This window comes from Cavia porcellus, unplaced genomic scaffold, assembly GCF_034190915.1.
Source record: "Cavia porcellus strain 051 isolate PalLab524CR breed Dunkin Hartley unplaced genomic scaffold, mCavPor4.1 scaffold_49, whole genome shotgun sequence".
NCBI classification, from domain to species: Eukaryota; Metazoa; Chordata; class Mammalia; order Rodentia; family Caviidae; genus Cavia; species Cavia porcellus.
The window spans coordinates 4,566,451-4,854,808 of record NW_026947532.1 but is presented as its reverse complement, the minus strand read 5'-3'; the positions used below and the strand labels follow the sequence as shown (position 1 = coordinate 4,854,808).

Genomic DNA, 288,358 nt, shown 5'->3' with positions numbered 1-288,358 from the left:
AATGAGTGGCACATGTGCCGGGGCTGGCTGGCTATTTTGCAGGAAGCTCTAACAGGCTCGCCGTGGACACTCTGGGCTAGCATGGCTAGGCAGAGGCACTCCATGCTGGAGAACTCAGCCCAGACAGCTGTCCAGCTGTCTTCTCATTCTCAATTTCCTCTTAAAAGAAATAATGCTGCTGTCTTTGCAGATTATTGCAAAGATTAGAAAGAAACTGCACAAAATGCTTAGCACTGGGACACAGTGCTGCCTGCCTTTGCCTTCTGCCTTTACTTACTATGCCAGGAAAGCAATTCTTTAAGAATTTCTGATAGGATAAAATACCCTCCCTGAACCACAGTCGCTGGTTGGCTCCTGGGAAATATTAGCCAATAAAATTCAGAAATTGAAATAAAAGCTTCCGGCGGGGGCACAGCTCAGCAGCGCAGTGTCTGCCTTACAAGTGTGAGGTCCTGAGTTCGATCCTCAGTACCAAAACAAAAGCTTCCATCTAGTTTTTGCTTAAGAACCACCCTCCACCCTTTTTTTATTTTTAGATAAGGTCTCACTATGTCACTAAATTGTTCAGGCTGGAGTTGAACTCGAGATCCTCTTGCTTCAGCCTTCTAGATTACAGAAATCACCCTCAAAACCCAGCTGAAATTTCCTATTTCTTTAGCATTCAAGTTACAGGTGCTTCTCCACTTTGAGGTTTCAACCCCTATAAACTCATTTTAAGTTAAAGATATCACCAAGTCCAAGGTGCATTTCACACTCCTGCAAGTCCGTTGTACAGTTAAAACCTGTCAAGTTGAACCACGTCCAAGTGGATACTGTGTGCTTACTAAGGACCCTAGAAAGTAGTCAAGTAGAAGTTGGAGAAGAATAAACTAGGAAGTTCGGGCTGAGCACCATCAGGAACCAGTTTCCAGTCCTGACCACCTTAATCCCCTGCAGACATGCTCAAAGCAAGGAGGATCTGGCCGCCGCTGGCCAGCAGGTCAGACCTGCTGGGACTGCATTCTGGAGGTCTTGCAGCTTGGACCCAATACACAGGATTCAAGATGCCAAGGGCCACTGTCCTAGCCTCCTGCTTGCCAGGTCCTGGCTTTGCCAAGAAGGCCCCTTCCTGCAAGAGAGACCTGAGACCTCTCCCATGCCCAAGAGTGGCTGAAACTTCAGCTGCACCCCTGGAGCAAAACATTCAGCAGACCAGGAATGAGAGTGCTGTGGGATTCTTGAGGGATTAGCAGGCCCTTTTGCCTCTAGTTCCTCAGTGCTCAGGGAAGTTTGGGTCTGAAATGTCAGTGTGTTTGTTGTTGAGAAATTATGTAGTTCGGGCTGGCCTCGGACACACAGCGCTCCTCCTGCCTCAGCCTCCTGAGTTATAGGCAGGTACCAACCACTACACTCAGCTGAAATGCCAATTCCTTTAATAAGAGAAACAAATGGCATGCCAAGTGTAGTGACCCATGCCTGTAATCCCAGCACTCGGGATGCTGAGGCAGGAGAACAGACAGTTCAAGACCAGCCTGGGCTACAATGTGAGTTCAAGCCAGCCTGAACTGTATAGCAAGACCCTGTCTCAAAAAGAAAAAAAAAATTTTTTTTTTGTCTTTTTCTTTTTTATCGGTACCGGGGATTGAACTCATGACTGCCTGCTTGCAAGGCAGGTGCTTATGCCGCTGAGCTAAATCCCCAACCCCTAAAAATTTTTTAAATTAAAAAATAAAGTTGGAGAGCATTAACCTATGAGTTATGAAAAAGGTCTTTGGAAATGTCCAATGTCATCAGTAGCACCGCATTCAAAGTATGCATTCTGAAAAATAAATAAATAAATAAAATAAACAAAAAGTATGCATTCTGGGACTTGTGGCAACCTTCAGTTAATCCTGCAAAGCTACAGAAAATAGCAAAATAGGGGCTGGGGATTTAGCTCAGCTGCATAAGCGCCTGCTTTGCAAGTGTGTGGTCGTGAGTTCGATCCCTGGTACTGATAAAAATGAAAAAGACAAAAAAATAAAAAATAAAACGCACTTGACTAAGAGGGTGAGACCCAAAGCCAAGTTTGTGTCAGTCTCCCCTGCCCCTCTAGGCTTTTCCAGTCTGTCCCCTTTGAAGACCCTAGCAGGAGAAGCAGGCATAACTTGTTCTGTCACTCAAGGAGTCTGTTTCCACTCATGATACCATGATTATGCAAATACTCTTTCCTTGAAGCTCTGAAGTCACATGTCTAAATGTAATTGCCAAACTCTCAGTTTTCTCAGAGTTGAAAAAGTAACTGGCCAGAGTTGGGTGTGGTGTCGCACGCTTGTAACTTCAGCATGCTGGAGGCTGAGGCAGGAGGATCCTTGAGTTCGAAACCAGTCTGGGCTACATAGTGAGTTTGAGTTCAAAGCCAGCCTGAACTACATAGACCTTGTCTCAAAAAACAAACAAAAACAAAAACAAAAAAGGAATTAGGCCTGCATGGTGGGCACATTCCTATAATTCCTGCACTTGGGAGGCTGAGGCAGGAGGATTGCCATGTTTAAAATTGGATTATTGTTTTTTTTTAAATTTTCCGCTTCTTTATACTTGGTAATTATGATGTGACTGCCATTGAGTCAAGCCAACTATACCTGCCCAGGGGTTTGTAAGGAATTTCTTCCTTCATATATTTAAACCATACTGTCCCAACCGTTTATCTTGAAAATGAGAGGTACAAAATGGGAAAATTGAGACAGAACCAGGTGTGGTAGCACAAGCCTGAAACCCTAGACACAAAATTCCCAGTTCAAGCATAGTGTATGCAAAAACCTGCAAACAAAAATCCTGAAGAAGGGCTGAGGATGTGGCTCAGTATAAGGGCCCTGGATTTAATATGCAGCCCTGCTGAGGCTGAGGCAGGAAGCTCAGGAGTTCCAGCATAGTGGGCTACATAATGAGGCCCTGTCCAAAACCAAAACAAAACAGAAAAAACAAAGGAAGCTTGTCAAGTTGTTTCCCAGAAACAAAGTCATCTACTTTGAAACTATTTTAATGTCTCACCACTATATTATTAGATGGAATTAAGATGTCACACCCTTGAGCTCATGGTGATCCCCCTGTCTCAGCCTTCTAAATGCTGGGATTATAGGCATGTGCCACGGAAGGTCTATTTACTTATTTATTTGTGGTCTTTTTTTTTCTTTTTTCTTTGGTAGCAGGGACTGATCTCATGACCTCAGACCTGCCAGATAGGCACTTATGCCACTGAGCCCTATTTTTGGTCTTTTTGAGACACAGTCTCACTATACAGTTCAGGCTGGATATGGTTCACTTTGTAGCCCAGGCTGACTTCAAACTTGCAATGCCACCTGCCTCAGTCTCTCAATTGCTGGGATTATAGGCGTGTACCTGTCATGCCCGGTTACACAGGTCTGATTTTAATGATAGGTGCTAAAAATTACCCCACTGATAATGTGATCCTGAGCAAGTTATTTAAATTCCCAGGAATTGTTTTCGCAACTGTTACATAAAGTGGATCTTGATTATCCAAAGACCTTTCAGCCTAGTACAATGTGTTCTTTCTTTATAGGAACACAGCCTGCAGATTATGCCCGGGGGTTTGTGAATGGAGCCTGGATGAGAGCTCTAGCCGGGTCATTTCGAAATCAGAAGACTGGGGCTGGGGACTTAGCTCAGAGTCACGGCATGTGTCTAGCAAGTGCAAGGTCCTGCATTCAATTCCCAGTACCAAAAACAAAAAAATCAAGAAAACTTGCCTTGGAATAAATTAGTTAATCTAACCAAACCTCATCTGAAATAAATGTGATAAGAATATATCTTTTCAGAGGCTGAGGCAGGAAGGTTGCTGCATGTTTGAGGCAACTGGGCTACAAAGTGAGTTCAAGGCTACACTGAACTGCATAGTGAGATCCTATCTCAAAAAATGGAAACAAACTATCTACCTATCTACCTTCTAAGGTCTTTGGGACCTTAGATGAGACAATGTAAGCCATACCTAACAGAATACTGGACATATTTAATTCTCGGTAAGTCTGGTATCTCCCAGTGGACCCACAAGACCCTAACTTCAGAGTTCCTCAGGACAAGCTCCTGCCATGTGTCTAGAGGTCAACCTTGGGCCCAGGGAACTGAGGGTGTTGTGTTATGAAGAGATTTGTGGCTCAGTGACTCAGATTTGAACCCAGAGGGCCCAGCAGGATGGAAATGAGCTGGACGAAGCTGGCTCTGGCTTGAGGCTGTCATCCACCCAGATTCTGCTGGGAGGACAGATGGGCACCATCCAAGAATGAAGGCAGAAAGGTGAGGAAAGACAACCAGCTGCTGCCATGGCGGAGACAAGTGTGCTGCGGGCACAGATCCTGTATTGTTCCTGCGGTGAAGGATGCCCACTAGGGCAGGATCCCTGGGAATTCTGATTGTCGAGGGCAATTGCTTTGCAGTGTTTTGGATGGCAAAATTTCCACTGCAGGGGCCTCGATTCTTCTCATGAATCATAAATTTTATCTAGAAAATGGACTGTTGAGGAAACAGCACAAGAGCACCCTTTAAAACTGGAATATGTGCCGGGTGTGGTGATGCACACCTGTAATCCCAGCACTTGGGAGACTGAGGCAGGAGGATCACCATGAATTCCAGGCCAGCCTGGGCTACAGAGCAAGACCCTTGCTGTTTTTGTTACTTTTGAAGTTGAGGCTTTCCTCCTGAAAACAAGAAAGCAATGTGATGGAACTGAAGAAAACGGTGAAATTGCTTTTACGTACTTTTCACTACTGGCTCTGTATCCACGCTCACATGTAGCATTTTAAATGACAGAAGCTGGGCTGGGGATTTAGCTCAGCGGTATAAGCGCCTGCCTTGCAAGCATGCAGCAGGTACCAATAAACAAAACAAATAAATGATGGAGGGCCTGATGTTCACACCTCTGACAGCACACACTGTGCTGACTTTCCAGGACTGCTAACAGGAAGGGTTTCATTTTTCTAAAACTTGAATTTGGGGGCCGGGGGTTTGCTCAGGGGCATAAGTGCCTGTTTGGCAAGCATGAGGTCGTGAGTTCAATCCCCAGTACAAAGCAAAACAAAACCTTGAATTTGGTGTAGGAGGGGCTCCTATATGTCAGCTGACTAACTCGCTGTATAAGGCTATTATGAATGAAAGAAGTAATGTATCATCTTGGGCACATAATAAGTTTTTATTTTAATCATGTGGTTGGAGTCCCGCATTTCACAGTCACAATTCCACCTTCCAATTTAACTTATTAGTTCATTCTTGACTCCTCAGACTTCAACATTCTCTTGTTAGGAAACCAACTGAACAGTGCCGTAAAACAAGTGTTTCCAAACTCTTTTGAGAACAAATTTCTGCTTTTTAAAAATTTTTTTGGAAACAGGGTCTCACTACATTGCCCAGACTGGCCTTAAATTCCCTATGTAGCCCAAATCAGCCTTGGTCTGACAGAGATCCTCCTGCCTCAATCTCCTGTGCTGGGATTACAGGTGTGTGCCAGCATGCCTGGCTGCTGGAGTTTTACTATGACACGAATATAATGCTGCCTTAAACCTAAGGGCTACTGTGAAGAAAAATACAAATGACAAAGAAATGCAGTGGTTTTTTTTTTTTTTTTCCAGAAGAATGCTTGAGAATACACGATTTAAATTTCTAGACAGTAGTTTCAGACATAGCCTGAATTTAGGTTTTCAAAATCGTAGTGCTGTATTCTTTCCTTTATGTCAAAAAGAATTTTATTTCAAAAGGGCCGAGGAACGCTGGGCATGGTGGTGCAGTGCTCTGGAGGCTGAGGCAGAAGAATTGTTGTGAGAATGAGGCCAGCCTAGGCTACACAGTGAGTTCAAGGCCGACCTGGACCACAGAGACCAAACCAAAAGGAAAAGCCCCCAAACTCTGTTTTTCCCCAAAAACTTACTTTTCTTTTTTTGTGGTACCAGGGATTGAACTCACACCCTCGCACTTGCCAGGCAGGCGCTTATGCCGATGAGCCGCTTATCCCTGGCCATTCCCCCAAAACTTTTAAGACTCTGACACTGTAATAAAATACACTAGTAATGCACTTGGTAACCACTTCGTATCGGACTCCTGGCGGATTTTACTTTCTCTTGTTTTGCTTAAGTGATTACACAAACATAAAACACACTCACTACTTGCACAAGCTAAAAAGAATCTGAAAATTAAATAAACCTGGCTAGTCTGTTGGCATTTTCAGAAGCGTTCTCCTATAACTCTTTCATAAAGAGAGGAGAATCCTTCCAACCAAAGAGCTGGCAGTGAGTTCTAATGAGCAGAAGGAAAGTTTTCCCGTAGAACTGGGCGAAAAGGTGTCAAGGCTGAGACTCCAGCGGTGGGATGGAACGGAATGGGATGCGCCAAAGCCACACAGGAGTCGCTTCCCTGTGATTCCCAGCTCAACCCGGAACGAATTACCTATTTCTCAGAGCCTCTGCTAGCTTACCTGTCCAGGGAACAGTGACAACATCCACTTCCTATTGATCAGATTGTTCCAAGGATCACCTGGCACAGAGCACCTGGAACCTGCTTTGTAAAGGTACCACGAATCCTATCATTGCAAGAATTTCCCTGGGAAACATTTACATCCTTCGCCAACGCAACGCTCAGTACCATTAGTCCCATGGCCCGCCAAGTACAGTGTGGCAGCCGCGGAGTGAGCCCACCCCGCACAGGGAGACCAACTGAAAGGCCCCAAGGTGGCCAATTTAGGCCTCGCGGTGGATTCTCGGAGTCGCATGCTCCAGCCAGAGGACCACAGAGAGATAACAGCCCGAGACCCAGCAGTCGCCACCACCGCTGTAGTCCCTCGGGCACTTCCGGCGGTCCTCGCCCTTTGAGCCGGAAGTGGACTAGCGAGGAAGCAGCTGGTGATGCGGGAGCAAACATGGCGGCCCTGGCGCCCTTCGGCCCAGCGGGCGCTTGCTGTCTGCGCCTGGCCGCGGGCCTCCGGCTGCTTTCGATACTAGGGCTGCTCCCGCTGCTGGCCGAGCCCGGCCTGGGCCGCGTCCACCACCTGGCACTCAAAGTAAGGCCGGGCAGGGCTGGGCAGGGCTGGGCAGGACCGGGCCGGGGGCGGAGGCCGAGGCCACTCCTCCGGGACTGGGGGCAACTTCGGCTCCGCTGGGCTTCCGAGTGCCTTGTCCCCCCCCCCCCCACACCGTGTGCTTCTCAGCCGCGACGCTGTCGGGAATGGGAGCCGGCGGGGTGAACGCAAGACGCGGGGTCCCTGGGCTGCATTTTGTGTGGGGCGGGGACACTGGGGCTGACGGTGGGGAGGGGGCTGCGTATGCGGCGCGACGGGGAGGTCGCGGGCGGCTGCCCTCTGGTCTCTCCTGGCTTGTGTAAACCTCTCTCCCTGCAGCCCCATCCCACCTGTCGCGGCCGCGGTTTCAGCTCTTCCGTGCCCTTGTACCTGGTGACTTGAAGGTTTGCGGAACCTTAGCCTCAGTTTGCCGGTTCTGTCAGGGCTCGTGTTGCAGGATTCCCGGAAGAAATTTCAAATATCACTTGAAATACATCTCTACAAACAAAAAGAGAAAGAACAAAATAAAATGAGAAATTTGGGTTAGGCCTAATTCTTGCTTTATACTGCGATCCACAGTTAAAAGTCCTCGAAGTCTTAGTGTGTATCACGAGGTGATTCAGTAGCTTAGCATATCAGGGAAATGGAAAAGTACTTCGTTGGACTCAGAACCTTGTACGTTACTTTCATAGTGCATAGTTAACAAGTTTATGGGCTTGTCCAAAGTTTATCTTCTAAAGAAAGACACATTCCGTTAACCACGAAGCATTGCATTTTGTGAAGGTGGAGTATTTTGTAGATCTAGATTTAAGAACCTGACCGGATTCATAGAACTATACTTTGGATATCAGCTTTTGTTGCTTACAAATAAGAATTATTCCGATGAAAATGGTTCTTAACCATAGGAAAATAGGTGAGTTTTAGTTCCTTTTTGATAATCTGTTACGAGCTATAGAAATTCTTCCCAGGGAAATGCATATTGAAACGACACAGAATGCGCTTAGGTTTTATAAGCCTGGTGAAGTGTATCTACGGTCCCGGCTCCCACAGTAACTCCAGAAGCCAAGGGTGGTGGCTTATGCCTGTAATATCTGCTACCTGAGAGGCTCAGGCAGAAGGATTGTGCCGAGTTCATCGCTAGCCTGGGTGATAGAGCTAGACATTCCCTCTCAAAACAAAAATAAACAGCACAAACTCCTAGGCTTTAAAGTTCTGCCATTATATAGTTTTAAGATTTTGAGTCTTTTAAGGAGTGAGCAGAATTCTTTTTTATTTATTTATTTATTTTTTGTCTTTTTCGTTTTTATCGGTACCGGGTATCGAACTCACGAACGCCTGCTTGCAAGGCAGGTGCTTATGCCGCTGAGCTAAATCCCCAGTCCCCGTGAGCAGAATTCTTACAGCTTATAAATTAGAGGCAAAGTGTCAGCGAGAAACTCAAGGACTATGTCTCCTAGCTTTGAGACACAGTGGTCAGTGTCTCCTAGTGCTCTTTCTACATTTCTAGAATTAAAATAACATGGCTGGCATCATGAGCTATCTTTTCGATGTCTGTAGGTAGAAAATTTTACCAACCTCTGTGGTAGAAGCAAACTGAATCTGTGTAATTCGACTTACTCATTCCTGTCTGTTCTGTTAAATTACTTAATGATTCCATCTAGGTAATGTGCGTTCCAAGTATCATTGTGCTCCTTCTGTGAGTGATTCTGGATTGTTTTCTCTTAAACATTCTGTTGTCTTGCCCAAGGAAATGAAGATCACTGGGAGAAGCCTGTAGGAACAGCATTAGGTCGTCTGTTTTGCTTGAGATTGGTTAGAGATCCACACTAAAGAGGTCAGTGAACACCCACAATGTGCACGATGGTTTAAAAAAAATTACCAGGAAGGATTTAAAGGACATCAAGACAAGTTAGAATCGTGTCAGCTGACCTCACTGACCTTCACTGGGTAGTGAATTCCGCCTATTCCTACACACATTTGTTTGTTGCCGTTTTTTTAGTTAGTTTTTTAGTTAGTTTTAGTTTAGTTAGTTTTTTAGTTTAGTTTTAGAATCCTTTCATTTTTATTTAATTTTATTATATTCCATTACTCTTCTGGCTTTCCCAGGTTGCTCACATTCCTTCTTGACCTTTCTTTTTTTGTTTTGTTTTTTGAGACAGGATCTTGCTATGTAGTTTAATTTTAAAAGTTATTTCATTCTTTTGCTATATAGTTTTTTTATTTGTTGCTGGTTTTTTTAATCCCCCCTTTAGTCCATTCCAATTGGTCTTGTTTTTGAGACAGAATTTCACTGCTGCTCAGGCTGGTCTTGAACTCACTTTGTAGCCCAGGCTGGCCTGGAACTCGAAGCAGTCCTCCTGCCTCAGCCTCCCAAGTGCTGGGATTATAGGTGTGCGCCACCACACCCAGCCCTTCTTTTCTTTTTGAAGCTGGGTTTCTCTTGAACTCATTTTGTAGCCCAGGTTGACCTTGAATTTGCAGCGATCTTCCTTTGTCATCCTCCCAAGCGCTGAGATCACAGGTGTGCACCACGGTGTCCAGCTGCTATGTAGTTTAGACAGGCCTTGAACTTAACTGTATAGTCCAGGCTGGTCTTTTTTTAAAATTAACTTTATTGGTAATTTTAGGTCTACATAACAATCATTTTTACTATATGTGATGTATGTTGATTCTTTTTTCCCTTATCCCTTCCCTTCCTAGAACACCTTTCCCCCTATTTACAAAAGCTTTGTTTCCATTTTTTCCTTCTCTTTTTCCCTTTCTTTAGTTCCCCTTCTAAATTGAACATTTTCTTCCTATTTCACAATGTCTGTTATACATTTTGGTCCTTATTTACAGTTTTGCTTTCTCACACCAGAGAAACCATGCAATATTTATACATGTGTGTCTAATTTTTTTCACTTAAGAATATGGTCTTGGGGCTGGAGATTTAGCTCAGCGGCATAAGCGCCTGCCTTGCAAGCAGGCAGTTGTGAGTTCAATTCCCAGTACCAATAAAAAGGAAAAAGACAAAAAAAAAAAGAATATGGTCTCAAGGGGCATCCATTTACTTAGGAATGTCTTGAGCTTCACCTTCCTTGTGGCAGAGTAGTACTCTATTGTGTTTAAAAAAACCCACACATCTTTATTCATTTACCAGTTGATGGGCATTTGGGCTGTTTCCAGGATTTGGCTATTACAAATTATACTGCTGTAAACTTGAGTTTGTATATATTGCTGTGGTTATGATACTTTTAATTCTTTCAGAAAGATACCAAGAAAGGAAATAGCTAGGTTAAATGGAATTTCTAGTCCTAGTTTTTTTTTTTTTCCTTTTAATCTTTTTGTACGTGTGTGTGCTGGGGATCAAACTGACGACCTCGAGTTTGCCAAGCAGGCACTCATGCCGCTGTGCTAAACCCCTGGTCCACTAGTCCTAGTCCTCCATGTTGTATGTACCATTTATCAGTGGCCACCTACCCTCCTTGAATGCTGCTCCACTGTACTGATAGATCTTTTGCTTAGCTGATCCCTGCCAGGGCTGCTTGGGTTGCTCCACTTTCTGACCACTGTGAATGACGCTGCTATAGGTACTCGTGTGCAGGGTTGTACGTGGGTCCCCCAGTCCTGTACAGGAGATGAGCCCAGGGCCTTGTACTTGCCAGGCGAGCTCTCTGCCACGGAGCCACGGCCCAGCCCCGGCCAGAGCCAGGACTCTTGTAAGTTTCCCAGGCTGGCTTCAGAGGTCTGCGCCCTGCCTTGGCCTCCTGAGAGCTGTGATACAAAGTCTTGATGACGGCTAATTCTGGCTTCCAGGAGACTCTGCACGGGAAGCAGAGGCCAGAAAGAACCTTGCTACCATTTGGAATGCTTTGAATTCCGGCAGTTTTTGGGTTGGGCGTGAGTGGAATGGACCTGGGTTAGAAGTGTGACTGCCAGTGCCTGTGACTTTTGGGCTGGTCACATGAGAAGCCCCGGTTGGATATGGGCCGGAAAAGAGGGTAAAGCCAAAGAAACCAAATAGTTTGTACCAGAGCCGGTTTGTCTTGGCAGTGGTTGTGCTGTGGGCTGAACTTGGGGCTTCACAGGGAGCTGCGGCCTGAGACCTTTCTCTTTTTCTTTCTGGGGCTCCTGCTGCTTGGTTGACTGGCTAGTGCATGCAACGGGCATCACCCTGTCTCTGTGTCCTGGGATGCTGGCGTGTGTTGCCCACCTCCACACCCACACCAGGGAGTGCCAGCAGTGCAAAGTGGTCAGAGCTAGAGAGCAAACAGCGATGGGAGACCCTGGCAGCAGGCAGCGGGGGCCCTCTAGACCGGAAGGTGGAGAGAGGGACTCCTGTGGCCAGACTGTGTCCACCAAGGGTCCACACAGGGCCACGCAGCGCCCTGGGGGCGGGGCTGGCAGGGCTGCAGTATAAGTTTGTGGCTGGACACAGGACACCCATCTGGTCGCTGACCGAGGAGCTGCTCCCTGAGGAGGGGCCAAGAGCCAACCTCTGCTGGCGCGTGTGACTGCGCTGTCTGTTGAGTCACCTGCCCTGTGGCGTCCCTGTCCTTCCGCGGAGGAGTGCAGGGGGTTACATGGGATGGGCACCGGGAGAGGATCAGCCGGGGCGTCAGGAGCCCAATGTGCAGCTGAGGCTGGGGGAGTCTGTGTGTTAGGAACGGAATCGGCCAGGAGGAGCGTGGGAGCAGCAGGAGGGTCCTCGGAGGGGACAGCGTGGGCCGGTGGCAGGAGGTTGTCCGTGCAGCGTGGAGGGATGAAGCCCCCGCACTCCCCTGCGGCCTCGGAGCCCCATCCCAGGAGGCCTCACGTTGGGAGAGCCTTGGGTTCCTCTGGGGCCAGGGCTGGCGGAGCAAGGCTGGCTTTCTAAGGAGGTTCATTTCCCCGGGGGCCATGGTTGGCATGGGCGGAAGAGGAGGGGTCGGGCCTCGCTGCGCATGGAGGGTGACGGGCAGGCAGATAGGGCGAGGGTGGGCAGGAAGGCGAACTCGGTGCCTCCACAGGGGCGTGTCTAGGGTGGGCAGAGTTGCTGGTGTGGGTTTTAACGCTGAGAGCGGGGCGTGCATGCGTCTCCAGGTGCAAGAAGGCCTGGCCCGCCAGGCTCTCCAGAGAGAGCGGGGATCCTGATGGGTGCTCAGCCTGGCTGGTGCATTGTTCGGGCCCTGAAGTCCCCGGTCTGGAGGCCTCCTCCCCCATCCCCAGATCCCCCTCCACCCTGAGCCGCAGCGAAGCCTGCGATCTGTTCCTCCCCTCAGTGGGAGCTGGCGGTGTGAACCGAGCAGGTGACCTAAGGCCCTCTGCTGCCTGCTGGGCAGGACTTCATGGTGCTGGAAGGTCTCCCCCCCCCCCACCGCCCTGCCGACGCTGAGCCCAGGACGCTCACGTGCCACGTGCTCTGCTCACATGCTGTAGGTTCTGCCTGTTTGGAGTACAGGCTTTGCCCCTCGGGCTGTGAGTGTGTAGTGGGGCACAGTGGCCGCGTGGCTGCCGCCTGGTGACCTCTATGCACATGTGCTGCTTTGCTGTCTTCTCTTTTTCTTGCAGTGCTGGGAACTGAACCCTGGTCCTGTGGGGAGTTTTGTGTCTTTCTCCTTAGATGTGGGGTTTTTTCTGACAGGGAGGAAGTTGAGGTTGAGAAGCACGATCTGAACAGCAGGGTGGCTCACATCTGTAATCCCAGCTCTCCCGAGCCTGAAGCAGGGGGATTGCTGTGAACTCCAGACCAGTTTGGGATATGTAGGCGTTTAAGGCCAGCCTGGGTTACATAGTGAGACCCTATCTTGAGAACCAAAACCAAACAAACTATAGAGAGAAATTCTGTCGAGACTACAGAATAAGATTTCTTTTCCTTCATCTCTTTATTTCTTTCTTTTTTTTTTTTTTTTTTGAGACAGGGTCTCACTATATTGCCCAGGCTGGAGTGCAGTGGCTCTTCACAGGCACGATCCCACTACTGATCAGCACGGGAGTTTTGACCTGCTCCATTTCAGACCTGGGCCGGTTCACCCCTCCTTAGGCAACCTGGTGGTCCCCAGCTCCTGGTAGGTCATCATATTGATGCCGAACTTAGTGCGGACACCCAATCGGCATAGCGTACTGCAGCCCAGAACTCCTGGACTCAAGCGATCCTCCCACCTCAGCCTCCTGAGTAGCTGGGACTACAGGCGTGCGCCACCACGCCCGGCTCATCTCTTTGGTGTCCTCCTGAAGTTCTGTTTAGCTGAGGCTTCTGTAACCTTGTTTGGAAACTGGGTCTTCCAGGGTAAGATTAGGCTGGCCAGATTAGCGTGGGCTCCAGTTACAATGTGACAGGTGTCTTCCTAAGAAGAGGAAAGAAGCCAGACAGTGATAAGCCTATGGTCCCAGTGACTGGGAAGGCTGAGGCAGGAGGACCTCTCAGGTCAGGTGTTAGGGCCAGGCAGGGTGATATGAGACCCTGGCTTCTCATAAAAGGAAGGGAGCGAGGGCGAGAGACAGAGGTAAGTGACAGGACAGGAAAGGTTTAGGACGATGGAGGTGGAGCTGGGATTGGTGTCCTGCTCACCAGAGTGCTCCCAGCACCCAGCAGGCAGCTCCTGGAGGCAGTGTGGTGGGAAGGATGCCAGTCTACTCCCTGCTGGTGCACTGTAGAGGCTTGCTCTGCACCCAAGTTCTGGAGAGCTGTGATGGAAGGAAGGGTCACTTCTGGTGATGCCTTCTCCCTGACATTGTCCCCAGGCAGTACAGGGCACTTGTGGCAGGGGTCAGGGAGTGTATGTGTCCCTCTTACAAAGTCCCCTATGGTTCTGACTCAGCTTGCCTCCCAAGCCCCAGCTGTAAACACCTTAGTTGGTTTAAGTTCTCACCTTTTCAAAAAAGGACAGGTGTAGTGGCACAAGCTTGTGATCCTAGTACTTAGGAGGCTGAGACAGCAGGATCACCCGAGGCCAGCCTGGGGCCAGCCTGGGGCCAGCCTGGGTCGCATAGTGATTTCAAGCCTATCATGAACTGCACAGCGGGACCGCAGCCACCTCAGCACAGCCTGTGGAGATTGCTGTTACCTCTCCTGCTTCCTGGGTTGGGAGAAAGAACTTTGATGAAGTAGAGGAGTCGGAGTTCAAACCCGAGTCCAGCTCCTTCCGTCTCACCTGGGGAGCTGAAGCCCTGGTGACTACCCGGAGCACAGCCCTGTTCTCCATGCCTCTCTTCACTCGTTCCTTTGCTGTTGGCTTTTAGTTGCAAGAGTGAATTGAGCAGCTCTATTCATGAGCCGCTGTCCACCTGAGCCGAGTTGAGAATCCCAGCGTCACGTTCCTTAGGGCCGGTCGCCATGCCACGCCATGCCTTGCGGAGTGTGAGGGTGGCGCCTCTGTCCCCAGACCAGCCATGATGCCTGCTCTTTGCCTCTCGTTCAGAGCTGAGTAGTTTCTCCAGGGTCATAGACCCAGATGCTGGGGAGCCAGCCCAGGGTCATAGACCCAGATGCTGGGGAGGGCCCTGTCACAGAGCTGGCCGGGGACAGCAGGGAGAGCCCACCAGGGAGCGTGAGCCCCTGCCTTTGTGTCGTGCTGGGGGCCAGAGGTGCTGGAGTTTGCGGTTTGTTCTGGTCTTTAAATTTTGTTTTCGAGTTTGAGACAGGCCTTGCTCCAGGCTGGCCTGGAGCTTGCAGTGATCCTCCTGCCTCAGCCTCCCGGGTGCTGGGATGGCAGGTGTTCCCCCCTCACCAACTCTCTCTCCTTTGAAGAGAAACCACAAGTTGAAATTCATGTCATGTAGCTGGCACTAAGTGTAAAGACTGGAGCTGGAGGGAAGCTCAGTGGTAGAGCTCTTGGCCCGCAGGGCCCTGGCTTCCGTTTGCTGCACAGAAACAAAGCCAAGCAGAGAGTGTACAGCTCTGTGCCTGGGCTGCTGCAGCCTGTGGGGCCGGACCCCAGGCTTCCAGGGGTGCAAGGGTGATCTTCAGCCCTGTCCTCAGCTTGGCCGGGACAGACTCATGGGTCTCATTGTTTGTGCAGTTCAGCTTAGAAGGAAAGCTAAGTGGAGCTGACCGTACTTGTTTGCCTTGGGTTAAGAGCAGCATAATGGGAAGCTGTTGGGGAAGCGAGAGGAAAAGTGTATTTTAAATTCTGAAATTGAGGCAAAACCACAGGAATGTTGGCATTATAAACCAACTGCGGGGTTTTTTAGGGGGTAGTGTTTGTTGTGGTTTTGTGTTTCTGGGTGTCAAACCCAGGGACTTGCACACACTAGGAAAGTACTCTAATACCAACTTACGCTCTAGCCCTTAATACTGTATTTTATTTTATTATTATTATTTTTATTTTTAATTTTATTTAAAGAGAAAAAGAAAAAACAGAAAAAGGGTACAAGTAATACAGAATTTTAAAAAAATACATACAGTAAGAAATCACTAGTTAATGGATTATGTATTGTATCCCAGAAATAGTTGTTCAAATATTATTATTATTTATTATTTATTGGTTTGGGGTTTTTTTGTTTTGTTTTTGAGACAGGGTCTTGCTATTTGTTCTGGCAGGCCTTGAACTCATTATGTAGCCCTGGCTGACCTCTGACTCACAGTGATCGTCCTGCTTCAGCTTCCTGAGTACTGGGGTGAGAGGCGTGCACCACCGCTCCTGGCTTAGGTTTTGTTTTTTGAGACAGGATCTCACTGTGTAGCTCAGGCTGGGCTTGAACTCACGGCTGTCCTCCTGCCTCAGCCTCTTGAATGTTGGGATCACTGGAGTGTGCCATCATACCTGGCTACAGCTGTTTTTAAAGTGAGGAGAAAGAGACCACTGGGCGGTAAGCTTTGAGCTTCAGGAACCCTTTCTCACATCTTCGCCTGGAGGTTTTGCTTCTGTGCTTTGGGCAGCTGGCACCAGGTGCCCGCGTCCATTTCTGTTTAGCTGTCTCCAAAGCACCTGGCATGAGCAGCCACCCTACCGTCCACTCACTTGCCCACCCTGTGCGCTTCCCTCCAGTTTGCCTCTCTGAGGCACAGGGGTCCCCACCTCCTCGTCTCCTTAGGCTGTGACTCTGTGACCCCATCAAGCCCCCAGGTCTTGCAGTATCCCCATAGTCTCCGCTGTCACTGTTGCCCCGGGCCACCCTGCAGAGAGTGAGCGAAATACAAAGTGTGTGACATTGTCACACTGCCTGGGATCCTGCAGAGCCCTCCCCAAGCCTCCAGCACCACCCCCAACCCCCATGCGGCCCTGCAGCAGCTCTGAGTCCCTTTTCCTGAGGGTCTCCATGAGGCTGAGCTGAAGTCCTCCCCACCCCACTCACCAGGCCAGGGCTGCACAGCCCCTGTCTCTCTCTAGCTCCAGATCACTGTGAGAAGTAAACCTTTCCAACCATGCGGGGGAGGTATAGCCAGACCCCAGGAAGGAGCCCTGCAGAGCTGTGGCCACTGGGAGGGCACCTCCACTGGGGCTGCACTCAAGGGAGGCAGTGAGGACGTCAGGGCCAGCTCAGGGTCTTCCCCGCTCACAGTCTTCCCGGTGCCTCTTCTGCTTCATACATTCCATCCAGATTCTTCGCGGCTCGGAAGTTCCGACCCCAGTCCAAATTCTTATCTGTACTCAGCCACCCCTCCAGATAGCGGCTGCTCACCATACTGCTGAGGGCAGGTAGTTCCACTGCGGTCCTCCCGCAGCCTCGGTCCCGGTCCCGGGTGCTGCCCAGTCCCTCCATCCTCAGGACAGCAGGACAGGAATACCAGTGAGCACGCGGCAAGGGCAGGAAGGAAGGGGTGAACAGTGGTGTCTTTACCACCTCACCGCGTCTCCCAGCAGCCCTCACAGCTGCTGTCCTGGCGTCATTCCAGGTCACAGTTTGTTTAGGGACTGGAGTGACCATTGCTGAAAGCCAGAGCCTGTGACAGCCCTGCCTGGCCATGCTTCTGCAGTCCATGTCCCCTTAGGAGGGACCCACAGTCTCTGGCAAGGCGGCCAGGCTGGGAGAGAACCAGGGCCTCGCCCTTCTTCCTTCGGTTTCTCCGTTTACCACTACGCAGCTTGGTGAAGCTTGATGGTGGTTTTTCCCGACTGACCAAGTGCACGGAGGACCAGAGAGCCTAGCCCTGCCTCTCCTCGGTAGCCAGAGGCCTAGTGTAGTCCCTAGCCCTGCAGAGGAGGAGGAAGAGAGGCAAGAGAAGGACATCGTGATGGCTTGTGACATTAACGCAGGGCAGAGCCGCAAGCCCTGGTGGGATAAGCAGAGGGCTTGATAGACAGCCGAGGTGACGCCACACAGCCTTGGGGTTAGACAGACCACCTGTCCCAGGGGGTGCAGGGAGGAGAGGGAAAGGGCCGCTTTACACCACCCCCAGATTCCTTGCCTGGTGAGTGAAAAGCACGGGATTTGAATAAAATGCCTGGGTATTTTATAATCTTGGAATCAAGACTGTTCCTGAGAGGACATTTAGAAGAATAGCCCTGGTGTAGAAATTAACAGCTTTGCAGTGGGAGCCACAGTTCCAGGCCAGCCTGGCTCTGTACTGAGACCCTCCCACTCCAGCAGATTTACATGACAGAATGTACCACGGGGTTAAAAAAAAAGACTGGAAAAGATAAAGCATAAAAAGCAAAGATTGATTACTAAAGTGCACGCCTGGAGCCTCTGCACAGGGAACGCAGAGCTGTGCAGAAGCTACTGAGACACCGAGGAGGAGCAGCTGGCTGTTGGGAGGGGCGCTCAGGTTGACTCAGGTCCTGGCTCCGTTCCCTGCCGGCCACCGGACAGGAAGTTTGATAGCATCAAAGCTTTCTGGGGATGGTGGGGTGGAGCCTTCAGGTGCTTTGGGGACCAATTTGACAGCTTCGTCACCAGTACTGGGGATGGAACCAAGGTCTTGGCTGGAAGCTGTGCCTCTACTCTTTTATTTTGAAACAGGGCCTTGCCAGGTCATTGAACTGCCCGGGCTGGGCTGAAACAGCCTGAAAATTCACAGGGAACTACCTCCTGAGCTCTTTTAGTTTAGTTTTTAAGTTTTGAGGCTCTCATTCAGTTGCCTAGGCTGGATTCAAATCTGTAACCTTCTTGCCTCAGTTTCTCTGTGTGCTGAGGTTATAGGCGTGAGCCACCATGCTGGCCCAATTGGCAATTCTGAGTAAAATTGAAACTCATTGCTGCTAGGCGTGCTAGTGCAAGCCTGTAACCCCAGCACTCGGGAGCTGGGGCCAGAGGATTGATTGCTGCAAGTCTGAGACCAGCCTGGGCTACATAGTGAGACCCTGTCTCAAAAAGACAGAAAAGCAAAACAAACAAAAAAATCACAAGAGAAAAGACAGTGGTTTAATCTATGTGATGCGGAACTTTGCCATCTGGATATGTGTGCCCTAAAAGTCTGCGCACATACTGTGAGTGTGTGTGTGTGTGTGTGTGTGAAGAGGTCCAGCAGCTGGGCGCCATGGCCCCTGCGGGAGGCTGAGGCTGGAGCATTCCGAGTTTGAGCCCAGCCTGGCTACCCTGGTGACTCACTGAGGCCCGGCCCTGGAGGTTTTAAAGGAGAGCTGGGAATTTCACTCGCCTGGAGGCCCCTAGGTTTGATGCCAGCACCGTGAGTACACCCTGGCTTACACAGTTTGCATGGTGCTTCTTTCCAGGCATAGTTTGTAGGAAATACGAATGGGATAACACAGCTGTAGCCACCTGACATGAAGCTTTGGACGGGGTAAAGCAGTGTTACCTACACGGCAAGGAAACTTGGCTTTTGGGTTTGCTTGTTTGATTTATCTTTTTTGAAATAAGTCTCACTCTGTAGTTCAGGCTGGCCTTGGACGGACTTTATGGTCCAGTATGGCTTTGAATTCATTGTGATCCTCCTACTTCAGCCTCCCGGTGCTGGGATGATATGTGCCACCATGTCTACCTACTTCTTGCTTTTTGATGACCTAAAACTTCTGTAGCAAGAGCACTGCAAGTATGATTTGTTTCAGATTTTGTCTGGCTTGGCTTTTTTTGTTGTTTGTTTTTTCTGAGACAAGGTCTTGGCATGTAATTGAGGCTGGCAGCGCTCAGGAGGCTGAGGCAGGAGGATTGCCTTGAGTTGGGGCCGACCTGGGAGACTTACTGATTTCAACAGCAGCCTGAACTATTTGAGGCCAGACTAGGCCCATAGCAAGATCCATCAACCTCAAAAAAAAAAAAAAAAAAAAAAAAAATCACAGCGCTGTGACGATGTGCTATTTGTTGGGTTGTAAATAAAGTCCGAGGTGACTGAAGGCTGTGTTTGGAGTTGAAGACCCCCAGAGGCACTCTGCCAGTTCTGCCTGCTGCTAGCCTTGGGACTGAGCAGGGTGTCCCTGTCCCAGGCCGCTTCCTGTCTGTTGCTAGTGTGCAAGTCCTCAGTACACGTAGTGCCCTCCAAAGCCCCAAGTGTCCTGCTGACCGTTGCAGGAACACAACCCTCACTGCTGGCTGTGCCACTGCTTTGCCCAGCAGCGTACCCCCCGGACTCTAGGAAAGCCTCCTTTCTGGGGCCACCGGGCGCTGCAATAGCAGCCTGATGCCGCAGGGCTCTGCTTGCCCACTTCTGGCCCTGGGTGCCTGCAGCGTGGCTTCCCTGAGGGTGGGAAGGCCAGGTAATGACGGAGGCTGGAGATCCCCACTGTGAGAGGACTTTTCACTTGGGCCTTCACTCCTGGGTGGTGGTTTTATAAATACTAATTTACATTTAATCAAGTAAAGTTATAGGAGTGATTTCTTTTTCAATGCTGCATGCTGAGCAAGTGCTTGGAGGGTGTGTCCTTCCTGTTGTGCCTGCGGAGACCTGGTGTCCTTGCTATCTGTGTTACAGGGTCACTTGCATACATGCATGTGGAGTCGTGATAGGGGATCTTGAAGTGGAGATGTTTGGGGCTGAACATACTAGTACACGCCTGTAATCCCAGCACTCGAGAGGCTGAGGCAGGAGGATCACAAATTGAGGTCAGCCTATACTACAAAGTGAGAGGGTCCTGTAAATACTAGTGACAAATGGTGATACTCTTTTTTTTTTTTTTTTTCTTTTCCATTTCTCTTTTTCTCATTTGGAGAAAGGATCACTATGTAACCCAGGCTGGCCTCGAACCCATGGTGACCTTCCTGCTCTCTCTGACCCCATTCACATACTACCCCACCTTGGGGAGCCAGCAGAGACCTGTGTGAATAACCCAGTTCTTAGAAAGCACAGGTGACAAGGAGTTCTAGCACCATCCTGACCTAAGTGCTCATCAGAACCCGATGTTAATGGCCTGATAGGGAGTAGGGAGCCAGTGCAGGCTGAGGAAGCAGTCGGGGATGCACTGATCCGATGGGAGACCCTGGGCCACAGGTTGCCCCAAAACCATTGGAGAGCACGGACAAGAGCAGTGTGGGGAGGCTGCGTCCTGCTGCACACTGGGCAAGCCATGAGCAGTGGACATGGAAACCAACCGTGGGTCTCATGTGACCATGACGTCTGCACGCTCAGGGGGCAGCAGAGTGGACGGGCCTGAGCCCAGCCACCTGCCTTTGCTGCCGAGCTGCAGCTGAGCGCCTTGCTGGCCTGCAGGTCTGCAGCAGGAACTTGGCCCTCTGGCCTGTGCCACGCAGGTGGCCAGGTGCTCCCTGGTTGAGCGGAGGGGCCTGGTTCTCCACTTCTCCAGTCCTGGGCAGGGAGGGCTGAGGCCCTCTGCCCCGGACCTTTCCGCTGCATGGCTCTGCCTGGCTATGCTCACAAGACTGTGGGGCACAGCATCGTTCCAGGCCTCCCCACCCTGTGGAGGCTGTGGAAGCCAAGCCCAGCACTAGGTTCAAACGCAGGGCTCCTCTGGTGCCCATGAAAATAAGGGGAATTCTCAGGGTTCAAGAAAAGGGCAGGCAAGTGCTGAAATCCAGCAGGTTAAGGAAGGGTGAAGCCAGGGCTTCCCTGAGGCCGCACGGGAACTTGGCCCCTGGAGAGGATTCTGATGCTGAGGGTGGGGATAGGGAGGGCTCGAAGCTGCCCTTTTTCTCCGCTTGCCCGAAGCCAGATAGTGGGCCCCATGACAGCAAAGTGTGCTGGTCCCTGTGGAGCAGTACAGATAGCTTGTTCCTCTTCTTTCGTTTTTAATCTTTATTTTTTAAAGATTTTCTGAGATGGATCTCCCTGTGCCGTTCAGCCTGGGCTTGAACTCACTAGGCTTGATCCTCCTGCCTCAGTCTCCCAAGTGCTGGGATCACAGGCCTGCAGCAGCCTTTCTTTACCGGTGTTTGGTGACTTTGTTGGTCTACCTCACATGTCTTGGAGACACCACAGTCAGCAATAAAAAGTGATTACTTGCACGGACAAGCTGTAGCCTTATTGAAGGCAGTGCAGTTTAGGGACCAGTTCTGCAATGTCTCCAGAGTCCCAGGGCTCCCGGGCAGCCTGGCTGGGCAGTGTCTGTGCAGGCCCTGTGGGACGCTCCGCCCTCGCTGCAGCTTCCCCACCCTGCCAGCCGCTGGACTCACCCCTGGTGAGCCTTTGTTCCCTGGAAAGCCCTCTCATCATGTGCCCTTCCCTTCAGGCGAGATGAGCCGTGTCCACATATGACAGGTCGGGAGCCGGCTGTGCAGGTGCAGCCTGTCCGCCTTGCTGCAGAGCCATGCTCCCCTCTGCCCGTCATGCACGCTCCTCCTCATGGCGCTCGGGGAGGACTCGGGGGCCCGTGGTGCACAGCTCATGGCCTTGGGGTCCCACGCTGGCTGGGCACCCTGTGTAGGAGGAGCGGGGTGCAGTAGTGGAAAGCTGCTTCTGCAGCCCTGACCGGCTCCTGTCTGTAGGACGACGTGAGGCACAGGGTGCATCTGAACACCTTCGGCTTCTTCAGGGACGGCTTCATGCGGGTGAAGGTCGGCAGCCTCTCCGTGAGCGACCCTGGGGGCATCGCAGACAAGGAAGCCCCTGTGAGTGTCTCCGAGCCCTGGGCGCACCTTTCCTGAGCTTCAGGGAGCCCCCATCCCCAATACCGAGCCCCTGAAGAGGGAGAAAATCACTCTTGTGATCCCTCTTTCCGGGTTTCAACACAGCGCTTTGCTACGCAGTCAGGCTCACCTTGACTCACGTGTGGCCCAGGCTGGCCTTGCCCGTGTGGCAGTCGGTCAGTCAGTCTTTGACTGGAGTTTTACATAAGCAGCTCTTGTTGTGTTAAAGTGAATATTAGGAGCACTGGGAGGAAGCCAGGCCAAAGTGCCCCTTTCTGCTGGTTGAAGGAGAAAAGTAGGGGTGAGGGGGTGGACATTGGCCGCTGCCCTCTCGTCCCCCAGATCGGGTTCAGCCTGGAGCGCACGAAGAATGACGGCTTCTCCTCGTACCTGGTACGTGGGGATGGGAGACTGTGGTCATCCCTGGGCCCCAGACACTGGGCCAGCACCTCTCTTGGGGTGACGCTCAGTCGGGTCCCCTCAGGGTGAAGACCTGACCTACTGCATTCTAAGGAAGCAGTCAGCCTCCGTCACACTGCTGGTCCTGGACATCTCCAGAAGTGAGTAAGTAACTGCACTACCGCCGGGGAGGCCGGGCTGTCCTCAGGGAGGCTGTGCAGTGGGACTCGCTGGGCAGGGCAGGGCATGAGCCAGAGGGGAGGGCACAAGCAGTGTGTGCGGGGCTGGGCACCCAGAGGTGGCTAGGCAGGGAGCGGGAGCCCCGGCCTCCCACCCAGGCTGTGGGACTCCGCAGAGCACCCGCACTCCCCTAGCAGAGGGGCCAGAGAGGAGACGTTGGGCGAGGGTTCCCCCTGCAGCGCCCTCTGCCAGGCCCTGCTGGAGCCCCTACACTGTCTCCCCTCCTCCCCTACAGGCTGAAAATCAGGTCTCCGCCGGAAGCTGGCGCCCAGCTGCCCAGGATCATCTTAGACAAGGATGAGAAGGTCCCCGGGCAGAGCCAGGGGCCTGACACAAGCCCCCCATCTGCACTCACGTCCAGAGGCAGCCAGGCTGAGCCGGCGCCAGGTGAGGAGCATCTGAGCCCCCGCCCCAGGCCTGCCAGGTGTCCTGTGCCCACACCAGCGCCCAGGCTTGCGGTTCTGGGTCCACCTTGGCTGTCACCCTGCAGGACACAGTCCCCAAGGAGGCGAGGGGAGGGTACGGAGGGCTATCACCTCCTTATTCCCAGCTGCACATTAGTTATTTGTTCCCACTGTATTCACCACCACTTCCCAGGGAGTGGACATCCTGTCATTGCACATCCTGGGGTCTGGACTTCTGTCCCGCTGCCCTGAGGCTCTGCCCCACTACCGGCTCGTCTGGGGTCTCATATTGCCCACTATCACTGTCCCCTGCCACCTGATGGGACTGTCACGTGTGAGCACCAGGGGCTCGAGGTGGCAGGATCATTGTCCACCAGTTCCTCACCCTTATGCCAGGGTAGTCCTTGGCCATCTAGGGTGTCACCAGCATTGTAGCATTGTGGGTCTTCTCTTCTCCTCCTGTCCTTTCCTGCTTTCTCTCATGCCTGTTACTGAGAATTGAACCCAGGGCCTCTCACTAAGCTAGACCCACGGCCCTCTTTCATTCTTTGATTTGAGACTGGTAGCTTCAAGTGTCCAGGTTGAACTTGAACTCGCAGTCCTCTTGCCTCAGCCTCCCAGGGTGCTGGGATGACCGGCTTGTGCTGCCACACCTGGCTAAGAATTCTTCAGACACAGAAACTTTTACATGTGTGGGACTTTACTTAGGACTGGTCTTTTGGGCCAGAGCTTCTGAAACACCCATGTTTTTGAGACTTAACATATTTTCAAGTTGCTTCATAAGTGGCTTGGGTGAGTCTATACCTCTGTTGGAAATACACAGGGATGGTGCACACCTTGCTGTACCCTCACCAGTACTGGATGTTTCCTCTTTTTTTTTTTCCTTTTTATCGGTACCAGGGATCGAACTCACGACTGCCTGCTTGCAAGGCAGGGGCTTATGCCACTGAGCTAAATCCCCGGTCCCCGGGTGTTTCCTTTTTTAAGAACAGTCCTGATGGGGCTGGGGATTTAGGTCAACAGCATAAGCGCCTGCCTGGCAAGTGCGAGGTCATGAGTTCAATCCCTGGTATGGCAAAAACAAAAACAAAAGCAAAAACAAAAAAAACAGTCGTGAAATGCTGAGCATGGTGGGGGATGTCTGTAATGGCAGCAGGTTGAGGCGGGAGGATTGCTTGAGCCTAGCCTGGGCAACATAATGAAACCCTCTTTCAAAAAGAAAAACAGGGGCTGGGGATTTAGCTCAGCGGCATAAGCACCTGCCTTGCAAGCAGGCGGTCGTGAGTTCAATCCCTGGTACCGATAAAAAGATATAAAAAAAAAAAGAAAAAAAAACTAGTCTGGAAGGTGGTAGCAGGTGTTCTTGCTTGGGTGTTGACTCCTCTTACTGGGCCGCGTTTTTCCTCTTTTTCCCGTGTGGCGCTGCCGGCGAAGGCTGGGGCTTTCGTACTGCTATGCCCAGCTGCCCTGTGCCAATTAATATTTACGCCGATCACTCTCTCATTAACCCTCAGGGCCACTGAGGGTGTGTATGAGTTCTGCGAAGATCATTACCGCTCATCACATTATTTAGACATTTCCTCTCCATTTGTGAGAACTTGATCTGAGCTGTGCCCAGCCACAGGGACCTGTGTATGTGATGTGTTTTCAGGCTGCTCACTGTCCCTTCTTGGAGGCTCCTTGCTGCCCATGTAGCCCCCACTCTCACCCCATTAAGAGAGTACTCCGGGCCCCTCCCCTCCCCCCACCAGGGTCACCTGAGCCTGCACCCCAGTGGGCTGGCCTGGGGGCGAGGGGCACACAGGGTCTTGGACACAGCTGGAGCAGGGCCTTTGCCCAGCTGACACCCTGGTCGGTGTCTGGCACCACACATAAAACTGCATCACATTCACATTCACAACGTTGCCACCTCGTGTCTCCTGTGCATCATGCATGCCTTAGACGTGGACCTGCCCACAAACATGGTCACACAGCAAGGAAGTGGCTTCTCCTGCAGCCCTGTCAGTGTCGCACCCTGCTGGCCCTCGCTGCTGGCAGCGATCGGTCCTGAGGAACACGGCCCCACTGGCCCCTGCAGGACTCGGTCACCATCACTGTGTGGCGCACTTCATGGCTCACTGTAGGGGACTCTGAGCCACCAGTGGTACAGGTGCAAACATGGCTGTCCCCGCTAGAAGAGTATCAGATGTGCTGAGGCCCATTGTGCCTTTGTCCCCGTGGTTCCTGGCGGGAGGGGCACACCACACTGTGACAGCTTCTCCGTGTTTGTGCTTGCAGGTGGCGGAAAGTCAAAAAGAAGCGCGGCCGACGCCAGGGTGAGTGCGCCACGGCTGCCTGTACTGGACACCGTGTGCTGCGCGTGTGTGTGGAGGTGTCACATGTACGCTGTGTGTATGTGTGTGCATGGGCATGCACACCCAGCCCACATGGAGCTGGCTTCTGCTTGGGGAGAAGCAGCCTTTCCTGCAGCAGACACTGTGCTCAGCTGGGCAGTGCTTTCCTGACAGGGCCCAGCTGGCTGGGAGTGGCCAAGTGTGCCCTGGGCAGGGGCTGTCCCCAGGGTCAGGGAGGGGCAACCTGCAGGGGTGGAGGCAGCAGGCAGCCTGGCTGACAGCAGAGAGTAACCAGCCTCCGATGCTGCAGGGCCAGCCCAGGACACAGACCCCAGGGAGCTGTCAGCAGCCTGCAGTAACACCTGGAGCAGCAGCCTTGGAGGGAGCTGGGGTTGAGGGAGGGGGCTCGTGTGGGGGTTCACAGAGAAGTGGGCAGAGCTGGAAGCCCAGAGCCTGGCCTTGTAGTAGCTTCATCTTGATGGTTTGGGGCAGTGTCAGCACAGGTGGCCACCTGGAGGGTGTCCCTGGTCCTACTGCAGCCCGGAGGGCCTGGCCGGCAAGGAGCCAGGGAGAAAGAGCTGGGGGAGAGGGGCTTCAGGCCTCGTTCAAAAGGATGGGCATTTTGCTTTCAGAGAAATCGTGGGGTTTTGGAAAAATGGGGCATAGCTGGGTGTGGTGGTGTGCACCTATCACTCCAACACTCAGGAGGCTAAAGCAGAAGAATCCTTGTGAGTTCAATCAAGGTCAGCTTGGGCTTCCTAAGTGAGTTCAAGGCCAGCCTGCATAGCAACACCCTATCTAAAAAAAAAAACAAAGTAGCTTTAAAGTTTGATTGTAACAAGTGTGCTTTTTCTGCCCTCCAGAGTCCTCCTAAAGCAGATTGTTATTTTTTAGGCACCGGGAGAGAAATCCTTCTCCATTCATAGCAAGGCCGGGGCAGTGTCCTTTCAGGTACGTGTTGTGAAGTGCACAGACTTCCCTCCAAACAGGGAGGCTGGCTCTCTGTGCCAGACCCTGTGTAGCAGACTGGTGAGGTGGGCTGGCGTCCCTACTCCAGCTCATCACTGGCACCTTGCCAAGTGTGCAGGTTCCAGCCCAGGTCTGGTAGCCTTTCTGCAACCCTCAGCCTCAACCCCACCCCATGCCACCTCATGTGCCGTGTGGACCCACACAGTTATCCTGAAAGGATATCAGGCTGATGGGGCACTGTAGTTTACAGAGGAATTCACAGAGTTCCAACCCCAGCACAGTCACTGACCCGACCTCGAACTGCTGGCACAGAGCAGGGCCACTGAGAGGGTCTCAGAGCTGTGGCCTGCCCGGGTGACCCTCGGTCCCCAGCGTCGCATCTTGCAGTAGAGAGAGGTGCAGCCTATCTGGGTTGCTGTGTTCATTAACGTGGAATGGTGACAGGCCCCTTCCTCTCAAGGCTTGTGGCTGAGGCGGAGCTGTGGAGTGCCTGGCCCAGTGTGACGGCTGCCTGGCCACGGAGCCGCTCTGGAGGACGTGTGCTCCCACCTTCTCAGGAGGCCCTGCCTGCTCACACTGCCTGTGCCGCACAGGCGCAGGTTCTCTGCTGCTTCAGCTGTGCCTTTCGGGCCAGTGTCGGGGAGCCCCCGCCCCATCTCTGGCGGTGAGCGGGTGCTCTGAGGCCCCGCAGTGTCCCATCTGTCGCCGGCCTCTGCTACTCACGTGACCTGGCTACTGCGCCCACTGCAGGCCCACATCTTTCAGCTAGCACTCACCCCAGCCGCCCTGCGCACCCCTCCGGCCTGCCGCTTGGTGTCTGTCCTCCCCTCCCGAAGTGTGACCTTTGTAGGCATCCCCTGAGCCTTACTTCGGGACTGACAGTAACGTTCAGAAAAGTTTCTTTTTCTCTAGCCAAATGGCCGTGCGTTTACAGCCCGAGTTAGGGCATGGTGTCACTTCCGTCTCCTCCTCACATCTCTTACTCTCTCCTTTCTCCTTGGGAGATACGGCTTCTCCGTGGAAGAGTTTGTAGTTTCTGTATGGACTAGAACAGATCATTATTGGGGGGATCACCATACGGCCATCTCTGGGTGCAGGAAATACAGGCTGCTGGCAACTCAGAAGCCCCCTCCCCTGCTCCCGCAACCCCTCATAAAAGATGCTGTGGTACGGTTGCACCGGTGCTGGGGAGGATGAGGCAGGAGGATCCAGAGTGCAAGGCCAGCCTGTCCTGTGCAGCTCGCAAGGCCAGCCTGGACTTCCCTGTGAGACCCTGTCGTGAAACAAAACAGCCATCATAACTGTCTTCAGGTTTTCCTTTTTGCTGATAGGGAATTTTGTTTGTTTGTTTGTTTTGTTTTTTGTTACCGGGGATTGGACTTGACCTCATGCTTGCCAGGCAGGCACGTATGCCGCTGAGCTAAAGCCCCAGACCCTAGGCAAATGTTCTTAGACCTGTTCTGTGATCCTGATTGTGTGTTGTTTTGGTTTACATTCAAGTTCAAGTTCACTTGAACCCACGAAATGTACAAAAACCAGAAAAATGTAAAACATGTGTCTTTTGTGACTACTGTGTAAATGGCAGGTGTAGACTTTGATGAGGGGATGTTGGTCTTTTTCCCAACAATAAGGTCAACCTTCTTTCTTTGTTGTTGAGACATGGTCTCCCTGTGTAGCCCCGGGTGGGCTCCTGCCTCAGCCCCCTGAGTGCTGCCACCACCCTGACTTCTTTCTTTTTTTTATTCTTTTTGGTGCCAGAGATTGAACTTGTGACCTCGTGCTTGCAAGGCAGGCACTTTTGCTGATGAGTGAAATCCCTAGGGCGCTCTCTCTCTTTTTTTTTTTTTTTTTTGTCATTTTCCTTTTTATCGGTACCGGGGATTGAACTCACGACTGCCTGCTTGCAAGGCAGGCACTTATGCCGCTGAGCTAAGTCTTCAGCCTCCTGCTCTCTCCTTTCTTTTTGAAGAGTATTTTTTACCTGAAGGACAAAATAATACACTCCTCTGAAAGCTGATAAAACACATCTGAAAGCATTTGGCAGCTTCCTCCCAAATGCCCCACAGGCCTGTCAAGCTGTGATAAAGCGCGTGCGCGCGCGCATGCGTGCGTGCGTGCGTGCGTGCGTGCGTGCGTGCGTGTGTGTGTGTGTGTGTGTGTGTATGCGTGTATGCGTGCGTGTGTGCGTGTGTGTAGGACAGTGGTGACTGCAGAGCCCGGGGGCAGGGGCAGGGGTAGGCGTTGGCTGTGCAGGTGCCACCCGCTGCCCTCCGTGTGTGAGCATTGTCATAAAATATGGGAGGGGGCCCTGGAAGGAGGAAGCATCCATTTCAGCTCTGCTCTGGGAGAATTGGATTAAACAGTGTTATTTTCCTCTGTCCATTAATATTCATAACTTATTTCTAAATTTTAAAAAGTAGCAGAAGTAGAGCTGGGCGTGGTGCATGCTTATAATGCTGGCACTTGGGACGCCGAGGCAGGAGGATTGCCACACGTTGGAGGCCAGCCTGGGTCACATAGTGGGTTCAAGGCCAGTCTGAACTGCATATAAAACCATGTCTCGAGCTGGGGATTTAGCTCAGTGGCATAAGCACCTGCCTGGTAAGTGCGAGGTCTTGAGTTCAATCGCTGGTCCAAAAAAAAAGGAAGAAAGCAGCAGAGGGTTCGTGTGCCCTCACATTTTTGTCTTCACTTTCAGTTTTCCTTTAACATCAGCACGGATGACCAAGAAGGCCTTTACAGTCTTTATTTTCATAAGTGCTCAAAAAATGAGCAGCAGTCGAGTGACAAGTTTTCGTTCAGCCTTGATGTGAGTACCCGTGGGGACTGCAGTGTGGGGACTGACCAGTGTACAAGTCAGGACATCGGTTTTTCTATAAGAATGGCTGTGGGCAACTGATTTGGGACCCTCCTGCCTCTCGGGAGCTGTTCCTATCCAGTTCTTATTTCCTGTTCCTTGTCTCCAGTAAACTTTCCTACTCTTAAAGAAGAAAGAAAGAAATAGTTGTTGTCAACTAGATGTGGTGGTGTACACCCATAATCCCAACAATTCTGGGAGGCTGAGGCAGGGGTCTCAAATTCAAGCCCAGCCCAGGCCATGAGGAGCGTTAGCGGGACCCTGTCTCACAATGGCAGAGGGCGGGGATGAAGCCCGGCAAAGGCCCTTCAGTGTCCGTGGGGCTGGGGATGGAGCCCAACCTGGGGCCTTGTGCCTACTGATCTACAGTTCCACACACCAAGACCGGGCTTGGGAAACACTCCCGACTCCTGGAGGAGAAAAATGGGCCGGGGACCCTGTGCCCTGGGTTGGACACCTGGGCAGAACAGCCACGAGGAAGAAAGCCTGGAGCCATTGGGGCCCCGTGGCCGCAGTGCGTGGAAAATGTGGTTTCCCCACCCTGTGTGATCGAAGGCCTCTCGTCCCTGGGCATGACACCCCCTCATGTGGCTTACAGATCATGATCACAGAGAAGAATCCCGACAGCTACCTCTCGGCGGGGGAGATCCCGCTGCCCAAGCTCTACGTCTCCATGGCCGCCTTCTTCCTGCTCTCCGGGGCCATCTGGACCCACGTCCTCAGGAAGCGCCGGTGAGCTGCCCTGTACCCACCTCTCTGTCTCCAGAAGGCCAGCCCATGGCCCTGGCCACGGCAAGCCCAGCCCTTTTAGGGCTGCCCATCTGGGAGGAGCTCTGCGCTGAGTCTCCGCTGGCCGGCCCGGCCCTGAGGCTGACCCTGCTCTCTGGCCAGCTCTAGGTGCCTGGCTGCCTGCTCTGGGCCTCGATGTACCCCAGGCTGGGGCTTCCTGTGCGGGCTCTTGAGGAGCATGGGCCCTTGATGTAGACGGGAGCACCCAGTGCAAGCAGCCCGTGTGGGCCCAGTTAACCGGCGTGCAGACTGGCCCGATTGCAGAGGAGGCGGATCCCGCAGGGCGGGGCCTGGCCGGGTCTGCAGTGTAGACGCTGGCTGGGGCAGTGGCCAGTACTGTGCGTTCCCCTGTCCTTCACCCCGGCAGTGGGCAAGGCCCACATGCAGACAAGGTGATCAGGCTGCTGCTCTACGGGAAGGACGAGTCACACAAGTTCCAGTCATAAAGCGTGCTGGGCGCCAAGAGAACTGTTTGCTTTTACCGAGCCAGAAAAGTGGGTACCTGGGCAGCAGTGGGATCATAAACAGCAGGGCTCCTGTCCGCCCTGTGTCACTGCAAACCGGAGGGTCATAACCACTTTGTCTCCCTCTGAGCACCTTCCTTTCTTTTTCCTGCTTCTTTTTGTTATTCATGGAACTGGGACCTCCATGCTGAGCCCCTCCCCATTTTGAGCCGAGTCCTGCTGGGTCCTCCATCCTGGGCGTGCACTTGCAGCCCCCCTGCCTCAGCCTCCTCGCAGTGCAGAGCGGGGGGTTCAGTTGTGCCCACACACCTTAGGGCCTTCGGTCTGTGTGGCTCCCCTGCCAAGAAAGCCTCTGTACGTGGAGAAGACAGCTCCCGCCAGCCTGGAGGGCTATGTGCATGTCCTCTGCTAGGTGATGGCAGGAGTTATTGTGGCTGGTCCGGTCTGGTGTGAAACCAGTGTGTGGTGGTGAGGCTGCCCCATTTTGTGTAGCCCGGTTCTCAACTCCTTGGTGACGGCCCCTCCATGCAGAGTGGCACTGTTGATACACCCTGTTTTTTGCCGGCCATCAGGGTAAGGCGTAAGGGCACAGGACCCCCGGGTGCCAGGCACAGCCCCGAGGCTGGTGGTCCCTCAGAGTTGGAAGGACTGAGGGGTGTTTGTCACTTCAGCTTGTTGAGGTAGAGAAGGGGGAGGTGTGATGCACGGCCAGCGTGGCCAGCAGAGCTGGGGCCTGCGGGCGCCAGTCAGGACAGGGGGGCCGATGGCCTTGCAGCCCTGCTCTGCTTGTACTCGGCTCAGCTCCTCTTCTGGCAGCACATGGGGTGGGGCGCCTCATTTTCAGAAGAGGTCACCGTGGTTGGTGCAGAGGGACTGGGGTCATCCTGGCTCCCCAATTTGTGTACTCTGCCACATCCCCGTCCCTGTCCCAGTGCGAGGCTATCACGTGGCCCACAGGTCAAGGCAGCCCGGATGCATGGGCAGCCCACCCTCATGGCAGGATGCAGGCAGGGTCCATCTGTCCGGCCTGCAGCGGTGACAGACTGCCTGGCCTTGATTTCCACTTTGACCTGTAAGTCATGGGCACAGGAACAGGAAGGTGCCAGGGACGAGAGCCCGGAAGCCCAGCCCCTGTTGCTTGGAGGCCTGTTCCCTGCCCGTGACCCTCCCCCCCACCCCCTGCCCCCTACGTTTCCTGTCCCAAGGGGCTCCACAGACAGCCTGGGTGCCTGTGCCCTGTGAGTCTCGCCTTTCCCTGAGCGTGGGCTGTGTGTGCACTAGTGGCACCTCATGCTGGCCTGTGCCTGCACACAGTGGCTGTCGCGTTTCTGTCCTCCTCTCCCCTCCCCTCCCCCTTCCTTCCCGCAGTCACAGTGGTGCCTCTGAAGTGGTCTTTTCTGCTCTGCTCTTCCCCCCACGAAGGTTCTGCCTGTTCCCCCACTGGTGGGGTGTCTCCATCTTGTCGTGGCATCTGAAGGACAGGGACACCGTGCTCTATGCTCTCACTGCTGCGGCTTCGCAGAGTGCGGTGTCTAAGAGCAGAGCACCCGCCTGTTTCCCACTCCAGCCTGCTCTGCACCCTCATTCCGCGTCTCCCATCTTTGTCCGTTACATCCGTGCATCATCGCAGGGTCACCCCGGGCAGGCGGGGATGGGAGCAGGAAGTTGCACCTGGCTGCCTGGGGCCAGGAGAGAGGCCAGAAGAGGGGCTACCCGGTGCGACCCGCACTGCCCCCTCCTGCCCTCCTTGTTGGGGATCTGCACTGTTGCACACATCTGCCTGCCTAGTCCTCACCGTGGGGCTTCCCGGAAGAAGCTGGGTCTCCAGGTGGTCAGGACTCAACCCAGGAGCCATCTGTCTCCACCCAGACCATCGCTACTACAGGGGGCCTGTGCACACACCCAAGATCCCAGTGTCCAGGAGGCCAAGGCAGGAGGATCACAAGTCCAAGGCCAGGGCATATGTAGTGGGCCACAGTGCTGCCCTGTCCAGCATGTGTGCCCACCTACTCTGCATCTCTGGGCTGCTCCCATGTCTGCCACTCAGGCGTCTCGGGTTGCCCTCTGGCGAAAGCCTCTGACTGCTATCCCTGCTTCTGCAGGAGCGACGTGTTTAAGATCCACTGGCTGATGGCAGCACTGCCCTTCACCAAGTCTCTCTCCCTGGTGTTCCACGCGGTGCGTATCTGCGTCCCAGAGTGGTTCACGCGGTGCCTGTGAGCGAGTGGGGGACGGGTGACCCAGAGGAGAAGCAGCCCTGGGAAAGGACTGCAGCTGCCCGACACTGCACCACCGGCCTTGGCACTGCCTGAGCCGGGTTTCCTAGCCGCGTCGTCCCCTGCCCGATGAGGCCTGCTGGGTGTTTCTCAGGTGTTTCTAGGTGTTTCCAGCTCTTCCGCTTCTGCAGCGGCCCCTCCCGCCCTGCTGGGTGTGAAGCATGGTGTTAGCGCCTCCCTGGGAGGCTGTGGCAGCACAGGGATTGAGCCTTGGGAGTGGAGAGACCATGCCTGTAATCCCAGCTCCCTGGGAGGCTGAGGCAGAAAAACCCTAGGTTCAAGCCCAGCCTGCACAGTTTAGACCCTGGCTCAGTAAAATGTTTATTCATGAACCTTTCTTTTTTATTTTTGTTCTGGGGATTGAACCCACAACCTTGTGCTTTCCTGGCATGTGTTTATGTGGCTGAGCTAAATCCCTGGCCTCAGTAAAATTTTTTCTTTCTTTTTTTTTTTTTCCTCAGTAAAATTTTTAAAAAGGGGCTGGGGATGTAGCCTAGTGGAAGAACACCTGCCTAACACACAAAATGCTGGGGTTCAGTCCCAGAACCCCCAAACCCAACCAAAACAAAACACAACTGAGCTTCAGTTTTGGTCCCTCACGACCAACGCAGAGGGCATTGGCCTCGCCCAGGGGAGACCACGCTCTCCCCACCTGTGGATGCGTCCGCCCCCCTTGCCCACATCCCCACTGTGCTTGGAGTTGACGTCATGGGAGAAAGCAAGGGGGCCTGTGGTTACGGGGCGGGGTCACCGGAGCAGGGAGTGGTCCTCCCTAGGGTCCACAGGTAGTGAAGGACGGGGCCATCTTTGGTCATGGAACCCAGGGCCTTCATGCTGAGTTCCCACCCAATCCTTTGAGACAGGGTCTGGGGAAGTCAGCCAAGTGGAGCTGAAACTTGGGATCCTGAGTCAGCCTCTGCGCTGGGCTTATAGGCTCAGGCAGCTCAGCATACAGCTTAGAGAGGAGAGGAGCGGGCACTGCTATCACCCCGAGGTCCCACCGGGAGGCCCTTGGGTGCTCTGCTAAGTCTCACCACTGTATTAAAGAGGCACTGGTGGTTCAGGTGTCTCCAAATGTACAGTGACTTTTTTAATACAGCAAAATTAGCCGAGACCAGGTGATTAAATATAGTTTTTTTTTTTTAAAGTGATGGGCTGGTTTATTTACTGTGTAAGCTGCAGAGCTGTGAAAGATAAAGCTGTGGGCGGCGGGGAGGTTGGCCTATTTGGAAGGTTTTGTTCTGTTTGTTTTTAAGATAGGGTCTTGCTGTGTAGTTCAGGCTCTTGCCTCAGCCTCCTGGCACTGGAACTGCAGGTGTGCCTGTAATTTAAGGAGAAATAGGCGGCCACTGTCCAGTGTGCTGGTTAGTGTCCGAGTGTACCCGCTGGGCCTGGGTGGCTCTGGGAGCTCGGACTGCGTTTCCGAAGCTGCCCGACGCGTCTGAGCGCTCACACCAAGCGCCCACCCTCCCCACTCGCTGCTCCTTCTCTGTGCACTGAGGGGATGCACAGATCCCCTCTGACCCGTCACTGTTGCTTGCAGATCGACTACCACTACATCTCCTCCCAGGGCTTCCCCATTGAAGGCTGGGCCGTGGTGTACTACATAACCCACCTGTGAGTAGCGGGCGGGAGGTGTGGGCACAGAGGCGGGGGTGTGTGTTCGCACATGCATGCATGCCTGAGTGTGTGTGTGTGTGTGTGTGTGTGTGTGTGTGTGTGAGAGAGAGAGAGAGAGACTGCTGCAGCTTTTGCCTACACTTGCGCCAAGGCCCTGGATTCCATCTTCAGTACCACAGAGACTCGAAGAAGAAGCAGGAAGCTGTGGTGGTGGGGATGCCCAGCCTGGGCTCCCTGCTGTCCTGAGTGTGTGTGACACAGCAGGGCTTGGGGCCTGTGCTGCTGTTGCCGCCTCCCCCACTCAGCGATCCAGGCTCGCATTGGGGCTCAGGCTTCCTGAGCTTGGCTGCCCGCCTTTTGTGAGGAGCCGCAGCCCAGAGACCCTTGGTGCCACGGGCCGCTTTTTCCTCCAGGCTGAAGGGGGCGCTGCTGTTCATCACCATCGCACTCATCGGCACAGGCTGGGCTTTCATCAAGCACATCCTCTCCGACAAGGACAAGAAAATCTTCATGATCGTCATCCCACTCCAGGTGGGGCAGCTGCGCAGGTCCTTCAGGGCAGGGGTGGGGAGGGCCGCTCCAGACCTGTGGCTGCTGTCTGGGGGACGAAGCGCAGATCTCCCTCAGTGGGTTGTGTCAGACCCGGACTTGGGGTCACTGCTGGGAGGCCCTTGCCACCGTCTTTAGAACCCAAGTACACAGTGATCTCAGCACAGCACTTCACAGCTGGAATGGACACCAGGGAGTTTCAGCAAGGTGGACTGTGGCAAGGGATGGCAGGACATGTGGGGAGGAAGCCCTTCCCGGGGCCATGCTTACCAGTTTCTTTCTTTCTTTCTTTTTTTAATTTTTGGAAACAAGGTCTCACTCTGCAGTTCAAGCTGGGCTTGAACTTACTGTATAGCCCAGGCTGGCTTTAAACTTGTGACAATCGTCCTTATTCAGCCTCCCGAGTGCTGGGATTACAGACATGTGCCGCCACACTGGCCAGAAGTTGCTTTCTTGTTGGGGGATTGTTCCCAGTACTGAGGGGGGAGCCCAGGGGTCACCCCTACATGCACTCCCAACACACTGAGTCTCTGAGGGAGGAGAGGGCCAGGCGCCTCGGGAGTGTCACGGGCGCCTTGTTCAGCCCCGGCCACCCCCACACACACGCACACACACACTGCAGCTTCCGGGAAGTGCTGAGCGAAGGGCAGCACGGTTATGCTGGGGAGAAGTCAGAGGCCGGGTGTCGGTCATATGGCAGTGGCAGAGCAGCTCCTGCCTCCTGTGTTAAGTGTCAGTGACCTGTAAGTGCTGCATGGGGGCAGTCACAGGCCAGTCTAGCTCTGCACCCACACCAGGTGCGGTCTGAGCACAGCAGACCCTGAGCCGGGGATTTTCTCTCACATGGAGCCCAGTGCCCGGGTGCAGCGAGAGGCACAGCCAGGCCCGGTGCGGCACTGCGGCCTCCCCTGCAGCGTCCAGCATGGTGAGGACTTGATGTGGGTTAGTGCTGTGCAGAGCGCAGCCCTGGGGCATCACAGGCCTCCTCTGTGGGCCATTGCTGTGTCACAAGCCACCCCAACACTTGCTGACTTCAAATACAAAGGCAGTCACTCCTGTGGATGCCAGGCCGGGGCCCAGAGTGGGTGGGGCTGGCATCAGCCTTGTGTGCTCAGAGTTGGGCGGTGCTAGGCCAGGGCATCCTTGAGCCTTCACCTGACGGTTTTCAGGGCTGGAGCAGGGGATCTGGAGGGCTCCTTAGCCTTGTGTGATTTTCCTGTACAGCTGGGCAGTGTTCATTCCTTGCAAAAGGCTCGCAGCTCAGTGTGGAGATGCGGGGGTATGAGCCCCACACTCTTGAGAGGCTGAGGCAGGAGGATCACATGTTTGAGACCAGCCTGGGCAACTTAAAGACTTACCTGAGAGTCTGTCTCTTAATTTAAAAAAAAAAAAAAAGCTGAGGAGCTGGGCAGAGGCACACACCTGTGATCCCAGAATTCTGGGAGGCTGAGGCAGAAGAACCAAATGTTCAAGCCCTGCTTGGGCAACCTGGTGCGACCCTGTCTGAAAAAATAAAAAGGGCCAGGGGTGTAGCTCAGCATGAACACCCCGGGTTCGGTCCCCAGCAGCCTGCACACATGCACACACACACACTGGGGGTCACAGTGTCAAGCCCATCTGGCCATGCAGGTGGGGGCCCTCCGAGTGCACAGAGAAGCCCCGGCAGGAGCAGGGCTGTGCACAGGTGAGCACCCCCTTGGCTGCTGTCAGGACTGGGACTGCCTTGCTCCTGCAGGTGCTGGCCAACGTGGCCTACATCATCATGGAGTCCACCGAGGAGGGCACCACGGAGTACAGCCTCTGGAAGGACTCGCTGTTCCTGGTGGACCTGCTGTGCTGCGGTGCTATCCTCTTCCCTGTGGTGTGGTGAGTGACCCAGCCCATGTGGCTGTCCCCACAAGTCTGGGTGTCCCCAGCCAAACAGGTAGCTGCATAGCTTTGCAGGGTCCCAGAGCCAAGGTTGAGACTCACGTCCTCAGTGAGTCCTAGGTTCAGGGAGTGGGCATTGGGCAGTGGCAGGGTGGAACAGGCAGCGATCTGTGGCAGTCATCGAGCTCATCCCATCCCCTGCTTGACTCGGCACAGTGAGTGGCTCCACACAACTGGGGCTGCAGGGCGGGGCGTGCTCCAGAGGACCCCACGCCGGTGACATCATCTGTTACTGCCTAGAGCTGGATGCAGAAAAGCAGGAGTTTCTCCGCTGACCTTCCCTCTCTGAATGTTTTGATTTTAGGTCCATCAGACACTTACAGGAAGCGTCGGCCACGGATGGCAAAGGCAAGTTTGCTAGCACTGCTACTGGCCACGGGTGGAGGAGGTGGGACAGTCATGCGCGGACAGCTGCTGCCCACGATGGTGGGTCTCACTGCCCGCCCTGAGCGTGCAAGGCTGTGGGGACGGCTGCTGCCTTCGATGGTGGGTCTCACCGCCCACACTGCGTGCTGGGCCTGCTGGAGCCAGAGCAGAGGCCTTCTGTTAGGGGACCGGGCCAAGGGAGCCTGCAGAATGACCCATGTGGGCGGAGATCAGCTCCGCATGTTACCATTTCCTGCACCATTTCCTGCTCCCACACACGGCACCACACCTGCCGGGGTTGGGGCTGGAGAGGAAAGTGCGTCTTGGCCTCGGCCACTGGACTCGACCTCGTAGCCATGTCTGGGGCTGTTCCCACTGGCCACCTTGATCCCGGTGGTGGAGTCAGGACTGTGAGGTCTGTGCTGCCTGCCGATGCTTCCCAACGCTGACGCAGCCTCCTTTCCACTTGCCTCCTCTTTTCCCCGGCCTCCTCTCCTCCCTCCCAGCCCTCCCCCCACCCCCAGCCTCCTCTCTTCTCTGGCCTCCACGCAGGGCCTGGCGAGTGGAGCTGGACTGGGGTGGACCCGGGATGCCAGAACCAGAAGTGGAAACTGAGTCCCCCACCCTCTGGGGTGTGGGACTGGAGAGGAGCACCTCTCCTGTACCCTTCCCTGCACCTGATAGGAACAGGCAGCTTTGTCCCTACTCTGATTGACGAATGTTCCTACTCTAACTTTGTTCCTACTCTAACTTTCCGTTGGTTCCCTGTACTAAGGCAGAGGTCTAACTTTCCGTCCTTAAATGCTTTACTCTCCCTGAACTGCTTTTTCTGAGTGTTCAGCTGAAAGCATCATAAAAATCCCAGGAGTGTTGGTGCACACCTGGGACCCCAGCACGCTGAGGCTCAGGCAGGAGGATTCAGGTTTGAGCCCTAACTGGCAACTTAGTGGCCAGCATTTTATTTTAGAAAGTAGAGTGAGGCTGGGATGCAGCTCAGCTGGAAGGCCCTGGGTTCAGTCCCGGAAGCCCAGGAAGATGGAGCCCAACAGCTGCGCCTCTCTGTTGGTCTGTAACTTGTGGGTTTCTCTCCGCATGCCCCCTTCCCCAGCACCCTGGGCCCCCACCCCCAGCTGCCCAGGCTCCACCTCCTCGTCTGCGCAGGGCTCCAGAGGCCCAGCTTCCTGGCCCTGGCGCCTGAGACCGTTTCCTCCTTGTCTAGCAGGGGGCAGCATGGGGCTGCCTCAGCCGAGCCCAGATACAAAGGCAGGCTGGCCAGTGGGGCTCCACTGGGGAAGTACCCCACACCAGTGTCGGCAGTGCCACTGACTCTTTGATGGGGGACAGAGGAGTATAGGATGGAAGGGTCCTCCTAAAGGCTCATCACCCTCAGTGGCCTCATTCATGCCAAGCTTTGAAAATGGCTGGGCTGGCCTGGGCGTGGTGTTGCGTGTGATCCTAGCACTGGGGAGGCTGAGGCAGGAGGATTGGGTTTTGGGATAGCATGCACTATGTAGTTCAAGGCCAGCCTGAAGTCTGCAGCAAGAGCCTGTCTCTAAATAAAGAAATAACAAAGAAAACAATTGTGCCTGTGCCCAGGATCGAGGAACTGTGCTCCCCTGGTGGCCAACGAGGGGACAGTCATGGTGAGACAGCCTGAGGGGCATTGCAGAAGCGTTCCACCGTCTGTGCCAACTGCTGACTCCCTGTTCTTGGCCCTGTGTGTGCCTCAGTTTATCCCTGTGGCCCACCTGTCCTGGAGCAGCTGGCTCGAGCAGGCTGAGCCTATGAAGCCGCTGTTGAACTCAGGAGCAGTGAGCTGGCCGGGCAAGCTCCCGGGTCCCTAGCAGGCTCATTCTGCATGGCATGGCCAGGAGGCTGCTGCTACTCTGCTGGGGTGGGGAAGGACAAGCGTGCTGCAGGTGATGGTGCCATATTGACGCTCTGGTCTCTGGGTTCTGTCCAAGCAGTGGGGTGCTCAGGGAGCTGCCCTCAGCTGCGCCTCCTCCCCACCACGCACTGTCCCAGTCCCTGGGAGGCACAGCCTCCTGTTTTGTGGGGTCACAGAGGGTGGCTCTGGGCAGCGCTCATGTGGCCTTAGAGGGCCACTTTTGGGCGGTGCTTGTCCAGGGACCCTGGCCTGGCCGTCCTCACTGGTGCCACACCAGTTCCTGCTGTGGACACCCACCATGATGGGTGAACTAGGTGGGCAGGGGTGCACCCCCTAGAAATGGCACTAGACTGCCCCCTCCCCAGTGACCGCTGGATTGTCACTACCACCTGCTGGGGGGCGCTGGAGTGGCTCGAAGTGGCTGTGATGATACGGGGACCTGTTGCGTCCCCACAGTGGCTCAGCTTTTGCGTGCGTCTCTGTGCTCACCGTGGCCCAGAGTGGAGGGTGGGATGGGGACAGGCCCAGTGACCAGCGACCGCATTGATGGTGACAGCACCTTTCACAGCCAAGTGTCTGGGAGGTGCTTCCCTGCAGGGAAGGGGTGAATGAGACCCTGAGGGGAACCTGCAGCATTTACTGCCTACATGCTCTGAGAGACACTGAGACCACAGGGAAACCAGTCCGCTGTGAGTTCAGCGGACTCCAGCTCTTAACCTGCTCCCACCAAGACCAGGAGTGACGGCCAGCAGCACAGTCCTGAGGTTCCTTCCAAAGGCAGCTTCAGGGGCTGGGGATTTAGCTCAGTGGCATAAGCGCCTGCCTTGCAAGCAGGCAGTCATGAGTTCGATCCCTGGTACTGATAAAAAAGAAAAAAACAAACAAACAAACAAAAAAAAACGAAGGCAGCTTCAGTGTGCCATGGTGGCAGGGCCTGGAGGTTCCCTGGCATGAGAGCCGTCACAGGGAGCAGACAGTCCCATCTCCATTGGTTTCCTGCGCAGCCTGCTCAGCACTGGCACCTGTGGCCAGGTGGGCACATGTGTGGCCACCACGAGCCCATGCCAGTGTTGCACCCTGCAGCCTGCAGAGCTGTGGCTGGCCTCACAGACTTCTCAGTGGTGTGTTGCGCACAGCCTGAGGCGGCGAGGCGGGACCAGATGGGATTGGAAGGGATGGGCATTTGTTATGGCCCTGGGATCTTCTAGACACTGAGCATCCACAGGGTGGGACCTGATTATTTGGGGATCTGTGTGACGTTGTCATCTAACTCTTCGGTAGAGCAGGCACTGTCCTCGGGAAAGGAAGCAGCGATGGCATCTCTGTCCATGCAGTGATTCCCACGCCAGGGCTGGGTAGACCCCAGCCTGCCTGCCTCAGTGCTGTCATCTGCAGCTTCGTGGGACACTGGGGGTGCTCTATCGTAGGAGTGGGGTGCAAACCGAAGCCAAGCCCCTGCCGCTCCACGCTGCAGTAGTCCCTGCTGGGCCCAGCAGATGAACCTCAGGGAGCAGAGCGGTGGCTGCCGGCTCCTCCCAAGGCTGAGAGCACAGTGGGCCCCTGCCTGCTCAGACTCTGTGACTCACTGAGGGGTCCTGTTTAGCCCAGGTCTCACTGTGGGGGGGGGGCGAGCTGTGGTGGCCCCATGCTGAGGACCATTTCCAGGTTAGGCCTGGAGACCAGGAGGGGCCTCCAGTGCAGCGCAAGCTGGACTCACAGGTACAGCCTGGTCACAGTGGGCTGTTACTCTGCTAGATGTCCGGTTTGGCCTCTTGGGCAGTGCCAGCGGACAGGAGGAGAGAGAAGGAACACAGACTCTTGATGTGGTATACAGGGAACTGTCACTGTTCCTCCTCTCGCTGTGTGTCTGGAGAACTTGGGGGTTCTCCCTGTCTGGGGCCGGCACCTTCTCCGCAGATGCTGGGCCCCTGGGCCTCTTCTACAACCCTGGTGGCACGAGATGGCATCTGTGAGACCAAAAGTCTTTCTGCCCTGCATACATCTTGTGAGCACGTGGCTGCTGTGAGCGCCTCCTCTTGTGCAGGGCGGCCCCACAGTCCAGGTGCTCAGCTGTCCTCTGAGGTGCTGTGGCTACTGCAGAGACCTGTGGACAGCCACCGAGAGAGGACATGTCACTAGGCCCCGACCACAGTGACTTTTGCATTTCTTTTTGTCACCAAACCCTATTTCCATTGTTTTCCTCCACTTGCCACCCAAAATGTCACCAACCCAGGGACAGGTTCTTCCTGTTGGGACAGTGTCAGGCGTTGAATGTGGCCACATCCAGGCAGAAAGGTGTGTGATTGCTGGTGAAGCTGTCTTGAGCCCCCAGAGGCTCATCCCTGTCACCGGCACACTGCCTGTCGTTGTCACCATCGTCATCGTCCTGCCTTTCCAGCACGGGGAACCAGGACATTTGGCCACCTGGCGGCCCATGTTGCCGACTCTCTAACAGTGCTGTGACCTGTGTCTCCTCGGGCCTGAGCAGCCTGTGCTCCCGCCCGCACTGCTTAGCACATGACTGCCGCCAGCTGCACCCTGCAGGTCGCTGGGGTGCCCTGGGAAGCACAGGCCTCCCATGAACCAGGCCAGGCTCCCGGCAGTCTGGCCTTCATCCACTGCCAGCCATGGCCGGGAGGGGGCGTGTAAGAGCCACAGAGCCTGCTGGGCTGCGGCCCAGGGGTGGCAGGACCTGGTCAGCGCTGCACTGCCCTGCATGGAGCCGGACACACTCAGCTTTGTGCTCACGCAGCGTGCTAGCAGGCCTTGTCTGCCCATGCGTGGCCTCAGCCCACCTTCTCCTGCTCTGAGGCCCGGGGGTTGGATTTTTATTGTGAGGTGAGGTCCCACCGAAGACACCCAGGCTGGGCTCTAATTTGGGACTGACCTGAGTTCTGGGATGGCAGGTGTGTGCCACCACCCTGCTTAATCCACTGTCCATTTTCTTTGTTGCAAGACCAGGTCTTGGGGGGCGGTGTATGTGTGTGGGGGCCATGCAGGCATTGCCTCTCACTGCACCCTGCTGAGTAGCCAGGACTGACTGCAGCACCACCACCATGCCCAGCTGGCCCCTTGTATCAGCCCGTATGGCTGCTTCGCTGCTCTGGTTGCTCCTAAGGTCTCATTTTGCATTCGGTGGAATGTATGGCTTCACTGCTGCTTCATGGATCACTGCTTTGGGTGCCCTTGGGCCAAAATCACTCGTTCGAGACCCTGAATGGTGGGAAGGTGGAGGAAGCCGCTCTGTGCCTGGCTCTGGGCTGCGCTGTTCCCATTCCTGGTCCCGGGTGGCATCTTTGATGTGCATGCGTGGGGTCTCCCCTTACTGGGGCAGAGGGCACCCCGTGAGGGCCTTCAGGCCAATGTGGCCAGGTTCCCGTGTGGCCTGAGCCCTTGGGGCCTGACCCACAGGGTGAGGCCACTGAGATTAGATCGAGGGCCCTGCTGCTGGGCGCATCCCGCTTCTTCCTGACTGTGTGGCTAAAGTTCTGTCTGCACCGTCTAGGCAAGAGGAAGCAGGAAGAGAGGGCCAGGGGGCTGTGGGGTGTTTTTGAGCCAGAGGCTGCTTGGGCCCCTGCTGCTGGAGGGCAGTGCTGGCCACTGCCTCCAGGACCGGGAGCTGTGCCCGACTCTTCTGGTACCATCTGGGTCATTGGAGGAGGGGTCAGGCAGAGCCTGGCTCTCCAGCTGTGAGCACTGTGTCTTGGGTCTCATCTGCGCGACAGTGGCACCGAGGCTGGCTTCTCGTGGAGGTGCTATTCGGTGAGGCTGGAGGAATGATCACTCAGCAAACAGTGGCAGCAGTGCTGCCCTGTCTGTCACTGTCCTGTCACTAGGAAGTCAGCCGGGGCAGGGCAGGCTCTCCCTGGGGCTCTGATAGGAAAACAGCAGTGACAGCACCTCCCGGGTGGGTGTCAGGGTGGAGAGGTGGCTGCACGGCACCTGTGAGGGGACGGCTCACCACTACGGTGCGCTGTGCTCTGCTGTCCGAGAAAGCACGGCCGGCTAAAGGAAGTGATCTGCAGCGGGTGGCCTCTCGGGACCTCCAGCTGGGCCCTGTCCTGACAGCAGGGGGCCACCTGGGCCTCCTCAACGCCTTTCCAGGTGGTTGTGCCACTCACCCCATGGTGACCACTCACGTCCACCCAGAGAGGCCCCCTGTAAGGAGGGCAGTGACCGATCTGTGCCCCCCTGTGGGGCGTGTTCCTCTCCTCAACTCATTCCTTGACCATATTTGCTGCTCCTCTGAGGCGGGTCAGAAATAGCCCGCTCCCAGGGGAGCCCAGAGAGCAGGAGCGGTGGGGTCTCTGAGAGGGATGCAGAGCCAGAATGGGATTCCCGAGTTGTCTCAGCCACTGCCATAGCCCATGCCGTGGACAGAACTGCCTCTGGACCCCCAAGGTCCCACTGTCCAGCCGGGCTCTGTCACTGCAGCACCCAGACGCCTCCTGGGTCCTGAGGGAACCCCACAATCATGCTGGCCCTGAGGTGGCACTGAGCTGTGTGCCTTCCTGTGCCACCTCTGACCCTGGCTGCCCCAAGGATGGGTGTCCTGTTCTCGCCTTACAGGCAGAGAAGCAGAGGCTAGGAGAGGTTTGGTGACTGACCTGAGGTCCCAGGGTCAAAAACATCAGTGCTTGAGCGCTAGCACGCAACCCCGGGTCTGTCTCTGCTCCTCACCTTGGCTTTACTGCCCCAAGCACGGGGGTGGAGGGCTCAAGGCTGACGCCCGGGGTCTGGAGACAGCAGCGCAGTGACAGCCTGAGGTCCCGGGGGCTGTACTGTGAGGGGTGACGCCCCTCACAGTATGTGTGTACCGCTGGGTTACAGCCGCCTGCCTAGAGCCTTACTTCCCCCCTCCCGAGGTGTGGTGAGCTCCCTGGTGTGATGCCAGTCTGCAGGCCCAGCCACTCTTACCCGCTCTGTTCCGCACCCATCTTCCTCCCATTAGCCTCCACCTGTCTCCTCGGCTGCAAGGCCCTGCCCTGTCCCCTGCCTGCTGGGCAAGTCAGTGGTTCCTGTCCTGCCCACAGCGCACTGGCGCATGCAGAAGGGAGTGCGTTCAGAAGTGTGGATCTGAGCCCGGGTGCAGCTCAGTGGGCAGCACTTGCCTAGTGTGCAGAGCCCTGGGTTCACTCCCAGCCCTGCAAAACTAATGGTTTAAAACAGTATGTAGTGGGTCAGGGATTTAGCTCAGCAGTGTAGGTGCCTGCCTGGCAAGCTCAAGGTCATGAGTTCAGTCCCTGATACAAAAAAAAAAAAAAAAAACATAGACTGGGCCATGGCCTTGTGCTGTGCAGAGCCCCTGGCCCTGAGCACCAGAGGAGACGAGCGACAAGCTCCGAGGGTCCCCTGTAGGACTAGTGCAGGGTACAGCCATCATTAGCCATGCCTCGCTGCTCTAAGGCCTGAAGCAGAACTGTGGCACCTGCTCCTGTCACCACACTGTGGCCGAAGTGGCCTTCCTGGTCCCTGTCCTGCTGTTCAGTGCCTGGGAACGGCAGGTGACACTTCCCTGCCTGGCTGCTGGCTCTGTGTGAGGTGCAGTAGAGTGTCCCCTGGAGACAGCAGGCAGATTCCGGGGAGCTGCAAGGCTTCAGTCACTTGCAGTCTCAGGTGGGTGTGCTTTCCCCTGGTCTTCCCAGGAAGGTTCGGGGCTCCCCTTTCAGCAGCACTGTGAGCAGCAGGGTTTATGGGTCAGGCGTGTGGCCAGTCCTGGTTGGCCACGTGGGCCAGCATGAACAGACATGTGTGTGCACATACACACATGCGCACGCGCGCGCTCGTGCACACGCATGCACATGCAGGCCTACCTCAGGTCAGGCTCTGTTGGTTTGCATGGATACAAAGAAAGGGCAAGAAGCAGAGTGAGAGGCAGGCAACAGGAACGGACAGGGACACGGCACAGCGAAGACCGTGCCCAGCAGACATGAGGCCCTGGCTCCCTGGCTCCGAGGGCTCCCAATGCCATGCAGGGCCCCGTGTCCATCCGAGGCTCCCTTGAGCCGTGTGTGTGCACACAAGTCCCTCGCAGCTCTGGGTGTGTGGGGTCCTCATTCCTGGGTTCAGCCTCAGGACCCCCATCCACACAGGCGCTTTCTCAGAGATGATCTTGCTGATTTGCCCCTGATCCTCACAGTGAAGGGAACCTGGGGTTCCCAGCATTTCTTTTGGAACCCTTAGCTTTGACAGCCTGTCCCCAAAGAATCAGAAGCCAGAAGAGAGGAAGAAGTGGTCCCACCTTTCCCACCCGCATCTTCCTCCAGTGAGTCACTGGGGAAGGCCTGTAAACCAGTCGCCCACTTCCTGTGGGTGGAAAGGTTCTTAATGGAAGTTGGGAGCCCCCACTGTGGTCCTCCTCAACTCAGGGACCTCAGTATCAGGAAGTCAGATGGCCTGGCCCGGCCTGGTGACCTTGAGTGCCCGTGCAGGTGGGACGGAGCCATGGAGCTTGAAAGTGAGGGCTCGTGACGAAGTCCTCAGTGAAAACTGAGGGGAAGCCGGCCAGGTGCCCTGGGCTGGGCTGCATCTGCACCTGAGACTGGTGACAGCCCCAGGTGAACTCTGGGGCCAGCATACTGTAGCACATGCAGGGGCAGCTATCGGGGCAGGTGGGAGCGTCTGGTGGGCAGCGCTGCAGCGGTGTCTGCTGTCCGTGCGCTGCCCTGCTGTGCCACCTGCTGCCCGATCCTGTTCTTGCTGCTGGAAGGACCCACCTTGTGGTCCCCTCTCCGGAAGTGCGGCTATGCCTTCATAGCCTAGGCCGGGTGCCTACGCCTATGCAGTGTTCCACAGGAGGAAGCTGGGCTGAGTGGTGCCGCCTGCAGTCCTGGGTGCTCAGAGGCTGAGGCTAGAGTCCAGGAGCTCAGGGATGACCTAAGCAACAAAGTGAGAACCTGTCAAAAATGAAGTGGGAGCCGGGCGTGGTAGCTCACACCTGTAACCCCAGCACTCAGGAGGCTGAGACAGGAGTATCGTTGCGAGTTCGAGACTGGCCTGGGCTACAAAGTGAGCTCAAGGCCAGCGTGAACTGCATAGAGAGACCCTGTCTCAAAAAAAAAAAAAAAGCAAAAATAAAGTGGGAAAAGATAGTAATGAACTTTGCGTTTTGTTTTTTCTTTTCCATAGCTGCTATCAACTTAGCAAAGCTGAAGCTCTTCAGACACTACTACGTCTTGGTGAGTACACACGGCCTGAACTTCCTTGGTAAAGTCAGCCCAGGCATCAGAGCAGTGAGCTTTGATGGGTGTGGGATGGCATGAGGGCCTGAGCTGCCTGGCGCTGCTGCTTTCTCCTTTATTTTTTCCTTTTTTTTTTTTTTTTTTTATTGGTACCGGGGATTGAACTCGTCACCGCCTGCTTGCACGGCAGGCACTTACGCCGCTGGGCTAAATCCCCAGCCCCGCTTTCTCCTTTATAACATCAGGTCATGTCTCTCTGAATGGAAATTAACTCTCTGGGTCACTTCTTCCTAAATTTTAGTTTTAGATTTGGTTTAAAATGCATAGGAAAGTAGGCAGGCATAGTAGCACACTCCTGTAATCCCAGCACTTGGGAGGCTGAGACAGGAGGATGGCTCCGAGGTTCGAGGCCAGTCTGGGCTACAGAGTGAGCTTAAGAGCAGCCTGCACTAGCAGTGAGACTGTCTCAGGATACATAACCAAGGGCTGGGCATTTAGCTCAGCAGCATAAGTGCCTGCCTTCGTAAGTGCCTGGACGCAGTTGTGAGTTCGATCCCTGGTACCAAAAAACAAAACTAGAATACAAAACCAAACAATGGAGAAACCAACTCAGAGCAGTAATGCGGGCTTGATGTGAAAGCAGTGGCCCTCGAGCCCTTGCGCCCCAGGGTGCTGCACATCCCCTGGGCTCTGCTCGCTCTGCGCCGCCCCTGCCGCACTGCACTTTGCTCTCTGCTCTGTGCCTGTTCAGGAGATGGGCTTGTGCGGCCGCTCCTGGCCGCTCCTGGCAGCCCATGCTTTCCCACTGCTGCTGCTAGAGCGACCAGTGCCGCCGCGCCCTCCTCCAGGTCCCCTGCCGGAAGCCGGTCTTGGGTTGTTTTCCCCTTAAGAATAGAAATCTGGGGCCGGGGATTGAGCTCAGCGGCACAGGCGCCTGCCGGCAAGTATGAGATCATGAGTTCCCTCTCGGGTACCAAAAAAAAACCAAGAATAGAAATTGGAGGCAGCTTTTGTAAAAGCTGAACAGCGGACAGTGGGAGATGTGCAGGTGGCTGTAGGCTGTGCTTCAGACCGCCACACTGTCCCTCAAGGGTGGCAGTTTCTTGGGGATGCCTGGGGCTGAGCTTGCCCCATCGCAGCTGCGGTCTTAGCATTGGCCCTCGAGCCGTGCAGCGAATAGCTCTGAGCAGGTGTTGGCTGCACCAGCAGAGCAGCAGGGACAGCTGACCCACTCGGGCTCTGGCTTGAGTGCGGGACAGTGTCATCCCCGAAAGGAGAGCCTCTTCTGGGCACCAGGCCTGCAGCCTGGATCCCAGGCCTGTCCTGGGCTTCCAGGTCCATGTGTCTTGGTCACCTAGATACAGGAAGGACTCCTGCAGCTTGGCTGGCAGGTGGCAGGAGGCGTCTCTGGTCTGCACCGCAGTTATCACTGGTGGGGGCGGGGTGGGGATACCGTGTGGCCCTGGGTCCTGGACACCAGCATTGGTCTCATCTCCTGCCGGGCTTCCTCCTGCTCTCTTGTCCACAGATCGTGTGTTACATATACTTCACCAGGATCATCGCCTTCCTCCTGAAGCTGGCTGTCCCCTTCCAGTGGAAGTGGCTTTACCAGGTGTGCTGGCCTAAGGCATGGCCTCCGCCTGCCCTGCTCTAACTGGGGACCTGGGGACGGCCACCAAGACCCTCCAGGGCCCAGCTTCTGGGCACTTAGCTTTCTCTCTGCCCACGGGCACTGCTGCGTCCTCTAAACAGTCAGGGAAGAACCGCACTGTCAATGTTAGTTTTCAATTTAAAAATTCTGAGAAGCAGAGCAGAATGTGATTGAGACCTGGAGGAGACCCAGGCTTGCCCTTGGTCCTCCATGGGTGACGCTGGTCACACAGTGCCTGCAGTGGCCTGGAAGTGCCTACCTGCCAGAGCCAGAGCCAGAGCCAGCCACCCAGTGATTTAGACCCCCTTTTCCTTGGAGAGCTCCCCCTGTAGGAAACTGTCGTACAAAGTGCGTTCTTCAAAGGCACCTTGCAGTGTGCTCCCAGCACTCTGGGAGGCTGAAGCAGGAGGGTCATCAGTGCAAGCCTAACCCAGGCAATTCAGTGACTTAGACCCCATCTCAAAATAGAGTTAAAAAGGCTGAGGATGCAGCTCAGTGCAAAAGCCCTGAGTTCTATTCTCACTGCTGTAGAAATAAAAAAGGCAGCAATGGGAGGGCTGGGGATGCAGTCAGGGTAGAGCATTGTCACATGGGCGTGAGGCCCTGCGGCACCTCCCTGCAGGTCTGGGGAGCCTTGGGGGGCAGGAGCTGCCACGCTGCTCTGCACACAGTGGACAGGGTGGGAGGCTCAGCCCAGTCAACGCCTCTGCTTTCTGAGGAGCCGAGTCCAGATCCCCTGACTCGGGTGCTTTTTAACCATGCAGCTCCTGGATGAAACAGCCACGCTGGTGTTCTTCGTCCTGACGGGGTACAAATTCCAGCCGGCTTCGGACAACCCCTACCTGCAGCTGTCTCAGGAGGACGAGGACCTGGAGATGGAGACAGTGTAAGCTGCCCTCCTGCCCGGGGCCCACTGCTCTGGGGAGGCCCCTGATTTTAGCAGAAGGACACAGACACCTGGGCCCCAGCTATGGTCACACAGTTAAAAGTGCCGTGTCTGCCAGCCGTTGCCCAGTGTCACCCAGGAAGCACAGCTGGCTGTCCCATTAAGCTCTCTGGAGCCCATCCTCCGCCAGTGCAGAGCTCGGGCACTGACCACCCCTGGAGTGGCGAGCCATTAGCACCTGAGGTCAGGAATAATTCCTCAGAGTCCCCAGCAGGGCTGTCCGAGCCTCACAGGTGCTCCATGTTGGATACCTGAGCGGCCTGCTGCACACGGCTGACCTGCATCTGGATGGTGCCCTGGGCTTGTGTTCTGGGACAGGGCCATCATTTTCTATTTGCTCAGTGTGACCGAGTCTGCTAGGCCAGTTCAGCCTGCACGGTGATCGGCCTTCGCAGGGCTTCTCCCTCCTCAGCTCTGGGGTCCCCTGCTGTTCACGGTCCAGAGCGGAGATGGCCTCGGCCACTACAGGCCCTGCTGGGGCCTTCGTGCTGGGCCTCACCCCGCAGAGGAAGAGACATGGGCTGTTTGCAGGTAGCTGGGCCACAGCTGTCTGTCACAAGCAGTGAAAGATACACAGATGCCAGCCAGCTAGTGACAGCTGTCCCTGCCCCTCAGGAAACCTGGCCGGCTGCCTTGGTCCCTGCCGAGCCCACAGCTCAGTCCCCAGCATCACACAGGTCCCCAGGACTGGGGTGAGGAGCTGGAGGGCTGGGCCACAGTGTCCCCCACACTGCCAAGCTGAACCCCAAGGATAGCCTGGCGGCAACACCAGATCCTCCAGCCCTCTGTCAGCTGCTGCGTCTGGGCACGAGGGTCCCTTTGTCCCATGAATTGTTTTTCTTTCTTGTTTGGGCCTAAGCATTTTCTGGGGCATTTTAGATATACATGGTGATCACGCTCACCACAGAGGATCTGTGCCCCCATGCGTAGAACTGGGTTCTGCTTCCCCTCCCCTCCCCTCCCCTCCCCTCCCCTCCCCTCCCACAGCCTGCCTTCCCCTCCCCACTCACCGAAGCTTTGTGTCTGGTTTTCCTTCCATCCCTCTTTATCCCTTTCCTTCCCTGCCCTCCTCCATGCCCGCCCTTGCCCCACTGCCCATTTGGGCGCACCCTCCCTGCTTCCCACCATCTGCCCGCCATTACCTGTGCAGACGCCTTGGGCTTTTCACAGGGGAGGAACGGTGCACTCATTGGACTTGTGAGTCTGATTCATTTCACACAAGGTGATGGCCTCAGGCCCATCAGTTTCACCAAGCGACTCCAGTTTGTCCTGCTTTATGGCACAGTAGTACTACGCTGTGTATAAATCCCAGGCTTCCGTTACCCTTTGCCTGTTGATGGACACATGGGAGCCACAGTTCATGATAAGTCATACCGCTGTCCGTGTGGGTGCATGGGTATCGCTGTGCTATGATGTTTTTAATTTGTGGGGGAAGATACTCAGAAGGGAAACAGCCGGGTCGAATGGGACCTCCTCTCCTAGTTTTTGAGGACTCTGCACACTGACTTCCATGGTGGTTGTACCTGTCTGCACTCCCACCGACAGTGGAGAGGGTTCCTTGCCCACAGCCCCTCCAGCATTCGTTATGGGCTGATTTCCTGAGAGTAGCCATTCTTTCTGGAGTGAGGTGGAATCTCAGTGTTGTTTTAATTTGCATCTCTTGGAACGACCATACTGAGCATTTTTTATAGGTTTATCTGCCATTTTTACATCATTTGAGAAGGTGCGTGCTCATCTCTCTACTTTTGGGTTGGTTCTTTTTTTTGTTTTTGTTTTTGTTCTTTTTTAATATTGGGGATTGAACTCATGACCTTCTTGCCAGGCAGGCACTTATGCTACTGAGCTAAATCCCCAGCCCTGGGTCTTTAAATTGAAGGTTTGATTTTTTTTTTTTTTGAGTTCTTCATATATTCTATATATTAATCCTTTGCATGAGGGAAAGCTAGTAGAAACTTCTTCCCATTGTGTGGGTTGTCTCTTCACTGTTGATGGTTTCTCTTGCTGTGTAAAAGCTTTTTAATACAATGTGATCTTGGTTGTTGATCTTGGTCATGTTCCTTGTGTGATCAAGGTTTTGTTGGTGAAGTCTTTGCCTACACCTGTGTCTTCAGGAGTTGCCCCTGTTCTGTTTTGTCTTCCACCAGATTTGGTATTTCTGTTTTAATATTTAAGTCTTTGATCCATTTCTGCTTTAGTTTGGTGCATGGTGAGAGACATGGGATCTCTAATTTTCACTTTTCCCAGCACCGTTTTATTAAAGAGGCTGTCTTTCTACCAATGGAGGTGTTTATCCATCTCCTTTGTCAAAGATAAGGCACCTGAGTATGTCTGGAGTTGTTTCTGCGTCTTGTAATGTGCTCCATTGGTCCTTAAGTCTAGTTTTTTTTTTTTTTCCATACCATGCTGCTTTAACACTGGCAGCTCTGTAGTATAACCTGAAGCTGGAGATTGTGCCCCCCCTGCCTTCCCCTTGTTTCCCAGAATTGTTTTTGCTCTTCAAGGTCTTTTCTGGTTATGTGTGCATTTCAGGATGGTTTTCCTCTAGTTCTGTAAGGTGTGCTGTCAGGAATCTGACTAGGATGGGGTTCAGTCTGTGTAACAGTTTTAGACGTTTGTTGACCCCAGATCTGTTTAACCCTCACTTTGCTGTCTGGGCAGCTGACAGTGTGTGACGCTGGTGGTGGGTACTCCAGCAAGGGACTTTAGGAGTGCTGGCGTCAGGCAGCAGTGCAGGGCCAGGTGTCCCCATGGTGGCCCCTGTGAGGCTCCCACAGCAGGGAGAGGTGCGGGTCCTGCTGGGTACGGAGGAGGAAGTGAGGCCCGCAGCAGAGGAGGCCACCGGGCCCAGGGCTTCCTGCTCACGAGGCCTCTCTCCCTGCTCAGGGTGACCACATCGGGGGCGATGGAGAGCGTAAAGAAAGTGAAGAAGGTGACCAACGGCCTGGTGGAGCCCCAGGGTGACTGGGAGGGCACTGCATGAGGCGCAGGCCCTGCAGACGCTGCCGCCGTCGGAGAAGGCCAGTGACTCCAAGCGGCCCTGTCGGGGAGCGGGGGCGGCCCAAGCAGCGGCCCCGGAACACAGCGCACGGACCCTACTTGCAGACTCGCTGGGTTAACTGGGCCTGCATGGGCCCATGGTACCGGCAGCCAGGACTGGCCTGCAGGAGAGGACAGGGTCAGCCCTGGCTTCACCTCTTCAATCGGGAGCTCTGGGGTTCAGGCAGCAGTGACCCCGAATATGTGGAGCCGAGAAAGACGCACCAGGGACGCAGACACGGCCAGACAGCACCAAGGACACGGGGGAAGGACGTGGTGGCTTTGGGGACAAAGGGGAGGGGCTGTGCCGGGCTCCTTCCTCTGGCCAGGCCCTGACCTCCTCATGGGGACAGGGCTGGAACAGGGGCCAGCTCTGTCCTCACCACAAAGGCCCAGGCCGGAGGCTGCCACTGCTCGGCCACAGCTTTCCATGTGGAGGCGGCAGGACCAGGCTGCAGAGGTGCCTCCTCTGCCTGCCGGGCCTCCTGGCCTCCTGGCCTGCCGATCTCCTCTGCCTGTTTGCCTCTGCTCTGGGCTTGCATCTGTGTCTGGGGTCCAAACTGGCGAGCGAGTGGGAGACGTCTCCCCCAAGCTGGGTCTGAGCGGCGCTGAGTGCAAGGCGTCGTTGGTAAAGCTTTGCCCTCCGTGGAGCCGGTGCGCCTGAGTTCAGAAAAGCTGGAGGCTGAGGCAGAGTTGGGCCTCAGGGCACTGCAGTCTCAGGAAGCCCCCAAAGCTCTGCACCCCTCAGAGCAGGGCCAGCTGCAAGGTTGCCAGGAGGAGCCACACTCTCCAGTGCCCCTGAGGGGGAGCAGAGGGGACCTGGGCTGCAGCCAGCAGTGCCTGCAGGGCCTCTCCCAACAGAAGGGCGGTGAGAAGCCGTGGGCCTGGCTGTGCCCCTTCCCTAGGTTCAGGAGCCTAGGAGGCAGAGAATTCCCCGCACCGTCCTCACCCTAAATGATATCGAGGACCACCGAGTCCTCTCTGACCTGGATTAGCACCGGTGCCCCCACCTCCATCCCTGGGTAGGTGGCTCCTGCTCACCCCGAGCAGGGCAGAGGGACCGGGCCAGGGAGCCCGCTGAGAACCGCTCTTGTTACCCTGGCCCTGTTCCGAGTGTGCGTGACAGGGATGTGCTCCGCTTAGCTTTCTGTGCGTAAACAGCGCCTGCAGGACCCACGCATCCCTCACTCCAGGGGGTGCACTTGTGAGCCCCTTGCCCGGGGATGCCAACGCCCAGATGCCAGACGCCTCCCCACCAGGATGGGCCTGCGGAGACCTGATTTCACCCTCTGGGTTGTGTGTGCTGGAGTTCAGACCAGGACCTCATATCCTCCAGCCAGTGTCCCAGCCCACACGCCAGCATCAGAAGGAGATGTCCCTGCTGTAGGTGGCTGGTGGCTGCAGCTGGGCAGCCCTGCCAGGGCGAGGAACCCGAAGGCCAGAGGGAGGCACAACGTCTTCCGGCTCGCATCCCGGTGGTGGCCCTGAGTGCGGGAGGCTCCCGTCCTCTGCAGAAGGCTCCTGAGGGCAGCATGGCTTCCTGGCGGCAGGAAGGTCGGCACCCACTCTGTCCTCCAGCTCTGAGCAGCTGGTGGCGCCCTCCCTGCAGCCCTCTTCCCCGTCCTGCTGCGCCTTCCTGTGCCGTTGTCCACGTCTCCTCTGGGAGCCTGCAGGTGCTGCTGGCTGGGAACTGTAATAAAGTGTGTTTTGCTAGAAAATTACTTCTTGACCATAAGAACAGTCATTGCTCTCTCTATCAGAAGCCAGGGGCTCTACCCCCCGACTGCTTCTTCCCTCCCACAAGGCTTTAAACCACTGGGGGGAGGGGCCTTCCCAGTTGGGGGGCAAATCTGCAGTTTACTCTCCCTCTGAGAGCAGCCCCAGCAGCATTCTAGGTGTTTGCTCAGACTGCGCCCAGTCTACTCAGGCTGCGTCCAGGAAACCACTGTGGAACAAGTCCTCTGCGTAACCCCTCGGTGCCACCCACCTGGGCTGGGGACCCCAGGGCTGTGCTAGGCTGGTTCTGCTAAAGGCCCTGGTGGTCCTGAGTGATCGCGGTGTTCCCTCCAGGCACAGGGGAGTTCGGTGCAGTGCCATGTGTCTCTGCTGCGGATCATGGAGGACATCTTTTCCCGCACTGAGACGGATGTCCTTTGGATCCCAGGCAGGTACATCCAGAGCCAGGCATGTCCCGGAGCCAGGCGTCTACCAGAGCACTTCCTCTGACCAGGCCCTGGAGCAGAGGGGCTGCCAGGCCGTGGCCCTGCATGAGACCCAGTCACTGGGCCTCACTCCAGCTGTCGTGTGTCAGTGGAAGCCGCCACTGCCCCTCCAGCCTGAGTCCACACCACACACAGCCAGCACCCTCTCCAGGCCACAGCCCCTCCCCAAGTTAGTCCTCACTGGCTTCTGTGTTCCTTTCCTCCCTTCGGACCTTGACTGGCTGCCTCTTAGTAAATGAGACAAGTAGCATCTAGAACACGTCCAGTGTTACTCAAGATCCGCACCAAGGTGTCCCAGCAGGCCCTGGACACCTCTCATGCCGCCACCGCCCGCAGGGTGTTTTACAGTCAGCAGGCTGAATGCCCCAGGTCTCCCAGGGCCCTGCAGCGAGGCCCTGCAGCTGCAGCTCCTGCATGGCTGGAGAGCTGGGTAGTGTTCTGAGAGAGCTCGGTGCCCGGGCATAGGCGGGCACCCCCAGCGGTACAGGATGCCGAAGGCACCCACAGTGGTGGGGGTGGGGGGAAAGGACACAGTCACAGCCGGAAGTCTGCAGATGGGTGTCGGGGGAGGAGCTCCAGCAGCAGTCAGGAAAGGACATGGTGGCATCGGTGCCCAGACAGTGCGCACAGCTTGAAGCCCAGCTGGAGGCTGTTGGGTGGAAGCAGGGAACACTAACATTAGAGCTACTCTGCCATCCCAGGCCTGGAAGCCCTGTAGGCCTGTGCCTACGGGGTCTGTGCTGTTTTTTTGGTTTTTTTTTTTTTTTTTTTTTTTTGTCTTTTCTCTTTTTATCGGTACCGGAGATCGAACTCACAATTGCCTGCTTGCAAGGCAGGCGCTTATGCCACTGAGCTAAATCCCCAGCCCCACGGGGTCTGTGCTGCTCTGACAGCTTCTGCAGGCCTGGCCAGGGCAGGAGGGGGCTGGGTCCCGAGGTGAGTATCTTGTCCCCTCTCCACCAGGCAAGGGCAGAGGGTCTCAGTGCTTCCCTAACCCTGGTGACCACTGTAGAGTTTCTGGCTGGGTGTGCTGGGCAGGGACTTGGGCGGGTGACACGGGGGAGCTGCTGGCCATGCTGCAGCTGCCTCCCTGAGCCTGGCTGCTGGGCACGCTCTCCTCCACCACTGCCTCACGACTTTTCCTTTGTGATTTTTGTTCATTAAATTAGCGAACTGCCACCTACCTGCTCCACCCAACAACAGTGACACCTACCAGAGCAGCTCGGTGGCAGCGGCAGCCCCAACAGACACTGCAGTAACCCAGCCTGGGGTCACCAGTATCCTGAGGGGAGGGAGCAGGGAGGCAAAGCCCCCAGTCCCGAGTGTGGTCCTTGTGCTGCCTGTGGCACCAGCTGTGGGAGCCATCAGTTCCCCGCCCCCGGGAAGGCCAGGCCCATCAGTCCCCAGGCCCAGGCCTTGAGTTTTTCTAGGCATTGTGTTTATCACACGGTAAAGCTCATCTTTGTAAAAATATGCTGCTGGGTGGGTTTTGACAGGTGTGTGTGATCCACAGGGAACCCTCCCTGGGCCCAGGAAGCACCCCAGCTCAGGCCGATCCGAGGGTTCCACAGTGTCCCAGGTATAGAGCACAGTGAGCGAGCTGTGTCTTCTCTGTCACACAGTGAGCTGATCTGTGATGTTATCCGTCCTGAGCCCTGTGAGAACTGCAGACAGCGAAGCTTGTGGCCGTCCTAGCACTGACTGCCCCGACCCTAGCCAGCGAGCATCAGGGAAGAGAGAGAAGACCAGCCTGGCCCTGCCAGACTGACGGGATGGGAGCAGTCGGCTGTGGTGGTTTCTGCCATTGTGTCTGTAGTAATGGTAAAATCCTCCCAGTCACAGTGTCCTAGATGTGCAGGAGGAAAAGGGGCCCTAGGATGTGTGTCACCAGCCAGGGTTCTGCCAACCCTGTTAGGGACCGTGCCTCGGTCCAGCCCTTGTCCCTGACCCTGCCGGGGCACTTGTGCACCAAGGGGTGGGGCAGGAGCAGACAGGGACAGGACCTTTAGGACCATCTCATCCCAGGGTTTCTCAGACTGCAGCAAGTGCCGGACCCTTTGGGGGCAGTGCTGATGAGCTGCCCCAGATTCCCCTTTGAGAGAGGCTCTGACCAGCTTCCCACCTGAGCCCCAGGTGGCAGACATGCATCACCTTGGGGGAGCTCCCAGGGAATTGCAGCAGCCCCAGGCCTGCCTGTGACCAGTGCAGCCCCCCAATGAGACAGAGGACGCTCTTGTGGGTAACAGGTAACTGCTGACTTTATTGTTGCAGGTTCTGGCTTATATATCTGACTGTGGCCAATCAGGTTGCCACGAGGGCTGCCACGAGGAGGCAGGGCTGGAATGAGACGCGGGCTCTGGCTAATATACCCAGCTGTGGTCAATCAGGGGTTGCCACAGAGTCAGCATGGGGCGAATACGAAGTGAGCACGGGGTGGCTAATTTGGAGAGGGATGTAGCGCATTACGGAAGCTGGCGTGGTCCTTAGTCCCGGGTAGGGTATGGTATGATGAGCGCCTGCACCCAACATGCCTGGGGTCCTGTGGCCAAGAGGTCCTGGCTGCAAGACTCCTCTGAGCCTGTGGGGACAGGGCCTCTCAATGCCACCAAGTCACTTCAGCTTTTGTGGCCAGGACAACCTACAGCCCCCCTGGCATACCTGCTGGCTGCAGGTGGGCAGAGCTGTGGAGCCATCACCACCTATGGCCAAGTGTATGCAGCTGACCATGGCTGACCACAAGCCACAGGAAGCAACAGTGGCCGAGGTCTGGGCATACGAGCTGCTGGCCAGGCACCGGGGCCTCACAGGGCCCAGAGGGAGGTTGGGCAGCAGCGGGTAGAAGTCATTCCTTGGGCAGACATGGGGGGCCAACACTGGTTCAGGCCGGCTGGCTGCTGCTTCAAGTGGAGAAGAAAAACCTAATTGTCAGGAAAGGCAGTCTAATAGCAAAAGGTTATTTTTATTTTTATTTCTCCCCCCGCCCCAGTATTGTGGATTGAACCCAGGTCTTTTAAATTACCAATCCTCCTGCCTCAGCCTCCTGAGTAGCTGGGGCTACTGGCATGTGCCACTACACCCTGCTCAGCCAAGTGTTTCAAGGACAAGGAAGAAAACTATGAGGATCCTGAGTAGCAACAAGCTGGGCCGCATGGATTATGTGCTCTGACCACAGGAAGTGCTCACAGGTCAGAACAGGGGTCTTGGCCCATGCTTTCCAGGCCTTCGAGTGGCATCGCTGGGAACTTACTGGGGGGCAGGGGCAACTGTGTGCACCCCCGGCGGAGCAGCAGGTGTTGGGGACCCGCCACTGCCCCATTGGCCTGCAGTGTCACTGTGCCAGTTTCCTGTCCCCACCCCGGGCCCTGGCCCCTGCTGCCTCCTGTGGAGATGGTGGGTCAGCATCTGGGGTCCTGGCTGTGAGTGGGTCAGATGACCCACTTTGGAGCTATACCTATACCTTGTCCCTGGGCTGGGGAACTGCTGACCTCTGCACAGTGAGCTCTCTGCTTATTAGGATGGATCCTGAGGAGCGCGCATGGGGACAGAGCAGTGACACCATCTGGCTTGGCTTCCATCCTCCGAGCTGACAGGTGCAGCTCTGGGCAGAGAGTCAGCAGCACATCTGGCTTCTGTTGCAGGGCCAGGGACAGACTGCGGGCACACCGTGGGGACAGCTGAGCAGGTGGAAGATGGGCATTTCCTGCATCCCTGGTCCCTCAGCTGCCCCTGGCTTCCTCCTCCCACTTCCTGTCCCCTCCCCACACCACATCTTCATTCTTCCTGTGCACCCGCCTCCATCAGCACTGGCACTTCTCCAAGTCTTTCCAGTAAGAAAAGACAGCTGTAATTCCAGCCCTCTGGGAGGCTGAGTCAGGAGGGTCATAAGTTCAAGGCCAGCCCGGAAAATTTACACTGGGGGTGCTGGGGAATTGCTTACTAAGACAGGCCAGAAAGCCAGCTTTGGTCCTTGATGTCTCCAGTCGCCACCCAGCTCTGCAGCTCAGCTCCACTGCTTCTGTGTCCTCCTGCTACAGGGTCACGGCCACCAGCCTCACCCTGCACTGCCTGTTGGCCCTGTTCCAGCAGGTGACCTCAGACACACAAGCAGGAGCCAAGAGTGGAATTCAGGGAGCAAGTGTATTTCTGCACACCTGCAGCAAACATCCCAAAAGGTTCCTAGCTGGCCTGGTGGTGCGGGCCATGATCCCAGCACTCTGGGAGGCTGAAGCAGTAGGATCACAAGTTGACTTAGCAACTTAGTGACTCTGACTCAATATAAAAAATACAAAGGAAAAAAATAACAATAAAGGGGGTGGGGATTTAGCTCAGTGGCATAAGCACCTGCCTTGCAAGCAGGCGATCATGAGTTCAATCCCCAGTACCGATAAAAAAGAAAGAAAAAATAAAAATAAAAAGGGGCTTGGGGTAACAGCAAAAAAAAAAAAAAAAAAAAAAAAAAAAACCTAGGAAAATTTTATTTTTAATTTAATTATTTTTTTTTCTTTTTTCCGGTACCAGGGATCAAACTCACGACTGCCTGCTTGCAAGGCAGGTGCTTATGCCGCTGAGCTAAATCCCCAGCCCCTTAATTATTATTTTTTTTTTGATAGAGGGTCTCACTATATAGTTCAGACTGACTTTGAACTCAGCGATCCTCCTGCCTCAGCTTCCCAAGTGCTAGGATTACAGGTTGTGCCTGGCACAACTGAATTTTACCTGATTTTGTTTTTTGAGACAGGAACTCGCATTGTAGTCTAGGTTGATTTTGAACTCATTATGTAGCCTAGGCTGGCTTGGAACTCACAGTGATCCTCCTGCCTCAGTCTCCTGAGTGCTGGGATCACAGGCGTGGGCCATCACACTCAGCCTCAATTTTTAATTTTTTTTTTTTTCCCCGTACTGAGAATTGAACTCTGGATCGTGCGCTTTCCGCACAGGTGCTGTGCCGCTGAGCTTTATAAGCCCAGCCTCTATGTTAAAACTTACTACAAGGCTACAAAGAAGTTAAGTACTGGATTAGCTTTAGAACTACTGATCAATATAATAGAATCGGGGGCTGGGGATTTAGCTCAGCGGCATAAGCACCTGCCTTGCAAGCAGGCAGTCGTGAGTTTGATCCCCAGTACTGATAAAAAGGAAAAAGACAAAAAAAAAAAAAAATATATATATATATAATAGAATCAAAAGTCTGAGAATAAATAGGTCATGAACCTGCAGGTAAGAGCTAAAACTACCAGACTAACTAGGGATGACTCTTCTGCGTGACTTATACTGCGTGATAATTCCTTAAATGAGACGTTAAAATACAAGCAACCAGAGAAAAAATGGGACTAGATCAGAACTATGCCTGGGGCTGGGGATTTGGCTCAGTGGTAGAACGCTTGCCTAGCAAGCTGGAAGCCCTGGGTGCGGTCCTCAGCACCAAACCTGAAAAACAAAAAATCCACAAAAAAACCCCACAAAAAGACAGAACTAGACCTGCCATCCCAGCACTCTAGAGCCTGAGACAGCAGGATCTCCCTGAGTTTGAGACCAGCGTGAACTGCCTGCATGGCAAGAACACAAAACCAATGGAGCTAACCTGACAGCTCCACAGGACATCAAGAGAGTGAAAAGAGCTGGGGACATAGCTCAGCGGCACAGTGCCTGCCTGGCCAGCGTGAGGTCGTGAGTTCGATTCCTGATACCAAAAAAATATCAAGAAAGTGATGACATAAAAAGTCCTCCCAGGGGCTGGGGATTTAGCTCCGCGGCATAAGCTCCTGCCTTGCAAGCAGGCAGTCGTGAGTTCGATCCCTGGTACCGATAAAAAGGAAAAAGACAAAACAAAACAAAACAAAAACAAAAAGTCTTCCAAATCCATGCTAAAGTAACCCAGTTTGATATTCAAAGGCACTCAGCAGATGCTATATTTGCCACGTGGTTTCCCAGGTCATTCTTTTCTCGAAGTGCACCTTGGAACTGCAATCTTTTTTGAGGTTGGGCGCCATCCCCGTGCCTGGGTTTTACTCTCCTGTCTGCCAATGCCCTGGCCTGGAGCCTTGGTCTTTGTGGCTGAGGACAGTGGTGCTGCTAGTGAGGCTGGTGTGCAAAACTCTGCTCACATCTGCGCACACTCAGTGGAACCGCCTCGCAGAAGGAAATTTCCGGTTTTATTTCTCAGGAACGCCCCAGACCTTTTCTGTCCCTGCTAGGGCTTATTATTTGCCGTGGCGGGTTTTTTGAGTCACAGCCACACAGACGCTGCGACCAGCCCCACATTACCACTCCGACTTGCGTCTGTCCCATGATAAGCCGCGAGCAGCTTTGCAGCGCTTAGGGGAGGTGCCTGTCTTCTCAGAAGGGACAGCTCTAACCCTATATCAAGTCCTTCTCCGAATTTTATTGTATTTGCTTTGAGGCAGGGTCTCATTATGTAGTTCAGGCTGGCCTCATGATCCTGCCTCAACCTCCTAGTAGGCATCACCATGCCTGACTGTGAGTTGTTTGTTTGGTGGTTTAGTTTCTGAAGTCCAGTTTATTGGAGTGTTTGTTTGTTTGTTGTGCTGGGAGTGGAACCCAGGGCCTTTGCACTCAGCTACTCCCCTCCCCACTCTCTTATTTAAAAAACCTTTTTTAAGGCCCAGTCTAAACTGCCTGGATTGACATGTTTTGAAATTTTCTTGTAGTTTTTTTTTCTTTTTCTTTTTCTTTTTGTCCTTGAATAAAATGAATTTAAAAATAAATAAAAACTGCCCAGGCTGTACATTGGCACACACCTATAATCCCAGCAATTGAAAGACTGAGGCAGGAGGATCACCACCAGTTTGAGGCCAGCCTGGGCTAAGTAGTGAGTTCAAGGCCAGCTTAGAACATACAGTGAAACCTTCCCTTAAAAAAAAAAAGACCAAAAAAAGTTAAAAAATAAACTACCCTGGCTGGGCTCCAAATAGCCACTCTCCTGCCTCAGCTTCTTGAGTGCTGGGATGACAGGCCCGAACCACTGTGCCCCCTGGTGTTTGTTTAGCTATCTCTGCTTTTATTCTCATATCCCGGGAGTTACTTCCAAATCTGGTGGCGTTAAGTTTTCCCCTCATGTTCTGAGAGTTGACAGTTTTGGCTCTGTTCTGGTCACTTGCCAGTCGATGCGACAAGACACCCAATGCCCGCAACTCAGAAGAGCAGAGGGTTCTCAGGGTTTCCGAGGACTCAGTACCTGGTCTGTGCTCCCAAGGGCAGGGTGGCCAGGAGGAAGAAAGCTGCTTCCCTATTGGTGGCCAGGAAAGCATAAACTGAGAGCCCAGATGAGAGCTCAGCTTGCAGGCCACGCCCCCAAGATGAGAAAACAGCTTGCAGGCCACGCCCCCACCAGCTCCCCGCTGAGCAGAGCAGAACTTTGCTGTGCTGGTGAGCAGATGCCATATCTCTGAAGGTGCAAGCCTGCAGGGGTGAGTCTAGGGCCTTAAGCCCTAGGCGCCTCTGTTCAGGCCTGGGGCCCAGGCGAGGTATTTTTCTGTCTGTAGCTGTCCACTCTCCTGGGACCACTGTCTTCCCTATGGATTGCCCTGGGGAACTCGGTGGGTGTTTCTGCAGACAGACGGCCCGGAAGTGCATAGGAGACCCCACCACTACACTGTCACCCTCTGGGGAATTCAAAGCCACACCGAGCTCCTCCTCTCTGACGCTGGGCTTGGGAATAATCAGTAATGGTTGTCGGTGTGGATTGGAGAAACCAGAGCCCACACACACTGCGGGTCCAGTGGCTGCTTGGCAGTTCCTCAAGAGACTTGTGTACAGTTTCTGCTGGTCATGGTGACATGGACCTGTAATCCTAGCACTGGGGAGGCTGAGGCAGGAAGATCACTAAGAAACAAAAATAATGAGTCCTAAATTTTGAGGGTCAGGGATTTAGCTCAGCAGCATAGCATCTGCCTGGCACCAGGTCTTGAGTTTGATCCCCAGTACCAAAAAAAAAAAAAAAAAAAAAAAAAGCTGGGCGGGATGGTGCATGGCTAATCTCAGCTCTTGGGAGGTTGAGGCAGGAAGATCATTGTGAATTTGAGACCAGCCTGTGCTACCAAAGTGAGTTCAAGGCCTGAACTGTGTAGTGAGCCCTTGTCTCAAAAAAGACAAAAATTTTTTGAGACAGGGTTTGGCCGAATTTGAATTTATGATCTTCCTGCCTCAGCCTCTAAGTGCTGGGATTACAGGTGTGCACCACCCCAGCCGGCTCCCACTTGAAAGGCTGCAGCTCAGTGGTAGGGAGGGCACCTGCCTGCGTGTGCAGAGCCCTGGGTTCCATCCCCAGCCCCTCAGCAAAGCAGGCCGAGCGGCGAAAGGTGCATGATCTCCATGAGACTGTTGCACGCATGCGCCCCATCCCTCCCTCTGCGCCTTGTTCTAACCGGAGCCCTTGGGGCCCCCTGCCCAGCCAGTAGCTATCCCAAGTCCTGATGTCTGGGCAGCCCTGGGTTGTGGCCTGGAGCCAGGTGGCTTCTCTCTGCTCCCCATCTCTGTCCCGCTGTCCTGAGAAGCCATCCTGCCACCAGTTTGGGGCTGAACCTCTCCTCTGCCAGGTCTTGGGTGTCAGGTGTTTTGTTGCAGGGACTGGAGGTGACAGACACTGCAGACTTCGCCTGGGACTGAGCTGTGCTGTTTGAGAAGCAGCATCCGGACCTCCCTCCTCCCCACTGTGAGGCAAGCCTGACTCAGTCTCCTGCCCTGCCCTGGCCAGGCCGAGTGGAGTCTGGCAGTGGACACCAGCGCTGAGCCTTAATCCTGTTCAGCCTGTGATGAGTCTCTCCGGGTGTGTGCGTGTGTGGCTTTGCACACCCTGGGCCTCTGCCCGCTGGTGCAGAGAGAATTATTAATAAGGCTGTATTTACACTCCGAGAGCTCTGAGGCAGCCGCACCCACACAGTGAGCAGGGGCTTCCGCCAGTTGGGTGCCAGGCAGTTTGGAAACCACTGACCTTGGAATCGCCCCAGAGCTGGACCCGGTCACGGTGCAATGCGTATGATGTGCCTGGGGCCAGGGTGGGGCTGCCGGGTGCCCACGGGCTTGGCAGCTGTGAGCGATGCTTCGGGGGCTTGAGATCCATTGGCCCCTGGGCCCAGGAGGGGCTGTGACACATCAGGAGCTGACTGGTGGGGTCTCCTGGGTCTCCAGAGCAATTTGGAGGAAGAGGCTGGGGGAGCCTCCTGTGTCGATGCCTGTCAAGCACTCTGAGACTGTTGTGTGTGTGTGTGTGCGTGTGCGCGTGTGAGGGACCTGTGTGGGCGCCCCCTGCAGTGGATTAGTGGATTCTGGGACCACTGTGCCCCCTTCCGAGCCCAGCAGGTAGCGAGCAAAGAGACTGGGTGACCTTGGCCCAGCTATGAAGGTTCAGGGAGCAGGTGCGTGGAGAGCCCCTGGCACGCGGCCTGGCACACACATGGCAGAGAGCGGGTAGGTGGACACTACTGCTGTTCCCACTGGGCCTGCTCTTGACTAAGGGAGCACCATGTTCAAGTCCAAAAACAGGGCTCAAGAAGGACTCAAGAAGATGGGCTTGGATGTTCCACAGCCTTGGCAGGGAAACTGAGGCCCAGAGGCCAGAAGCCCAGGATGGAGGCTAAGGGTTATGGACTCTGTGTGTGGCTGTCCCAGAGTGCCAGCTGGACTCGAGCTGTGACCGGAAGGACGGGATTGAGGCCCCAGTGCAGGCTGGGAGCCTCCAGGAGCTATCTCGCCCCTGCCAGGGGGATCTGTGTCCCGGCCAGCTTGGGTAGGGCTGGCACTAGGGTCTCTGCCCAGACCCGCTTGGCCAAGCACTGAGGGCCGGCCTCCAAAGCCATATTTACAAGATTTCTTCCTGCCCGGCCACAGCTCCTGTGAGCCCCTCATACTCTGTCGCCTGATCAGGGCCCTGTGACCCCCCCAGCCAGTCTGGGGGGTGGCATGTAAGGCTGGGTGACCAGAGCTCAGGAAGAAGCTACCCCAGACCTGGAGGGTCCTGGGAGTGTGCCCCCTTCCACCCCCACCACACTCACCTCATTCTTCTAGGAAAAGCACCCGTGTTAGCTTTCTGTCACCAGCAACACACCTGACAAAAACCAACTTGAAGCCAGGTGTGGTGACCCATGCCTGTCATCCCAGCACTAGGGAGGCTGAGCCAGGAGGGTGGAAACAATTTTGAGGTCGGGCTTCACTATATGATGAGTTCAAGGCCAGCCTGGAATTCATAGCAAGACCCTGTCTCAAAAATATTAAAAAATGAAACTAAATCAGCCTGAAGGAGGAAGGGCTTATCCTGGCTCCAGGTCGCAGTGGGTTCAGTGCATGGTTGCTGAGCTCCAAGGCAGGGGCACCATGGTGGAGGGTCCTGGTGGAGGAAAAACCCTGGGGGGAAGGGGCCAGGGACCAGACAGTGCTAAGGTCCTGTCCCCAGGACCTGGTGCCTGCAACCGGGGCCCACACCTGTTTCTGTTCCTCCCGGTAACCACTGAGCTGGCTTAGTGGTAATCAGTGCATCAGAATGCCAGAGCCCTAGAGATCTGGCCACCTGCGTCCCACCTCCCAGCACCTGGAAGTTGGGGCTTTTCCTATCCAACCCGTAACAATACCCATGACTCTGAGAGATGCTGTCCCTCCTCCACTGGGAGCAGCCCAGGTCACCCCAGCCATCCCTGCCCTGTCCAGCTGTGTCCCTGGTCTGGCCCTCAGACCATTTCCCCCAGGACTGTGCTGTGCATGGAGGCCCCTGAGGGGGGTTGGCACCACATCGACCATTCCCTGGTCCCCACCAAGGCAGCCTGGGGACCTCTGGACCCTGGCCTCGTCACCATCCCTGAGCACTTCTGGTCAGGTGCCAGTCTTGCCACCTTGGTCCCTGTCACAGGTGACTTTGGTGCTGGGGGCCAGTGAGCACCCCACAGACACCTGCCACTGTGAGGCTGCAGGTGATGAGCATAGCTGTGACCCCTTTCCAGCCTCCACCTTGACAGGCTTGGGCTCAACCCGCTGCCGTCCCAACTGGGCCGCCAGGAGCTTCCAGCCAGCAGCACAGCTTTGAAAACAGCCTCCCAGAAGCCTGGCTCCAGGTGGGGGTTAGAGAGGGTCTCCAGGTGGCCTGATGGCCTGGGCTCCGGGGAGGGGGACAGAGAGGTCCCTTGTCCCCTGCAGGGCGCCCAGGAGAGCCCGAGGGGCAGCATTTGTCCCCAGACCAGATGGGCTCGGCACCTATTTCTCAGGCCAGCTCTGTGCTTCGCTCCTGAGGCTCCTCAGCCAGGGTGGTGACTGTACCTCCAGAGGCAGGCGCAGCCCTGTGAGGTGCAGGGCCCTAGTGCCACTGTGCCGCTCACAGTCAGAGACACCCAGGCTGGCAGTCAAGCCCCGGGCAGGGGCCTTTCCCCAGGGAACTTCTTTGTTCCCAGGTCATGCATAAGTGCAAGACTGCCTGGTGGAGCTTGGTGGTAGAACACACACAGGACCCTGGGTTCCCCCTGGGTTCCATGCCCAGCTCGCCAAAAAATAATAACACAGTCAGTGTGGTAGCTGCGCCTGTGAGCCCAGCATTCAGGGAGGCTGAGAGTTTTTCAGGTTCAACTTAGGCACTTTAGCAACTTAGGGAGACTGTCTCAAAAACAAATGAGTTAAAAAAATAAATGCCGGGCGTGGTGGCTCACGCCTATAATCCCAGCACTCGGGAGGCTGACATGGGAGTATCCTTGTGAGTTCCAGACCAGCCTAGGCTACAAAGTGAGCTCAAGCCCAGCCTGAACTGCATAGTGAGACCCCGTCTCAAAAAAGACAAAATAAATAAATAAATAAAATTCCAGCACTCGAAAGGCTGAGGCAGGAGGATCTTTGTGAGTTTGAGAGCAGCCTGCACACTACATAGTGAGATCAAGGCCAGCCTAGATTACATAGCGAAAAGTACATAGTCTCACAGAAAAGTAAAATGAAAAGTAAGAATAAATAAATTAATTAATCGGGCTGGGGATGTGAGTAGGTGTGAAGGCTCTGGGCTCAGTCTCCAGTGCAGGAGAAATTGTGATAGTCATATTCGGCGGGGGGTTGGGGTGTAGCTCAGCAGAAGACGCCATGTTTGGTACAAGGACTTGGGTCTAATTCCCAGAGCGCCCCGGCACGCAGATACACACGATAGTAATGTGAAAACCAGTACACGACTGTCAACAGTGACATTCCAAGCATTCTATATGCAACATTTAATTCCCACATGACCCTGGGGAGAGGGTGTATTTTTGTCACCCCACTTTCCAGATAATGAACCTGAAGCTTAAAGAATTGTTTTGTGCGGTGGGAGGTGATTTGCAACAGGGTCTCACTGTGTAGCCCAGGTTGGCCTCGGACTCCCAGCGATCCTCCTGCCTCAGCCTCCTGAGTGCTGGCAGGACAGTGTATCACACCCAGGTTAGGGGGCCCCTTCCGGCCCCAGGCCTGTGCTAACCGAGCTCCATGCTGCACACCAGGGGGAAGAGCCTGGGACCTTGAACCCACAGCCTCAGGCGGCTTCAGACACAGCTGTGCAAATCCCCTCCCCCATGGAGAGCAGTGGTTCTATCCTTGTGGCCCCACGGGACCCTGGTTCTTCCCAGTGCTACATTATTTGTTTATTGATTTTTGCTGTTCTGGGGGTCAAACCTCGGGCCTCAGTATATCATAGGCAAACACTTTACCAGTGAGCTACCCACCCACCGGCTCTGGAGCACTGGGCGTGGTGACCCATGCCTGTCATCCCAGGACTCAGGAGGCTGAGGCAGGAGGATCACTACAAAGTGAGGCCAGCCTGGGCTACAAAGTGAGGCCCTGTCTCAAAACCAACCAAGTGAACAACTCAAAACAGTAACAATAATGCTGTGCAGCTGAGTAGGTAAGAAAAATACACCTAATTTCTTTCCTGGGACTTGTCAGCTTCTTTCCTATGCTTGTGTGGACCAGACTTCCTCAGAGAGCAGAACAGGGTGCTCCCCAAAAGCACTTGACAAGGGAACTCCCTCCACATCAGGTATGCCATGGAAACTTTTTTGGTGTGTCTTTTTGAGACAGGATGTCACTATGCAGTTCAGGCTGGCCTGGAACTCACTGTGTAGTCCAGCCTGGCCTTGAACTTGCAGTGATCCTCCTGGCTCAGCCTCCTGAGTGCTGGGATTACAGGAATGCGCCACCACGCCCCGTTTGGAAGTTTATTTTTCCCCATGGGATAACATAAGTTAATTTTTTTTTTAATTGGAGGACAAACTAGAATAGAACTACTTGATTAAACTATCCTATGTCGTATATGTTGCGCTCTTAGAAGCATCCCGTAGTCCCTGCGGTGGGGAAGGAGCCACAGCGGGCAGTGATTTCCACTTGAGGAGGTGAGGAGAGTGAGGGGAACAGGAGCGGAGGAGGGTAAGGGGAGGGGAGGAGAAAGGAAAGGGGACCGGAGGGAAAGGGGGAGGGGGAGGGGGAGGAGGAGGGAGAGGGGGAGGGCCCGCCCGGCCCGCCCGCCCCGCCCTGTGCTCGGTGGCCTCCCCGCAGTGGGGTCACAGATGTGCTCCTGGCCCCTGTGGGCCTGCCCATCCGCTGTCCCGCCCCTCTGGGGACCCTGCCAGCCCACCGGCCCCACCCACGTGCCCAGTTCCTAGCTTGGCTCACGGATGGGCGGCGTGACCCTGAGCCCCTTCATTTATTTATCTGGCCAGTTTGTTTTGGTAATTTCAGAGATGGCTCCCATGTCTGTCCACGAGCCACCTACGTTTGCTCCTGTCTGTTGCCTGTTCATGTCCTTCCCCCAACTTTCCATCCAGGGGCTCCTCTTTTTCTGATTTGCTATGAAAGCGTTGCTAAACTTTTTTATTTATTAATTTGTTTATTGGCTTTCCTGGGGATGGAAGCCAGGCCTCTGGTGACTGAGCTATACCCCCACCCTTCTTTATTTGAGACAGGGTCTTGCTAAATTGCCCAGACTTGGTTTGAAATCGGAATCCTCCTGACTCAGCCTCCCAGAATGCTGGGATTAGCCACAGCTGAATTTAGAAAAGCTCTGACTAGGGGAAGGTATGAACCAGCTTTTGTTTCACTGTTCATTTTGTGGCACAGGGATTGAGCCCAGGGCCGTGGGCCCAGAAAGCAGCCTCTCTGGGGAGCTTTGTCACGTGCTTCTGGAAGGGAGTTGAACTCGGGACTTTGTGCTTGCCAGGCAGGTGCTGTGCTGCTGAGCTGCCTCCCTGGCCAGGAAAATGTGGTTGAACAAAGCACCGTACACAGGTATGAGGCAGTAGGGCCACTCTGGACGCATGCGATGGCTGGCAGGGAACCCCGAATCCTTTTCTAGCAGGGAAGCCCCGGGGCGGTTCTGGTCCTGTACGGGCCACCACGTAGTAAATTCCAGGCCACAGCCTGTGTGCTCCCCAGCACCCCTAACCTGGCTGCCTGTTTGTTTGCTTATTTATTCCTCTGTTTTTGCGGTGTTGGGCGTGGAACCCTGGACCTTAGGGGTCCCAGCAGCCGCACTGCTGCTTGCCACCCCCAAGCCCTGGCACTGGTGACCTAGCCGCCCTCCGAACGGCCTCTCTGCCCTCAGGGGACCAAGAGGCTACACCTTTCCTCCTCCTCCCCCCCAAGTCCATTTTGCTTCAAATAGGAAAAAAAGAAGAATAAAAAACTAAAACAAAATTTCAAAACATGCCAATCGGGGGGCAACAATGGTCCATACATTGTGCATTGTCTTCCCCAAATCATTCACCCGGAGCACAAGACATCTGCCTTCACCTGTCGAAACAATACAGCTTGTCCTCTTCAATGGACTCCGAAATCAGTAGCATGACTATCTTTACATATGTACTCATACACATATATGTTGTTTCTTTCAGCTTCTCACATTAGTGAGACAATATGATATTTACACGTGTGTCTGATTTATTTCACTAATGAACATAGTCTCAAGTTGCATCCATTTACCAATAAAAGTGTCCAGTTTATCCTTCTTTATGACTGAGTAGTACTCCATTGTAGTAAAATACCACGTCTCTATTGTCCATTCCTCAGCTGATGGGCACATAGGTTGTTTCCAAGATGTGCCTGTTACAAATTGTGCTGCTATAAACCTGGGTTCTGCACCCTTTCTATGAGTTCAATTTATTTGTTTGTTTATTTATTAAGACAGGGTCTCATCCTGTAGCCCAGGCTGGCCTTGAACTCGGTGATCCTCCTGCCTCAGCCTCCCAGCTGCTGGGATTACAGAGGATGAACCACCATGCCCGGCTCCTTCAATTTTGGTTTTTTTTTTTTGGTGCCGGGGATTGAACTCACCACCCTGTGCTTGCCAGGCAGGTGCTTATGCCGCTGAGCTACATCCTCAGCCCTGGTTTTAATTTTTTACACTTCTAAAATGAGCGAAGCCACCAAGACTATTTCTTCTCTCCACACCTATTTGGTGTCACATCCTCCAGGTCCCACCTTGTCACTCCTGATGACCAGACTTCCTTATTTTTATGACCTAATAATATTCCATGTGTATCCGAGTCATGTGGCCTTATCCTCCCGTCCCTGGACAGCTAGGCGGTGACCGGGCCGCTGTGAGCACAGTGGATGCGTTCCCCAGCCCGCACTCCCTTCCCTGGAGAGGCCAGGGTCAGGCAAGGGGAAGTCACTTGGCAAAAGCCGCACAGGGCTCGAGGGACAGACAGGATTAGGACTAAGGCCCCTGATAGGCCATAGCCTCAGACCCACTGTGTGCAGGGACTGAGCACCCCGGGCACCTCCACCCGCACCTGACGCACCCTGTTTTCCTTCATCACCGGATGCAGCCACCTACAGCAGCATCCATTCCGGCTTCCTCCTGTACAGTGTTGGCCCATGGGTTTCCTGGAGCTCCCAGACGACCTTGTAAAATAAAACAGCGTGGCGCACACCTGTAATCCCAGCACCCTAGAGGCTGAGGCAGGAGGGTCTCAAGTTGGAGACCAGCCCTGCATTTTAGCAACTCAGTGAGACTGGGAGATCATGCAAAGGCCCTGGGTTCAGCCTCAGGGACAGCACAGAGGTAGCAGGGCCCTCCCTTTGCTGAGAGGTGGAGGGGCGGGCCCCCCTCCCCCAGGTCAAGTCCTTGGAGCCCAGAAGTCTGGGTCTGGACTCCAGGGCGTCTGTGCCCCAGGTGGCTTCTCTTCCGCAGATGCCCAGAGTGACTTGACAGCAACATCTCTTACTGGTCAGCGGCACCTGTAACTGTGAGAAATGGCTCATATAAAACAGCTGAGGGACGGAAACAGATGCAGCCAGGCCGGCACAGCTGAAGGGAGAGAGTTTATGTTATGTGAAATCTGTCTCGAGAGAAAATACAGAGGAGAGGAGGAAAGAAAAACTGTCTTTTCCCTCTGTGGGCCAGGTTGGCCTTGACCTTGTGGAGATCCTCCTGCCTCAGCCTCCCGATCTCACTGGTGTACAGCCTATTGTGTTTATTCATTCATTTGTCCAGTCCAGGCCCTCACACGCGCCTGTTCAGCTCTCACACTGAGCTGCACCCCAAGTACTTGCACAGAAAACTTAGTAACCAACTGGTCTCTTCTTCAAACCGCCCCAGCTTTGGAAGTACAGCCCCTCCCCAGTGCACCACCCCCATCCAAGCCCAGGCCCAGGCTTTCAGGGCAGCTCTGCTGTCCCCTTCCTATCCCGCTCAGCAGTGGGGGGGCTTCTGTCCCCTGTCCCTGGGCTGGGGCGAAGTGCTTGCAGCTGATCCGGGAAGGACCCTCCCCTCTGCAGAGCGGGTCAGGCCAGGCTGCTGTCCCCTCCCTTCCTGGGCCGGAGACACCCTGACACACCCTGACATTGCTGTCTGTGCATCACTTCTGGGGTCTCCTGGAAGTCTCCGTGCTCGGCCCCACAGCTGCTCACCCCGGCCTTCCTGGGCCATGCTCAGCTCCTTGTTGACGGCAGGGGCTCAGCCACTTTGTCCCAGTGCAGTTGATTACAGTTTGTGCCCTTCCTGTCTTTGCTACCTGGGCTGGCTGCAGCCACCGTGACCCCCGATGCCACCTCTCAGTCCCAGCCTTGTTATGATCCCAGTGTCCCCGAGGGTCCTGTGTTGGAATTCACCTCCTCGTCCGGGAGCTGCTAAGAGGGAAACTGAGTCCAGCTGAGGAGTTTTGGGGAGAGTTGTGGTGGATGATAATCTGGTCCCCAGGGTAGAACTCAGTGGCTTTAGAAGAGGGAAAAAGGGAGAGCTGGGCATGGAGGTGTGCTTTTGTAGTTCCAGCTATTTGGGAGGCTGAGGCAGGACAATCACTGAAGCCCAAAAGTTTGAGACCACTTTAGAGAACACAGCCAACATAGCCAAATCGAGTCTCAAAAAACAAAAGAGAAAAAGAAAAAAGGAAACAAAAGGATCATAGATCTCATCTACACACAGACACGCAGGCCCGACTACACACAGACACGCAGGCCCGTCTACACACAGACACACAGACACGCAGGCCCATTTACACACAGACACACAGACCCCTCTACACACAGACACACAGACCCCTCTACACACAGACACACAGACCCGTCTACACACAGACACGCAGGCCCGTCTACACACAGACACACAGACCCGTCTACACACAGACACGCAGGCCCGTCTACACACAGACACGCAGGCCCGTCTACACACAGACACACAGACCCGTCTACACACAGACACGCAGGCCCGTCTACACACAGACACGCAGACCCCTCTACACACAGACACACAGACCCCTCTACACACAGACACACAGACCCGTCTACACACAGACACACAGACCCCTCTACACACAGACACACAGACCCCTCTACACACAGACACACAGACCCGTCTACACAGACACACAGACCCCTCTACACACAGACACGCAGACCCGTCTACACACAGACACGCAGACCCCTCTACAAACAGACACACAGACCCCTCTACACACAGACACACAGACCCCTCTACACACAGACACACAGACCCCTCTACACACAGACACACAGACCCGTCTACACACAGACACACAGACCCCTCTACACACAGACACACAGACCCGTCTACACACAGACACGCAGGCCCGACTACACACAGACACGCAGACCCCTCTACACACAGACACACAGACCCGTCTACACACAGACACACAGACCCCTCTACACACAGACACGCAGACCCGTCTACACACAGACACGCAGACCCCTCTACACACAGACACACAGACCCCTCTACACACAGACACACAGACCCCTCTACACACAGACACACAGACCCGTCTACACACAGACACACAGACCCCTCTAAACACAGACACACAGACCCATCTACACACAGACACACAGACCCCTCTACACACAGACACACAGACCCGTCTACACACAGACACACAGACCCCTCTACACACAGACACACAGACCCGTCTACACACAGACACACAGACCCCTCTACACACAGACACGCAGACCCGTCTACACACAGACACACAGACCCCTCTACACACAGACACGCAGACCCGTCTACACACAGACACACAGACCCCTCTACACACAGACACGCAGACCCGTCTACACACAGACACACAGACCCCTCTACACACAGACACGCAGACCCCTCTACACACAGACACACAGACCCGTCTACACACAGACACACAGACCCGTCTACACACACACACAGACCCCTCTACACACAGACACACAGACCCGTCTACACACAGACACACAGACCCCTCTACACACAGACACGCAGACCCGTCTACACACAGACACACAGACCCCTCTACACACAGACACGCAGACCCATCTACACACAGACACGCAGACCCGTCTACACACAGACACACAGACCCCTCTACACACAGACACGCAGGCCCGTCTACACACAGACACACAGACCCATCTACACACAGACACACAGACCCCTCTACACACAGACACGCAGGCCCGTCTACACACAGACACACAGACCCATCTACACACAGACACACAGACCCCTCTACACACAGACACGCAGGCCCGTCTACACACAGACACACAGACCCATCTACACACAGACACACAGACCCCTCTACACACAGACACACAGACCCCTCTACACACAGACACACAGACCCCTCTACACACAGACACGCAGGCCCGTCTACACACAGACACACAGACCCGTCTACACACAGACACGCAGACCCGTCTACACACAGACACACAGACCCCTCTACACACAGACACACAGACCCATCTACACACAGACACGCAGACCCATCTACACACAGACACGCAGGCCCGTCTACACACAGACACACAGACCCGTCTACACACAGACACACAGACCCCTCTACACACAGACACACAGACCCGTCTACACACAGACACACAGACCCGTCTACACACAGACACACAGACCCGTCTACACACAGACACACAGACCCATCTACACACAGACACACAGACCCCACTACACACAGACACACAGACCCGTCTACACACAGACACACAGACCCGTCTACACACAGACACACAGACGAGTCTACACACAGACACACAGACCCATCTACACACAGACACCAGACCCCAATACACACAGACACACAGACCCGTCTACACACAGACACACAGACCCCTCTACACACAGACACGCAGACCCGTCTACACACAGACACACAGACCCCTCTACACACAGACACACAGACCCGTCTACACACAGACACACAGACCCGTCTACACACAGACACACAGACCCCTCTACACACAGACACACAGACCCATCTACACACAGACACGCAGACCCATCTACACACAGACACACAGACCCCTCTACACACAGACACACAGACCCATCTACACACAGACACGCAGGCCCGTCTACACACAGACACGCAGGCCCGTCTACACACAGACACGCAGACCCCTCTACACACAGACACGCAGACCCCTCTACACACAGACACACAGACCCCTCTACACACAGACACACAGACCCGTCTACACACAGACACACAGACCCCTATACACACAGACACACAGACCCCTCTACACACAGACACACAGACCCGTCTACACACAGACACACAGACCCCTCTACACACAGACACACAGACCCATCTACACACAGACACACAGACCCGTCTACACACAGACACACAGACCCCTCTACACACAGACACACAGACCCCTCTACACACAGACACACAGACCCGTCTACACACAGACACACAGACCCCTCTACACACAGACACACAGACCCCTCTACACACAGACACACAGACCCCTCTACACACAGACACACAGACCCCTCTACACACAGACACACAGACCCGTCTACACACAGACACACAGACCCGTCTACACACAGACACACAGACCCATCTACACACAGACACACAGACCCCTCTACACACAGACACGCAGGCCCATCTACACACAGACACGCAGGCCCGTCTACACACAGACACACAGACCCCTCTACACACAGACACACAGACCCCTCTACACACAGACACACAGACCCATCTACACACAGACACACAGACCCCTCTACACACAGACACACAGACCCCTCTACACACAGACACACAGACCCGTCTACACACAGACACACAGACCCGTCTACACACAGACACACAGACCCCTCTACACACAGACACACAGACCCCTCTACACACAGACACACAGACCCCTCTACACACAGACACACAGACCCGTCTACACACAGACACACAGACCCATCTACACACAGACACAGAGACCCCTCTACACACAGACACACAGACCCCTCTACACACAGACACACAGACCCCTCTACACACAGACACACAGACCCCCCTACACAGCGACACACAGACCCGTCTACACACAGACACACAGACCCGTCTACACACAGACACACAGACCCGTCTACACAGACACGCAGGCCCGTCTACACACAGACACACAGACCCCTCTACACACAGACACACAGACCCCTCTACACACAGACACACAGACCCATCTACACACAGACACACAGACCCCTCTACACACAGACACACAGACCCCTCTACACACAGACACACAGACCCATCTACACACAGACACGCAGGCCCGTCTACACACAGACACACAGACCCCTCTACACACAGACACGCAGGCCCGTCTACACACAGACACACAGACCCCTCTACACACAGACACACAGACCCCTCTACACACAGACACACAGACCCGTCTACACACAGACACACAGACCCGTCTACACACAGACACACAGACCCGTCTACACACAGACACACAGACCCGTCTACACAGACACGCAGGCCCGTCTACACACAGACACACAGACCCGTCTACACACAGACACACAGACCCGTCTACACACAGACACACAGACCCGTCTACACACAGACACAAAGACCCATCTACACACAGACACACAGACCCATCTACACACAGACACACAGACCCCTCTACACACAGACACACAGACCCCTCTACACACAGACACACAGACCCATCTACACACAGACACGCAGGCCCGTCTACACAGACACGCAGGCCCGTCTACACACAGACACACAGACCCCTCTACACACAGACACACAGACCCGTCTACACACAGACACACAGACCCCTCTACACACAGACACACAGACCCGTCTACACACAGACACACAGACCCCTCTACACACAGACACACAGACCCCTCTACACACAGACACACAGACCCGTCTACACACAGACACACAGACCCCTCTACACACAGACACACAGACCCATCTACACACAGACACGCAGGCCCGTCTACACACAGACACACAGACCCCTTTACACAAAGACACACAGACCCGTCTACACACAGACACACAGACCCGTCTACACACAGACACACAGACCCCTCTACACACAGACACACAGACCCCTCTACACACAGACACGCAGACCTGTCTACACACAGACACACAGACCCCTCTACACACAGACACACAGACCCCTCTACACACAGACACACAGACCCGTCTACACACAGACACACAGACCCGTCTACACACAGACACACAGACCCGTCTACACACAGACACACAGACCCATCTACACACAGACACACAGACCCCTCTACACACAGACACGCAGGCCCATCTACACACAGACACGCAGGCCCGTCTACACACAGACACACAGACCCCTCTACACACAGACACACAGACCCCTCTACACACAGACACACAGACCCATCTACACACAGACACACAGACCCCTCTACACACAGACACACAGACCCGTCTACACACAGACACACAGACCCGTCTACACACAGACACACAGACCCGTCTACACACAGACACACAGACCCCTCTACACACAGACACACAGACCCCTCTACACACAGACACACAGACCCCTCTACACACAGACACACAGACCCCTCTACACACAGACACACAGACCCGTCTACACACAGACACACAGACCCATCTACACACAGACACACAGACCCCTCTACACACAGACACACAGACCCCTCTACACACAGACACACAGACCCCTCTACACACAGACACACAGACCCCTCTACACAGAGACACACAGACCCGTCTACACACAGACACACAGACCCGTCTACACACAGACACACAGACCCGTCTACACAGACACGCAGGCCCGTCTACACACAGACACACAGACCCCTCTACACACAGACACACAGACCCCTCTACACACAGACACACAGACCCATCTACACACAGACACACAGACCCCTCTACACACAGACACACAGACCCCTCTACACACAGACACACAGACCCATCTACACACAGACACGCAGGCCCGTCTACACACAGACACACAGACCCCTCTACACACAGACACGCAGGCCCGTCTACACACAGACACACAGACCCCTCTACACACAGACACACAGACCCCTCTACACACAGACACACAGACCCGTCTACACACAGACACACAGACCCGTCTACACACAGACACACAGACCCGTCTACACACAGACACACAGACCCGTCTACACAGACACGCAGGCCCGTCTACACACAGACACACAGACCCGTCTACACACAGACACACAGACCCGTCTACACACAGACACACAGACCCGTCTACACACAGACACAAAGACCCATCTACACACAGACACACAGACCCATCTACACACAGACACACAGACCCCTCTACATACAGACACACAGACCCCTCTACACACAGACACACAGACCCATCTACACACAGACACGCAGGCCCGTCTACACAGACACGCAGGCCCGTCTACACACAGACACACAGACCCCTCTACACACAGACACACAGACCCCTCTACACACAGACACACAGACCCATCTACACACAGACACACAGACCCCTCTACACACAGACACACAGACCCCTCTACACACAGACACACAGACCCGTCTACACACAGACACACAGACCCGTCTACACACAGACACACAGACCCCTCTACACACAGACACACAGACCCCTCTACACACAGACACACAGACCCGTCTACACACAGACACACAGACCCCTCTACACACAGACACACAGACCCGTCTACACACAGACACACAGACCCATCTACACACAGACACACAGACCCCTCTACACACAGACACACAGACCCCTCTACACACAGACACACAGACCCCTCTACACAAAGACACACAGACCCGTCTACACACAGACACACAGACCCGTCTACACAGACACGCAGGCCCGTCTACACACAGACACACAGACCCCTCTACACACAGACACACAGACCCCTCTACACACAGACACACAGACCCATCTACACACAGACACACAGACCCCTCTAAACACAGACACACAGACCCCTCTACACACAGACACACAGACCCCTCTACACACAGACACACAGACCCGTCTACACACAGACACACAGACCCCTCTACACACAGACACACAGACCCCTCTACACACAGACACACAGACCCCTCTACACACAGACACACAGACCCCTCTACACACAGACACACAGACCCCTCTACACACAGACACACAGACCCCTCTACACACAGACACACAGACCCCTCTACACACAGACACACAGACCCCTCTACACACAGACACACAGACCCGTCTACACACAGACACGCAGACCCGTCTACACACAGACACGCAGACCCGTCTACACACAGACACGCAGACCCCTCTACACACAGACACACAGACCCATCTACACACAGACACACAGACCCCTCTACACACAGACACACAGACCCCTCTACACACAGACACACAGACCCATCTACACACAGACACGCAGGCCCGTCTACACACAGACACACAGACCCCTCTACACACAGACACGCAGGCCCGTCTACACACAGACACACAGACCCCTCTACACACAGACACACAGACCCCTCTACACACAGACACACAGACCCATCTACACACAGACACGCAGACCCATCTACACACAGACACGCAGGCCCGTCTACACACAGACACACAGACCCGTCTACACACAGACACACAGACCCCTCTACACACAGACACACAGACCCGTCTACACACAGACACACAGACCCGTCTACACACAGACACACAGACCCGTCTACACACAGACACACAGACCCATCTACACACAGACACACAGACCCCTCTACACACAGACACACAGACCCGTCTACACACAGACACACAGACCCGTCTACACACAGACACACAGACCCGTCTACACACAGACACACAGACCCATCTACACACAGACACCAGACCCCAATACACACAGACACACAGACCCGTCTACACACAGACACACAGACCCCTCTACACACAGACACGCAGACCCGTCTACACACAGACACACAGACCCCTCTACACACAGACACACAGACCCGTCTACACACAGACACCCAGACCCGTCTACACACAGACACACAGACCCCTCTACACACAGACACACAGACCCATCTACACACAGACACGCAGACCCCTCTACACACAGACACACAGACCCATCTACACACAGACACGCAGGCCCGTCTACACACAGACACGCAGGCCCGTCTACACACAGACACGCAGACCCCTCTACACACAGACACGCAGACCCCTCTACACACAGACACGCAGACCCCTCTACACACAGACACACAGACCCGTCTACACACAGACACACAGACCCCTCTACACACAGACACACAGACCCCTCTACACACAGACACACAGACCCGTCTACACACAGACACACAGACCCCTCTACACACAGACACAGAGACCCATCTACACACAGACACACAGACCCGTCTACACACAGACACACAGACCCATCTACACACAGACACACAGACCCCTCTACACACAGACACACAGACCCGTCTACACACAGACACACAGACCCGTCTACACACAGACACACAGACCCGTCTACACACAGACACACAGACCCCTCTACACACAGACACATAGACCCCTCTACACACAGACACACAGACCCCTCTACACACAGACACACAGACCCCTCTACACACAGACACACAGACCCGTCTACACACAGACACACAGACCCATCTACACACAGACACACAGACCCCTCTATACACAGACACACAGACCCCTCTACACACAGACACACAGACCCCTCTACACACAGACACACAGACCCCTCTACACAGAGACACACAGACCCGTGTACACACAGACACACAGACCCGTCTACACACAGACACACAGACCCGTCTACACAGACACGCAGGCCCGTCTACACACAGACACACAGACCCCTCTACACACAGACACACAGACCCCTCTACACACAGACACACAGACCCATCTACACACAGACACACAGACCCCTCTACACACAGACACACAGACCCCTCTACACACAGACACACAGACCCATCTACACACAGACACGCAGGCCCGTCTACACACAGACACACAGACCCCTCTACACACAGACACGCAGGCCCGTCTACACACAGACACACAGACCCCTCTACACACAGACACACAGACCCCTCTACACACAGACACACAGACCCGTCTACACACAGACACACAGACCCGTCTACACACAGACACACAGACCCGTCTACACACAGACACACAGACCCGTCTACACAGACACGCAGGCCCGTCTACACACAGACACACAGACCCGTCTACACACAGACACACAGACCCGTCTACACACAGACACACAGACCCGTCTACAGACAGACACAAAGACCCATCTACACACAGACACACAGACCCATCTACACACAGACACACAGACCCCTCTACATACAGACACACAGACCCCTCTACACACAGACACACAGACCCATCTACACACAGACACGCAGGCCCGTCTACACAGACACGCAGGCCCGTCTACACACAGACACACAGACCCCTCTACACACAGACACACAGACCCCTCTACACACAGACACACAGACCCATCTACACACAGACACACAGACCCCTCTACACACAGACACACAGACCCCTCTACACACAGACACACAGACCCGTCTACACACAGACACACAGACCCGTCTACACACAGACACACAGACCCCTCTACACACAGACACACAGACCCCTCTACACACAGACACACAGACCCCTCTACACACAGACACACAGACCCCTCTACACACAGACACACAGACCCGTCTACACACAGACACACAGACCCATCTACACACAGACACACAGACCCCTCTACACACAGACACACAGACCCCTCTACACACAGACACACAGACCCCTCTACACAAAGACACACAGACCCGTCTACACACAGACACACAGACCCGTCTACACAGACACGCAGGCCCGTCTACACACAGACACACAGACCCCTCTACACACAGACACACAGACCCCTCTACACACAGACACACAGACCCATCTACACACAGACACACAGACCCCTCTACACACAGACACACAGACCCCTCTACACACAGACACACAGACCCGTTTACACACAGACACACAGACCCGTCTACACACAGACACACAGACCCCTCTACACACAGACACACAGACCCCTCTACACACAGACACACAGACCCCTCTACACACAGACACACAGACCCCTCTACACACAGACACACAGACCCGTCTACACACAGACACACAGACCCCTCTACACACAGACACACAGACCCATCTACACACAGACACACAGACCCCTCTACACACAGACACACAGACCCCTCTACACACAGACACACAGACCCCTCTACACACAGACACACAGACCCGTCTACACACAGACACACAGACCCCTCTACACACAGACACACAGACCCCTCTACACACAGACACACAGACCCGTCTACACACAGACACACAGACCCCTCTACACACAGACACACAGACCCCTCTACACACAGACACACAGACCCCTCTACACACAGACACACAGACCCGTCTACACACAGACACACAGACCCCTCTACACACAGACACACAGACCCATCTACACACAGACACACAGACCCCTCTACACACAGACACACAGACCCCTCTACACACAGACACACAGACCCCTCTACACACAGACACACAGACCCGTCTACACACAGACACACAGACCCCTCTACACACAGACACACAGACCCCTCTACACACAGACACACAGACCCGTCTACACACAGACACACAGACCCCTCTACACACAGACACACAGACCCCTCTACACACAGACACACAGACCCCTCTACACACAGACACACAGACCCATCTACACACAGACACGCAGGCCCGTCTACACACAGACACACAGACCCCTCTACACACAGACACGCAGGCCCGTCTACACACAGACACACAGACCCCTCTACACACAGACACACAGACCCCTCTACACACAGACACACAGACCCGTCTACACACAGACACACAGACCCGTCTACACACAGACACACAGACCCGTCTACACACAGACACACAGACCCGTCTACACAGACACGCAGGCCCGTCTACACACAGACACACAGACCCGTCTACACACAGACACACAGACCCGTCTACACACAGACACACAGACCCGTCTACACACAGACACAAAGACCCATCTACACACAGACACACAGACCCATCTACACACAGACACACACACCCCTCTACACACAGACACACAGACCCCTCTACACACAGACACACAGACCCATCTACACACAGACACGCAGGCCCGTCTACACACAGACACGCAGGCCCGTCTACACACAGACACACAGACCCCTCTACACACAGACACACAGACCCCTCTACACACAGACACACAGACCCGTCTACACACAGACACACAGACCCATCTACACACAGACACACAGACCCCTCTACACACAGACACACAGACCCCTCTACACACAGACACACAGACCCCTCTACACACAGACACACAGACCCGTCTACACACAGACACACAGACCCGTCTACACACAGACACACAGACCCCTCTACACACAGACACACAGACCCCTCTACACACAGACACACAGACCCCTCTACACACAGACACACAGACCCCTCTACACACAGACACACAGACCCATCTACACACAGACACGCAGACCCATCTACACACAGACACGCAGGCCCGTCTACACACAGACACACAGACCCGTCTACACACAGACACACAGACCCCTCTACACACAGACACACAGACCCGTCTACACACAGACACACAGACCCGTCTACACACAGACACACAGACCCGTCTACACACAGACACACAGACCCATCTACACACAGACACACAGACCCCTCTACACACAGACACACAGACCCGTCTACACACAGACACACAGACCCGTCTACACACAGACACACAGACCCGTCTACACACAGACACACAGACCCATCTACACACAGACACCAGACCCCAATACACACAGACACACAGACCCGTCTACACACAGACACACAGACCCCTCTACACACAGACACGCAGACCCGTCTACACACAGACACACAGACCCCTCTACACACAGACACACAGACCCGTCTACACACAGACACACAGACCCGTCTACACACAGACACACAGACCCCTCTACACACAGACACACAGACCCATCTACACACAGACACGCAGACCCATCTACACACAGACACACAGACCCCTCTACACACAGACACATAGACCCATCTACACACAGACACGCAGACCCATCTACACACAGACACACAGACCCCTCTACACACAGACACACAGACCCCTCTACACACAGACACATAGACCCATCTACACACAGACACGCAGGCCCTTCTACACACAGACACGCAGGCCCGTCTACACACAGACACGCAGACCCTCTACACACAGACACGCAGGCCCGTCTACACACAGACACGCAGACCCCTCTACACACAGACACGCAGACCCCTCTACACACAGACACACAGACCCCTCTACACACAGACACACAGACCCGTCTACACACAGACACACAGACCCCTCTACACACAGACACACAGACCCCTCTACACACAGACACACAGACCCCTCTACACACAGACACAGAGACCCATCTACACACAGACACACAGACCCGTCTACACACAGACACACAGACCCCTCTACACACAGACACACAGACCCCTCTACACACAGACACACAGACCCGTCTACACACAGACACACAGACCCCTCTACACACAGACACACAGACCCCTCTACACACAGACACACAGACCCCTCTACACACAGACACACAGACCCGTCTACACACAGACACACAGACCCGTCTACACACAGACACACAGACCCATCTACACACAGACACACAGACCCCTCTACACACAGACACGCAGGCCCATCTACACACAGACACGCAGGCCCGTCTACACACAGACACACAGACCCCTCTACACACAGACACACAGACCCCTCTACACACAGACACACAGACCCATCTACACACAGACACACAGACCCCTCTACACACAGACACGCAGACCCCTCTACACACAGACACACAGACCCGTCTACACACAGACACACAGACCCGTCTACACACAGACACACAGACCCCTCTACACACAGACACACAGACCCCTCTACACACAGACACACAGACCCCTCTACACACAGACACACAGACCCCTCTACACACAGACACACAGACCCGTCTACACACAGACACACAGACCCGTCTACACACAGACACGCAGGCCCATCTACACACAGACACACAGACCCCTCTACACACAGACACACAGACCCGTCTACACACAGACACACAGACCCCTCTACACACAGACACACAGACCCCTCTACACACAGACACACAGACCCCTCTACACACAGACACACAGACCCCTCTACACACAGACACACAGACCCGTCTACACACAGACACACAGACCCGTCTACACACAGACACACAGACCCGTCTACACAGACACGCAGGCCCGTCTACACACAGACACACAGACCCCTCTACACACAGACACACAGACCCCTCTACACACAGACACACAGACCCCTCTACACACAGACACACAGACCCCTCTACACACAGACACACAGACCCGTCTACACACAGACACACAGACCCGTCTACACAGACACGCAGGCCCGTCTACACACAGACACACAGACCCGTCTACACACAGACACACAGACCCGTCTACACACAGACACACAGACCCGTCTACACACAGACACAAAGACCCATCTACACACAGACACACAGACCCATCTACACACAGACACACAGACCCCTCTACACACAGACACACAGACCCCTCTACACACAGACAGACAGACCCATCTACACACAGACACGCAGGCCCGTCTACACACAGACACGCAGGCCCGTCTACACACAGACACACAGACCCCTCTACACACAGACACACAGACCCCTCTACACACAGACACACAGACCCGTCTACACACAGACACACAGACCCATCTACACACAGACACACAGACCCCTCTACACACAGACACACAGACCCCTCTACACACAGACACACAGACCCCTCTACACACAGACACACAGACCCGTCTACACACAGACACACAGACCCGTCTACACACAGACACACAGACCCCTCTACACACAGACACACAGACCCCTCTACACACAGACACACAGACCCCTCTACACACAGACACACAGACCCGTCTACACACAGACACACAGACCCGTCTACACACAGACACACAGACCCCTCTACACACAGACACACAGACCCCTCTACACACAGACACGCAGACCCGTCTACACACAGACACACAGACCCCTCTACACACAGACACACAGACCCGTCTACACACAGACACGCAGACCCATCTACACACAGACACGCAGACCCGTCTACACACAGACACACAGACCCCTCTACACACAGACACACAGACCCGTCTACACACAGACACACAGACCCCTCTACACACAGACACACAGACCCGTCTACACACAGACACACAGACCCCTCTACACACAGACACACAGACCCATCTACACACAGACACACAGACCCGTCTACACACAGACACACAGACCCCTCTACACACAGACACACAGACCCCTCTACACACAGACACACAGACCCCTCTACACACAGACACACAGACCCGTCTACACACAGACACACAGACCCGTCTACACACAGACACACAGACCCCTCTACACACAGACACACAGACCCCTCTACACACAGACACACAGACCCCTCTACACACAGACACACAGACCCGTCTACACACAGACACACAGACCCATCTACACACAGACACACAGACCCCTCTACACACAGACACACAGACCCCTCTACACACAGACACGCAGACCCGTCTACACACAGACACGCAGACCCCTCTACACACAGACACACAGACCCATCTACACACAGACACGCAGACCCATCTACACACAGACACGCAGACCCGTCTACACACAGACACACAGACCCCTCTACACACAGACACACAGACCCATCTACACACAGACACGCAGGCCCGTCTACACACAGACACACAGACCCCTCTACACACAGACACACAGACCCCTCTACACACAGACACACAGACCCGTCTACACACAGACACACAGACCCGTCTACACACAGACACACAGACCCCTCTACACACAGACACACAGACCCATCTACACACAGACACACAGACCCGTCTACACACAGACACACAGACCCCTCTACACACAGACACACAGACCCCTCTACACACAGACACACAGACCCGTCTACACACAGACACACAGACCCCTCTACACACAGACACACAGACCCCTCTACACACAGACACACAGACCCCTCTACACACAGACACACAGACCCCTCTACACACAGACACACAGACCCGTCTACACACAGACACACAGACCCGTCTACACACAGACACACAGACCCATCTACACACAGACACGCAGACCCATCTACACACAGACACGCAGGCCCGTCTACACACAGACACACAGACCCCTCTACACACAGACACACAGACCCGTCTACACACAGACACACAGACCCATCTACACACAGACACACAGACCCCTCTACATACAGACACACAGACCCCTCTACACACAGACACACAGACCCATCTACACACAGACACGAAGGCCCGTCTACACAGACACGCAGGCCCGTCTACACACAGATACACAGACCCCTCTACACACAGACACACAGACCCCTCTACACACAGACACACAGACCCATCTACACACAGACACACAGACCCCTCTACACACAGACACACAGACCCCTCTACACACAGACACACAGACCCGTCTACACACAGACACACAGACCCGTCTACACACAGACACACAGACCCCTCTACACACAGACACACAGACCCCTCTACACACAGACACACAGACCCCTCTACACACAGACACACAGACCCCTCTACACACAGACACACAGACCCGTCTACACACAGACACACAGACCCATCTACACACAGACACACAGACCCCTCTACACACAGACACACAGACCCCTCTACACACAGACACACAGACCCCTCTACACAAAGACACACAGACCCGTCTACACACAGACACACAGACCCGTCTACACAGACACGCAGGCCCGTCTACACACAGACACACAGACCCCTCTACACACAGACACACAGACCCCTCTACACACAGACACACAGACACATCTACACACAGACACACAGACCCCTCTACACACAGACACACAGACCCCTCTACACACAGACACACAGACCCGTTTACACACAGACACACAGACCCGTCTACACACAGACACACAGACCCCTCTACACACAGACACACAGACCCCTCTACACACAGACACACAGACCCCTCTACACACAGACACACAGACCCCTCTACACACAGACACACAGACCCGTCTACACACAGACACACAGACCCCTCTACACACAGACACACAGACCCATCTACACACAGACACACAGACCCCTCTACACACAGACACACAGAACCCTCTACACACAGACACACAGACCCGTCTACACACAGACACACAGACCCCTCTACACACAGACACACAGACCCCTCTACACACAGACACACAGACCCCTCTACACACAGACACACAGACCCCTCTACACACAGACACACAGACCCGTTTACACACAGACACACAGACCCGTCTACACACAGACACACAGACCCCTCTACACACAGACACACAGACCCCTCTACACACAGACACACAGACCCCTCTACACACAGACACACAGACCCCTCTACACACAGACACACAGACCCGTCTACACACAGACACACAGACCCCTCTACACACAGACACACAGACCCATCTACACACAGACACACAGACCCCTCTACACACAGACACACAGAACCCTCTACACACAGACACACAGACCCGTCTACACACAGACACACAGACCCCTCTACACACGGACACACAGACCCCTCTACACACAGACACACAGACCCCTCTACACACAGACACACAGACCCATCTACACACAGACACACAGACCCCTCTACACACAGACACACAGACCCCTCTACACACAGACACACAGACCCCTCTACACACAGACACACAGACCCCTCTACACACAGACACACAGACCCGTCTACACACAGACACGCACACCCGTCTACACACAGACACACAGACCCGTCTACACACAGACACACAGACCCCTCTACACACAGACACACAGACCCATCTACACACAGACACACAGACCCCTCTACACACAGACACACAGACCCCTCTACACACAGACACACAGACCCATCTACACACAGACACGCAGGCCCGTCTACACACAGACACACAGACCCCTCTACACACAGACACGCAGGCCCGTCTACACACAGACACACAGACCCCTCTACACACAGACACACAGACCCCTCTACACACAGACACACAGACCCGTCTACACACAGACACACAGACCCGTCTACACACAGACACACAGACCCGTCTACACACAGACACACAGACCCGTCTACACAGACACGCAGGCCCATCTACACACAGACACACAGACCCGTCTACACACAGACACACAGACCCGTCTACACACAGACACACAGACCCGTCTACACACAGACACAAAGACCCATCTACACACAGACACACAGACCCATCTACACACAGACACACAGACCCCTCTACACACAGACACACAGACCCCTCTACACACAGACAGACAGACCCATCTACACACAGACACGCAGGCCCGTCTACACACAGACACGCAGGCCCGTCTACACACAGACACACAGACCCCTCTACACACAGACACACAGACCCCTCTACACACAGACACGCAGGCCCGTCTACACACAGACACACAGACCCCTCTACACACAGACACACAGACCCCTCTACACACAGACACACAGACCCGTCTACACACAGACACACAGACCCGTCTACACACAGACACACAGACCCGTCTACACACAGACACACAGACCCGTCTACACAGACACGCAGGCCCGTCTACACACAGACACACAGACCCGTCTACACACAGACACACAGACCCGTCTACACACAGACACACAGACCCGTCTACACACAGACACAAAGACCCATCTACACACAGACACACAGACCCATCTACACACAGACACACAGACCCCTCTACACACAGACACACAGACCCCTCTACACACAGACAGACAGACCCATCTACACACAGACACGCAGGCCCGTCTACACACAGACACACAGACCCCTCTACACACAGACACGCAGGCCCGTCTACACACAGACACACAGACCCCTCTACACACAGACACACAGACCCCTCTACACACAGACACACAGACCCGTCTACACACAGACACACAGACCCGTCTACACACAGACACACAGACCCGTCTACACACAGACACACAGACCCGTCTACACAGACACGCAGGCCCGTCTACACACAGACACACAGACCCGTCTACACACAGACACACAGACCCGTCTACACACAGACACACAGACCCGTCTACACACAGACACAAAGACCCATCTACACACAGACACACAGACCCATCTACACACAGACACACAGACCCCTCTACACACAGACACACAGACCCCTCTACACACAGACAGACAGACCCATCTACACACAGACACGCAGGCCCGTCTACACACAGACACGCAGGCCCGTCTACACACAGACACACAGACCCCTCTACACACAGACACACAGACCCCTCTACACACAGACACACAGACCCGTCTACACACAGACACACAGACCCATCTACACACAGACACACAGACCCCTCTACACACAGACACACAGACCCCTCTACACACAGACACACAGACCCGTCTACACACAGACACACAGACCCGTCTACACACAGACACACAGACCCCTCTACACACAGACACACAGACCCCTCTACACACAGACACACAGACCCCTCTACACACAGACACACAGACCCCTCTACACACAGACACACAGACCCATCTACACACAGACACGCAGACCCATCTACACACAGACACGCAGGCCCGTCTACACACAGACACACAGACCCGTCTACACACAGACACACAGACCCCTCTACACAGACACACAGACCCGTCTACACACAGACACACAGACCCGTCTACACACAGACACACAGACCCGTCTACACACAGACACACAGACCCATCTACACACAGACACACAGACCCCTCTACACACAGACACACAGACCCGTCTACACACAGACACACAGACCCGTCTACACACAGACACACAGACCCGTCTACACACAGACACACAGACCCATCTACACACAGACACCAGACCCCAATACACACAGACACACAGACCCGTCTACACACAGACACACAGACCCCTCTACACACAGACACGCAGACCCGTCTACACACAGACACACAGACCCGTCTACACACAGACACAAAGACCCATCTACACACAGACACACAGACCCATCTACACACAGACACACAGACCCCTCTACACACAGACACACAGACCCCTCTACACACAGACAGACAGACCCATCTACACACAGACACGCAGGCCCGTCTACACACAGACACGCAGGCCCGTCTACACACAGACACACAGACCCCTCTACACACAGACACACAGACCCCTCTACACACAGACACGCAGGCCCGTCTACACACAGACACACAGACCCCTCTACACACAGACACACAGACCCCTCTACACACAGACACACAGACCCGTCTACACACAGACACACAGACCCGTCTACACACAGACACACAGACCCGTCTACACACAGACACACAGACCCGTCTACACAGACACGCAGGCCCGTCTACACACAGACACACAGACCCGTCTACACACAGACACACAGACCCGTCTACACACAGACACACAGACCCGTCTACACACAGACACAAAGACCCATCTACACACAGACACACAGACCCATCTACACACAGACACACAGACCCCTCTACACACAGACACACAGACCCCTCTACACACAGACAGACAGACCCATCTACACACAGACACGCAGGCCCGTCTACACACAGACACACAGACCCCTCTACACACAGACACGCAGGCCCGTCTACACACAGACACACAGACCCCTCTACACACAGACACACAGACCCCTCTACACACAGACACACAGACCCGTCTACACACAGACACACAGACCCGTCTACACACAGACACACAGACCCGTCTACACACAGACACACAGACCCGTCTACACAGACACGCAGGCCCGTCTACACACAGACACACAGACCCGTCTACACACAGACACACAGACCCGTCTACACACAGACACACAGACCCGTCTACACACAGACACAAAGACCCATCTACACACAGACACACAGACCCATCTACACACAGACACACAGACCCCTCTACACACAGACACACAGACCCCTCTACACACAGACAGACAGACCCATCTACACACAGACACGCAGGCCCGTCTACACACAGACACGCAGGCCCGTCTACACACAGACACACAGACCCCTCTACACACAGACACACAGACCCCTCTACACACAGACACACAGACCCGTCTACACACAGACACACAGACCCATCTACACACAGACACACAGACCCCTCTACACACAGACACACAGACCCCTCTACACACAGACACACAGACCCGTCTACACACAGACACACAGACCCGTCTACACACAGACACACAGACCCCTCTACACACAGACACACAGACCCCTCTACACACAGACACACAGACCCCTCTACACACAGACACACAGACCCCTCTACACACAGACACACAGACCCATCTACACACAGACACGCAGACCCATCTACACACAGACACGCAGGCCCGTCTACACACAGACACACAGACCCGTCTACACACAGACACACAGACCCCTCTACACAGACACACAGACCCGTCTACACACAGACACACAGACCCGTCTACACACAGACACACAGACCCGTCTACACACAGACACACAGACCCATCTACACACAGACACACAGACCCCTCTACACACAGACACACAGACCCGTCTACACACAGACACACAGACCCGTCTACACACAGACACACAGACCCGTCTACACACAGACACACAGACCCATCTACACACAGACACCAGACCCCAATACACACAGACACACAGACCCGTCTACACACAGACACACAGACCCCTCTACACACAGACACGCAGACCCGTCTACACACAGACACACAGACCCCTCTACACACAGACACACAGACCCGTCTACACACAGACACACAGACCCGTCTACACACAGACACACAGACCCCTCTACACACAGACACACAGACCCATCTACACACAGACACGCAGACCCATCTACACACAGACACACAGACCCATCTACACACAGACACGCAGGCCCGTCTACACACAGACACGCAGGCCCGTCTACACACAGACACGCAGACCCCTCTACACACAGACACGCAGACCCCTCTACACACAGACACACAGACCCCTCTACACACAGACACACAGACCCGTCTACACACAGACACACAGACCCCTCTACACACAGACACACAGACCCCTCTACACACAGACACACAGACCCGTCTACACACAGACACACAGACCCCTCTACACACAGACACAGAGACCCATCTACACACAGACACACAGACCCGTCTACACACAGACACACAGACCCCTCTACACACAGACACACAGACCCCTCTACACACAGACACACAGACCCGTCTACACACAGACACACAGACCCCTCTACACACAGACACACAGACCCCTCTACACACAGACACACAGACCCCTCTACACACAGACACACAGACCCGTCTACACACAGACACACAGACCCGTCTACACACAGACACACAGACCCATCTACACACAGACACACAGACCCCTCTACACACAGACACGCAGGCCCATCTACACACAGACACGCAGGCCCGTCTACACACAGACACACAGACCCCTCTACACACAGACACACAGACCCCTCTACACACAGACACACAGACCCATCTACACACAGACACACAGACCCCTCTACACACAGACACACAGACCCCTCTACACACAGACACACAGACCCGTCTACACACAGACACACAGACCCGTCTACACACAGACACACAGACCCCTCTACACACAGACACACAGACCCCTCTACACACAGACACACAGACCCCTCTACACAGACACACAGACCCCTCTACACACAGACACACAGACCCGTCTACACACAGACACACAGACCCGTCTACACACAGACACGCAGGCCCATCTACACACAGACACACAGACCCCTCTACACACAGACACACAGACCCGTCTACACACAGACACACAGACCCCTCTACACACAGACACACAGACCCCTCTACACACAGACACACAGACCCATCTACACACAGACACACAGACCCCTCTACACACAGACACACAGACCCCTCTACACACAGACACACAGACCCCTCTACACACAGACACACAGACCCGTCTACACACAGACACACAGACCCGTCTACACACAGACACACAGACCCGTCTACACAGACACGCAGGCCCGTCTACACACAGACACACAGACCCCTCTACACACAGACACACAGACCCCTCTACACACAGACACACAGACCCCTCTACACACAGACACACAGACCCCTCTACACACAGACACACAGACCCGTCTACACACAGACACACAGACCCGTCTACACAGACACGCAGGCCCGTCTACACACAGACACACAGACCCGTCTACACACAGACACACAGACCCGTCTACACACAGACACACAGACCCGTCTACACACAGACACAAAGACCCATCTACACACAGACACACAGACCCATCTACACACAGACACACAGACCCCTCTACACACAGACACACAGACCCCTCTACACACAGACAGACAGACCCATCTACACACAGACACGCAGGCCCGTCTACACACAGACACGCAGGCCCGTCTACACACAGACACACAGACCCCTCTACACACAGACACACAGACCCCTCTACACACAGACACACAGACCCGTCTACACACAGACACACAGACCCATCTACACACAGACACACAGACCCCTCTACACACAGACACACAGACCCCTCTACACACAGACACACAGACCCCTCTACACACAGACACACAGACCCGTCTACACACAGACACACAGACCCGTCTACACACAGACACACAGACCCCTCTACACACAGACACACAGACCCCTCTACACACAGACACACAGACCCCTCTACACACAGACACACAGACCCGTCTACACACAGACACACAGACCCGTCTACACACAGACACACAGACCCCTCTACACACAGACACACAGACCCCTCTACACACAGACACGCAGACCCGTCTACACACAGACACACAGACCCCTCTACACACAGACACACAGACCCGTCTACACACAGACACGCAGACCCATCTACACACAGACACGCAGACCCGTCTACACACAGACACACAGACCCCTCTACACACAGACACACAGACCCGTCTACACACAGACACACAGACCCCTCTACACACAGACACACAGACCCGTCTACACACAGACACACAGACCCCTCTACACACAGACACACAGACCCATCTACACACAGACACACAGACCCGTCTACACACAGACACACAGACCCCTCTACACACAGACACACAGACCCCTCTACACACAGACACACAGACCCCTCTACACACAGACACACAGACCCCTCTACACACAGACACACAGACCCGTCTACACACAGACACACAGACCCGTCTACACACAGACACACAGACCCCTCTACACACAGACACACAGACCCCTCTACACACAGACACACAGACCCCTCTACACACAGACACACAGACCCGTCTACACACAGACACACAGACCCATCTACACACAGACACACAGACCCCTCTACACACAGACACACAGACCCCTCTACACACAGACACGCAGACCCGTCTACACACAGACACGCAGACCCCTCTACACACAGACACACAGACCCATCTACACACAGACACGCAGACCCATCTACACACAGACACGCAGACCCGTCTACACACAGACACGCAGACCCCTCTACACACAGACACACAGACCCATCTACACACAGACACGCAGGCCCGTCTACACACAGACACACAGACCCCTCTACACACAGACACACAGACCCCTCTACACACAGACACACAGACCCGTCTACACACAGACACACAGACCCGTCTACACACAGACACACAGACCCCTCTACACACAGACACACAGACCCATCTACACACAGACACACAGACCCGTCTACACACAGACACACAGACCCCTCTACACACAGACACACAGACCCCTCTACACACAGACACACAGACCCCTCTACACACAGACACACAGACCCCTCTACACACAGACACACAGACCCGTCTACACACAGACACACAGACCCGTCTACACACAGACACACAGACCCCTCTACACACAGACACACAGACCCCTCTACACACAGACACACAGACCCCTCTACACACAGACACACAGACCCGTCTACACACAGACACACAGACCCATCTACACACAGACACACAGACCCCTCTACACACAGACACACAGACCCCTCTACACACAGACACACAGACCCCTCTACACACAGACACACAGACCCCTCTACACACAGACACACAGACCCCTCTACACACAGACACACAGACCCGTCTACACACAGACACACAGACCCGTCTACACACAGACACGCAGACCCCTCTACACACAGACACGCAGGCCCGTCTATACACAGACACACAGACCCATCTACACACAGACACACAGACCCGTCTACACACAGACACACAGACCCGTCTACACACAGACACACAGACCCGTCTACACAGACACGCAGGCCCGTCTACACACAGACCCCTCTACACACAGACACACAGACCCCTCTACACACAGACACACAGACCCATCTACACACAGACACACAGACCCCTCTACACACAGACACACAGACCCCTCTACACACAGACACACAGACCCGTCTACACACAGACACACAGACCCGTCTACACACAGACACACAGACCCCTCTACACACAGACACACAGACCCATCTACACACAGACACGCAGGCCCGTCTACACACAGACACACAGACCCCTCTACACACAGACACGCAGACCCGTCTACACACAGACACACAGACCCCTCTACACACAGACACGCAGGCCCGTCTACACACAGACACACAGACCCCTCTACACACAGACACATAGACCCGTCTACACACAGACACACAGACCCGTCTACACACAGACACACAGACCCCTCTACACACAGACACACAGACCCCTCTACACACAGACACACAGACCCGTCTACACACAGACACACAGACCCCTCTACACACAGACACACAGACCCCTCTACACACAGACACGCAGGCCCGTCTACACACAGACACAAAGACCCCTCTACACACAGACACACAGACCCATCTACACACAGACACACAGACCCGTCTACACACAGACACACAGACCCCTCTACACACAGACACACAGACCCCTCTACACACAGACACACAGACCTGTCTACACACAGACACACAGACCCGTCTACACACAGACACACAGACCCCTCTACACACAGACACGCAGGCCCGTCTACACACAGACACACAGACCCCTCTACACACAGACACACAGACCCGTCTACACACAGACACACAGACCCATCTACACACAGACACACAGACCCCTCTACACACAGACACACAGACCCCTCTACACACAGACACACAGACCCATCTACACACAGACACACAGACCCCTCTACACACAGACACACAGACCCCTCTACACACAGACACACAGACCCGTCTACACCCAGACACACAGACCCCTCTACACACAGACACACAGACCCTTCTACACACAGACACGCAGGCCCGTCTACACACAGACACACAGACCCGTCTACACACAGACACACAGACCCGTCTACACACAGACACACAGACCCCTCTACACACAGACACACAGACCCGTCTACACACAGACACACAGACCCCTCTACACACAGACACGCAGGCCCGTCTATACACAGACACACAGACCCATCTACACACAGACACGCAGGCCCGTCTATACACAGACACGCAGACCCATCTACACACAGACACACAGACCCCTCTACACACAGACACGCAGGCCCGTCTATACACAGACACACAGACCCATCTACACACAGACACACAGACCCGTCTACACACAGACACACAGACCCATCTACACACAGACACACAGACCCCTCTACACACAGACACACAGACCCCTCTACATACAGACACGCAAGCCCGTCTGCACACAGACACACAGACCCGTCTACACACAGACACACAGACCTCTCTACACACAGACACGCAGACCCGTCTACACACAGACACACAGACCCCTCTACACACAGACACGCAGGCCCGTCTACACACAGACACATAGACCTGTCTACACACAGACACACAGACCCCTCTACACACAGACACGCAGACCCGTCTACACACAGACACACAGACCCCTCTACACACAGACACACAGACCCATCTACACACAGACACGCAGACCCATCTACACACAGACACGCAGACCCGTCTACACACAGACACACAGACCCCTCTACACACAGATACACAGACCCATCTACACACAGACACGCAGGCCCGTCTACACACAGACACGCAGGCCCGTCTACACACAGACACGCAGACCCCTCTACACACAGACACACAGACCCCTCTACACACAGACACACAGACCCCTCTACACACAGACACACAGACCCGTCTACACACAGACACACAGACCCCTCTACACACAGACACACAGAACCCTCTACACACAGACACACAGACCCCTCTACACACAGACACACAGACCCCTCTACACACAGACACACAGACCCATCTACACACAGACACACAGACCCGTCTACACACAGACACACAGACCCCTCTACACACAGACACACAGACCCCTCTACACACAGACACACAGACCCCTCTACACACAGACACACAGACCCCTCTACACACAGACACACAGACCCGTCTACACACAGACACACAGACCCGTCTACACACAGACACACAGACCCCTCTACACACAGACACACAGACCCCTCTACACACAGACACACAGACCCCTCTACACACAGACACACAGACCCGTCTACACACAGACACACAGACCCATCTACACACAGACACACAGACCCCTCTACACACAGACCCCTCTACACACAGACACACAGACCCATCTACACACAGACACACAGACCCCTCTACACACAGACACACAGACCCCTCTACACACAGACACACAGACCCCTCTACACACAGACACACAGACCCGTCTACACACAGACACACAGACCCCTCTACACACAGACACGCAGGCCCGTCTACACACAGACACACAGACCCGTCTACACACAGACACACAGACCCCTCTACACACAGACACACAGACCCCTCTACACACAGACACACAGACCCGTCTACACACAGACACGCAGGCCCGTCTACACACAGACACACAGACCCCTCTACACACAGACACGCAGACCCGTCTACACACAGACACACAGACCCGTCTACACACAGACACACACACCCGTCTACACACAGACACACAGACCCCTCTACACACAGACACACAGACCCCTCTACACACAGACACACAGACCCCTCTACACACAGACACGCAGACCCGTCTACACAAAGACACACAGACCACTCTACACACAGACACACAGACCCCTCTACACACAGACACACAGACCCATCTACACACAGACACGCAGGCCCGTCTACACACAGACACACAGACCCCTCTACACACAGACACACAGACCCGTCTACACACAGACACAGACCCGTCTACACACAGACACACAGACCCCTCTACACACAGACACACAGACCCCTCTACACACAGACACGCAGACCCGTATACACACAGACACACAGACCCCTCTACACACAGACACACAGACCCCTCTACACACAGACACGCAGACCCGTCTACACACAGACACACAGACCCCTCTACACACAGACACACAGACCCATCTACACACAGACACACAGACCCGTCTACACACAGACACACAGACCCCTCTACACACAGACACACAGACCCCTCTACACACAGACACACAGAACCCTCTACACACAGACACACAGACCCGTCTACACACAGACACACAGACCCGTCTACACACAGACACACAGACCCCTCTACACACAGACACGCAGGCCCGTCTATACACAGACACACAGACCCCTCTACACACAGACACACAGACCCCTCTACACACAGACATGCAGGCCCGTCTATACACAGACACACAGACCCATCTACACACAGACACACAGACCCGTCTACACACAGACACACAGACCCATCTACACACAGACACACAGACCCCTCTACACACAGACACACAGACCCCTCTACACACAGACACGCAGGCCCGTCTACACACAGACACACAGACCCGTCTACACACAGACACACAGACCCCTCTACACACAGACACGCAGACCCGTCTACACACAGACACACAGACCCCTCTACACACAGACACACAGACCCATCTACACACAGACACGCAGACCCATCTACACACAGACACGCAGACCCGTCTACACACAGACACACAGACCCCTCTACACACAGACACACAGACCCATGTACACACAGACACGCAGGCCCGTCTACACACAGACACGCAGGCCCGTCTACACACAGACACGCAGACCCCTCTACACACAGACACACAGACCCCTCTACACACAGACACACAGACCCGTCTACACACAGACACACAGACCCGTCTACACACAGACACACAGACCCCTCTACACACAGACACACAGACCCCTCTACACACAGACACACAGACCCGTCTACACACAGACACACAGACCCCTCTACACACAGACACACAGACCCATCTACACACAGACACACAGACCCGTCTACACACAGACACACAGACCCCTCTACACACAGACACACAGACCCCTCTACACACAGACACACAGACCCCTCTACACACAGACACACAGACCCCTCTACACACAGACACACAGACCCGTCTACACACAGACACACAGACCCGTCTACACACAGACACACAGACCCCTCTACACACAGACACACAGACCCCTCTACACACAGACACACAGACCCCTCTACACACAGACACACAGACCCGTCTACACACAGACACACAGACCCCTCTACACACAGACACACAGACCCCTCTACACACAGACACACAGACCCGTCTACACACAGACACACAGACCCGTCTACACACACACACAGACCCCTCTACACACAGACACACAGACCCGTCTACACACAGACACACAGACCCCTCTACACACAGACACACAGACCCGTCTACACACAGACACACAGACCCGTCTACACACAGACACACAGACCCGTCTACACAGACACGCAGGCCCGTCTACACACAGACACACAGACCCCTCTACACACAGACACACAGACCCCTCTACACACAGACACACAGACCCGTCTACACACAGACACACAGACCCCTCTACACACAGACACACAGGCCCGTCTACACACAGACACACAGACCCCTCTACACACAGACACGCAGACCCGTCTACACACAGACACACAGACCCGTCTACACACAGACACACAGACCCGTCTAAACACAGACACACAGACCCGTCTACACACAGACACACAGACCCGTCTACACACAGACACACAGACCCCTCTACACACAGACACACAGACCCATCTACACACAGACACACAGACCCCTCTACACACAGACACACAGACCCTCTACACACAGACACACAGACCCCTCTACACACAGACACACAGACCCGTCTACACACAGACACGCAGGCCCGTCTACACACAGACACGCAGACCCGTCTACACACAGACACACAGACCCCTCTACACACAGACACGCAGACCCGTCTACACACAGACACGCAGACCCGTCTACACACAGACACGCAGACCCGTCTACACACAGACACGCAGACCCGTCTACACACAGACACGCAGACCCGTCTACACACAGACACACAGACCCGTCTACACACAGACACACAGACCCGTCTACACACAGACACACAGACCCGTCTACACACAGACACACAGACCCGTCTACACACAGACACACAGACCCGTCTACACACAGACACACAGACCCCTCTACACACAGACACACAGACCCATCTACACACAGACACACAGACCCCTCTACACACAGACACACAGACCCCTCTACACACAGACACACAGACCCCTCTACACACAGACACACAGACCCGTCTACACACAGACACGCAGGCCCGTCTACACACAGACACGCAGACCCGTCTACACACAGACACACAGACCCATCTACACACAGACACACAGACCCCTCTACACACAGACACACAGACCCGTCTACACACAGACACACAGACCCATCTACACACAGACACACAGACCCCTCTACACACAGACACGCAGGCCCGTCTACACACAGACACACAGACCCCTCTACACACAGACACACAGACCCCTCTACACACAGACACACAGACCCCTCTACACACAGACACACAGACCCATCTACACACAGACACGCAGGCCCGTCTACACACAGACACGCAGACCCCTCTACACACAGACACACAGACCCGTCTACACACAGACACACAGACCCCTCTACACACAGACACGCAGGCCCGTCTACACACAGACACACAGACCCGTCTACACACAGACACACAGACCCCTCTACACACAGACACACAGACCCCTCTACACACAGACACGCAGGCCCGTCTATACACAGACACACAGACCCATCTACACACAGACACACAGACCCCTCTACACACAGACACGCAGGCCCGTCTATACACAGACACACAGACCCATCTACACACAGACACACAGACCCGTCTACACACAGACACACAGCCCATCTACACACAGACACACAGACCCGTCTACACACAGACACACAGACCCGTCTACACACAGACACGCAGACCCCTCTACACACAGACACGCAGGCCCGTCTACACACAGACACACAGACCCGTCTACACACAGACACACAGACCCGTCTACACACAGACACACAGACCCCTCTACACACAGACACACAGACCCGTCTACACGCAGACACACAGACCCCTCTACACACAGACACACAGACCCCTCTACACACAGACCCCTCTACACACAGACACACAGACCCCTCTACACACAGACACACAGACCCCTCTACACACAGACACACAGACCCGTCTACACACAGACACACAGACCCCTCTACACACAGACACACAGACCCCTCTACACACAGACCCCTCTACACACAGACACACAGACCCCTCTACACACAGACACACAGACCCGTCTACACACAGACACACAGACCCGTCTACACACAGACACACAGACCCATCTACACACAGACAGACAGACCCCTCTACACACAGACACGCAGGCCCATCTACACACAGACACGCAGGCCCGTCTATACACAGACACACAGACCCCTCTACACACAGACACACAGACCCCTCTACACACAGACACACAGACCCGTCTACACACAGACACGCAGGCCCGTCTACACACAGACACACAGACCCCTCTACACACAGACACACAGACTCGTCTACACACAGACACGCAGACCCGTCTACACACAGACACACAGACCCCTCTACACACAGACACACAGACCCGTCTACACACAGACACACAGACCCATCTACACACAGACACACAGACCCCTCTACACACAGACACACAGACCCCTCTACACACAGACACACAGACCCGTCTACACACAGACACACAGACCCCTCTACACACAGACACACAGACCCCTCTACACACAGACCCCTCTACACACAGACACACAGACCCCTCTACACAAAGACACACAGACCCGTCTACACACAGACACACAGACCCGTCTACACACAGACACACAGACCCATCTACACACAGACACACAGACCCCTCTACACACAGACACGCAGGCCCATCTACACACAGACACGCAGGCCCGTCTATACACAGACACACAGACCCCTCTACACACAGACACACAGACCCCTCTACACACAGACACACAGACCCGTCTACACACAGACACGCAGGCCCGTCTAAACACAGACACACAGACCCCTCTACACACAGACACACAGATCCGTCTACACACAGACACACAGACCCGTCTACACACAGACACACAGACCCATCTACACACAGACAGACAGACCCCTCTACACACAGACACGCAGGCCCATCTACACACAGACACGCAGGCCCGTCTATACACAGACACACAGACCCCTCTACACACAGACACACAGACCCCTCTACACACAGACACACAGACCCGTCTACACACAGACACGCAGGCCCGTCTACACACAGACACACAGACCCCTCTACACACAGACACACAGACCCGTCTACACACAGACACACAGACCCATCTACACACAGACACACAGACCCCTCTACACACAGACACGCAGGCCCGTCTACACACAGACACACAGACCCCTCTACACACAGACACGCAGACCCCTCTACACACAGACACACAGACCCCTCTACACACAGACACACAGACCCCTCTACACACAGACACACAGACCCCTCTACACACAGACACACAGACCCATCTACACACAGACACGCAGGCCCGTCTACACACAGACACGCAGACCCCTCTACACACAGACACACAGACCCGTCTACACACAGACACACAGACCCGTCTACACACAGACACGCAGGCCCGTCTACACACAGACACACAGACCCGTCTACACACAGACACACAGACCCCTCTACACACAGACACACAGACCCCTCTACACACAGACACGCAGGCCCGTCTATACACAGACACACAGACCCATCTACACACAGACACACAGACCCGTCTACACACAGACACACAGCCCATCTACACACAGACACACAGACCCGTCTACACACAGACACACAGACCCGTCTACACACAGACACACAGACCCCTCTACACACAGACACGCAGGCCCGTCTACACACAGACACACAGACCCGTCTACACACAGACACACAGACCCGTCTACACACAGACACACAGACCCCTCTACACACAGACACACAGACCCGTCTACACACAGACACACAGACCCCTCTACACACAGACACACAGACCCCTCTACACACAGACCCCTCTACACACAGACACACAGACCCCTCTACACAGAGACACACAGACCCCTCTACACACAGACACACAGACCCGTCTACACACAGACACACAGACCCCAATACACACAGACACACAGACCCCTCTACACACAGACACACAGACCCCTCTACACACAGACACACAGACCCCTCTACACACAGACACGCAGGCCCGTCTACACACAGACACACAGACCCCTCTACACACAGACCCGCAGACCCTTCTACACACAGACACGCAGGCCCGTCTACACACAGACACACAAACCCGTCTACACACAGACACACAGACCCGTCTACACACAGACACACAGACCCCTCTACACACAGACACACAGACCCGTCTACACACAGACACACAGACCCCTCTACACACAGACACGCAGGCCCGTCTACACACAGACACACAGACCCATCTACACACAGACACACAGACCCGTCTACACACAGACACACAGACCCGTCTACACACAGACACACAGACCCCTCTACACACAGACACACAGACCCGTCTACACACAGACACACAGACCCGTCTACACACAGACACACAGACCCCTCTACACACAGACACACAGACCCTTCTACACACAGACACGCAGGCCCGTCTACACACAGACACACAGACCCGTCTACACACAGACACACAGACCCCTCTACACACAGACACACAGACCCCTCTACACACAGACACGCAGGCCCGTCTACACACAGACACACAGACCCGTCTACACACAGACACACAGACCCGTCTACACACAGACACACAGACCCCTCTACACACAGACACACAGACCCATCTACACACAGACACGCAGGCCCGTCTACACACAGACACGCAGGCCTGTCTACACACAGACACACAGACCCCTCTACACACAGACACGCAGACCCGTCTACACACAGACACACAGACCCCTCTACACACAGACACGCAGACCCCTCTACACACAGACACACAGACCCGTCTACACACAGACACACAGACCCCTCTACACACAGACACACAGACCCATCTACACACAGACACACAGACCCCTCTACACACAGACACACAGACCCCTCTACACACAGACACACAGACCCCTCTACACACAGACACGCAGACCCGTCTACACACAGACACGCAGACCCGTCTACACACAGACACACAGACCCATCTACACACAGACACACAGACCCCTCTACACACAGACACGCAGACCCGTCTACACACAGACACACAGACCCATCTACACACAGACACACAGACCCCTCTACACACAGACACGCAGGCCCGTCTACACACAGACACACAGACCCCTCTACACACAGACACACAGACCCGTCTACACACAGACACACAGACCCGTCTACACACAGACACACAGACCCGTCTACACACAGACACACAGACCCCTCTACACACAGACACACAGACCCCTCTACACACAGACCCCTCTACACACAGACACACAGACCCCTCTACACACAGACACATAGACCCGTCTACACACAGACACACAGACCCGTCTACACACAGACACACAGACCCATCTACACACAGACACACAGACCCCTCTACACACAGACACGCAGGCGCATCTACACACAGACACGCAGGCCCGTCTATACACAGACACACAGACCCCTCTACACACAGACACACAGACCCCTCTACACACAGACACACAGACCCGTCTACACACAGACACGCAGGCCCGTCTACACACAGACACACAGACCCCTCTACACACAGACACACAGACCCGTCTACACACAGACACACAGACCCGTCTACACACAGACACACAGACCCATCTACACACAGACAGACAGACCCCTCTACACACAGACACGCAGGCCCATCTACACACAGACACGCAGGCCCGTCTATACACAGACACACAGACCCCTCTACACACAGACACACAGACCCCTCTACACACAGACACACAGACCCGTCTACACACAGACACGCAGGCCCGTCTACACACAGACACACAGACCCCTCTACACACAGACACACAGAACCGTCTACACACAGACACACAGGCCCATCTACACACAGACACACAGACCCCTCTACACACAGACACGCAGGCCCGTCTACACACAGACACACAGACCCCTCTACACACAGACACACAGACCCCTCTACACACAGACACACAGACCCCTCTACACACAGACACACAGACCCCTCTACACACAGACACACAGACCCCTCTACACACAGACACACAGACCCATCTACACACAGACACGCAGGCCCGTCTACACACAGACACGCAGACCCCTCTACACACAGACACACAGACCCGTCTACACACAGACACACAGACCCCTCTACACACAGACACGCAGGCCCGTCTACACACAGACACACAGACCCGTCTACACACAGACACACAGACCCCTCTACACACAGACACACAGACCCCTCTACACACAGACACGCAGGCCCGTCTATACACAGACACACAGACCCATCTACACACAGACACACAGACCCGTCTACACACAGACACACAGCCCATCTACACACAGACACACAGACCCGTCTACACACAGACACACAGACCCGTCTACACACAGACACACAGACCCCTCTACACACAGACACGCAGGCCCGTCTACACACAGACACACAGACCCGTCTACACACAGACACACAGACCCGTCTACACACAGACACACAGACCCCTCTACACACAGACACACAGACCCGTCTACACACAGACACACAGACCCCTCTACACACAGACACACAGACCCCTCTACACACAGACCCCTCTACACACAGACACACAGACCCCTCTACACAGAGACACACAGACCCCTCTACACACAGACACACAGACCCGTCTACACACAGACACACAGACCCCTCTACACACAGACACACAGACCCCTCTACACACAGACACACAGACCCCTCTACACACAGACACACAGACCCATCTACACACAGACACACAGACCCCTCTACACACAGACACGCAGGCCCATCTACACACAGACACGCAGGCCCGTCTATACACAGACACACAGACCCCTCTACACACAGACACACAGACCCGTCTACACACAGACACACAGACCCGTCTACACACAGACACACAGACCCCTCTACACACAGACACACAGACCCCTCTACACACAGACACACAGACCCCTCTACACACAGACACACAGACCCCTCTACACACAGACACGCAGGCCCGTCTACACACAGACACACAGACCCCTCTACACACAGACCCGCAGACCCTTCTACACACAGACACGCAGGCCCGTCTACACACAGACACACAAACCCGTCTACACACAGACACACAGACCCGTCTACACACAGACACACAGACCCCTCTACACACAGACACACAGACCCGTCTACACACAGACACACAGACCCCTCTACACACAGACACGCAGGCCCGTCTACACACAGACACACAGACCCATCTACACACAGACACACAGACCCGTCTACACACAGACACACAGACCCGTCTACACACAGACACACAGACCCCTCTACACACAGACACACAGACCCGTCTACACACAGACACACAGACCCGTATACACACAGACACACAGACCCCTCTACACACAGACACACAGACCCTTCTACACACAGACACGCAGGCCCGTCTACACACAGACACACAGACCCGTCTAAACACAGACACACAGACCCCTCTACACACAGACACACAGACCCCTCTACACACAGACACGCAGGCCCGTCTACACACAGACACACAGACCCGTCTACACACAGACACACAGACCCGTCTACACACAGACACACAGACCCCTCTACACACAGACACACAGACCCATCTACACACAGACACGCAGGCCCGTCTACACACAGACACGCAGGCCTGTCTACACACAGACACACAGACCCCTCTACACACAGACACGCAGACCCGTCTACACACAGACACACAGACCCCTCTACACACAGACACGCAGACCCCTCTACACACAGACACACAGACCCGTCTACACACAGACACATAGACCCCTCTACACACAGACACACAGACCCATCTACACACAGACACACAGACCCCTCTACACACAGACACACAGACCCCTCTACACACAGACACACAGACCCCTCTACACACAGACACGCAGACCCGTCTACACACAGACACGCAGACCCGTCTACACACAGACACACAGACCCATCTACACTCAGACACACAGACCCCTCTACACACAGACACGCAGACCCGTCTACACACAGACACACAGACCCATCTACACACAGACACACAGACCCCTCTACACACAGACACGCAGGCCCGTCTACACACAGACACACAGACCCCTCTACACACAGACACACAGACCCGTCTACACACAGACACACAGACCCGTCTACACACAGACACACAGACCCGTCTACACACAGACACACAGACCCCTCTACACACAGACACGCAGGCCCGTCTACACACAGACACACAGACCCCTCTACACACAGACACACAGACCCCTCTACACACAGACACACAGACCCCTCTACACACAGACACACAGACCCCTCTACACACAGACACACAGACCCCTCTACACACAGACACACAGACCCATCTACACACAGACACGCAGGCCCGTCTACACACAGACACGCAGGCCCGTCTACACACAGACACACAGACCCATCTACACACAGACACACAGACCCATCTACACACAGACACACAGACCCCTCTACACACAGACACGCAGGCCCGTCTACACACAGACACACAGACCCGTCTACACACAGACACACAGACCCCTCTACACACAGACACACAGACCCCTCTACACACAGACACGCAGGCCCGTCTATACACAGACACACAGACCCATCTACACACAGACACACAGACCCGTCTACACACAGACACACAGCCCATCTACACACAGACACACAGACCCGTCTACACACAGACACACAGACCCGTCTACACACAGACACACAGACCCCTCTACACACAGACACGCAGGCCCGTCTACACACAGACACACAGACCCGTCTACACACAGACACACAGACCCCTCTACACACAGACACACAGACCCCTCTACACACAGACACACAGACCCGTCTACACACAGACACGCAGGCCCGTCTACACACAGACACACAGACCCCTCTACACACAGACACATAGACCCGTCTACACACAGACACACAGACCCGTCTACACACAGACACACAGACCCGTCTACACACAGACACACAGACCCATCTACACACAGACACACAGACGCGTCTACACACAGAGACACAGACCCATCTACACACAGACACACAGACCCGTCTACACACAGACACACAGACCCGTCTACACACAGACACACAGACCCGTCTACACACAGACACACAGACCCATCTACACACAGACACACAGACCCCTCTACACACAGACACACAGACCCCTCTACACACAGACACACAGACCCGTCTACACACAGACACACAGACCCGTCTACACACAGACACGCAGGCCCGTCTACACACAGACACACAGACCCCTCTACACACAGACACACAGACCCGTCTACACACAGACACACAGACCCGTCTACACACAGACACGCAGACCCGTCTACACACAGACACACAGACCCGTCTACACACAGACACACAGACCCGTCTACACACAGACACACAGACCCCTCTACACACAGACACACAGACCCATCTACACACAGACACGCAGACCCATCTACACACAGACACACAGACCCGTCTACACACAGACACACAGACCCATCTACACACAGACACACAGACCCGTCTACACACAGACACACAGACCCGTCTACACACAGACACACAGACCCGTCTACACACAGACACACAGACCCATCTACACACAGACACACAGACCCCTCTACACACAGACACACAGACCCCTCTACACACAGACACACAGACCCGTCTACACACAGACACGCAGGCCCGTCTACACACAGACACACAGACCCCTCTACACACAGAGACACAGACCCATCTACACACAGACACACAGACCCGTCTACACACAGACACACAGACCCGTCTACACACAGACACACAGACCCGTCTACACACAGACACACAGACCCATCTACACACAGACACACAGACCCCTCTACACACAGACACACAGACCCCTCTACACACAGACACACAGACCCGTCTACACACAGACACACAGACCCGTCTACACACAGACACGCAGGCCCGTCTACACACAGACACACAGACCCCTCTACACACAGACACGCAGACCCGTCTACACACAGACACACAGACCCGTCTACACACAGACACACAGACCCCTCTACACACAGACACGCAGGCCCGTCTATACACAGACACACAGACCCATCTACACACAGACACACAGACCCGTCTACACACAGACACACAGCCCATCTACACACAGACACACAGACCCGTCTACACACAGACACACAGACCCGTCTACACACAGACACACAGACCCCTCTACACACAGACACGCAGGCCCGTCTACACACAGACACACAGACCCGTCTACACACAGACACACAGACCCCTCTACACACAGACACACAGACCCCTCTACACACAGACACACAGACCCGTCTACACACAGACACGCAGGCACGTCTACACACAGACACACAGACCCCTCTACACACAGACACACAGACCCGTCTACACACAGACACACAGACCCGTCTACACACAGACACACAGACCCGTCTACACACAGACACACAGACCCATCTACACACAGACACACAGACCCGTCTACACACAGAGACACAGACCCATCTACACACAGACACACAGACCCGTCTACACACAGACACACAGACCCGTCTACACACAGACACACAGACCCGTCTACACACAGACACACAGACCCATCTACACACAGACACACAGACCCCTCTACACACAGACACACAGACCCCTCTACACACAGACACACAGACCCGTCTACACACAGACACACAGACCCGTCTACACACAGACACGCAGGCCCGTCTACACACAGACACGCAGACCCCTATACACACAGACACGCAGACCCGTCTACACACAGACACACAGACCCCTCTACACACAGACACACAGACCCCTCTACACACAGACACACAGACCCCTCTACACACAGACACACAGACCCCTCTACACACAGACACACAGACCCATCTACACACAGACACGCAGGCCCGTCTACACACAGACACGCAGGCCCGTCTACACACAGACACACAGACCCATCTACACACAGACACACAGACCCATCTACACACAGACACACAGACCCCTCTAACACAGACACGCAGGCCCGTCTACACACAGACACACAGACCCGTCTACACACAGACACACAGACCCCTCTACACACAGACACACAGACCCCTCTACACACAGACACGCAGGCCCGTCTATACACAGACACACAGACCCATCTACACACAGACACACAGACCCGTCTACACACAGACACACAGCCCATCTACACACAGACACACAGACCCGTCTACACACAGACACACAGACCCGTCTACACACAGACACACAGACCCCTCTACACACAGACACGCAGGCCCGTCTACACACAGACACACAGACCCGTCTACACACAGACACACAGACCCGTCTACACACAGACACACAGACCCCTCTACACACAGACACACAGACCCGTCTACACACAGACACACAGACCCCTCTACACACAGACACACAGACCCCTCTACACACAGACACACAGACCCCTCTACACACAGACACACAGACCCCTCTACACACAGACACACAGACCCCTCTACACACAGACACACAGACCCGTCTACACACAGACACACAGACCCCTCTACACACAGACACACAGACCCATCTACACAGAGACACGCAGACCCATCTACACACAGACACGCAGACCCGTCTACACACAGACACACAGAGCCCTCTACACACAGACACACAGACCCATCTACACACAGACACGCAGGCCCGTCTACACACAGACACGCAGACCCGTCTACACACAGACACACAGACCCCTCTACACACAGACACACAGACCCCTCTACACACAGACACACAGACCCCTCTACACACAGACACACAGACCCCTCTACACACAGACACACAGACCCCTCTACACACAGACACACAGACCCATCTACACACAGACACGCAGGCCCGTCTACACACAGACACGCAGGCCTGTCTACACACAGACACACAGACCCCTCTACACACAGACACACAGACCCCTCTACACACAGACACACAGACCCGTCTACACACAGCCACACAGACCCCTCTACACACAGACACACAGACCCATCTACACACAGACACACAGACCCCTCTACACACAGACACACAGACCCCTCTACACACAGACACACAGACCCGTCTACACACAGACACACAGACCCCTCTACACACAGACACACAGACCCGTCTACACACAGACACACAGACCCCTCTACACACAGACACACAGACCCCTCTACACACAGACACACAGACCCGTCTACACACAGACACACAGACCCGTCTACACACAGACACACAGACCCATCTACACACAGACACACAGACCCATCTACACACAGACACACAGACCCCTCTACACACAGACACACAGACCCCTCTACACACAGACACACAGACCCCTCTACACACAGACACACATACCCCTCTACACACAGACACGCAGGCCCATCTACACACAGACACACAGACCCCTCTACACACAGACACACAGACCCCTCTACACACAGACACACAGACCCCTCTACACACAGACACACAGACCCATCTACACACAGACACGCAGGCCCGTCTACACACAGACACGCAGGCCTGTCTACACACAGACACACAGACCCCTCTACACACAGACACACAGACCCCTCTACACACAGACACACAGACCCCTCTACACACAGACACACAGACCCCTCTACACACAGACACGCAGGCCCATCTACACACAGACACGCAGACCCCTCTACACACAGACACACAGACCCCTCTACACACAGACACACAGACCCCTCTACACACAGACACACAGACCCATCTACACACAGACACGCAGGCCCGTCTACACACAGACACGCAGGCCCGTCTACACACAGACACACAGACCCCTCTACACACAGACACACAGACCCCTCTACACACAGACACACAGACCCGTCTACACACAGACACACAGACCCCTCTACACACAGACACACAGACCCCTCTACACACAGACACACAGACCCCTCTACACACAGACACACAGACCCCTCTACACACAGACACACAGACCCCTCTACACACAGACACACAGACCCGTCTACACACAGACACACAGACCCGTCTACACACAGACACACAGACCCCTCTACACACAGACACACAGACCCCTCTACACACAGACACACAGACCCCTCTACACACAGACACACAGACCCGTCTACACACAGACACACAGACCCCTCTACACACAGACACACAGACCCATCTACACAGAGACACGCAGACCCATCTACACACAGACACGCAGACCCGTCTACACACAGACACACAGACCCCTCTACACACAGACACACAGACCCATCTACACACAGACACGCAGGCCCGTCTACACACAGACACGTAGGCCCGTCTACACACAGACACACAGACCCCTCTACACACAGACACACAGACCCCTCTACACACAGACACACAGACCCGTCTACACACAGACACGCAGGCCCGTCTACACACAGACACACAGACCCGTCTACACACAGACACACAGACCCGTCTACACACAGACACACAGACCCGTCTACACACAGACACACAGACCCGTCTACACACAGACACACAGACCCGTCTACACACAGACACACAGACCCGTCTACACACAGACACACAGACCCGTCTACACACAGACACACAGACCCGTCTACACACAGACACACAGACCCGTCTACACACAGACACACAGACCCCTCTACACACAGACACACAGACCCGTCTACACACAGACACACAGACCCGTCTACACACAGACACACAGACCCGTCTACACACAGACACACAGACCCATCTACACACAGACACACAGACCCATCTACACACAGACACACAGACCCGTCTACACACAGAGACACAGACCCATCTACACACAGACACACAGACCCGTCTACACACAGACACACAGACCCGTCTACACACAGACACACAGACCCCTCTACACACAGACACACAGACCCGTCTACACACAGACACACAGACCCGTCTACACACAGACACACAGACCCGTCTACACACAGACACACAGACCCATCTACACACAGACACACAGACCCGTCTACACACAGAGACACAGACCCATCTACACACAGACACACAGACCCGTCTACACACAGACACACAGACCCGTCTACACACAGACACACAGACCCGTCTACACACAGACACACAGACCCATCTACACACAGACACACAGACCCCTCTACACACAGACACACAGACCCCTCTACACACAGACACACAGACCCGTCTACACACAGACACACAGACCCGTCTACACACAGACACGCAGGCCCGTCTACACACAGACACACAGACCCCTCTACACACAGACACGCAGACCCGTCTACACACAGACACACAGACCCGTCTACACACAGACACACAGACCCCTCTACACACAGACACGCAGGCCCGTCTATACACAGACACACAGACCCATCTACACACAGACACACAGACCCGTCTACACACAGACACACAGCCCATCTACACACAGACACACAGACCCGTCTACACACAGACACACAGACCCGTCTACACACAGACACACAGACCCCTCTACACACAGACACGCAGGCCCGTCTACACACAGACACACAGACCCGTCTACACACAGACACACAGACCCCTCTACACACAGACACACAGACCCCTCTACACACAGACACACAGACCCGTCTACACACAGACACGCAGGCACGTCTACACACAGACACACAGACCCCTCTACACACAGACACACAGACCCGTCTACACACAGACACACAGACCCGTCTACACACAGACACACAGACCCGTCTACACACAGACACACAGACCCATCTACACACAGACACACAGACCCGTCTACACACAGAGACACAGACCCATCTACACACAGACACACAGACCCGTCTACACACAGACACACAGACCCGTCTACACACAGACACACAGACCCGTCTACACACAGACACACAGACCCATCTACACACAGACACACAGACCCCTCTACACACAGACACACAGACCCCTCTACACACAGACACACAGACCCGTCTACACACAGACACACAGACCCGTCTACACACAGACACGCAGGCCCGTCTACACACAGACACGCAGACCCCTCTACACACAGACACGCAGACCCGTCTACACACAGACACACAGACCCCTCTACACACAGACACACAGACCCCTCTACACACAGACACACAGACCCCTCTACACACAGACACACAGACCCCTCTACACACAGACACACAGACCCATCTACACACAGACACGCAGGCCCGTCTACACACAGACACGCAGGCCCGTCTACACACAGACACACAGACCCATCTACACACAGACACACAGACCCATCTACACACAGACACACAGACCCCTCTACACACAGACACGCAGGCCCGTCTACACACAGACACACAGACCCGTCTACACACAGACACACAGACCCCTCTACACACAGACACACAGACCCCTCTACACACAGACACGCAGGCCCGTCTATACACAGACACACAGACCCATCTACACACAGACACACAGACCCGTCTACACACAGACACACAGCCCATCTACACACAGACACACAGACCCGTCTACACACAGACACACAGACCCGTCTACACACAGACACACAGACCCCTCTACACACAGACACGCAGGCCCGTCTACACACAGACACACAGACCCGTCTACACACAGACACACAGACCCGTCTACACACAGACACACAGACCCCTCTACACACAGACACACAGACCCGTCTACACACAGACACACAGACCCCTCTACACACAGACACACAGACCCCTCTACACACAGACACACAGACCCCTCTACACACAGACACACAGACCCCTCTACACACAGACACACAGACCCCTCTACACACAGACACACAGACCCGTCTACACACAGACACACAGACCCCTCTACACACAGACACACAGACCCATCTACACAGAGACACGCAGACCCATCTACACACAGACACGCAGACCCGTCTACACACAGACACACAGAGCCCTCTACACACAGACACACAGACCCATCTACACACAGACACGCAGGCCCGTCTACACACAGACACGCAGACCCGTCTACACACAGACACACAGACCCCTCTACACACAGACACACAGACCCCTCTACACACAGACACACAGACCCCTCTACACACAGACACACAGACCCCTCTACACACAGACACACAGACCCCTCTACACACAGACACACAGACCCATCTACACACAGACACGCAGGCCCGTCTACACACAGACACGCAGGCCTGTCTACACACAGACACACAGACCCCTCTACACACAGACACACAGACCCCTCTACACACAGACACACAGACCCGTCTACACACAGCCACACAGACCCCTCTACACACAGACACACAGACCCATCTACACACAGACACACAGACCCCTCTACACACAGACACACAGACCCCTCTACACACAGACACACAGACCCGTCTACACACAGACACACAGACCCCTCTACACACAGACACACAGACCCGTCTACACACAGACACACAGACCCCTCTACACACAGACACACAGACCCCTCTACACACAGACACACAGACCCGTCTACACACAGACACACAGACCCCTCTACACACAGACACACAGACCCATCTACACACAGACACACAGACCCATCTACACACAGACACACAGACCCCTCTACACACAGACACACAGACCCCTCTACACACAGACACACAGACCCCTCTACACACAGACACACATACCCCTCTACACACAGACACGCAGGCCCATCTACACACAGACACACAGACCCCTCTACACACAGACACACAGACCCCTCTACACACAGACACACAGACCCCTCTACACACAGACACACAGACCCATCTACACACAGACACGCAGGCCCGTCTACACACAGACACGCAGGCCTGTCTACACACAGACACACAGACCCCTCTACACACAGACACACAGACCCCTCTACACACAGACACACAGACCCCTCTACACACAGACACACAGACCCCTCTACACACAGACACGCAGGCCCATCTACACACAGACACGCAGACCCCTCTACACACAGACACACAGACCCCTCTACACACAGACACACAGACCCCTCTACACACAGACACACAGACCCATCTACACACAGACACGCAGGCCCGTCTACACACAGACACGCAGGCCCGTCTACACACAGACACGCAGACCCCTCTACACACAGACACACAGACCCCTCTACACACAGACACACAGACCCGTCTACACACAGACACACAGACCCCTCTACACACAGACACACAGACCCCTCTACACACAGACACACAGACCCCTCTACACACAGACACACAGACCCCTCTACACACAGACACACAGACCCCTCTACACACAGACACACAGACCCGTCTACACACAGACACACAGACCCGTCTACACACAGACACACAGACCCCTCTACACACAGACACACAGACCCCTCTACACACAGACACACAGACCCCTCTACACACAGACACACAGACCCGTCTACACACAGACACACAGACCCCTCTACACACAGACACACAGACCCATCTACACAGAGACACGCAGACCCATCTACACACAGACACGCAGACCCGTCTACACACAGACACACAGACCCCTCTACACACAGACACACAGACCCATCTACACACAGACACGCAGGCCCGTCTACACACAGACACGTAGGCCCGTCTACACACAGACACACAGACCCCTCTACACACAGACACACAGACCCCTCTACACACAGACACACAGACCCGTCTACACACAGACACGCAGGCCCGTCTACACACAGACACACAGACCCCTCTACACACAGACACACAGACCCGTCTACACACAGACACACAGACCCGTCTACACACAGACACACAGACCCGTCTACACACAGACACACAGACCCGTCTACACACAGACACACAGACCCGTCTACACACAGACACACAGACCCGTCTACACACAGACACACAGACCCGTCTACACACAGACACACAGACCCGTCTACACACAGACACACAGACCCCTCTACACACAGACACACAGACCCATCTACACACAGACACACAGACCCCTCTACACACAGACACACAGACCCCTCTACACACAGACACACAGACCCGTCTACACACAGACACACAGACCCCTCTACACACAGACACACAGACCCCTCTACACACAGACACACAGACCCCTCTACACACAGACACACAGACCCGTCTACACACAGACACGCAGGCCCGTCTACACACAGACACGCAGACCCCTCTACACACAGACACACAGACCCGTCTACACACAGACACACAGACCCGTCTACACACAGACACACAGACCCGTCTACACACAGACACACAGACCCGTCTACACACAGACACACAGACCCGTCTACACACAGACACACAGACCCGTCTACACACAGACACACAGACCCCTCTACACACAGACACACAGACCCCTCTACACACAGACACACAGACCCATCTACACACAGACACACAGACCCCTCTACACACAGACACACAGACCCCTCTACACACAGACACACAGACCCCTCTACACACAGACACGCAGACCCGTCTACACACAGACACGCAGACCCGTCTACACACAGACACGCAGGCCCGTCTACACACAGACACGCAGACCCGTCTACACACAGACACACAGACCCCTCTACACACAGACACGCAGGCCCGTCTACACACAGACACACAGACCCCTCTACACACAGACACACAGACCCCTCTACACACAGACACGCAGGCCCGTCTACACACAGACACACAGACCCCTCTACACACAGACACACAGACTCCTCTACACACAGACACACAGACCCCTCTACACACAGACACACAGACCCCTGTACACACAGACACGCAGGCCCGTCTACACACAGACACACAGACCCCTCTACACACAGACACACAGACCCCTCTACACACAGACACACAGACCCGTCTACACACAGACACACAGACCCGTCTACACACAGACACACAGACCAATCTACACACAGACACGCAGACCCCTCTACACACAGACACGCAGGCCCGTCTACACACAGACACACAGACCCCTCTACACACAGACACACAGACCCCTCTACACACAGACACACAGACCCCTCTACACACAGACACACAGACCCCTCTACACACAGACACGCAGGCCCGTCTACACACAGACACACAGACCCCTCTACACACAGACACACAGACCCATCTACACACAGACACACAGACCCCTCTACACACAGACACGCAGGCCCGTCTACACACAGACACACAGACCCGTCTACACACAGACACACAGACCCCTCTACACACAGACACACAGACCCCTCTACACACAGACACGCAGGCCCGTCTATACACAGACACACAGACCCGTCTACACACAGACACACAGACCCGTCTACACACAGACACACAGACCCGTCTACACACAGACACACAGACCCCTCTACACACAGACACGCAGGCCCGTCTACACACAGACACACAGACCCGCCTACACACAGACACACAGACCCGTCTACACACAGACACACAGACCCGTCTACACACAGACACGCAGGCCCCTCTACACACAGACACGCAGACCCATCTACACACAGACACGCAGACCCGTCTACACACAGACACACAGACCCGTCTACACACAGACACACAGACCCGTCTACACACAGACACACAGACCCCTCTACACACAGACACGCAGGCCCGTCTATACACAGACACACAGACCCATCTACACACAGACACACAGACCCGTCTACACACAGACACACAGACCCGTCTACACACAGACACACAGACCCGTCTACACACAGACACACAGACCCCTCTACACACAGACACACAGACCCCTCTACACACAGACACGCAGGCCCGTCTACACACAGACACACAGACCCATCTACACACAGACACACAGACCCGTCTACACACAGACACACAGACCCGTCTACACACAGACACACAGACCCCTCTACACACAGACACGCAGGCCCGTCTATACACAGACACACAGACCCATCTACACACAGATACACAGACCCGTCTACACACAGACACACAGACCCGTCTACACACAGACACACAGACCCCTCTACACACAGACACGCAGGCCCGTCTATACACAGACACACAGACCCCTCTACACACAGACACACAGACCCCTCTACACACAGACACACAGACCCCTCTACACACAGACACACAGACCCCTCTACACACAGACACACAGACCCGTCTACACACAGACACACAGACCCGTCTACACACAGACACACAGACCCCTCTACACACAGACACGCAGGCCCGTCTATACACAGACACACAGACCCATCTACACACAGACACACAGACCCCTCTACACACAGACACACAGACCCGTCTACACACAGACACACAGACCCGTCTACACACAGACACACAGACCCGTCTACACACAGACACACAGACCCCTCTACACACAGACACGCAGGCCCGTCTATACACAGACACACAGACCCCTCTACACACAGACACACAGACCCGTCTACACACAGACACACAGACCCCTCTACACACAGACACACAGACCCCTCTACACACAGACACGCAGGCCCGTCTATACACAGACACACAGACCCCTCTACACACAGACACACAGACCCGTCTACACACAGACACACAGACCCCTCTACACACAGACACACAGACCCATCTACACACAGACACGCAGGCCCGTCTACACACAGACACACAGACCCCTCTACACACAGACACGCAGGCCCGTCTACACACAGACACACAGACCCCTCTACACACAGACACACAGACCCCTCTACACACAGACACGCAGGCCCGTCTACACACAGACACACAGACCCATCTACACACAGACACACAGACCCGTCTACACACAGACACACAGACCCCTCTACACACAGACACACAGACCCCTCTACACACAGACACGCAGGCCCGTCTACACACAGACACGCAGACCCCTCTACACACAGACACACAGACCCCTCTACACACAGACACACAGACCCGTCTACACACAGACACACAGACCCGTCTACACACAGACACACAGACCCGTCTACACACAGACACACAGACCCGTCTACACACAGACACACAGACCCGTCTACACACAGACACACAGACCCGTCTACACACAGACACACAGACCCCTCTACACACAGACACACAGACCCGTCTACACACAGACACACAGACCCCTCTACACACAGACACACAGACCCATCTACACACAGACACACAGACCCGTCTACACACAGACACACAGACCCGTCTACACACAGACACACAGACCCCTCTACACACAGACACGCAGGCCCGTCTATAAACAGACACACAGACCCATCTACACACAGACACACAGACCCGTCTACACACAGACACACAGACCCGTCTACACACAGACACACAGACCCCTCTACACACAGACACACAGACCCATCTACACACAGACACGCAGGCCCGTCTACACACAGACACACAGACCCCTCTACACACAGAGACGCAGGCCCGTCTACACACAGACACACAGACCCCTCTACACACAGACACGCAGGCCCGTCTACACACAGACACACAGACCCGTCTACACACAGACACACAGACCCCTCTACACACAGACACACAGACCCCTCTACACACAGACACACAGACCCCTCTACACACAGACACACAGACCCATCTACACACAGACACGCAGGCCCGTCTATACACACTTCCTGCAGGCCCATTCTTTTTTTTTTTTTGGGGGGGGGTGCCAGGGCTCAAACTCAGGACGTTGTGCTCCCCAGGCAGGCGCCTGTGCGCTTGAGCTGTACCCGCCCTCGGTCTCTTTTCTTTCTAACCCACCGTGCCACTAGCAATAGAAACCATACCTTCCAAAACTGACTTCCCAGTCCCTCAGGGCTTGGGGCCTGGCCACCTCTTGGCTTCTCCCTCACCTTGTTGGGGTCACTGAGCCCCATCTCGGTTACAGCTCAGTACAGCATCTGGGACCCTGACCCTGACACTGGTCCTGACCTGACACTGACCCTCATCCTGACTCTGACCCTAGCTCTCTCTAGCCCCCTGGCCTTAGGCTTATCTTCGCCTCTGAGATATGGTGGGTATTTTCCTGGGTCACTTTGCTCACGGCCTGACATATATTTATGGCGGCCTGGTTTTTTTCTTTTGGTATCGTGTCGCTTATGGCTCACACAGCCCTGTGAGGCAGGACTTGGTTGCTGCCCCAGGGGCCCTGCCACCCAGCGGGCATGCAGCAGGCATCTGCAAAGCTCTGGGGACTCCCGAGTCCCTGGCTGGTGCCTCTGTGTCTGCTTCCCCAAGGCTCTTTCCCAGCCTGTGTCGTGTCTGTCACCAGTGTGACTGTCTGATTGCATTGGTGGGACAGGCTGGGGCAGATCTGAGAGTGCTGTGTTGGTGGCCCTGGTGTCTGTCACTTGGTGTGAACCCAGCAAGAGGAAACTCAGAATGACACCAGGGTTAGACAGCCTGAGCTGCAGTCACACCCGCCAGGTCCTGGTCCTCATGTCTCAGCTGGGCAGGAGCCAGGCCTCGGTAGGAAGAGGGTGCCTGGGGGTGAAGGGTGGCATCGCCTCCCAGAGTTCTCTGGCCTTTGTCCTGGGCTTCCTGAGAAATGGGGACCCCCAGACTCCGCCCATGCCTCATCCTTTGGCTGGAGCCAGGGCCGCTCCATCTGCGCCAGGCTCCCGCCCTGTCCATCGTTTGTCACCCTTCCTCCATGCCCCTCATTCACAAGGGGCCTGACCCCCTGCACGGTCCAGAAGATACCAAAGCAGCCCTGACCTGTCAGCCCTGGTGCTGGCGGCAGAGCCCGGCTCCTGGGCAGAGGCCTTAGTACCCTGTCCCTTCTCTCCAGGCTCAGTCACCCCAGCAGGGCCTGGACTCTGTGCATCCAGGGATGAGGTGGCACATCCCGGGGGTCAACCTGGCACCCTTGCTCTGCTTGGGCTTGGAGGTCAGGGTCCCCAGGCCTCCGGTAGGTGTCTCCTGTGGTGACCAGTGTGGGCCCTGCCCTGCTGTTGCAGGCCCATGTGGAATGAATGAATGAATGACCGTTCAGAGCCTGGGACTCCCTCTGTTCAGTCCCCAGGGGGCTCGGTGGGCAGAGGGGGTGCGGGGCCGCTCCTTCCCGCCCCTCCACAACGTCTGCTCCCGCCCGGGGACGCAGGACTTGGGGGCGCTGGGCGCAGGGGGTGGCGCCCGCGCTGAGTGGCGGCTGCGGGTCCGGCCCCGGCGGCGCGGGGGAGCGGCGGAGGGAGGGAGAGCGAGGGAGGCGGGGTGCGCAGGGCGGCGGCGCAGCAGCGAGCGTGTGCCGCGCGGCCCAGTAACCAGGGACGACCGCGCAGCCCGCGCACCCCGGCCTCCCCACGCCTCGCGCCCTGCGCCCGGGCGCCCCGGCCAGGCCTGTCGCGGGGTGCAGAGGAGCACGCCGAGCCCCGGCCCCGGCGGCGCGCTCACGGCGCAGACAAAGGCGCGGCCCCGGCCCGGCCCAGCCCGGCCCAACCGCTCCCGGGGGGCGCCCTGACCAGCCAGGCCCGGGGGCGGGGGCGCGGCCGCCGAGGATGGGGAAATCCAACAGCAAGTTGAAGCCCGAAGTTGTGGAGGAGCTGACCAGGAAAACGTACTGTGAGTCCGCGGGGTCCCCTACCCCGCCCCCCCCCCCCCACGGTCGCCGCAAACCCGCGCCCCCAACGCCGCTGCCGCCTCCACCTCCCGCATCCGTGCCCGCCTGGACCCCGAGGCGCGCCTCGCCCGCCCGCACCTGGCCCTATTGTTCTGCCCCCCTCCCCCCCAGCCCGGGCCCTCTGTCGCCTGTCACCGTGCGCGGGGCCACCCCCAGGCCATCCGCAGCGTCCTCCCCAAGAACCGTCCGGAGGGGCAGGGGGTGTGCGAGGGTGGGGGCGGGGGTCGGGAGGCGCCCCCGGGTGCGGTGACTAGGCCCTGGGTGATTCACGCATCACGCTGCTGCCGCTGCTGCAGGCGCTGCCAGCTCGCTTGTCGCCCCCTCCCTGGCCCGATCGCGTGTGGAGGGGCGGGAGACAGTGCTGTTGACAGCGACAAGAGGGGTCCTGTAGCCCCAGAGGTTGCCGCATTTCTAGGCTTAATGCACCTCCTTCCTCGGGGCTGTGGGTCACATGGGAAATGGGTTTGTTCTGCAGCACAGTCCGATCGGGTGGGTGCCACCATGGAACCCCGGGGGCATCCCCTGGAAGGAAGGCTGGCCTGCTTGGGACGTCGTCCTTCCCTCTGGGTCGCTTCTGTTGCCAACTTCACCCATCTTCGGAGCCCCGCAGCCTCTCCAGGGGTGGCCCGGCACACTGGGGGTTAATGCCATGGTCCTGAGAACCCATCTTTCCTCTGGGAAGGGGACAGGAGTGTGGGATGCATGGCTGTGGCTAGGGGACCCAGCCTGGCTGTTGGAATTGGACAGTGGCCCTGGGCTGGTTGGAGCCTAGAAGCTGCACCTGGGCCCCAGGATGGGCTCAGCCCCTAGCCCAACTCCTGGAGCCCTGGTGGGCAGCTAGGGCTGCTGCAGCCTGAGCTCCCTGCCCCCCACGCCGCTGGACTCCTGGGCACGTCCGCAGATCTGGCAGAGTCCATGCCCCGTGTCCAAGTGTGCTAGGAGCCAAGGCGGGGCTTTCTGGCTGGGCACTGGCACTGGTGGACGGGCGAACGAGGGAGTCACAGCCAGGAGTTGCCACCTCTGTCATCCCGGGTGTCTGGGTGGCCCTGTCTGGTCTGGGTTTGTGCTCTAGGGTGTTCTGGGCCCTTTCCTAAGCTCGACCCAGATGTGGTCTACAGCTGTCAGCAGGTAGGCTGCAGGTGGGACCCTCTGGCCCCCGGGGAGGGAGGGCGCCCTGGGCTGCTCCAAGGCTGGGGGTGCGGTGGCGAGGGCCATTGTGCACCGTGCCAGGCTGGGTGTCCTGGTTCTTGAGCCCTGTCAGTGTCCATGGACTCCGAGCTGGCTCTGTGCAGGGTGGGGAGTTGCTATCTGTGTCTCCAATGGGGAAACTGAGGCTGGGGGTGGGCAGAGAGGCAGGCCCAAGGCGCCACAGGTGTGCAGAACCCGCACGCAGATGCATCTGCCCCACAGCTGAGCCAGGGGGAGACCTCAGAGCTCATGCCAGGGGCTCCCCGGTGTCCCCCTTCTGCCCTGTCCCCTTCCGGTTCCTGCTTTAAATCCACAATGACTGGCTCTGAATGCAGAGGGACCTGGGGAGAGGCCCTTGGGCCTGGCCTCCCCTGGGCGGACCTGTCAACTAGGCAGAGGTTGGGCCAGCCAGCTGGGTGAGGACCGGCTCCAGGCGCCGGGCTGGACTATTTTTAAAGCCTGTGCGGGGCTGGCACAGTTCTGGCCAGGCAGAGGGGTAGCCCGGGCCCCATTCCTCTGCCTTACAAGGAGTGGGCACACCTTGACCCGACTGTGTCCCTGCTGATGCCACCTCCTCAGGACACTGCCCTGGAGGCTGGCTGCTGCCCACTCACCTGCTGGCACTTAGGGCTGCGCCCGTTTGCTGAATGAAAGGTCTCCCAGCAGGATGTACAGGGAAGGTCTGTCCCAGTCCCAGTCAGGCTTCCAGGTGGCCTTCCTTCTGGCGGGCAGTGGTGCCACCTGCCTTTTGTTCTGGGGAATCTGCAGGCAGGGTCAAGGACTTTCAAATGTCCCTGTGTCCTGGAGAACTTGTTACAAGCTCCGAGGTGCCTAGTTTTCTCTTGTGGCCAGATTGCCAAGCCTTTAGGTTGGGGCCAGACCCCAGGAATAATCTTTATCGTTTGCTTTGAGACAGGGGTCTTGCCATGTGGTCCAGGCTGGCACATGACCCTCCTGCCTCAGTCCCTTGGGTGCTGGCCTTATAGGCTGTACCGCTACACTGGGCAGGGGTTTGGATCCGTGACAAGAGTCTGTCGTCCAGACCTCGTTTCGTGGAGGACCCAGAGCTGTGACAGATGCTGGGGGGTCCTAAGTCATCTCAGGCACAGCTGGGTACAGGGCCAGGAGGGTGCAGGAGGGACTCCAGATGTCTATGCCTGAGTGGACACTGGTGCTGTCCTCACTGGTGAGTCTGTGTGAGGAAGCCAGGGAAGGCCGGGGGCAGCTGCGTGGCCTTTCCGGGACACACGTGGAGTCCGCCTGTCTGGATCCCTCCTCTTTGAGCTGAACACCCCAGAGCAGACGGTCCTTTTCTTTTCTCCTTTGCAGACAAGATTAAAACATGAGTTAGTGCCCAGTACCCCGCTCCCTGGGGCCTGATGCAGCCCCTAACCCTGGACAGCAGCTGGGCAACAGCAGGGGCAGGCGGAGGAGCAGGGACCCCCTCCTGCCCCCAGCTTGCTGGGGCTTGCGGTCAGCATGGCCAGGTTTCTTTGCAGCCTGGCTTGCTCTGTCTCTTGTAGCTTAGAGGGAGGCTGTGGTACCCGTGTGCCCAGGCTGGGGGATGGGCCAGGCCCTCTCCCCGTGGGAGCCTCAGTTTCCCCATCTGAAAAATAGGCGTGCCAAGCTGGGGGTGTGAGCAGTCAGTGGAATACTGCATGTGCAGCTTTGGGCCTGGTGTGTACAGTGGTGGTCAGAGGCCAGTGGTCCTGGCTGACACAGTGACATTGCTTTGCTGTGTTGTTTGGGCTGTGCTTTGTCCCTATCTGAGTGAGGTCCATGAAGGACCCCACCAGGCCTCAGCCTCAGCCTCCCTGGACTGGGCTGTTCCTGCTAGGTGGCAAGCAGTCCCCCGGGATGCTTCTGTCCAGGACTCAGGGAGGTCACTTCCTCTTTGTCACCCTTGGTCAGCCCTGGCTATGTGTTGACCTTGCCGCCAACCTCAGGTCACTTCTGCCACCGCCTAGGATGGTGCCTGGCTTGCAGCGGCCATGAGGGAGCAGCTGATTCCCAGGGCAGCAGGGGCAGGGGGCAGAGGACTGGGGGTCTCTCAGTGCGGGGCTGTCCCCAGATCCACTTGGGCCCTTCCTATGGGAGAAAGACTTCTTTGACCAGTAAACTGCACTGGGCCCTGTGGCCTGGCAGACATGAGCTGCTCAGGAGCCGAAAGACCCCAGGGAGGGAGGCCTTCAGGGCCCAGCAGAACAGGTCCTTCTGCCAGACCTGTGACCCTGGGCAAGTTGCTCACTGTCTCTGGGGACCCAAAAGCTCACTGCTGGGCTGGTGTCTGCCGTGCAACCCCAGGCAACCCCAGGGATCCACAGCGGGCTGGCCGAGTGGGGCTGGCGGATGGGCCCGCAGGCTGCAGGCTCCCTGGGAGGATGAGCCTTGGGCTGTCCCCGGGCTCCAGCACTGTCCTGCATCTTCCTCTAGAAGCCTGGCTACATGGGAGGCCTCGGGGTCTGAGGGAATTGCGGGCAGCAGGAGGCTTTTTATGTTTTTTGGGGAATGGACCCCGAGGCCTCACAGGCTAAGCGAGCACTCTATTACAGAGCTACATCTCAGTTCTCCAGTCCTCATTCTGAGACAGGCTCTCACTAAACTGCCCAGGCTAAACTGGACCTTGTGATCTTCCTGTCTCAGCTTCCCAGAATGCTGGGATTATAGGCCTGTGCCACCAGGCCACAGTAGTAGGCGGGTCGGGCATAGTGCATGGATCCAAGGGACCTCTCAGCCTCTCAGTGCATGGATCCAAGGGACCTCTCAGCTTCTCAGGCAGCCATCTGCCCCACCGGTGGGACTCTCTGGTCAGCCATTGAGCCCAGCTCCTCCCCATAACCCGTGTCTGCTCTGTGCCACCCTGGTTCAGCTGCCAGGCTTCCCTGGTCTTGGAATGAATCCAGCTGCGAAGTGTGGGCCGTGGGGCACAAGGCTGGGAAAAGGCTGGGCCTTGTTGCCTGCAGGGGGCCCACAAAGGAATCTGGCTGTTCCCAGATGGGCCCTGTGTTCTGGAGGGGGGCGGCCGGCCCCACCAACTGACTTCCCTGGCTCTTGGCAAGGATTCAAAGAGCAGAACGGGGGCAGCTTGGAGCCTACAGTAGTCACAGTAAGGGACCCTGGGGTGACAGGAAGGACAGATTACAGATGTCTAGGAGGAAGGTTTCATTATCTTGTAAATTTGGGATTATCTATTTTTTATTTTCTAGCTTTTAAAAATCTAAAAGGAATGTCTGTCCTTCTCAGCAACCATTCTTTTAAAAAACATTTTTTTAAAAGTGGTGCCTCACAGGAATGCCATTTTTTTGTTTTTGTTGTGTTGTGTTTTGTTTTGGTTCTTCTGAGATGGGGTCACACTGTGTGACCCAGGCTGCCCTCAAACTCACAGCAACCCTCCTGCCTCAGCCTCCCGAGCACTGGCCATTGCCACACCCAGCTACGACATATTTTACTGACCGCCTGATTGTTGGACAACCAGGTTTCTTCTTCCCCTCAACAGTGCTGTAGTGGACATCTCTGCACGCACTTCTCCTTAAAGACAAGAAACCAAAAAAGGGGTTGTGGAGTTAAAAGCCGGGCACCTTTTAAAAGGCTTTTTTTTTTTAAAGGCTTTTGATTAAAAATTGTAGGCTGGGGACTGGGGATTTAGCTCAACAGCATAAGCGCCTGCCTTGCAAGCAGGCAGTCTTGAGTTCGATCCCTGGTACCGATAAAAACGAAAAAGATGAAGAAAAAAAAAAATTGTAGATTGCCCTTTAGAAGGATGCCCAGCCATCGTGGGAGGGGGCCCACTGGGCTGTGTTCCTGTCGGCCCTGGGCCTCCATCCATGCTGGCTTTATGGTCACCGGCATCGGGGCAGAGGCAGAAACGGTCACAAGCTCACCCTGGCATCGCAGCGCTGGGCTGGGGGGTAACACGTGGGCACTTAACAGTCAGGGCAGTGAGGCCCACAGTGCAACGTGTGTCCTCCGGGTCACAAAGAAGGCAGGTGGTGGGGACCAGGACCACAACACCCATGGGCGCCGCGCCTGTGCTGCAAGGTTTCCTTGGGGTACAGATGGGGTGCCCCCTACTGTTCAGAGCCGAGGTTAGGCACCTGCTCTTCCTCTGTGGGCCCTGAGTCGAGGAGACTGGTGGTCAGTGCCGTCCGGGGTAGGATAGACTCACAGCCGGGAGGTCAGATCGCCAGGGTGGGTCTAGGGTTAGTGCTCACAGTGGGCTCTGCCTGCTCAGGCTCTGTGACCCTGAGGAGCTGGGGGACCTTGCATGAGACGGGCTGGACAGCAAGGCCTTCCTGCAGGCAGGCTCGGGGACTGGCACTTAGTAAGCGCTTACTAAACACTTTCCCAGAAAGGCAGCCATGTCTTGGGGCAGGAGTCCTTGGCCACTCTGCTGGCCTCATCTGGGAGTGTGGCCATGGGTGACCTCTACATTCCTCTGCCAGTCTGTCTTGTGAGCTTCCTGTGTCCACTCCTGGCCAGAAGGGCCAGCTTCAGAAAACTGGGCTTGTAAATCTTTTTTAAAAAACTGGGCTTGTAAATTTTTTTTTTGTCTGAGCCAGGGTCTTGCTCTGTAGCCCAAGCTGGCCTCAAATTTACAGCGACCCTCGAGCCTCAGCCTCCTGAGTGCTGGGATGCCAGGAGTGTGCCACCACACCCTGCTGGGCTTCTAATCTGTGTGCTCCTGGGGCAGCAGCCTCCAGGGCTTCAGTCTCAATGCTGGTGGCCGTCTCGGTGACGGTGATTCTGCAGTCACCAGTCTCCTCCGGAATTCCATGTGCCACCTCTCACCCAGACCCCCCCCCCCCCCGCCCTGTGTTGACAGCCTTGGTCACCACCTCCTGGGAGCCCCCGTGTGACCCCGTCTTACAGATAAGGCCTGTGAGGCTGGTGAGTGGTGCCATCGGGTTGGAGTCCTGTCCTAATAACCCTGGAACCTGCACCTTGAACCCCAGGACCTGGGGCAGGGTCTACATTGGCAGCTGCCAGGAGGCTCCGTGGAGGTGCCAGCGATCGTGGGTGTCGCCGGCAGAGTGGGCGTTGCGGGTCACATGTGTAAGCCCGGACTCACGTGTGCACGCTGTGAGCTAGAGGGACGGGGTCACGGCGCGGGTCAGGAGTGGGCGAGCCTGTGCGAGCGCGCATGCGTGAATGGTGGTTAGTGTAGCGGTTCCTGGAGAGGAGCAAGGGCGGGAGACACGGCCGGCCAGGCTGGAACTGGAACCGGTTCAGAGGGGCGGGGCTCGGTGGCTGACTCTGGGATAGGCGATGCAGCTACCACTTCTCTGTCTCCACCTGCTGTGGCTGAGGTGGGTCCTGGGAACCCGACTGGCCACGGGCATCGGGAGGAGCGACGGCATCCAGGAGCACGGTTACCAAGTTCTCGGGGCTGGGAGTACAGCTGTGCCCATGCTTCAGACAGGGAAAAAGCAGCTTAGACATTTCCAGGCCTGGGCCAGTCTCCTGGCCAGTCAATGGCTAGCCTGGGGCTCAGGCCCTCCCACCATGAGCCTTACTTAGAGTTGCCCCTGTGGAGGTAGTGAGCTCCCATCGCTGGAGGCATCCAAGGCACTGATGGAGCATCAGACACTGCCTGGTCCCTGGGCTGAGTGTGGGGTAGAGCAGAAGGTAGGATCGGAACAGCCGGGAACGCTGCTTCCAGATGTTTTGTCTCCCGGAAGCATTTGGGGGAGACTTCTGCCTTGGCTTCCTTCGGGGGAAGGAGGCGGGGCTGAGGCAGTGGGGGAGAGTGGCTGCCTGGGAAAGCGTGGGACGTGTGTGAGGCAGCTATGACCAGATGCTAGAGGAAATCCCACAGAGAAGAGGCTTATTCTGGCTCAGGGTTTGAGCTGGTGGTCAGGTGCAGTGGAAGGGCCAGGCGGAGGGAGCTGCACTGGCCACGGCCGACCGGAAGCAGTGGGTCAGGGGAGGAGCCTGGGAGAGACCCCGCCCCGCCCCATCGGCAAGACCACGCCCACAAGACACGCCTCTTCCAGCCATGCCCCGCCCTCTACTCCTGCAAGCCTACATGGCCAGGAGGCCATGACCGGGGAACCGGGGAGCGTGTGGGCCGTGCTCCCTGTTCCCCGCCCCTATGCAGTCTCCTTTTGGGCTCCATCCGTCTCCTCGGAGGCCCCCAGTGCTGGTCGGGTGCAGCGATGGGTCCATGTCATGTCGCAGGCCTCCCGCAGTGAGCCTGGGCAGCGGCTCCATTTCACAGCACTGGCACTGGCCCTGCTCTTTTTTTTTCCTCCGTCTTTTAGAGACAGGGTCTCACTGTGCAGTTCAGGCAGGCCTTGGGCTCACTTTGTAGACCAGGCTGGCCTCGAACTTGCAATGTTCATCCTGCCTCAGCCTCCCAGTGCTGGGATGACAGGCATGCGCCACCATGTCCAGCTACTGGCTCTTGGGATGCCTGCAGCTGGGCCCGGGAGGGGAGGCGCACCATGGGTCCCCCTGAGCAGGTGTGGCTGCCACCACCCCGCACATGCCAGGCGCCTGGAAGAGGCTGAGACCACGTGGCTGCAAAGACACGGGATGGAGGGGACCCAGGTGACCTCCTGTCATGGCCTCTGGCCCAGTGCTCGGCCCCCAGCTGCGGTGTGTGCGCCTCTGCCCGGCTCCCGCGGGCGGCGCGGGAGGAATGCAGCTCTGAGGAATGTTTAACCGGCAGAAATAGCTCCTAGCTCCCAGCTCTTTCCGACCGGGCCGCGGCTCCAGAGCGCCTGCGCGGGGAGGAGGGGGAGGCCGTGCTCTTCCAGTCTCCTCCAGTCTTTGGGGGACTGGAAGTAGCCGCTTTTCTTTCTTTCTTGGTCCCGAAGCTGCCGTGGGGACCAGAAAGAGCTTGGGGTTTGGAGCCAGACCCCTGTGTGACCGCATCCCGGCCGGAACCTCTACTTTCTTCCTGCAGTGGAGGGGAGGGTGTGAGGAGGGAGAGTGTGAGGCCGGATGTCTGGCCAGCTGGTGTGGGCAGCTCAGGCTCATAGCCCCTCCAGGCCTGGATTCAAATACAGCTCCTGTGCTTATTAAGGCCGGATCCTTGGCCATTCCTTTTCCCACCGAGGCTCCCTTAGCCCATCTGTGAAATGGGCAGATGGTATCGAGGTTCGGGGAAAACATTGACAAAAGGTCCCCACCCATCCCAGGCTTCGAATCAGCCCTCTGCCTGGTAGCTTCCTAAGTGGACCTGGAAAACAGTCTTAGGGCCTGGATGCCAGGGTGAGTGGGTGACCTCTAAAGTGGGCCTCTGGCTGAACAGAGGCTGCTTATAGTCCAGCCCTTTCATGTACCCTTTCAGGGTCCCCCCCCCCGCGACCCTGAGTGGGACCCTCCTCTTTGCACACACATGGCTTTTAACTCCCATCTTCCGCTGGGCATGAGGGCTCTAAGGCAGAGGCTGTCTCTCCTTTCATGGCTCCCAGGCTCTGCCTGCCCGGGACTTGCAGGAATGAATGAAAACAGACACCCAAAACAGTGAGCTGGTGAACCGGTGGTTTCCTGCCGTGCACTTTGGGCCTTCGCTTTCTGGTCCCTCGGGGACGGGGGCTGGGGCGCCGTGGGCCTCCGTGGGGACCCCATTCCCCTCTTCATTCAGGGGCAGGAGAAGGCGGGGCCTAGCTCTCGCCCCGAGCCTGCGCTGTGGGAGCCGAGCGCGGCTGGTTCCTGGCAGCTATTTTCGGTGCGGCGGGGGAAGTGAGCTATTCTCCGTTGGAGAGCCCGGGGCGCGTGCTCCGGGCTCACGGTCTCTCAGCGTCTCACTTTTTTTTTTTTTTTTTTTTTTGGTGCGCTGTTTAATTAACAGAGAGCAGCGTCCCGGCCCCGCACTCGGAGCCGGGGCGGCCTCTGGCAGGGTTCGGGGACACCGTGCGGGGGCTGGGGCGAAGTCCTGGCCTGTCCTGACCCCCACCATCTGCTGCAGGCGCCCCACCTGGGGCCCTGTTCCCTGCATTCATAGCGCTCTGGGAGCACCCTGAGGGCTTTCAGATGGGCTCAGCTGACACCTGCGGGTACAGTGGCCGGGATTTCCTGAGACTGCGGTTTAGAGGGCGCCAGAGTTTGAGCCAAACCTGGCAGCTGGACCTAGGGAAGAATGGGAGATAAGAAATCAGTTAGAGGCTGAGGCAGGAGAGTTTTGGGGGAAGCTGGGTGTTTCGACAAAAGGAATGGTATCTTCCAGGTATTCAGGCTGGTCCACCCTGAGGGACATGGTGGTGCAGGCGGTGGTTGTTGGGGCACAGGCCATGCCCATCTCCACTCCAGCAGACCTGGAGCCGATCCTCTTGCCTCAGCCTCCCAAGTGCTGGGGTCCTAGTGTATGCTGCCCGGCTGGCATCCGACTTACCTCCTGCCTCCTCAGGCCCATGGTGACAGCCTGCCCTCTGCCCAGCCAGCCCTGGATCCCCCATACCCTCAGGACCCACAGGATGGAGTCCAGCCACGCCTCCACCCTTGGCTCTTAAAGGGCCAGAGCTGGAACCTGCACTGCCAGCTGGGCTGTTGGGGCTGCCTGGGTTCTGGCCTTGCACCCTGGAGTCCTACCCAGGGGGCTGTCTGCCCTGGGCAGCTCCAGGCAGGACCTTGGTGTCTGTCTGTCTTGTCTGGGCTGATGCTAGGTTGCTTAAGGGGCCAACTCTGCTTCCCGGGGTCTCTTCTTCACCCCTCAGCTCCCTTCCCTGCCCCATTGGTGTCCTTGCCCCATGGGCTGGGACAGCAGGGCCTGTGACTGAGCTGGGTGATGGTGACAGCGGTGGTCCAGTATCTGCTCCCTTCAGGGTTGCAGGCAGGAGGAAGGGAGCAGGAGGGAGTGGCCCTGCCTGGCCTGCCCTCGGGCACCTCATGGCCAGCACCCTGCCTTGCTTCTGCCCAATGTGACACCCTTGTGGGCACTGCTTGGATCTCGGCGTCCCCTCTGGGTGAAGCCTGGCGTTGGTACAGTGTGGTGGCCGGAGGGGCCTTGGACTCACTGCGGAGCCCAGGCTGGCCTCAAACTCACGGGGATCCTCCTGCCTCGGCCTCCTGAGTCGCTGGGATGCAGGCCTCTGCTTTTGCACCCAGCTTTTGGTGGTAATTCTCATTCTTTCTGGTGAGGTGCCTCTCTTTGGAGCCTCAGTTTCTCCATCATGGAAATGGGCTGTTGAACCCCTGCACCATTGCACAAGGCCTGAGGGGGCACAGAAAGCTCAGTTCGTGCAATGTTTGGGGCTCCGGAGGATCCCAAGCGGCTGAGAAGAAAATGACCGGGGGTGGCTCACACCTGCCATCCCAGCTGTTGGGAGGCTGAGGCAGGAGGATTGCAAGTGTGAGGCCTGCCTGGGTAATTTAGACTTGGTAATTTAAAACTTTAAAAAGGGGGCTGGGGATTTAGCTCAGCAGCATAAGCGCCTGCCTTGCAACTGTTGGTCATGGTACCGATGAAAATGAAAAAGACAAAAAAAAAAAAAAAAAAAAAAAAAAAAACTTTAAAAAGGGGCCAGAGTAGCAGAGCATGCGTCACATGCGTCACACCCTGGTTCCATCCCTGGCACCACAAATAACACGAAGACAATTGGAATTGGGGTTTTGGGGGCTCCAAGCTGTCCTTCTCACCTGAGCAATGGCTCCTCCCTGGCAGCAGCAGGAAGCTTCCCGTCTCAGCTTCCCATCCAAAGGCATCGAGACCCCTGATGTCCTGTCTTCACACTGCTCTCGTCACCTGCATTGGCACTGCCGCTCCTGCTGCCCTGTGCCCAGCTCTGCTTGTCCCCTCCTGCAGCCCCACACGGGGAAGGGGGACCCCAGCTTCCCTGGTAGCCTCTGCCCGGGGCTCCTCCCAGTGATCCCCAACCACACCCTGTACTTCTGAGACTGGACTGGGGACAGTATGGTGCATTGCCCCCCCTTTCCTGGGGGAGCTCTGCTCTGGGCACCCCAAGGAGGGTGAGGAGATATCCCTTCAAGAAGTAGGACTCCACTAACCTTTGACCCCAACCTAGAATGTGGGGTAGGGCACAGCTGGCCACATGGGGAGGTGTTGATACCTGGTGAGGGCTGAGAAGAGAGGTGCGGGAGCCTGGGATGAGGGGAGCAGAGCGTAGACCCCAGGAGACTGCATGGGGAGCATGGAGGCTGTTCTGCTGGCTGCCTGGCTGGAGGGAGGACACAGAGGTCAGGACCATCTGGAGGAACTGGACTGTCGGGATTTGCTGGGTGTGGTGACCCACCTGTCTTTCTCGGCACTCAGGAGGCTGAGGCAGGAGTCTGACCATGAATTGGAGGCCAGGCTGGTCTACAGAGCAAGATCTTGTCTCAGAATAAATAAGATAAAGTTAGAGGGGTCAGTGATAGCCAGGCCCCCACTTTCTCCTGGGGCCCCCGTACCAATGCCTGGGCTGCCCAGGGTGGGCGGCTGCCGGAGTCAGTCCTCACAATTTCGTCTGTCCACTTCTCAGTAGCCCAGCAAATAGCCGGGCGTGGTGGCTCACACCTGTAATCCCAGCACTCAGGAGGCTGAGGTGGGAGGATTGTTGTGAGTTGGAGACCAGCCTGGGCTACAAAGTGAGCTCAAGGCCAGCCTGAACTGCATGGGGAGATCCCCCCCCCCACCAAAAAAAAAGAGCCTAGCCAAGCGTGGTGACCTGGCCACCTGCTTGTGATCTCAGCTCCTAGGGAATCTGAGGCAGGAGGGTGGTGAGTTCAAGGATTGCCTAGGCAGTGTAGCAGGTTCCCGTCTCAAAATCCCAGGGAAGACCTGGCGTGGGGTGCAGCTTGGTGGGCGAGTGCTTGCCCGGCAGGTGTGGGGCACTGCAGAAAGAAAAGCACCACCTAGTGTGGTGGCGCTCACCCGGCAGTGCGGCCCTGGGAGGCTGAAGCAGGGGGGGTCACACGCTTCTGCCTGCCTGGGCGGTTCAGTAATCCTGTCCCCAACATACAGGGAAGAGCCGGGGCTGGATTCTGTCAGTACTGGAAAAAGGCCCCCCAGAACCCCTGTACTCTGACCTAGGGGTGATGGCTCCTAGGCTCAGAGAGGTTAAGTGACTTGCTCGGAAGAACCCAGCCTGCTGGCTGCAGCAGCCTGAGACCCGCTCCGCCCTGCCCTTGTCTGCCCACCTTGGCCTCTGTCCTGGTGCTGTGAGGTGGGGCCACAGCCGGGCGCCGCGGTGTGGGGGGAGGGCAGGTGCTGGAGGTAGGGTGAGAATCCAGCGCTGGGGTTCTAGTCCCCTAGTGGCTGCTGATGGGACCAGAACCCGTAGGTTTTGTTCTCTGGGTCTCCCAAGCCGGCCACTGGTCGGTCCATCGTGAGACCGGGGCTATGTGGATTCGGGGTGCTGGGGACTTTGTCCACGGCCCCCACCCCTAGGCCGGACAGCACAGGGAGCCCAGCGTCCTCGCTCCTCGATCCTTGCCGTGGGGCCTCCTCGTGGTCTCCGCACGCCCCCTCCCAGCCCCCCTCGGTCATCCTCCACTGGGGGCGGGCTGGGGTCACCGGCCACCGAGGGGAGAAGACGGGGTCATCGGAGAAGCGGGAGCCCCATCTGGGGGTGACTGCAGGAGCCCGGGGGGCAGCTGTGCCGGGCCTGGGCCCTGAGCGGCTGGGAGCCCGGAGGAGGAGGAGGAGGGGGAAGGTTGGATGGGGAGGAGGGGGAGGGGCGGCCGGCAGGCCTTGTTAATTTCACACTTGGCTGCGGCTGGAGCGACAGGTGGGGGATGGGAGGCGCGCAGCCGCCAAGGTCATTGCCGCACCTGGGCCGGGGAGCCGCGGGGAGGCTGGGACTCCTCTTCCGGTGCCTGTGGTGACGCTGGTCCTGGGCAGGGGCAGGACCCTGGCACAGTCGCCCACCTCCAGCGCTCCTGGCCACGCAGGTTGTGACCCAAAGAGGACCAGCACCCCGCCCCCGTGCCACAGCAGCCACAGCCCCCCCCGCAGCTCTGACGAATCCCAGTACAGGGCCCTCTAGTGTCGGACCCCACCCGGTCCGCCTGAACCCGCGGGGGTGCTCGCTGCCCGAGCCTCCCTCCCAGCCGGCTAGGGGGAGGATTGTGCGGCATGCCGGGTGTGTTCCCGATGTGATTGAGGCAGGAGGCTCACTCCGTGGATAGCGCGTCCTTCTCCGCGGGGTCTTGGCATTGCATTGTTTTGTAACTTGAGAGGCTGGCTGGACTAAGGTCACTCACCTATGGTTACATCTTTTGTTTGGTTTCATTTTTTGAGGCAGTTTTGCAGTGTAGGGCAGGTTGTCCTTGAACTCACTGTAGCCCAGGCTGGCTTGAAACTCCTGGAGATCCTTCTGCCTCAGCTTCCTACGTGCTGGGATGACCAGTATGCACTACCATGCCTGCCTGATTCATATTTATGGTCTATTAGAAAAACCCGGAGCGTCAGTCTCTGGTCCTATGAGGTACTTTAGTGCTCTGACTGACACTGGGTTAATCAAATCTCTCAGTCCCGGGAGCTCAGTCTTAGGCTCTGTTTCCTTCCTGGGACGTTGGGATCCCATCTGCCTGTGGGGTTCTTGTGAAGGTGCAGAGCAGTGAGCACATTCATTGCCCCACAAGCCCATTTTATAGATGAGGAAACCGAGGTTCAGAGAGGGAAGTGGTTTTCCTGAGGACACGCAGCTACTGAACTCAGGGCTGGGCCGGAGCCAGGTGGTCTGGGGCAGCCCCAGAGCCCGTGCCCCTGAGCTCCTTGCTGGGTCAATGTTAGTAGCAGAACCAGTGTTACTGTTTTTTGGGCCAGGGTCCCGCTGTGTCTCCCACGCTGCCTTGATCACACTGGATGACCCAGGCTGGCTTCATCCATCGCTGGCTTCCCTCCTGCTGCTGTGGGATCCTGGCCCAGCTCTCATAGGCCCTGCGTGTCCTGAGCTGTGACAGGTTTTGCAGTGTGGACTCCCCAAGTGTACGTGGCCCCCTCTCCCCCTAACCATTTGTTTATTGTGTGCCCCTTCACCCCTGAACCAATGTCCAGCTCGCCGGCTGCCTGGCTACCCCCAGGAGCTTCCGTACCTGCTGGGATTGAATTCTTAGGGACAGCTCTGTGTGGCAGGTACTGTTCTGCTAGCTTTACAAACAGGGAAACCGAGGCACAGGGAGCTCAGGGGCTTCCCCTTAGTTGCACAGAGGGGAGATGGTGGCCATGGAGGTGGCCATAGTCGGGTCAGGCTTGGCCCGGTGCTTTGTGGCCCGGCAGAGACTCGGCTTTGTCCATCTCGGGTTCAGTTCTCAGCTCCCGGCAAGATGTGGCTGGGCCCCTGGAACTGTGGGGGGAGGGCAGAATGGGGGCTGTGGGGCTGGGAGCTGCCCGGCTCAGCCTGGAACCCAGCAGCAGCCCAGGGCTGGGGAGCCAGCAGGGTCACAGACCCTCCCGTCCCAGGGAAGGGAACCCGGGAATCCAGGTGCTGCTGAGTGGCAGCGGGAGGACACGCAGTGCTCTTCATGCCAGGGTGCCTGGTGCAGAGGTCATACCTGGTACCAGTCTCCAGGGCTCGGGGTCCTGTTCCCCGGCCTGGGTGGGAGGAGGGGACACCAGGGCCACCAGCAAGCTAAAGGCCTCTCTTGTGTTTTCTCTTGCAGTTACCGAGAAGGAGGTGCAGCAGTGGTGAGTAGCTGCTGTCCCCAACCAGGGCCGGGGGTGGGGGCTCTGTGCCGGACATGGGTGCCTCCGGGTGCCTGTGACCGGGGGACGGTGCCCTTGGCCTCTGCTTTCAGAGCTGGTCGGGGTGGGGGCTTCCTCTTGTGGCCCCCAGGAGAAATCTCTGCCCCTCTCTGCCTCAGCTGCCTCTTTTGTAAAATGATCCTTCAGACCTGGTCAAGGTCGATTTCCTCTGGACACTGCCCAGGTCATCACGGAGGCTGCTGCCCAGTCACTGTGTTAAGAAGGTTCTGCGGTTGGATGGGTGAGCTCTGTGATGGATTAGTGATGCCTGCTCCTGGCAGGGGTGCAGGGTGGCTTGTGTGTCTCTGTGACTGGAGCAGTGGGGGAGACTGGTCTCCTCCTCCAGGGAGCCTTCCTAGATTTCAGCCCTCCCCACGCGTTGGGCAGCCATGGGGTCTTTGCCTGGCTTCTGTGAGGCCCCGCCCTGGGCCATGGGTGAGGTCATCACCCTCAGCTCCGTTATGTGGTTCCCAGACCCTGTTCAGGCCAGCACTGCTGGCCCCTCCAGCTGTGCTGCCTCCTCTCTTCCCCTTCCCCCTTCACATGGAGCTCCATCCCCATCCCTTTATGTTTGTCTGTCTGGCTGTCTTTCTTTCTTTCTGTACTGGGATTGTATTTCTTACTTTGAGACAGGGTCCCCTGTAAATCTCTTAAGTTGCCCAGGCTGACGTAGAACTTGTGATCCTCCTGCCTCAGCCTCCCAGTGTTGGGATTACAGGAATGCAGGGGATAGCCAAATTCCCAGTGCCCTTCCACCTTTACCCTCTGGCCAGCCTTAATTACTGTCCCTTGAACTTGCACTGTTCCTGGGTCCTCCTCCCTGTCTGCTCTGCCCCCCCCTCCAGCCCCTCCAGGAACCTCCCTCCTGGCAGGGTGGGGGGCCCTCTTACCTCCCGCTGACCTGAGGGATGGCCTGGGATGCTCAGTCCCTCTCTGCCTCCCCTAGCTGCCCTGCGTGCTTCTCACACTTCATCTGGTTGACTCCTGGGAGCCATGTGTCAGATGGGGAAACCGAGGCTAAGAGGTGGCCCCAGTCGGTGGGGTGATGTGAGGTGGGGAACCCCCAGACCTGGGCGGTTACCCCAATGTGGATATTTGAGTGACACGTGAAGGATGTAGCAGAGACTTCCTGGAGCCATGAGCAGGCCCAGCAGACCCCAAGGAGGCCTGGACACAGCGGGGCAGGGGTCAGTGTCGCTGGGAGGGCAGGCGGGGCGGTGCACACCGGTAATCCCAGTGCTGGAGAGACTGAGGCTGGAGGATGGCCAGGAGTTCAAGGGCTGACTGTGTCTCAAAAAACAACAAAAGAAAGCAAAACAAGACAGGTGCATGAGCTGCCTCCTCCTCACCGCGCCCAATAATGGGTAGGAGGAGAAGGTTCATTTGGTTCGTGGTTGGCATATTCAGTCAGTGATTAGCGGGCTCAAAGGCATGGCGGAGGGCTTGGCAGAGGAAGGTGCTCATGTCCTGGTAACCAGGAAGCAGAGGAACAAGGGAGGAGCTGGGGACAGGCATGTGCCTTCCAGGTCACATCTCCGTGACCTCTGTACCCGGGCCCTGGCTCCCCATGAGTCGATTTCCTTCCACAGTGCTGCCTCTAGCCACGTGAGCCCTGGGGAATCCTAGACCTAAACCCTAACGCGACCCACAGGCCCCCTCGGTAGTAACAGCAGCCTCCTTGCGGACTCTGTTCCCGCCTGGCCCTAGCAGACAACAGGAATGGATCACAGGTCACATGCGGGCGTCTATCTCCTCCAGCACCCTGGGCAGTTGTGACCACGGCTGGCAAACCTGGTCATTGTCCCTTGGCTGGCCTGAGCCTCACGCCAGGGCCTGCGGGTTATAGGCTGGATCCTCAGGTCTCTCTCTGTCCCCTTTGCTCCTCTCATGGGAGACAAACCGGACAGTGGTTGGCCATCCTGGCAGCCCGCTGGCAGCCTCTCCGGTGGGACAGTTGGGTTCCTGAGCCTAGCCATGGGCGGCTGACACAGCAGGGGTCCCGTGCCCTTTGGATGGTGTTGGGGTTTCCTGTGGGTACCCCAGGAAGAGCTTCTGCGAGTAGAAAGGGCTGGAGGGTGGTCTCCATGTTAGAGTGCATTGGTGGCCCCAGGGTGCTGGGCGGTGGGACCGCAGATTGTGGGTCCTTTTGACCATCTTGTATTTTCTGTTTTCCAAATTCCCTTTCTTGGGTAATAACCAGACTTCTTAGCAGAAGGAGTAAGCAGAGGGTGGCATCGGAAGGGATCCTGAGGCATCTGGGCAACACCCACCGGCCCATCCCTCGCAAGGGAGGGCAACAGAGAGCAGGAGGCTGTTTCCCTAGTGCCCTCCCCAGCCTGTCCCTGGAGCAGTGCCCTGCGGTGTGAAGTCCCAGGAGTGAGCCCATTGTGCAGATGGGACAAGGAGAGGCCGGGAGAGGGAGCCATGGCCCTCTGGGCTGCATAGCTCACTGTGTGGTGTGGGGTTTGCGTCCTCCTCCTCTCCCTCCTCCTTGCTGGCTTCTGGCTCAGGGGAACCCACAGAGCTGAAGTCCTGGGGGGCAAATGGAGGAGGCTTCCTGCAGGGAGTTTGGGGAGGGAAGTGGGGGAGGGATGGTGGGGACCCATCGGCCACTGCCTTGCCCTCCTGGGAGGTCCCTTCCCCAAGGCCTGCCAGCTGTCCCCACCCGATGCAGCTGCCGCATTGTCCTTGACGGTAGGCCAGGAGCCGAGTGCTGTGGAGAGCAGCGAGTTCCAAGGTCTCGGCAGCTTGTGGGGCACCAAGTGGGCGGTGTTAGGGCTGCACAGGAATGGGTCCCTGGTGTCTGCTCCGGCACACACGTTCATTCTGTCCCTGCTCGGTGCCTGCTGTGTACTGGGCTAGTGCTGGCTGCTGGGGCATTGGTGCGGTGTGGGTGGCAGTCTCCCTGGGGGTGCGGATGGTCAGCCCGGCTAGGCCTGCAGGGGGCTGGGGGAGGCGGGAGCGGCACAGGCACCCAGCCCTGGAGTTTTCACTGAGGCTAGGCTTCTCTTCCCGCCCCTGGCAGTGGTAGTGAAGGGTCAGTGGGTGGCTATCCTGCTGGGCTTTCCCGCCCTCTCCCCAAGGCGTCTCTCCACGTCTCTGCTGTTGGTGCAGCCCTGGGCCTGCAGCACCTCCCAAGGGGCGGTCCCAGTACCTTTCTCCCTTCCCACAATGCCTGGCAGGGGCGTCATGATGACCATAACGAGGGGACCCCACCTGGCTGTGCCCTTTCGCTGCACACTTGAAGCATTGGTTTGAAGTTGGGGCCTGCATGGAACACTCCGGGCCCCTCGGTCCGCTAGGGCCTGGAGATTCTGGGGCTGGGCCCAGACTTCAACCTGAACCCTGACCTGGTCACGCTGGGGTGCCAGGCCGCCCCTCGGGTCCTCTCTGCCCCTCTGATGGGCCCAACCTGAGCCAGCAGGGTGTGGAATGAAGCTGGAGGTGCTGGTGGCAGTCAGCCTCCCGGAACCCCCGGCCTGCTCCCCATAACACTGCTTCCGGCCATGTGACTGTAACATTGGCTGAGAACCGCCGAGGGCAGCGGAGCTGGACCGTCCCTGCCTCAATGGCCCAGGCAGGGCCTCAGGGACACAGTCTCAGCACCCTGGGAGACCCAAGCCCCGTCTGGGGACAGGGTGCCGAGTGTCCCCTGTCTGCGTGACCCAGACGGATGAGCAAGGACCAGGGGCAGAGCAGGCTGGGCAGAAGAAAGGGCCTTGGGAGGCCCCGAGCCAGCAGGGCCTCAGTTTCCCCATCGCCAAGGCAGGTGTCATGGTCCCCGCCTCCTGGGTCTGTTGGTGGCTAGAGGATAGGGACGCTGCCACGACTGTATAATTCACCATATAATAACGCAGAGGGCGGTCTGTCCCCAGACGTCAGGAGTGACAGGTAGGGCCATGTGCCGTGCGGGGCGCCTGGCAGGGTGTTGGCTGCTCGGGCAGAGGAGGGGCTGGCAGGCCGGGACCTGCCCCCCGCCAGGAGGAGCAGGAGTCTCATCTCTTGGCCACCCAGGATGAGGCACCAGGCACTGTGTGTGTCATAAGGTGCAGCTCCCGCTGAGGGAGGGGTGCGGCCGCTTTGGGGTGGCCCCTGTGCCAGCTTGGATGCCCAGCATGAATCTCTGAATTACAATGAGGCTGGAGTCTGCCAGGTGATTGGAGATCTGGGGCGGCCTGTGTAGGAGGAGGCTGGGGAGGCGCAGAGCGCCCCTTCCCTCTGCTGAAGCCCAGCCAGGCGCCCTCCACCGCTCTGGGTGAACAATGGGTTACATAATGTTTGGGTACAGCAGCTTTCCTGTGCTGTGCGGGGGTGGTGCAGCCCCACTTAGGGGGACAAGGGGGCTGGGAGGCTGCAGCTGGGATCCGAGCCCTGTTTCTTCTGCTGAGGACTTGCTGTGTGACCTTGGTCTGTTCCCGCCCCTTCTCTGGGCCTGCAGTGGCCCATCTGTACACACAGGTGTCTCCTTGCCTGCTCAGGAGCTCCCAGGCCCAAGCCTGGGTCTGTAGGCCGGTTGTCTCTGCCCCACCTGGCGGTTGACATGGATGCATTTTCTGGGCCCACATGGTGCAGGCTGCAGGCAGGACACACTGACATGGGGCATCCAGGGGCTTGAATTCCAGGGAGGGCACAGCCTGCTGGCAGATGTGATTAGCGTGGTGCCCACTGGGCACAGAGGACACCGTGGGGGCCCAGTTTGGTGTGGGGGCCTGGCTGGCTCCCTGGAGGAAGCAGCTGCTGAGTGGGTCATGGTGAGAGGGGGTTTGGTTCAGGTTGGCAGGCTGTGTGTCCAGGTGGTCATCATAGTGGACAGAGAGTGGGCTCAAACACCCAGTGCTACTTGACCAGTGGCAGTGAGCAGGGTAGGGGTTCCTGGAGGGGAAGTGACCAAGAGGAGCCGGGCATGGTGGTACGTGTCTGGGAGGCTGAGACAGGAGAATCATAAGTTCCAGCCCAGCCTGGCAGTTTATGGAGACCCTCTCTCAGCAATCAAAAATAAAAAGGGCAGGGGTGAAGCGCAGTGTGAATCCCCAGGGTAGCACACAAAGGGGGGAGACAGAGAGAGAGAGAGAGAGAGAGAGAGAGAGAGAACTCAGCAGGGTGGGAGGTCACCGACCCGACTTGCTGCTCAGTGAGGCAGGACCAGGACCTTCTGTCCAGGGGATGAGGAATTTGATTGGACATCACCTGAGTGAGCAGGAACCCGTCCACTGTGGGGCCGGGCAGGTTGGCGATGGGGCAGCCAGTGCTGCCAAGCGGAGAGGATGTCTCAGGAAGCCTGAGGACTGTGGGCTCGCTGGGCCTGCTGGAGGTGGTGGGGTGCAGTGTGGCCCCAGCCGGCTCCCCGAGGCTGCTCAGCACCCCGGTCCGCCTGCCCGGGAGACCACAGAACTGGCAGCAGGGCCAGGAGTCGCTGCCAAGCATCTTTTATCTTCATGGTCTTTAATAGCCTCTTAGATTCTCTCAAGTAAGGCAAACCACAGTGACAGAGAGGTTGGCAGGGCCACAAGAGCCAGACCAGATGGTGGCTCACGCATGTCTTCCCAGCACTTGGGAGCCGGAGGCAGGAGGGTTGCTGAGAGTTCAAGACTAGCCTGGGCTACTCCTGAGACCCAGTCTCAAAAAAACAAAACAAACAAATACCCTCCTGGCCTCCAGGGTCAGGGGGAGTCCTGGTGCTGGGCATGTCCCCACCTGTGCCCAGCCCATGCTGGCCTGGTGCCTTGGCGTCGTGGACCAGATCTCGTCCCTCAAACTACTCTTGTTGGCCCAGCAAAAGAAGCCCAGGTGGCAGCTTCAAGGGAAGGAGTTTGGGGCTGGGCTCCTCCTCCTGCAGCGGGAGGGGCAGCGCGGCTGTTCCCAGCTCTGCGCCCCCCGCCCCATGAGGGGAGCAGGAGAGTCACTGGGGCAGAGCTGGGGCCTTAGGTGACCAGCAGGGTGGGGACAGGCTCTGAGCCTGTGGTCCTCATCGCAGGATCGTTGGGGGCATCCTTGTAAGCTGAGGTGGTGACACAACAGGGACATGTGGGTGGCTGAGCACAGAGCCAGGCGACAGGGTGTCCTCAGCTATTTCCAGGGGTCCTCAGCACAGCCTGGGACCTGCCATGGTTGGACGGACATCTGGCCTCTGTGACTCAGGCCTCCATGGCCCTTGGCAGCTCGTGTGTCTCCATCCAGCTTGGTCCCTTAGGTCTGAGAGGATTCTCCCACAATCCTCTCCTCCAGCCATGGTGGGATGAGTGGAATCTCTGTCCGGATCGTAGCTGGTGGTGTGGATATCAGTGATCTGCTCTTCTGACCATCGGGACTCGTGATTGTCCACCTTCTGTCCCCACCTCTGATACACCCAGGCTAGGGGACTCTTGAATGACCTCAGTTTTGCCATCCTTAAAATGGGATTCCTGGTAGCTCCTTGCTCCTTGGGGCTGTTGCCACCACTCAGAGAGTATGATATACTGAGTTCCTTGCCTCGACTGGCTCGGAGGAGGTCACACCAGTGCTGATGAGGGCAGAGCCCTGGCTCCCGTAGTGGGAAGGACTTGTCCTGGGAGGCCAATGTGTCCCCCCCAGGGAGTGGGGCTTGCAAAGCCACACACAGGAGCCAGTTTGTAAATCAACTAACATATATTGAAGTTCACAGTGCTAAAGAGCAGGCTTTTATTCATTTATTTAGTTATCAGGAATCAAACTTAGGACCTTGAACTTGCCAGGCAGGCGCGTATGCTGCTGAGCTACATCCCCAGCTCTAAAGCAGGCTTTTTTTTTTTTTTGTCTTTTTCGTTTTTATCTGTACCAGGGATCGAACTCAAGACTGCTTGCTTGCAAGGCAGGCGCTTATGCTGCTGAGCTAAATCCCCAGCCCTAAAGCAGGCTTTTAGTGACAGGATGGGGCAGTGCTTTGGCCGAGGTCATGACTGCTCTGCCCTGCCTCCCGGGGGGGGGGGTCCACATACCATCTCCCCACCTCCCAGATGCCCCTGATAAACAGCCACACCCTTTCCCAGTTGTGGAAATGGGGGTTCAGGGAGGTGAAGGCATTTTCCCCAGGCTGCCCGCTAAGGCAGAGTTGGACTGGGCTGTGGACGCCAGGCTGAGGCCCTGTGCTGGGCACTGTAGTAGGGAGACAAGTCCAGGTGGACACCCCAGAGTTGGATTCATGAGAGGCGAGTGTATTGGAATAGAGCCAGCTGCCAGCTCCAGGGGGCTTTGGTACCCCAGGGTGCAGGGAGGGAGTGTGTGTAGTGCTGGAGTTACTTTTTTTTGTGCCTACTATTGGACTCATGATCTTGTGCTTGTCTGGCAGGTGCCATGCCGCTGAGCTGTAACCCCAGCCTGTGTGTGTGTGTGTGTGTGTCTTTTTGAGACAGGGTCTTGTTATGCAGCTCAGGCTGGCCTTGAGCTCACTTTGTAGTCCAGGCTGGTCTCAAACTTGCAACAGTCCTCCTGCCTCAGCCTCCCAAGTGCTGGGATTACAGGCCTGCGCCACCACGTCCAGTCTGGGGTTAATTTTTCGTTCTGGTGTGGAGCCAGGCAGTGCTCCGGATGCAGTATCTGCGGACCCCATGCTGACTCTTCTTCCTTATTGCAAAGAGGATCAGAGAGGCAGCATTACTTGTTCCGGGTCACAGAGATGGGCTCACGCCTTGATGGCCGAGTGTGTGTGACATCTCTGGGGTGACTCTGGGCCAGGATTTGCCCATCTCCTGGTCCTAGGCAGGCACTAGGGCCTGGCCCTAGTGCAGTGGGTGACACAAGTGCCCCTTTGCCCTGTCCCCGCCTCTGTCCAGGTACAAGGGCTTCATCAAGGACTGCCCCAGCGGGCAGCTGGATGCTGCTGGCTTCCAGAAGATCTACAAGCAGTTCTTCCCCTTCGGAGACCCCACCAAGTTTGCTACGTTTGTCTTCAACGTCTTTGATGAGAACAAGGTGAGCTGAGCTGGGCGCAGATAGACGCCTGGACCAGTGAGCCCCAGTTCCGGAGTTGGGTGCGCGCTGCGGCGGCTTCCGGAGCAACACGCATGCGCATAGGTGGGCGCACACTCTGCGCATGCGCACAGGAGAACACACGTGTTCGTGTGTGACGTACCTAGAGGTGTACATACACACCTGTACATGCGCATATGCGCACACATGGACAAGCATTTAAACACTGAATTTCCCTATGAGCACAAAGGGCAGATCTCAGTAGCAGAGTTAACAATCATCACTGGCATTTCCTGAACATTGATGATGTGACCAGGCCTCAGCATGGGCTGTGATTAGCGATCAGCGGGCCTTCACAGGCACCCGTGGGGTTGGTGCCTGGTGTCCTGGGTGAGCTACATCCCAGCCCTTTCTATTTATTATGGAACAAAGTTTCACTAAATCCCGGACTCACCTAGGCTGGGTTCAGACTTGCAGTCCTCCTGCCTCAGCCTCCTAGAGTGCTGGGATGACAGGCATGGCCGGGAGAGGTACTCGGACAGTGGCAGGCCCTGCTATGGGGCGTCCCTACTTCCTCCCTGGGTGCCCCAGGCTGGGGTCACCCTTCCTGCCTCTGTCTTCTTCTCTGGCCCGTGCCTGCCGTTGTCTGTCACACCCCTTCGAGGTCTGCCTGACCTCGTGGCCCCCTCTGCCTTCTCAGGACGGGCGGATCGAGTTCTCCGAGTTCATCCAGGCGCTCTCGGTGACCTCGCGGGGAACCCTGGATGAGAAGCTGCGGTGTAAGCACTGTCCCCGCCCCTGCAGCTGGGGTGGGCTGTGGGGGGTGGTCCTGGGCATAGGGGGACAGTCCTGGGGCAAGAGGAGCAGGAGCTGAGATGCCCGCTGCAGTGGCTGCGGTGGTGGCTTACCCTCAGGGGCTCACAGAGGTGTCAGGGACCAGAGGTCGAGCAGGTGAAAATGGGGTATAGCACGCGCTATGGGATGGGCTTGAAGGCCCCAGTTCCATACTTCATCTGTCTCCTTGGTAGCCACTGTTCTATTGATTTCACGCAGTCGTTCAACAAACAGGGAAGGAGTGTGACTTCAAGTCTGGCGTCAGGCAGGAAGTCAGGGTTCCCTGGGTAAGGGGTCCCTGCTCTTAGGGCTGGCAGTCAGGACCTCCTCATGCCTCCCTGAGGCCAGGTCCTGGGTCCCCGCTTCGTCCCTCCACACCGTGCCCCACTTAGTATTTTCCTGAATGTGATTTTAGTGATGGTGCACAGTCGTGATGGTGCACAGTCGATCTAGTCGTGATGGTGCACAGGTGGGGCTCCCATGGCTGGGCATTGACGTGCAGCATGGGGGAGCCCTGGAGCCCCCCACTGCCCTGGCCAGGGTCGCTCAGCCTGGCTGCTTGATCCTAGGGGCCTTCAAGCTCTACGACTTGGACAACGACGGCTACATTACCAGGAACGAGATGCTGGATATCGTGGACGCCATTTACCAGATGGTGGTGAGGAGCTGGGGGAGGGCGGAGGGGTCAGAGCTGGGGGCCAGCGTGGCCCTCGGGGTCCCTCTGGGCCTGGTGACTGTCTGGGGCAGACAGAATGTGCCAGGTGAGGGCCAGGCTGGAGAGCTCTGGACATTGCTGGGGCAGCTGGGACAGGGTGGACAGTGGGGCAGGGCGCTGTCAAGGGCAATGGGGAAGACAGCGGGAGGGAGAGGCAGGTCCCAGCTGGACGAGGCCAGGCCTAGGCCACGAGCCGAACCCAGGGTGCCGCGCTGTCCCGGCAGGGAAACACTGTGGAGCTGCCCGAGGAGGAGAACACGCCCGAGAAGAGGGTGGACCGGATCTTTGCCATGATGGACAAGGTAGTTGGGCCTCACTGGGCGGGAAGAAGTGAGGGCAGGGAGCAAGGACTCTGGCCTGGCTTTACCCCGGACCCCTAGGTGACTGCCTAGTGTCACAGCCACCAAGTGGTGGCCACTTCCATCCAGTGTGCAGACTTCTGAGTTTACCCATCGTGTCCTTGGCCTTCCCCCCCCCCCGACCTTTTTTTGAGACCAGGTCTTGCTATGTTGCCCAGGCCAGCCTCAAACTTTCGGTGATCCTCCTGCCTCGGCCTCCCTGAATGCTGAGATTATAGGCAGGCCCCACAGTGCTCAGCCTATTTACTTACTTTTTTTTGCTGGGGACTTCTGACCTTTTGGAGGAGTCTAGGGATTTCTCAGAATGAAGGCTTTCCCTGCATAAGATGAAATCCATAGGGTCACAAGGGGAGCTGCTCAGGAATGTGGCTGTCAGAGTGTTTTATAAAGACCACGTGTGGGACTCTGTAATGCATGAGCCTCCTGGTCCACTCCCTAAACAGCGCAGCATGGCAGTGGGTCAGGGCTGGGGTGGGGCTTGATGGTGATTGCTTGCCAGGCCATTGGGTGTGAGACCCTTTGTTGAGGCCACAGGGCTACGGGACAGCAGCTCGGGGTGTGGCAGTCCCATCCATCAGAAGCTGTGGTGTTGGCAGTAACCATGCTGTGTTATGCAAGGGCTGCAGGGTTATGGGCACTGCTGGCTGGCGGGTGGGCATGGGCAGCAGGGGGAGGTGTCACCCAGAGTCACAAGGAAGGGCCAGCTGCATTTCCGCTAAGCCTTCAAAAAAGGAAAGGCTGGTTTTCCCCTTCGATGTTCACAGACCTGCTGAATTCTGTCTGCAGACTCCAGGCTAAGAAACCAACTGACACTCTGTCTGCCCAGCTGTCCATCAGTCCGTCGTCCCCCCCAACCCCCGTTCCCATGCTGGGGATCAAATGTGGGGCTTGGTATACAGCCCACTCCCTTCCCCTGGGCTGTCTCTCCAGCTCCAGACTTTTTTTTTTGTCAACCGAGAATAATATTTTCAGCATTAACGCTTAGAAATCACAGTGGCCAGGCAGCTGGTGCTGGGTGCCTTCAGTATTTCCGTGGCCAAAGGCTTCTTGTGCCGTCTGGTGGGGAACAGATGTGAGCCCTGAAGGCCAAAGCCCAAGGCCAGCACTTTCTTAATTAAAAATGGGAGATTAGCAGCTTCCGGGTGATAATCGGGTTTATCGCCAGAGCGGAGAAGCCTTAGCAGCCCTTCACGGGGATTGGCGGTGCCTCTTGCCAAGGTGGTGATGAGTTTCTAAAACAACACCCTCAAATCCCCCATTGATTTTGGAAACTGGTGCAGACCCTGGAGCCCCATTTCTAGGGCGGGTGTCTGGCTTTCTGGTTCCCAGCTGGGGGAGGAGTGGATCCTAGGGCAGGGGTGGCTTCTGCCCTCCCAAAGTAACCTCCGAGAAATGCACATGCTCTGGGCCCTGGGGACAGACCCCCACTTTACAGGGCGGCAGAGCAGAGCTCTGGGTTCCTGGTCTGCCAAGTGTGGAGTTCCCTCCCGACACCCCAGTCTCCCCCCCAGGCCTCTTTGGGTCCAGGGTCCAGGGAACAGAGCTCCAGAGAGGGTCTGTGCCCGGCCTGTCTACCTCTCTGTCCCTCCCCTTTTTGATCTGATGTGGGGAGTCCTACTTGGATTCACCAGAACTCCCCACTGGGGATGCTGGGGTCCCTTTGCCCCCCACTTCAGCCCCCTCTCTCTGCCCCAGAACGCGGACGGTAAGCTGACGCTGCAGGAGTTCCAGGAAGGCTCCAAGGCGGACCCCTCCATCGTGCAGGCGCTGTCCCTCTACGACGGGCTGGTATAGTCCAGGCCAGAGCTGGGGTGAGTCTGGGACCCGCCCATGAGGCACCCAGGGAGGACAGTGAGGTGCATGGCTTTCTAGGGGCACATGGGGGCCTGCTGGAGGGGGTGTCCTTGGGTCTTCAGGTCAGCTTGCATCCCAGTTTCGAGATTCTGTGTTCTTCAATTCAGCTCTCGGCTTCGTCTGCCGAGGAGCTTTCGTTAGTCAAAGGCAGCTTTAGCCGGGACAGGGGGCCCGCAGGATGGCAATGTCCTGTCCCCACCCCGGGCGGAAGACGCAGGCTTCAGCTGCAGTTCCCATGCTGGCCCGGGTGGCTTTGTGCAGGGTGGGCAGGGCCGACGCTGACCGGGGAGCTCGGGCCCTTCCTGCCTCCTTCCCTTCCTTCTGTGTCCGCCTTGGCCAGGGTGGGGGCGTGGGGGGGATGACCCCCCTGAGGTCCTGTCTTGCTGTGGGCATCTCTGTGCCCAGGTGAACGGCTGTGTCGCTTCTGCTGGTGCCCAGTGAAGGGCAGAGTTTCTGGGACTCAGGGTTCATGTGTGTCCAGCTGCGGGAGATGCTAGCAGAGTTTTCCCAGTGCCAGGGCCACCTTGCATTGCCATGAGTAGTGACAGAGGTCCACTTGTCCCACATCCTTGCCAGCCGTGGTGGTTTCCTCTCTCTGGATTTTACTGTCTGGTGGGTGTGTAGTGATGGCTCGTGTCTGAGGAGTCAGTTGAGGTTGAGCCTTCGGGCCGTGTAGATGGTCTGTTTTACCTATTTGTTTTTGAAGTGATGTGGTCATTGTCCATCACTGCGTACTGCCTGAGCACAAAACAGCAGCTTGGAGGTCCCTAGCCCAGGTCACTCCTGAGGGTATGGCGATGGTAAGTGTGACCGGCTGCCCCAGCTTGCCCAGGAGTACTCTGGATTTGGCACTGAAAGTCCCGAGTCCTGGGAAACGCTCTGTCCCAGGCCGACTGGAGATATCAGCAGCCATTGGTCGGGCTGTGGTTTTATCCAGAGGCTTGGCTGGTGGGGCGTGGGTCCCCCTCGAGCTCACTGGAGTGACATGGCAGCTGGGGTCCCATTCCATGTGGACATTCCACGAAGTTACCTCAGAGCTTAGCTGCTCCAGGGGTGAGCTTTCCCAGAGAGGGGGAGACAGAGCCCAAGGTGAAAGCCCCAGTCTGTGTTTTATCTGAGATGGGGTCTCACTCTGATTCAAGCTGGCCTTGAATGCACTGTGTAGCTCAGCCTGGCCCAAACTCATTGCAGTCCTCCTGCCTCAGCTTCCTGAGTGCTGAGATTACGGGTGTGTGCCATCATGCTCAGACTTCCTTTGTGGTTTTTAACCAGCAGATGTGTGCTGAATATTCTTTTGCATGAGTTGTAGCTCAGTCAAAGCTTCTTGGGGCTGGGGATTTAGCTCAGCAACATAAGTGCCTACCTGATGAACGCAAGGTAATGAGTTCAGACCCCAATACTAAAAAGAGTGAGACAGGGTCTCACTTTGTAGCTCAGGCTGGTCTCAGACTTGCAGTGGTCCTCCTACCTCAGCCTCCTGAGTGCTGGGACTACAGCTGTGCCTCCCCATGCCAGGCATCAGCCAAAGCTTCTTGCACTGCAAAGAACAGACACCTCTTACACTGTCACAGGAAGAGTGGCACAACTGGGTGTGATGGTGCCCACTTGCGATCCAAGACTTGGGGATCACAGGTTCAAGGCCAGCCTAGGCGACTTAGCAGGGCGCTGTCTCCACGAAAAATTATGAAAAGGCTGTGGGTGGGGCTCAGTGGTAGAGCATTTGCCCAGTCATGCAAGGCCCAGGGTTCTGTGCCCAGTACTGCAGTAGTGCAAATAGCAGTCTCCCAGGTCACTGAGAGAGACTAGCGTGCAGTCATGTTTCCCAGAGATGCTGGGGACCCAGAAGGCCACTCTTTCTGAGATGACATAGGCTGTCCCTGCTCTGAACAGCTGCTGTGTTCCTTCTTTTTCCCATGAGCCTTTGCTTCCTCCCATCATGCCTCTGCCACAATGGCCTCCCACCTCTCTTCCTGCGAGGACTTCCTGTTTCCTTCTAGGGCTGATACTTAGTACCTCTTTCTGTTTTATCCACCGCTGATTCCTAAGAGAGGAACCTGATTGGCTCAGATAGTGTCCTCAGATCACCTCCCACCAATCAGGAGTTCAGAGATGCTGACTGTTGTCTAATGAGGGGTGAGCAGTGTCACCTGATCACAGAATGGCTGCAGGGTGGTTGTGGGAAAGATCTGTGGGCAATGGGACTGTACCCCATGCTCTTTTAAAAACTATGCCATACACACACACACACAAACTAATGCCATAGAAGTGGTGACTTCTACTAGTTCTAAAATAAGTACTTTATTTATTTTGCTTTTTTTTGTTTTGTTTTGTTTGAGACAAGGTCTCACTGTGTAGTTTAGGCTTGAACTAACTATGTAGCCCAGGCTGGCTTCAAACTTGCAGTGATCCTCTTGCCTCAGCCTCATGAGTCCTGGGATGACAGGTCTCCGCCACCACATCCGGACAGATTTGCTTTGTTCTAAAACAAAACAGTACCACTGGGCAGTTTCTCCCCATCTCCTTCTGCCTAAGCCCTGGGTGACCGCAGGCTGCTTTCTGTTGGATAGGAAAGGCATCGGGTGCTGTGTGACCCAGCATGTCCGGGGTCTTCTGTACTGTGTGCTCGTGAGGCTCATCCACGCTGTGCCTGGCGCCAGTGCGTCACCCCTCTCTGTGGCCGTGCGCGGGCTGCAGGATGCGGCTGCTCTGCCGTGCTCCTCTGCTGAGGGGCCTCTGCCGCATTTGTGTTCCACCATTGCAGACCACACGGCTGCAGAAGTGGGTTCCCATGTTTCTTTTTTTTTTTTTTTTTTTTTTGTCTTTTTTATCGGTACCGGGGATTGAACTCATGACTGCCTGCTTGCAAGGCAGGTGCTCATGCCGCTGAGCTAAATCCCCAGCCCCCCATGTTTCTTTAGTACCTCCTTGCATGTCTTTGGGTACCGTGTAGGTGCCCAGGAGTGGAGCTCCTGGTTTTTTTTTTTTTTGTTCTGGGGATGGAGTCCAGGGCACACTGAGCCACATCCCCAGCCCTTTTGTATTTTTATTGTTTTGAGACAGAGTTTTGCTAAGTTGTCCAGTCTGGGTTCAAACTTGTGATTCTCCTGCCTCAGCCTCCCTGACTGCTGGGATGAGAAGCATGCGCTTGGGCTCCCTGCTGCCCGGTGATTCTGTATAGCTTTGTGAGGGGTCACTAAGCTGCTGTCCACGGCCGAGCTGTTTCCCATCCCCACCAGGGATGGGCGAGGGTTCTCCACATCTGGGCCCATCCTCCTCCCCTCCTGTCCCCTGCTCTCCCCTGTCCTCCCCTTCCCTCTCTCTCTTTTTTTAATGGATGCCTCTGCCCAGGTGTGATTATATCTCAGTGATTCCCATGTGCATTTCCCTAGTGAGGAACAGTGTGTATTTTTCTAGGTATTTTTGGCCATTCTGCTTGTCATATTTTGCTCTGTTTCATGTTTTGGTGCTGGTGACTGAACTAACCATCTTTGCATTGAGTGACATCCTTGGTCCTTTAAAGATTGGGGTTTTTTTTTGTCTTTTTCCTTTTTATCGGTATCGGGGATCGAACTCATGACTACCTGCTTGCAAGGCAGGCGCTTATGCCGCTGAGCTAAACCTCCAGCCCCCTCCTTTAAAGATTTTTTAAAAATCATTTATTTTTTTTCTTTTGTCTTTTTGAGCCAGGGTCTCGCTATGCAGCTCAGGCTGACCTTGAGCTCACTTTGTAGCCCAGGCAGGCCTCGAACTCACAGCAATCTGCCTGCCTCAGCCTCCCGAGCACTGGGGTTACAGGTGTGAGCCACCACTCCCAGTTTTTTGTTTTAAATTTAGAAGCTGGGCATGGTGGCACACATCTGTGATCTCAGCACTCAGGAGGCTGAGTCAGGATTGCTGTGAGTTCCAGGCCAGACCTGAACTACTTGTGAACTTTGGCAGCTCGTGTTCTAAAGATTGAACTGCGCAGCAAGAGCCTGTCTTGAAAAAAAATCCACAATTCTTCTTTTTCTTTTTTCTAGACAGGGTCTTGTCACGTGGCCCAGGATGGACTTGAATTTTGGATCCTTCTTCCTCAGTTTACCCAGAGTTCTGGGATTACAGGCGTGTGCGCCAGACCTGGCTCCATGTATTATTGTTTCTTGAGACAGGGTCTCACCATGTAGCTCAGCTGGCCTTGAACTCATGGGATCCTCCTGCCTCAGCCTCTGGGATTATAGGTGTGCACCACTGTGCCTGAACATATGTTGTTAATGTCCATGAACTATTTTGACATTTGGGTGTATCCTGACTTTTCAGTTGGTCCCTGAGGTTGGACATTTTGGTAATCGCGCCTTTTCTTTTTTTTGCTATGAGCGAGAAATTTATTTTATTTATTTTAATTTTTTTATTTTTAAGAGAATAAACCCCCCCCAAAATAAAATTGAATAAAACCAATCAAACCAAAGCATTGAAAGTAATACAGGACTTCAAAACAAGGTAACAGGAAATCAACAACGGCTACCATAATATATCTTGTTATATTCGAAATAGCTGCCTCTGCCGTCAGATGCAATAAAATCAAATAAGCCAGGTGTGGTGGCACACGCCTCTAATCCCAGCACTTGGAGGCTGAGGCAGGAGGATCAAGGTGAGTTCAAAACCAACCTGGGCTACAAAGTGAGCTCAGAGCTGGCTTGACCTTCATAGTGAGACCCTGTCAAGGACAAAAAAAAAACCGAACAGAATAAAACCAACAAAACAAAACAATGAAAGTGATACAGGACTTTAAAACAAAATAATAGGGAATTAACAATTCTCTTTTTAGATGTTTCTTCCCCTTTCACTTTCACAGTATCTGCTGTGCATTGTGATCCTAACTGACTCCTTCCGTTTTTTATACTCGGGAGACAACGTGATCTCACCCATGTGAGTCTGAACCATTTCACCTCTGGTTTTTTTCTTTCTTTTTTAATTGGTAGATCGAGGCCTCTACATTAATGGCTACTGCCAACACGCACTGGTTCGTCTCTGCTATGCTTTTTTCCTGCCATTGGCCGCCTACCTTTCCCCCTCCATTCCATTGTCCCACTCAGGGATCCCCTTCTGCCGCTGTTCCTGGAACTGTGGTTTCTATCTCTCTCTAGAATGTCCTTCAGGACTCTTTGTAGGGTTGGTTTGCTGGTCATGAATTCCTTCAGCTGTCCTTTGTCATGGAAGTATCTTGTTTCTCCACTAGTTTTGCAAGATAGTTTTGCAGGGTGCATCAATCTGGGGTGGAAGCTGTTTTCTTTTAGGACTTGGAACGCTTCACTCCAAGCTCCTCTTGACTTGATGGCTTGTGTTGAGAAGTCTGTGGTGATTCTGAAGAGTTTTCCTTCTAGGTGATCTGTCTCATTTCTGTGACAGCCTTCAATATCCTGTTCCTGTGCTGGATTTCTGCGGTCTTGATTATTACCTATCTGGGTGTGGATTTACTTTGTTATGGCTAGCTGGATTCTGTGTGCCTCACTTACCTGTATGCCAGGTCTTTTCTCCATGAGCGGGAAGTTCTCTGCTCTTCTGTAAATGGTCTTTTGTGTCATTTGCGTTGACTCCACTTTTTCACTGACGCCTGCCATTCTTAAATTATTTTTCTTTGCATCATCTTGCAGCCGTTGAGTTGTTATTTCCGGCTTCCGTGTTATTTTTAAGAGATCTTTCCTTTTGCAATTGCTAGGTGCCCTCCTGTCTTCAAGGTCTGAAAAGTCTATTTTCAGTTTCTCTCAAGCAAGTTTCTTTGAGTGGAGTTTTTAATTTCCTGGATCTCTCCTGAGTCTGTCTCCTGCATTCGAAGTGTTCTCTGTATTGTTCATTCAAGGTTCCCTGGCTCTCCTATGCTCCTCTATTTTAAAAGCTGTCTGTTTTAGATCCGCGAGCAGCCCTTTGTTATGTTTCTCATTGCTTCTCTTACCTGAGATGCTGTTTCTGATCTGATTTCTGTTTCAGCCTCATGAAGTAGTTTCTGTACTTCAGTTGCCCTCTTCCCGGAAATACAGGTGTGTGGCTTTGCTTTCTGCTATGTCTGTGTCTCCTGGACGTGTTCTGTGTGGGCTGGAGGCCAGAGATTGCCTTCTGCTCCTTCGTCTTGACATTTTCCTGGGTTCCTCTGGACGAGCGGGTTGTGGGGTCCCAGGCACTTTCTGCATCAGCTGCCTCTCCACAGCGTAGGGGCTGGGTCAGGACCTGGTTTTCTCCTGATCCAGCTTCCCCTGGAGGCGACGGGGTGTGGGCTGGGCTTCTCCAGACCCTCATGGCCTCTCCAGGGCGTGGCTGGCTGGTTCTGGCTCCCTGGGCTCAGCTATGCAGTTTTAGGACTTGTGACATCAAAGGACACTGGCCCCCCCAGGTGACCTCCTAACCGTTTTGCCCCCTCTTCTGTCTTCCAGATGCCTGGGGACACTTGCCTGTCCCGTGCCACGAGGCCACCGCAGCCTGACACCACCTCCCGTGCCCACCTGGTCCCCTTCAGTGGCCACACACATCTGGCCGCCCTTGACCCGCGAGGCCTGGCTCTCCTGCCCCCTGCCCTGTGCCCACCACCACCTGAAGCCACGGGCTCCAGTCGCCAGCCGCCTCCGCTTGTCCAAAACCAGACAGGGCTTGCTGCTGGGCGCGTACTGGCCTCTTCCTCCTGCTGGCCTGCGTACGCTTTGGTTTTTGTTTTTTATTTCAAATGGACATTTTAAAACGAAACAAAACAAAACTACCTTGCGTCCTAGAAGACACTGACTGGTGGGGAGAAGGCCTCGGGACTCAGAGAATCTGCTGGGCCCGGCCCCCTGGGCTGGGCAAAGCCACAGTGGGGCTGGCATGGTCGCCAGTGGTGCCCACCCACTATTTTCCGTGATAACAGTATTGTGCATTTGTGGGGAAAGTGGGGTTTTCTTTCAATCCTCCTATGTAACCACATCCTTTATTTATTGGTTGTTCACGTTGCTGCTGTCCCGGTGCCCCGCATCCCGGGGCCAGGGCCGACGTCGTCCACACCACGCTTGCTTGGCAGGGTTTAGGCCTACAGTGGCCAAGAAGCCAAAAACCACTTTTTTCTCTTCTCTTTCTCTTTTCAAATACTGTGCTTGGTGTCTGCAGAGGGGCAGGCAGCCCCCCCGACGGCTCATGGACTGTTCCCCTCCGCCAGGCCCTCTTGAGCCTCTGCCCCACCCCCCTCCTCTGGATCTGGGAGATTTTCTTCCTTTTTTAAATTAAGGATGAAGAGGCAGCACTTTGCAGCTTCCTCCAGGTAGCCGTGTGGGGAAGGAGCTGTCTGTCTCTGCAGGCCGCTTCACAGGGGTCCAGGATGCTGTCCTCTCTCTGGGGTGGTGGCCTGAGGGCGATGACCATTGTCCCCGCATCCTCCCATGCTGCTTTCTGTCTTCCAGCTGTCTTTTGCAGGGACTGCGTGGCGTCCTGCCTGGTGGCTCTGCATAGGCACTGGAGGAAGTGGGAGAGAAGGTACCCGCCCCTCAGAGCAGATTCTAGCTCTCCTGCCTCTGAGTCAGGGATGGCCCCAGAAGTGTCCCCAGGAGCAGCAGATGACCCTCGTCAGAGGCTGAGCCTGCTCTTGCTTGGTGAATCGGGTCATCCCTTGGCCTCTGAGGCCCCCGCTGAGCCACTGAGCAGGCTGGGAGGGAGGCCTGGGATGGCCAAGCTTGAGGCCCCTTTGCTAGCTTGGCAATAGAATTCAGAGCCTGAGATTCCGCTGCCTGGGTTTGTGGTTCTGTGGCCTGTGGCTGGGTTTTCCAGGCCCCTGCAGAAGTAGGGACTGTCACATTCACTGCTCAGCCCCGCTGTCTCTTCGCCCAAGCTTCTGACGTGGCCCAGCAGTGGGCTGCTGGTGTGTGGCGTCCAGTCTGGAGCCCAGTGTGTCCCATGATGCCTTGCACCTCCCTGCTGTGTCCCCAGACCCTTGGACCCAGGGCTCATCCTCACTGAACAGGTCCCCAGAAAGAGTTCTTGCTTCTGCTGCATAGAGTACGGTCTCCCGGGCCACACCCAAGAGGGACAGAGCTGGCCTTTGGTCCTGCTCGGGGAGATCCCCGGTCTCCACCCCTGCCCCAGCAGTCTGGAGCCTCCCTGCCATGGGCCGGGGGACAGCTCCTGCCCTGGGCCAGTGTGACACAGCCTGCATCTCCACCCTCAGCCCCAGATCCCGAGGGAACAGGAGCAGGAAGCCACCCTCAAGGTAGCTTTGAAGGGTGGGACCTTTGAGGCCCTGCAGGGTGGCTTCCTGCTCAGCCACCAGCCAGGGAGGTCTGAGGGCTTCTGTCCCGCTCCTGCCAGGACCCCAGGGCAGGGGGTGGCTGGATGGTCTAGGGCTAACCATGGGCCTTTTCCTGGTCATCTCACCTCTGCCTCCCAGAAGCCGCACTGGCCTCTGTCCAGTCTGGAGGCAGGAAGGCTGGGGAGCTGGCTCAAGGACTGTCAAGGGCTGGGTTGTGTTCCCTCCCACTGTCACCTCATCCTGTCGTGGGGAGCCACAGGTGTCGTCCTTGATGGTGACCCTTGTGCCCATGCCTCGGGCACATCTTTGGCTCTTGCCCTGAGACAGTCACAGCTGCCCGCAGGGACACCCCCTTCCTGGTGGAGAGCTGGACACTGGCCATTTCCGCTCCAGGCCAATTCTGTCCCTTCCTGTCACCAGACTTGTAAAGGCGGCTGGCATCTTTAGGGCAGGCCACCCCCCGAACAGCCCAAGGGCCTGACCCCAAGGCACTTTTCACCTGCAGCCCCACCCTGGGTGACACCCCTTGCCCCTCTTCAGGGCCAGCCCCTCCATCCCAGGCACAGCCATGAGCCCTGGGGTCCAGGGGCCTGACTGGCCTCGTCTCCAGCATCTGCTTCCTACTTTGTGCTGATGGTGACTTAGGAAATGTCACGACTTTCAAATATTTAACCAAGCAACGTTTAAAATAACCTGCAGGCGAATGTATGTCACCCCTTCTGAAATGCTTTGTGGCTTGACAGCTGATGTCCTCCACAGGAGTCCCCGGGCTCTTGGGGACGTTGTTTCTTCTCCCGGAGGAGGAGGGGAAGGACGGGAAGGATGCTGGGGACCTCTGGCGTCTTCCTAGGAGAAAGCCCGGCATCTTCCAGGGCAGGGACCTCGTTGATAAGCTCTTGAGGACGTGCAGGGGCGCTCCCTGGTGGTGACAGGCAGCGACTGCGTCTGGGAGCTCTAACCTGCCTAGCAGGGGTGCAGGTCAGCCGCCGGGCGACCCGAGGTCCCTGGGCTGCTGGATTAGCGAGGTGTTGCCCAGGTGGCCTCTGAGGTAGTCCGAGGAGCTGGTGAGTCAGTCCAAGGGCACTGATTGGAAGCCTTGCCCTTCCTCCCTCCTTTATTATTTTTTTAAAAACTCTGCGGAATAAATCCAATGGTTACTTTTTGGATGAATAAAAGGCTTTTGTTGAATAAACAGTGGGTCCCATCTCTGTCTTGCCAGTGGCATCTGATCCCCGAGACCCTGTGCCCCGTCTCACCCGGTTGCCAGCTTCCTCCGGGACTTGGGGTGAGGCCCTTCTGTGGGCCTCAGTTTCCCCCCACGCACATAGAAACCCGGCTGCCTGCCAGGGCCGAGGAGAAGGACTCGGGTGCCTGCCATGCGTGTTCCTGTCTCTTGCTGCTTGGCTTCCCAGCTCCTTGGAATCCGTTCCAGGTTCTGTCCTGTCTGTGTCCCCGGGGGAGTGCAGGGAGGCCCCTGCCTGGCAGTGCGGGCCAGGGTGACAGGGCTGTGCGCTTGCCCTAGCCCCCACCTGTGCGCCCCCTGTATGTCGTCTGTGTCGTGCAATTAAACACGCTTCCTGGACCTGTCCTCGCTGAGTGTGGGCCTGTTGCTTTGTCTGTTTCTGTTTCTCTGTTTCGCTTCAGTGGTCACCCTCACTCCCAGCCCACTGTCATCCAGAGGAAGCCTTGTCCCCTGTAGGACACAAAGGATCAGAGATGTGATGGTCCTTTGGAGCTTGCAGAGGACACATTAGTTCAAGTGACAAGTCAGGAGAGTAAATACCACTTAGAGACCTGTCACTCCTAACCAGGTAGGCTGATGCACGCTTGTAATCCTAGCTACTCAGGATGCAGAGGCAGAAGGATCCCAAATTCAAGGCCAATTTGGAAAGAGCCTGTCTCAAAATTAAAAGGGGGGGGGGCATATAACTCAGTGTGAAGTCCTGGGTTCAATTCCTAGCACTCTTCTCAGAAGCAAAGACCTATTCCTCTCTAGGCCTAGGCTCTTGGAAGGCACAGGGGGCATGAGGGTGACAGGATCCAGCCCCTCCACCAGGGGGAACAAGCATCTGCCTGCAAAGCCTGGCCACCTCGCCCAGCGAGTTTCTGCAGGGAGGGCCCAGCACACCTCCTACTCCGAGGGCGCCTGGATGCCATGCCTGGCCCCCGCAGAACTCCAGAATTGAAGGCAGTGTGGAACAGTGGTTAGGGGCGTGGCTTCCAGAATCAGATGCTCCCATTTGACCGGGCCATGGGTTCTGACTGCCAGGGTAAAAATGTGCCCACCCCCCCGGAGAACCTTTCCTGTCTGTTTCCTGTACAGGAGTTTCTGCCATGTAAACACATGCTGTGGTACAGGCTTTAAGAATGCTGCATATTTAAAATGCTGAACCATGTGTGGTGGCCTATGCCTGTAGTCTCAGCACAGGAGGCTTGAGCCGGGAGGATCGCTGGTAGTTCAAGAGCAGACTGGGCAACAAAGTGAGTTCAAGTCCAGCAGATAGGAGATACATAGTATCTGTCTCAAAGAAACAAAACAAAAATGGCTGATGGGGCTGCCTCCAGGTATCCTTGACTGCAGCACTGGGCCACAACAGTGGGCACAGAAAGGGCCTTGAAGGTCACCTGAGTTTAGGTAAAATGAGCTCAAGTAGGTGTGGCAGAGCCCTTTATCTATTCTCTTTTTAGCTGTGGAATGAAGGACTACATTTCCCAGGCTCCCTTGGGGTTGAACATGGTCATGTGACTCAGTTCTAACCAATGGAATGAGAGCAACCAGTGCCACTTCCCTCCCTCCCTTCTTTTCCTTTCTGTTGGTTGGGACCAAGTCTACCTAAAACCAGGTCCCCAAGCCTATGAAGCCACCACACCAGCCCAGGGAATGATAACATTGGGACTGTGGCAAGCAGGAGAACAGACTTCTAGCTCATGGATGCCATCCTGAGTCTGTCCACAGCCCGGTAGACTGTGTGAGCCTTGGTCTCCCTCTAGATGATCCCAGCCCCCTACAAATAAACCCTCTGCGCTCCCCAGAGTCATCTAATAAAGGACTGCAAGGTGTACAGCACAGTCGCTAACACTCACGCCTGCTCCCGCCCTCCTTCCTTTCCTCTAGCCCCCTCCACCTCCGAGGCTCAGGGCCTGGGGGGTCTCAGCTGGAAGGATTCTTGGGGACGCCTTTCTTTTGCTGAAAGACCAGGGGACCAGAGGTGCTGGATTAGCAGGGAGCCCAGGGAGGTCCCAGAAGGTGCAGCCGCAGGGAGGGCACAGGGCAGGCTGGGCTCAAGAAGTACTTTGCCAGAGGTTCGAGCCTTGGGGACCAGTCTGTCCAATCTCCTGCCTCACAAATTGGTCCCTTTTCCCAGGGACCCCTAAGAAGCCATTCACAAAAGAAGTGAGAATGTGCTAAAGAGGAAGCAGCTTTGGGGGGACGGGATCAGGAAGCAAAGCGGGGAACAATCAACTTGGCACCGCTATCCTAGGCCAAAGGTAGGTCTTAGCTTAACGCTGGATGTTGGCCATCCAGAAGTGATACTACGGAATGTTCACGTGACTTGGGGACCCTGAAGACCGGATTGGCCTGCTGTGTGTCACCAGCTCAATGCTCAGGGCAGCTGATTTGTGTGACCTCAGAGGCCAGGCTGGGGCTTATCCTGAGGATGTGTGTGATTCAGAGGCCAGCCTGGGAGATGAAGGGAGCGGGGGAGGGACCCCTATCACAGGGAAACTCAGGCCCCCTCCAAGGGTCAGGTTCTACACCACAATTGCCAAACCTCATCCAATAATACAGCGTGGACTCCGGGAAGGGATTTCTAGGCGGGAGCCGGAGGCTAAGAAGACTCCTCAGCAGCTTCCAGAGGCACGGGCAGGAGGTTGGAGGTGAGGCATGCCCATGCCAGGCCTTGAGCACCTCGGGCACACATGCAGCCTGGGTCAGAGCGCATGCATGCACACCCAGGCTACAGATACTGCCCACATGTGGGTGCTATGGGCATCTGATGGGTCAGAGCTGGGTCACAGGACCAGTCTCAGCCCTGGTCCTTTGTTCTAGGTGGTTTTCTGCCTATCTAAAAGAGTTTCAGGGTAGGAAACGGTCAAGAGGGAACAGAGAGATGCAGATTTTTTGTTGTTGTTTTGAGACAGGGTCTCGATGCAGGCTGGCCAGGAACTCGTGGTGATCCTCCTGCCTCAGCCTCCTGAGTGCTGTAAACATTAGAATCTTTTAGTGGTGAACCCGCAAAGAAAAGGCATGAGGTCTTTCTGGGAGGTGGTGGGGGCACAGGTACTCGGAACGCACAGCACTGAGGCACTTTCTGTGTCTTGGAAAACCTGTCAGGATGTGTCTGTCCGTCTGTCTCTCTCCCTTTCTCCCGTGCTGGGGATGGCACCCAGGGCCTCCCACATGCTATGCGGGTGCTCACCACTGAGCTGCACTGCCAGCCCTTTTTATTTTACTCTGAGGCAGTCTCACCAAGTTGCCCAGGCTGGCCTCGAGGTTGTGATCCTCCTCCTGCCTCAGCCTCCTGAATAGCTAGACTGTCAGGCCAGTGCCGCACACCCAGCTAGGCTGGCTCTTCTTCACAACTCTGCGCACTTTGTTAGCCGAGGGAGGGTAGCCCTGAGCCCTGCACACCCCATACTCTGCACTAGATGCACCCTGCACTCGCTTCCAGGGTCTCATCCTGTTTAATTCTCACGGCCGCGCCCCCTCGGGGCTGATACTAGTATTACACCCCACCTTTTTCACTCAAGGTTTCGCTAGGGGCTTACGCTCTAGGAAAGGGCACGGTTTTGGGGAGCAGTAAGCAGCCAGTTGCCCCTGGTCCGGAGGAGGAGCCCACCCTGTGGTCCTGAGTCAGGAGGGAGCTGGAGGTGGAGGGAGAGGTGGCCTGGCCCCGGGAGAAGGGTTCCGCTCAGCACTGCCGGTGCGGTGCATGGTGCCCCATCGCGGTGGAGCTGAACCGCAGAGATTCAGCGCCTCGCCTAGGGCCACACAGCCAGTGGACGGCGGGGCCTACTGGACACAGAGCCATGATGGCCCCATCCTGTGACTCACCATGTTTGGCCTGGTGTCCTCTTCCCGGGTGGCCTGGAACTGGCTCTTCCCAGCAGCTGGGATTTTCCATCCGGTCATGGCGAAAAGCCTGTGTGTGTGTGTGTGTGTGTGTGTGTGTGTGTGTGTGAATAGCCCAGGCTGGGCTTGAGCTCATGTTCCTGCCTCAGCCTCCCCAATGCTGGGATGACGGGCGTGTGCCGCCGTGCCCGGCTGCAATGCCATGTCTTCGTGCAGGCAACCCCAGTGCAGCAGGGAGATGGTCAGACCGTGCTGGCTTCTGTCCTTCATGCCATGGCAGGACAGCAGTGACCCAGACATCCTCCAGACTTGGCCTCACCCTGGCCCTGAATGATGGCTGATGTCCCTTCTCCTCTGGATGCCTGGCCCAGGGTGGGGGACACTGTATTGGCCGCGCCTGTGCTCAGCTTCCCACCCATGCAGTGGGGAAACAGAGCCATGGGCGAGCGGCCGGGAAATCACATGGAAAACCTCAGGGGCAGAGAGGTGGTGATGCCCCCTCATCCTCTCCACCCCGAGTCACTGTCCCTTCCCTTGGCCCAGCATCCCTGAGGGCCCCGAGTGAGGCTGCGCCCCAGATCCTGTTCCAAGCCCACACTGGAGAAAGCATGCCTGAGGGCGGAGCCTGTCCTACGGCTGCCCCAGAGCCGCCCAGCATTCTCGAGGTGCCAAGAGCTCACTGTGTGCAGTGCAGCCCTGCATGAGGCGGAGGGTCCGCCTCATGGCTGCTGTGGTCTAAAGTGTTTTGTCTCACGGTGTAGCCAGGCTGGCCTGGAACTCATGACCCTCAGGTCAGCCTCCTGGCTCTCATCCCTGCAGCCTCGAGGACCCAGGCAGCAAGGTGAAATTGGAAGCTGCACCCCTGGGGCTATGCCGTGTGCGGGCTCTGTTACAAGGTTGATACCCGGAAATGCCTAGATCAACACCTGCATAAAGTGAGCTCACTTTGCCCCAGCCTCATCCTCCCCTATCTGCCCTGCCCTTGTTTCTCGCACTGGGGGTGGAACTCAGCACTTCTGCACTGAGCTCATTCCCCAGCCCTTTTTAATTTTCATTTTGAGACAGACTTTCACTAAGTTTTCCAGGCTGGTCTTGAACTTGAAATCCTCCTGTGGCAGCCTCCAAGAACACCAGGATTACAGATGTGCATTTGCATGTGTGGCTTGGATCTGGTCTCTTTCACTTAGCATGATGTGAAGTACAGTTCAAGACTCCCTTCTTTGCTCTACAATCTTTAAGATAGGGTGACTGAGCCCAAGAAGGTCTGGATGGAGGGAAGGCGCCTCTCTACCTCTAGGACCGAGGTAGCAAGGTGGGTACCGTCTATAGGGTTGAGAGCTCAGTGCAAACCAAGCAGAAACAAGTGCTGAAGCCATCATGGCCCTGGTCTGATGGCTCCTCATTGCTGCCCCGCCCATGCCAGGAACTTGACTTTGCCACCAGTGCCACTAAAGGCCACAAGCTTCCTTGTGACTCTGGCTGGAGACCCAGAGGCTGGATGGGCAGAAAATTTTCTTCTGAGACAGGGTCTTGCTATACATAGGCTGGCCTCGAACTCCTCCTGCATCAGCTTCTCCCAAGTGCTGGGATTACAGGGTCTTAGTTTATAGCTCTTGGAGAAAAATAGATTGGAAAGGAAGGGAGATTGGAGGCAGGTAAAGAAAGGGGAATTTGGAGGGGCAGCCATGAGAGCAAATGCCTTGGGGGAGGGAATCGTGGAAAGGGTAGTTTCCTCCAAGAGTCTTCAGCAGGGACCGACCTGTCCCTCTGATCCCTCTGAGTCAGGCTTTAGTTTCTTTCGGCCCGCAGCTTCCCTGAGTGCGGCCTGAAGGTCAGGTAGAGGGCAAGCTGTCAAGTTCAAGGTCTTCGCCTAAAGCACACCCCTCAGGAGCCTGGGGGTAAACTTACTCCCATTCCATCTCGGGAAACTAGGGAACCGAGCTCCTCGACCAGGGCCAGGGCCAGGGCCAGGGCGGGAGACTTGGCGAGAGGGTTTCAAACTGGAATCCAGGGAACTCAGATTATTAAAGGACGCTATTTAAAGAGGATCACTTCCTCCAGAGCGGTCATCAACTCCCTCCGCGAGCGGCACAGTGTTCTGGTTCCATCAAAAAATGTGTTTTTCCCCCTTTCAAGTTCACAGAGCTAAGAGGGTCGCTGGGTGGGGCCCCAGTCGTTTGGAAAACAGAGGAGATGGGTCCAGCCCAAGCCCTCACTGCTCTTCCCCTCCCTGCAGCGCTGCTGGAGCTGCAGGAGGAAGACGCTGCTGGGACCGCTTTTGGGCAGGGGCAATTGCTTGCTGGACACCAGCTTATTTTCCCAAATGATGAGAATGTTACAGGAGTAGGGACGCTGAGCACGCCAGGGTTCCCTCCCTTCCCCTGCGCTGCTTGGGGGTCTCCAACCCCAGTCTGCTCCTTGGGGTGGGGTCCTCAGCATCCCCCCCCCCCATTCATACCCTTTGAGACCCTGAGCCTAGAGGCAATAAGGATGTTGATTGGCTCAGACTGGGTCACTTGCCCAGATTTGGCTCAATCACCGTAGCTGGAAATGAAATGCTGTGATTGGATGCCTGGGGTCACGTGGCCACCAGGCGGCTTTGATGTTACGGGTGGCCATTACCACGAAGAATGGTGTACGAGCCCTAACTGGAAGCGGTGGAAGCTGCATTTTGCTCACCTAACCAGCACTAGTGGGTGCTCACGTGTGAAGTGCAGTATGCTTGGTGCTACCGGAGCAGAAACAAGCTCTCAAGCCGTCGCACCCCTGCTCCGATGGCCTGTGGCTCGTTATCGCTGCCCCTGCCACGCCAGGAGCTTGGTTTTGGCCCCTCGTGCCACTAAAGACTACAGCTCCCTGTGACTCTGGCCGGAGACCCAGAGCCGGTGACACTCCTGCCTCCACTGCAAAGGAGGTGGGAAAGCAAGCACTGGTGCCCGATCTGCACGCTGGAGACGGTCTGCCCTCCACCAAGCCTCCGGGGCTCCCGAAGCCGTGGGCAAAACCCACAGCCGATGAACTCCGCAGTGTGTGTGTTGCCTGTGTGAGCAGTGACCACGGCTCGTTTTGTGTCCCCGCAGTGTGGGTCGGTGCCCACTAAATGGCGTGGGAGAGGTAATCAGATTCCCTTTGGTGAGACGGCCTGGCCCATAAATCTCGGCCTCTGGCAAGCGTCCCCTCCTTGCACTCAGAAGGTCATGGCTTATTGTCTGGGCTGGGAGAACCATTTCTCTTCTTCAGATTTTCCAAATACAGTTTCTTGGGAACCAGTCCCAGGAACCCCTAATCTAAACATGTTTAATCTGGGTGCTTTTACAACTCGCAGCTTTAGTCAGCTGTCAGGGCTCAGTGGTCAGGCGAGATCTGTTTCCTTGATTGACACGATCTTGGTGACACGGGGTTCTTAGTGGGGACTTCCTGAGGGTGCGCTGAACTGGCGTGTCCTTAAAGAAGCCTGGCAGGGAGGGTCTGGGGTGTCGCAGCTCCAGCCTGGTTCAGGACTCAGCGCCCCACTGAAGGGGCAGACCTCAGGGCTAGGAGGTGAATGGAGGCACCCACGTTCCTGTTTCCCATCTGCCTTCCTGTCACACAGCCACGCCCTGCGCGTGAAAAAACAGAGCCTCAAACCCTGTTGTCACTCTCTTCCAGTGTGCGGGTCAGCAGCTTCTCTTGTTCACAGCTTTGCCGACTGTCGCCGCCATCCGGTTCTGGGACGCGTGCTCAGGCGACAAGGAAACGCCGCAGCCACTCGCAGTCCCTGCCAGCCCTCCTGCCCCAGCCCTACTCAGTCCCCAATCTGGTTTCTGTCTCTGGCTTTGCCTCTTCTGGAGACAGCCAGACACTATTTACATGAGTCTGGGTAGCAGCAGCCACACAGCGGGTGGCTTTTCGTGTCTGGTTATTTTCACTGAGTGTCGCGTGTTCAAGGTCGTGGCAAAGACCAGTTCTTCACACCTTTTTGTGCCGAATAACAACCAAATAATAACCGACTCAAACAGTCTGCACTTTGCTTTTCTGCTTGTTCGCGGATGGGTGTGTGGGCCGTTTCTGCCTTCAGGGTGTTGGGCTTAGTGCTGCTGGGAACCCCGCTATCAAGGCTTTGCTTGAACCCCTGTTTTTGAGTCCAAGAGGAATGTCCTACGAGGCATTTGCTAGGCCCTTCTGGGATGGCTGATGCCATGCTTAATTTTTTTTTTTTTTTTTTTTTTTTTTTTTTGAGGCAGGGTCTTGCTATGTAGTTCAGGATGGTCTTGGACTCACTAAGTAGTCCTGGCCTGGAATTCACGGTGATCCTCCTGCCTCAGCCTCCTCAGTGCTCAGATTATAGGTGAGTACCACAGCACCCAGCTTTGTTTTTTTGAGGAAGAGCTATGCTGTTTTTCTCATACTCCCCGCAGGCTTACACTGAGTCACCCATTCCCTGGGAGATAGGTTCTCAGAATCATCTGGTTGACCAAAGCTCATTTGCTGAACAGACCAACAAGCCAGGGGCGTCTTGTGGGACCCCAGACAGTGGCACAGGGGGCTTTAGGATTGAGTTTCCACCTTTTCTGTTTAACATCGAGTGAGTGGTACTAACGGTGGGCATGCAGCCTGGTTGGGATCATGGGTCCTGGTCTGGGGACAGGTTGGGCCTACAGATTTTGCAGCTTTAATGGCTTTGATCCCAACATGGGCACTGTCCAGCTCTGACCATGCTCCTCATACAGCTGGGCAAAGTATTCAACTAGTGCACAGCCCGCTGAGTGTGGTGGCGCACACCTGTAATCCCAGCACTCCTGAGGCTGAGGCAGGAGGACTGCCATGAATTTGAGGCCAGGCTAGGCTACATAGTGAGTCCAAGACCAGCCTGAGCTTAGTGAAAAAACAGAAGAAACAGTTAAACTGTGCTCCAGATGAGGGAAGGCAAAGAGCAGACAGTGTCTTGTGAGAATGCTTCCAGCTGACAGCAGCAGAGGACTCAGGGCCATCGGCATCAGGCTGAGGGAAACCCATGACTGCACCTAAGAAGCAAGCCATGTGTGGGGCAGTCGGAGGCGCCCTTCTGCTGATGTGTGGCTTCCAGGCTGACTTCCTCATGGTTTCAAGATGGCTGCATGTTCCTCAGGTTCTCTGCAGACATCCCATCACTGAGTGGAAGAGGAGGGCCTCTGCTTTTCTCCCCCTTGTGTCTTTTTTTGTTTTTGAGAGGCTTTCTAACTCAGTGTTCTGCCCTCTGGCCTGTGAATCACCCAGATTCATTTTTGTGTGCGGTGTGAGGTAGGGATTCAGAGTCACAGCCCAACACTGCCAGCTAAACCAGCCAGTCTTCCCTGCGGGCACCTGTGTCAGAAGTCAATCCCCTATGGCCGTGTGGACCCATCTCTCGACTCTCTATTCTGTCCCTGGGCCTCTTGCCTCCACTATTCCCTCTTAACCACTGCTGCTTTAGAGGAAGGTGTGGAGGCAGGCAGAACAAGGCCTCTCTGCCCTGGAGCCCCACGTGTGCTCCTGTGGGTCCATTTCTGACCCAGTTATGGACAAGGCAGGGGGATGGGCCAGTGGTAGGCAAAAGAGTGACCTCACCCACCAGGATGCCTTGGCGTGGGAGGACCACCCTTCCACGTGTCATCTGGAAGGAGTGTGGGCATCTGCACCGGAAAGCAGAGAAGGGAGCTGAGGCCAAGCCTTCCAGGAAGAGGCAGGGTCAGGGTGTAGGGACGGGTTTAGGGCAGAATCCAGAAGCATCTGCCAAAATGTACACAGTGGTGTATGCAGTGGAATTTTCAATTTGAGAGAGAATTCAACAGAACCAAAGGGACAGGAGATAAACTTCAGCTCCACTCGGGAGGCTGAGGCAGGAGGGTCACTGCAAGTTCGAAACCAGCCCAGGCTACAAAGTGAGCTCAAGGCCAGCCTGAACTGCACAGAGAGACCCTGCCTCAAAAAGACCAAAAAAAAGAAGAAGAAGAAGAAGAAGAAGAAGAAGAAGAAGAAGAAGAAGAAGAAGAAGAAAAAACCTCAACTCCTTGTGGATATTTGTGCCAGGCCCTGGTACCAATGCTCAAGGTGACACAATGGCCTGGGATAACAGCAAGGCTCATTTGTTGCACAACTGACCAGTGAGCAATGACCTTCCTTCCCCCCATGAGGCAGGCTCCTTGCTCCCACGACAGATCGGAACTCAGCACCCCTGAGCCCCTTCCAGGCGAGGCCAGGCCAGGCCAGGGGTCGGGGAGGGCATCTCAGCGTGCTTGGCTTGGCCCTGGCTTTCCTGTTTGTTTCTGGGGAGCCTAGGCATGGCCAGACTTCCCGTGTCTCTTGAGCATTCAAATATTTCTTGGAGTGACCTGGAGGCCAGTCCTGCAGGGCCCTGGACCGCATGGTCAACTGTCGAGTGTCTCCAAGTGGCTCTGGGGACTACTCCTAACTTCTGGTCCTCAGGGAGTGGGACCCGCTGCCAGCTGTGTAGGCGAGGGTCTCTCTCGCCTTGCACCCCCTTAGGAGAATCTAGTGTGGCCCCAGTGCATATCGTGTGCAGCAAAGCCAAGACAGAGCCAGGTGTGAAATGCAGTGCTCAGGAAGCCACTGCCCTGACCACCCTGGTCCTCCACGAAACCAGTGCCCGGTGCCGAGAAAGTTGGGGACTTCTGCTCTTCAGCACTGCAAGGTGCAAAATGTCTGAAGCTTGAGTCTGGGGCTGGCGCAGACGGGTTGGAGGACAGTGCAGTGGGAGGGAGACAGTGTCTGTTTGCGCCTTCCTCTGCCCTGGGGGTCCTTGCTGAAGCAGCACGTGGAGGTGGGGTGCAGCCCAGGCTTCGCTGGGAGGCATCCTAGGTGCAGGATTCTGTCTCTCTGAGCTTCTGATTCCCCATCCGTCACAGGAAGAGGAAATGCTGGCTGCAGGTAGGGGTTGCCTGAGGGGAGACACAAAGGGGCGGGGAGCCTCGCTCAGTTGAGATGGGGTCCCACTTTGCAGTCCAGGCTGGCTTGGAACTCACTATATAGCTCAGGCTGGCCTCACACTCACAGTGATCCTCCTGCCTCAGCCTCCCAAGTGAGTCCCGGTTACAGTGTCACCATGCCTGCCAGGCATTTGCATTTTTTTTTTTTTTGTCTTTTTCCTTTTTATTGGTATGGGGGATCGAACTCGCGACTGAAGGCATTTCCATTTTTATAGTGAACAGATCTGAGGTCTGCAGAAGGACAGCTGGGGTGAGGCAGGGCCTGGGAGGGCCGGGCGCTGAGGCGACAGGTGACCCAAACCAAGATGCGGGGAAGCCTATGGAAGGACCCCTGTGATGGAGGAGCCTCGGGTTCTGATCCAGCCCTGAGGCTGGTCGTGGGTCCCCATGCAGACCCAGGGGACAGCATGGGGTCCCCAGGCTGGGAACAGCAGTGCATGCTGGTTTTAAAAGTGGATGGCTGAGGGCCTGGGGATTTAGCTCAGCGGCATAAGTGCCTGCCTTGTAAGCAGGCAGTCGTGAGTTCGATCCCCAGTACAGATAAAAACGAAAAAGACCAAAAAAAATAAAAAAAATGTGGATGGCTGATGGTGTTTGTGTCTACAAGATGCGGCATGATGGGAAAGGAGACAGGAAGTTAGGGCTCCACGGACACCTTCCCTTCCGAACATAAAGGGAGAACGTGATTTTCCAGAGTTCACAGTTACAGGCTCTTGGAGGTCCAGAGAAGCTTCAGCGTCAGGGCAGAAGCGGTGACATTTAATGTGTCTCCCCTGACCCGCCCGGGACTCCGGGTCTCCTTACTTCTGTTCCATTCCCACAGCTGCACTGTTGGGGAACCCTGGGCACCCAGGTGTACCCTGGTCAGACATCTCTCTTTCTGGAGACACAGTGGGTGAGTGGTAGGTGCCCCCAAGACTCCTTTCTGAGCCTGCTCTGTGCCCTGGGAGCCTGGCCGTGGCCCCGGGGTGGTGGGGCTGTGAAAAGCGTCAGAGGTTACCCCGTTAGCTCCTGTTCCATCACAGGTCATTCTACCAGCTGGGAAAATCAGGCTGGGGTGGGAGGCTCTGCTAGAGGTCACCATACGGTTTCCAGACTCAAACCCCAAAGGCCGCTGACCATGACCCTCAAACCCACGCCTCCACCTGTCCTGGTGACCATTCTGAGGACCGGCCCCTTGCTGTCTCTGGGTCACCTCTGCTCCTGCCTCTGAAGACCAGACTCAGCTTTCTGGCACCTACGAGGGCTGCCCTGTGTACCCCTGGTACGGTGGCCCCTGAACGGGAATGGGGTCACTGCCCGCACCCCTCTCTATGTCCCTGGTGCCTCTGGAAAGGCCCAGCCAGCCTTGGGAGGTGGCTCGTGGTGTGGCCGTGGCCCCCGCGTCTCCCTGCCTGTGCAGTGCTGTCCCTGCTCGCCTGCTTCCCCTCTTGTTTCAGGGCCAGCTCAGGCTCCCTCAGTGGCCTCCGCTGACCTCGCGGGTCAGCCCCTCCTTCCTCTGGGCTCCCAGAGCTCTTGGTAATTCATCCATTAGCACTCAGCTCACTGACTTAGCAGTGTTTGTTTACATGTCTGGGACAGGGCCTTCTGTGTGCTCAGATCGCCCAGGCCCAGGGGCACCTTGGAGAACACGGAGAGCATGGCAGGTACTTTAGGTCCAGCCAGTGTTTGTGCAGTGAATGACCAAAGGACCTGTTTGACCCGCAGGGTCGCCTGCCCTGGCTTCTGTCCGTGGTTTCTTCCTCACAGCTGGGGCCTCTCTTCTGTCTCCAACAGCTGGCCTGGCCCTGCCCAGGCTCTGGGGCAATTGCGGCCCTGGCCAGGGACATTTAAAGAGCCACTGTCCACATGTGACTCCAGGTCACCCAGAACCAGGCTGTGAGTTCCGCTCATGTGGGTCGGGAAGCCTGACTTCTGCGGACGCCAGCTCCCTGGGACACAGTGTCCCCAGGACCTGGCCCCAGTGTGGGACTGCACCCTCCTCACGGCCGGTCCCTGGCTTTCTAGCACCTGCTGCTCTGCCGTGTGCCTGGTCCTGGGCTCTGCTGCCATAGAGTTTGTCACCCCAGTCAACCAACGAAGTTGCAGCTGGCAGGAGGACTGAGGGCAGGGGGTTTCAGGGCAAAGGTGTCCCAGGGCAGGGGCAGTGGAGAGGGGAGGGAAGGGAGAAGGTGGGGCCTTCTTCCTGATGAAGACTGCAGGGCAGGGGCTGGAGGAGTCACCCCTTCCCATGGGTCTAGAGCTGCAGCCTGGTCTGTGGGGCCCCTGTCTCTCTGCACCCCGGGAGGGACTGAAGTCTTTCACAGGACTTTTTGTTTTTGTACTGGGTATGGAACCCAGGACCTGTATTACTGAGTTGCGTGCCCAGCCCTAGAGACAGATCTAAGGTACCCAGGAAGGACTTGAACCTGGGATCCTCCTGCCTCAGCCTCCCAAGCTGGAATTACAGGTGTGCCACCATGCCAGCCTCTCACATGACAAAGTCAGGCATGCCAGCAAAAGCAGTGTTGTGTGTGTGTGTGTGTGTGTGTGTGTGTGCAGACTGGAGAGTGAACCCAGGGCCTTTGCACTGAGCTATGTTCCCAGCTCTTTAAAAATATTAAAAAAAAAATTTAGACAGGATCTTGCTCTGATCTTATGTAGCCCAGGCTGGGCTCAAATTTGAGTCTCTTGTCTCAGCCTCCCAGAGGGCTGGGTGACAGGTGAGTGAGCACCTGCAGCATTACTGAGACACTGCCAGAAGCCAAAGACATGGTTGGAAACTGGGGGTGCAAGACACAACCCCGCTGCCAGGTACCCTGGATCCCAGGCCAGTGGGAAGAGGAGCCCAGGGCCCAGAGCACTGCAGAGAGGGCAGCTGGAGGGCAGAGGGCCAGCTGACCAGTCAGATGGCTAGGTGGCAATGTTGTGTAGGGGACCCCGACCCAGGCCCAGGCAGCGCTCGCCCTGCACCTTCCCCTGCCATCCACAGTGCGGGTGAGGTGGGTGGACAGAGGGTGCCCAAGTCCTTGGCTGCTCCAGGGACCCATGATGAGGTCTGGTCACACTTAGGGTGCAGCAGGACTTAGAACTTGGGGTCTTTCTAGATCCAGTTTCTGTGTGGGCACGTGAGGTCACCTCTGAGCGTCAGTTTGCTCCTCTGCAACCTGGATTTGGTGGCCGCGTCTCCCCCTGGGGTTGCAGCGAGCGCCCAGAACCCGGCGGGAGGGAGCGCGGCCCGATTATCCGGGCCCGGACTCGGCTTCGAGGTTCTGGAAGGAAGGGGGCGGGTGGAGCGCGGGCTGGCGCAGGGACCGACAGCTCAGCCGCCCGGCCAGGCGGGGTGACAGCCGTCGCGTCGCGCCCTCCCGCCCCCGCGTGGGCGCGCAGGTGTCCGCCGCTCCCCGCCCTGGCCAGGCCCCCCCTCCCCCGCCGCGTCCTCCCCTAACCCCGGTTGGACGGGAGCGCAGGGCTGGGAACGTTTGAGTCACGGTGGGGGAGCGGCGGAGGCGGGCCCGTGACCCTGAGCGCGACGGGGAGGACCAGGAGCCGCCTCGGGCTCCCTGCAGCCGGAGCCTCCGCGCGCCCCGTCCCGCGCCCCGCGCGCCCCGCAGCAGCGCCGTGCTCTCCAGGATGCCCGGGGCGCCGCTCCTGCGGCTGCTGGCGGCCGCGGTGGCCGTCTGCGTCTCCGTGGCTGGGGCGGCGCTGCACTCCCCCAAGGGGGGCGCCACCCTGGCCTTCGTCTTCGATGTCACCGGCTCCATGTGGGACGACCTGATGCAGGTGATGGACGGCGCCGCGCGCATCCTGGAGCGGACCCTGAGCCGCAGCCAGGCGGTGGCCAACTACGCGCTGGTGCCCTTCCACGACCCAGGTAACCGCGGCCCCGCAGCTTCCCGCCGCCGCGCCCCTGCGCCCTGGGCTCACCTGCACTGGGGTACGGGACCCCGCACCTGGCGCTGCTAGGACCCGGGCGTGAGGCCCCCGCTGGCGCCGTCAGGTTATTGGCTCCGCCGGGACCCCAGCCCCGCACCCCAGCTCCGGCTCTGGCTGTGAAACGCCGCTGGTTGGGTCTTTGCCGTTTACTTTTGTGATTTCTTAGAATCCGCTCCCAGCTTGGGCGCTGAAGGCCAGAACGGAGCCCAAAGGCAGGGTCCCTGCGACGAGGGGCGCACCGTGGAAGCGTAGGGGTGACCCTCACCCTACCACTTCGGTCCCCTGCCGTCTTAGGGACACGGCAGCTTCCGCAAAGCAAGCGCGGCGCCCACCTGCTAGCTCGTTCCCTGTAGGCAGGGCCCCGCTGTCCCCGGAGCCCCTTTGCACGGCTCAGTGCTGTGCATGCCCTTGAATCGTTGAATCGGTCCTGGGGGCCCTGTAGGGAGAGTTCCTGCTGCAGCGGCTCTGGCTTGGAGCACACGTCAGCCAGAGCCGGGGACGGGTCCTCCCCACACTCTTTTTTGCGACACGATCTCACTGTGCAGTTCAGGCAGGCTTTGCGCTCACTTTGTAGCCCAGGCTGATCCCGAATTTGCAAGGATCCTCCTGCCTCAGCCTGCTGAGTGAGGGATTATAGGCGTGCGCCTCCACGCCTGCGTTGCCCTCATTCTTTTCATAACAGAAAATTTCAAATTTAGAACAGAGAACAGTACAGCGAACACCTGCATGCCCGGCGCCTGGGTCCCCTGATTTATTCTGTGCTCTATCGCCTTTCCCCACCCACCCACCCCTCTAAGCAGAAGGAGAGCTTTAAAAGGAAAAAAATTCAAAGCAGATTCTTTGCGTGATTGAACGGCGAAGTCGTTGGTGCTGAGGAGTTGCACCCAGCAGCCGCTTTTGGAGAGTGTGCGTCTGTTAATCCCAGCGTCTTTCGTCCTTAGGGTGGCTGGAAGCTGCCATGCAGTCCCCAGGTGAAGGCGTTGGCTTGGGACCTTGGGGTCCTTCTGCTTCCAGAAGCTCTGGGCTCCCCAGGCCTCTGCAGTTCAAAGCCCAGAAGTGAGGGCTCCCGAAAGAGCCCTCCCCCACTGAGGCAAAGAGCTGGGGCGCTGCCAGGAGCTGGCCTGTGACTGTGTCCTGCAACTTCAGCAGGAACTCCGTCGCCCTCCACCTGGATTGTCCTGGAGCTTTCCAGAACCTCACACTGAGGGAGGTGGGGGTCCCGGGATTCACCCCTTTTACCTGACAGTGGAGAAGCCGCGGCTTGGGGCAGCACTGAGTCCTCCCCAAGGTCACTGCCAAGTGACACCACTCCTGACCCCTAAGCTGAATTTGTCTCTGAAATGCCTGACTGTCGGGTAGGAGCCAGAGAGCCATCCTCAGGCCTAGGACAGGGCTCCCCAGGGTCACCTTCCTTCCTCCTCTGTGCCCCACCTCTGGGGAGCCCTCCAAGCACCCATGCCTTCTCCCCTCTGCCTCCACTCCGTCTCTTCCCTGGTTCCTCATGTCATACTCCCTGGAGACACCCCAGGTTTCTGAAGAGGGGGCTCCCCCTCAGCTGTGAGGGGAGCCCAGTGAGGAAGGGGGCCGGGGGCAAGCTCTCTGGGGACACAGTGTGGCAGGAGGGCCAGGAATACAAGCCAAGCCCGATGTGTTGATGCACACCTGTCATCCCAGCACTCTGGGTGGCTGAGGCAGGAGGTTATAATGTTGAGCTCAGCCTGGGCAACTTAGCAAGATTCTCTCAAAATGAAAAGTAAAAAGGGCTGTGGATGTAGCTTAGTGTGAAGGCCCGGGGTTCATTCCTCTGTACCCCGCCCCCAGGCACACAAGAGAAGGAAAGAAAGAAAAGAAGCCAAGCAAAGGAATGTTTTCTGGGGTTGGACCAATACCTGGCGGGTGCTTGGTGCCGGGATCTGGTTGGGACAGAGGACTTGCTGGGCTGCGGGGAGCTGGCTGGGCAGTAGCTGGAGGACAGCCTGGCATGGGGGACAGGTGCATGGGCCTGTGGGTAGGAGAGGAGAGGAGAGGAGAGGAGAGGAGAGGAGAGGAGAGGAGAGGGCGACAGCCTGGGGTTGAGGTCCTTGCACTTCCTGCTGTGGGTTCTGATCTTGGCTGTGAGCAGCAACATGAGTTGGCTGCATCTTTGGGGTCAGCAAATGGGGCTCCCTTCCGTGCAAAAGGTGCTTGAAAAATCAGCTTTCTTGTTGGCAGGGCTGGAGTCTACAGGCTGCAAGGGCTTTGTTAGAGGGTGGGCCTAGGGCTGGGAGCGGTGGTTCAGATCCCAGAGGTTTGGCAGCAAAGGAGGACCTGTGTTTGGAAATGCTGTTAATAACTTTTCCTATGTTTCATTTTTTTTTTTTTTGTCTTTTTCCTTTTTATCGGTACCAGGGATCGAACTCACGACTGCCTGCTTGCAAGGCAGGTGCTTATGCTGCTGAGCTAAATCCCCAGCCCTACTATGTTTCATTTTTAAAGTCAGGGTCTCAATATGTAGCTCAGGCTGGCCTCAAATGCATGGCAATCCTCCTGACTCAGCCTCCCAAGTGCTGGAGCTTCAGATGTGTGCCACCATGCTTGGTGATTTTCAATGATTTTTAAATGCAAAATGTGGTATGTTTCCAGAGATGAAAAATTAACGAAATTCACAGCCAGTTCATTTGGTTAGAAATTTAGATTGCATTGGGGTTTTCCGTGGTGAGACATTGCTAACAACACTCCTGGAGGTCCAGCTTCGTCTTCGATGGTTCTGCTGGAGGAATAAGTCTCTGCAGTGGAAGTGCTGGGCCAGTTTTAACAATTAATACAGCGCTGAGCCAAGACCTCCCCTGGGGGCACCTGGGGTCCCTTCTGGGGCAGCTCCATTTTACACAGGGAGTTGGAGGATGTGGTTCTTCCCTGAGTTCAAAGGACAGAAAATCATGTCCTCTGATTCCATCGGTGGTGAGGCCGGGGTGGCTTCGTCTCTCTTCCATGACAGTTGCTTCCGCCCAGCTCTTTTGGTGATTTTCAGTTTCTTTGCTGACTTTTCTTTTTTGGGGGAGCGGGGAGGGTCTCGCTCTGCTGCCCCGGCTTGCCCTGAACTCACCTTGATCCTCCTGCCTCAGCCTCCCAGGGGCTGGGATGAGAGGCGTGCACTGCCATAGCTGGCCTGGCTGATTTTTCTGCTGGGGTTTGACTGTTTTCTTTTCAAGGCTGTGTGTCATGGGTGTGAATCCTTTTGTTTTGTGGTTAGTAATTTTCTTGGTTGTTTGCTTCAGTGTGGCTTTGGTTTCTTTCTTTCTTTCTTTCTTTTACTTTTTAAAGATTTTATTTTGGAAAAAAATTTAAAAAATTTTTTGTACTGGGAGTTGAATTCAGGACCTTGTGCTTGCCAGGCAGGCGCTTGTACCACTGAACTAAATCCCCAGTGAAAAAAACATTTTTAAAATTGTGTTGTTTTTAAAATTTTCTTTTTGGCTTTTGTTTTCTGATTGTTCAGAGATTTTAAGTGTCTGTATGGCAAAATTTCTTTTTTTCCCTTTCATGATTTTTCACATGCGTGTGTAAGAAAGCGTATTTTATTTTTCTGTCATGAAGTCAGATGTTCTAGATTTTCTGTTTTCTCTATTTGCTTTTAATCTTTTCACACAGAGCTTTTAAAAAATGTATTAAAAGTCTAATGTAATTCTTCTTGAACAGTATAAGTAATTGTTCGGGTGTATTTTTATTGAATAATCCTTTCCCCCATCACTTGGCTCCTATTTTAATGCAAATTACTTTATGGATTAGGATCTCAGCTGGACTCCATTCTGTTCCGAATGGCGATGCTGGTGCCAGGAACACATACAGATCATCAGTCTCCTCTCCCCTCCCCTCCCCTCCCCTCCCCTCCCCTCCCCTCCCCTCCCCTCCCCTCCCCTCCTTCTTTTTTTTTCTTTTTGAGACAGGGTCTCACCACACAGTTCAGGCTGGCCTTGAGCTCATTCTGTAGCCCAGGCTGGTCTCGAACTTGCAGTGATCCTCCTGCCTCAGCCTCCTGTGCTGGGATTACCTGTGTGTGTCACCCATACCTGGCCTTTGGTTAGTTTTTAAACGAACTTTGGAGGGTAATTTTTTTTGTTTCCACCCAGACCCCTGTGCCTTTACCTATCGTGTCTCTGAAGCACTTTGGGTGGGCTCTTTCCAACACCCTGGCTCTGAGGGGTTCTGGTCAGGCTTCTGATCCCTCTCTGTGACTCCCCTGATGGGTTTCTCCGGTTCAGTATAGAAACGCAGGCCCCTGCTGGCTGCGCCTGGGGGATGCTCCCTGCTGGGCACACACCTGCATGGGTGGTGACTGTCACGATATCCCTTCCCACACCACAGCGCACCCCTAGACAGACGTCACTGCCCACAGCCCATGCTGGCAGCACTGGGTACCACACATCCCGGGCTGTGCGGGGGCAGGTCCCCCTGCGGGCCGCAGCTGCCCCTGCTCCCGCGCTTTCTCCGCTTTCTCTGTGGCAGCCCAGGGCCACAGCCACTTAGCTCCCCCTTCGGGTTCGCATCCAAGGCTCCCCTGTTTATTTTCTGCCTCGGATTCCTCAGGCTTTGGTCATTGGCTGCTGGCCAGCTGGCTACGGCTGCCCTCTGACGTACTCCCTTTTGGGATCCAGGAAGTTTTGAAGAAACTATTTTTATTTACTCTTTATCTCTGAGTGTTTTCTGGCTTCCTGGCCCAGCAGGCCGCCGGGCTCATCTTCTGTCTGGTCTGGCCTGGGATCAGCCCTTTCTCCAAGAGCCTGATGTCTTTCCTGGAGCTTGGTGTGAGCTCCAGGAGGAGGGCTCGGTGTGCAGGACACAGGACTTCTAGATGCCCCACAGCTGCACAGGAGGAGGTGCACTGTGACCGAAACCCGTGTGTTCCCGGGGCTGTGGTGCCTCTAGATGTCACCGACTGTGATGGTCCCTGCGGTCATCTCCAGCTCCAAATCGTTACCAAGTGGCTGCTGCTAACCTGTCCCGCCTGGGGAGCCAGGCTTGTGTTCTTATCTACAGCGCCAGACCCAGCCCTGCTGTGGCAGGGACTTAGCAGTGGTTTTGGGACCATTGCCCTCGGGCCGTGGGAAGCAGCCTCGGTTCCCCAGGCTCGTGCATTTTCAGTGTTGCTGAGACAGTGCTTTATTCTTTGTCTGGCGCTGGGGACCGAGCCCACGGCCTTTGTGTGCTAAACCTCTTGTCTACCTTTCCATGCATATTCCTTATCTTCAAATTATGCTTGAAATTCTTCTTTCAGGTGAAACCTAAGAGCAGGGTGTGGTGGTGCACACCTGTCTTCCCAGCATTTGGAGGCCGAGGCAGGAGGATCGGGAGTTTGAGGCCAGCCTGGGCTACCAAGAGAGACCCTGTCTGCACAAACAGCAAAACAAACAAGCCAAAATCCATCCCCTCCAAAAAAAATCCTACTATAATTTGGCTTGGATTTTCATTAACATTTCTTATGGGGAAGAATTACTGTTTTAAAAATTAATTTTTAGATGAAGACAAGATCCTTTCTCTGTTCACAGATTTGTTTCCTTTAGTAAAGATTTATGATTTTATTCTTTTTCTTCAGTAATTTTGTTTTCTTGTGCTTCACAGGGATCAAACTGGCAGCCTCCCCCTAGCCAGGCAGGCGGTGCCTCGGAGCTCAGCCCCTGCCCCGGGATTTTATTTGTATGTGTTCTGTCCGTTTCACTTGAAGATCATTTCTAAAGTGTTTGTTTTTTGCTACTCTTTTACTCAAGATTTTTTTCTGTTACATCTTTTTGCAAATGAGTATTGCTAGCGTGTTGGAAACTGATTTGAATTCATATATTTCTTTTCTTTCCAACATTTTTATAGAAGTGTTTTTTAAAACTATTTTTTGGGTGAGTTCTCCAGGCTGACGGCCACAGCTTGTCTGAATTATAGCTGTGTCTCCTCCTCTCCAGTTAAATGTTTCTCCTATCTTAGATACCCCGCATCCCTTCTCAGCGAGAACTTTCAGGGCTCGGCCAAGGCCTGGTGTTGGCTGGGGTCTTTCTTGTCTCCTTTAAGGCTTCACACCATTTAGACTAGTGCTCACTTTTATTTTGTTCTTGTGGTGCTGTGGGGAACCAGGGTCCCCCACATGCTAGGCAAGTGCTCCCCGCTGAGCAGCCCTGCGCTGCTGGTTTTTTCCTTTTTTTCTTCCTTTTGAGACAAGGTCTCGATGTGCAGTTCAGGCTGGCCTTGAGCTCATTTTGTAGCCCAGGTTGGTCTTGAACTTGCAGCGATCCTCCTGTGTCAGCCTCCTGAATGCTGGGATGACAGGAATGTGCCACCATGCCTGGCTGCTGCTGGTTTTTACTTTGAGGTTTTTGTCAACCAAGGAAAGACCAAAAAAAAAAAAAAAAAAACTTTCTCTTTTTGTTTTCAACCCAGGACCTTGCACTTTCCAGGCAGATGCTGTGCTGCTGTGCCCCTGCCCCTAAGCCTGCAAGTGCCTATGTGTGCGTGCGTGTGTTCCTCCACTCCCCTTGTCCACACCTTCAACTTGAACAATTACAGCACAAAGAGCATTTTGCAGCCCCACCCCACACTGCACATGGCTGCCTTTCCGGGGATGCATGGTCTTGTGGGGCTTTGTTCCTCCCTGTCTGCAGGCCCACAATGGCCCAGCCCCCATCCCCAGGGGAGCTGCTGCAGCCACCGAACAGCTTCTCCTTCTCTCCCTGTCTCCCTCCCCTCCTGTCCCATCCCTCCTCTTTCTGCTGGCCCCTTCCCATCCCCTTGCCTCCTGTTCTCTGCCTTTTTTGCTCTTTAATTTATTTAGAGATGCTGAGCTGCTCAGGGGGAGTCACTGGCTGTGTCCACACATCCAGTGATATGTGAGCTGGGACACCTTGGGCTCGGGCTGTGTGTGTTTTATTTATTTACATGTTGTGAGACAGTGTCTTGCTATGTAGTTCAAACTGGCCTTGAATTCATTATGTAGTCTGGGCTGGCTTCAAAATTGTGATCCTCCTGCCTCAGCCTCTGGAGCATTCAAGTTATAGGCGTGGGCCAAGACACAGGGCCAGGCTGCTGTGCTTTGGAGCTGTGTGTGTGCCTGTGTGTATGTATACATGTACATGAGTGTGCGCACATGTGTGGTCTTCACTGCACCCCTGGGCGACCTTGCTGTCACCCAGCTCCTTATGGTGAAGTAGGGGTGTCCAAAGAGTCCCATCGCCATGAGTTTGCAGCCATGAGTACCAGCAGCTGCACTGGCTCAGACCCCAGCTCAGGAACTGGGCATTCAAGCAGCTTGATGTTGCCCTCTGAGGCCCCTGGTGGCTTGAGAGGAGGAAACTGAGTCTTGGAGAGGGCGGTGTGGGCACAGCAGGACACCTTGAGGAGGCGGTGGATGTCCAGAGCTGGGATGCAAACCCCACTTTGAGGAGGAGGAGGGGGAGGAGTGTGAGCAGGGAGTGGCGGGACCCCGAGGGCTTGGCCCAGGTGTGGCTGTCCCCCACAGGGACCCTCGAGCTGGCCTAGCTGGTCACAAGGTCGGCCACTGTGCCTTCAGGAGCTCTTCACATGTCCTGGGCCCCCGGGTGGCTGCGCAGCCTCCTCTGGCCCAGTGGAAAATCCCCCTAAGGAGAGATGGGGCCAGGCTCCGGGGCTCCTCTTTGGGAGGCCGGCTGGAGAGGCACCAGGGTCTGTCTGGGCTTCATTGTCTCTGCTGCCGGCCAGCCACATCTGCCCAGCTGTTTGGCAAGAGGTCGCCTCTGGTAACAAAGCTCCCTTGGGTCAGGGACCGGGGACTGGGGACTGAGAAGTGATGCCATTTTGGTGATGGTGACCACTGCTTCTCCGTTGCTCTCAGTGACATGGAGGTGACGAGGTGACAGGCAGGAGGCCTCCCAGGTAGCTTTGGGGCATTGATGAGTGAACACTTCTCAGATGCTCAGGGGGAACCTAGTACCTTGGCAGATCACAAACAGTGGTAGTAGCCGTCCCCTCCCCTCCTCGCTGTCCCCCTCATGCTGGTGTTGGTGGTGCAGACGGTGGTGGGGCTTGGGCTTAGGGCCAAGCAAATAGTGTGGCTCAGAATCCCATCCTGCTGTGACCTCAGTGGACCTGTGTGGACACAGGGTCCTGACTGACGGAGGGGGTGCAGCCTGCTGGCATGAGAGGAGCCTTTCCTGTGGCATCGAGGTGTCCCAGTGGGAAGAGCGGGAGGCAGGGGACAGGAGGGAGGTGACAGTGACACCTCCCAGGTCACCAGAGCCTGGAGCTCGCCCTCCCCAGAGCCATCCCATTGGGATTGGCGGTGGCCGGACTGCTCTCCGGCCTCCAGGGCTGTGAGTAGACTTTCTTTTCTTTCTTTTCTTTCTTTCTTTCTTTCTTTCTTTCTTTCTTTCTTTCTTTCTTTCTTTCTTTCTCTTTGAGACAGGCTTTCCCTCTGCAGTTCAAGTTCAGGCTGGCCTCAGGCTCATTATGTAGCCCAGACTGGTCTTGAATTTGTAAGGATCCTCCTGCCTCAGCCTCCTGAGTGCTGGGATTACAGGCGTGCACCACCACGCACAGCCATGTGTCTTTGTCTTTCTTTTGAACCGAGAGTGGGAGTGGGTGGAGCTGGAAGGGAGGATCCTCTTGGGGGAGTCTTGGTCAGTAACTGTTGGGGCCCGCAGCTGGGAAGGGGGACAGGGCTTACCCTTTGCTCTGTCTCTGAACTTCCCAGAGCTCCCGGCCCAGCTGGACCTCTGTTCCCACAGATATCGGCCCAGTGACGCTCACAGCGGATCCGGTGGTTTTCCAGAAGGAGCTGCGAGACCTCTACGTGCAGGTGGCTGCCCCCGCCCCTGGCTGCTGGCCTTCGTTCATGTTCTTCTTGGTCCATGATGGAAACCAAGTCTTTGCACCACCAGGGGAGCCATGATGGCAGCTTCCTCCCCAGCGCTTCCTCTGCGCTCCAGCTTGGGGACCCTGGAGAGCTGCACAGGATGGGCTCCTGGCCTCCCAGCCCTGTGCCGGCACCTTATTACTCTGTGAATGAACTCAGAGGGAGGGAGCCGAGGAGGCCGAGCTGGCGCTCACAGTGAAAACCCTGCGAGGGTTTTTCTGCTGAAAACCCTGCGAGCTTCTCCTGTAACTGCCAGCTGGGAGTGCAAGCTGGGGCCGGCGCCGGTGTCCCCACAGGGCGCTCTGTCTGCTGGGCAGAGCGGGCAGTGTGCAGGCTTCCTTGGGGCTGATGCCAGGCAGTTGCAGAGAGGATTTGGGAGGTGGCGGGTCTGCTTTCCTCTGCGCCTTTACCCGTGCAGCTGCGGGCATCCAGCGGCGTCCTGGGGCTGTGTGCCAGCTGTTCCCGTGCCCCCGAGCCCCGAGCACTCACTACACTGGTGGTTAAATCCTTGGGTGAGGCTTCATCGTGTCACATCAGCCTCCCGAGCCAGAGTCCACGGGCTGGGACCGGGTCACTCTGCACGGCAATGTGTGGCATGAGACTTGTCTGCAGCTGGGGCAGGTCGAATGCTGCATTCATTGCTCTTGGGGCAGGAGAGGCGGGTGCGATAGCTGAGCCTGAGTGCAGGGCGCCAAGGCCTCTCATGGGGACCCAGCTCCCCTTGGTTCCAGAGCCGCCTCCAGGTGGCAGCTGCTGACACACCCTCTCTCCAGGGAGGCGGTGACTGCCCAGAGATGAGCGTGGGGGCCATCAAGGCCGCTGTGGAGGTGGCCAACCCCGGCTCCTTCATCTACGTCTTCTCGGATGCCCGCGCCAAGGACCATCACCGGAAGGATGAGCTCCTGCAGCTCCTGCAGCTGAAGCAGTCACAGGTGAGCGAGGCAGGGGCCCCAGTCTGGGGACCCTGATGGGGCTCTTGCCCTCCTGCCAACCCTGCTTCTGACCTACCCTACCACCCGCTTCCTGTGCTCCTGCCTGAGTCTGCCCATTGGTCTTCGGGGGCCGCTGGGGCACGAGATGGCTGGACTCACCCCTGGCCGCTCCATCCGGCGGGAGGTAGCTCAGGGCAGACCCGAGACAGGCTGCACGTCCATCTTCCAGGTGGTCTTTGTGCTGACGGGTGACTGTGGTGACCGTGCCCATCCTGGCTACCTGGCCTACGAGGAGATCGCCTCCACCAGCTCCGGGCAGGTGTTCCACCTGGACAAGCAGCAGGTGGCGGAGGTCAGTGCGGGTCTGCGCCCGGTGGCTGAGCAGCAGCCAGGGCTAAGAGGTGCTGAGCGCCCCTCACACTGTGGTTGGCGCAGGGGCGTTCTGGTGGCTGTTATGGTCTCCCCCGACTTCCCACCCAGCCTGAAGCGGATGCTTTGGGTTTTCTGGGCAAAACAATTTGCAGGTACAGAGACTGAGGCCTCACTGGGCGTGGTGCCTCAGCCTGTCATTGGGGTACTCTGGGAAGCTGAGGCAGAAAGATCTCAAGTTCACACGCAGCCTGAGAATCTCAAGAACACCTTGTCTTGAAATTAGAAAGAAAAAAAATACATGGTCTGGGGGAGGGCATGGCGCTGAAGTTTTGGCCCAGTGCAGGGCCTTGGGCTCCGTCCTAACTGCATCTGGCAGGAGTGTGGGTGTGGGGCTTCTTCCAAGCTTCTCCCCAGAGCCTGGGAACCCGAGGTGGGTGGAAGAGAGGGAGCTGCCAGCCACAGGCTGTGTTGTTGGGGATCCAGCCCTGTGGCCTTAGGGACCACTATCCCATTCCTGGGCCACCCGCCCAGTCCTCTGCAGGCCTCTGGGGCTGCTTTTTCCACATCCTATTGCGTCCCTTCCTTCCCGACACCCCACGTCCCCCTGGGCTGCTGGTAACCCTACAATCGGCAGCCACCTTGCTGGGTGCCTGATCCTCTGGTGTCACCCAGCCTGCTACTTCATACGGCCATCAGGATGCCCCAGAGTGTCCTCCACAGACCTGATGCGCTGGCTATGGTCCGATGTCCTCTGTATACCTCATCAGGCCATTGGGCCTCCTGACCGCCTGCCTGTGTCCTCCGCTGCCCACTTCATGGCTTTGCTGGCCTCCACTGGTTCCTCACGTCCCCTCCTCCTCCTTCCCCAGGGCCTTGGCACATGCTGCGGTTCTTCCTGCTCTGCCTGTCCGGCTCCTCTCACCCTCCCACCACCCGAAAGAGGCCATCCTCGATTTCCTGTAGACACCAAGTCTCCTCTCCTCCTCTCTCCCACTGCCCACCCTGCTTCATATCTTTGCCATTTTATGCTACCAATGTAGCAGGTGTTGGAGGAATGGCCGGAGTGGACAGTGGACGCTGCTGTGTCCCTGCAGCCCGAGGCTCTGGGAGGAAGGGGAAGGTGTGAGGCCGTGCGCTGCATCCTTATGAGCGGCAGGGAGGGCCGTCCAGAACAGTGTTTAGATTAGTGTGTCTGAGCTCCAGGATGACAGATGGACTTTACAGTTCCCGCAACACATTCAGCTGCGGCTTTGGTGCGTCTATGTCCCCTGGCGCTGAGCCCCAGCGAGGGCGGGAGGCAGCCCGGAGTGGATGGACGGCTTGGGGCTGGCTTTGGGGAGACCTCGCTGCAGAGCCACTGCCTGGGAACTTTGTCCTGCCAGGAGCAGGTCAGACACGAGGTGGCCACTTGTAGGTGTGGAACATACCAGCTCTGTGTGGTGGTCTTTGTTCTGCTGCGGGAGTCTGGTGGGCAACGGGTCTGTGTCTGTGGGGCCCTCGCTAACCTGGACTGGCCACCTCCAGGAGGGGCTGGACCTGCTCCTTCCCGGACACCGAGTCCTGCCATCCCTAGCTTAACGCCTTGGCCCCAGCCCTTTCCAGATGTTTCCCAGACGTGCGGCGAGCCTGGGAATGTGGTGGGGCAGCCAGGGCTGCTGTCCTCCCACCCCCAGGGGACAGCTGTGTCTTCGTGAGGACTCCAGCTGGGAGAGGCCTCCCTAGAAGTGCAGAGGTCCTCAAGCCGTGCTGGGCAGCTCCCATTAGCCCTGCAGGAGTATGCTCTCCGCACTTGTGCAGCACAGCCTTAGGAGATGGGCAGAGCAGAGCCCAGTCCAGGGCAGGCCTCCTGCTCCAGCACACGTCCGTGCTGTTCCCAGCTGTGGTGGTAGCCACTGGGTCCCAGGTGCCCTGTTTAGAGTTCCAGGATAACTAAGGGGAGGTGGAGGCCAGGCTGTCAGCTTCGCACAGACAGGGAACCATGCTGGAGACCGGCAATGTGGCCTCCAGTCCTGTCCCAAGGTGTGCATTCAGGGTGGAGATTTAGGGAGGACCCAGAGTTGACCCTGGACCCTGCCTGGCACACCTGGCTCAGTGTGCGGTCACGGGGAGAGGGCAGCAGGTGGGGGCAGGAGAGCCGGCACACCCATCACTGCCGCAGCCCCTGCTCCCGCCTGGGAAAGCTTGGCTCTTCTAGGAGAGCTCGGGCTTCTCACTGTTCCCCATTTCCCGGCTCAGCATGGCCAGTTCTGGGGGCTGGGACCTTTCAGGACCCAGCAGGACAGGCGTGATGAGAAGCTGCCCCAGCTCTACACATTGAGAGGCGACTATTTCCTAGGCCAGGTGGGGGAGGGGCGGCTCCCAGCAGGTGGTTCTGATTAAGGGACCAGGAAGAGCCCAGCTGACCTCATCCTGGAACCTTCCGGGGCAGGCAGCATGGAATGGTTGAGGCCTGGGTTGGGGACTGGCTTCTGGTCGCAGCTCTGCCCCCTACTTCCTGAGGACCCTTGAGCTGGTGAGCACAGTGGGCCTCGGTTTCCCTGGGGAGGAATGGCCAGGATGGAAGGAGACAGGGGTGAGTTAGCAAAGGCCAAGCTCCCCGAGCTTTTGGGGGAGCCGGAAGGCGGCCTGGCTCCGTGCCAGCCCCTCTGGAGCAGAAGATTTCTCTAGAAAAACTGGGCCTCTGCCTGGAGCGCCCTCCTGGCCAGTGCCAAAGCCCCGGGGCCAGGGTCTCTTGCCGTCCCTCCGTACCAGCTCCTGGGAGCCAGCTCTGATCCTCCGCTCTGAGGCCCGTGCGGCCTCCTGGTCTCCTTCATGCTTCCCCAGCCGCCCTGGCTGTCAAGGGTCCCAGACAAGCCTCTGGGGATGATTTATCTGCTGTGAAGGGCCCAGCGGCAGCCATCTGGCCAGATTCTTGCTCCTTCTCCATTAGTGACCAGGAGAAGAGCTGGGCGCCCTGCGGCCCATTAACATCTGGAAGCCACAGCTTTTGCCAAATAAACACTATGCTTGCTTAAGGGGGAGCCCTGGGGGCAGCACAGCGGCCAGAGGCCTCGTCTCCCAGGCCTGACCCACAGAGCATCTGGTCTTGCTGCGGACAGGAGAGCTGGCCCCGGCCGGTGCTGGTGGCTGTGTGCTCACAAGGCGGCCTCAGTGAGGCAGGGCGTGAGCCTAGGTTTCCGGGCTTCCCCGTGGCTCAGTAGCCGGCCCCGCTGGCCCTCTTTCTCCACCACAACAGCTCCTCATGGCAGCTGTGACACAGCAGCGGGAGTGACCCGACTGGTGATTGTCACTGTGGCAGGCTTCACCACCTGGCCGCTTTGCTCAGTTACGGTTCCCTCCCCATGAGGTCACGGAGCTGCTTCTGGGCTCTCAAGAGGCATCGCCCACCTCACCAGCTTCCATTGGCCTCGCCAGCCGGGGCCCCTTGGCCACAGCTCCTTTCCAGCCCACCCCACCTGGCCCAAGAACCTTGTCCCAATTCCTTGGCCAAGACAGGTGGGACTTTCACAAGAGACACATGGCTTAGAAATCTAGGCAAACGCAAGACTGGAGCAGCTCCAGGTTTCAAAACACTTGAATTTTTATCTTGTGATAATTGAAATTTTGCCATGTATGTTTCAGCTCAGCATGAACAAAACAGGCACTTTCTAAACCTCAGTTTTTCCAGTTCCCTTCTTTCCTCTCTTCTCTTCAATGAAGATCATAAGACAGGCAGAGCTGGAGGATTTAGAGCCAGGGTGGTCAGTAGTTAACATGCAAGACACCACTGTCGAGGGCTACACCCATGGCAGACATTGCTAATCAATCACAGAACGTTTCTGAAGGAGGCTGAGTGTGGTAGTTTTAAAAAAAATTTTATTTAAAGACAAAAAAAAAAAAAAAAGCAAAACAGAAAAAGGGTAGAAATAATACAGAATTCCAAAAAAAAAAAATAAACAGTAAGAAATCACTAGTTGATAAATTACATATTGTCCTCTTAGAAATAGTTGTTTAAGTTACAAAAGTAAAGCATACAAAGTGGACATTCAAACAGCAAGACTGCAAACAGTTCTGTTCAACAATCCAACAAAAACTTAGTAATATGGTTATCAATCCTATACACTTAAATACACGTGCAGTTATATCTTTTAGAGCACTTTCTTTTCCTCTCCTTTTACAACAACAATTACACACTTTGGGTTTTATTACTCCTACATTTCTTATTACTTTTTACACTAGAGACACAATGTGATATTTATAAATATGATTCTTATTTATTTCACTAATGAGGATAGCCTCAAGTTGTCTCCATTTGCCTATGAAGGCCTCAAGACCATCCTTTTTATAACTGAGTAATATTCCACTGTATAAAAATACCACATCTTTTCACCCACTCTGCAGTTGATGAGCATTTTGGTTGTTTCCAAGATTTAGCTCTTACAAATTGTGCTGCTGCTGAGTGTGGTTTTGTGTCTCTCCTTTCCAGTGGGCATTCGAGGAAGCCACTTCCAGTGAAATGGAATTGATGACCACCGCTGTGCTTGCTCCTGTGTGTATTAGGGTTATGGTACATTTGTCATTTAAAATGACTTATTTTAAAAATTACTGTAAAAAATTTCAAAGATATAGAAAAGTAAAAAAGATGTACCTACCAACTAGACAGATTGACTGTTAATGTTTTTGTTCCATTTGTTTTGTCTGTCTGTATACTTATTTTTCCCTTCTTTTTCTTTTTTATTCTGTTTGTTGTTGCTATTGTGGAGTCAATCCCAGGGCCTTCAATGGAGCTACATTTCAAATTTTTAAAAAATTTTTTGGTCTTTTTGAGACAGGTCTCACTGTGCAATCCGGGCCAGTTTTGAGCTCACTAGGGGAGCTCAGGCTGCTCCTGAACTGGCAATGACTCTCCTGCCTCAGCCTCCCACGTGCTGGGATTCCAGGCTTGCATTGCTACCCTGGTCTTCTACACCATGACACCTTTCACATAAATAATTTAGCACGGAGGTTTTCCTTTGTTCTTCCTTTGAATTGAATCTGGAGCCTGCTCCAGCTGGCCACGCCTTCCACTACTGAGCTGCACACTACTGGGCCTAGTTTGTGCAAATGTTTTTTAAAAAGAAAGGATATTATCTATTCTGGCCAAAATAGTACCTAAGAAAATTAACCAGGTTTTCCCAGGAGCATCTGGTACCTGGTCCGTGTTCGAATATCAGTGTCTTTGAGAGCAGTTTTGTCCGGTCGAGACTTTATCACATACCACGCCTTTTGTGGTCTGGCCGTCATGTCCCGAAGTCCTTGTGACTCTGGAATCAGCTGTCCTTCCTTTCTTGGTGACACACAGCTTGTCCAGGGGGCCCTGACTCGGACCACGTCCCATCCCCTGGCCTGAGATCGCTTTGCCTAGCTGAGTGGGTGTCAGGCAGCTCACTTGATGGCTTGGCAGGGAGCACTCCGAGCATCGAGGGATAAAGGCTGCCATGTCACCCGCTGAGGCCAAGGCTGAGTTTGATCGGCAGCCTTTGTTCCTGTCACGCTGTGACTCAGGCTGTCCTCAGGACGGCTGCCGCCCCGAGGGGACATCCACCCGAGGAGCCCGGCCTGGAACAGTGACTTCACGAGGGTTGCACAATAATGGTTCCTCCGAGTCTCGGCCCTCGCATATGTGCGGCGGGCGCTCTTCCAGGGGTGACCTGGCTTTTCTGAGGCTCGGTTCCCATTGGAAACGCAGAGCCTTGCTGAGCCCTGTCTGGAATTAGGAGGTCGCTTGCCGTGGGCACTGGCGAGGTTTTACTGCTCGGAGGTTTCTCTCTCTCCCAGGTGCCTTTAGGGGACCGGCTTATGTAGTTCCGTGGTTTCGGTGGTCTTCTCTTTCTGGGCTCCAGCGACTCCAGATTTAGCCATCGAGAGTGACTTGGGCTGCTGCCCTAGTCCCTTTGCTCTGTCCGCATCTGTCTTTGATGTCTCTTGTGGAATAACTCATTCTCCTGGGCTGGCCTCACAGCCCCTGGGGGAGCTCCGGCGGGTGGGGTGTTTAAAATGAATGTGGGTGTTAGGGGCCCCCACTGGTACTGGGATTTGTGGGTGACTCTCCTGACCTGCCTGCCCGTCTGCCTCCCTATAATTTATCTGTCATAATTCTTTACCTGTTTATCGTACCTGTCACCTGTATCCATCCCTTATCATCTATCTACCAATCATCTGTATCTATATCTGTGTCTTATGTCATCTATATTTATCTTTCTTTCTATTTGCCTATTTATATTGATTTTTGCAATTCACATTTCACATTGCAGATTTTTTTTTTATTTGACTGTAAACCTGCAACTCTCTCTTACATTTTGCTATAAGAGAAACATATTGATTCAGAAAATATAGGCAGCAGCAGGGTGTGGTGGTGCACCCCTATAAATACAGCACTCAGGAGGCTGAGGCAGGTCGATTTCGAGGTTGAGTCCAAGCCTGAGCCACACTGTGAGTCTGAGGCCTGGGTGGGATAGATAGTGAGACTCTGTCACAAACAAGCAAAATTATTCTATGGATCATCCTTCCAACTTCAAACTACTGAGTACTATTTATATTTCTTTGCAATTTTTTTTGTTCAGAGTCAGATAAACTAAGTAAAAAAAAAAAAAACAGTGTGAAATTTGAATTGGGAATATCAGTGTAAACCAGAGAGCGAGGTGAATAAAAGAAGGGAGGAAGGGGTGGCGGGGTGGGAAGGGTCTCAGGCAGAGGACTGTGAGCTGCTCCCTGCCCTCCCCCAGCCGAGGCCCCTGGTGCCCTTGATTCAGGTCAAGAGGGCGCCCCAAGAGTGAGCCCGAGTCCAGCCTGTTGCAGGAGGGTGGGGAGTGGGTGGGCGCAAGCGCCCTGGAGAGGGCCTGTGTGTCACCTGAATTTCATGTGGGCTGACACAACTCGCAGCTAGCTGGGGACCGGCCTGACGCCGGGGCACGCATCCCACAGGTGCTGAAGTGGGTGGAGTCGGCGGTCCAGGCCTCCAAGGTGCACCTGCTGTCCACGGACCATGAGGCGGGGGGCGAGCACACGTGGAGGCTGCCTTTGGACCCCAGCCTCAAGGAGGTCACCATCTCCCTGAGTGGGCCAGGGCCCGAGATCGAGGTCCGAGATCCGCTGGGTATGCGCTGCCCTGGGGCTGGCCCTCTGGGGGCCCTGTGACGGAGTCGGGGTCCTGGGATGGGACAAGGGCACAGACCCTGGGCAGCCAGGGGCTCAGACCCACGGCTTGGCGGGTAATGGGGTAGGGGGTGTGGGGAGCAGAGAGGAGCTGGAGGAAGGGGGAAGGCACGGATTAACATTGGCGCCTCCCTGTCCTCAGCCTCCAGGGAGCCTGGGGCCCTGTTAGTGGGTGGTGGTGGGGGTTGGCACCCCAGGACTGGGTTGGGGACTGAACAGGACTTGGGCTTCCGCAGGGAGGATCCTCCAGAAGGACGAGGGTCTCAAGGTGCTGCTCAGCATCCCTGACTCAGCCAAGGTGGTGGCCTTTAAGCCCAAGCACCCTGGGCTGTGGTCCATCAAGGTAGGGACCTTGGCACGGGATGGAGGTAGAGAGCAGCTTCTGGAGCTGGACTGGCCTCTTCCTGGGGCTCCCTGGGGAAGATGGGGGCTGTTGCCATGGCAATGGGGGTGCAAGTCCAAGGATGAGGGGAACTCTGCTTGCAGAGGAAGCAGAGTGGTTTGGGGCTAACATGGGAGCAGTCGAGGCCTTGGAGAGGCCGCTTCAGTGTTCTGAGGAGCTGTCCAAGCTGGTATGGGCTTGAACCCGAGGAGTGTGTAAAAGTGGACAGGGACTCTGTGGGGGATGGCAGGGAGTCCACAGGAGGCTGCAAGCCAGGGTCTGCAGGCTGCCTCGGGCTTGCATAGCATACCAGGATGAAGCAGGCTGCAGCCTTAGGATGGCGTGACGCCTGCTGCTGGACGTTCCCTGGGCACCCACTGGGCCCAGGCCTGCAGTAGGGAGCAGAGGAAGGGAGGCACGGACCCCTCCCCGCCTTCAGACGTTTGAGCATCTTTGAGCCTTGAGCTCTAACACCATAGCAATGGACGGTGAGGAGGAGTTGGAGGCGCAGGGCAGACAGGGTCTGCAGAGGTCGGGGGCCTGGGGGCTGAGAGGAAGAGTGGCTTTGAGACAGAGAGACACAGGGAGGGAGGGAGAGAGAAAGAGAGAGAGAGAGAGAGAGAGAGAGAGAGAGAGAGAGAGAGAGAGCGCTCAGCTGCCAGCAGCGAGAGGGCTCCTGTGCTGGGGGCAGGTGAGCTGCAGCATCCACAAAGCAGGAGATCCTCAGTGGCTGCTGCTGTGTCTCCAGGGAGCCCCTGGAGGCCACCTGCCCTGGAGCTGGGTGCTGCTGGAGGCTGGCTCCCTGGTGACACTCAGGTCTGTGCCAGGTCTACAGCAGCAGCCGCCACTCCGTTAGGATCACGGGCATCAGCGACATCGACTTTCGAGCTGGCTTCTCCACACAGCCCTCCCTGGACCTCAACCACACCATCGAGTGGCCCTTGGAAGGTACGGTGGCCCTGGGCCTGCAGAGTGGAGGCTCATCCCTTCTCCTGGTCCACACGGATGCACCAGGAGGGATCAGAAAACAGGAGTGGTGTTTACATTTTAAAGATTTATCACGATGGAAGAGGCAGGGCTGGGGATCCCCTCCCAGTCCCCCCCTCCCTCGAACACATTCCTCTTCCCTGTCTCACTCCGAAGCAGCTCTGGAGTGTGCTTCCCTGAGGGTCTGGGTGAGGAATCATCAAACATTGAGAGGGGACTGAAAGGGAAACCACCCTCGGGGCCAGTCCCCAGTGGGAGTGGGTGAAGGACGATCCCACGTGGCAGTCCTTGGGTTTCTGCCTTTCATCCAGATGGGGGTCAGGAGAGACAGAAGAGAGGCAAGCTGGGCGTGGTGATGCACGCCTGTCATCCCAGCACTCAGGAAGCTGAGGCAGGAGGATCATTGTGAGTTCCAGACCAGCCTGGGCTACAAAGTGAGCTCAAGGCCAGTCTGGACTGCGTGGTGAGACCCTGTCTCAATAACAAACAAATAAATAAAATAAGAGAGCCAGTGCTCCACGGTGACAGGCAGGTGACCTCAGTGCCAGCGATGTTGAGGGATGTTGCGGCCCAGGGGGACAGTGGCCGCCAGCCTCAGGGAGCAGCCGTCCCACACCGCTGGCTGGCTTCCAGTGTGAGCACAAGTCCTGTGTCGCCGAGCTGGCTTTTAGAGGACTCGGGACCTCTCCGTCCTCACCTGCCCTAGCGTGTTCAGGGTCTCTGTGGAAGGCAGGCATCTCGGGGGGCCCACCACCCACCCCTGCCAGCTGCTGGGGGTGATGTTTGAGGGGAAAAAGAAAACAAAAACGGAAAACCCAACAACTGTCTCAAAAGGGTGGGACCTGGCCGAGGTTCCAGGTTCCCCAAGGACGCGATGGAGCCCAAGTCCAGCTTTGCTCCCTGGGGGTGCTGTGGAAACCACCAAAGCCGAGTGGGGGTGACTTGGAGTCGGGGTGTCCACCTGCTCTGGGCTCCGTCTTGAGGCTGGTTTGACGGCAGCCAACGCAGGGGCGGACGCCAAAGCGGGGGAGGCGGCCTTTCTTGGTCCCAGGGCCAGGGCTGCTGAGGGTTCGATGCAGCCGGGGAGCCGGCGGAGATTTCAGAACCACGGACAGCGGCGGGCCCGGCGGGAGTGCACTGGCGTGGGCGTGGGCATGGACGGGTGCGGGGGGGGGGGCAGTGGGAGGGGGCGGGCGGGGCCCTGGGGTGCGGCCCGAGTCCAGCCCGGTGCCACCCCTCGTCCCGCGCCCCTGTCCTGCAGGCGTCCCCATCTCCCTGGTGATCAACTCCACCGGGCTGCAGGCCCCCGGCAGCCTGGACTCCGTGGAGCTGTCGCACAGCTCCGGGCGGCCGCTCCTGACGCTGCCCATGCAGCCGCTGTCCAACTGGTCCGCTCCTCAGCTGTGGGCCGGGCCGCCCTTCCACGCCCCCCGGGAGCGCTTCTACCTCAAAGTGAGGGGCAAGGACCCCGAGGGCAACGCCCTCCTCCGCGTCTCCGGGGTTTCCTACAGCGGGGTGACCCCAGGTGAGTGACCCCAGCTTGCAGGCCCCGTTTCTTGTTGGCTGTTTTCCTGGTTAGATTCGACCAGGAAGTGTTTGCTCATCAAGCTGCATGGGCAGTGATTCCCTGTCCAGCCTCGTGCTAGACACCTGCGCGCTCCAGACGAGGTTCTGCGCTCAGATTTAAAGTGTTCGTCTGTCCATCCATCTGTCCCTCCATCCACCCATCCACCCACCCACCTTCCTTCTACCTAACATTCATTTTCGGTACCTACCATGTGCCCACGTGGTGCTGGGCACTGCACGCAGGGCAGGAGGAGGGTAGACGTGGGTATTCACGCTTCAGTAATCGTGGTCATTGCGGTGTCCTGGAGCCAGGGACACTGATTCCACTCTCCGTTTCCCGTGGGGCAGTCTTGGACTGAGCTCTGGCGGGTTCTGGCTCATGACAGACCCGTGTGCCTGGTGAGAGGTGTCCCCACTTTATAGGTAGAGGACTGAGACCAGATCTCCCCACATGGCTGTGACCTGTGCAGGAACAGGCCATTTTCTGATCTCGGCTTGCTTGTGCTGTGATGGTTCCTGCATGCAGTACTCTCTCTGTCTGGTTTCTGGGTGTCCTGAGGTCTCCCCATGTGGGCAGCAGTTCACAGAGGACGGGTGGACACGTTAGCTCTCCAGGTCCACCGATGGCCCTGGAAGGGAGCAGCGGGGCTCCGTGGCCCCCAACCTCCTAAGACACTGGGCTTCTCTGCTCTCCTGCTGCCCCCCACCCCTTCTAGAAGTGGGTGCCACTGTCCCCTGGAAATTCTTTGGGGGGACCCCACCAGGAGCACTCTGCCCACTTCAGCGGGGAGGAGGAAAGCTCTGTTCTGAGACTCACATGGTGCCCACAGCAGGTGGTAGTTGGCGGCCTCCCCAGCTGTGCCCTTCCTGGGCATCAGGGAGGAGCTGTAGGAGGACATGGCAGGAGAGGGCAGCTTCTCCCCCTGGGCTTTCACACTGACCTAGGAGTTTGGGATTTAGATTTGGGTTTGGCTTGGATGACAAAAGGTGGGGTGAAAAGGACCAGGTGGGATTTTGCCTTCCTCCTCGAGTTCTGGGGCTGGGGGATGGGAGAGCATCCCCCTCAAGCAGGGGCCTCTGGTCTTAGGGTGTGTGGTGAACCTGGGGCCCCTGGGCCCTTCAGCTCTGGGAGGTGGAACCGCATGGCTGGTGGGGGCGCCTGCGTGGGTGGGTGAGTGGCAGCTGCTGTGACACGGCTGAAGACGTGGCTGTGTGGTCCGACCCACTCCCCCGGGATGTGGCAGACAGCCCGGAGCCTGATGTCACCGGCAGCCACCCCATCCCCGCTCTGAGGAGGCCGGGCATTGTGTCACCACCCTGAGCATTTCAGCGGGGGAAGAAGGGTGCTGGAGCCCGCAGGGAATTCCTCAGATCTCCCCTACAGCCCAGGAGAGGGCCAGAGTTACCCAAAGATCAGCGTCAGTCGAGGAGTCTGGGCACTCCCCAGGGACTCATCAGAAGCTGAGATTCCACTGAAGTCCTTTGTTTATCTCAGTAGTTCGTGTGAATTTTGCATTCCCGCCCCATGTTGGCTGAGATTTTCTTTTTTTCTTTTGAGGCAGTTTCATGATGTAGTTCATGCTGGCCTTGAATTCATTATATAGCCCAAACTGGCTTCAGACTCACAGTGATCCTCCTGCCTCAGCCTCCCAAGTGCTGGGATTACAGGCATGAGCTACTATGCCAGGCTGGCTGAGTTTATTTTAAAACAAAAATGCTTTTCCCACCACAGATGTGGAAAAAAATTGGTCCTCGGGGCACAGAGGCACTGGTGCTGCCCCACCTGCCCTCCTGGGAACCCCAACTGATCTGGGAGCCAGGATCACTGGCTCCGTAGATGGGGTACAGATTGGGGAAGGTGGCTCCGTCCACCCTGTCCCTAGTCGGTGGCTGTTGTCTGTCACCCTGGCACTTGGGAAGCTGAGGCAGGAGGATTGTCTCAAGTTTGAGGCCAGCCCTGGCTACACAGTGAGTTCAAAGCCAGGATGGGCTACACAGCCAGACCCTTTTTTGCTTCGTAAAATGGAAAACAAAATAAACCTGCAAAGGCACTTGAGCTATTGATGGAGGAGCACATGGGACCCATGGGTGCCGGGGGCTTCCACCCCACCCCTCGCCACCTTCCCAAGACCACCGCATTCATTCAGGGCCAGCATCACCCCATTTTGCACAGGTGAAACTGAGGCTGAGAGGAGTGCAGGGACTTGTGTCTGGTGACCACCGAGTGGTGGGGCTAGGGCTCCAGTCTCTGGCCCCTGCTCTGGCCCTGTGGGTCTCTGCATCGATGTGTGTGGCCAGGCCACAGATCTGCGGGGCTTCGGAGGCCTCTGAACACTGGTCCTTGCTTGCAGGTGCCCCCCTGGTCAGCATGGCCCCCAGGATCCACGGCCACCGGAACCAGCCCCTGCTGGTCTCCTGCTCCGTGCACAGTGCCCTGCCCTTCCGGCTGCAGCTTTACCGCAGCGGGGTCCGGCTGGGCGAGGAGAGGCACTTCCTGTGAGTGACTCCTTCAGGGCTCTGGGCCTGTCTTCCGGGACAGCACAGCCTGGGGACCTGCAGTGTGATGGGAGATGGAGAAAGTGGTCCCGGAAACTCCCGTTCCTGCCGGCCACGGCCCCAGCCCTTGCTTACCTTCCTGAAAAACCCAAGCCGTGCACACGGGGTCCTGCTAGGGCAGCAGGGGCAGGGAGGGCCGCCCTGTGTGGAGGGGAGTTCAGGGCCAGGGAGGGCCAGGGCCTGGCTCAGCGTCACACAGCAGATGGTGGATTTGTGTCCTTGGCTGGCTGCCTCTTCTTGCTGAGTCTCAGGAGGGTGTGGGGCCCCTGAGGACTGGGTGCATCGGGGAACCCAACTGGGGTTGCAGGGACTGTGCCCTTGCTGTTCTTATTAGGGAGTCAGGGAACAGTAGCTGGGAGATCCCCCGGGCCTCCAAGACCGACGAGGGGACCTACGAGTGCACTGCGGTCAGCAAAGCCGGGACCGGACGGGCCAGGGCCCAGGTCATCATCACAGGTCTGTCCCCTGGGCCCTCTGGTGCCCTCCTCCTTGGTGCTTCCCTCTGCCATTTCCTTCCCACGACTGTCCATCCAGTGGCTGGTGACTGTCCCTTACCCAGGGCGGCTGTTCACGCTGCCACCCGCTTGCGAGCTCTGTTCAAAGCTGTGTCACCCGGTGGTGGCTTGAGGGCTCAGCTGGAGGATGGCAGGGACTTCAGCCCGGGTCATTCTGGCTGGCAGGAGTCCTGTCCTGACTTCTTGGCCCGAACTGTGGGCCAACTGCAGGTGGCTCCTGGGGTCACCACCTCACTTAAGAGTTCCCACCCTGGAGGCAAAATTATGTCAACCATCTGCAACTGAAGTTAGTTTTTTTTTTTTTTTTTTTTTTTAAATCCCAAAGCTAAGCTGTCTTGTCCAGATACATTCAGTTCTAGCAAGCTACCTGTTCTTGGCAGGCAGATGGGAAAACTCTAAAGCAGTACAAAAGAAAATCCAAACTGTCTGCTGCCCCACCAGCCAGCGTTTGGGGTGTACCTCCTTTCAGATCTCTCCGTATGTGCAATTTTATTTTAATTTTTGGTTACTGAGAATCGAACTCAGGACCTCATGTGTGCCAGGCAGGTGCTGTGCCGCTGAGCTTTGCCCCCAGCTGTGGGTGCATTTTAACAGAAACACAGTAATATCCTAGGGGCATTTGGGGACCCGATTCTCGGCCATCCGAAAACCAGCAAGCCAGGGCTTTGGCTTCCACAGCTGGGAGGAAGCCTGGGATAAAGTCCAGTAGTGTGGTGAATTGGTGAATGTGGTCATGTTCACCATCCTTCCTGTTTGCTAAGGTACCTGAACCTCAGTGACAGTCACCTGGCGTTGCGTCTGTATCCCTAGAGCAGTAGGTGGTCTTTTATAAGTGAGCCCCTTGGACCCCACCCAGCAAAATAAACAGGGGTGCCTGCCTCCTGCCTCGCCTGGTCCATGGTCAGGTTTTCCTGTTTGTCCCCCGAGTGTCACATCCTTTCTCGGTGCCAGGCCCTCGTGCATATCAGGCAGTCTCTGATCCCGTCCCTTCTGGCTTTTGCTGCCCACAGAGGGGTTTAGCTAGCTCGTCATGGCCCCTCTGGGCAGTGACCTTATTTCTCAGTTGTGGCGGCTCAGACGGGTGCGCCGAGGTCTCCGTCTCCCGGCTGCTGTGTCCCGGGCTTATTCCCCGGGGAGCAGTTACCGAAGAGCAAAGAGCACGTAGGATCTGTGAATCGAGCTCTTGGCTGTCACTTGCAAAGCACACACTCCAGAGGGCGTGACGGCCAGTGGTGGGGACGTCAGTTCTCCCCGGAGAGTCCCGGATGGCGAGCAGATGCTGCCTAAGCCCAGAGGGACAGAGCATGAGTGTCCCTGCCTATGCCCCTCAGTCCCCCTGGTTGTCTCCTCCTGCAGATCCACCGCCGCAGCTGGTCCCTACCCCCAATGTGACTGTGTCCCCGGGGGAGACCGCTGTCCTATCCTGCCAGGTCCTGGGTGACGCACCCTACAATCTGACCTGGGTCCGGGACTGGCGAGTCCTGCCTGCCTCCATGGGCCGGGTCACGCAGCTGGCCAATCTGTCCCTGGAGATCAGAGGGGTCGTCCCCAGTGACAGCGGGCGGTACCAGTGCATGGCCAGCAATGCCAATGGGGCCACCAGGGCATCCACCTGGCTCCTGGTGCGAGGTAAGGTGCTTCCTGCCATCACCCCTCCCTTTCCACCCAGCACATACCCCAAAAGCCCTCCACCCATCCTCTGCCAAGGTGTTGTCCCTGGCAAGCAGCAGCAGCCCTTTTGGGGTGTCCTGAAGACTCTGTCACCTCCTCACCAAAGCCTAGTGCTGGGGACCAGCAGTTACACACATGCGGTGTGCATGGGAAGGGGGTGCTGCCAGATGGGAGGAGAGGAGGAAGGGGGAGAGCAGCTGCCGGGGGCCAGAGACTTGGGTGCTGCTAGGTCTGCCCAGGCTTACACGATGGCTCACCCTGGGGTGCCGTCTCTGCAAGGTGAAAACTTGACTTAGTGCTTCTCCCCAGTCAGCGGTGCTGGGTCAGTTGCCTGGGGTGCACTGAGCAGACTCTGATGAGGCTCCATCTGATTTGACAGGCAGGAGATCTGTTAATGATGTCTGTCTGGTGACGGCAGGGGGTGCCCATGCCTCTCCAGGCTTTGTGCATAGCTCCCTGCCCCGCTGAGCGTCCCCTGTAGGTTAGGATGGAGCCTTGGTTTGGGGCCAGTTTAGGACAGGCCTTTGGGACCACCTCAAGGTTCCCAGAGACAAGATCCACTCCGCCCTGGTGGCTGCCTGGTGTCTCCTGTGGTCTCTCCCAGCAGCTCTCTGGGGGGATGTTGGGTGGCCAGTGTCCGGGCAGCTCCTGGCAGTCCAGCCCTTCTGCTCCCTAGCTCCCTCTGTCCCCATCCGTGGTGACGGGAAAGGGAGGGTCCTGGGATGGCCGACAGCCCTCCCTACTGTCTCCTCTTTGGGCCGCAGAAGTGCCTCAGGTGAGCATTGACACCAGAGCCCAGAGCTTCTCCCAGGGTGTGGAGGTGAAGGTCAGCTGCTCGGCCTCGGGGTACCCCACACCCCACCTCTCTTGGAGCCATGAGGGCCTCCCCCTACAAGAGGACAGCAGGTGAGGGCGCAGGACGTGGCTGTGGGGCTGCGGGGGTGGTGGTGGTGGTGGTGGTGGTGGTGGTGATGGTGCAGACTCCAGGGGTGGCTCCATCTCCTGACTGTACACAGGGAGGTCACTTGGGGCTCAGGAGCGACATCTCTGGAAACCCAGAAGTACCCTGCTGGGGCATCAGTGGTGGGGCGCTCAGACTCCACAGTCCAGCAGTCCTGCATCTCCTGTTGAGACTGTGTGACCCTAGACAAATCACCTTGGCTCTCTGAGCCTCGTGGATGAAATGACTTTGTACACACAGCGGCCCAGGATAAAGGGCAGCCGCTCTCGAGGGTGATTAACTTATCAATGAGGACTGTGGAGCGTGTGGTGTGACCTGACGTTTTTATGGCTCCACTCCAGAACCCGTGTGGATCCCCAGGGAACCCTGATCATCCAGAGAGTGGCCCCGGAGGATGCTGGGAATTACACCTGCCGGGCTGCTAATGAAGTGGGAGCAGATGAGGAGACGGTTACCCTGTATTACGCAGGTACTCGAGACACCCTGGCTTCTTCCCTCTTTCCTGTCACGTGTATTTATGGAACGTCTAGGGACTTTTATTCTGATGGGGAGGCACAGACCAAAGTGTTTGCGGAGGAGAAGTCACCATGAAGAGCACAGAAGGAGGGGATGGGGGTGGGATGAGCCCCACCCCGTGCATCTTGAAGAGATGACACTTGACAGGGTCCCCAATGGGACCAGCATTCTGGGCAGAGAGATAAGGAGCACCAGGTGTGGGTGGGCTGCTCAGGGCCAAGAGGACCTGGAGGGGGTGAGGGGGTCTGGGAGCTAGTGGTGGGGTGGCCTAGTCACCCTTCTGCCCCCAGATCCCCCATTGGTGTCTGCCGTGAACTCCGTGGTGCTCGCTGCCGTGGGCCAGGAGGCAGTGCTGGGGTGTATGGCCACAGGGGCGCCCCCGCCCCGTGTGGTCTGGTACCGAGGTGAGTTGGGTGGCAGGGAGAGGGGCTAGGAGGTCACCATGGAGGTCTGGGGACAGCCGGTGGAGTTCAGCCACCCACCACGCCCAGCCTGTGTGGTGTCCACAGAGCTAGCCTGGCCTCAGCCCTGGGTTTGAATTCTGGCTTCCCTGGTGACGGCAGCCACGGTGCTGGTGACCATGCAGTGGGTGGAGGGGTGGAGGAGGAGGGGCCGCTCTGGGTGCCCTCACCGCCCAGCTGCTCTCAGGGTCAGTCGGGGTCCTCACCAGCCCCTCGCACTGGGACCTCTGCACCCAGGAGCCCCGCTTGGGCAGGGTCTCACCTGGACCGAGAGGGTAGGGCAGCAGCCTCTGCTCTGTCCTGGACTAGGGGTGGCAGCGGCGACCAGGCTCCCAGCTCAGTGTTCCTGACACTGCCTATCTGGGTCAGGGCCTCAGGCCAGCCCGAGCCTCTCTTTTCAGTTAATTAGTTAATTTTTATGGCCCTGGGGGCTGAACCCGTGGCCTTCACATAGAGAGACATCCCAGCTCCTTTTCTGTTTTTTTTTAAATATTTTGAGGTAATGGCCAAGTTGCTTAGATTGGGCTCAAACTTGTGATTGTCCTGCCTCAGCCTCCAGAGTGCTGGAATCACAGGTGTGCACCATTGCACCTGGCTTCTAGGGTTCTTCCTAAAAGGGAGTCTTACGAAGGAATATTGTTCAGCCTGGAGAAGGGATAAAATTCTTGCCTGTTTTCCTGGCTAGCACACTGGGAGGCTGAGGCAGGAGAGTTCAAACCCAGCCTGGGCAGTTTAGCCACTTAGTGAGACTCTGTCTCATAATTTGAAAAGCAGCAAAGGGCGTGGGATGTTGCCCAGTGTGAAGGATCTGGGTCCAATCTCCTGTACCCACTTCTGAGATGCATTACCACCTAGAGACATTGTCCTGGGTGACATAAGCCAGGCCCCCCGGGGACAAACCGGAGGGCTCCCTTCCAGAGGGCTCCTGTGGCGGGAAGCCCTGGGCCGGACAGGGAGAGGCAATTGTCGGGGGCAGGCAGTCAGGACGGAGAGGGTCCTGTGACCCAGTGAGCTGCTGGACAAACTCAATTTAAAAGAGGGTCGCAGAGGCAGGGGTGACAGGGTGGGGAGGACATGTGATGTCTAGTGGGGGTGTGGTCAGCTCGGAGCAGCTCCAGCTGGACCCTGGGACAGCGGGGCTGGGGCCCAGCGGGAGGTCCCGGCATGGGTCCCTCGGTGCTGAGCCTGTTCTGTGGGAGCACCAAGCCCCATCCAGATGGGCACAATGGTTCAGAGGAGACCCCAAGGGCTCCAGCTTTGGCAGGGCTCAGCCTCTGCCCAGCCCTGTCCAGCCTGGGGGGATGCAGGAGCCCGGAAGCATCTGAGCAGCGCAAGACCATGGTCTCCATGGCAACCACAGCCCCTGCTTTCCCTTTGTGCCCCAGGGGACCTGGAGATGATCCTGGCCCCCGAGGACTCCAGCTCAGGGGTGCTGCGGGTCCCCTCGGCCCAGGAGCGGGATGCGGGTGTCTACACCTGCCGGGCTATCAACGAGCTGGGCACTGCCTCGGCGGAGGTGCAGCTGGAGGTTGGACGTGAGTGCTGGCTGTGGGCTGGTGTTGGGTGGCTCCAGGGCACAGGGGGTGAGGGGTGTTGGGGGAGACCCCGTGTCTTTTCTCCCTGGGCAGCAGGTTGTCCCCCGGCTTGGTGGCTTGCACAGTAAGCATCTGGGATCTCAGGACCCCAGGGTCAGAATCTGGGCAGGGGAGGCTGGGTCCTTTAGGGCTCAGAGTTGTCCTAAGCCTGCACATGATGACAAGGGCTGAGGCAGGCCATCAGCTTCCAGGTCGGGCTGTCCACTCCAAAGTTACCTGGGTGACCCTGTGGCAGGAGCCTCTGTCCTGTCCCTGGCCATGACTTCTTTTGTTACTTGTTGCCGATGTGCTCTGGCCAAGTGTCAGAGCTCAGCTTCCCATCTATAAAGTGGGGCTGCCCCTCCTTCCCCCAGGCTGCTGTGATGTCCCTGAAGCTGGGGGCACTGTGTCCAGGCACAGTGGGCCAGAGTGGGGGCTCAGGCAGCAGACAGAGACGAGCCCTTCCCACCGAGGGAGTCCAGACTCCTCTGCCCTTGGCCTCAGTCTGGGCTCCGGGCACTGAACCTGCTCCTCGGCACCCCGAGCTGGCCAGGACCAGCCGTGGGAGGAGAGATGGGGCAGGGAGCCCAGGAGGTGCAGAGAATTGGGAATGTGCTCGTCTGGGCTGGGCCAGGCAGGCTTAGGGGGTTGCGGCCACCTCAAGGTTGGGGTCCCCTGGGCTTAGGGTCCCCTTCCTCTCCATGTGCTTGTCTCATTGCTCATTCCTCCAACACAAGGTCACTGGACTGCCCAGCACCAGAGGCTGGGAGGGCTTCCTGGAGTAGGGGCTCCTCTCCAGATTGAAACCGGAAGTCAGGTGGAGAGCTGGGGCACTGTTCCAGGCTGCGGGTGCAAAGCTTTGCCCCGTGACAGGAGCGGGACAGGAATGAGACCTAGCAGGGAGGGGGCAGAAGACCCACATGGCAGCCACCTGTCACTGTCAAGGCTGCTCCTGGCTCGGGGAGCCTGGGAGCTGGGGCTGCTTCTAGGAGGCGGGGAGCGGTGGGGAGACGGGAGCACTGTGCTCAGAGCTTTCCCGGTGGGGAGAGTGGGGGGCCATGGCCCAGCAGCTGATGGGGATGGTGATGTCCTCTCCTCCCGGTGTCCTGGACTCGGTGGTGGAGGTCTCTAGATGCCATGCGGTGGGCTTGGTGAAGCTCTATCACTGGTACCGGCAGAGGCTCTGGGTGGCCCAGGGGATCTCTGGCCCTGGGGTCAGGTCACGATGCCCACACTAGCCCGCTGGCTGCCCAAGGGTGCCCTGGAACCATCTAGGCAGGGGGTGGAGCTCAGGGTGCCTGCAGCTGTGGGCCTGGCAGGGGCAACGGGAAATCAAGTTTCCTGCGTGTTTGGGCTGCAAGTGTGATCTTGGCTTCCCAGCCAAGGTGGCAGGGCTGGGGCTGGGTGGGCACGGTGCCCACCTCCTGTTCTTGGCTGGGAACAGGTCTCCTGGGGGCCTTCAGAACAGGGGGAAGAGACACCCCGCTTCTTCCGTGGAGTCTGTGGGGCACTGTAGAGCAGCTGGTGTTTCTTACTTTTACGCCGGGGTGGGACCTGCAGGGGGACCCCGCGATTCCCCGGGGCTCTTTTGGCGGGCAGGGTCCCCATACCCCCCCATCATCCCCTGATCCTGCTTCTGGTGTCCACCAAGGGGACGGTGAGCCGCTCTGTGGTGGCACCACCCCCGGGCTCTATGCCCTGCCTGTCCTCTCCTCTCAGGGGCTCTTCTGCTCCCCAACCCAGAAGCCACTGGTTACTGGGTGGATGAGTAGGGGAGCGAAGGGCTGGGAGCTTCAGTGACACTAAAATCCCCCTGGGCTCACACCTGTGCTCAGGAGGCTGGACCTCCGCCCCGCAGGCCTGAAGCCGCGGAGGCGCAGCAGGCTGGTGCTCAGGCTCCCCAGCCCTGGGTGTGCCCGGCTGCTTCTCCTTTCCCAGTTCTCTGGGCTCTGCGAGCTTACTAATCCAGCCTGGGGTGCCCCATCCATGCCCTTGTTGGCCCTGGTTCCCCCAGAATCCCCACCTTTGATGGCACATTGGAGTTCAGGCCACCACAGGGCAGCCAGGCTGACTTGCACCCCAGAAGTCCCCATGAGTGAGGTCAGAGGTATGGGCAGGGCACCGTCACTATGGCACAGCTAGGTGGAAAGGGAAGGGAACAGACGGGGATACACCGGGAGGGCGACAGAAGGCCGAAGCGGGACTGCGCTTGGGGGGATGCGTTGTGGACAGGGTTGGGGGACACGGGGCGGGCAGACGCAGGAGCTGGAGTTCAGTTGGAGGCCAGGTGTCACCTGGGTATGGCCGAGGCTCAGGGCATGTGCATGGGCAGTGGGAAAGGCTGCCTAGGGCCCCGACACATGGACAAGGTATCTTGCTCAGTGGCTGGACCCTCGCGCCCTGTGCCCTCCGGAGGGGCCAGTGGCAGGCAGTTGTCAGAGCCTGGCCTCTGTCTCCCTTCTGTGTAAGGGGGGGGTGGAGCAGAGGACCCGGGTGGGCGGAGCCCAGGGTTGGGGTGGGGCACCCACCATGGCTTTGGTACCACGTGGTCTGTGGGGTCCTCAGCCTCTCTGACCCCGGCTTCCGCACTTGGGACACGGCTGGTGATACCTGTGCCCACAGGGCACAGTCTCCAGGCCCACAGCTTGGGAGGGATGGACACCAGGTCCTGCTGTCCCTCCTTACCCCTGGCCACTGTCACAGGCGCTGCCCACTCAGGTGGGCAGGTGCAGCCCTCAAAGAGAGGAGGATGGGTTTGGAACATGCGGGGCCAGGAGGTGAAGTGCCCGTCTGGGGGCTGAGGACTGATGGTTCCGCCCTGTGCTGGGCAGGCAGGGGAGCCTCAGTGTCCTCCTGCTGGGGCAGCAGGTGGCAAAGCTGTCCCTGAGGGGCCAGGGCTCTGCAGGAATGGGGTCCTTGACTGGGACGGGGCTGAGCACAGGCTTCCTGACCTCGGAGCCTCCCGCAGCTGCAGGCCCAAGGGACAGGGCAGTGGCCTGGGGCTCCCGGGCGCGGTGTCCTCTCCTTTCGGGAATGTTCCAAGTTGTGTTTGTATCTCCTTGGAAATTCCCTCGGCCTGGAGGCCCGAGGAAAATTTGATGTCACGGTTGGGATAAACGGAGGGGATTTCTACAGAAAGAGCAAGAGTTGGGGCTTCTCCTTGGGGCCAGGCTCCGGAGGTTAACGGGGACCTCAGAAGTCCGTGGGCCTGGGAAAGGGAGCAGGATGTGGTCAGGGCTTTGGGCGAGTGGGCACTGTCTGGGGCTGGGCCAGTTGCTGGCCTTTTAAAGAACAGAAGGGCTCTCCAGTTTCTGTTGGGGGAAGGACTTGATCCACCGATGGGTGTGGGGGCCATGCCTGTAATCCCAGCATTTCGGAGGCTGAGGCAGGAGGATTGCTGTGAGTTTGAGACCAGCTCAATCTACAAAGTGAGCTCAAGGCCAGCCTGAAAAAGACAGTGTTGGAAAGGAAACTTGCAAATAGTTAAGCAGTGACACCCGAGAGGAAAGTTTGGGACCGGGTGTGCGGATGAGCATTAGGGAGGCTATATTTTGCATGTGTTGTTTGCGTCTTTCGAGGCACACATGGTCAGCGCAGCTCCTGGGTAGACTCGAGGTTATTCTCGTGGCCCTCTTCCGACCACGGTGGGTTGAGGCCACCTTCTAAGTAGATTTTAATTTTGGCATTTTCCATGCTCATAGCAAAAAGCGCAAAGAAAGCCGGTGTAATCAGGGCGTGGCCAGGCAGAGGCCCCACATGGAGGTGTGGGGTGGGCAGGTGGCCACCGACCATCCCACCCAGCCTGGGCCTGCAGAGTGGAGAGGGTGGGGTTATGGAGCCCCAGTTCACGGTTCGGGGTTGGAAGCGGGGCGCCCTTGGTGAAGAGGGGAGGAGGGGACAGCCCTGGGGTCCCAGCTCCTCGGGATTCCTTGTGGATTCCCCGCCTCCTGCAGATGCCCCCCGGCTGACGGAACTGCCCCGGGACATCGCTGTGGAGCTGGGCCGGAGCGCCTTCCTGGCCTGCCGGGCCACTGGCCGCCCGCCCCCGACGGTCACCTGGCATCGCCGAGACGGCCTGCCCTTGGGGCTGCGGCAACGGGACTCGGGGGTGCTGCTTATTGAGAGTAAGATCCGGGGAGTAGCGGGCTGGAGCTAGGTCCCCCTTGGCTGTGGACGAGGGACCAGATGATGTGGGAGTGGGACCAGCCCACTTCCGGGTTCCGGGTGGGCGACGCACGCAGGGCTTCACGCACGGAACCCCGCGCGCATGCGTAGAAGCCGTCATAGGCCTCGTGGTGTCACCGCTCTTTGGGGCCCGCAGGTGTCGCCCCGGAGGACCAGGCCACTTACGTCTGTGAGGCTCAGAATGTCTTCGGGAAGGCCCAGGCCGAGACCCGGCTCAGTGTCACCGGACACGGTATGCTGGTGCATCGGAGCGCGGGGGAGGTGGGAGGCCGGTGACCCCACCCCGGACCCCTCCACACACCCTTGGGGACAGATCGGGGCACGGCCGGGTTCCCAGAGCAGCCTGAGTGTCCCTGCTTCCTGGGCAGTGTCCTGGGGGACTGAGCTTCCATGCTCCCCGTCCTGACCAGTTCCCCGAGTGGGCGTGGCACCCCAGGGGCTCTGACCCTGTTGCCTCCCCGGCAGCACCCCCGCAGATTGCCGGCAGTGCGTCCATCGTACGCGTCCTGGAGGGCCAGCCGGTGTCCCTGCCGTGTGTCATCCTGGCTGGGAGGCCCCTCCCGGAGAGGCGCTGGCTCAAGGCCACCCACCCGGTGAGTGCCCCCAGGCTCCTCTGGACAGTGACACCCAGGGTCAATTCGCCTCCATCTCTGCTCTGCAGTTCCCCTCTGCCCTCCCTCTCTGCTGCTCCGGGAAGAACCTTCTCTGACCATGTGCTGGTGGCATTGCCTGCCCCCCATGCCCTGCCTGTGTGAGGGGAGGGGACAGTCCAGCAGGTGGGCAGAAGGCGGCATCCTGAGGGAGGAGGCTGTGCTTAGCCGCACTCTGTCTCCTCGTGCCCCCTCCCCAGCTCCCAGCGGGCGGCCGGGGCTCTGTCCGGGCTGACGGCAGCCTCCACTTCGACCGGGCACTGCAGGAGGACTCGGGGACCTACAGCTGCATGGTCAGCAACGTGGCCGGTTCCCAGCACCGGGATGTGGAACTGGTTGTCCAGGGTGAGTCTGAGGGTCCCAGGGTGGGAGGGAGACACGAAGGAGGCTGTGGTGTCCACCTAGGACCTTTAACCATCACGTGCTGTTTATTTACTTACTTGGTGCCAGGAATCGAACTCAGGCCCTTGAGCTTGCCTGGCAGGCGCTGTACCCCCCTGCCCTGGAGTGCCTTAAACCTTCTCAGATTACACAGCACCCTGTGCGTCACCACATCCCTTTCATGGCCAGGTGCTCGGTGAGCTGGGCACTGTCCCAGGAGCTGTAGAGAGAGCTTCCTTCCAACACTCAGAGCTAGGGATGGCCAGAGGAGCCCGACCCACTTCAATCTGTGAAAGTTTTACACTGAGACCGCAGTGTGATAGCGCAGACTGCGGTCCAGGGACGGTGCTGTTGGTGCTGTGGTACACCAGGGTTCCGGGATAAAAGGCGCTGGGGCTCCGTGAAGGAGAAGTGCAGAACTCTATAAAAAAGGAAAATCAGGTCTGCAGGTGGAGGAGGCGTTGTAACGCGCAGGCCATTAGATGAGGAATTTCTGTTGCGTCAATGTTGGGTAAAAATCTCGCTCTGCTGTTAGGGAACAACCACAAGAAGGAATGTCTGTTTTGGGCTTAGTCTTTCTCAGACTTTTCCATCCCATGGTCAGTTGAGTCGTGACCCTCGTCCCCCTAATTGTGATGACAGAAACATCTTCCCCCAGAGTCCCAGCATGGCACAGGTGTTGTGCAGACCTGCAATGCCTGCATCAGATGGAGTAGCTTCATGCCCTGGGACCCCTTTGGTCCCCACCTCGCCCTCCTCCCCTCCCCTGAGCTCTGGCGCCTCTGATCTTTCTACCACCTGCAGTTTTGCTTTCTCCAGGCCAACCTCCAGTTGGAGTATTGCACTCCTTTTTAGGGCTGAGAAATATTCCGTGCACCCGTGTGTTTTGCTTATCTGTCATCGCTGGTGGACACCTGGGTTGTTTCTGCCTCTTGGCAGCTGGGGTTCAGCTGCCTCCTGCTCTGGCTTATGAAATTGGTTTTGTTTACAAAAGTGCCGCCCAGAATCCACCCCATTGCCACCCACCATGTCACCAATGAAGGGGTTCCAGCCTCTCTGCCCTGTGCCGCCTCAGGAGTTCCCACCCCGACCATCACCTGGACCAAGGTGGGTGGAGCCTCTGGCCTCCAGGGTAAACTGAGTCATCCTGGGATGGAAGAGAGGGGGTCACTGACTTCACCGGTGGCTCCCTCCTAGGAGAGCAAAGCCCTGGCCTCCGGGGGTCCCCATTACAACGTGAGCAAGGGCGGCACCCTGGTCATCACCCGGCCGTCCCCCCAGGACATGGGGGCCTATGTGTGCACAGCCACCAATGCCGTGGGCTTCTCCAGCCAGGAGATGCGGCTGTCAGTCAACAGTGAGTGATGGCCCGTGGGTTCTGGGATAACAGGGCCCAGCCCCTGTAGCCACTAGGGGGTGCACAGTGACCAGCGCTCACACCTGCCTCCCACCCTGCCCAGCCCCCCCCCCCCCCCCCCCGCCTAAGCCCCCCTCCATTTCTCCAATGATCATTGGGCCTTGGGGCCTTTGCATGTGCCGTGCTTCTGTTTTCTGGCTCTTCCTCCGCCTTGTGGGGTGCTCTCCCATCACAGCTGGGGTCAAATAATTAACTGTATGTTGGGTTGATTGGCCCCAGTGTGAGGACAGGATGGGACCTGGGACTTCAGGCACCAGGTCAAAGATGATAAGCAGATGGACAACTAAGCCAGCCCTTTCCTAGCATGTGCTTTTAGGGACAATATTTTATGTTGCAAAAAACCATCTCAAGGGTGAGGTTGCCTCTGCAGTGGTGATGGGCAGGGGCTTGGCGGGATCTGGTGGCGCCACTGCGTGGCTCAGCATGCCCTGGGCCCCTTCGGTGGGTGGGGAGGGTTGAGGGAGGGGAGGGTGCTTACAGCCCGTGGTGGGCGCTGCCCTGGAGTAGACGGGATAACCAATGAGTGATGGAGGAGGAGGAGGGGAGGACAGGGCTGCCCCTGGCTGGGGGCAGCAGGACAGACAAGGCCAGCATGGGGCAGGGTCAGGGGAAGCAGAGGAGCTTCCTGAGGGAGAGTGGGGGAGCCATCAGATCTGAACAGAGCCCGCCACTTCTGGGACAACCCCAAGGTCAAGGGGGCAAGGGGACGATCTGTCCTTCTGGGGATGATCCCGCTGGCCCCTGCCCCACCACTCACGGCCCTGCCTGTGTCCCCAACAGCCAAGCCCAGGATCCGGGTGAATGGGTTGCAGGATACAGACTCGCCCCTCCATGTCACAGCCAAGACTGGCAAAGAGGTGACCCTGGATTGTGAGGCCCAGGGCTCCCCGCCACCCCTGGTCACCTGGACAAAGGACGCCCAGCCTCTGCTGCCTGGGACCGACAGGTACCTCAAGCCCAGGGCCTCAGGCAGGGGAAGGTTTGCAGGGTTTGGTCCCAGCTGGGGACACTTTGCCCACCCAGGGAGGTTCACCAGCTTTTACCCGGATCTCCAAGCCTCTGCAGAGACCCCAGAGGAAGTGTGGGAGCCCAGGTGAAATGTACCCCAAAATAACCTGAACCAATGTGTCAGGTGCAACCACCAGGCGTGGGTGCAGCACCTCCTGTTGTCCCCAGCTGCGCTGCTCCCTGGGTGGTGGGGTCACTCAGGCAGCGTCTGTGGCTCCGTGTTGTTCGCTAAGCAGCAGCAAAGCTGGGGTTAGGGCTGCTCCCTGACCATGACACATGCACCCGCACGCCTGCCCTGCAGACCAGGTGTCTGGGGACCCCTCTGATTGCGGAGCCAAGCTGAACCTCAGGCTGGGCTGTGGGCATGTGGGGTCCAGCCAGTTCGATCTCCTGCAAACTCCTGGAACCCTTGATCTGGTGGGGGTGGCAGGTTGGTGTGGGGGTGCAGCTCAGGGTAGTGACATCAGCCCTGGCAAGGTCCCCGTGTCCGCAGAGGCCCCTGACAACCGGCCCTGCACCCCTGCCCAGTCACACGTCTGTGTCCCGTAACAGCTGTTTGGTGAGCGCTCCCAAACCTCAGCCCTGCGCCCTGAGTGTGGTGTGGGAAGCCAGCCCAGGCCGAGTTGGGGACACCCCCTGGCCCTGTGGGATCGCTGCTGGGGGCATAGGGAAGTTGGGGAGCCTGCAGCTGTCCCAGAAAGACTGCCCTGTCCCCTGGCTGGGCGGTGGCCAGTGGCCAGCGGTTACTTGTTTGTTCATGGCTCCTCACTGAGGTGGGAAGCACTGTCCCTCTGTCCGGCCCTCTGCGCTTCCAGAGCAGCGGGAGCTGTCAGTTTGCCATCACCGAGTTTCACCCTCTTGAGGTTCCTGACACCCCTCCCACTGACCGGGCAGGGCACTGCTGTGTGGGACCAAGGTCCAGATCTCAGGCCCTGGAGCTTGTGAGACCCGGTGTGGACCCTCCTGGTTCCGTCCTGCGGGAAGAGCATGATGGGTGATGCCTGAGGGGTTGGCGCTGTCCGCTGTGAGTGCTGACAAACCCGGTCCCCTGCCGTCCACTTGCTTCCTCCGCTGTCCACACCCAAAGAATGGGCAGCTTAGGAAACCACCCTCACCACGCCTGTCATCTCAGCCCCTTCTGTCATTTTCTTTTTTATTTATGTGTAAAAGACCCTGGGGGGTCCCTTGGAGACAGGGCCTCACCGTGCAGCTCAGGCTGGGGCGCAGGGTTGGAGCCTGGGGTGTCCCCGCCACGCTGCGTGCAGCCCCCAACCCTGGCTCATAGAGTGGTGGCACTGAGATGAAATCCACGGCGGTGCCCGACTTCCACACGCAAGCCAGTGCTTTTAGAGCGCGCGCCTTGTGCCAATGTTGCCACAATCAATCTCAGAACTTTTTTCTCACCCCCACCAAGAAAACCTCCGCAACCTTTGCCCCACCCTCAGCCTCGGCCGGCAGCAGGCTGTGGTCGCCTCCCGTCATTGCTTGATCCCAGACACAGCACAGAAATGGAGTCCTGCGTGGCCTTTCGCATGTGGCTTCTTTTACCTTGCATGATGGTCTCACAGTTCAGCCCCGAGGTCCTGTGGGTTGGGACCTCTGTCCTCTTCATGGCTGAATACTCTTTCACCTGGAGGCCAGACCACTGTCCGTCCGTTCACCAGTGTGTGTCCAGCTCGGGTGATGGTGAACAGCTTCACTTGGTTTGCTGTTCACTTCCGTGGCCGCCTGTGTGTCCTCCCGGTCCTTTGTCCCTGCAGCCCAGAGCTGTGCACAGGAGTCGTGGCTCCTTCCAGCCCCACATCGATTCGGTCATAAAACAGGGATTTCAGATGCTTGTGGCAGACATGTGCCAGGTGATGGGTGGGGGTGCCAGGTGCTGCCCACTGCCCCTGCCCCCTCCCCCTCAGCCCCTCCCCTCCCGGCTCCATGCCACCCTCTGGGAAGCCCAGAACCCACTTCTGTGAGCTGTGCCTGTCTTCCCACCTCAGGACCCTGCTCGCCCTCTGAGCAGGGCATCTCCATGGTGCCCCCTCCTTCCGTGCCCCCCTGGGCTGGGTCTTGTGCTCCTTCTGCCTGGGCGAGCTACCTAGAACTCAGCCCCGTGGTGGCCCTTCTCTGTCCTCAGTCGTTTTCCCCACCCTGTGCTGGCCCCAGTCTGGGCACCGTGGGGGCTCCTCGGTCCCCCGGGTGTAGCCGGCCTCGAGGGTGGAGATGTGCTGAGCCCCCAGGCCTTTGGCCATGTGTGGCCCCGTCAGTCTGCAGGTGGGGGAAGGGCGTCCTGCGAGGGGCGTGGAGGGCTGGGACCCAACATCCCCCATCGAGGGGCACATGCAGACCCTCTGAGGGCTCTCAGACACGCGTGTCCTGTGCCCATGAGCATCTTGCATCCTGCCCACCGGCCCGGCTTCCTGTCCCCCCCACCCCGCCCTCACGGGCCTCGCTTTCCCTCGGCCCAGGGCGGAGCAGCCCTGGCCCACTTGCCCGTTGCTAAGTTGCTGTTGTGTTTGGGCTGCCGCTTCTTGCCAGTGTCCAGCAGTTCTAAGTGGGAGCGTCTTCCCACAAAAGCGCTACTTTATCTGCGGGGTCACTTCCTTGGGGATCTCCCCGAAAGCAGATGGCCAAGTCCAAGGGCTAGAATGGCTGTGGGACCGCTGGTCTTCAGTGTCCACGTTGTCAAGGCAAAATCACAGCCCATGGCATCCACGGAGCAAAGCCACGAGCCCGGGGGGAGGTGCCAGGGTCCCCTCACCCTGCTCACCCTACCTCTGCTGGCTCGGTGAGTCCCAGTGAGCTGTGTCCCCTCCCCCTCCTGGCTGAGGCTGTCGGGTGGTGTGACTGTGGTGGGCGGTGGCGTGCAGTATAGGCGGCTTGGTCTGGGTCTGTGGGATGTGGTTTCCAGGCGACTGTGTTTGTTTGGGATTCTCACACGGAGCTGGGACAGCTGTGTACAGTCCTGGCTGGGGCTGCGGCTCCCGGGGCACCCGGCCAGGGTCCCACATAGGGCCAAAGCCCAGTCCCGAAGGGGAGGGGCAATCAGGCCTGGACATCGCTGCTCCAGGTTGTCCTGTGTCTGTGCTCTCACCAAGCTCCGCCTACCCCATTCCTGGACGCCCAATGCCCAGTTAGCCGGTGACCAGACGCCAGCCACTGTGGCCAGGTGCAGGGATGGCAGAGCTTCCTCGCTGCAACCTCAGCTCTGTCCTCTGCACAGCCGCCCAGCCAGGCTCACAGCGCTTGGGCAGCACGTGGTTGATGGGACCGAGGCTCGGCTGGGGTGAGCTCTGTGGCTCTCCTATCCAGTGCTGGCCCCGTGTACAGGATGGCGGGCATGTTCTCTCAGTTTCCCCAGCATGGCTTCCCATTGGTGGCTCTGGAATGGGGTCTTCTGTGTCAGTGAGGCCACTGTGAGGGGATTTGCAGAGCAAGGCGCCCTGCCCGAGATGCAGACCCCGCAGACAGCCTGAGGTCCTTGCAGGTGACTGCAGGAAGTGTCACTTGATTGAGAGCCGCCAGCCCTGCTCCCAGACAGCTTCTGTGTGAGGTCGGCAATGTGGGGGAGACCAGGCTCTGTGCAACTCAGAGCCGGGGACTCAGCCTGGGAAAGCTTCCTGAAAGAGCTGGAGCCTGAGCTTCTCTGATGGGTCCTGAGTCCTGGAGGCAGTAGCTATAATTTGCCATTAAAACATTTTTGAGCAGCTACTCCGAACTGGGACGAGGCGCACCTGACTCGCCCCTCACAAAGCTACCAGCCTTTGCTGGGCAGCGATAAATGCCGAGCTCAGGAGCAGGTGGCTGGAGCAGGGCACTGTCGTGGCCCTGGCCAGGGATGGATGCCCACAGGTGCAGGGATGCGGCTAGCACCAACCACCTTTGGTCTCCAGGTGGCCCTGCCCCTGTGGGACCTGGCAGGGCAGGTGGGTCCCTCGGGCAGTGAAGGCTTGGCCGGATGGGTGGCAGACAGTGAGCTCTTCCTGCCCTGCCTCCTCTGGGCTGCAAGGAGCTTTCTGCTTGGGCAGGACAGATGGGCTCCCTGGACACAGCACCATCAGCCACAGCTATCTCGGCGTCCTCCCACCTCACGATGTCCCCAGCCTGAGCAGACCACACGGGGACAGCCAAGGGGGCGCAAGGAGCAGGCGTGGGCTGCCCAGAACCCCCAGGTGGGCCCCCAGGTCTTGTCCAGCCAGTGCCGGCCCCAAAGCTCCTGCTTGGTCTTTTCCCCTGAGATCTCGGACCTTGGGCTGGGGCCATGGGGAGCAGCCTCCCTCTGCGCAGCCCGGGCTGGGTCTGGAGGTCAAAAAGCAGGTGGCTCAGACGGGGCCGGGGAACCCAGATCTCTTACAGCACCCCCATCCCTGTTCTCTAGCTGAGGTGCGGCACGGTATCCTGGGACCCTCGTCACACCCTGAGTGTCACAGGGTACATGTATCACCCTCAAGCTGATGGGGCCTTGCTTGGCAAGTGGAGAAAGCATGATCCAACTTAAAGGAAAACTGTGGATAATAACAGCCAAGTTGGGGGGGTGGTCCTGGCTATCGGTACCTCTATGTTTAAACATAATTAATAATCAATCAACTGTAATGTAACCCAGTAAGGGAATATTGTACAACAGTGAAAATGAATTGGAGCTGCACGTACAGGCAGGATACCGCTTACCTAAGTGTCTGACACACACAATGACATCATGTGGGGTTTAGGGACTCGGTGTCATCAGTGTGGCACTGTGCGGTGAACAAGTCCCTTGGATCTCTTGGGAGTCCTGTGAGGGGTGTCTCACACAGCTGGCATCTGGCAGAGCATGTGGGACACATTTTGGGGGAGCATCTTCCCTGGTGTGAACCATCCACGGGCCCTGCTGGATGCCCGGGCAAAGCCACAAGGGGCAGTGTCTCCCTGTTTCGTAGGCGGGGGCCAGAGGCCGAGCCTGTGGCCTGGGGCTGCACGGGGTGAGGTGCTGGTGGCAGCCGCGTGGCCCATGCGCTGCCCACCGGGCCTCTGCTGATCCTCAAGGCTGCCCTGGTGGGCTGAGGACCGGCCCTCGGGGTCCCCTCAGGGCCACTCCCTGGCCAGCTGCTTGCGTTCAGGGCCAGCTGGGGTCACGGCTGCAGCTGCACCCCTGCTCTGCGGGGGCAAAGGCTGCTCGGGGCCAGCGCACATGGGCTGGTGACATCATGTCTGCAGGGCCCCCTGGAGTCTGGCCCAGCTGCCGGAGCCTGGCTGGGGCTCCTGGGTACTGGGGAGGTGTGGCCCCCAAAGTCCCTGGGTTGGTACCAGGGTGCAGAGGGCCTTGGGGCTGAGCTCGGTGCAGTCCAAGGCCCTGGCAGTGCCATGATGTGGCTGGGGGAGCAGGCGACAGGATGATGCATCGGAAAGGGGTGCGGGGATGAGGGCCCGAGGCTGTCTTCTGCTGCCCTGTGAGGGGCTGGCCTGCTTGGCGTCTTGGGGACACGGCTGGCAGGAGTGCTGGCCAGTGGTGGGCACTGCCTGAGGCCCGGAAGGCTTCCTGGAAGAGGCGGCGGGTCGCTGGGAGGTGGGGCCTGCAGCCTGGCCCTGGTGTGGCTGGTCAGGGTCTCACAGGCGCCCTGTCCCTGCAGCCACGTCCTCCTTCCATCTGGATCCCTGCGCCTGACGCGGGCCCAGGCAAGCGATGACGGCCACTATGAGTGCACCGCCAGCAACCCAGCAGGCTCAGCCTCCCGACGCTACATCCTCGGGGTGCAAGGTAGGACCCGTGGCCGCCACGGCCTGTCCCTCTGTGATGTCCACTCAGAGGAAGCCATGAGGTACCTGTCACATGCACAGAGGCAGGGAAGTCGTCACCCCTGAGCCCATAGACAAGAGACAGGACAGGCTCTGGCCTGGGCCACCTGTGGGTTTTAGAGGACTGGGGGGAAGTAGGACAGAATAGGCAGCTGCCCGCTCATGACCCTGGAAGCTGTGGAACCCAAACGCCGGTGTGGGTGGGTGCAGAGGTGGTTGGGAGGCCATGGGAGACCTCTGGTCTGTGAGCCCTGAGCTGGCCTCCGGCTGGGCCCTTCAGAGGCACCAGCCGGGCCCTGTGCAGGTGGACACTCATCTCTAAGGGGCAGGTCAAGGCCCAGAGAAGAGGCACCAAGGCTTTGTGGGGGCGGGGGCTTGCATGGGGGCATGTGCGAGAGATGGGGTGGGTACACATATCTCTGTGCCCTGCACACCCACCCTGGGGGTCTCATCTCCGGATCCTTCTCAGAAAAGGATAGCGTGAGGTCTTTGGCCTCCCTGAAGGCCCAGGACAGTGGGCACTGGGGGTTCTCCTGGGCCTGCCCGTCTGGGTCCCAGGAAGCCCCGAGAGGGAGGGAGGGAGGAAAAGTGTGACAGCGGCTGAGTCCTGGGACCCTCCTGGGCCTCAGTTCCCTCCTCTGCAAAGTGAGACGGCGTCCCCTGCCCCCCTAGAGGCACAGTGCAGTGGTTTGGAAATGCAGAGGCACAGGTGAAGACCTTTCCTCCCATTGGCCTGGGCTAGGGAGATGAGGGGGGCCCAGGCCCTGGGGTGCTTCCACGTGGCATGTGCTTCTCGTTCTGTCATGAGGGGGGTGGCTGAGGCCCTGGACTGTGAGGAGCAGAGCTGGACCTGGGTCCCCCTCTGTGTGCCATCTCCCGGCCTTGCTGGGCCACACTGAGTCTAGCCACCCCAAGCCTCAGTTTCCCCAAATGCACCCTGACCCAGATGTAGCCTGGAGGGTGCTTCTCACAGGGTGTTCAGGAGGACGCCCACCTGTACCCTGCAGGGGACAGAGCGGTCTGCTCTGGGGTCTTGGTGTCTTTTCCTGAGGTCAGAGTCACCTGTCGTAGTGGACCCTCTGCCTGATCTTGTTGGTCCTGACAAAGCTGTGGAGGGGCCTGGGCTCTCGGACCCCTTCTGGGTCCTCATCCTGACCCAGCTTGCGGGGGTCCTGCCAGTGCCCCCGCAGGTGCAGCCAGGTCCACATGTCCTCAAGGCCCTGCTGGGAGAAGCCCTAGATCTGAACTGCGTGGCCCAGGGCCGCCCAGAGCCGCAGCTGCTCTGGTCCAAGGATGGGGCGGCCTTGCCCAGAGCGGGGCCCGCGGGCTCGGTACACTTCGAAGCTGTGCAGATCTCCGATGCCGGGATGTACCGCTGCGAGGCCACCAGCAGCGCCGGGACAGACGCCTGGGAGCTGGAGCTCAGGGTGCTGGGTGAGTGTTGCAGCCTGGGTCTCGGGGGTGTCTCTGTCTTCCCTTGGACCAGGGCCCTCTGCCCCATGTGGGGTCTCTCAGCCCCTCAGCTGCCCTGTGTCACAGAATCCCCTCAGCCCTCGGGGACTACGAGTACATCCCTGGAGTCACCACCAGGCCCCTACCTCCTTGTTCTCTTGCTGCGTGGCCCGCGGGTGGTGGGCTAATCCGTGGGTCTCCGTAGCATCTGAGCCAGCCTCACTGCCTCCCATGGACTCTCAGGAGGCTGCGGGCTGGGGGCTTCGAGGGGATACCCTCTGTGCTGTTGGGGGCCCCTGCACTCGGGCTGGGGGTGAGGGCAGCTGTGTCCTCCCCTCAGAGCCTCCCCACTGGCTAGCCAACAACAGCAGCTTGGTGGAGCGAGTGGCAGGGGAAAACGCCAGCCTCCCGTGCCCAGCCCGAGGTGAGGCCCGAGGGGTGGGGCGGGGGAGAGGAGGCGGGGGGGGGCAGTACCCGGGGTCCTGGCGGAGATGGGGTTGCCACCCCTGGCCAGCCTCAGCCCTTCCTGGAATAGGATAGGACCAAGGACAGAGAGGCTGGCAGAGAGTAGGCAGCACCTCCCTGGGCAGGGCTAGGGACCCAGATGACCCCTGCAGAGCTGACCGGTGCCACCTTGTGCTGTACTCTGGAAACAGCCATCAGCCTGGGGTCCTGGGGACTGGGGAGCTGGAGCGGGAGGGGTCCTGCCCAGCGAGCCTGGGCTCTGAGAGCAGAGGGGTCAGCACTGTGCCTCCATGTCTGGTAAGCCAGGGCCCTGGCCTCTCTGCCACCTCCTCCTTGGGACGGGGCAGCAGCAAAGTTCTTGGGACCCCTGGTTGAAGTCTCTCTCGGCCTTCGGGAAGGGATTGGGGAGAGGCCTCTCCAGCACCACCCCCTGCTGGGATCCTCATGCCAGAGCTCAGGGCCACTCTGCAGCCGGGCTGTGTTTCCATGGGGTTGGTCATGCATCCTGGCAGGGCCTTGACCCAGCCAGAGGCCTGATACCTGGGGCCAGGGAGACGGAGGTGTCAGGTCAGGGCATGTGTATGGGGTGTGTGTGTGTGTGTGTGTGTGTGTGTGTGTGTGTGTGTGTGCGTGCGCGTGCCCATGTGTGCGTGTGTGGCATGTATGCATCTCCACATGCAGAGGGCCACCCAGAGAGATGATGGAGGGGGAACCCTTGGGACGCCTTTGATGCCCCACATCCTGCCTGTCCCCTGCTGTCCCTCCCTCTGTGGTGGCCCTGCATCTGCCAGCAAAGGTCCTCGCATGAGAGTCCAGCCCCAGGCCTGGCAGTGAGGTGGATGGTACATGGGCGTCAAGTACAGGGGAGCTGACTGGGAGTTTTGGGGCATACCCAAGCCTGCCTGTCTCTGTGCACAAGGTGGGAAGGAGGCAGGACCCTGCTGGGTGGATGACGAGGGTCTGGTCACCACAAGGACTCCAGTAAGAGCCACACCTTCTCATCAGGAAGCAGGGGATGGGCCGAGCAGGGCACAGGGCAGGGCCCAGTGGGCTTCTGTCCTCTTGTAGGCCTGTGAGTGCCAGGCATGGTGTTGGTAGCTGGGGCTCAGCAGGGAACAAAGCGCAGACCCTCAGGCTAATAGGGGGAAGGCAGGCAGCAAGGCCAGGAAGTGGGGTGGGCACAGGCTGCAGCTCTGAGGGAGCCAGGGGCTGGTGACACAGAGGCCCACGGGGCAGTGCAGATGCACAGGAGATACCAGGCGGCTCTGTGCTGAGGAACCTGCGCCCTGCCAGGGACACCCATGCCGCAGGTCACGTGGCGCAAGGGCCCATCCTTGGAGCCTCTGAGCGGCCGGCCAGGCGTGGTGGTGCTGGATGACGGGTCCCTGTTCCTGTCCTTGGTGTCGCTCACGGATGGCGGAGACTATGAGTGCCAGGCCACCAACGAGGTGGGCTCTGTGTCCAGGAGGACCAAGCTGCTGGTCTACGGTAAGAGGGGCCCAGATGGCCACACCAGCAGAGCCCACAGTGACATCAGGGGCGCCAGGTGCCATCTCGGGAGCCAGAGGAGGGCCAAGCCCGCTGCTGCTGCTGCTGCTGCTGCTGCGAGGCAGCCGCCGCTCTGACTGCCGACCGGGAGGCCTGTATGGGCCATGGGGGTGGGGGAGCATCACAGCACCAAGTGGCCGCTCATGGCCCTTCGGTCACATCCAGATGAAAAGCAGCTTGGCAGCTACCTCCAGTTAAAACTGAAGGAATCGTGCCAGCATGCAGGGAGGCTGAGGCAGGAGGATCCCAAGTTTGAGCACAGCTGGGACAGCTTAGCAACTTAGGGAGACTCAGGCTCAAAATATAAAATGAAGGGGTAGGGACTTAGCTCAGTGCCAAGAGCAGGGTTCAACCCCCACTCCTGCAATAATGATAAAGGTGATGATATTAATAATAAACAAAAATAGGCGCCTCCCAGGCTAAGAGCACTGTGGGGTGCGCTAGGGCTCTCCCTGCTGGTGGATGTGTGGAGCAGCCTCTGGGAAACCAGAGTTGGGGTGGGGGTCCTGCTCACTCCGGGACCCAGCTGGGTGGCTGTGGCACCAGGGCCGGGTTGTGGCAGCTCCAGATGCACCCAGCACTCTGGCCCCTTGCAAGGCTGAGCAGCAGTGTGGCCCCTGCTGGGCACCTCCCGGGCTGTGCCCATCCCTGGGCGAGGTGGCTGTGACCCCTCCAGGAACTGGCAGATCCTCTAGGGCGCCAGTGACAGCCGAAATATGACAGGGAGGCTGACAGGGTCCCTGGTGGGGGTGGGGCGGTGTCAGCTGTCTGATTCTCTCCCTGCCCCCCCCAGTGTCCCCCAGCATCCGGGAGGATGGGCGCCAGGGCAACGTGTCAGCGGTGGCTGGGCAGCCGCTCTCGCTGGAGTGTGATGCCAGTGGCTCTCCGGTCCCTGAGATCCTGTGGCTCAAGGACGGGCAGCTGGTGGGTGTCCCCTGGGGCGGGGCCGGGACTGGGGACGCCATCTGAGGGGGCATGGGGAGATAGGGTGTGAGTGTGGCTGCAGCCTTGGGCATGGTCTTGGGAGGTGTCCTGAGGGCTGTGGGTGGGCAGCCCAGCACCGTCCACTCCCGTCACCAGCTGGGCCTCAGTTTCCCCATTGCTGATGGTGTGGTTCCCCCGGCCTCTCCTGCCCAGATCCCTGAGGCTGGTGGTCACCGCCTCCTGAATGGGGCCCGCACGCTGCACTTCCCCAGGCTCGGGGAGGCTGATTCAGGCCTCTACTCCTGCCGGGCAGAGAACCAGGCGGGGAAGGCACAGAGGGACTTCAGTCTCCTGGTGCTTGGTGAGTGGCCCCAGCATGCACTTGTGTTGCTGTACAGAGCAGCCATGAAAGATCTGTCCCTGTCCTCTCAGAGCCTCCAGAGCAGGGCATTCGTTAGACAGATGCAGTCAACCCGATGCTAGGCCAGGCAGGGCAGGGCGGGCTCCTGAGGACTGATCCTATGTGCTGGGGTTTGTGCAGCTTCCCAGAGGACAGTGCAGGTGGGGACCTGCACAGGCAAAGGCCCTGTGGCCAGTGAGGTTCTCAGTGTCTGAGCTCTGTGCTTCTCTTGTCCTGCAGTCCCTCCTTCCATGCTGGGAGTCGGGGCTACCCAGGAGGTGCTGGGCCTGGCTGGGGCAGACGTGGAACTGGAGTGTCGGACCTCGGGGGTCCCCACACCCCAAGTGGAGTGGACCAAGGATGGGCAGTGAGTGGCCTCCCTGAGGGACACACAGGGTCGATGCTCGGGCTGGGGTCCCTGGGAGACTGCACTCTGAGGGGTCCCACTGGCATGAGCAGGGTCTTCATGGTACTGAGCATCCTTTAAAAAACTGAATTATTTTTAGGTTTCACATAATATACAATTGCCCAATTTAAAGCAACAGTTCGGTGACTTTTCGTGCATTGTGTCACCATGGCCTGTCTAGCTCTGGAATATTCTGTCACCTCAAAAGGAAACTCCAGAGCCTTTCGGTGGCCCTGGTCTCTGCCCCCAGGACCAGCTTGAGCCCACCTCCCGTCTGCCCATGTTTGCCTACCCTGGACGCTTCTCACAGCGTCAGACCCTGGGTGACCTTGGTGTGGCTTCCTTCCCTTAGTGGGATGTTTTGGGGTTCATCCTTGTCATCGCAGGCGTCAGAGTTTCCGTCCTCTTTATGGCTAAGTGACCGTTGACCCGTGGATGGGCCTCTGGTCGCTTTTACCTGTTGGTGTTGGGGGCGAGGCCAGCTGGGCTTTCACAGCCTGTAGTCCCTCTGGAGCTGCCTGTGTCACGTTCACTCCAACGACCCGCTTGCTGTGTCTCCAGGCCTGTCCTTCCGGGAGACCCTCGCGCCCAGCTCCAGGAGGATGGCCAGGTCCTCAGGATCACCGGCAGCCACCCGGGGGATGCGGGGCAGTACCAGTGCACAGCCTTCAGCCCAGCAGGCCAGCAGGCCAAGGACTTCCAGCTCCGCGTCCACTGTGAGCCCCAAGCCCTTCTGGGTCACCGGCTGCTCGTGACGCTTCTGTTTGCTGTGCTGCCAGGGGACAATGAGGATGGGCGTGGGGTCCTGGGGACGAGTCCTTTGGGAAACCAGCTGGGACTGGTGGGCATTTGGCCCGGCCCCAGGGTTCCCAGACTTCTTACACTGGAGACATATTTATGATCCAAATTTATGGGAAGCCGGTGGCGAGCACCCCATTTGAGGAAAATAAATAGACCAGAGAGAGGCAGGGTGCCCGTCCTCATGGTGTGACCACCCCAGACCCCCTCCTGTGCTTAAGGGAGCCTGGAAAGGGCCCAAAAGGTTAGGGACATAGTGGCCCCCAAGAGCCGTAGGCTCTGGGGTACAGTGTCATCCCACGCCATGCCCACCACCTGTGCACCCACATCCTGGGCACCAGTGGTGGGTGGTACCGGGGTAGGTAGGCAGTACCCCTGCCCTGGGGAAGCCTTGATCTAATGCAGCCCCCATTCCACAGATGGGGAAACTGAGGCCCAGAGAGGGGACAGGACCCATCCTGGGTCATACAGTGAGTTAGAGGCAGAGTGGGGTCCCTGCGTCCTCCGTGGTGACTAGACTTACATCCCATGCCGGCCCATCCCTGAGCTGGCCTGGCTCCCCGTCCTGCATCCGCTATCTCCCCGTGCCCTATGTCATCCTATCCCCACAGGGGAAGCCTGAGACATGCGATCGTGGCCCAAGGGCACATGCATGCATGGCGGGTGGCAGAGGGGGACACTGGCCAGCTGTGAGGGGCATCTGTGACCCCCCACCTGCTGTGTCCTTCTCAGCACCCCCGACCATCTGGGGCTCCAATGAGACGGGCGAGGTGGCTGCCATGGAGGGACACGCTGTGCGGCTCCTGTGTGAGGCTCGGGGCACCCCAGCCCCTGACGTCACATGGTTCAAGGATGGGGTCCTGCTCCCCACTAGCCCCGAGGTGGTCTACACCAGAGGCGGCCGGCAGCTGCAGCTGAGCCGAGCCCAGAGCTCAGACGCCGGTGTCTACACCTGCAAGGCCAGCAACCCTGTAGGTGTCACGGAGAAAGCCACCAGGCTGGCCGTTTATGGTGAGCAGTTGGGGCGACAGCAGGGTGCGGGGTCACCTGAGCTGGGCGTCAAGAGGGACGCCGGACCTACGGGGCCTCCACCTTTCCCAGAGGTCAGTAGGGTGACCACTGAAATGGCCAGAGGTGATAGGGAAATGGGACCAAAAAGCCCTCCGGAGAGAGCTAGCGTCCCTCGTGCAGGTGGGGAGACTGAGGCACAGGGCAAGGGCTGTCCTGGGCTGCATGGCAGAGCCATTTCTACAGTCTAGGCCTCCCCTGGGCTCAGGGCTTTTTGCTAAGCTGACCACGGAGACCTGGGACAATATATTGCTTAGGGTGCCTTGGGCTGGGCTCCCAGGGACCAGGCAGTGTGAGCCGGTTTAATCAGCCGGTAACAGACCTTGGTCACTCACGTCCCCACAGAAGGTGAGCGTGGGGAGGCAATGGGGCGATGGTGTGACCAGCCCTGGAGGGGTTGGTCCATAGCCCCTGCTGTGACCCCGGCATCACCTGATCCTCAGGGTTGGGTCTGGGCAGGTGTGAGTGGCCCCCTGGGAAGTTGGGGGTGGCATGCAGACTAGTGGGGACCATCCTGGTCCCTCATGAGGGATCGGCTTGGGTGCTGTGCCCCCCCAGATGCAAAGGGAGCCCCAGAGTCCAAGGGTATCTCTGAGTCTGGGCTCAGCTTCTTTGGGGATCTGAGGACTCCTGGAAATGAAGGGGGGCACCCATGCATTCACTATTCAAAGCACCTTGGGGTTGAAAGTACCTCGATTCTCAAGCCTCGATTTCCCTGGATTCCCTAACAATGGTGCCCCCCAAAGGGCAGGAGGAAAGCTCCCTGTCCAGCTTGGCTGCAGTGGACTCTGGACACCAATCCACCCCTGTTCCCTTGGCCACCGCTGGCTGAGTCAGGGATTCCCACAACCACACCCGAGAGCCTCTGTGCAGGGTCCTGGAGACACGGGGCCAGCTGGCATTCTGCGGGGACAGAGCGAAGATGAAAGGGGCGGGAGGGGCAGCGGGGCTCCAGGAGGAGGGGCATCTGGGTAGGGGTGCCGATAGGATAGCCGATAGGCCCTGCAGGGCAGGGCTGATTTGGGGGAGGCTGCTGGGGCCTGAATACACCTGCCTCCCCCAGTCGCTCCCACCATCGAGGGTGCCAGCGGAGGGCCGTATATGGTACAGGCCGTGGCCGGCAGGCCCTTGGCACTGGAGTGTGCTGCCCGGGGCTTCCCGCCCCCCGCCGTGTCCTGGCAACATGAGGGGCTGCCGCTGGCCGAGAGCAACGGGACATGGCTGGAGCCGGATGGTGCGCTGCGGCTGCAGAGCCCAGGGGAGGCCTCCGGGGGCCTGTACAGCTGCGTGGCCAGCAGCCCTGCGGGCGAGGCCGTGCTGCAGTACGCCGTGGACGTGCAGGGTGAGCCGGCTGGGGAAAGCGACCTCCTCCCACGCCTGCTGGTCCCCTGCGGTTTGTCCTCTGTGGGGATAGAGGATGGCGAAATCCTCATTGTCCCTGTCTTGTGTGATGTGGGGGGTACTGAGTCCTGGGATCCAGAGTCCGCTGCTGTCTAAGCCCTGCGGCCAGGTCCCCCAGATGGAGGACATCCTCTGCCTCCTGTCCACGGCAGTGCTGCCGGGGGCTCTGTGGGAGCTTGCATCAGGCTCTGGGCCTGAGCCCAGCACCAAAAAGAACAAGAATGTCCCAGACCCACGCTGGCATGGACACTGCCCCATGTCTCCAGCTTTTCAGCCACTCAGTGGACGCTGCCAGCTCCTCTGTGCCAGCCTGTGGGGGTGGAGAGGGCGTGGGCCCAGGTGGGCAGGGCTCTCGGGACTCAGCCTGGTGGGGGGCAGTGGTAAACCAGTGGGCCCTTCACCCCACTTTGATTGTTTGTGGGGAGACTTGCTCAGTTCCAACCAACAACAGCGTGTTCTGCTTGCAGTGCCCCCACAGCTCCTGGTGGCCGAGGGCTCAGGCCAGGTGGCCGCCATCGTGGGACAGCCCCTGGAGCTCCCGTGCAGGGCCTCGGGCTCCCCAGCGCCCACCATCCAGTGCGTAGGGAGCCCAGAGCGGGGGCTGGTTGGGCAGAGCGGGAGCTATGGGGTGAGGTAGGGAAGGAACTGTTCCCTGAGTCGGGGGGGGGGGACAGGAAGCCTCCCCTTGCCTGTCCTGGAACCCCCTTCCAGCCTCAGGCCAGCCTGCAACCTTGGCCCCATCCCAGGTGGCTGCAGAACGGCCGCCCCGCTGAGGAGCTGGCTGGAGTGCGGGTGGCCTCGCAGGGGACCACGCTGCACATTGACCACGTGGAGCTGGCCCATGCGGGCCTTTTCGCCTGCCAGGCCACCAATGATGTGGGCACCACGGGGGCCGAGGTGGAGGTATCTGTGCACGGTGAGCTGTGTCTGGAACTCTGGGGTTGGAGGCAGCCTGAGATGCTAGGCAAGTGAAGCCAGAGGGCATTGGCAGGCCTGGGGGTACAGGACAGCAGCTCAGCTCCTCTGGGCAGTGTCCCTGGGCTGGATGACCCGGTTTCCCAAAGAGATGTGGATGTGAGAGGCTGCTTTCATCACAGCCGATTAGCAGATCTGTCATCTGCTCTGTGCAGCCCTCGGGCCCGCCCCCCTTCCCAGCCTGGGCCTCCCACCACTCTCTTCCTGCTGACCACGTCGACATCCCCCTTCCGGTCTCATGGCCAGAGGCCACCACTCACCATACTATGGCGGCCATTTGTGTCTGCTTCCTGCTGTGTGCGCTCTGAAAGACCAGCACACGATCGTCTCTCCCTGCTGTGTTCCGGGGCTAGAACTGTGCTGCACTCAGAAGAGATGTTCATGTACCTGTGGATGGATGGATGATGGGTGATGGTGGGGTAGATGAGTGGATGATGGATGGATGGATGGATGGATGGATGGGTGGATGGATGGGTGGATGGGTGGATGGGTGGATGGGTGGGTGGATAGGTGGATGAATGGGTGGGTGGATGGGTGGATGGGTGGGAGGTGGATGAGTAGCTGGGTGAGTGGGTGGATGGGTAGATGGTAGATTTATGGAAGGTAGAGGGGTAGATGGTGGATGGGTGGATTGTGGATGAGTGGGGTAGATGGTGGATGATGGATTGGTAAGTGAGTGGATGGGTAGATGGATTGGTGGGTAGATGCGTGGATGGTGGATCGATGGATGGCTAGATGGGTGGGTGGGTAGACGTGGATGAGTAGATGGTGGAGGGATGGATGGGTGAATGGACAGAATTCCTAAGGAAAAGGGCTCCTCTGCTGGCACCCAGTCTGGAGCTCTTTCCTCTAAGCCAGGTGTTTGTGGGGAAAGCTATAGATCAGACCTTGATGGAACCTTGCAAAGCACCCCTTCACCCACAGACATCAAAAGGATGGCTGGGTACCCCTGCCCCCCTCCTTAGCCTGACCCAGGCCCTCCCTTTCTTCCCAGAACTCCCATCGGTCGACATCATCGGCAGCAAGAACCTCACGGTCCCTTTCCTGCAGTCTGTGACCCTCCAGTGTGTAGGGGTCGGCATGCCTCCTCCAAGCCTCCACTGGTGGAAGGATGGGGTGGCCCTGGCAACCTCAGGGGGGACCTTGCAGGTACGTTTAGGAGCCCCAGGGTCAGTGGGGCAACTGGACATGGGTGGAGGAGCTGCTGGCCTTGTGCAGAGCCTTGGTAGCGAGGGAGGGGGTCAGGCACAGAGCCCTCCACACCTGGGACACTCAGGGGTCCTGGGGTGCTGGGCCTTGAGACGGGGGAACGCTTTGCCTCTTCCAGGTGGCAGGCGCCTCAGCTGTCGAGCTGGGGCGGGGGAACAGGGAGGGAATCTGCTGGAGATAGAGGAGCCCCGGGAACCTGAGAGCTCTGCTTGCCCTGGGGAGGTCCCTGGCTGCATGACTCCCCACCGCGTCCCCCGCCCTGCTCTGACTGTCCCCAGCTGGGGCTCTGCAGCTTCCCCACACACACTCTGGCCCCTCCTCCCCTAGATAGAGAAGGTGGACCTGAGGGACGAAGGTATCTACACCTGCACGGCCACCAACCTGGCGGGAGAGAGCAAGAAGGATGTGGCAGTCAAGGTTTTGGGTGAGGAAGTGGCCGGGCCTGAGGCTGGGGGTGGCTGGTGAGCCTGCAGGGCCCTGGGGGCCGAGTGCTGGCTGCCAAGGAGGTTTTCAATCACAGCACCTGGGCAGCCTGAGACAAACCTTGGCAGCTTTTCTGGGGCTCCTGATCCCTTTGGGGGTGGCAGGCTTTGCCCCCCTTTATGGATGCCTTAGCCCGTTTGGTTCAGGCTGTGGGTCCCTCTGCACCCTTGCCAGGGTGGGCAAGTCCCTGCTGGATCAGGCTGTTGGCCTTGGGAGGACTGGCAAGGGGTACTGGAGAGGTCTGATGAGAGAAGCCCACTGTCCCCAAGCTGGTCTCTCGTGTCTCCTCCTAGTGCCCCCCAACATCGAGCCAGGCCCCATCAACCAGGCGGTGCTGGAGAACACGTCCATAACTTTGGAGTGCTTGGCATCGGGGGTGCCTCCTCCCGGTAAGGCCCTCCCCTTGGGGACAGCCCTCCCCGGCTGCCCCCTTAACTCACCCAGTAAGGGCTGGGGATGGAGCTTTGCCCCAGGTCTGTGGCAACTGGGAGGCTCTGCTCGGTTTGCACCTCTGCAGGGCTGCCTCGGGCTGGGGCTGTGGGGTGTCTCTTCCCTGTTTCCCTGGAGCAGCTGCCCAGGAAGGGCTGGGCGCTAGGCACACAGGTGGCGGCATGGGGCTTGTCCTGGGAGGTTGTCCATGCCTTCCCCCCCCTGGCCTGCTCCTGCCTCCCCCACCTCTGCCCAGTGGTCCTGTCTCAGACACCACTGCCCCAGCCTACCCCACTCTTTCCTGAAGAACCTGGCCCCTCTGGCATCTGAAAAACAGCATAGCCCCCCACCCCGGGAGCTTCTCATGGTTGTCCCCTCACCAGCAGATTCAGAGTCCAGCGGGATCTCTTGTTCTCTGCCGTCTTCTGCAGATGTCTCCTGGTTCAAGGGCCACCAGCCCGTCTCCGCCCGGACAGGGCTGACGGTCTCCAAGGATGGGAGAAGCCTGCGCATTGAGCAAGCCCAGCTTTCTGATGCCGGGAGTTACCGCTGTGTGGCTTCCAATGTGGCGGGCAGCACGGAACTTCAGTACGGCCTCCGGGTCCACGGTGAGCTGCCCTGGGGCCACTGGGCAAGAAGTTAGCTTCCCTTCCATTTGTCTATTACCCTGTCCATGCATGCGTTCTTAAGCTCCTCTACAACAACATCCTCCTAGCCATTCACTCACAGCCATCCACTTACCCATCCGTTCACTCACCCACCATCCCTCCGTCCTCCACCCAATAGCCTCCACCCACCATCCATTTGTTCACCCCTCATCCATTTGCCCATCAATCTACCTACCCAGCCAGCCAGCCAGCCTTCCAAATGAATATGCAGACAGCCAACTCCCCATCAGTTGATCCAAGCATCCTCCATTCAAAGTCTCCACTCATTCTTCTGTGTACTCATCCACCCACCCACTCATCCATCCATCCATTCTTTTTTTTTTTAAATCTTTTTGACCCAGGATCTTGCTATGCAGTTCAGGTTGGTCTTAAGCTCACTTTGTAGCCTAGGCTGGTTTCGAACTCGCAATGATCCCCTTGCCTCAGCCTCCTGAGTGCTGGGTTACAGGAGTGAGCCACTATGCCTGGCTTTATCCATCCATTCTTCGATCTACCCATTCATCCACCCATCCATCCATCCATCCATCCATCCATCTATCCTTTCATCCGCCCATTCATCCACCCACCGTCCACATCCATCCATCATTCTATCCATCCACCTATCCATCCATCCATGCGTCCATCCATCTAACCACACTTTTCTCCATGTATGCATCTTCTATCCAACCACACTTGCTCTCGGGAAGCCCTGGGCCCTGCACCCCTGAATAAGAAAGGCCAGAAGAACTCAGTCAAACATAGGATTTGGTAACTAGAGCATAACTTAAAGTGCAAGCCTGTGACATAGTGATAAGAGCTGATAAATGTGGGTCCCCTGCATGCTGGTCCCTGGAGTATCCCAGAGGCCTCTGACTGCTGCGAGCTCCCAGGCTTGCATCTGCAGAGATGTGGGAAATCCAGGAACTTAAGGGAGGCTGGTGTCTGGAGCTTATAACCAAAAGAGAGGACAGGCCGGGCTCCCACTCTCCTGCCATAGTATCCCCGTGGCAGACGGCTTCCTGCTGCTGACCCCAGGCCTGAGTCCAGGTGCTGCTTCCTGGCTGGGTGACTTTAGGCAGGTGACTTCTGTCCGCTCTTTGTGCCTCAGTTTCCCTGGGTGAAAGGAAGCCTTCTCTGGCAGAGCTGAAGGATGTGATGAACAGCCCCGAGAACTGTGGGCTGGCTACCTGGTCAGGCTTCTGTAGGTGGCCCATCCCTCAGCTCACCCTCTGTTGCTTTGATTCCCAACCCGCAGTGGCCCCCCAGATCACTCTGGCACCCAGCCTGCCAGGCCCAGTGCTGCTCGGTGCCCCAGTCCGACTGAGCTGCAATGCCTCTGGGGTCCCCAGCCCCACACTGATGTGGCTAAAGGATGGAAACCCCGTGTCGCCCGCAGGAACCCCTGGCCTCCAGGTCAGCAGGGCTGGGTGACCCCAGGAGGGTGAGCTGGGGCTGGAAACCCAGAGCTAGGCAGAGCCCAAGTTCCTTGACCAAAGGGGACAAAGCCTATGTCATCCAAGGTATCCAGAAGGCCAGGTTCAGACAGGTAAAAATGAAGGGGTGGAGCCATTTTCATTGGATAGAGAACCAAAGCACAGCCACGAGTTCACATCACCTATGATCAATATAAAAATTACCCATGAGAGGTTTCCATTCTATTTTCCACACTAACTCTGAACTGCCTTGTGTATTTCATACAGTATGATTAAACTACAGGACACAGCAAATGTTTACGTTTTAATATATTACAGTAAACAACATCACTGCGAATCCCTCTCCCCTTGCTTTGACGCACCATCCCTTTCTGGAGCAGCTCTGAAGAGCTCTTTCATGAGGGTCGTGTGATTAAAATATAGTGCGGGGCTGGGATGTAGCTCAGCGGCACAGCGCCTGCCTGGCCACCTGAGGTGTGAGTTTGATTCGGGGTACCAGTAAATTAGCAGATGCAACAACACGGTGACAGGAAGGCAGCTCCCGGAAACACAGTTTTCAGGTCGATTCAGTCGACTGAGGCAGCTACAGCTAAAGCCTCTCAGGAAAGAGGATTCCGGAGCCGCTGCAGAGAGCGGCTGGGACCGTGGCATGCATAAGTGAAGTGAGCAGGAAGATTTTGTGGGGTTTCACAGTACTGTGTCCTTTACTGTGATAGTTTTTAAAAATTTAAATATTAACCGTACTTTTTTGTGACATCTCGTGCCCTTGTGATCCATCTTGGTTTGGACTGTGGTCACCTTGAAGGCTCCGTGACTGCCTGTGGCCAGGGTGGCTCCAGAGGCAGAAGTCGGGAGGAGGATGGGCCTGTCCCTACCCCAGACAGAGGTCTGGTGTGGCCCCTGGCTGCCCTGCCCAGTGCGGGTCCCCAGGGTCTAGATGCAGCTGTGTGTGTGCCTGGCCGCAGGGCCAGCTTGTGAGGACAGGGCTCTGTCCCTGTGGGGAGAAAGTGCAGGTGACCTCCTGATAAGGGCCTCACTCTGGGGACACAGGTCTTCCCTGGGGGTCGGGTACTTGCCCTGGCCAGCGCCCGGACCTCTGACTCGGGCAGCTACTCGTGCGTGGCTGTGAGTGCTGTGGGCGAGGACCGCCGGGACGTCACCCTGCAAGTCCACGGTGAGTGTCTGGCGAGTGGCCCTGTGGTCCAGGCTGGCAGCTCTGGGCTAGGACGATGGGGGCAGGGGGAAGGACTGTCCCCAGCCCGGTCTGAAGTGTGACACTGGCTGGATAGATGACACACCTGCCCAGCTCTGTGGCTGTCATCAGGCAGTGTCAGTTGGACCCCAGGACCTGTCCTGCCGTGTGACATCCCATGGGGGCAGCTGGTGGCCTGTAGGCCAGTGGCTCCATGTCCAGGAAGCCAGAGGAACAGGAAGTACCAGAGGGCAGCAGGCAGGGTCAGGAGACACCTGGTCTTCTTGTCACGTGGGGGTGACGGTCCCTTCCAGAAGGGCAGTATGAGGGGGCGACTAGCAACCCTGGCCTTGTGTCTTGTGCATTTGGGGTTCATCCCTGCCTCTGGGGCCTGGAGCCAGTCACTCTGCTCCTGGAGCTCCCTGTCCTCAGCTGTGAAATGGGGAGGGGAGCCCCCCTTGATGGGCATCGAGGGGTTCCTGGAACACAGGGTGACGGGGCACTTGTATTTCATTTTCCTCTTTTGGGGCTCATGGGTACCACAGGGGTGTGGTGAGGGCTGTGGAAGTGTAGGCCCCAGTGGTGGTGCACACCTGTCATCCCAGCACTCAGAAGGCTGAGGCAGGAGGATCGTAGCAAGTTAGAGACCAGCCTGGGCTACAAAGTGAGCTCCTGTCCAGCCTGAACTGCATATCGAGACCCTGTCTCAAAAGGCCAAAAAAAAAAAAGGGAGGCCCTTCATGGGGACATCCCGGGGGGGTTGGGGCAGCACCCCTGCCCCCGAGAATGTAGCAGTGCCCGTCACCGTGCCTGTCGCCAGCACAGGGCCTCCCTCCTTCCGACTTAGGACCCTGAGGCAGCGGGGGGAGAGGCTGGGTGGCCCCATCCCAGTGGTGATGTCCGTCCCCCCAACACGTCTACTTGGGCTGCTGGGAGTGGCCAGCCCTGTTCTGGTGGTGGCCTGTCCCACCGTGTGCCTGAGGGTCCCCTCCATGCCCCCCAGTGCCCCCCAGCATCCTCGGGGAAGAGCTGACCATCTCTGTCATGGCCAATGAGTCTGTGACCCTGGAGTGCCGCAGCCATGCCGTGCCCCCTCCCAAGCTGAGCTGGCAGAAGGACTCGAGGCCCCTGAAGCTGCGGCCTGGCATCCATCTCTCCCAGGACAAGGCCCTGCTGGAGGTGAGCGGCCACCCAGCCCCCGGACTGAGCTTTGGGACTTCTGCCTGGGCCCCCCTCCCCGGCCCTCTGCACCTCGAGACAGGATTGGGCCTGACTCTGACACCTGGCTTCCTGCCAGCTGTGTGCCACCACTGAGCGGGCCTGGGATGGATGTGGGGGTATAAGGGGGCCGGCCAGGTGGCATTGAGGGGGCTGCTGCGTACACCTGGGGCTCAGCGACATCACAGCCGGGGACACAGGGACTTTACGGCTTCCCCTGTTCACTGGCATCACTGCCGGGCAGGTGTCCAGGGCGGAGGTGGGGGACGCTGGCCGCTACACCTGTGAGGCTCTGAACCGCGCTGGCCGCTCCGAGAAGCACTTCAATGTGAACGTCTGGGGTGAGGGTCTGCTGCCCCCTCCATAGCAGGGCCAGGGTTGGGGCCTGGTGGGGGGGCGCTGCCCCACTTGCCCGTCCCCGTCCAGCCCCTGCTCATCCCTCTCTTCTCTGCCTCAGTGCCTCCGGCCTTCCCCTTGCGGGAGCCCCGCCCCCTGGCCGTGACCGAGGGGCAGCTGGCCAGGCTGTCCTGCGAGTGCCGCGGCGTCCCTTTCCCCAAGGTCACCTGGAGCAAGGACGGTAGGACGGCGGTCCCCACTCCAGCCCGCACACAGGGGCCCCTTCCGCCAGGAAGCCCGCCCCACCCTGGGCTGGGACATGGTGCCCCCTGTGGCCCTCTGTTCTGCCTTTCCATGAGTCGCTGAGGCCTACTACCCTGGTCACTGCTGAACTCCAGGTCCAGTGCTGGGTGCAACAGGGGCCCAGGCAACTCTGGAATTCCTTTCACCCACGTTTGCCAGCAGCCTGTCTATGCTAGGCCTTGTTCTGAGTGCTGGGAACACAGCACGGGACAACGGACCTGTCCCCTCCTGCCAGGGTTGGGCTGTCATGTGATAAAAATGAGCAGGAACTTGGTAACTTAGGTGGCAAGAGCTGTGGTACAGGGAAAGCCAGGGAGGGGATGAATGTGCAGGATGGGGGTGAGGTGTTCAATTGGGGGGCCGGGCTATTAGGCCAACCAGACTTGAAGAAGGGAAGAGAGAAGGCTGAGAATGTGACAGAGAAAATCATTCTGGCAGTGGTAATGGCAGGTGTAAAGGCCCTGGGGCAGGAATGAGCCGCTCATGCTTCTAGAACCTCAGAGAGGACAGGGGACTGGAGTAGAGCCAGTAAGGGGGGACAGAAGCAGGAGATGGTCAACAGCACAGTGGCACTGGACCAGTATTTGTCATAGGACATTGGTTTTTACCCTGCCAGTGAGCGGGCATGGCAGGGCTCTAGACAGAAGTGGCATAGACTGACACACACAGGCAGGGCCAGTGTGCTGAAGGCCAATCCCTGGGGACAGGAGTGAGAGACAGTGCTGGTTACCCAGACCAGAGGCCACAAGGTGACAGGAGGTGCCCAGGAGCCTGGTGTAGAAGGTGTTGCTGGCCGGATGGGGGCACTGAGGGAGGACGGAGGATCCCAGGAGGGTGCAGCAGCTGTCACCAGGGCGGGGGACTGTGTGCCAGGACTGAGTTCCCTGCACCTTGAAAAGTCGGAGCAGGGGCTTTGACCCAGTGCCCCAGGGCCTGCCCCTCCCCGCAGGTGGCCAGAGGCCTGGACTTGTGGCCGCGCGGGTAGGGGAGCCCTGGCCCGGCCTGAGGGTGGCTGCCCGGGAGGCGGTGTCCAGCAGGCTCCTCTAGGAGGAGCAGGAGTAGGAGCCCCTGCCATACCCTGGATGGGGGGCTTCCCTCTCACTGCCACAGGTCAGCTGCTGCCCGGGGAGGCGCCCGGTGGGGAGCAGGTGTCCGTGGTGGGGCGACTGCTGTACCTGGGGCGCGCGCGGCCCGCACAGGAGGGGACATACACGTGCGAGTGCAGTAACGTGGCCGGGAACAGCAGCCAGGCCCAGCGGCTGGAGGTGCACGGTGAGCAGAGTTCCAAGGCCCGGCGGCCGGGACCGGGCCGCCCGCCCCCTGCCCCCTGCGCACAGCCCCTGCCAGGGACCGTGGGGGAGACGGGGTGGGGTGCCATTCTGTCCTGCGGGTGCCACGGCCAGGGAGCGCGGGGGAATCGGGGGCCCAGCGCCTTCCCTGACGCGTGTTCCCCGCCCAGCTCCCCCCCAGATCGCCGGCCCCCGGGAGCCCCTCACGCGCGTGTCCGTGCTGCAGGGCGGGGAGGCCGCTCTGGATTGCAACGCCACGGGGAGGCCACTGCCGGCGGTGACCTGGGAGCGGGACGGGCAGCCCCTGCGCACCGAGCCTGGCCTGCAGCTGCAGAGCCAGGGCCACCGCCTGCGGGTGCAGCAAGCACAGGCTGCCCACGCGGGACGGTACAGCTGCGTGGCCAAGAACGCAGTGGGGCTCGCAGAGCGGAGGTTCGAGCTGTCCGTGCTGGGTGAGGCTGGGCAGCACTCGGGGGCTCTGCTCCCGGGCCTGGAGCTTCCGGAGGTCAGGTCCTGCCTGCCGGGCCTCCTCCGGGGGTGTCGTCCCCCGCTTCGCAGATCCCTGCCTCCTGCCCTCCTGCATCTGCGCTCCCAGGGGTGGGCGGGATTCGACCCCTGCGGGCTCTGGTGGGAGGTCAGGGCTGGGTAGGACTTGGAGGGCCCTGTGCATTCCCCCCTGTTGAATCCCTTCTGTTTGCCTGGGCTGGGTGGGCCAGGTGGACTCAGGGACGTCACCTTTTGTCAGGCTGGCATCCAGGGACCCCGAGTTTGCTTGGCGCCCCACTCTGGGATATCGGACTCCGCCCGTGGGGGCGTGGCCTGGGGTGGGGTCCTGAGCGGCTCCTCCCCCATTCAGTGCCCCCGGTGCTCCTGGGGTCCGCCGACCCAGTGACCAACGTCACAGCTGCTGTGCACGGCCCCTTGACTCTGCTCTGCGAAGCCACAGGGGTCCCGCCCCCCGAAGTGCGCTGGTTCCGGGAGGAGCAGCCCATCCAGCCCCGGGAGGACACCTACCTGTTGGCGGGTACATTACCTACCGGCCGGGCTGTGTCCCAGGATCAGGTCTGATCCCTCTGTGCATGACATGACTGTGACCTCTGACCCCGAGCCCCAAAACACAGGTCAGGGGAGCTGCTCCCTGCGGTGAGGAGAGGTACCTCAGGTCCCGCTCTGCTCCCCTGCTGCTGACCCACAGTGAACATTTTCAGGGAAAAGATTGTGATAAGTCCTGCAGCCAAGAGCTGCACCATGCAGGAAGTGCCAGTCCAAGTGCCTTCTTGGCTTATTCATGTTCCCGGGAGCTTGATCCTCGATGGTTCCCACTGGTTAACAGATGGGGAAACTGAGGCCCACACCTTTCATCCCAGGTGGCTGGATGCTGAGGGTGAGCCAGGCTCAGGAGCAGGACCGAGGTCTGTACGCGTGCCTGGCCAGCAACGAAGCTGGGGAGGCATGGAGGAACTTCAGCGTGGAGGTCCTAGGTACGTGGCAGCCCTGCCCCTGTGGGGGCCCCAGAAGCCTTTGCTTCCTGCCCGGAAGCTTCCAGACGCAGGCAGGGAAGGGAAGCAGCCAAGCCTTGCTGCCTCGGCTTTATCCAAAATCTCTGCCCTGAGGCCACTATGGAACTTTCCAGAAGCAGCGGGACCCACACACAGTGGAAAGGGGGACTCTTTTCAAGGACTTGTCTGAGTGGCTCTGAGAGTCCCTCGGCCAGCAGGAATTTTCCACTAAACCCATTGCCCTGTGAAAGCCGGCGCCAGGGTGTGGGGAAACTGAGGCCCAGGGCACTGAACAGGAGCCGGGGGCTCTCGGCTTCCTGCTCGGCAGTTGTGCACCCAAGTGGCTGGCCCTGGTTGGTAGTGAGCACCTCCTCGCTTCTCCTAGTTCCCCCCACTATAGAGAACGAGGGCTTGGAGGAGGTGACCAGGGTGCCCGAGGGACAGACAGCCCAGTTGACTTGCAACACCACAGGTAAGGGCTGTGATGTGCCCCTGAGTGCCTTGGGGCCTCTGTGCCCATGCTTCCCCTCCTCCCTGCTGCCCTGCTGACCGCACATCACAGCCCCCAGCGCCTCCACCCAGGTCTTGGCCAGCGCCCAATGCCAGGGCTTCCTGCCCAGCACTGGCTAATGGGATGTGTCCTGTGACAACTGAGATCCTGAGAGAGCCAGCTCCTTGTCTTCAGAGAGCAGGCTGCCACTGATGCTTGTGGGATGGGGGATGGGCAGACGGATGGACAGATGGATGGACGGATGGTTGGGAAAACAGGGAACAGATACATGGATAGATAGATAGTAGCCCGGATAGATGAATGGCCAGGTAAGTGGGTGGGAGGATGGATGGATGGTGGATGGAAAGTAGGTGGGCAGATTGGTGGGTGGACAGAAGCCCGAGTGGATGAGAGGACAGAAGGAGGAACTTGCCGCTCCATCCTGCCTGTCTGGACCAAGCCGACTCCAGCCCCAGCAAGCAAGAGGCAGGCAAAGCCCAGGAGAGGGGCCCTGCTGTCACTTCTGTCTCCACGTCCCCTGTCCTGGCTGCGAGCAGCCCCTGACCTCTGGTCTGTCTGCCTCAGGCCACCCTCAGCCCATCATCACCTGGTTCAAAGACGGCCGGCCCCTGGGTGGTGGAGATGCCCACCACACCTCCCCAGATGGAGCCCACCTGTGGGTCCCCCAGGCCAACCTGTCCCATGCCGGCCACTACTCCTGCATTGCCAGCAACGTCGTGGGGGAGAAGACCAAGCACTTCCAGCTCAGCGTGCTGGGTGAGCCGGGCATGCCAGCCTGGGCTGGCGGAGTGACCGCTCCTTAGTGATAGAATTGGCGGCTGCATCCAGGTGCTTGCTTGGTTAGATCTTCATGAGGAGCCTGAGCTCTAAGGCCTAGTGTGGTGATGGTGACATGGTTCACATCCAGAGTGTCTGTCCCCGAGGGCAATGTGCCACCTGCTGTGTGCGGGGAGACACAGTGGCTCGGTGACATCTGCTTCTAAAAATGCTGGGAGTGACAGGTTGAGCCCAGGCAGCGCTGTCAGAGGAAACTTCCAGACCAGTCCGAGCAGGGCCATGCCGCCCCGCAGTGAACAGGCCCCCAGCTCAGGGAGGAGTGCAGACCTGCAGCAAACAGGACTGAGGAGGCCTGCCTCGGTCGGTAGATGTGCTGGGTGTTGAGAAGCCATTAGAGAACCTGAGGTGGAGGTTACCATCTTACTCTCGTGCCCTGATCACAGTGGGAAGGTTGGGTCCTGGGCGGCCAGCCCTGAATTCAAGTTCAGCTGTACCAGTCGGTGTCAGGCACACAGCGGCAGCTTGGGGCTAAGCACCTGGGTTCTGGGCTGTCTCAGGCCTTGGTCGGAGCTGGGGATCTGTGCCTAGAGTGCCCTCCTGCCCGCCACAGTGCTGCCCACCATCCTGGGGGCGACTGAGGATGGTGCCGGCGAGGAGGTGACCGTGACCATCAACAACCCCATCTCTCTGATCTGCGAGGCGCTGGCCTTCCCTGCCCCCAACATCACCTGGATGAAGGACGGGGTCCCTTTTGAGGCTTCCAGGAACATCCAGATGCTCCCAGGTGACGTCCTCTTGGGCATGGGTGACACGGGGGACACACATCACGTTGGCTCCACCAGAGCTCACAGCAGCTGTGACACTGGTCCCCGTGTAGGCACCCGAGGGCTGCAGATCCTGAATGCCCAGAAGGAGGACGCGGGCCAGTACACCTGTGTGGTCACCAATGAGCTGGGGGAGGCCACCAAGAGCTACCACGTGGAAGTGCTCAGTGAGTTGGGCACGTGGGCACAGGCCCTGTGGGACACCCTGGGTGTCTTCCAGGTTCCTCTGATGCCACTGGGCAGCTGCAGACGCTCTGGCATTCACCACCGAAGCCCTGAGGCTGCCAAGAGCTGCAGTGGTGTTAGGACTCGGCCCTCTGGGTCCCGGCTTCTCCAAGCCTGGCTTTCTTCTGCAGCCAGGGGATCCTCAGCTGGAGGCCTGGACCCCAGGAAGGGCCTCCAGAGCTCACCCCAGGAGCCCCCTGCCTCAGGCCTGCCCTGTCTGCAGCCATCACAGACAAATACATGCCTCATCTCCTACGTGGATACCCCGTCCCTCCACTCTGGGGAGCCAGACCCTCACTTCTGGGGCTGTCTCCAGGATCCGGGGACCCCTCAGACCCTCTGTGATTTTTTTCAGTCCCCCCTTCCATCTCCAAAGACGACCCTGCGGGGGACCTGGGGGTGAAGGAGGTGAAGACGAAGGTCAACAGCACCCTGAGTCTGGAGTGCGAGTGCTGGGGCTCCCCCCCGCCCGCCATTAGCTGGTACAAGGATGGACAGGTGCGCCCGGGGGACCCAGCGGATGGGCACCTGGCCTCTCCCCTCAGTGTCTGCCCGAAACCTTCCAGAAGAGGCAGGACCCACAGCTGGCCTGGGCCCCACCCTGTCTTTATGCTGTTACAGCCCTCACCCCTTTTATGTTCCGTTTATTTTGTTGTGGAACAAGTTCTCATTAAGTAGCTAAATTTCCCAGGCAGGGCTTGAAGTTAAGGCCCTCCTGCCTTGGCCTCCCAGACTGCCGGGGTTACAGGCTGGCACCACTGTACCCAGCAAAGCATTATCTTTTCATCCAGCTTTTTACAGGGGACCGTGCTCGCCAAATGTCACCATCTCTATGCTGTCATGTCCAGCCTTTAGGCTGCAGGGATTTGCTTTGACAAAGTCAAGGTGTTCGGTGACTTTATACTGTGGTTTTGTTTCGTTACCGGGAATCGAACTCACGGCCTTGTGCTTGCCAGGCAGATGCCGTGACGCTGAGCTGCACCCCCGTGTTTTTTAAAACGTGAGCACAAATCTCGGTGCCTCTGCCCATTTCTGACTGTCTCCCCAGCCCGTGACACCTGGCCAGCGTCTGCGCATCATGGGCGAGGGCCGCCTGCTCCAGATCCAGCCCACACAGGTCTCGGACTCGGGGCGGTACCTGTGCGTGGCCACCAACGTGGCCGGGGAAGATGACCAGGACTTCACCGTGCTCATCCAAGGTGCGTGTGCCCAGGGAGGCCGGCAGGGGGTGCTTGAGAGCCGAGCCACGGCGGGGCCCAAGCCGGGGTTTCCCCACGCTCAGCAGGGCAGGGTAGAGGAGGCTCAGGGACAGGGCTGTTCCTCCCCCCACCCCATCCCCAGGTCACAGGATTCAGCCCGGAATGGGCGCGTTTGAGCAGAACCCCTCGCTCTAAGCCCTGCTGGTTTTATCTGGAAGCTTGGGGAGGGTGGGTGGAGGCGCCTGCCTGTGTGCTGGGGGTGTGTGGGGGTCTCTGCGTCTCCCCTGCACCCTGGCTAATGTTGGCTTTGTCCCCAACAGAGGTGAAAGAAGTGGGGAGGGGCACAGGAAGTAGGCGCCCATGGCCAAGCCAGGTTGTGCTGAGGGGCACCGTCTCTGGTGCCTCCACGCAGGGCCCTTGGCCCTGGCTTTATCCTTGACGGGCTGCAGGACCTAAGGCTGTCATTGTCCTCTCCTAGGTGATCAAAGCAGGTGGCTTTGGGCCCCTTCCAGCTCTAGCAGCTGTCCTGTCCTCTGAAAGGCCATGTGTCCCCAGCTTTCGGCCCTGGCAGATTCCTCTGACTTACAAGGAGGCTTTGGCTCCTGTCAGAAATTTTATCCTGTAGGAAACTTATCCCAGCCCTGGCACATAGTAGCTGTTCAATAAGCACACAGGGTGTGGATGTGACAATTCCTTGACCAGAACAAATGGCTCCCGCACTGGTCAGGTGTCTGTGGGGGCAGAGCTCGTGCCCTGACTGTGTCTCCTCACAGCGCTGTCCCCTCTGCCCAGTCCCCCCCATGTTCCAGAGGGTGGGCCATCCCAGCGCTGCCTTTGAGTCCCTGTCCCGGGAGGAGGAGGCCCGGGGTGAGGTGACGGAATACCGAGAGGTGGTGGAGAACAACCCGGCCTACCTGTACTGCGACACCAATGCTGTCCCGCCGCCAGAGCTCACCTGGTACAGGGAGGGGCGGCCCCTGTCCACCTCTGCCGACCACAGGGCCTCCGTGTTGCAAGGTAGGCTGGGCGCTGAGTACTGCTGCCTGGTGACTGCGGGTAATTTTGCAGTCCAAGGCCCCAAACGGAGGGCTCCCGGCTCTCCTGGACCAGGCGCCGGCTGATGCTGGTAGTACCGAATCTCTGAGCGGCCCATGTGGTCCGTGTGATTTCTGGCTTAGCACTTAGCACGGGTCCTGCCAGGTTGGTACCCAATAAGTAGAGTCACACTGAGCTTGGTGCTTTGGCCCTCGAAAAAAAAAGAGGTGACCCCCTGTTGGCTGCCGTTAGCAGTTCCGGAAGGGACCTCTCCCCCTGCCCGTGACGTCTGACCTGCTCTCAGGAGACTCAGCCAGGGGTAGATCCATAGCATGGACCCTGACAGTGGGTCCAGCTCAGCTGCCAATCAAAGCCAGACGCTGGCTACTTGTCCTGCCCTCTACCGGGCCAGTGGCACTGACCTTTCACTCCATCACCAACCCCTACCCTGGCCATGCAGCCCTAATCCTGGCCATGGTCACCAGCTGACCTGAGTTCCAACCCTGACCGGTTCTAAACTCAAACTTCAGCAGAGCCCAACCCAGGCTCTGCCCCTTGTTCCCGGCCACTGTCCCCTGGCCCTACACATGAACCCCTGGTTTGGCCCTGGTCAAGCCACCCACAGCCTGGGCCTGAGCACATGGCGACCCTAACCCAACATCAGCTAAAGGCCAGAGCCAGTGCCTGCTTGATGCCAGGGTCTGTTCCTGCCGGGCTCCGGGTCCCAGAAGGTCCGGAGTGATAATCTTCTGGTGGCCACAGGCCCACGAGCCTCTTTGGACATCGGAGTTTGTACCTACCACTGTCCCGCTGGCCCCTGGGGAAGCCTCAGTTTCTCCATCTGTAAGATTGGGTAGCAGAGGCCCCGTGCCTGGCACGCAGTGAGCCAGCAGCCGCACGGGACTTCTTTTCACCTGCAAGTTGTGGAAGGCAGGCTGAGGCGCCCTGTACCACAGATGAGGCAGGAGGGTGACTTTCCTACTCCAAGCTCAGGCCTCTGTCCTGCATGCAGGTGGCCGGGTCCTGCAGCTGCCCCTGGTGCGGGCAGAGGATGCTGGGAGGTATTCGTGCAAAGCCTCCAACGAGGTGGGCGAGGACTGGCTACACTATGACCTACTGGTGCTGAGTGAGTGGCCCTGGCCTGGGGACACAGGGAGCCTGGGAACCTCCAAGGAGCCCAGCTGGGGGGTTCAGCCCCACCTGACCCTGAGCCTCCCAGGGGGGCTCCACATCGGGCAGAACTGGGTCACTTTCCAGGTGTGTGAGCTTCCTGGCTGTGTGACCGCAAGCAAACCACAGCCCTCTCCATGCCGTAGAGTCCTCAGTGACCGCCAGCCCTGGGGGAGGGGGGGCGGCGAGACAGGGTGTGGAGCCCCAGTCAATGCCTGGCATCCTGTGCTGCTCCTCACCTCCTGTCCCCAATCCAGCCCCGCCTGTGATCCTGGGTGACACCGAGGAGCTGGTGGAGGAGGTGACTGTCAATGCCAGCAGCACTGTTAGCCTCCAGTGCCCGGCCCTGGGCAACCCGGCACCTACCTTGTCCTGGCTGCAGAATGGGCTGCCTTTCTCCCCGAGCCCGAGGCTGCAGGTGCTGGAGGACGGGCGAGTCTTGCAGGTGAGGACGGTGCTACTCGGGCTGCAAGGGCCCCATGAGCTCAGAGGCCACCAGCAAAGGGGGCGCATGCCTACCGCAGATGGGCCTGGTGGGCCCAGAGCCACTGTGGGCAGCTGGTGGCCTCAGACAGAGCCTGGCCACGCGTAGGCCCCACTCCACCACCAGTGTCTATACAACGGACTGTAGGCAACCCTGGGGACCAGCACAGCCCCCAGCAGTCCTCCTCAAGCCCAGCCCCGTGACACCCCCAGGGGCTCGCAAAGCCCTGGTGGGGGCCCTCTCAGGGCTCCACTTGGCTCCCTGGGAGCACCCGGGGTCACTTGCCAGCGTGGGGGAGAGGGACAGTGTCGGGGCGACTCCCCAGGTGTCCACGGCAGAAGTGGCTGACGCTGCCAGTTACATGTGTGTGGCGGAGAACCTGGCGGGCTCTGTGGAGAAACTGTTCACCCTGCGGGTCCAAGGTGAGCCGGCCAAGGGGGTCCCTCCTCCGTGAGGGGGTTTCAGGACTCGAGGTTTGGGGATCCCAGCCTGGCCCCAGCAGCATCAGGGGACAGAGAGCGTTTGCGGGGCACCCTGATCACTACTGGGTGAACCCCTGATGCTTGGAAGCCGATGGGGGCAGTCATTGAGCCCTTACTGTGTGTGTGACACGGCTGAGTGCTTTCCCGGGGGCTTCTTCCCACGGAGACACTCAGAGAGCAGGCCCAGGTTGGGGAGCGCCTCGGCACCCCATGGCCTCCGGAATGGGAGGGGGCGGTGCTGAGCCCTCACTGTCAGGGGCCCTGATGGCTGTTTGGGCTCTGGGCTGACGGCTATGCAGCCTTGGAAGTGTGGCTGCCCTCTCTTATCCCCAGCCCCGTGTGCTCACGGGTAGGAGCCCTCCCCTGGGCTGTTGCAGAGGTCTTCGCCCTCGGGGTCTCCCCCCTGGCTGCCCACCCCTGCCAGCCTCAGTCTCACGTCTCTCTTCATCCCCGTGGCTGTGTGTGTGGTGGGGGGCAGTGCCCCCGCGGATCACGGGCCAGAACCTGGAGCGGGTCAGCGCCGTCCTCAACAGCAGCGTCTCCCTCCCCTGCGAAGCCCTGGCTCACCCGAGCCCCGAGGTCACTTGGTACAAGGACGATGAGGCCCTGGCCCTGGGGGAAGAGGTTTTCCTCCTGCCTGGTGGGTAAACCGAGCCTTGTGGGGAGCCGCAGCTGCTTCTCAGAACGGGGACAGGGTGGGGGGCCGGGGGATCTTGGCTGGGGGGCTGGGGCTGGCGTGAGGCTTGGCTCCCCACAGGCACCCACACGCTACAGCTGCCCCGTGTGCAGCCCTCGGACTCCGGGACCTACCTGTGCGAGGCCCTCAATGCGGCCGGCCGTGACCAGAAGGCTGTGCAGCTCAGTGTGCTGGGTGCGTCCCATCCCCACCCGTGGTGCCCGCCTCTCCCTTGGGCAGCAGAGCCAGTCAGGGGAGGGGACAACCCCTGGCGCCAGGGAAAGTCAGGTGCTACTAGCTGTCCCATGGCAAAGGCTGTCCTCTCAGGAGCTGGGAACAGCTCTGTGACCACAGGGAGTCCTCATCCCTCTTTGAGCCCTAGCTTTCCGGTCTGTGAAGTCAGTGGTCAGCCCGGTGTGTGGCTCATGGGAGCCTGGGAGGAGGGGGAACAGCAAGATGAACCCCGAGATCTGGGCCCAGGAAGGGACCCTTCCTTGCCAAGCTCATGTGGTCATGGATTCTCACTGCAGAGATCGTGATGGCCCTTGGTCTTTGGGGTCCTCTTAGGGGAAAGCTGGCCCCCAGTGTCACCAGCTGGGGGCTGGGGTTCACGCAGCCTCTCTGCAGCCCTGGGCTGGTTCATACCATGCCAGGCCCTGGAGTCTCAGAGTAGGAGACAGAGTGGGGGGCAGTGGGGAGAGCTCCCGAGGAGAGCTTCACCCAGCTGGAGGTGGACCCTCACAGGAGGGAGCCCAGGAGGGCTGTGAGCAGCAACCTGGAGGAGGCTGAGGCCCAGAGAGGGCATGAGGTTGCCCCAACCGCCCAGCACACCCTGCCATGCTGGCCTGGCCTTTTCTCCAGGGTCAGGTTTACCTTGTGACCCCTAGGGCTCCATAGAACTTGCCCATGGGAGGACTTAGGAGGACCCAGGAGGCCTTGGTGAGTCACTGGGCTGTCGTCTTGTGTCCCCAGTGCCCCCCACCTTTAGGCAGGCTCCCGACAGCCACCAGGAGGTGATCTTTGTCCGTGCCGGGGACAAGGCCATCCTGAACTGTGAGACGGACTCATTCCCAGAGCCGGTCGTGACCTGGTACAAGGACCAGCAGCCCCTGGCCCCGGGGCCGTGGGCCCAGGCTCCGCAGGACGCTCAGCGGCTGGAGATCCTGGCGTCCCAGGTGGGCAGCATGGGTGGAAGGGCAGAGGCCTGGCGCTGGGGTGTTGGGTGTGAGACCTGCAGATGGATACCCAGGAAGGACGTGGGCCCTGAGAGTTAATGTCCAGCCAATGCTCGCACTGACCTGCCCCACTCTCTGCCTCAGTTTCCCAGACCTGGTTTGCTCCAGCTCCTCCTTGCTGGGCCCTGTGGCTCCTGGGCATCTGCCCCATCTTCCTTCCACTCTGGTGTGGCCCACACACGCTTAGGTGTTCCTTGTGCGAAGGCTCGCCTTGGTCTAGAAACTCCCCTGGGCACTGTCTCCTGGCCCAGCTCCAACACAGAGAGAGGGGCTTGGCCCGGGGGAGAGGGCTCTTGGAGGTCCTGTGTACTCACTTGCCAGGACCCTCCTGTTTCTTGGGGCTCTTAAGAAAAGACAGAAAGTCCCAGCTCACTTTAGCTCCCTGGGCAGAACCAGATTTGGGGAGTCCCTGCCCTGAAGACTTCTCAACCTGGATATATACATCGGGGAGCCTTCTCCCCAGGTCCATGTACCCCATCACTATGTGCTTTTCCTGCTTCAGGTGTGGGACAAAGGTTCATACAGCTGTAAAGTTAGCAACGCCGCCGGGGAGGCCACTCGGACCTTTGTCCTCACTGTCCAGGGTAAGATATGCCCAGCCTGGCTGACCCACCCATGACCTCCTGCCCGGCAGCACATAGGCTACTAGGAAGTGGTGGTGCCGCAGGTTATGGACTCGAGATCTGGAAATTCAAAGAGCAGGGTTCATTAGGGCTCTGCCCAAGACCTGCTTTGTGGGGCAACTTTGTGCCCTGGGCCTTGGGTTCATCACCAGTCAAGTTTGGCCCAGAGCAGGGCCGGCTGGCTGGGTACCCCAGAGGCAGCAGATGTGCTGAGAGAGCTGGGCACCTGGTGCTGGGGTTAAGCCTGAGACACCAGGCACTTGTTGCTCTGGGCCATGCCACCTTTGTCATGAGCCCTTAGGGTACCATGCCATCAGCCCAAGGATGGAACATGGATGGCTGGCATTGGGCTGGACATATACCTCCAGCTGGGGTGGAGAGGAGCCTGACTCATCAGTGTGGGGAGTTGGCCCGGTTTTCTGGGGTCAGATATGTGTCAGCTAGTGTATAGATCTAGCTGTGTAACAAAGAGTCCCCAAAGTACAATGGATTCACTAGGAGAGAAGTTTCCTCTCAGGCCAAAGCCTGGAGGTGAGTGTTAGCGCTGGTGGGGTCCCCAGCTCCATGTGGTAGCTTGGGAGAACCCACCCAGGTTCCTTCCATCTTGTTGCTCCTCCATCTCCAAAGGGCTTATCCTTCTTCCTGTGGCTGAAGTCTGGACACGCTGCAGCCTGTCCCCAACCACAGGACGCAGAAAGGAGCACAAGTGTATCTGTCTGTCCCACTTGTGTTCTGTGAATAAGAGCTCAGGCATCTGGCCACTGTGCTACACAGGAGTCTGGGAAATTTAGTTTTTCCTTGCATGACCAGGTGCTCAGTTAAAACTCGGGTGTCTGTGATGGGAAAACAGGTCAGGGGCACCCCATCCACCAGCAGCCTCCCAGTCAGGGAGCAGTAGATGTTTGCCATCCTGAGCCACACTGGATATAGTCTTGGAAATGGCCAGTACCAGGCATGGGGCCCTAGGTGCACAACTCCCTCCATGAGAAAGCAGAAGGTAAAGATCTCTGATCCTGGAGGGCAAAGATGTTTCACCCAGCCAACTACTCTCCTGGTACGGTCTGCTTGGGTGTATGACTTCATCCTGGCTGAGAGAAGAGCTGCAGGATCTATTAGTGATGTCTGTCCTGACACAGGCTAAGGATTGCTGGTGCATGAGCCATTCATTTACCATCCTTAGATTAAGCAGACCCATTCAGGGCTCTGCTTTGTAGATGCTCATTGCAGCTGCATTTGTGAATAAAGCAATCATTCCCATCAGTGGCAGAGCATAGAATGTGAACTCCTGGCTCCAGGGAAGGGCCTGCTGACCTGCCGGAGATGAAGGGAAGGGGAAGTCTGAGGATTCCAGGAATGTGGTTTCTTTCTCACAGTGCCCCCAATGTTTGAGAACCCCAAGACAGAGACAGTGAGCCAGGTGGCTGGGAGAGCCCTGGTCCTGACCTGTGATGTGTCAGGGGTCCCTGCGCCCACTGTGACTTGGTTGAAGGACAGAATGCCTGTGGGTGAGTATGACGTGTCCTTCTTAACACTTGAGTGCAAAATGTTCTTTTAGTCAAGACCATGATAAAGAAGACAGAATTTGTTAACACTCCCATCAGACTGAGAAGGCAGGTTCCGGTGGAGGCCCCGCCCCTCCCGGAGACCCCGCCCCATTCATCTTTTGATTCTGTTTCTTGGAACCCAGACTTCAAGGACCGCCCCCTTCCCTCCTCCCTCCCTGCTCCCAGGAGACAGCTGACTGGTTCAAGACCAGTGTAGGGGAAAAGAAGGGGCCCATTCGCCATGACCAGGGCCTTGATGGGGGGAGAGGGGTGGAGCCTGAGCTTGAGGCCCAGACCCTCCAGGGCATGGATCCCTCGGGAAGAAGTGTCCCCAGTGGAAAGAAATCGGGGACCACTGTAAAGAACAGAGCAGTCAGAGACTGAAAGTGATGTAAGAGTAGGCTCCATCCCTCCAGGCCTCAGTTTCCCTGAGTAGAAGCAAGGGATGAGGAGCTCAGAGGCCCCCCCCCATCCCCCAGAGAGCAGCGTGGTGCATGGCGTGGTCTCCCGGGGCGGCCGCCTGCAGCTGAGCCGCCTGCAGCCCACCCAGGCCGGCACCTACACGTGCGTGGCCGAGAACGCCCAGGCCGAGGCCCGCAAGGACTTCGTGGTGGCCGTGCTGGGTAGGTCCGTGTCCCGGCCCCTCCTAGAGTTCCACCCCGTGGCTGCCCCCCGAGCCACCTCACCACACTCCTGCCGCAGAGGCTCCCCGGATCCGGAGCTCGGACGCCCCGCAGGAGCACAGCGTGCTGCAGGGCCAGGAGGTGCGGTTAGACTGCGAAGTCCAGGGGCAGCCGCCGCCCGACGTGGCCTGGCTGAAGGACGGCGCCCCGCTGCAGCAGGACGTGGGTCCCCACCTGCGGTAAGACCAGCTGTGCCCGCCCCAGGCAACCAGCTGCCGCCTGCCGCGGTCCCAGCCCTCCACAGCGCCTCCCTCGCAGGTTCTTCCTGGACAGCAGCTCCCTGGTGCTCAAGGGCCTGAGAGCCTCGGACTCCGGCGCCTACACTTGCGTGGCCCGCAACACAGCGGGGGAGGATGCCAGACTGCACACGGTCACCGTGCTGGGTGAGACGTGGCAGGGGACGGGCATGAGGTCACAGCAGGTTGGCCAACGAGGGGTCTCTGTGGGCACCAAGAGGTGCTGAGCAAGCAGAGAAGGATGCAGGAGACCTGGGTTCAAATCCCAGCCTCAGCCTGGTGGGGGCGTCCCAGGGCTCTGGACTCAGTCCTCAGACGCTAGGTATCACCTGGCCAGGATGCTGCAGGGATCAGGGTGCAGGGGATGAGAAGGAATGGGGTGTCCCTTAGGTGGGTGACAAGTCTCTAGGAGCCCCTGACTGTGATGGCTGTAGGTGGCACAGCCCAGGGCTAGGTGCTGCCTCCTGCTGGCCCTTGGAGGAGCCCTCTCCCTGCCACCTCTCTTTTGCTCTCTGCCACCCCAGTCCCCCCCACCATCGAGCAGGAGGCAGGTGGCACAGGGATTCTGCTGAGCAGGCCTGGGGAACTGGTGACCATGGCGTGCCCAGTCCGGGGCTCCCCACCCATCCACGTGAGCTGGCTCAAGGACGGACTGCCACTGCCCCTATCTCAACGCACCCAACTGCATGGCTCAGGCCGCACCCTCAGGTAGGGGAGAGGCCGTCTGGAAAAACATAAATACACAGAGGCTCGTGGTGGGGAGAGCGAGAAGACTCCGGGAGCCACAAAAACTGAACTCAGCTGGCCGGGTGCAGGAAATCAGGGAGGGCTTCCTGGAAGAAAGTGCCACAGAGAGTGCTTACTGTTTCAGGCCTGGGATGGGGAGCAATAGATGCAAAGGCGAGGGTGTGCTTTGAAGAAGAAAGCAGAGAGAGAGATGGGGAGGCAGTGTTTATTTCAGAGCAAGCAGGAGTAGGTGCTTGGCTCAGGGGGCATTTTCGTGAGATGGGAGGAAGTGGGGTGGTGAGTGTGTTTCATGGAGAAGAGCATCTGGGCAGAGGAAGCAGCAGGTGCAGGGGTGGACAGGAGAGGACAGGGCTGTACTATGTGGGGCCCAGAAGGACTAGGGTTTTCCTAAGAGCTAAGAAACCTGGGGGGGGGGGGTTTCAGTGCAGAGAGCTTGTGGTGTGGCTCATGATACTTTTTGGTTTTTGTTGTGGTGAAAACATACAACATAATGTTCTCATCTTGACCAGGCCTAAGTGCTTTAGCATTAAGCACGTTGGTAGCCAGGAGGAGGCTGAAGCCAATTTGAGCCCAGCCTGGGCCACTCATTTTTACTCAGGTCTCGTCTCAAAATAAGAAATAAAGAGTTGGGGGTGTAGCTTGGTGTGAATGCCCAGGACTGGATAAACCCCAGCACCAAGTAAATCAAAAGCAGTCGAGGCAAAGGGAGGTGTTTAGACAAACGAGAAGGCTGCATCTGTGGCTTTGAGGCAAATGTCTGCGCTCACAAAGATTCCCAACCAAGGTGACGCAGGTCTGAGGTTGTTGTTATGGGGCACACGACCCCAAAGAGTGTTTTGGGGCACACTGGTGGTCCTGGCGGTCTTTTGTGCAGCCACACAGAGGGCCCCACCCCTGCCCAGCCCTGGCTGTGTCCGGGTCCCTCTGTGGTGGGACTTGACCAGAGGGGCTCCATGCGGACTCTGGTGGCTTGGGCCGTGGAGAGGCTCTGGGACATCCAGGGGTGGCCATGTGGACGGTGTTGGAAGCCAGGACGGGCTGTGGAGTGGACCGTGCCCCTGCTGCGGGGTTAGGACAGGTCTAGGGGCTGGGGAAGGGATGCAGCAGGGCCGGTGACAAGGAGAGCCAGGCCCAGGAGTGAGTGACAGTTTCAGCATCATGGCTGTCACTGGAGCAGCTCGGACGGGACGTGGGGGCAAAGGAGCTTCAAAAGGAAGTGGGGGACAGTGGGTGGGACAGGGACAGAGAAGTGGTCCACAGGGAGGACAAGCAAGCTCTCCCTGTCCCGATGATGGGGGTCCCGGACACTGGGCTCCGCAGCAGGGTGGTTGGAGGGCTGGGGCTCGGCCAGGTCACCAGGTGGGGTAGGGGGAGCAGAGGGCAGAGGGTGGGCTCTGCTCTGCACTCCTGTCCCCACTTTGAGAGAAGGCAGAAAGAGCAGGGGTGGCTGGGACGCTTCTGTGCAGCCTGCACCCCTCTTCCCCGTCTCCGTCTCTTCTTCTCCTCCCTGCCCTGTCCTGGGGTCGGCGCTCAGGATTTCCCAGGTGCAGCTGGCGGACGCGGGCACCTTCACCTGTGTGGCTGTGAGCCTGGCCGGTGTGGCCAGCAGGAACTTCACTCTGCAGGTGCTGGGTATGGAGCCGGGGATGCAGGAGGGCGCTTGGGCCTTGGTAGGGAGAAGGAGGACCCTCGGGCCACCAGCCTGTCTGGGTGGAGCTGAGGGCAGCCCTTGGGGTGCCCTGAGCAGAGCATGCTCAGCGGTTCAGTCTTTGATTCCTTCAGCTGCTTGGCCACTTGTCTCACTGGTAGTCCTTGCTGCCAGGGCCTCACCAGGGTGCCAGGGCCTCACCAGGTGCCAGGATACAGGAGTGAGCAGGGTGCTTGTCACCCAGGACAGGGGCAGGGGCTCCCTGGCCTTGGGGACCCCAGGGAGGTTCCTGGCCCAGGTGAGAAGGAACTCTCCAGGAGCAGGGTGTCTGGCAGGTAAAAAGAGCCCATGCCAAGGTCCTGGGGTGAACTGGTTCTTCCCATACCCTTGTTCCCCACAGTGCCTCCCATCCTGGAGCCAGCGGACTTCCAGGGCGAGGTGGTGGTGGCCCCTGGCTCCTCTGTGGTCCTGCCATGTGAGGCCCAGGGGAGCCCCCTGCCCCTCCTGTCCTGGATGAAGGACGGGGAACCCTTGTTGCCCCAAAGCCTTGAGCAGGGGCCTGGCCTGCAGCTAGAGAGAGTGGGAGCCGGTGACTCGGGGACCTACTCCTGCGTGGCCACCAGCGAGGCCGGAGAGGCCATGCGACACTTCCGGCTGACTGTCATGGGTGCGTTGGGTCCTCAGGGTGGCTGCAGGGACCCAGCCTGAGTGGACAGAGGAAGTATACAGGAGGCAGGGGAGGCTTGGGGTGACCGCCTGGGGCTGGACAGAACGGCCCAAGGGCTCGGTGGAAACCTTCACCATGTCAGGCTGCACTGGGCGCGTGACTGCCATTTAGAGCCCCCATTCCGTGCCTTGCTGATTCATTCTTGTGTTTGCAGTGCTGGCGGTGGAGCCCGGAGCCTTTGCACTGAGCTTTGTTCTAGACCCTTTGTTATTTATTTTGAGACAGGGTCCTGCTAAGTTTCCAGGGCTGGGCTTAACCTTGCAGTCTCCTGCCTCAGCCTCCCAGCATGCTGGGATGTAGAGCCCAAGGGATTGTCCCCAGCAGAAGGGGCCCTGGCTCTGATGTTTCCATTTGTCTGTGCCTGGGTAGAGGGGGAAAAGGGGAAGAGGGGGCCCCATCTCCAAGCTCGGCTGTCCCGTCGTGGGCAGGGAGAGGAGCCCTGGGCTGCAGCTGACCAAGGCCATCCTGCAGACCCGCCCCACATCCAGGACTCGGGGCAGCCTGTGGAGCGGTTATTGGTGGCCGGTGCCCACATGGAGCTCCTGTGTGACGCCAGGGGCGTCCCCCAACCTAACATCACCTGGCATAAGGACGGGCAGGCCCTGCGTGGGCAAGCTGGCCGCGTGTTCCGTGTGGAGGGCGTGCAGGTGCTGGGATGGGGCTGGGACTGGGGGTGGAGGGGGAGGAGAGGGGCCGCTGCAGCTTCCTTGGGGCTGGGGCAGCTGCCGAGCTTTCTCCAGCTCTTCCTCTTGCGGGGTGTGAGGGTGTACACATGGCCCCCTAGTCCTGCTCCCCAGTACCAGACCCATGGTTGGTACCAAAACTGGAGAACTCCCCATCCAGCCAAGGAGGGCCGGTGCATCCAGGGGGCCTTCCCAGAAGAGGCTGGCCTTGCACCAGCCCTGGAGCAAAGTGAAGAAGTCCAGAGAGAGGCCTGGCTGGCTGGGAGGTGGAGAGGCAGCCTTGGTAGGCCCGGGGGAATCCAGATCGGAGCCCCCTGCTCATCCTGCTCTGTCCCCAGGTGGGTGACGCAGGGCTGTACACCTGCCTGGCTGAGAGCCCTGCAGGCGAAGCTGAGAAGAGTTTCCGGGTTAGAGTTCAAGGTAGAGGGTGTGTGGAGGTGGAGGCAGGATGGGGCCTCAGGACAGGGCTCCCTCTCATGTGCTCTTGTGCCCCCAGCCCCTCCAAATGTGGTTGGGCCCCAGGGTCCCCGCTCTGTGGTCGGCCTGGCCCCAGGGCAGCTGGTCCTGGAGTGCCCCGTGGAGGCAGAGCCAGCGCCCGAGATCGAGTGGCACCGAGATGGGGTCCTGCTGCAGGTGGGTGCCAGGCTGGGGACTCGAGCGCTGACTTTGGGGGACCCCAGGCCCTGGTTGGGTGGATCCTGGGCACTGAGCCTGCTCTGAGCAGTACTTGGCCTACCCGCTGTGTGGAGTCGTCCACCCCCATAATTCCTGTCTCCTTGGAGCTGGGGGACACTGAGGCCAGGCAGGGAGTCACATGGAGTGGCTGTGACCTGAGGCTGTAGCTGAGGCTCTCTCTGTTTGTCGTGAATGTGGCTCCTTTACAGCTGGATTCAAGGGTTGTGCGCCTGGCCTGGAACTTTGGATTGGGGTACCCATTCCTCTGAAAACGTCTGGTTCCTGTGCAGAGCTCAGGGATGCCATGGGGCAAAGCTGTGGCACCCAAATGGGTGGAGACCCTGTGATACCTCCCACACTTCCAGGGTTCCCATGCTCATGGTGCTGACATGTGTGTGTGGGGGTCTCTTTACCCTGGCCTCTGCAGGTGGACACACACACCCAGCTCCCGGAGCATGGCAGATTCCTGCAGTTGCAGGCCCTGAGCACGGCCGACAGCGGCCACTACAGCTGCACAGCCCGCAACCAGGCGGGCAGCACCAGCGTGGCCTTCCACGTGGAGATCCACAGTGAGTGAGCCCACCCCGCCTGCCTGCCTGCCCACCCACACAGAAGCCCCACTGAACCACAGGCCACCAGCCCTGTCCTTCTGTCCTCCCCACAGTGGTGCCCACCATCCAGCCAGGACCGCACGCCGTGAACGCCTCTGTGAACCAGATAGCCCTGCTGCCCTGCCGGGCCAGTGGTGAGCCCCCTCCTGTTGTGAGCTGGCGGAAGGATGGGGCTCCACTGGATCCGGAGAGCCCCAGGTGGGTGCTGGTGGGACAGGTGTTGGAGAGCTCTGTGGACAGCAGACAGGGACACCCAGGGCAGATGGAGCGGAAATGTGAGTTTGTCGTCTATATATGAGTGACCCTTAGAGGACAAGGCCCAGCAAGCCAGTGGTTAGTGGCCTTAGGACCCCAGTAGCCAGTGAGCTGCTGCTAATCTGTGTATGAGATGCGATCAAAAAGTGTGCTAAACCAAAGATCCTGGAAGTCTGTCACAGTAGAAGGCTGTTTCATGAGTCTGCCTCAGAGTCCTCCAGCTCCCTGGTCCCATCATTCTCCGTGCTTTCGGCAGCAGCTCTGGAGTGCTCTCTCCTGAGGGTCTGGCAGGTTCGAAGTCCTGAATCCACTCAAAGCCCTTTCCTTTCGTGGTCATTTTCACTTGGGGAGGAGTCGGAAGCCTCACAGTACCAGACCCAGTGACTAAGGTGACTGAGGACAGAGCGTCGTGTGTTTATGAGCTGTCTTTGCATTGCATGGCACTCGGCAGCAGCTTTCACCATATTTTTGATCACACCTTCTAAAGACACTCAGCAAAGTAGACTCCAGAACCGCTTCAGAAAGTGGTGGGGCAGGGGCGGTGCCTCGGACCTAGCTCAGTGGCACAGCGCCTGCCTGGGAAGCTGAGGCCCTGGGTTCCATTCCTGGTACCAAAAGGAAAAAAAGGAAGTGGCTGGGGATGGTGAGACAAGTGCGTTGGGGGGGGGGGCGTGTATTCTGAGGGGAATTCATGACATTGTGTCTTTCCTTGTAATGAATATTTTTTATTTCAACACTGTATTTTAATCACCCCTTATATGAGCTTTCTCTCTTTTCCTCTCCTTTCCTCCCATCCCTCCCTCTTCTTGCTCCTTCTCTCCTCCTTCTCCTTCTTTCTTCTCCCCTTCGAGCATGACAGATGCTGCCCCAACAGCCCCAAGCCCCCCAAATCTCAGCCCCTAGCTCACTCTGTGAATACCAAGACCAGGTTCCCAGAGTAGAGAATGTCATTGGCTCAAACTGAGTGATGTATCCTTCTGTGGTCCAATCAGCTGTGTTGGGGGTGGGACCACACCGTGCAGCACAGCGCCGGGGGAGGGCAGCTTCCCTGGAATTGGCACCTCTTGTGGGGAGCCAGGTCCAGCCGGTTTCAGTCCCCTCTGCTTGTTGGTCTCCATGGCAACCCCACCCCGCTTCCAGGCTAGAGGTTCTGCCTGATGGGTCTCTGAGGATCCAGCCTGTCCTCACCCAGGACGCCGGCCACTACGTCTGCCTGGCATCCAACTCTGCTGGCTCCGATCGGCAGGGCCGCGACCTGCAGGTCTTCGGTAGGTGGACCCTGCATCAGCCAGCCCCTTTGGGGGACCGGTCCTGCTTAGTTTCTAGGTTACCCCGGCAGTCAGGAGCCAAGCGCAATGGTCTTCAGGGTTTCTGACCATGAAACCTGTTAGTAAAAAGTTTGAATCGACGCACTCAAAGGATATGTATTTGTGTGCATGCTTAACACACACACACACACACACACCACTACCCTGTACACTGAGTGTATAGTGCGCTCAGCAAGTCAAACAGGAGACACTCTCTAAGAACATTCTCTTTCCAGCCCTTCCCCTGAGACAGGGCTGCCGAGCAGCCCAGCTCTATGGGGGCTGATACCATGATCAGAGTGGAGGAGAGGCCGGACCTGCAGCTTGTGGGGCCCTAAGACCTCGTCCTGCTCTGTAGGATTAGTTAGGCTCCTCCCCCGGAAGCCTCAGACAGCCCTTTCTTCCCTGACTCCTGCTGCTGTATCCCCAGAACCTCCAGCCATCTCCCCCGGCCCCTCCAACCTTACCCTCACCGCGCCCAGCCCAGCCGTGCTGCCCTGCGAGGCCAGTGGCTCCCCCAAACCCCTGGTGGCCTGGTGGAAAGATGGACAGAAGCTGGACTTCCACACGCAGCAGGGTGCCTACCGGTATGAGCTGGTCCTCCTGCGGGACACCTGAGCCATGGGTGGGGAGGGTGCCCACCGCCCAGAGAGGCCCAGGCAGGAAACCTGGTGGGGACCAAGCCCTGGGGACCAGGAGGTCACGACTTCAAGGCAGCAGGGATGGCCAGGCAGGGACTGGGTGCTTTACACATCCTTGGCCGAACAGGAGAGCACAGGAGTGTTAGGGTCCCTGCAATCAGACATGAAGAACATCGTGGAAGGGGCGGAGTGGTGCCTCCTTGGTGGAGCATTGCCCAGTATGCGTGAGGCTTGGGGTTCCATCCCAGCACCCCAAAACATAGCCACGGAGGTGTGTGCTGACTGGGCCCAGCCCTGTGTCTGTCCAGGAGCCTCTGCCTCCCTGCATAGCTAATTGTTCAGTGGCCATGGCCCGGCACCTGACGCTCTGACGTCTGGGGAATTAGTGGGCTCATCATGGTCATCCTGGGACCCAAAGCGGGCGCTCAGCACAGCAGGCTTTTGGACTGGGGCTCCTAGAGTGGTCCTGCAGAAGTTAGGAGAAAAGCTACTGCACCAAACGTACAGAGTTACAGAGAAACAAGGGAGGGAATCAGAGCCATGCAAACCCAACGGCCCAAACTCATGGGGTAGAAACTTCTGGGAGGTGTTTTTTGGGGAGGGAGAGTTTGAGACAGGATCTTGCTGTGCTATGCAGTCCAGGCAGACCTTCAACTCACAGTGACCTCCCTGCCTTAGCCTCCTGAGGGCTGGGATGACAGGCGTTGGCTTCCCTGCCTGGCTGGAAGACACGTCAGAGGCAGGACTGGGCGCCGATGTGGGAGGGAAGTTGTTGGGTGGGACCCACATCCAGATATGGCTGAAGCCATTGCAGGACAGCCATGCTGGCTCACCCAAGCCATCTGTCTGTCTGTCCATCCAGTCTCCTGCCCTCCAACGCCCTGCTGCTTATGGCCCCCAGCGCCCAGGACTCAGCTCAGTTTGAGTGCGTGGTGAGCAATGAGGTGGGCCAGGCCCGCAAGCTCTACCAGGTGACCGTGCATGGTGAGTGAGGGCTGGCATGGGCCCCTCCTCCTCCAGGAAGCCTCCCTGGATTCCGATCCCGTCCCACTCACAGAATAAGGCATCAGCGCAGTTCCCGGTGACGGGAACATGCAGGAAAAGTGGCACTAGTGTCACCCCCACCTCACAGCCCAGCTCCCCTGCACCTCACCAGGACTTAGGCCCTGTCCTTGGTTACAGAGCCTCCGACCATCGCCGATGACCAGACAGCCTTCACTGTGACCAGGATGGCACCCGTGGTCCTCACCTGCCACAGCACGGGGGTGCCGGTCCCCACTGTGTCTTGGAGCAAGGCGGGCGCCCAGCTAGGGGCCCGGGGGAGTGGCTACCGAGTCTCATCGTCCGGTGAGTGGTAGAGAGGACGGATGGAGGGATCAGCCTGGCTCTGCTGACCCCTTACTCTTTGAGGGCAGAGAAGCTGCTGCCCTCCCCGAGACTCAGTTTCCCCTTTGGGCACTGCCGTGTTGAGGCCCAGTAGGGGCTGGGGGCCTGAGGTTCAGGGCAGTGCCATGCTCTTTCCTGGCAAGGGGAGAGAATTTGCTGCCCCCAGCTTCTTCATAAAGTTTATTTTATCCCATGAGATCAGCTGCTGTTTATTCTGAAATTATGCTCTTAATTTCTTGATGTTGAAAGTTCCTTTCTTTGATAAAATTGAGGTGATGGTAGTTTTTATTTTGTTCAATACTTGGAATTGAACCAAGGTTTTTCACAGTAAGCTACATCCCCAGGGCTTTTTTATTCTTTTATTCTGGGACAGGGTCCTGTTAAATTGCTAAATTGTGGGGTGCATGCTTGTAATCCCAGAACTTGGGAGGCTGAGGCAGGAGGGTTGTTGGGAGTTTGAGGCCAGCCTAGGCTACAAAGTGAGTTCAAGGCCAGCCTGAACTGCATAGTGAGACCCTGCCTCAAAAAGATGCAAAAAAAGCCTCAGAAAGCCCCCCCCCCCAAAAAAAATTGCTAAGTTGCCCAGGCTGTGTTTGAATTTGCAATCCTCCAGCCTCAGTCTCCCAGAGTGCTGGGATTACAGGCACGCATCACCACATCTGGCTATGTGGTGACTTTCAGAAAGCCTCTGCTTGTCAAAATGAAAGTCTAGCAACCTTTTGGGGATTCCCCGAATTAAATTTATTTGTTGGTTGGCAGGGAAATCCTGAGCTGGGAATCTTGGATTAGATCTGAGGTTTTCAGACTATCTGAGGCAATAGAACACCTCCTTCTGGCCAGCAGTTACAGTGGAGCTGAGTAGGAAACACTTAGAAGCTCCAGATCCAGCAGGGCAGGGCCGTGGGTGATCTGAGGCCAGCAGGCTTGGCTCCCCCACCACCCGGGGATCTAGAGACTCCCTTACCTGTCTGGGGCAGGGCCTGTGGTCTGAGGAGATGGCAGGGGTGGCCACTGTGCACCAGGGTGAAGGGAAGGAGGATCAAAGAGGGATCCCGGGAGGCTTCCTAGAGGAGGCTGCTTTTTAAACATGGTGAAAAAACCAAAGTGGAGGAGGGCTCTGGGCCTGGGCAGAGTGATGGCCGGTCCTGGAGTGTCACAGCCGGCGTGCTAGAGACCAAGTCATCTGACTTGTCACTGTACCAAACGTGATCAAAATATACATAGTAGCCGGGGCATGGGGGTGCACACCTATAATCCCAGCACTCGGGAGGCTGAGGCAGGAGGATCGTTGGGAGTTCAAGACCAGCCTGAGCTCAAGGCCAGCCTGCACTGCAGAGTGAGACCCTGTCTCACAAAGCAAAAAAAAAAAAAAAAAAGTGTGTGTTTAAATTTAAAATATGTGTCACAGTAAACGATGCACTACCAGAAAGCCCCTCAGACTCTTCCCTCTCACCTCAAACACACTTTTCCCACCATTTTTGCCACTTTCTGAAGCAGTCCTGGAAGTGCCCCTTCCTGAGCGTCTGTGTGTGTTGCTATCAGGAATTTGGTGAAGGGTCCTGCTGAGTGCCACGAGTGCCACCCAGCGGGATGTCAGCTCGGAAAGACAGGATGAGGTGTCCTCCTCCACCTCACTCACCAGATCTGGCGCTGTGCGATTTCTGGCTTCTCAAAGTCAAAATGAGCAGGGAAAGGAAAGGTTCTGAGTCCATTCAGGACACAGAGGCAGCCACAGCAGCGGAACTGAAGACCTCAGGAAAGAGCTCTCTGGAGCTGCAGCAGGAAGCGGCCAGGACCAAGGGATCGAGGGGTCAAAGCAAGGGGAGGATTTGTTGGGGGAAGTAGATTCGCGGAAACGCGTCTTTTGCTGAAATACATTTTCCCAAATTTAAACCTGCCCCAGGTTTTTCAGCCATGCCTCACACACATGGGTAGACTGGGGCATGGTTACACTCACATAGGCAGCAGGAGCAGCCTCTGTCCCCCCTGCTGTTTACAAAGATGTAGTGGGGGAAGCGGCCTGCGCCAGGGACAATGGATGGGGTTATGTGGGAGCCTGGCCAGCTCTGCCTCTGGGGACCCTGTCTCCGACCCTGTTGTCACCTACAGGTGCCCTGGAGATCGGGCAGGTCCTCCCCATCCATGCTGGTCGCTACACCTGCACAGCCCGCAATGTCGCCGGAGTGGCCCACAAGCACGTGGTCCTCACCGTGCAGGGTAAGGCTCTGGCCAGGTCCCATCAAATCCCACTCCCCACGAGGCCCTTGGGAGAGGAGACCCGGCTCAGAGGTGTCCCAGGGACCTCTGTTCCCTGTGCTCTCGCAGCCTCCCCTGTGGTGAAGCCACTGCCAAGCGTGGTCCAGGTGGTAGCGGAAGAGGAGGTACTGCTGCCCTGTGAGGCCTCAGGCATCCCCCGGCCCACCGTCACTTGGCAGAAAGAGGGGTTCAGCATCCCTTCAGGTAAGACACAGTAGCCTGCAGGGGGTCCGGGAACCCATCTTCCCAGGAGCCCTCCCTGGCTTTCCTGCCTGCCCCAGAAGCCCCTGCAGGCCTTTGAGAGGCCCACCTGGCCCAGGGACTCAGTCCTCACCCCTGTCACCGCAGCCTGAGATCCCATCTGAGGGTTGAGAGGGTGTTTGGGCTTGGCTGCCGCCAGGCTTGCTGGTCACTTGGTCATTCCATCATTCCACAATCCCTATGAGTCATGTGGTGCCCTTCTTGGGGGCCCCGCTCCCCAACAGCCACTGATTTTCGCCCATCACACCCAGGAGGGCGGAGCCAGGTCCTCCCCAGCGGACAGCTGCGGCTCACCCGCGCCCACCCTGAGGATGCCGGGAACTACTTCTGCATGGCCCAGAACAGCGCGGGCAGCGCCATGGGGAGGACGCGGCTGGTGGTGCAAGGTGGGTTCCGGGAGGGGCCTGAGCTGGATCCAAGGACCGAAGCCTAGGATGCTCTGCCCAGCAGGGTACGTCAGGCACCCGCCCTACCCCAGCGCTGCCCATGTGGCTCCATGAGGAACTAGGGGAACGTTCCTCTCTTGCACTGGGACCGGCTTCAGGCACAAAGCCCACTGCCTCTGGGGACCCTCCCTCTGGTCTCCCTCCCTCCAGCCAGGGACTCTAGCTGGACCGTCCCTCTGGCATTTGGACTCACTGGTAGCAATATCCCGACACTGAGTATGCCAGCCGGTGACTGTCACTCTGCCCCACAATCCCCGCAGTGCCCCCTGTGATCGAGAGCAGCCTCCCTGACCTGTCTGCCACAGAAGGCTCCCACGCCCTCCTGCCCTGTGTAGCCAGGGGCAGCCCCGAGCCTGACATCCACTGGGAGAAGGACGGCCAGCCAGTGAGCGTGTCCGGAGCCCAGGGCAAGTACAGCCTCCAGCCCTCAGGAGAGCTGCTGGTGAAGAACTCTGAGGTGAGGCGGCCACTGGGAGGGTGCATGGTGACCACATTGCGTCCCCAGAGCGCACCAACTGGTTGTTCTTAAGCAAACCTTAATGGTGCTGGGCCCTGGGGCTGGGCGGTGTGGTGCCAGGGCTGTGGGTGGGGCTGCATCTGTGGGTGGGGCTGTGGATAGGATCTTGGCTTTGGCTAGGTCATGAGTATGGGTGTGGCCATGGTGGTGGGCGTGGCTAGGACGTGGGTGTGGCTTACATGTGGGCGAGGCCAGAATTTGGGTAGAATGTGATTTGTGCAGAGTCCTGGATATGGGTACGGCCATGGTGGTGGGCATGGCCAGCGTTGTTTAGGCCATTCCGTCCTGAGATCCCTGTGGTTAGTGTGATGTGGTCAGGGCCCGGATGATGAGAAGCAGCGCTCCTTCCCACAGCAGAGAAGCGCTGGGTGCAGTGGAGAAGCTGGCCTGCCACCAGCTGTGTGACTCTAGCAAGTGTTTTGGTTAGGGCTGCATGCTCCATGGGAACCTACTTGTCAGGGTCTCCAGGGTGGTGGGGTCAGTTCTCAGGCCAACACCCCCTCTCTCGCAGGGCCAGGACGCAGGCACCTACACCTGTACTGCGGAGAATGTGGTGGGCCGGGCCCGGCGGCGTGTGCATCTCACCATCCTGGCACTGCCCATCTTCACCACGCTGCCTGGGGACCGCAGCCTGCGCCTTGGGGACAGGCTGTGGCTGCGCTGTGTGGCCCGAGGCAGCCCAACCCCAAGCCTCAGCTGGACCGTCAACGATCTACCAGTCACAGGTCTGGGCTGCAGGGGGTGGCAGGTGGAGGCTGTGGGGGAGGAAAAGGCTGTCCATGGGCCCCACGTGCTCTGGTAAAAGGCCACAAGAGAGGAAGACTCAGGCCAGAAGAGGGCATGTCCTGGCCCAGAGCTGTGGTGCCCATCGTATGTCCTGCAGCAGCCCCTTGACTGATGACCAAACGCTTCTGCAGCCCAAGCCTCATGGCCTGGGATCCCCCCTTAGTGGATCTGACTTGATCATCCTGCCCCCTAGCGAGAAGGGGTGTTCGCTTTTGTTTTTCACCCTTTCCGAGTGCCCGGGTCCAGTTAGCTCAGGACACGAGGTCTAGGCCCTTGATGTTGGTCAGCATCCTGGGACCTTGCTTTCTCCTCCACAGAAGGTGTGTCCGAGCAGGATGGGGGCAGCACCCTGCAGCGGGCAGCAGTGACCAGGAAGGACAGCGGGACCTATGTGTGCTGGGCTGAGAACAGAGTGGGCCGCGTGCAGGCGGTCAGCTTCGTGCACGTGAAGGGTAGGACAGGACCCTGGATGCCTTCCATCCCGAGACAGCCAGGCAGCCCTGGTGCTTGCTTTCCAAGAGCCTAGGCTCCTGAGGCCGCTCCCTGCAGTGGACAGTGCGGTGCCAAAGAGGGAGGAAGACCCCTGAGGCCTGCTGGCCCCCTGCCCATCCCTTCCAGCCTGGCTCCTGGTAGACTCAGGAAGAGTAGAGCGCAGCCCTGAACACCCAGAGGTGTTTTGGAACCCCACTGCACTTCTGCCTATGACAGAGGGTTCTTGTGCTCTTGTTTTCCTATACTTCCTGCTTCCCAAAGTACCTGGCAGGCATCTGCAGCTAGTGTACTTGATCTGTGAGAGCAAGTACTAAAGACACACGTATCCCTGTGTTCCTGCCTGTGCTCATTTCAGACATCACTAATCAATTGCAGCATGATTCCCCTCCAGTCTCAGATGCTGCTCAGCCTAGTTCCAAGCAGCCACTGTGGTTCTTTGTGACAAGGCCCAGGCCCTGGAATTCGTGTTCCCAGTGCATTGATCACACACAGTCCCTGAAGGCAGAGGCTTGGCAGGACTTTGGCGATGGGTGTGGGAGTCGAACCTCCAGAAACTCTTCCCTGCTGACCCCTCCTTTGATGTTACCCTATGCAGAGGCCCCTGTCCTACAAGGAGAACCCTTCTCCCGGCTGGTGGAGCCTGTGGGGGGCAGCATCCAGCTAGACTGCCTGGTCCGTGGTGACCCAGCTCCCAACATCCACTGGACCAAAGACGGTCTTCCACTGTGGGACAGCCGCCTGCAGATACAGAATGGCTCGCTGACCATCCACAGGACCAAGGCAAGGGGTGCCCCAGGACAGTGCTGTGCTGCTTCTGATGGCTGGGGAGGGGACTTTTTAGTTTGTCACCGCCCATTACAGCCTACAAAACATTTCCTTCCCTGTTCCCCTAACACACTCCCACCATGACCAAGCTGACCTCCTGCCAGTAACTTAGGTTTTCTGAGTGTCAGTCACCCCAACCCCTTCGTGGGGGTCATGACTTTCCCACCTCCTATGAAATAGCAGGGATCAGGTAGCTGACCTGTGCCAGGTGTCCGAGAGTGGCTCTGCATCCCAGAGCATCCTTAGTAGCAATGCCCTGGACAGGGGTCAGTGATGCTTCCCCGCTGGACAGATGCAGAATTCACAATGCCCCATGGGAGAGGGGAGGCACATGCCTTCCCCGGGTCTGGAAACCTCGGGGAGGGGAGTGGAGAGCCCTGGCTCAGCCCCCTTTCTCCTGTGAGGACTGGCCACATGTCTCTGAGCTTTCATGTCTGAGGGTGTCTCAGGCCCTGAGCTCACCATGCAGCTGTCCTGGGTACAGGTGTCAGTGGGGCTGGGAGAGCAGCCACCACCACCATAGCCACCGCGGCCAGTCCCCACCTCACACTTCACAAGCGTCAATCTGCTTAACACCTGCAGCGGTGCTCGTGGAGCCCGGGTGGTGGCACAGGCCTGTGATCCCAGCGCCCGGGGAGGCCGAGGCAGAAGGATCTGCATCCAAGTCCAGCCTGGGCCACTTAGCAATTTAGTGAGATCCTGTTTCATGGGGGAGACTGTCATTCCATATGCAGGTCCTGGGCTCAGTCTTTAGTTCTGAAAGAAACCCTCATGGATCTCATCCTCACTGTTGAGATGGGGAAACTGAGGCTCCAGAGACATATTGCATGGCAGTAATGGTCCCTACCATGAACCAGTAGGTCTGAGACTGTCTCAGGTTGGTCTGGCCTCAGAGTCTGTGTGGCTGCCCATGGTGCAACCTCCTGGATTCACTGGGGCTTGGGCATGGCCTCAGGCTGCCTGCTGCCTTTCCGGGTGAGGCAGGCACTTCTGTGTCTGGACAGACCGATGGCCATGAATGTCCAACACACCCGGTGCCCTGGCCACTTACACTAGCGGAGTCCTGCTGACTCGGGAGCCCTAGAAGGTGCACGGTGCTGGCCGGTGCAGTCCATGTCCCGGGGAGTCCTGTAGGGCTGGAATGTGTCGTCCCATTCGGGGCTTCCCAGGGAACTTCACCCACAAAGCCTCGCTTTTCTCCCGAGAAGCCTGGGTTAGGGACTTGGAGCCGAATGGCTCAGCCCAGCCCGTTTGGAAGAGGCAGACTGTTGTGTAACCCCACCGGCAGGCGGCTCCTCTTGGGGCCTCCAGCCAGGGCTCCTTTTCTGGGTGTGAGCGCGCTGGCTCCCTGTGTGACTGTTGATAAGTGGCTTTGGGGTCCCTGTGGGGGGTGGCACATGGGTTCTGACGGCCACTGCCCCACCCTGGGTCCTGGTCTCCCTGCAGATGGCTGACGCGGGCCAGTACCAGTGCCTGGCGGAGAACGAGGTGGGCGCCGTGAAGAAAGTGGTGACCCTCGTCCTTCAGAGTGAGTCTTGCCCTGGCCCTGGGCATGGACACTTGTCTCCAGAAGCAGGGGATGAAGAGGGCGTGCTCAGGGGCTGTGTAACAAATGTTTGCTTGTAACCCACAACTGAAGTCCTAGGATGCAGTGCTTAAGCACTGGGTCATTGTTCATAGCTCAAAGCTGCCACTGAGGTCCTCGCAGTGACGCTAAGTGCTCTGTGAGCTCCGGAATAACCCGAGAGAAAGTCTCTGGGAGGATTTTTAGAGAACAGTGTGCTGAGACAAATGGGCACACAGAGAAGGGCGTGTGTGCCAAGTGTCTGATGCCATGGGCTTTCATAATAGGGGTCCTCCCAGGACCCCCAGCAAGCCCGTCCAAACACTGCCTCCACCCCAGTAACGGTTCCAAGGTTTTGCCTGGTTTTATTTTTTAAAAATACACAGCTCTATTGAAGTATAATTTATAGAACATAAAATGTACCCATTTGTGGTAGAATATTATACAGCCCCAAAGGGTGGCACATGCTACCATACGACATGGATGAGCCTTGAGGACACCGTGCTGGTGAAGTAACCAGGTTCCCTTATATGGGGTCTGCAGAGCAGTCAGATTGATGGAGGCAGAGGGGAGGAGGTTGTCAGTGTCTGGAGGAGGTGGTGTTTGAATGGGTACAGCCTTGGGTTTTGCTGCAGGAGTTGTGTTGGGTTGCACAACAGCGTGGCACACGGCACTGCGGCACTGGACACTTTAAAGGGGTCACTGTGATAGCCCTGCAGCTGCCCATCTCTTTACTGCTTTCCTCAGGACAGTGCTGGGGGTGGAACCCAAGCCTCACACATGTTAGGCAGGAGGATGGTTCCTTTAAACCCAGCCTAGCAATTTAAGGACCCTGTGAGACCTGGTTGCAAAAAGTTCAACAGTGTCTGCCACTGGCTCCACACCTCGCACTACTGCAGTTTTTAAGTGAGAAAAATTTAGAGTGTGAGTATACAGCTGAGCGTGGTGGTACACACCTGTAATCTCAGCCCTCAGGAGGCTGAGGCAGGAGGATCCCCACAAGTCTCCATGAGGCCAGTCTGAGCTACCTAGTGAGTTCAAAGCCAGCCTGAACCATGTATCAAGACTCCATCTAAAGCCCCTCTCTATACACAAAAATACACAGTGGATCCATTGGTGGTCAGTTTATAGAGTAATAGAGACATGATCACAGCCCCTTTTCAGGAGATTTCTCTCCCTCCAAAAACATTCCCTTTCCCCTTTGCCATCCCTCCCCGCTCCCAGCCCGAGCCCAGGCAGCCGGGCCTCTGTCTCAGCGATCTGTCTCCGAGGCTTCCACTGTCCTAAGTGTGTCTTCCTTTTCAGTGTTTTGGTTAGTGCCCCTCTGCAGTGTGCAGTGGTTGTGAGGCTCTAACCTTCGCTCTTTCTGCGTCCCCTGCACTTGCGTAAAAGATCTGCAGGGTTCACAGAAGCCAGTCCTGCGGAGTCTTCAGCCCTGGCTCCTTCCTTTCTGTGCCTTCTGGCTTTCCTTCCAGCCTTGTGTGCCGTTTGGCCCATGCCCATCTTTTAATTCTCCCCACCTTCGTAGGAGAGGCTGACCCCGCCTACCTTGTTCCCCTGGTTCCCCGAGCTACGGCTTTCCCATCTGCTCCTGGACCGCCTGGGTAGCTTCTCTGGTGGAGCCCATTCTCATCTGGCTCCCACTGAGTCTTTGTCTTAGTGAGTCACAGGGCTGCTTCAGAGGCTGGTGACAAGTCCTTCATGAGACACAACGTTTAGTGCTGGCTACAGCAGATTCACTAAAACTGGACCAATAGGAGAGGATTAGTATGGCCTCTAGGCAGGGGTGACACACACATTTGTGGAGCATTTCAGATCAAATACACGATTTACAGACATCTTGGTCTGTAGCTTGTCTTTGTCTTAATGGTGACATGGAAGAGCAGAAGGTGTGAAATTTAACGCAATCTAGATGTATTATTTCTGTACTGTTTGGATCAGATAGGAAGGGTGATGTCTAAAACACATCTTTAGCTGGGCATATTGGCACAGACCTGTAATCCTAGCAATTGGGAGGCTGAGGCAGGAGGATCCTTACTAGTTTGAAACCAACCTGGGCTACAAAATGAGCTCAAAGCCAGCCTGAACTGAAGAGCAAGACCCTGTCTCAAAAAGACAAATAAATAAATAATGAAAAATAAAATACATCTTTGCCTCACCTAAGGTGACAGTTTTCTTCTAGGATGTCCAGAGTTGCGGTTTTTGTATCATTTAGGTCTGTTTTGAGTTCATGTTTCTGTGAGGTATGTGTCTAAATTCTTTTTTGATTTCTTCTGGTACTGGGGGTCGAACCTGGGCTTTTACACTAGGCTACATTCCCAGACATCGTTAAATTTTTATTTTGCAAGTGGGTCTCACAAGGTCCTTAAATTGCCAGACTGGGTTTAAGGTAACCAGCCTCCTGCCTCAGCTTCCCAGAGTTATGGGTTGCACAACAGCGTGGCACACGGCACTGCGGCCCTGGACACTTTAAAGGGGTCACTGTGATAGCCCTGCAGCTGCCCATCTCTTTACTGCTTTCCTTAGGACAGTGCTGGGGGTGGAACCCAAGCCTCACACATGTTAGGCAGGAGGATGTTGCCATGCTTTGCTCTTTTTTTCTTTCTTTCTTTCTTTTCCTTTACGGATGTCCAGTTGTTCCAGGATCATTTATGCAGGGCATTCATTTCTCTCAGTGATATTTTGTAGTTTTGGATATACGGTCTTAAACTTCTTTGTTAAATTGATTACTAAGTATTCTATTATGTTTAGTTCCTTTTTTAGATATAGGACCTATCTTTATATTTCAAACTGGCCTTGAACTCCCTAGCTGAGGCCTCAAACTTGCAGAGATCCTTCTGCCTCACCCTCCTGAATATTGGGATCACAGCTGTGTGCCACCAAGTCTGGAACAGATGCTGCTCTGGATCTAATAGTTTTCCTAGTTTGATTTCTCCTTGTTCATACACAGAAACACAATTGGTTTTCATATCTTGGTCTCATCTCCATTACCTTACTAACTTGGCTCCTAGGCCTGGTCACTTCATAGTGGGTGTTGTACTCCACTCAAAAAACAAGGCCCCATGACGAAAAACGGGGCAAGACCCCAAGATGACAAACGGGGCAAGATGTCTTTTTAAAAGAAGCGCTTTTATTTTAGCTGGCCCAGCGACACAGTGCAGATGGAATTTGCAAAGCTGTGCAACTGAGTTAGAGTTTTGACTGATTTTTATAGTTCATTTATGATTAGCTCATTGATCATTAAGTACATAGTGATGAGAAACAGAAGTAAGGTGGGCCTTTGTTCCCCTTTGCTTGAGGTCAGAGGCATTTCACAGTGGGTGGTTAGCCAATTTATAGCCCTTGGTCTGCCAATTCCAGGAACATTTGTCTCTCATGAAGGGAACAATGGTTGACACAGCATCATTTGTCTCTTACAAGGGGAACAAAAGTTGACATAGCACACAGGTCACTAAGGTGGGGGGGATGACGCATTACAGAACAGCAGAGTGACGCGGTCAATTAATTTATGACTATGTGGTTGGTGCTTGGTTACTGGGGTAATGAGCTCAGTACAGAATGACAATATTACTAGTAACTATCTTTTTAAGTAACTATTTTTGTTAATTATCTTTTAATCAATTATTTTAATTTTTAGCATCTTAGTACAACATTCCCCACTGATTTTTGTCAGTGATCCAAATCATTGGCTCATGGAATTTTCAAGCAGTGGTATTTGTTCATAAACTTGTATCCTTAAAACCATGAGTTTTATTGCTTTAACCTGGTCTTTGACATAATTTACTAATCTGTTTATAATGCAAGGTCCAATTGTTAAACAAGTAAGTAAGATTAACAGAGGTCTGGAGGCTGCTATGATTAATGTTGTCAACCAGGGAGATAGAGAAAACCATCATTTAAACCAATTCTGTTTAGCTTGTCTGGCTTGTTCTCATTCCTGTAGCCGCCTTTTAAGGCTGGCCATACTTTGTCTGATAACCCCAGAATGATTGGCATACAAACAACAATTTTCTCCTAATGCTAGACAAAGACCTCCTTCCTTTAGGAACAGGAGATCTAGAAACCACCGGTTTTGTAAAACCATCTCAGTCAGTGAACTTAAAGAATCGTCTAATTTGGAGACAGAGTAACTAAGGGCTGCTAAATCTTGGTCAATGAGTGCATGTAAGTGTCTATAATTTTGGTCTTTTGACTATTAGGCTGGACACTCTTAAATCTATTGACCTTGTTATCTCAATTTTTAGTAATACAGGTAATAATACAGGATTTTTTTGTTGTTCTTATTGGACTCTTTAAGTCAAAGCTAGGGAACAAGTGACTCTTACCATTATCTCTAGAGTACCAATACACTTGGGGAAAGATATGGACTAATATGTAAAGCTCAGGGCACTGGGTGAACAAGTGATGCATGGAACAAGGAGTTATATTAGAAGTACAGGCAAACCAGGCTCCATTGGGAACAACAAGGTGTTGATTAGCAGGATAGGAAAAAGTATAAATCAAAGCTGAAGAGGTAGGATTACAGAGTGCAGCATAAGGGGAAGTGTGCAAGGAGTAGGAGGCAGAGTAAACACAGGTTCCTGGAGCACCCTGTACATTGTCCAGTGTGAGCAGGGGCTTAGCATCTCACCAACAAAAGGTGTCGTCTCTACAGGAATTTAAAAGTTGATTTGCCATAAGCAATGTCCAGAGGCAAGAAGGGGCTAGAGATGTCACAGAAATCGCAGAGGGCAAAAAGGTCTCAGGAGCAGGAAGTCTAGTGGAGGAGAACAGAAGATTGGGTCTCCAGAGTGAGGAAAAAGGTAATGACTCCCTTTATTTTTCTGTCAAGGAGATACAAATTTACAACCCCAATGTCTACAAAAATATTTCGTCTCTATGGACTGTGAACACCTATGATGAGAGGCTGGCTGTTGGTTTTGGGGGGCAAAGATATCAGCCAGTGGACTGTAATTTCTTTTGACTACATAGGTCCCTGCAAGTCTCTATTAGCAACCAATCAGGCAGCATGACATGCAAACCCAACAACATTTTTTGTCTAATTTTTGCTGGGATGTTATCTAATAGGGAACATAAATCTATCTTAATTATCTCATAGACAGTAACACTGGCTACCAATAATTTACCAGTGAAATAGTAATTTTAAGTTTTAAACAGTGGGTTACAAGGTATCTCCTTGGGGTCTCCACAAGGAATTCAAGCAGTGGTCTTAAGTGGGGTCTCCACTTAAGAACAAGATTATCAGATACACTTGGCAATCTTAAGCTTTAAAGAATCCTTGGAGGGAACAACAGTCCACTTATCTGTAGGTTGATCGCTGTCAGAGGCCAGAACTGGCTTGAAGTGGCAATGATGAATCGAGGCAGACTTTTTCATGACTTTGACGGCAGTCATAGTGCTGAGGACCACAGTGTAAGGGTCTTCTCACCATGGTTTGAGAGACTCACGGTGATGTCTCTTGATGAGTAGTGTCCTAGGTTTCACTGTAGGACGTTCATCCTCAGGATGGGCTGCAGGCAGAAGTTGTTGTTCTCGGAATAACTGGTGGATGGAAGTCAGAGCTAGCTGAAGGGCCTGGAGGAACTTAACAAGATCTTGATTAGCCAGATCAGCTAATATTTGTTTTTTTTAGAAATCTTAGGAATAAGAGGAGGAGGTCTCCCACATAGAACTTTAAAGGGGAAACAACCTTAACATAGGGGGTACATTGCACACGTAAGAGGGCAAAAGGGAGACTCACCCAGTTCTCGCCAGTTTTTAATGTCATCTTAGTTATTACCATTTTTATCTTTTTTTTTTTTTTTTTTTTTTTGGTCTTTTTCGTTTTTACCGGTACCGGGGATCGAACTCACGACTGCCTGCAAGGCAGGCGCTTTTGCCGCTGAGCTAAATCCCCAGCCCCATTATTACCATTTTTAAAGTCTGGTTTATCTTTTTTACTTGTCCTGAACTTTAAGGCCGGTAAGCACAATGGAGTTTTCAATCAATCTGTAAAGCTTGGGTTAGTTTTTGAGTTATCTAGGCTATAAAAGCCGGGCCATTGTCAGACCCCATGGATAAAGGGAGGCCAAATTGGGGAAACTGCTATCAGGGCTGACTCAAGACTTAGTAGGAAAAGCTATCTACCAGTACTCATTCCCTTAAAGTCCAGGTTTTTTATTTTTGTGAACTCTATTTCTCAATGTTTTTCAGGCATAGTCCCACGATACCAAGTGGTTTCCATTTGTTGTGGTTGTTTAGGGTTTACCAACTGGCACTGAGGGCCTCTAAGGCTCACAGACTGAGTAAGCTTCAATAACTGAGGGATAAAGAAATGATCGCAAAAAGAGCAGCGAGATTTGATCCTCCCACGTGAGTGGACTGATGAGCTTGTTGGATGAGTTTTTATCTCAAGGCCTCACAGAGGAGGACTCAATTATCAGGCAGTTGGTACCAGCCCCCGGGATATCAGACTTTGCTTGGAGTTGAGCTGCCAAATGTAAGTCTTCTTGAGTGTAAAAGGGCTCTGACAGAGTGGGTGGAATCAGTAGCAATGCCGGGATTGTCTCAATCCCCACTGATTTTGTGGCTGCTTTTTGGGTAGCTGCGTCTGTTAGATTATTTAATAGCCATATTCCTTGGCATCCAAATGGCAGCTAACAAATCCAAAACTTGGGGAGCATTTTTATCTTTTGGCCCCCTTAAGTCAGTGACCTCATTCCTGATAAATGGCCCCATGAACATGGGCAGTAGCAAATGCATATCTGCTATCAGTCTGACAACTTGAGGGCCTCAGTGAGGGCAATGAGTTCAGCCCACTGGGCCGATGTTTTTGGCTCCAAGGTTTGTTCCCATAGAATCTGAGAGTCTGTGACAGCGGCTCTCACGACCTGCTTACCTTGATAGATGTGACTGCTTCCATCAGAGAAATAGGATGGAACTCCAGACAGTGGCTCATCTGTCAAGTCTGGTTGAAGCCCCATGAAATGATCAGAGGGGCAAGGAGAGGTCATCATCAGGCAGCTGAGTATCTGGGTTTAAAGACACTGTCCCCTTGAAACTGATGGTAGTCAGATCCAGAAGTAATGCCTGATAGTGCATGACTTGGGAGTTAGGCAGCCATCCGTCCGGTGAAGCCTTGATGAGAGTCTCCAGTGAATGAGAGGAGATAATTAAAAGTTTTTGTCCAAATGTCGCCTTTTGGGCCATCTTTACCAGGAGGGCCACCGAGGCAATCATCTGCAGGCAAGGCAGCCATCGGGCTGCCACATTATCAAGTCTCTTGGAAAGATAGGCAATAGGCCTTTGCCGTGGTCCTAAACTCTGGGTCAGTACTCCTTTTGCTATCCCTTGTTTTTTATCAGAGTCAGAACTGGAGCTTCTGTTAAGGCTGATTTTAATTGCTGAAAAGCCTGGTCTCATGAGTCTGTAATCTAAAGCAGGCAATATCCTATGGCTCTTAGAAATTTTTATATTTGCTTTTTAGTCACAGGAACTGGAATCTGTTGAATGGCTTGCACCAGCTGGGAGGAAAGAGTCAGTTTTAATCAAACTCTAATAACTAACTGAGGGGCATTTTTTTAAATCTCTCAGGCCTTTGCAATTTTTGCTTAATATCAGGGGCCAACAGTTACAAAGGTATTATTAATGGCCCTTGCCTTTTTTAGGTGCTACCAGATCTACAGGTGTGCAAATGTAATAGGCCTCTAGCAATCTCTCCAGAAACCCCGAGGGAGACTCATCATCCAATTGTCTCACCTCTGCTACCTTGGACAAATTGGTGGGTTTTCTGGCAGCCCTTAAAGGCTTCTGAGAACAACTGGCGATACTGAACGAGAGCCTTCTTACCTCTGGTTGTCCGATCGGGGTCAAAGGGAAAACACGGTTCTGGCATTCGGGATCAGAGGACAGGCTTTTATTTGGAATGCACACTGCTTTTTATCCTGAAACATGAATTTTTTTTTCTCTTTTACTGTAAACAAAACCTGCAAAATCTGCTGGCAGTCATCACAAGTGGGGTAATGAATGGAGAAGACAAATTTCAAAAGAGAAATAAGGCCCTGAGTGTCCTTAGAAAAAGGGGGGTGAGGAAGAGGAGTCCAGCAATTCTGAAGCTGATGGCTCCTAATCTGGATGGGACTGAGAATTACAGTCCTTTTTAATTTTTATTTTCATAGGTAAATATATTTTATATATGGTCAACACTGACTTTTTACCATTATATAAACTTGGGATGACAAAGGGCTCCAGTTTGTCCTCCCCTTTTTAGAATATAATCTCATTTTAATGGAAACATTTTGCAGTAAATGTTTACTGACCCAGTACTGTCGAATTCTGAACACATTTGTTTTTCTGTTTTTCTGTTTCTGTTTATTACCAGTCAATTACCTTTTCTCTAGCTTTTTAGACAACATTAAAACTTTTAACAAAATCCTTGAAGTGACTTTCTTAGTAGTCTAAAATATATTAAATCATTTTGTCTTTTTACCACCTTAAAATGTTACACTTTAAAGACTGTAACTTTTTAAACTGGCTCAATAACAGTATGACCTGGCTTTATTTGGTAAAGCCAATATGATTCTAAAAACCATAAACATATATATATTTATTGTTATATATTTACATTTAACCAGAAAAATACTTTTAAAGGCATGCCAAGGTTGTACATAATCAGTTGAGGACTAAAACATTAAACAAGGCGCCACAAAAGACAAGATCAACATTAAAGACACAAACAAAGGATTTTCTGTCCATGGTTCGGCGACTTAAAGGGAAATAAATTTTTATTATGACCCTTAAGTCCAATAAGCCGCATGGAACCTGCAACAGTAGTTTAAGAGAAAAAAGAAATCTAAATGTTAGTACTGAGGTAACAGATTCAAATGAACAAATGGCTCCACCGTAAAAATATACCAAGCACAAAACCAAATGGATAAAAAATCCCAAATCCCAAATGGGCTAGAAGCCCTGTCCCAGAGGGCGTCCCGCTCCGGTGCAGAAGGGGCCAGCCAAGCTCCTCTGCGACTTCAAAGGTGTGCACTCAAATTACAAAGAACAAAAGATCCAAATACTTACAGATGTTTCAAGCCGGTTGATTGGTGAAAAAATTTGGGGAGGAGTCCCCATGTAATCCCGAAGAGTCCCCAAATGTTGTACTCCACTCAAAAAACAAGGCCCCATGATGAAAAACAGGGCAAGACCCCAAGATGACAAATAGGGCAAGACGATACCAGGGATCGAACTCACGACTGCCTGCTTGCAAGGCAGGTACTTATGCCACTGAGCTAAATCCCCAGCCCCACAAGATGTCTTTTTAAAAGAAGCGCTTTTATTTTAGCTGGCCCAGCAACACAGTGCAGATGGAATTTGCAAAGCTGTGCAACTGAGTTAGAGTTTTGACTGAATTTATAGTTCATTTATGATTAGCTCATTGATCATTAAGTACATAGTGATGAGAAACAGAAATAAGGTGGGCCTTTGTTCCCCTTTGCTTGAGGTCAGAGGCATTTCACAGTGGGTGGTTAGCCAATTCATAGCCCTTGGTCTGCCAATTCCAGGAACATTTGTCTCTCATAAAGGGAACAATGGTTGACACAGCATCATTTGTCTCTTACAAGGGGAACAAAAGTTGACATAGCACACAGGTCACTAAGTGGGGGGATGACGCATTACAGAACAGCAGAACGATGCGGTCAGTTAATTTATAACTATGTGGTTGGTGCTTGGTTACTAGGGTAATGAGCTCAGTACAGAATGACAATATTACTAGTAACTATCTTTTTAAGTAACTATTTTTGTTAATTATCTTTTAATCAATTATTTTAATTTTTAGCATCTTAGTATAACAGTGGGCTCATTAGGACTTTCTATGTGAAGAACTTTCTGGGTGTCACTGATGAGTGACAGGACAGCCTTGCCCTCTGTGTCAGTCATGGTTTACTAGAGAAACAGATGCAAAGCAAGATACACAAATGTATGAGACACGGCTGGCTTACGATGGTCAGCCACGGAGTCGGAGGAGGAAGCTTGCAGAGGGCGTCTGGGCGCTGGAGGCTGAAGGGTCCAGGACAGGGGCTAGAGCTCGCTGCAGGGACCCCTGCAAATCCGTATCAGGAGGCTGATGGGTCTGGGATGGGACACTGAGGAATCTGTGATGGAGGGCTGTGCAGTTGGTTGGTGCCTGCTGCTGGCTGGTTTTCTCCTCTGTAGAGACGCTGTCATTTGTGTCACTGATTCTAGCGCAGGTGGTCGCCAGGCGGGGGCGACTGTGAGCCAGTGTGCAGACTGGAACAAGGCTTTCATTGAGCCACGTCTGCGTGGTCTTCGTGGTCTGCATGTTGCTTCTGTCATTACGATGCCTCACCCCCGTGGCAGAACAGCCAGTTCCTACAGTGCGCCTGCCCAGCTCAGAAACACTAGCTGACCTGGGCAAGGACGTGGCTCCCAGGGCTGCGTCCACGCCTGAAGCCCAGGACCTGGGGATCCCACTTGGGCAACGAATGTGTACGGCGATGGTCAGTCTGAGGACCCTGAGATGGGGTGCTTGCCCCAGGTTACCCCAGGGATTTTTAGAAAAGAGAGACAGCCAGACATGGTGGTGCATGCTTGTCATCCCATCACTCAGAGGCTGAGGCAGGAGGATCTCTGTGAGTTTAGTCAGTACTACATAAGTCTAGGACCAGTTTCAAAACACCTAAAAGAAAAGAAGGAGACACAAAAGGAGTTAGATACATGGGGTGGTGGCTGGGGGTGCACAGGCAGAGGAAGAGTTCGTGTGTGCAACCTGGAGCCAAGGAATGATCGGATTCTCCCGCCTCCCGGAGCCCTTGGAGGGAGCAGAGTAGCACGGAGGCTTCAGCCCAGTGACACTGATTGGAGAGCTGCGAGGACTCACATCCCGTGGCACTGACTACCACGCCTGGTGGTTCGTGGCAGCCCCCAGGGTGGCTGAGGCTGGCGGATCTTGTCCCCCTGCATTTCTGTGTGCGTCCCCGGGGGTCCCCAGCAGGAAGGACCATCCCCACTATCAGAGGAGAAAGCAAAGGGCCAGAGCCCTGGGAGAGTCACTCGCAGCCAGGAGGCGGCAGCAGGGTGCCCTGGGTCCCTGGAAACAGCCTGCGTGTCCTAGAATGGGGGTTTGCTTAGCAAATCACAGGAGGGCGGACACCGTCACCTGGGCTTTCTCCTCCTTGCTGTGCAGTCCGATGCGTCTGAATGCGTAGACAGCAGTAACTCAGGGTCCTTCAAAGCTGCCCATCTCCCACAGGTGCCCCGGTGTTCCAGGTAGAGCCCCAGGACGTCACAGTGAGGCCTGGTGAGGATGTGGCTCTGCGGTGCCGGGCCACTGGAGAGCCTGCGCCCACCATTGAGTGGCTGCGTGCGGGGCAACCCTTGCGAGCCAGCCGGCGACTCCGGACCCTGCCGGACGGGAGCCTGGAGCTGGAGCGCGTGGAGGCGGGGGATGCGGGGGAGTACCAGTGCGTCGCCCACAACCTGCTGGGCTCTGCCACCGCCCGGGCGTTCCTGGTCCTGAGAGGTATGAGATATCACTGCCCAGGTCTCTGTGGACACTGACAGGGGCTCCTGTACCCTGAGGGTTTGTGCCTCACTTTGGGGGTACCCACCCTGCTGTGCTGCCGGCTCCCCAACTCTTGCTCAGTGAAACTCAGAATCAGCCAATGGTAGTGCCTTGTGGGTCATCTTGGTCTACCCTGCTCACTTGCAGTTGGGGGAACTGAGGCTCAGGAGCCTGTTTGCCATTCGCAATAGACAGGGGCCCTTGGCTGTCCCTGGATATTTCACAACCTGTGAAGTTGTCAGCATAAAACAGGAGCACCCGTGGTGCCTACTGGGGGAAAGGTTAGTGCCTGCCCAGGCTTCACACATGGGCTGTGCGTGAGAGCGGTCAGGTAGGGCACAGCTCAGAGGTGTCCCTGCTGGCTCAGGATTCTTCACCTTTCCCCTGAGCCAGACGAAAATTTAAAGTTAAAAACAAAACAAAAAACAGGCAGTCCTGAGAAACCACAAGAAAATAATATGGACCTGCACAAAGGAAACTCAGAGTAGTATTTCCGGGTGGGCTGTGCCCTGTAGCAAACAGTCCACAGTTACGGCTTTGTGTCCCTCTGTTGTCCCTGGAAAACGACCAATCTAGGACACACGCAAGGTCAGACTCATTCTCCATAGAACGCTGCTCAGCCGGTCCATGGCAGACATCGCCAATCAATCACCACGCACAGTGTCAGAGTCTTTCTCCACAGCGCCGTTCCCCGGGCGAGGAACCCTACTCTCAGCTAACTGGAACTGGGATTTGGCCGTGGCATCACTTGGAACCCACTGCCTTCCAAATGTGGGCACTCTCTGGCTCCCGGTTCCCTGTCTACTACATGCAGCCCTGGACCCAGCCAGCAGTGCCCTCGGCAGTGGCTTCCCGTGCAGGGACTGCTCCCTGTTTTCTGGCCTAGGCCTCCCCACTCCTTTTGACCTGCGTGTGGCCTCCGGGTTGGCTCCCCAGGCCGGATGACAGGAAAGGGCTGCATGCGGAGGCTTCTGCAGCAAACTGCCCGTCTCGTGGCACTGGAAGCTTGAAGGGCAAGGCCAGGGTGTGGGCAGAGCTGGTCCCTTTTAGGTCTGCGAGGGGTTTGTGAGGTGCTGCCCCCAGCTCCTGGTGGCTGGCCGCTGTCCCTTATCACGGTCATTGTATCTGTATGCCTATCTCGGAATTTCCCATTTTTAGTTATTATTATTACTTTGGCTTTTTAGACACTGAGTCTCACTACAGAGCCCAGGCTGGCCTTGAACTCATAGCAATCCTCCTGCCTCAGCCTCCTGAGTGCTGGGGTTCCTGGCATGTACCACCACGCTTCCCTCCCCTTTTTCTAAGAGCGCAGGCATACTGGATTAGGGCCCAGCCTAGTGAGCTGATTGTCACTTTGTTTCCTCTGCAGAGACCCGAAGGTCTCAGTCAGAGGTTCGAAGTTAGGACTCTACCATGGGAATTTGGGCAGAATTCGTGGCCCAATGCAGCCCTTGATGTCTCCTTATTCTTTACTGGAAATATTCTTTTTCATTCATACATGCTGATTGCAGAAAGGCCGGAAAATATAGAAACCCGAAAAGGAAGAAGCAATTACCTTCCATAATTCAGTTACCAGAAATAGCTTAGGCCATGATACAGGGACACAGTCTCCCACTTTTTCCCTGAGGGAAAGGTTCTCTGCCTTTTTATAAACAGGGCCTGGTCTTCATAGCCTTCTGTAGATCGGGCAGCTCTGCCTGGGGTGATGTCCCCACGAGCCAGCCAGGTTCCCCCCTTTCTCTGCTGGCTTCCTGTTATGTTCGGGAATGGTTCATCCTCATTTCTGTTGGCTTTGTTAAATAAGCAGTGGTTTCTCTTTCCTAGTTTCTCCTCTTAGGACCAAACTGTGGCGCCCACCTTGGTGTGGTGGCCTGAATGTGTCTACAGGGTAAATTCCCCAGTTATTAAGTCAAGTGAGTTTTGGTTTTGGTTTGTAGGTGTGTTTTATTTTTTCTTGTCATTTTATGGTAGGAGGGACTGAACCCAGGGCTTCCCACTGAGCTCCATCCCCAGCCTCTTCATAGGTCCCGGCCCTGACTCTAGGGGGACAAGGAGCTGCAGACACACCCGGGTCGGTGACATGAGAGGTGGCTGCCCTCCCCTGAGCGCTGAAGTCCTGTCCTTTCCCGAGCTGCCGGGGCATGGGTCATGCTCCCGCTTCATGGTCTGCGGCTCCAGCTCCTTCCTGCCCCTCATTAGAAGGCCCAGGCTCCCTCCTGTCCCTCACTCAACTCCAGCAGCAGATCCGCCTGGCCCGCAGGCCAGCCCGGGGGAAATCTCATCAGCCTGACCCAGGCTGCAGGAAGCAGCTCTGTTTCCTAGAATCAGCGCTTGCCAGGCCCCTCATTTACCCAGTTAGGATCCTGGCTGCTGACTGTTTTCTGTTATTTTTTGACAGATCATGGGCAGTTTGTTGCTAATGTCCCCTGAGAGCTGGTGAGAGGAGGGCAGGCTGGCTTCTGCCCCTCGCCCTCTGGAATGCCAGCTGCCAGCGGGATGTGTCTGCCCCTTAGGCAGAGGAAGCAACCACACCCGCAGCACAGAGCCGCCCTGGCTGCCCTCCAGGCACTGCCAGGAAGCTACCACGCCCCAGCCAGGCCAGCTGTGGGGCGCTAGGCCAGGGCTACTGATGCACTGGGGACCTCAGGTGCTGGTGCCCAGCTCCCCAGGTGCCAGCTCCTGCCATCATGGGGCTCCTGCGGGTCCCAGGGCCACCACCATCGTGGTCACAGATCAGCCCACTCGTGGCGGCACCTCCACACACACTGCCTTCTCTCTCTGAGTCAGGATGCCCCGGCTTTGGGTCTGGGACGTTAGCTGTGTGTCCTCGGGGAGGTGACTGCCCCTCTCTGAGCTTCAGTGTTCCCTTCTTGCTCCTCCTAAAGGTGGGTGTGGCCAGCCAGTGTTACTGTTGCCCCTTTTGCGTCCTCACAGAGCAACCCCGGGGGAGCCGGGGCAGCATGGTCGGGGTGATCAATGGCCAGGAGTTTGGTATGGCCGCTCTCAACACCAGTGTGCAGCAGGAGGCGCTGTCCGGGGTCACCACCATCCGGAGCAGCGTCAGCCCCATTCCGGCAGGAGTGGGTAAGTGGGCACCTCATCCGGGGCCCCTCCGGCAGGTGCCGGAGCGGAAGGCAGCAGGGACCTCAGAGGCTTGCCCAAGGCCTGCTCTCTGGAGATCTGGAGGCCTCCAAAGGACTCCCAGCTACCCGGGAGGCTGAGGCAGGAGTATTGCTAGTTCAAGGCCAATCTGGACCAATGAGGGTATCTTGATTACTTTTCTCTCTTTTCTGGGACAAAACATCTGACACCCAAATTGGAGAAAGGAAAGATTTAGCTCACTGTGGAGGTTTCAGTCCATAATCAGCTGGCTGCAAGGCAGGGTGGCAGGACACAGGGGCAGTGCTTCAAGGCAGCAGCCAGAGCAAAAGGAGGAACAGCCTCTCCTCCTCCCTTATACTGTGTGGAGGCTGCGCCCCCACCCCCCCCCCCAGCCTCCAGGGCGGGTGCAGAACTCAGAGACTGAGCCTGCCTCTCACAGTGAGGATCCTGGCCCCTGTTGAGTCTCTCTGTTAAGCTTCTAAGCTTCTCAAGTTGACACAACATATCAACCATAACAGAGGGAGACCCTGTCTTTAATAAAAATGTACAAAGAACTGGAGATGTGGTTTGGTGAACCCTGGCAGGCCAAGCCCCTGCATTCCCAGCACCCCCCCCCCCGGCACACACACGTGCACACACACACACACACTGATTAGCATGAAGCAGCTGCAGGGATCTGGAAAATGCTGTCTGAGGCCACCGGGTGCTCTGTGAGGGGCACCAGGCATAGTCATGGTGCCCGGGATGCAGGCGATGGAGGAGAAACCAGAAGACTCCAATGAGCTGGACAGCCCAGGGAGCCCAGCAAGGTCCACTCCGGCACAGACTCGTAACCAGCGTGTTCTGAGCTCACGGGGTTCTGCAGAGACCCGCAGGCCCCGACCAGTGGGTGACCTGGCTCCCTGCAGCTGCTCCTGCCCCCGCCTTGTGTGCACAGTGGGGTGGGACTTCAGCCAGATGGCCCGAGATGCCCTAGGCTGCTCCTTCAGCTGCAGGGACCCCAGGGATACGCCTGGGCTCACCAGGGGCCCAGCTCCCTCGGGCCAGCATCACAGAGCCGCCGCCACCCTGACCCCTCACAACTGGGCCTGCCCTTCCTGTCTGTGCCCAAGCACCAGGTCAAGGCCCAGAGCACATGTCTCGAGCAGCCCATTGGCTCTGTTTTCTAAATCTGTTTTGTGACAGTCCTTCATCTCCTAGACTCTTCCGGAGGCCGTCTGCAAACTAGGAAATACAGCTGATTTTCAACTCAGTCTGGCAAATGCGTAATGACAGCCGCAGAGCGCCAGGCTGCCTGGCAACTCTGTGAGCCTCAGCCTGTAGAACTGAGCTGAGTATCTCCAAGTCGCAGATATTTCTTCATACAAACTTATGCATTTTCTCAACTATTCCCTCATAAGAGATTTGCCTTTACTGTTCTGGTAAATAACTAGTGTGGAGCCTGCACTTGAGCAGGGGGAAGGGCTGAGCTGTCCTGGGTAGCAGGGAGCCATGGAGGGCTCTTGAGCGGGAGAGTGCCCACCCTAAACACCCAGCCTCACCTGGCCTCTGCACCCTACCCTGTCCAGGGCCTCTGATGCGGGTGCTGGTGGTCACCGTTGCCCCCATCTACTGGGCCCTGGCTGGAGAGCGTGAAGAGGCACTGAATGGCTACTCCCTGACGGGCGGCAGCTTCCGGCAGGAGTCCCACGTGGAATTTGCTACGGGTGAGCAGGACCTTCCCTGGGGGTGAAGAGGGGGCTGAGGTCCAGACCCAGGACCTCTCCCTGAAGTGACCCCGGCTGGATGGGGCCGGATTGCAGGGGAGCTGCTCAGAATGACACAGGTGGCACGGGGCCTGGACCCCGACGGGCTCCTGCTCCTGGATGTGGTGGTCAGTGGCACCGTCCCTGAGGCCCTGGAGGGCGGGGACCTCCAAGTGCAGGTAGGGGTGCAGACCTGGTAAGAGAGAGGAGGGTGTGCCACCCCGAGGACCCCAAACACCAGGCCCTGCTTCCCACTCCATACTTGGGGGCAGTTGCTGGTCCCTCCCTGGGCTGCCCAGGGCTTGGAGGAAGAGGGGAGCTGCTGGTCCAGGTCCCCCAGCACACCAGCCCTTGGATTGGGGCCTTAGGAGCGGAAACCTCTGGCCTCCTGCCCCCACCATTCCCCTGTCCAGGACTTCGAGGAGCGTTACGTGCAGACGGGGCCTGGCCGGCTCTTCGTGGGCACCATGCAGGGCTTCCTCCACGACAACATCCCCGGACTCCTCCGCTGCAACCACAGCATCCAGTACGCGGCAGCGCGGGGCCCCCAGCCCCAGCTGGTGCAGCACCTCCAAGCCTCAGCTGTCAGCTCGGCCTTCGACCCTGAGGCCCAGGCCCTGCGCTTCCAGCTTGCTGCAGCCCTGCAAGCCGGTGAGGCCCCGCTGCTCCCCCTAGAGCCTGCCAGGGTCCAGCATGTGGGGCCCCAGCTGCCCTGCAAAGCCGCACTGCATCCCCCCACCTTGGGCTAGGGCACCTCCTGGAACCCCTGGTCACCCCACAGCCCTGCGGTCTCTCCAAGGGCTGCTCCTTGTCCCTGTTCCTATCCCTCCGCATCGCTTCCTAGCTGGGGGACCTTGAGGGCTGCGTCCTGGTCCCCAGTCTAGGGGTTCCCATTGCACCGCAGATGGGTGGGGCGGGCCCCACTGGGTGCCCTCGGAAGCCCCATCTGAGCTCCTTGTCCCCCACACTTGGGTGGCTGTTTTCAGCATGACTGAAGTGATGGCATCTCCTTCCGGACTCCAGAGCTCTGTCCCCTGCCACAGTCCCCGCTGCCACCTTCATCTGTGCCACCCACCCCCACTGTGGCTGACCCCGTGCCTGTCCTCTGTGCCCGCCATTTGTGGCGCCCATTGGGTCCTTGTTTCCTCCGCTTTGTACTTCCGTGGTTTTCCCTGAGTCTGCCCAGCCTGTTGCCCCAGCCTGCTGACACACACAGCCAGGAGAAAAGGATGCTCTGATCCGGGCCACCGTGTCCTTAGAGCCCGCCCCTTTGCCTTGCAGAGGAGCATGAGGCGGGGTGCCCTGAAGGCTTCGAGCCGGACCCCAGAGGAGAGTTTTGTGTGGGTGAGCAGCTCCCCTGCCCGGGGTGGGGACACCGGCTCTGTCACCATGCGCTGGCAGGAGCGTCCCTGAGCCAGGCCTGCAGCTCTGTCCCTCTGCAGACAGGGACGAATGTACAGACGGCCCCAGCCCCTGCTCCCACTCCTGCCACAACGTGCCCGGCCGCTTCTTCTGTTCCTGCCCTGCTGGCTTCACCCTCACCTGGGATGACAGGACCTGCAGGGGTGAGTCATCGGGGCATGGGGACAGTGAGCTGCCGGTGGGCTGGGGCCCTCCCTGCAGCAGCTCCTGGGCCTGGATGGAGCCCGGGGACCTGTGCTCATGCAGCCCCTGCTGTGTCTGTCCCCAGACGTGGACGAGTGTGAGTGGGATACCCATCTCTGCCAAGAGGGACAGCGCTGTGTGAACCTGCTCGGCTCCTACCGCTGCCTCCCCGACTGTGGGCCTGGCTTCCGAGTGGCAGCCGGAGGGGCCAGCTGCGAAGGTGACAGGCGCGAGTGGCCAGGACACCCCAGAGAGCCGGGGACTGCCGACTCAGCCAGTCGGGCTGTGTGGGTCGCTGGCTGGATGCTGGGCTCTGGGGAGATCGGAAGGGGCCCTTGGCAGGAGGAAGGAGCACAGGGGCCCAGGAGACCCCCGCTGGCTGAGGTCTGTGGAGATGGCAGGAGGTGCGGGAGTGCCGTGAGCTGGGTTGGCGCGGAGGCCTGAGGGCGCCTCTGCCCTGTGCAGAGCATGGCAGTGCGAGGGAGCGCCGAGCGGAGCGTTCAGTGTGTGGGAGCCCGGGGCTTCCGGTTCTGACGGGCAGCGTTTGTGCCCTGGGAGTCGGAGCCTCTTACCTGAGGCTGACAGTCGTGGAGAGTCGGCTCTGTGTCCTGCTGGGCACGGCCACTTGACACAGGTGAGGTGACCATGGGCTGCCACTGGCTTCACATATTCCATGCCAGCCCTCAGCCAGCCCTGTCCACCTCGCTTAGTGCCCACTGAAGGAGCAGGAAATGGCCCGACCAGCGCTGTGCCCCCCAGTCTGTGGAGGTGGGCCAGGCTTAGCCACCGCGCAGGAAACCGCCTCTTCCCCAAGGGAGTCCTCCAGGTGGCCCTCCACACCATCGCGGCCAGTCCTGCGGCTCCAGTGCCTTTGTCTTGCTTATGACAAGGGGATGCGCTAGCCCGAGTGACAGCCTCAGAAGCCCTCTCAGCCCAGCTGCCCTGGCAGCCGCCTTGGATCAGGGCACCCGGCCCGAGTGCCACCCCTAGATGATGCCTTTGGGGTCCATTCTGTGCCCCCTGAAGGACAGGTGCTGTGTGGGGCAGCAGAGCAGGCTGGGGCTCAGAGCGTGCAGCTGGCCCTCCCCCGCAGGCCTCAGCCAAGTTTTAGGGTGCTTCTTCCCACTATTGCATGGACCCCATTCCTTTCTTCCTTCTTTAACTCTTTCCTGCACCCCGAGCCCCTGAGCCTCACACATGCACCCTCCTATTCTGTCTTCCACGACCTCACGAGACAGCCTGGCCTCGCCCTCTTTACAGACGGGAAAGCTGAGGCCGAGAGAGTGGCCCTCGGGGTGGAACCGGGGGCTGACCCTCAGGGCCCACCTTTGAGCTCCTTCCTTCCTGTGGCCCTAGAACCCTGAGTCTTGGGGTGGGGGTGTGGGCGCTCACCTGAAGCCCAGGTGTGGGGTTTCCCCAAGAGAGGCTCTGGCTGAGCCCCACCCCGACCCCCCAGATGTGGACGAATGCCTGGAGCAGCGGGACCAGTGTCTCTACAACCAGCTCTGCGAGAACACGGCGGGCGGGCACCACTGCAGCTGCCCCCGGGGGTACCGGACTCAGGGCCCTGGCCTGCCCTGCTTAGGTACCAGACCCTGGCCCTCATGGGCCCTGGCCATGGCCCCTGGTTCTCGGGCACTGGTGTCCATGGCTGAGGTGCTGGTGACTTCTGAGACCTAGCAGGCCCTGGAACTGTGCATTATTCTGCAGGCCACCTTCCCTAGAGGCCAGCAGGGACAGGATGACAGCATCAGTGGGGTGGACCCTAGAGAGGCACAGAATAGAAGGGACCCAAGTGACCACTGGGGGCAGTAGTGTTTGGGAGCTGGGGAGGGGCCTCTGAACATAGACATGGAGGCCAAGAGGGGCACAACAGAGGGCTGGTGCAGTGGCAGCCTGTGCAACATGTGAGGCACAAGGTTTCGGGGAGGTCTAAGTAACAGAGGATGCAGGCATCTGTGAGCCTCGAGCGGCCCTGAGTGACACCTGTCCTCCCTCTGCAGATGTCAACGAGTGCCAGCAGCTGCCTGAGCCGTGCGGCTACCAGTGCCACAACCTCCAGGGTAGCTACCGCTGTCTGTGCCCAGCGGGCTATACCCTCCTCCGTGACGGCAAGGCCTGTACCCCACTTGAGCGGAAGGGACAGAATGTGACCACTGTCAGCCACCGGAGACCCTCGATGCCCTGGCTGCGGCCCCGAGCCCCCATCCCTGGTGGTTCTTACCATGCCTGGGTCTCCCTGAGGCCTGGCCCTGGAGCCCTGAGCAGTGTGAGCCGAGCCTGGTGCCCGCCTGGCTTCATCTGGCAGAATGGTGCCTGCGTGGGTAAGGCCAGGCCCTGTCACTCTTAGGGATATACTCCTGTGTTATCTGGGGCCCCAGGATGGATATGGGCACCCCCAAGAGCTCATGGGGAGGTGGGTGGTGGTGGGGGGGTCAAGGAGGACAAAGGGGAAGTGGACCTGCCTGGCACAGGGTGGTCTCTCCCGCTCGTGGTGCCAGAGGCTGAGGCAGGGTGGTGTCTCCACTGTTGCCAAGCCCAGGGACACTCCAAGCCCTGCAGCCAGGGCTGGGTAGGGCTGGGCCCCAAGTGGGCACAGTAGGAGGCCCCGGGGGTGTGTGACTCAGTCCCCGCCCCACACCCTGCCAGACCTTGATGAGTGCCGGGTTCGGAGCCTGTGCCAGCATGCCTGCCAGAACACCGAGGGCAGCTACCACTGCCTCTGTCCTGCCGGCTACCGCCTCCTGCCCAGTGGGAAGAACTGCCAGGGTGAGCAGGCAGCGCCCAGACTCGGTGGGCTCTGGGTCGTGCCAGGTGCCCTGGCCAGGCAGGAGGGCTGTTGGCAGCTGTGGGTCCCCGACGACTCTGGTGTCTCTGAGGCTCAGCCTCCTTGCTGGTGAAGGGGGCACACTCAGCACCCCTCCCACAGCTGTGGGAGACCCAGGGCAGTGGACACCACCTCTGCAGGTGGCTGTGGCGTTGCCCTCTGGCTCTTGCCTTCCCCACTGCTTCCTGCTCTACAGACTGGGACAGAGCCGCCCCTTACCCTTTCCATGGACTGCAGGCACCTGAGTGGGAGAGAACCTTGGTCCCCAGTGCAGCCCCGGGCACCCCATGCCCTCCCAGGCTCCCAGCTGGGCACCAGGTTCCTGATGGCCTCATGGGGTCGCTATGGTGCCCCCACCAAGTCCCAACCCCTGGATGGCGCAGGGGGCGCCTGGGGTCCTGGGGGCCTTGGGCTGGACCACCTAAGGCTGGGCTGCTGAGGACAAGGAGACAGACAGAGCACTGCCCACCTGGTCGGTCCACTTACCCCGCCTATGCCTTCTCTGGTCCCCACCTCCTCCCGCCTCTGCCACCTAGACATCAATGAGTGTGAGGAGGATGCTGTGGAGTGTGGTCCGGGCCAGATGTGCTTCAACACCCGTGGAGGCTTCCAGTGCGTGGACACGCCCTGCCCTGAGGCCTACCGGCAGGGCACCAACCCCGGGTAAGGCAGGACAGCTGGGGTGGGGACATTTCTTCCTGCCAGAAGCCTGGCGGCCACCGCTCTGCCCCCAGTGACGGTGCCCACAAGAGTTACTGCTGCATTCCCAGCACAGTTACCAGGGTGACAGGCAGGGAGAGACCAGACACACCCGCACCCCAGGCCCCAGACACAAACCAGAGGTGCACTCCAATCCTCAGAGCTCACACAGGGGCTCACGGATTCTCACACAGAGGCACAGAGCCGGGCGTGGTGGCCAGGCCTGTGATCCTGGAACTGAGGGAGGCTGAGGCAGGAGGACTGATAAGTCTGAGCCCAGCTAGGGCAATTTAGCAAGACCTTGTGTCAAAACATAAACCAGGCCTGGAGATGCAGCTCAGCGGTACAGTGCCTCTGGGTTTGATCCCCAATACCACAAAAACTAAAATAAAATTGTTAGGCTAAATCGAGGTGCAGCTGAGACCACGGAGGCAGGCAGAGTTGAAGCAACGTGAGAAGGCTTTATCGCTGACCGGGCACGGTGGGGCCAAGGGCAAAGAGACCGCTGGCCCCGGGGGCGCGGGCGTTTAGCTAGGGAGGGAGGCGCTGATGAGGGGGATGGCTGAGTAGGGGCTCCAAGGCTGGGTGATACTCAGGGTGGGTGCAGGGCGCTGGCGGGCACAGAACCAACTCTGCAGGGTGGGCTGTTGGGGTGCCCAATTCCCTGCTAAGTGCCATGCCCTGCTAAGTGCCCACGACAGATCTGCGTGGGGGAGACTTTCTCTCCTAGTTGGATAGGGTTTAGTTCAGAGACCTGACAGAAATATTTTTTAAAAAGGCACAGAGACTCAGGGAGTCGCTGGGTGGGGAATTTCCCGGACCTTAGGAGCCAGGCGCTGTGGCTGGCGGAGAAACGGGGCGCCCGGTCCGGGGCAGGGCGGAGCACGTGTCTGAACCTCTGCCCCGCGCTCTGCAAAAGCAGAGCTGTGACTCAGGCGACCGCGGGCCGGGCGCTGGCCTAATCGCGGGCTGGGCGAAGACTGGGCCGAGGGGGACACGCCCCTCGCTGGCTCCCTGCAGCCTGGTGCTCCCGGGTTGGGGAGGGGGCTCGGCGGCACCGCGCGGACCCAGGTGGCGACCGCGTGGCTCTGTCTGTCTGTCTGTCTGTCTGTCTGTCCGTGTGGCCCGCAGGACCTGCTTCCGCCGCTGCTCGCAGGACTGCGACGCCGAGGGCCCGGCCACGCTGCAGTACCGGCTGCTGCCGCTGCCCCTGGGCGTGCGCGCCCACCACGATGTGGCGCGCCTGGCTGCCTTCTCCGAGCCCGGCGTCCCCGCCAACCAGACCGAGCTCCGCGTGCTCCAGCCCGACCCGCGCAGCCCCTTCGCGCTGCGCCCCCTGCGCGCCGGGCTCGGTGCCGTCTACACCCGCCGCACGCTCACCCGCGCCGGCCTCTACCGCCTCACCGTGCGCGCTGCCGCGCCGCGCCACCAGAGCGTCTACGTGCTGCTCATCGCCGTGTCCCCGTACCCGTACTGAGCCCGAGCCTGAGCCGGGCGGGGCGGGCGGCAGCGGAGCCTCCGTAAACAGCGGCCTTGACGCGGCGCCTGGGCGCACAGCCCGCGGACAGCGCTGGGTGTCACCGGCCCCAGAGGCTTCCCAGGCTAGGAGCTGGCCAGAAACGCGGGACACCTGACCCAGGGAGGAGCAGCTGTGAGGACACAACAGCCGTCACCGTCACCCTGGCACGGCCCTCCTGAACCCAGTGCGTGTTACGACATAAAACGATGTTTCCTAACCCGCGTGGTCTCTATGCATTCATTTTCCTCTGTTGCGAGGGGTCCCCCACCCCACCCCTGCTAATCAGTAGCCCAGAGTCAGAGTCCAGCGGATAAGCTTCCTCTGCAGCTATGAAATAAGAATACTGTGCATGGCACCCGCCTCTCATCCCAGCACTCAGAAGGTCGAGGCAGCCAGGCCAGCCTAGGCTGCATAGTGAGTTCAAGACCAGCCTCAACTGCATTGCAAAACCTTGTCTCACCAACCAAGACTTAGGCACAGCCTCCTATGTGTTGGAAAATTTTTTTTTTGTCTTTTTCCTTTTTTTATCAGTACCAGGGATTGAACTCACGACTGCCTGCTTGCAAGGCAGGAGCTTATGCCGCTGAGCTAAATCCCCAGCCCTTAGCCTCCTATGTGTTTAAATCATCTTTGGAAACTTAAGATACTCGGTGCATGATAAGCCTGGGTAGATAATCATTAGACCGCTGTTCAGGAAGTAACAGCAGGGAAACCGTCAGTGCTTGAACAGTGTTTGAACTGGGATCAGACACAGCAATGCTGATCCCAGTACACACATTGGTTACTGTGTAAGCTTCTGGCTGCCTGGGAGTCCTCTTTCCTGAGGGCCTTTAGCTGTGCAGTCCTGGCCACCTCGGTGTCCTTCAGAAACTTCTGCCTTCTGGTCATTATAACTTTGGGAAGAGCCAGAAGTTGCGAGGTGTCAGAGGCTGGCCTTGAACTTGCAGCAATCCTCCTGTCTCAGCCTCCCGAGTGCTGGGAGCCTGCCTTTCCACTAGGTGGCCGTCAGCAGCAGCGTTCACCATATTTCTGATCACACCTCCCAAAGACCCTCAGGGAAGAGGACAGCGGAACGGCTGCAGAACTTGGCGGGAAGGACGGGACAAGTGGGCTCAAAGCGGGTAGAAAGGTTTCGAGCGGGGTTAACGGCAGTGTGTCTGTAATAAATTCTACAGCGCCACCCTGTATTTTGACAGCACTGGGTCCCCGTGTGCAGGCGTGGTCTGACCTCAGGTGGAGCCCAGCAGGAGCCCAGAGCCTCTTTGTCCACCCACTCCTCTGGCCTTGCTCCCTGTCCTGGACTGGTGACAGTCCTGCCTTGGTGACCTCCCCATTGCCACCAGCCCCCAGATGCAGCCTGTGGGGTGTGTTT

General features: G+C 56.9%; 3 protein-coding genes and 1 long non-coding RNA gene across 9 annotated transcripts; 3 read left to right on the top strand and 1 right to left on the bottom strand.

The window, feature by feature from the left end:
• The first annotated feature begins 6,831 nt into the window (after positions 1 to 6,831).
• On the top strand, positions 6,832 to 53,510 carry Gpr107 (G protein-coupled receptor 107). Its single transcript, XM_003470924.5, has 18 exons — positions 6,832 to 7,018; positions 21,752 to 21,874; positions 22,235 to 22,285; positions 22,377 to 22,456; positions 22,767 to 22,918; positions 25,213 to 25,250; positions 26,163 to 26,219; positions 28,936 to 29,046; positions 29,693 to 29,826; positions 32,450 to 32,525; positions 34,167 to 34,240; positions 34,657 to 34,774; positions 36,528 to 36,658; positions 37,026 to 37,069; positions 46,104 to 46,153; positions 47,685 to 47,768; positions 48,572 to 48,693; positions 51,637 to 53,510. Exons 1-18 carry the CDS (start codon positions 6,878 to 6,880, stop codon positions 51,731 to 51,733), a joined length of 1,683 nt encoding a protein of 560 aa, XP_003470972.2. The 5' UTR covers positions 6,832 to 6,877; the 3' UTR covers positions 51,734 to 53,510.
• A 70,400-nt stretch (positions 53,511 to 123,910) lies between these two features.
• Ncs1 (neuronal calcium sensor 1) lies at positions 123,911 to 160,267 on the top strand. 2 transcript variants are annotated; one of them, XR_010045978.1, is made up of 9 exons: positions 123,911 to 124,275; positions 139,070 to 139,094; positions 146,939 to 147,077; positions 147,775 to 147,853; positions 148,478 to 148,566; positions 148,848 to 148,925; positions 150,678 to 150,793; positions 156,801 to 156,850; positions 157,241 to 160,267. XR_010045978.1 is itself a non-coding variant. In XM_063244251.1 (8 exons), the coding sequence occupies exons 1-7, from the start codon at positions 124,212 to 124,214 to the stop codon at positions 150,774 to 150,776; spliced, it is 573 nt and encodes a 190-aa protein (XP_063100321.1). In that variant the 5' UTR covers positions 123,914 to 124,211; the 3' UTR covers positions 150,777 to 150,793; positions 157,241 to 160,267. The 2 variants fall into 2 exon arrangements, 1 of the variants encoding a protein (XP_063100321.1); XM_063244251.1 differs by lacking the exon at positions 156,801 to 156,850 and having other exon boundaries at positions 123,914 to 124,275.
• LOC134474998 (uncharacterized) lies at positions 132,396 to 135,974 on the bottom strand. Its single transcript, XR_010045979.1, has 4 exons — positions 135,875 to 135,974; positions 135,718 to 135,782; positions 135,104 to 135,642; positions 132,396 to 133,597 (listed from the first exon to the last, which is right to left on the bottom strand). It is a non-coding gene; the product is annotated as an uncharacterized LOC134474998 (long non-coding RNA).
• Positions 160,268 to 174,690: 14,423 nt separating the features above from the next.
• Positions 174,691 to 287,203, top strand: Hmcn2 (hemicentin 2). 5 transcript variants are annotated; one of them, XM_063244169.1, is made up of 98 exons: positions 174,691 to 174,946; positions 183,729 to 183,799; positions 184,630 to 184,788; positions 185,018 to 185,140; positions 192,103 to 192,274; positions 192,570 to 192,676; positions 193,543 to 193,663; positions 194,964 to 195,227; positions 197,620 to 197,764; positions 198,159 to 198,280; positions 199,696 to 199,968; positions 200,775 to 200,916; positions 201,313 to 201,440; positions 201,778 to 201,891; positions 203,334 to 203,483; positions 207,476 to 207,646; positions 207,844 to 207,939; positions 208,173 to 208,300; positions 208,558 to 208,702; positions 209,733 to 209,845; positions 209,936 to 210,095; positions 210,936 to 211,101; positions 216,761 to 216,888; positions 218,106 to 218,360; positions 218,719 to 218,802; positions 220,137 to 220,331; positions 221,185 to 221,315; positions 221,529 to 221,676; positions 221,956 to 222,082; positions 222,683 to 222,837; positions 223,652 to 223,930; positions 225,051 to 225,329; positions 225,856 to 225,964; positions 226,135 to 226,304; positions 227,358 to 227,512; positions 227,900 to 227,996; positions 228,349 to 228,444; positions 228,916 to 229,092; positions 230,387 to 230,544; positions 231,615 to 231,738; positions 232,760 to 232,935; positions 233,219 to 233,315; positions 233,432 to 233,551; positions 234,724 to 234,885; positions 235,073 to 235,354; positions 235,759 to 235,926; positions 236,270 to 236,383; positions 236,787 to 236,873; positions 237,477 to 237,668; positions 238,300 to 238,473; positions 238,567 to 238,680; positions 239,094 to 239,236; positions 239,787 to 239,937; positions 240,730 to 240,954; positions 241,985 to 242,098; positions 242,400 to 242,587; positions 242,952 to 243,048; positions 243,587 to 243,748; positions 243,866 to 243,979; positions 244,757 to 244,959; positions 245,522 to 245,603; positions 247,016 to 247,147; positions 247,666 to 247,809; positions 247,889 to 248,048; positions 248,128 to 248,252; positions 248,630 to 248,813; positions 250,387 to 250,484; positions 250,901 to 251,167; positions 251,699 to 251,874; positions 252,249 to 252,330; positions 252,407 to 252,543; positions 253,013 to 253,154; positions 253,250 to 253,394; positions 254,592 to 254,719; positions 255,189 to 255,345; positions 256,262 to 256,383; positions 256,582 to 256,746; positions 258,895 to 259,002; positions 259,111 to 259,245; positions 259,554 to 259,688; positions 260,009 to 260,205; positions 260,777 to 260,990; positions 261,369 to 261,503; positions 262,139 to 262,323; positions 263,815 to 263,896; positions 275,178 to 275,447; positions 278,424 to 278,573; positions 280,160 to 280,297; positions 280,394 to 280,515; positions 280,750 to 280,987; positions 281,618 to 281,680; positions 281,779 to 281,901; positions 282,027 to 282,161; positions 283,398 to 283,526; positions 283,945 to 284,265; positions 284,591 to 284,710; positions 285,305 to 285,431; positions 286,599 to 287,203. In XM_063244169.1, exons 1-98 carry the CDS (start codon positions 174,706 to 174,708, stop codon positions 286,942 to 286,944), a joined length of 15,180 nt encoding a protein of 5,059 aa, XP_063100239.1. In that variant the 5' UTR covers positions 174,691 to 174,705; the 3' UTR covers positions 286,945 to 287,203. The 5 variants fall into 5 exon arrangements, with proteins under 5 accessions (XP_063100239.1, XP_063100237.1, XP_063100238.1 ...); XM_063244167.1 differs by having other exon boundaries at positions 280,705 to 280,987; XM_063244168.1 differs by having other exon boundaries at positions 253,225 to 253,330; positions 280,705 to 280,987.
• The last annotated feature ends 1,155 nt before the right edge of the window (positions 287,204 to 288,358 follow it).

Excerpts from the sequence above, each read along its gene's own strand:
- Gpr107 (XM_003470924.5), top strand. The coding sequence starts at position 6,878 with ATGGCGGCCCTGGCGCCCTTCGGCCCAGCGGGCGCTTGCTGTCTGCGC. Across the intron at positions 22,286-22,376 it reads ACGGCTTCTCCTCGTACCTG|GGTGAAGACCTGACCTACTG; the intron begins GTACGTGGGGAT and ends GGGTCCCCTCAG. Across the intron at positions 37,070-46,103 it reads GTCGGCCACGGATGGCAAAG|CTGCTATCAACTTAGCAAAG; the intron begins GCAAGTTTGCTA and ends TCTTTTCCATAG.
- Ncs1 (XM_063244251.1), top strand. The coding sequence starts at position 124,212 with ATGGGGAAATCCAACAGCAAGTTGAAGCCCGAAGTTGTGGAGGAGCTG. Across the intron at positions 124,276-139,069 it reads GCTGACCAGGAAAACGTACT|TTACCGAGAAGGAGGTGCAG; the intron begins GTGAGTCCGCGG and ends TTTCTCTTGCAG. Across the intron at positions 139,095-146,938 it reads GAGAAGGAGGTGCAGCAGTG|GTACAAGGGCTTCATCAAGG; the intron begins GTGAGTAGCTGC and ends GCCTCTGTCCAG.
- Hmcn2 (XM_063244167.1), top strand. The coding sequence starts at position 174,706 with ATGCCCGGGGCGCCGCTCCTGCGGCTGCTGGCGGCCGCGGTGGCCGTC. Across the intron at positions 174,947-183,728 it reads GGTGCCCTTCCACGACCCAG|ATATCGGCCCAGTGACGCTC; the intron begins GTAACCGCGGCC and ends CTGTTCCCACAG. Across the intron at positions 281,681-281,778 it reads CAGAGGAGAGTTTTGTGTGG|ACAGGGACGAATGTACAGAC; the intron begins GTGAGCAGCTCC and ends GTCCCTCTGCAG.